General features: G+C 45.6%; 3 protein-coding genes across 7 annotated transcripts; 1 reads left to right on the top strand and 2 right to left on the bottom strand.

Annotated features, from left to right (window-relative positions):
• Nucleotides 1–23292: 23292 nt before the first annotated feature.
• Nucleotides 23293–46544, bottom strand: TRA2B (transformer 2 beta homolog). 3 transcript variants are annotated; one of them, XM_069983578.1, is made up of 10 exons: nucleotides 46362–46544; nucleotides 33608–33753; nucleotides 33325–33487; nucleotides 32648–32836; nucleotides 29903–30018; nucleotides 29246–29338; nucleotides 26295–26342; nucleotides 26134–26207; nucleotides 25974–26003; nucleotides 23293–25226 (listed from the first exon to the last, which is right to left on the bottom strand). In XM_069983578.1, exons 1-9 carry the CDS (start codon nucleotides 46395–46397, stop codon nucleotides 25993–25995), a joined length of 876 nt encoding a protein of 291 aa, XP_069839679.1. In that variant the 5' UTR covers nucleotides 46398–46544; the 3' UTR covers nucleotides 23293–25226; nucleotides 25974–25992. The 3 variants fall into 3 exon arrangements, with proteins under 3 accessions (XP_069839679.1, XP_069839681.1, XP_069839680.1); XM_069983580.1 differs by having other exon boundaries at nucleotides 29246–29335; XM_069983579.1 differs by lacking the exon at nucleotides 25974–26003.
• A 38711-nt stretch (nucleotides 46545–85255) lies between these two features.
• On the bottom strand, nucleotides 85256–97758 carry LOC138801789 (uncharacterized). The gene is made up of 5 exons (XM_069984888.1): nucleotides 97542–97758; nucleotides 86855–87007; nucleotides 85689–85841; nucleotides 85541–85612; nucleotides 85256–85398 (listed from the first exon to the last, which is right to left on the bottom strand). Exons 1-5 carry the CDS (start codon nucleotides 97756–97758, stop codon nucleotides 85256–85258), a joined length of 738 nt encoding a protein of 245 aa, XP_069840989.1.
• Nucleotides 97759–103988: 6230 nt separating this feature from the next.
• Nucleotides 103989–239587, top strand: VPS16 (VPS16 core subunit of CORVET and HOPS complexes). 3 transcript variants are annotated; one of them, XM_069985341.1, is made up of 25 exons: nucleotides 104663–104753; nucleotides 106539–106636; nucleotides 122928–123016; nucleotides 124809–124900; nucleotides 125900–126028; nucleotides 129071–129215; nucleotides 137659–137774; nucleotides 140170–140292; nucleotides 142236–142291; nucleotides 146663–146749; nucleotides 146824–146918; nucleotides 158833–158909; nucleotides 166425–166556; nucleotides 175035–175162; nucleotides 176286–176321; nucleotides 178842–178950; nucleotides 179043–179177; nucleotides 199197–199305; nucleotides 202400–202497; nucleotides 209161–209268; nucleotides 212502–212579; nucleotides 218876–219045; nucleotides 220373–220469; nucleotides 233142–233245; nucleotides 239300–239587. In XM_069985341.1, exons 3-25 carry the CDS (start codon nucleotides 122947–122949, stop codon nucleotides 239442–239444), a joined length of 2439 nt encoding a protein of 812 aa, XP_069841442.1. In that variant the 5' UTR covers nucleotides 104663–104753; nucleotides 106539–106636; nucleotides 122928–122946; the 3' UTR covers nucleotides 239445–239587. The 3 variants fall into 3 exon arrangements, with proteins under 3 accessions (XP_069841440.1, XP_069841441.1, XP_069841442.1); XM_069985340.1 differs by lacking the exons at nucleotides 104663–104753; nucleotides 106539–106636 and adding an exon at nucleotides 103990–104104; XM_069985339.1 differs by lacking the exons at nucleotides 104663–104753; nucleotides 106539–106636; nucleotides 220373–220469; nucleotides 233142–233245; nucleotides 239300–239587 and adding exons at nucleotides 103989–104104; nucleotides 220086–220361.
• Nucleotides 239588–259365: the final 19778 nt, after the last annotated feature.

The raw sequence follows: 259365 nt of genomic DNA, 5'->3' as shown, positions 1-259365 counted from the left end.
GGGTGTGAACATAGCCTGTGTTTTCAATCCACTGGTTTGGGTGCAAAATACTATGTGGGAACGTAGACTGAAAATCGTTATATCGTTCGGATCTGAATGATAATTGTTACGTGTAATAGCAGGCAACGATTAAACCACCAACTAGAAATCGTTGATTGAGAAAATCTGGACCTATTTTTATCGTTATTCGTTCACAAATCGTTCGGACATCATTTGGTGTAATAACGCCTAGTTTGCTCGTTCCGTAGTCTATCAGCTAGAAAAGGATGAGCGCAGAGTCGAGATCATATCAATTTAAGACAACTCCAGAAAGTGTGCAGGAGCGAGCCTTCTTCCCGGCAGTTCCTTCAGCACAGTGGGGAGGTTCCCGGGAACATCCGGTGGATGCAGGTGGGGACCAGCGAGAGAGTAATTTGTAGCCTGCTTCCTGAAAGCAAGTGGGGATGTTCGAGGAATGTGTTAAGGCGAAAACCCTGCGGAGAGAGTTGTATTAAGATCGTCCTCCCAAGCAGACAGGAAAGGGGAAGGAGGTTGCTCTGGCATGGAACCAATGGCGTCGCTAGGCATTAAGATTCGGGGCCAGTGACCTGGACAGGAGGGTCACTGCCCCGAATCTTTTGCCTACTGACGTCATGCTACAGGGGGCAGGGTCGTCGCACGGGGCGCCCAGCAGCGCCCCCGCACTCACCACATCAACAAAGCACTCTCTCTCCCCCTCTCTCTCCCCTGAGGCCGGACCGACGTACAGCACGCTGGAGGCACGCTGTGGCTGCTCCAGTGACGTCATCCAGCCCTTCATTCATTGGAGGGCCGGCCGCAGCGGCTCCACGATCCTGGAGCGCCTCTTCAAGTGCACCATAGTTAGCGGCACCCAGCTGAAGAGTATTGCCAGCCGGGGAGCTGGGGGCTGGCGGTGTATGTGTGGGGATGGTGGCGGGGAGGGTCAGGTGGGATAGTGTGTGTGTGTGTGTGTGGGGGGTCCGGTGGGGTTAGTGTGTGTGTGGGAAGTCAGATGGGATAGTTTGTGTAGGGGGGGTCAGGTGGGGGTAGTGTGTGTGGGGGGAGTCAGGTTGAATAGTTTGTGTAGGAGGGTCAGGTGGGGGTAGTGTGTAGGGGAGAGGTCAGGTGGGGGTAGTGTGTGTGGGGTCATGTGGAATAGTTTGTGTAGGGGGGGTCAGGTGGGGGTATTGTGTGTGTAGGGGGAGTCAGGTGGGATAGTGTGTGTGGGGGGTCAGGTGGAATAGTGTGTGTAGGGGGAGTCAGGTGGGATAGTGTGTGTAGGGGGAGTCAGGTGGGATAGTGTGTGTAGGGGGGGTCGTGTGTGGGGAGCAAGTTTATTGCAGGCAGAGGGGGAACTTTATTACTTTGGTGGGTACAGTAGGTGCTATATTACTATATGGGAGCACAGCAGTTGGGGCATTTTTACTATAGGGGACACAGCAGGGGCATTATTACTATATTTGATATTTGGGTGTACAGCAGGGGACATTATTACTTTATAGCGGTACAGCAGGGAACATTATTACTATATTGCGGTACAGCAGGGAACATTATTACTATATTGCAGTACAAAAGGGGACATTATTACTATATTGCGGTACAGCAGGTGGCATTATTACTATATTGCGGTAAAGCAGGGGGCATTATTACTATATGGAGGCACAGCATGGGACATTATTACTATATGGAGTCACAGCAGGGGACACTTTTACTATATGGAGGACACAGCAGGGATATTATTACTATATGGAGGCACAGCAGGGGACATTAATACTATATGGAGGGCACAGGGGGCATTATTACTATATGGGGGCACAGTAGGGGCATTTTACAATGTAGGATAGCACAGCATTATTACTATATTTGGGTGCACAGCAAGGGATATTCTATACGGGAATGATGCACAGCAGGGAATATTTTATATGGGGATGCTGCACAGCAGGGGGGCTATTCTATATGGGAATGCTGCACAACAGGGGGGCTTTTCTATATGGGGATGCTGCACAGAAGGGGAGGCTATTCTATATGGGGATGCTGCACAGCTGGGGGGACTATTCTATATGGGGATGCTGCACAGCAGGGAAGGCTATTCTATATGGGGATGCTGCACAGCAGGGAAGGCTATTCTATATGGGGATGCTGCACAGCAGGGGGGACTATTCTATATGAGGATGATGCACAGCAGGGGGGACTATTCTATATGGGGATGCTGCACAACGGGGGGGGGGGCTATTGTATTTGGGGATTCTGCACAGCAGGGGAGGATATTCGATATGGGGATGCTGCACAGCAGAGGGTATTCTGTATGGGGATGCTGCACAACAGGTGGTATTCTACATAGATATGCATATTCTATATGGTGATGCTGCACAGCAGGGGGGATATTTCATATGGGGATGCTGCACAGCATATACCATATGGGGTCTGATGCAAGAGGGGGGGGGATATACTTTATATAGTGATGTGCACAGGGGGCCATATACTACATGCAGGGCCACCAATAGGGCAGTACAAGTGGTACTGCCGTATGGGGCCCGGACCTTAAGAGACATGGGGGGGGGGGGGGGGCCCCTTGCCACTTGTCTCTGAGCATCCCGAGAAGCTGCGGCCGCGCAGCTTCTCGGGATGCACTGATCGCTTTGATGTTCCGCCCGCACAGTGAGCGGGCGGAACATTAAAGCTATCAGAATACAGGAGCAGGACCTGTCAGCGTCCTACTCCTGTATTCCCTCCCATAGGCTGCCCGAAGAGGAGGAAGAGCTGCTGCCTGCAGCCACAGCGCAGATTAGGTGAGTAGGAAGTTTGTTTTTTTAGGGGCACCTCTGGGGGCATTATTAGTATATGGGTGCACCTCTGGGGGCATTATTAGTATATGGGGCACCTCTGGGGGAATTATTAGTGTATGGGGGCACCTCTGGGGGCATTATTAGTGTATGGGGGCACCTCTGGGGGCATTATTAGTGTATGGGGGCACCTCTGGGGGCATTATTAGTGTATGGGGGCACCTCTGGGGGCATTATTAGTGTATGGGGGCACCTCTGGGGGCATTAATAGTATATGGGTGCACCTCTGGGGCATTATTAGTATATGGGGCACCTCTGGGGGCATTATTAGTGTATGGGGGCACCTCTGGGGGCATTATTAGTGTATGGGGGCACCTCTGGGGGCATTATTAGTGTATGGGGGCACCTCTGGGGGCATTATTAGTGTATGGGGGCACCTCTGGGGGCATTATTAGTGTATGGGGGCACCTCTGGGGGCATTATTAGTGTATGGGGGCACCTCTGGGGGCATTATTAGCGTATGGGGGCACCTCTGGGGGCATTATTAGCTCATGGGGGCACCTCTGGGGGCATTATTAGTTTATGGGGGCACCTCTGGGGGCATTATTAGTATATGGGGGCACCTCTGGGGGCATTATTAGTATATGGGGGCACCTCTGGGGGCATTATTAGTTCATGGGGGCACCTCTGGGGGCATTAGTAGTTCATGGGGGCACCTCTGGGGGCATTATTAGTATATGGGGGCTCCTAAGGGGGCATTATTAGTTCATGGGGGCACCTCTGGGGGCATTATTAGTATATGGGGGCACCTCTGGGGGCATTATTAGCATATGGGGGCACCTCTGGGGGCATTATTAGCTCATGGGGGCACCTCTGGGGGCATTATTAGTATATGGAGGCCACCCCTGGGGCATTATTAGTATATGGAGGGCACCTCTGGGGGCATTATTAGCTCATGGGGGCACCTCTGGGGGCATTATTAGTATATGGGGCACCTCTGGGGGCATTATTAGCTCATGGGGGCACCTCTGGGGGCATTATTAGTATATGGGGGCACCTCTGGGGGCATTATTAGTTCATGGGGGCACCTCTGGGGACATTATTAACTCATGGGGGCATCTCTGGGGGCATTATTAGTGTATGGGGGTACCTCTGGGGGCATTATTAGTTCATGGGGGCCACCTCTGGGGGCATTATTAGTTCATGGGGGCACCTCTGGGGGCATTATTAGCTCATGGGGGTACCTCTGGGGGCATTATTAGTTCATGGTGGCACAGCAGGGGATCCTACATACAGGGGGAATCCCACATTCCTACTCGCTTTACTGCACATAACACCAAACAGCGCAGTTACTATGGGAGCCTACAGGGGGGAGAAATGAAAGGAAGCTGCTAGAAATGTGCGGAGCCTAAATTGTTTGTCTCGCAGGTTCTGAAAAGATGAAACGTATCTGGAGGAATCATCATGGAGGTCTGGGCCGGATGGAGAGGAAAAGGGAAAGTGACTCCTCAGATCAAAGAAGACATCACCGGTGAGTCACTGTATGACACTTTTCTTATTTTGTAGAACATCATTTAGTAGGGGCGCCCCGAGGTGACAGCTACTACATTATCTGTACTCAGAGATATCACTGTGTTATCTGTGGTGTTACATAGGACTGCAGGTGACATCTACATTATCTGTACTCAGAGATATCACTGTGTTATCTGTTGTGTTACATAGGACTGCAGGTGACTACTACATTATCTGTACTCAGAGATATCGCTGTGTTATCTGTGGTGTTACGTAGGACTGCAGGTGACAGCTACTACATTATCTGTACTCAGAGATATCACTGTGTTATCTGTGGTGTTACATAGGACTGCAGGTGACATCTACATTATCTGTACTCAGAGATATCACTGTGTTATCTGTGCTGTTACATAGGACTGCAGGTGACTACTACATTATCTGTACTCAGAGTGGTATTACTGTGTTCAAGAAGACAGAGGATACACACCATAAATTCTTTTAAACTTTCTTTATCCAAAATAATTTCAGGATAACAATGCACATAAGGTATATCACCCAACACTCGTGCTCATCGTCTTCAGATGCTGTGTGAGAGACAATAAAGTCCTTTAAGGCTCCATCAGAGCTCTGTCGTCCTCATGGAAGTGATCGGCGTCGCGGGAGCAGACGCCGGATTCTGCGACGTTTCGTGGAATAGCTCCACTTTGTCAAGCATCACGTGATCAGCCCACCACCAGTATGAAAAGGCTAGGAAGTATCGCAAGACTTCCTAGGCTACGGGTACAAAAAGATACAATTAGATACATCATGATCACCTAAGCGTAGTGTGTTAATTGGTATTACTGTGTTATCTGCTGTTACATAGGACTGCAGGTGACATCTACATGATCTATACTCAGAGATATCACTGTGTTATCTGTGCTGTTACATAGGACTGCAGGTGAAATCTACTACATTATCTGTACTCAGAGATACCACTGTGTTATGTGGTGTTACATAGGACTGCAGGTGATATCAGGTGATTTCTCCAGGTTGCAGAAGTTCAAACTTCATCGTGCCTTGCTGACAGTTTATTATGGGAGTTGTAGTTTTGCAGCATGTGGCTCTTCAGGTTGCAGCACTACAACCCCCATCGTTTCCAACTGGCAGTTTATGATGAGAGTTGTAGTTTTTCAGCTGGAGAGTCAAAGATTGGAATACAATGATTAGACAATGACACAGTACAGTCCATTAACTATAGGGGGCAGTAGTGCAGTACATGAGGTGGAGGCAGTGACAGGGCATTAGAACATGGTGGCACATTAGAGTAATTGGATATAACGTTAGATATGACTTTGCCTGATCGGGTGAGATGGGGGGGCCCCAAGCTAACATTTTGCACCAGGGCCCATCAGCCTTTAGCTACGCCCCTGGGTACAGCTGTCAGGGGCCCGAGCTCAAACAAGGATCCAGGGGGGCCAGGCCATCCAGCCTCCCTGCATACAGGCTCCTGACAGCTGTACTGCACAGGCAGGAAGCAGTAGAGACACAGGGCCCCCTCCCCTCACTATCTCCTCTTCCTGCTTTCACTTGTGCTGGGATTTTGGAGAAGGAGGGGGAGGGGCGGGGAGCCGCTGTGTGAGGAGAGGGACAGCAGCACCTAGGACCTGGAGCTTCCCTGGTCAGAGTAAGTGTGTGTTTGTGTGTTTATATATACATGTGTGCTGGTGTCTGTATACATGTGTGCTGGTGTCTGTATGTGTGTATACATGTGTGCTGTTGTCTGTATGTGTGTATACATGTGTGCTGGTGCCTGTGTGTTTATATGTACATGTGTACTGGTGTCTGTATACATGTGTGCTGGTGTCTGTATGTGTGTATACATGTGTGCTGGTGTCTGTATATGTGTATACATGTGTGCTGGTGTCTGTATATGTGTATACATGTGTGCTGGTGTCTGTATTCATGTGTGCTGGTGTCTGTATGTGTGTATACATGTGTGCTGGTGTCTGTATACATGTGTGCTGGTGTCTGTATACATGTGTGCTGGTGTCTGTATGTCTGTATACATGTGTGCTGGTGTCTGTATACATGTGTGCTGGTGTCTGTATACATGTGTGCTGGTGTCTGTGTGTGAGATCAATTCTAGAGAACTGGCTCATATACCCCATTTTCCCCAGTGGCTTAAAATGTAACCTCTGTTATACAGTTATAAAATTGTAGAACCTTAATGCGAACAAGGTGCAATTCAAATAGACACTTACTTGTATAGCTGTCTCTTGTGCTCTGTATGCAGTGCATTATATTCACCCTTGCAACATACAATTTATAGCATGTCTACAAGCCCAGCGGGGCTCATTATGATGGAGACTAAAACTTATACAAGAGTGGGGTAGGGGTTCCCCTGTATTCAGAATGCTGTTGAGTGCTAGGCAATGGCCCGTCTGGGATTATTGAATTTCGAGGGTCTATGCAGAGCAGGATAAAGACACCTCTGCTGCACAAACAGGATCTCCTAGAAAGCGTTCTCACCGCCATGTATTCGCTATCACTGGCTTGGGTGAGCTAAACTAGTCTGCCTGGGGGGGGGGTGATTTGTATATGCTCACTAACATGGAACAGCCTCATTATATTAGCCTTATCAACATATTCTATGTTAGTGAGCATACCGGGGGGGGGAGGGGGATATTGGTGAACATATACAAATCAAACAGCCCCCCGGACCCTCGAAATTCAATAACCCCAAACGGGGCATTGCCTAGTGCTCAACAGCAAGGCGTGGGTCGAACACACACATTTTTTTTTTATTAATGTGGGGGGCCCAGACACTTTGGTTGTATGGGGCCCCGAAATTCCTGATGGCGGCCCTGACTACATGAGGACTGCTGCATGGGGACCTATACTATTTGGAGGCACAGTTGAGGCCTATAATTTATGCAGACACAGAGGGAAGGGGGGGGGGGGTCAACTACTATGTGGGGGTAGAGAGAAGGCCTATACTATATGTGAGCACAGATAGGGCATATAGGCCACAAAGGAGACCTAATTACTGTGTGTGCTGGAGCAAGGAGCCTAAAATGTTTTTCCTGGCAGATTCTGAAGAGAAGGCTTATGGCTTGAGCCGAATGATAAAAAAAGAGAAAAGTGAGCGAATCTGATCAGAGGAGATGTCAACTATGAGTAACAAGTCACTATTTCAAATACTAGCCTATGTGACCATCTGTTTAAAAAAAAAAAAAAAAAAAAGTTATACACACACACACACACACACACACACATATATATGTGTGTGTGTATGTATGTGTAACGTCAGTGCAGAAGTCAACTCAGGGGGCCCATGCCCCAGATGTTTTAGGACCCTAGCAACGCCCCTGCGCAGTACCCAACATGCCGTACAAGAGGGAATGAGAGTGACGTAAAGGATCGGTACCAAGCAGGGGCGTAGCTAATGTCTCCTGGGCCCTGGTGCGAGAGGCCAACTTGGGCCCCCCCCCCCCCCTCCTTTCACGACCAAGTGATGCTATTGTTGTGTGTGTGTGTATATATATATATATATATATATATATATATATATACACACACACACAGTGATGCCTTGGATTATGAGCATAATTCGTTCCAGGACCGTGCTTGTAATCCAAATCCACTCTTAAACCAAAGCAAATTTTCCTATAAGAAATCATGTAAATGCAGACAATTGGTTCCACACCCCAAATATATTTATTATTCTGTACTGTACAGTAATGGAGAGGATGGGAAACACAAGGGCTGACAGAGACTGCAGGGAGCATGAAGGAATGAGCAGGGCAGATGTGGGCACATACATGCAGCACTCTCTGTCCGGGGAGAGAGGGGTTACAGCTATGGTGAGATTACCCCCCACAGTCCTGTCCCCTGATGTAAGCCCCAGCCTGAAGGGGATCTGCTATGATTTGGAAGGTGTTTAGAGTACAGTGCTGTAGACCCCGTTATGCAGGCCATGCCCCTTCTCCACTCGCGCTCCCACCCAATACAGGAAGTTCTTAAACCAAAGCAATGCTCTTAAACCAAGTCACAATTTTGAAAAACTGTGAGCTCTTAAACCAAAACGCTCTTAAACGAAGTTACTCTTAAACCAAGGTACCACTGTATATATATATATATATATATATATATATATATATATATATATATATATAAGAAATTCAGAGTGAATGCAGCACTCCTGTAGCGATGAATGTGTGGAGTGCGAAACGTCGCGGTTTGGGGAAATAAACACGTTGTGTTGAATTCTATCCCATGAGTGCTGCGGTATTCTTCTGATTTATATATATATATATATATATATATATATATATATATATATACACACACACACCAAGACAGATATTACCTTTTACCGCCATACTGTTACCGACCAAATCCTGTATACTGAGACCAATATTACCAGTAATACCAGTATATAGGGAGGACATTACCGCCACACCACAACCACTACCATCACCACCATATTGTTACTGACCAAATCCAGTATACTAAATCACCTCATCCAGTCATATAGAGGTGGCCCCAGCTCTACACAGGCTCTATACACCATATACATTACAGTGCAGATATATCAGGTGACTCACAGGAGACGTCTTTTCTGATCGGAGTTCTTTCCTTTTCATCTTCTTCTCCATCTGCCCTGGGCCGTTATGAGAACTTCTCCGAGCCACGAATCCACAGAATCTGCCAGACAGACATATTAGGCTCCACACTCTGACACCATCTCCATCTCTCTACACACTGCACATCTGTACTGTCCCCTTTACACCCTCATTTAGTGGGTAGCCCTGACTCTATGTGACCCCCTAATAATATATGCCCCCCTCTGTGTATTCCCTCTCCCCCTATGTTGCCCCCCCCAAATAGATGGCCCCCTCTACCCCCTCCCTTATAGATGGCCCCCTCTCTCCTCACCCTCCCTTATGGATGGTCCCCTCTCCCCCCACCCTCCCTTATAGATGGTCCCCTCTCCCCCCACCCTCCCTTATAGATGGTCCCCTTCCCCCCCCCTCCCTTATAGATGGTCCCCTTCCCCCCCCTCCCTTATAGATGGTCCCCTTCCCCCCCCCTTATAGATGGTCCCCTTTCCCCCCCTCCCTTATAGATGGTCCCCTTTCCCCCCCTCCCTTATAGATGGTCCCCTTTCCCCCCCTCCCTTATAGATGGTCCCCTTTCCCCCCCTTTATAGATGGTCCCCTTCCTCCCTCCCTTATAGATGGTCCCCTTCCCCCCCCAACCCTCATAGATGGCCCCTCTTTCCCCCCACCCTCATAGATGGCTCCTCTTTCCCCCCACCCTCATAGATGGCTCCTCCTTCCCCCCACCCTCATAGATGGCTCCTCCTTCCCCCCACCCTCATAGATGGCCCCCTCCTTCCCCCCACCCTCATAGATGACCCCCCTCTTTCCCCCCACCCTCATAAATGCCCCCCTCTTCCCCCCCACCCTCATAGATGCCCCCCTCCTTCCCCCCACCCTCATAGATGCCCCCCTCCTTTCCCCCCACCCTCATAGATGGCCCCCTCTTTCCCCCCACCCTCATAGATGGCCCCCTCTTTCCCCCCACCCTCATAGATGGCCCCCTCTTTCCCCCCACCCTCATAGATGCCCCCCTCCTTTCCCCCCACCCTCATAGATGGCCCCCTCTTTCCCCCCACCCTCATAGATGGCCCCCTCTTTCCCCCCACCCTCATAGATGCCCCCCTCCTTTCCCCCCACCCGTACAGGCTGATAAAAAAACAAAACTTAACTCACCTGACATCGCGCTCCCACGTTGATCCTCACTCCTTCGATCTGTCCCCGGCTGCTGCGCGGCTGCCGGGGGTGTCGCGTCTTATCCCCGGCAGCGCGCGCATCCCAGAACTCCCTGCGCGCCGGAAACCGGAAGTCAGGGCCCAAGGCGCGCAGGGAGTTCTGGGATGCGCGCGCTGCCGGGGGTAAGACGCGACACCCCCGGCAGCCGCGCAGCAGCCGTGGGAAAGACTGAGCCAGACTCTTGTGACCGCAAGCAAAACAATGCTTGCGGTCACAAGAGTGATTTATCGGGGGGCCCCGCGGGCCCCCCTTGTGGCGGGCCCGGTCGCGGCGGCGACCCCCGCGACCACGGTGGCTACGCCACTGGTACCAAGACAGAGAGTTTCAAAGGGAGTAGGCTTCCAGCCGAAAGAGGATGGGGAAGGAAGAGAAAGTAGGACATGATGGAGCTGCAAAGCTCTCCAAGACTTGAGAGACGAGGGATACAACAGATCTTTAAGGTCAGAGAGAGGTAGCCAGGAGAAACTACAGAGAAAGTATTTTGCTCTAAAGAATGGGTCTCAAACTCGCGGCCCTCCAGCTGTTGCAAAACTACAATTCCCATCATGTCTGGGACAGCCAAAGCTTTGCTTTGGCTGTCCCAGGCATGATGGGAATTGTAGTTTTGCAACAGCTGGAGGGCCGCGAGTTTGAGACCCCTGCTCTAAAGCAACCTGCTCTAAACCAGGCACAAAAGACTGGGTCCTCAGTTCCGGTGGAAAAGAACAGGGAACGGTGGGGGGCCATGAACTCAGAGGAAAGGTGTTTCTTCAGGGTGGCGGCGATAGTTAGGTGCGCATTGGCAAAACGGGCAGAGGCAGGAAACCAAGGGGCCACGAGTAGTTGGGAGGGGAGAGAGGGGCATTTCAAGACCTACCCATTTCTTAGTAGAGGCATGACAATGCCAATCCAGAACCCTGGGCAGATGAGCAGCTGCATAATAATGGTACAAATTCGGGAGGCCAACTCCACCTCGGGATTAAGGATGATACAGGACAGATTTCGCTAAGCGGGGCTGCTTGAGGGCCCATATGAATTTAGTTAGGAGCGAGGAAAGTTGCCAGAAGCAGGACAGGGTATAATAATCTCGGGAGAACATTCAACGGCCGAACAGCACAACGGCCGAACCAGGTGAAAGTGCCCTCTGCCACTGCAGCAAGTCAGCCTCAATGGTTTTGAACATGGGCAGGCCGTTCATCTTAAAAATGTCTGAGATAGCAGGGGTCAGCTGAACTCCTAGGTAAGTCAGAGATGTTCAGGACCACCAGAAAGGGAACAAGGATTCTAAGGTAGAGACACTAGAGGTGGAGAGGTTTAAGTTGAGAGCTTCTGACTTGCGGTGTAGGCCGCGACTTTATGATCATCATAGCCCACCTGGACTCCGGAGATGTTTGTGTTTTGCCTCACATGGCAAAGGAAAAGTTCAAGGGTTAAAATGAATATCAGGGGCAAAAGAGGACAGCCCTTATGAGTGCCATTAGAGATGGCAAATGGCGCTGAAAGGATACCATTGATAGAGACTGAAGCATATTGGGACCTAGAGCAAGATGCCAGAGGGTGGCAATAAGAAATGGCCAGCTGATCCTATCAAGGGCCTTTTTGGCATCAGTGGGGAGTAACATGGCTGGAAAGGATTTATTGTACACGTAGTGAATAATATTGATGGCTCTAGTGGTGTTATCATGCGCCGCACGTGTGGGCATGAAGCCCACTTGGTCGAGGTGGATGATAGGTTGGAGAAGGGTGGTTAGACAGGAGGCTAAAATCTTTGCAAAAAGCTTGAGGTCCAGATTGAGAAGAGAGATGGGGCAGTAGTGTTGACAGTTACTGTCTTTGAGAATGACTGTGATATGTGCTCGCAAAGAATCGGTAGGTAGCGGAGAACTCGTGAAGATAGAGTTAAAAGCCACTAGAAAGTGGTCACAGAGGATGAGCGCAAATGTTTTGTAATGCAGGGTAAGTCCATCGGGACCGGTAGCCTTTCCCAACAGAGAGGATTTAACCGCCCACTCAAGCAGAGGGATACTCTAGTCAGGGAGGGAGGGAAGACCCGAGTTTGAGTTGTAAGAGGCAATGGAGGGAGGAAGGGGGGCGGCCCCGTGGTAGGGAAAGAGGACAAGGAAAGACTATAAAGGTGTTCATAATAGGAGCAAAATGTGTCCGCTATCTGGGAAGATAGGGAGAGTTTAGAACCAGTCAGGGAGAATATGTGGGGAATAAATGAGCAGGCCCTTTGTATGCGTAGAGCACGGGCCAAGGTCTTACCCGGTTTATTGCCAAATTCGTAGAAATGATGACAACAACATGCGAGGATAGCTTTAGCATCAGAAAATGTGAGGTCTCTTAGCTTACTCTGAAGAGCGGCTAACTCTGCCCCTGTAGCCAATGCTAGTATTCATTTATGTGGTTTATCCAGATTAGCAATTTGGGCTACCAGAGAAATTATCTTGGCCGAGCGTTCCTTTTTTAGGTGCGAGGACAATTTTATGAGGCTGTCTCTAATGTAACTCTTATGTGCTTCCAACACATCTAGAGGGATAGAGTTGGGGGTAATTTGGGTGGAAAATTAATTCGATAAGTCTTCCCGAAGGGCTGCTAGGACCCCCTGATCTCTCAACTATGTCCTGGACTGAGGGGAAGCAAAGGAAAAGGAGAGGGAGATGATCCGAGAATTAAATAGGATCGATAGAGGCCGAGAACACAAGATTCAGGAAGGTATAGGAGAGAAACATATAGTTAATGCGGGAATAGAGGTTGTGGGGATGGGAGAAGAAGGTGTAGTCTTTATCTAGTAGATGAAGAAGCCACCAAACGTCCATCAATTGAAAAGAGTGTAAAGAATGCTTCGCTCAGCGAAGAGAGGAGAAGAAAAGAGAAGAATGACCAGAAGAGTAGTCCAAAAGAGGATTAGGAGCCATGTTGAAATCCTTGCCAAAGACAACCAGGCCATCCAGGAAGTCCTCAACCTCAGAGAGGCACCTTTCCAGGAAGGCGGGTTGGCCAACACTGGGAAGATAAACCCTTCTGAGTCCACCTGCTGATCAACAAATTACTATGGGGCCGAACGAGCAAACATGATCAAGATGCCCTTGGTTTTGGAGTCAGGGAGCAGTTCCATAACTCCGAAAAATTACAATGAGATAACCTCTGTAACTGGCTACTGCGAATATGAGTCTCCTCGAGTAAATCGACAGAAGCTCTCTTAGAGCGCAGGAAACGTAGCAGGAAAGAGCACCTTTTTTGGGAGTTTCAGGCTCTGCGCGTTGAGGGATAAACACAGGACAGACAACATAACGACAAAAAACGAGAAAAAAAGAAAAAAAGGGGGGGGGGAGTAGATAGATAAATAACTAGAGAGAGCAAGGAAAGAAGAGAGAAGGGGAAGGAGCGAAGAAGAGATGGGTAACAATACCCAAACACTAGGTAGGATGGAGGCCCAAGAGACAGCCAGGGGCGGTCTTGGCATTTCTGGGGCCCCAAGCGAAGTTATGTCTGGTCCCCCCCCCTCAACATGCCCTCCACAACAATAGAACGCTGTGTGCTGCCCCAGTAGTATATACCCCTTGTCTGCTGCCCCCAATAGTATATACAGCTTGTGTGCTGCCCCCAGTAGTATATACCCCTTGTGTGCTTCCCCCAGTAGTATATAGCCCCCCGTGTGCTCCCCCGATTTATATAGACCCTCCCTGTGTGATCCCCCCCGTTTATATAGACCCCCGCTGTGCGCTCCTCCAGTTAAACAGACCCCTGTGTGCTCCCCCTCCCATATAGTATATAGCACAATAAAACACTCACCTGGGTCCAGGCGTATCCTCTTCTCTTTACTCTTGTGGCCGCAGGAAGGGTTTTCCCTGCAATCACAAGAGGCCGCACTCCCCTTGTCCTGGCGCCGATTCTCCAGTGATGTCAATGGAGCGCCGGCACCACAAGGACAAAGCGGCCACTTGTGACCACAGGGAAAACACCGTTTGGGGTGTTTGGTGCCAAAGATCGCCACTGGAGACAGCCAACCAAGGACCTGGTATATCAGGGGAGTGTAGGGAATGCAGAAGAGTTGACCAAGGTTTTCAATGTACCGGGCACAATGGTCCTGGGAAAGGAACCTTGAGAGGGCCCAAACGGAGCCCATAAGGGGACTATTCGGCATAAGGGAAGAAGGGGCGAGTGGAGAGAAAAGGTAGGAAGGTATGGAGAACGTAAATAGAGGCCAAGTCTATCACTCCCGGTTTCAGTGTCGTCAAAACATACAGGCTAGAAAATAGCAGGAAATACAGAAGGGGAAGATGGGGGGGGGGGGTAGCGAAGGGAGGAGTATCTGGGAAATTGGAAGAGTTAAAAGGAAGGTGGCAGAGTGGGGGAAAAAGGTCAAGAAGGCCAAGAAAAGAAAACAAGGTAGAGCTGCATCAAGAATACAGAAAGTGTACATATGTAAACAATAACACGTATGAAAAGGTTGTACAATGTCTCCCTCAAGTGGTCAAACCAGAGAACACAATGAGCCTGCAAAAGCATACTAGTTAAGGAGCTGGGCATACATAAAAGAGGGGAGAGGCAGGAAAGACAGAGGGAGTCAGGATAGAGTAGCTGGGATAGGCTGAGGAGCAGTTACAACAATTACAACCCCATTATAAGACAATAATACATATAAAACGCATAAATGGAGCAACAGCTCCCTCAAGTGGTCAAATAACAGAACACAACTGATAAATGCACAGGTTAAGCCACCGGATATTGTTCATTCACATATTCTAAACATGGCTTATAGTAGATAGATGGAAGGGGGGTGGGAGGTAAAGGATATACAAGGGGAGGACAGAGAAGACAAGTGGAGAGGGTGAATGTAAGGTTGGAGAAAGAGAGATGGAAAGTAGGGGGGAGTAAAGGGGAGGGAGGTACAGGGGGAGAGACTGGGAGAATAAAATGTCAGGCTGCAAACAGACAAGCATAGTATCTATTAATCTCCCGACATTGAGCAGAGCAACGAGAGGCACTTAGCAATCCTATAGTCTTAGATCAACAGGGGGAGGGGGGGGGTGCCAACCAGCCCATGGCATCTGTAAAACATAAGGTAATCTTGATCTACTCACAAACAGCCTAGGCAGTCCAATAATAAACCGGAGACAGGAACAGTCTTACTTGTTTGGTGATCTAGAGGAGACCGCTGAACAGGGGCATCAACAGGACACCCTCTCAGAGTCAGCAACTCTGCAGCATCTCCGTGGTGCAGGGACCAAGGGACCAAGGTCAACAGAGGGACCACAGTGCAGATTGCTGAACGGGGACCTGTCAGAGGGCAATGAGGAGAGTGGGAACCCCTGTGGGGAGGTGAACAGGAGCTCCTGCTAAGAGGTGAGCAAGATCTGCACAGAGCAGGGCGCAGGAATTTTCCATTAGCGTCCGGGTCCGCGGCAGGCATTGGGAGAACCGGAGCAGCCCAGTTCGGTAGGTGCAGATGTTTGGGATAAAGACCATTAATTACTATTAGGCCATTAATCTGACAACAATCAGATAGCAACAAGAGCTTAGCATCCTCTTGTCATGCCTCATGAGCTATAGTTTATGGACCTGTTGTAAATAGCAGACCCTGTGTATATATTACATTTTGTTAATTCCAAAGTTTCCTAAAATCCTTTGATGAGATCTGTTTAGTGTGTATATAAGTCTGTGATTTTTTCAGTTCTGTATAACATCATGTCTGACGAAGGGAGCTAGACTCTCGAAAACTTACACTCAAATATACTCAGTTAGCCTCCAAAAGGTATCGCCTGATTTCTTCTCTATTCTACTGATTTCTATGGCTTACACGGTACAACAATACTCTACTAGCAACTTGGAAGATACCGCAATGTACCGCACAAGAATGGAACTGAAAAATTGCCTCAAGAAACTTGCACAACTCAACAGCGACATCTTTTTCCTAACAAAATGCAAAAAGGAGAGACTCATCCCAAGAGGCTTCTTGCTACGTAACCCAACCCGGCACACCTACAACAGCAGATACGCACAACAGCTATGCATCCGGACATCTGAAAAACTACGTAACAATATGATAAAAAGCTCATATAACAACAAGAGAAAAACAGAGGTGGAGATACAAACTCTAAAAGCATTACTGGAGAATGACACAGAGGAGATGAAGGCCAAACTTCAAAGATACTACTTAGAACTTCAGGACATGCTGATCCATAACAAAAAGAAAAAACTCCATAGACTGAGACAAAAAGGCCCCATTACTACGGCCACAATCCCTAGCCCGACTCATCGGAACTGTGTGGTGAACCTCTCCTTCTACAAGCCAAACAAACATGAAATGTCAGTTCTCTCCAGAGGTCTTTCCTTTTGCCCCTCAAGAAACATTGACAGCATCAAACTCTGCAACGACATGGAGGAGTTCTTCAGAAAAATAAGACTGAGGGAATACTTCCATGACAAAGACCCTCCCTGCAACACGGATCCTGGTATTGAAAAGCTTATAAGGAAACCCACTAAGAATTCTACTTGGACACCACGACCTGGAACCAATTCAACACTTGATAAATACATTGACTGCTTCAGAAACAAAGATAAAAATCTGAAATCCTGGAGAAAAGAAAAAAACAAGTACATAACCTTACTCTGCAAGAACAAAAGGCTATTAAGTCACTTAAAGGGAATCAGGACATAAAAATAAAACCTGCTGATAAAGGGGGAGCAGTAGTCATCATGAACACCAGTGACTATATCCAGGAAGCAAACAGACAACTATCCAACCCCGTCCACTACTCTAAACTTGAAGGTGATCCCACAGAGGCCTACAAAAAACAACTCAAGGACATGATCAAGAAGTTTCCTAATAACATCCAGGAACAAATTAAACTGCTCCTTCCAGAAGATCCCAGACCAGGCTGCTTCTACATGCTCCCCAAGATCCACAAAGGCAACCCAGGTAGACCCATAATCTCAGGCATTGGGACATTGACAGAAAATATCTCTGGTTGGATAGAAAATATCCTAAAACCCCTGGTCAGAGACACTCCCAGCTACATCCAGGACACTACTGACCTCTTAAACAAACTAAAAGCCTTAGGCCCACTACCTGACGACACCATATTGGCCACCATGGATGTGGAATCCTTGTACACTAACATCCCCCACAAAGATGGAATTGCAGCATGTTGAAAATACCTGGAGAAACAAGACCTCCCAATAAAACCAATCACACAACTCATTCAATTCCTGCTAACCCATAACCATTTTGCCTTTGGAGATGACCTATACCTCCAGCAAATGAGGACATCAATGGGCTCAAGATGTGCACCCCAGTATGCAAATCTTTTTCTGGCAGAACTGGAAGGAGCATACCTATCCACATGCACCATCAAACCTATGACTTACCTTCGATACATTGACGATATCCTGATTACCTGGACTGCAGGTGAGGAGGCCCTGCTTAAATTTCATGAAGACTTCAACGACTTTCACCCCACCATAAACCTTAAACTAAGCCATTCCCATAGTGAAATCAATTTTTTGGACACAACTATATGCATTAAAGACCACCGGATACTAACATCAATATACCGCAAACCGACAGACCGAACTGCTTACCTGAGAAGCGACAGCTTCCATCCCATACAAAACAATCCATTATATACAGCCAGGCTATTCGATACAACCGTATCTGCTCAGAAAAAGCAGACCTGGACCAGCACCTCCTTAATCTTAGGACTGAATTCCTCCAATTGGGCTACAAACCAAACATGACGGACAAACAGATCAGCCAAGCAGCAGCCATCAACAGGGACACTCTCCTCACATACAAGGAGGCCCAAGATGAACCCCGAGTGCCCCTAGTTGTCACCTACAACCCACAGCTGGAGATCCTACGAAAGATTTCTAGGGAACTCTAATCTGTGCTACACAAGGACAGCAGACTAAAAGAAATATTCCCAGTCCCCCCACTGCTTTCATTTCGGCAACCACCAAACCTGCGACAAATCATTATCCGCAGTGCTCTGAAGGCCCCAACAGATAATGGCACCTCACCCTGCCTACAAAACCGGTGCAAAACCTGCACACATATCCATATCTCTGACAGTGTACCAGTCCCACAGTCACAGGAGGTACACACAATCAAGGGAACATTTTCGTGCAGATCTTCCAATGTGGTGTATCTGATCATGTGTGTGCGATGTCCCACTACAGGCCTCTATGTGGGGGAAACAGGGCAGAGACTGAGTCAACGTATGAACTCACACCGATTTACTATTAACAATGGCCGGACAGATCTCCCTGTGGCCACATATTTCTCTGGAGAGGGACACACAGTAGAAGACCTGCGGGTTACAGTCTTAATGGGACATTTTAAGACACAAAGAGAAAGAAGGGAATGGGAATATAAACTAATGCTCAAATTTAAAACTTTGCAACATGGTCTCAATATCCATGCCAGCTTCATGTCGGCCTATGTGTGACCTGTTCTGGCTATAAAGACCATTAATTACTATTAGGCCATTAATCTGAAAACAAACAAATAGCAACATGAGCTTACCATACTCTTGTCACACCTCACGAGCTTTAGTTTATGGACCTGTTGTAAATAGCAGACCCTGTGTATATATTACATTTTGTTAATTCCAAAGTTTCCTAAAATCCTTTGATGAGATCTGTTTAGTGTGTATATAAGTCTGTGATTTTTTCAGTTCTGTATAACATTTTGTCTGACGAAGGGAGCTAGACTCTCGAAAGCTTACACTCAAATATACTCACTCAGTTAGCCTCCAAAAGGTTATCGCCTGATTTCTTCTCTATTCTACTGATTTCTATGGCTAACACGGTACAACAATACTCTATTAGCATTATTTCAATATAACAGCCGTTGTTCTAAAATAACAGCAAATATTTGCCTTTAAATGGCAGCCATCCACTCAATTTCAACATTGTGTGAACAGATCCTGTGTGTTTTTAATCCACTCCTGGTTTTGCTTGCAATGAGATTGGCACTTGTTTGCTTTCGGGTGCTGGAGCCAAAAAAACAAACAAGTGCCGAGCCGGGATCAGCGCCATTTTGATCTATCTTCGCAACTAGACACTAGGGAACGGCTGCATACAGTAATCTGATGCAGCTAATAGCCGCGGTCCCGGGCTACATGCAGCACCCGGGATCGCGGCAGTTCAGAGCGGGGTCGTCGTGCGGCCCGGTTCTGAATGCCCTTACTGACAACAGGGCGTAAATATACACCCTTTGTTGTTAAAGGGTCAAGCTGATCACTCTTTATAACATTCTGGAGTATATGCAAATTGCCATTTTAAAAACTGACGCAGTACTTTGTAAAAATTGTTATGTGTCATTCTCAAAACTTTTGGCCATGACTGTACTAATCCTCGACTCTGCCTCGCTACATCTTTCCCTAATCTTCCCCATTTGTCCTCTGATTAAGGACATCTCGGCCTGAATACTTCCTACCTGTCCTGTTAGGCCATCCAGTGAAGCATTACACTTGTTAACTGCTTCCAGAATTCTTTTCAGAGCTGTTTCCTTCTGGATTTTCTTGCCTTAAAGGGGTTGTCCGGCGAAAAAAAATTATTCACAGAATAACACACATTACAAAGTTATACAACTTTGTAATGTATGTTATGTCTGTGAATGGCCCCCTTCCCCGTGTTTCCCCCCACCCACGCTAGACCCGGAAGTGTGGTGCATTATACTCACCGCATGTCGTGTCGTCCACGGTCTCCGATCGTCAGCAGTGACGTCTTCTTCGGGAGCTTGGCGGATCTTCCCGAGTGTGGGCCACCCTCTGCAGCGTCATCCGAAGCTCAGCCGCGATTGGCTGAGCATAACTGTGCTCAGCCAATCGCGGCTGAGCGGCTGATGACGCGGCCACGTCATCAGCTGCTCAGCCGCGATTGGCTGAGCACAGTTATGCTCAGCCAATCGCGGCTGAGCTTCGGATGACGCTGCAGAGGGCGGCTGGCACTCGGGAAGATCCGCCAAGCTCCCGAAGAAGACGTCACTGCTGACGATCGGAGACCGTGGTCGGCACGCGACAGGTAATGTATAGCGCACCACACTTCCGGGTACACGGGTGGGGGTGGTGGGACAAGGGGAAGGGGGCTATTCACAGACATAACATACATTACAAAGTTGTATAACTTAGTAATGTGTGTTATTCTGTGAATAATTTTTTTTCGCCGGACAACCCCTTTAACTGAGCCACCCCACTCTCCTCCAGAATAAACTCATTTTCCTTTTTATGTCACACGGAACTTTGTGTCTTTAATACTCATTTGGATTATGTTAACCCTTCCATCGTGCTCTGTACCTCTTGAACGTCTGCTGTTGTTACTTCGGCAACGACCTATATATAGTTCAGGGAAGAAAAAGAGCGCTGCACCTCACACCTATGGCTGACACCAGTGCGCCTCGGGTGCATAAAAAACATGAGAATTTTGTGTATGAATTGATCAATCCACACTGCCCCATGTACCGCGTGCAGGTATCTGATACACATGGGTCCCTACACTAAGTCCACACTGTGCCGGTCAGTGACCACCACCCCCATAGGCATGCATGGGAAGGGGGGGCCATGGAATGGCCCTGCAACCCCCATGCCACAGGACCAGACCCAAAATGCCCCCCCCCCAAAAAAAAACAACCTCCCAGCCAGCACCGCCGGTGGAGGAAGCCGCCCCAAACAGCACAAGTCTGGATAAGGTATTGCGCTCACCATTGCTACTGCAGAGAGAATGGGACAAACATGAGGGATAAGCGCAATACCTTATCCAGACTTGTGCCGTTTGGGGGCAGCTTCCTCCGCCAGTGGTGCTGGCTGGTTTTTTTGGGGGGGCATGTTGGGTCTGGTCCTGTGGCATGGGGGTTGCAGGGCCATTCCATGGCCCCCCTTCCCTGCCCATGCACGCCTGCGGGGGTGGTGGTCACTGACCGGCACAGTGTGGACTAAGTGTAGGGACCCATGTGTATCAGATACCTGCACGCGGTACATGGGGCAGTGTGGCTTGATCAATTCATACACAAAATTCTGATTTTTTTTTTTTTATGCAGCCGAGAGGCACTAGTGTCAGCCATAGGTGAGAGGTGCAGGGCTCTTTTTCTTCCCTGGACCTATATATAGGACCACTGTTCGCGCTACTTACCCATTTTCTGTGATTTCTGTGTAATTGTGTCTTAAGAAAAAAATCTTTCAATAATTTTTATTAAAGAATTTTTCAAACGTTAAATGAGGCTCCACAGGCTCTTTTGTACATTCATGCTTCCCAGGGAGCAATGCACCTAGGATTTCACTGCATTGAGCGCTTTAACTGGCAGTGTTATGGTTGGGCTGGTCTCTCTGAGATCAGCAATCTGTTTCTCTTATAGAATATGAGCTGCCAAGCCTGTTGCCCGCCCCTATAAACTCAAACTATACTTTGAGCTCTTGTAAAAAAATGAAATAAGGCCCCAGCAAGGCTCTAAATGCAAAAATTTTGGCAGAAGAAACATTTTAAAAAGCGACTGCCTACCCAACATATTTCCTGTTTAGATAGGAACAGAAAAAGAAGAAAGCGTGCACCAGCTTTCATTCATTCGGGGTCTTGATCGTGCCGGTTGTCGCTCCGTGTGAAAGTACCATTAGTGTCTGATAGCCTCTGACCTTTTGCACTCACTCTTCCTTTGTTCTTTTGACAGCAGCAGATTTCCCTGCACTCTTTTTTCCCCTCCCCTCCCTGTCAGTGTCTCATGGAAGTAGCGTCCTGACACTCACAACATCAGCAGGGAAGCATTACACATGGCTGTAGTAGATACTGACCTCTAAATGTAAGTTGTCTACACCTAGTGTTATAAGATCGGTCTACGAGGTCTGTATATCTTTGCTTCAATAGAGGCGGTTATTTTGGTTTTGTATATGGTTTATTTAGCCCAGCATCTTGTGTAATGTTTTGTATATGGTTTATTTAGCCCAGCATCTTGTGCAATGTTTTGTATATGGTTTATTTAGCCCAGCATCTTGTGCAATGTTTTGTATATGGTTTATTTAGCCCAGCATCTTGTGCAATGTTTTGTATATGGTTTATTTAGCCTAGCATCTTGTGCAATGTTGCGATCTATATCCCAGTCATTATTTTAAACTTTTTTTATGTGTGTGCTCTGATGGTACCAGTCATGATATGTTATGTAATGTTATTTATTATTGATTTTATGCATCATGATTTTATGTATATTGTATGCACTTTTCTTAATCAATTGGAAACGCCCCCTAATGGGTGTTTCTTTTTTGTACCTGAGCCTATTTAAGTAACCCTCCTGCTATCCTATGTTATGCACTTTGTTTTATCTGATGAAGAGGACGTATGTCTTCGAAACGCGTCATATTTGTGCTATATTAAATATATTTTTCACTATATTAAATAAATTTATTTAAGCTTTCGGACACTTCTCTATGTGGACAGCGCTGACCGTGAGTACCTTAATTCCTTTTTATTTTATTCACTTGGATAGGGAGATGGCCTCCTTAGAAATCTCAGTCAGAAAGCATTCATAATTAGCATGATACACTGATTTAAAAATAGTGGGTAGTGTAACCACCAGATATTTCAGATCATTATCTGTCCAGTCAAATGTGTATTGTTTTTTCAGGTCCGCCAAGTTTGGTTTCTTTGGTGAATTTAAGTTAAAGTACGATAATTGGCCAAATGTACTAACGTGGGACAATTTTTGGTACAGAGTAGAGATGAGCGAACCTCGAGCATGCTTGAGTCGATCCGAACCCGAACTTTCGGCATTTGATTAGCGGCGGCTGCTGAACAAAGCCCTATGGCTATGTGGAAAACATGGATATAGTCATTGGCTGTATCCATGTTTTCCAGACAACCTTAGAGCTTTATCCAAGTTCAGCAGCCCCAGCTAATTAAATACCGAACGTTCGGGTTCGGATCGACTCAAACCAGTTCGCTCATCTCTAGTACAGAGGTAAGTGGATTTGTCACAGATTAAAAGACATCATCCGTATATAGAGAAATGACACAAGACTTGCTGCAAATGGTGACTCCTGATATAGGAGGATCTAGACAGACAATTTGGGCAAGTGGTTCCAAAGAGATAATGAAAATTAAACTAACAGGTACAAGGGGAAGCCTTGGCACGTTTTATTTGTAGGCACAAAAGCTATGGACATAGCATGTGAGGACAAGCATTTCACAGATAAAACATGCAAGAATCATTTTGTTCAAAAACACATTTATTTAAAATTTAATTACACAAAAAAGCAACATGTGTACTGTGCATCTATTTGGAGAAGTGCACAATTAAACCACATGGGTCAACAATATAGCCAAATGATGCTTCTAAAGCCTTGCCGTTTTCAGGATTAGAAGACATCACATACACACAATATTGCTAAGCCAATAACCTTACACCCAAAAAACAATAAGAGTGAAGCTACTCCACGCACGGGCAGGAGTCTCATGTGAGGCTTGGTGGGTAACTGCAGTGGCTCTGTGAGAGCCTTACATTTTCTTTTTGTTGCAGAGATCTCACAGAGGAGCATAAGTCATGGATTACAAAATTAGACAGTTGAACCACCGGAATGTATTAAAGAGCACTATTTGATATAGCTAGAACATAATTTTGACTATAAACCACCAGTCGTAGGACATCTTTATTGCATCATGGGAAAAGGTCAACAGAAGCATTGCATTCTTTTTTCTTTTTTTTTTTTTTTAAGAGGGAACTTTGAGAGGTCTATATACAGAAGCATTGAACGGCCGTAATAAAAATTGATGCAGAAGAGTTTAGATAAATGCCTTAAAGTTTCACTGTCGTTATTTCAAACTTTCAAAATCTAAAATCAACAGTAGATGTGATATAAAGCAAGTTACCAATTAACATTTTTTTTAGTTATGAAAACACAACACTTACTGCTGTTTTCTCACTCAATTTCCCTCGGTCAGAAAACAGGAAGTCCAGAGTTTCCCCAGGTCGTGTGGATGCTCACAGAGAAGGCAATTATGTGACTGACTTACACATTGAGCTGTGACACTTGGTACTTGCCAGAATTCGAAAAACACAAGTCTAGTCTCACAAGTACAGCTTAGTTTTACAGCATAGCAAAAATTATGAAAGTATATTGCAAACTTGCTTATTTCACATCTGTTAATTTAGATATTAAAAGTTATAATGACAGTGACACTTCAAAGTGTCCTTGTCATTATAAAAATTCCAAAATCTAAATCTGTAGGGGACACACTTCCTGTGTATTAGGGTTTTTTTTTGTCAGTCTAAACGCAGGAAGTCCATGAAATCTGATCGCTCAGGGAGAAGGCAGTTATTTGACTGACAGACACAGAGTTGTAACACTCTGTACTAGCCGGGACTAACTGTTTACTCTTTCAGCCAGCACAAGACTAAAAAAAAAAACTGCCTTCAGGAGACAGACATGGAATTCACATATAGCTTTGTTAGAAAACAATGATTTAAACAAAAAAAAAAAAAAAAAAAAAATTAAAATAAGCCCACACAACATGCTTTATATTTTATCCCCCACTAATTTAGAAAGTAATGATGACAGTTCCACTATAAAAAGTGGAACTATCAGCAGGTTAGATGATTAATCTGATAGCCTCTTATTGCACAAGGAGCACCATGGAGGAAGGTATGTCTCTTACCTTCCTCCTCAGAGCCATTCCAGTGCTGTTAGCAATGTAACACTCAGTCTAGAGCACTGCCCCGCCCCCATTGCACGAGTAGACCGGCTCCTTCTAATAATAATCAATAGAGCAGGCAGGCTCCGTGCACCAGGGATGGGGCAGTGCTCCTACATGTGGTCAGGACAGGATTACACTGCTAACAGCACGGGAAACGACAATAAGGAAGGTAACAGACATGCCTTCCTACCCAGCACTCTGTGCACAATAGTGTGCTATAAGCAGGATAGATTAGTGTAGTTCCCCTTTAATAGGAAAATAAAATGACTCCACTTGTAACCATTCCCAAAAAAACAAAAACAAACATCAGCAAGTCAATTACTACAAGAAGAGTTCCCCTTTACAAAAATGCAAGAGTGTTCTCTGTATGATGTACATCAGCTTTACTGCATGTATAAACAAATTCTAATTAATTTTAATCAGTTTGAAGAACCTTCACTTTAATAACGACCTAAAAGAAGAAGAAAAAATTTTTTTTTTAGTAAAAAGCAGCAATGATAACTAAGACGAATTTCAAGATCATTTAAAATACATAGAGTAAAGTGTTTGTCAAAGCTCCAAGTACAAAACAGTAACAATTCACTTTTACTCAGATTGCAGGCTTAGAATCTGCAGAAATCCTGTGGAAACCCAGCTTGGGGAGTCGGCGCAAAACGCAACTGTTACCTGTTTGAATGGAAGGGCTGACACACCTCCGCTCAAACAACTGATATGTCAATTCTTTGAGCAGAGAGGCGTGCAAGGCCTTCCATTCAAACAGATAGCCAGGATTTGGCACGGAGTCTGCACAAGATTTCAGTGCAGATTCCTTAGTGTGAAAGGGCCTTTACAGTGGGGGAATTCAAGTAGAAAATAAGTTACACGTTTAGTACCTTAATCTTTTATCATATTTACAGATTACTATAGGGGTGGAGTGGAGTTTGAGAGGAGTCAATTTAAGAAAAAGCAACCAAAATTGAGCTGCTAAAATTTGCTGTTAGTGTAACTTTTTTGTAACACTGCCTTAATGTGAGACACTCCGCAAAGTTGTTTTCTTGAGATACTGAACTTGGATTTTGTCAAAGTTTAATTTATTAAACAAAACCAAAAGAAAATTCAGATCTGGTGTCTGTACCCATCCCGCTGAAGGAAAATAGAGGACTTAACATGGCATTAAGAGTATTGGTAAACAATAACATTGTATGCTGTAAAGACTGACCTAAACTGTAAAGCACCAGCTAAGTTTGATCTGAAAGGAATAGTAAATAAAATCTCATTAGAACAGACCAGAGACTTTTGCAGTATGTCTCAGTTGCAGTCAGAACTCTGAAAAGGAGCCAGGGAAAGATGTTAAAATTGACAAGTTGAATACAACTTACGTGGAGAGTAAGAGCGAGACCTGGATCGAGACCTGTATCCACCTCTGCTATAGTATGGTGAAGGAGACCGCCTTCTGTTAAAAATTTACAGGATTATAAGTGTGTAAATTTTTTAAGTGGTTACTACAATTTATCATGAAAGGAAAAGAAAAGAAAATTACCTTGAAAACTGATCCCTGTCCTGACCACCACGCCAACCTCCACCTCCCCTGAAATACAGATTAGAGCTACATGAGCAAAAAGTGACATACTGCGAGGTAACATTATAATTTCTCTTTAAACTTGACTCTGTACGACATCTATCTATCTATCTATCTATCTATCTATCTATCTATCTATCTATCTATCTATCTATCTATCTATCTATCTATCTATCTATCTATCTATCTATCTATCTATCTATCTATCTATCTATCTATCTATCTATCTATCTATCTATCTATCTATCTATCTATCTATCTATCTATCTATCTACTGAACAACTCAAAAAAGCTGCACTTTCCTGACCTAAGAAAGCAAAAGTCCCAGCAACGCAGAGTTCCAATTGAGCCCAATTTCTACTACTTCTGTGGCAGTGGTGCCAACACAGCCAAGGCACAGCATCAAGCAAACATATAGAAGAATGAAGTTGCACCACTGATCAGGAAACAACTTCTTAATATATTGACCCATGGATCGATACAGATCAGAGCTAATCTCTGTATCTATCGATGGAGAAAAGGGGGGGGACTAAACTAATTTCAACCCCTTAGTGACCAGCCTATTTTGGGTCTTAACCCCTTCATGGCTGAGGTCACTGGTGCCCAGATATCCGGATCAAATCAATACAATGTTACTCCCTGCCTTCTAAGAGCCATAGCACTTTTATTTTTCCACCTACAGGCCTAGTTGGGGCGTCATTTTTGGTGCCATGATCTCTAGTTTTTATTGGTATCATATATTGGAGGAAGAAATTTAGATTTTTTGAATGTTTTCTTGATATAGAATAAAAAAAAACAAAAAAAAAAAAACAATCCTGGTGTTTGTTTCCTCCTTAACCGTGCACAAACAGTATTGTTATATTTTAATAAGTCGGACAATTCTGCATGCTATGATATTTAATGTTTTATTTTATTTTTATAATGGGCAAGGAGGTATTTTAAACTTACAGGGGAGTTTATAAGGGGTTTAATACTTTAAAACTTTTAATTACACTTTTTTTTTCTTAAACACTTATATTTTACTGTTAAACATGCAATCATTAGATTGCATTTACTGATCTGTGCAGAGCCTGCCTGAGAGCGGACTACACACAGATCGCCCATCTGAGAGGACGGAGGCAAGTGGCTCACGAGTGATCGGGACCCCTGGTCCAGATAAGTTAGTGACAGGTGCTTTAACTGTCACTGACTTCCTTAAAATGCCACAATCAATATAGATTGCAGTGTTTAAAGGATTAGTGAAATGCAGCTGCGGGAACAGTCAAGTTTCCTTATATACTCGCTGCAGGATGTCAATACTGCTGCAAGAAATGGTGCATTTACACACATTTATCTGACAGATTTTTAAAGCCAAAGCCGGGAATGGATTTAAAAAAAAAAAAAAATTATAAATAATTACGGACATGGTGATACCAAACTTGTATAGGTTTTGTGTTTAACATAACAGTTTTATATGTGGTAAATACAATGCATTGTTTTTGTTTTATTTTACATGTTTAACAGTGTACACTAGTGTATACTAATCAGTGATCTACTGATACAATACACTCCATTACTACTGTAGTGCAGTGCATTGTCTGTCAGCAATGAGCTGACATGGCTGTGTAGAGACTTACATATGGTAATCTGAGGGGCTTTCAAAAGGCCCCCAGGATTACCATGGAGACGATTAGGAGCCGGGACATCTCCAGGAATTCACGGAATTTTGCAGCAGCATTAAACAGGTTAAACTATTCGGAGCAGAGGATTCTCCTCTCCAGGTAGTTACAGGGAGAGATCAGCTCTCAGACTTTTTACAGCATATGTATCAGAATAAAGCAATTAGTGACCGCCATGAAAAGGCATATTGGTGGCCACTAATGGGTTAAAGCAAGATGTATGAAGGGGATTAACACTCCTATAAGATTTATACAGGTATGGAAAATCCATTAGTCACATACTTCTGGTATTCTAGTGCTTGCATACATTTTAACAAGTAACACGTGTATATTGACCGCAGTGTTGCACTCCATTCTAAGTGTCCATTTACACAGATTATTTGACAGATCTGGCAAAGATTGAAGCCAAAGCCACAGACAGACTATAAACAGATCAGGTCATAAAGGAAAGCCTGAGATTACTCCTCTTTTCACATCCATTCCTGGGTTTGGCTTCAAATCTTTGGCAGATAATCTTTCCGTGTAAGAGGACCATTAGGGTGCCTTTACACAAAGATTTGACAGATTTTCTAAGCCAAAGCCAGGAACAGACTATATAAAGAATAAGTCAAAGGAAATACTAAGATTTCTCTTTACAAAGCCATTCCTGGCTTTAGCTTCAAAAATCTTTCAGATAAATTTGTGTAAAGGCACCCTTAGGCAATGCATGCGATTTAAAAAAACAAAACAAAAACAAACCCAAGCAAGCCTGTGAGGATTTGCTCACAGATTCTGTGTGCAAGTGATTTTGCTCCCATTTAAGTTTGCAATTGATTTCACAGCAGTGAATGAAGGATAACTGTAACCCTTCCAATGCCTAATCATACATCCAAGTAAGATTTTTTTTCTATAGGGCTAATCCCATTTATTTGAATGACTGTTAAAAGCATTTAACGCAATTGAGACACTGGACAGGCCAGACAGAAAAACATATCTTGCAGCGTTTTGCCATCTGGCCTTGATAGTAATGGGGATAAGGGGCGAGAATGACAACTGATGCGTTTTTGCCATCAACTGTCATCAAAAAGGAGGATGCCCATAAACCCAGCCTTAAGTACTGCATCTCCAACTGACCGTGAAATATAAATAAAATACTGTGGCATCAGTAGTTAACAGTTTCTGGTAAAAGGCTGCTGGACCACCTTATGAATGTAACACTGCCTAAGAAAAATAAAAACCTAAATACACACTTCAAAATAAAGTCACACATTTTACCTGTAAGATGAACGGCTATAATAATCCCGGTCATCATATCCTCCCCGATCATAACCTCTATCATAGTAGTCCCGTCTGCGTGAACTGCCACTACGTTAGAAGGTGAAGACGAATAAAAGAGAGAAAGGAAAAAGAAAAAAGAAAAAATGTGAATGATCACATTTCAACATAGAAAAGAAAAAAAAATGTGAAGGAGGATCTTAAAATCTTGAAGACATTTTAACTGAACTTAAGACCCAACAACACAGCATGCTGAAGTTTATGGTTTCACTATTAAAAGTGAAAAAGGTACTGCCAGAAAGGATATGTAAAGCTACATCCTCCCGACCTTAATGCAACAGTTCGCTCATCTATACCTGTAAATAGGTTTCCATATGTGATGCTCTGTCACCTGGAATGGCATCCAAGAAACCCATTTACAGCTAAAGAGCAGGCAGAGCACAGGACCAGGAGAAGTCACACAGCTCTGCCTTACACTGCTGCAGTCCATGTGGGCAGCAAGGAATAGCTAAGCAGCCATAAAACTTGAGGGATTACTGTGTTTAATTTCCGGACAGACTATTGTTCCACAAATAAAGTGAACAAGCCTATACACTAAATAAAAACTAAAACTAATTCCAATGAGGGAGAGGGCACAATCTAATCCATTATACTTACTAGGTAGGCCTTCCCATATAGATTCCTGGTGTAGGTGTATGTGGTCTTTTAGTTATTGAGAAATCAACTCTTATCCTTCTTCCATCCAGTTCCATGCCATTAGCACGCTCCTTTGCCTGCAAATAAAAAAAAAAAAAGCCACTTTTTTAGGCGGAGCACCCAGTGGAAAGATGCACAACATACAGATAGCATAAGGAAACAGTTTGTGGTAGTCTTGAAGGAGGAAATCTGTATGTAAACCAAATACTTTGACATGATTGCATTAGGGATAAAGGCTAGTGTGAAACAGCACAATCTCTTTACTGCACTGCAGAAAACATTAGCACTACAGTGAACATAAATCTGCCGATATAGAAGAATTTAATATCTTATCTAGAAAGGAGGAACATACTTTACCTCTCCAAATACAAACTGTAGGCCATTTGAGAATATAATCAAGAATGCATATGTATGGTGTTGTAAAGTTTATGAGCCCTAAAAAGCAATCAAAAGATCGCATCTAAACCAAAATGGTTTAGAATATAATCAATCTATCTATCTATCCTCACCGGCCACTTTATTAGGTACACCATGCTAGTAACGGGTTGGACCCCCTTTTGCCTTCAGAACTGCCTCAATTCTTCGTGGCATAGATACAAGGTGCTAAAAGCATTCCTCAGAGATTTTGGTCCATATTGACATGATGGCATCATACAGTTGCCGCAGATTTGTCGGCTGCACATCCATGATGTGAATCTCCCGTTCCACCACATCCCAAAGATGCTCTATTGGATTGAGATCTGGTGACTGTGGAGGCCATTTGAGTACAGTGAACTCATTGTCATGTTCAAGAAACCAGTCTGAGATGATTCTAGCTTTATGACATGGCGCATTATCCTGCTGAAAGTAGCCATCAGATGTTGGGTACATTGTGGTCATAAAGGGATGGACAGGGTCAGCAACAATACTCAGGTAGGTTTTAGCGTTGCAACGATGCTCAATTGGTACCAAGGGGCCCAAAGAGTGCCAAGAAAATATTCCCCACACCATGACACCACCACCACCAGCCTGAACCATTGATACAAGGCAGGATGGATCCATGCTTTCATGTTGTTGACGCCAAATTCTGACCCTACCATCCGAACGTCGCAGCAGAAATCGAGACTCATCAGACCAGGCAACGTTTTTCCAATCTTCTACTGTCCAATTTCGATGAGTTTGTGCAAATTGTAGCCTCAGTTTCCTGTTCTTAGCTGAAAGGAGTGGCACTTGGTGTGGTCTTCTGCTGCTGTAGCCCATCTGCCTCAAAGTTGGACGTACTGTGCGTTCAGAGATGCTCTTCTGCCTACCTTGGTTGTAACGGTTGGCTATTTGAGTCACTGTTGCCTTTCTATCAGCTCGAACCAGTCTGCCCATTCTTCTCTGACATCAACAAGGCATTTCCGCCCACAGAACTGCCGCTCACTGGATGTTTTTTCTTTTTCGGACCATTCTCTGTAAACCCTAGAGATGGTTGTGCGTGAAAATCCCAGTAGATCAGCAGTTTCTGAAATACTCAGACCAGCCCTTCTGGCACCAACAACCATGCCACGTTCAAAAGGCACTCAAATCACCTTTCTTCCCCATACTGATGCTTGGTTTGAACTGCAGGAGATTGTCTTGACCATGTCTACATGCCTAAATGCACTGAGTTGCCGCCATGTGATTGGCTGATTAGAAATTAAGTGGTAACGTGCAGTTGGACAGGTGTACCTAATAAAGTGGCCGGTGAGAGTGTGTGTGTGTATGTGTGTGTGTATGTGTGTGTGTGTGTGCATGTGTGTGTGTGTGTGTGCATGTGTGTGTGTGTGTGTGCATGTGTGTGTGTGTGTGTGCATGTGTGTGTGTGTGTGTGCATGTGTGTGTGTGCATGTGTGTGTGTGTGTGCGCATGTGTGTGTGTGTGTGCGCATGTGTGTGTGTGTGCGCATGTGTGTGTGTGTGTGTGCATGTGTGTGTGTGTGTGTGCATGTGTGTGTGTGCGTGTGTGTGCGTGTGTGTATGTGTATATATATATATATATATATATATATATATATATATATATATATATATATATTATATATATATATTAAAAAAAAACAAACATAATTTGTATATGCATTAGGCTGGCACACCCTCTGTCCTTCCTCCCCACCCTCCTCATCATTAAGAATGATCCAGGCAGATTCCTTCCTATTCCCCACCTGTGTGTATAATGAACATGGGCTGGATCATTAATACACCTGTGCAAAGCTCAAACGGCAGTAAATGTTCCTGAATCATTCCTAATTAGGAGGGTGGTGGGGAGGAAGGATGGAGAGGTGGTTCCAGCCTAATGCAAATACAAATGTAAGCCCCAGCCGTTAGACACAGCGCTGCCGGATTTAAAGTTGTTTTTAGGACAATAACTGCATCCCCTGCCGAACGGACCCCAGGACAGATCTTGGATTAAAAGCAGCTATCCAAAAGGTACAAGTGGTTTGGGGGGGGGGGGGCAGATTGTGGGTAAAGAGTCGCTTTAAGCATGTTTTTAACGTAAAAGACAAATTATATAAACTGAGCATAATATTTTACTGTCTTAAACGCAACATGTATTCATTTTCACTGTAAAAAGCACAGCATTAAAAATAAAAGCCAAGAAAATTAGTCGTTTTCCACTACTTCAACTCAACTAACTTTCAGGTTTTGCCATAGAAACCATAACTTTGAAATTTTCTAGTTTTTCAGCTATATCGAGAACACTTACCTCCTTTGCATCCTCCACATTTTCGAAATATACAAATGAGAATCCTCTGGATCGTCTTGACTGCTGATCATACACAATGGAAACATCAGCTATTGGACCGTATTTCGAAAATACTTCTCTTAGGTCACGCTCTGTGGTATAAAGGCTTAGGCCAAATACACCCAAGCAACAATTTGGATCTGGGTTTGCCTAGAAGGTAGATAAAAATTTTATTTAGTTTTGTCAACTGACCTCAGTAAGAATTTAAAAGCATTAGGGTGGGTACACACTGAGAAATAGGTGAGGATTTGAAGAGGAATCTGCTCTTATTTCAGTTTGAAATTCCTCCCGTAAAATACGTACACAGCAATGTCCCATTGCGTTCAATGGGATTTCTGCTCTGTTGCTCACACTCCAGAATTTCCGAGCAGAATTTTCTGCCACCGATCCCCTTTCTGCCCAAAAAAGTGACATATCAATTCTTTGGGCAGATTCTGCTAAAGGAATCCTATCGAAGTCAATGGGGGCTAAAATTCTGCTTGAATTCCGATTTATAAAACTTACATTCTGCTCAAATTCTGTTATAATTCTGCCAATGCTGAATAGGCGAGAAATTTCAAGCATAAAACTTTCCTCTATAATTCCTCAGTGTGAAGCCAACCTTAATCAATAAACCAAATAAGGAAAGAGTAACTTACTCTATTGCCAACATGACGTCTACGATTTGACATAGGAGAGTGGCTATGGCTGTGACGCCGTCTATAATCTCTGCTATATGAACGACTTCTTGATCTCCTATGAGACCTTGAACGAGTTCGGGATCTTGTATAGTGACGACGGGAACTTCTCCTTGATCTGGATCTTGAGGGGGATAATAAAAATTATAAAAAACAAAAAAACAAAACAGACACTTAAGTCTTTCAACCTAAAATTAATGTGTGCATGAATCCATAAACTGTACTAAACTGAATGAAAACCAACCTTGATTCAGATCTTGACCTGGATTTAGATCTTGAACGTCTTGACCCCTCTTTAGAACGAGATCGTGCTGGTGAGCGGTTCGGAGAGTGGCTTGCAGACTTGCCTGAACGTCGAGCACTTCCACTTCTTGAAGCAGATCGAGATTCCTGAACACAAACAATACATTTACTACAAATGGAAAGTATTGCATTTGACGTTTATAAAAATGGAACCTCCTATAAAGTTGATTTTATGTAGTCTTTGTTATGGGTCTGAGGGACAAGTTTACTTATAACCCCATCTTTACCTGCGTTTTTTTACCCTGTATGCTCTCTTAACAGATAATGCATGCATATATTTTGATATATATACAGGGACACAGAAACAGACTAGTAATTACTTAGCGTAGAGCTTTATGATGCCAGATTACTTCTTATCTTAACTTCATTTTTATTTCTTTCTTCATTCTTCATTTTCAAATTCTGACTTCTTTTGATCTTCCCCACTTCATACATATTCCTCAAAATTCTACAAGTAGGGCTTCAGTTCTGACAATTAGCATGCATACTTTATTTTTCATATTTCAGCTTCACTTATTTCTGAGCTTCAAAAAATTCTCATATAATAAACGTGTCAAATGACGACTTCTGTATTTTCCTTCTTCAATATTAACCTTAACAGAAAAAGAACAGGATGGAGTTTAAAATCTTTAGGATCGAAACTCTGACAAAGCTCGTAGAATGTAAAAAAAAATAAGATATTTGAATGCCATATCTGCCTTAATCCCAATAACTTGTCCTCAAGAGTGAAACTGATACTATGCTAAGTATACAAAATTAGCAGCACCCAGTCAATTTAGACTACAATAGAATAATTGAATTGGGAATAAAGGACTTTAGTATAGTGTGATAAGAGTGAAGCTAGGGATGATTTACATCCAGTTTTCAAAAAACATCCTACCTATGAATGACTGCTACAGCTTAAGAAATGGCATCTCTCTTATGCTAGTCATTGACTGGCAAACAGACTAACTTCATGCACTAAACAAGTACATAAGCTGACAAAATTGTGCTTCTTGGCTCTAGGGTCACAAAACATTGTGAAATTTAAGACAATCCATTTTAGGGCCCAAAAATTAGTGAACTATCACAAATTTAGTTATGTGGCTATATGAAACATGCACCACTTCCCTACTCCAGTGACTTCAAGTTTAAGAAACAAGTGTGCTCTAGCACCTTTTTCTATTGCCAGATTCAACACTAGGTGTGGAGTGATTGTGCTACAGATTGGATGTTTGCAGAGGCAACTATGTCTTCAAGAATCAGGCATACACCCCATTTTAAGAAACTGGAAGGCAACATCTGACAGCTAGCAGGCATTGTGGGCACTTCCTAAGTGTGCCCCCTGTGTGCAGCAGTGTCCATCCTTTCCAGATCCAGATGGTAAGATATAGGAGCATTGGACAAAACCCCCACCCACTCCCAAAAGGGTTATCTTTTTAGTGCATCAATTTTAGTAGTGGTTAGGATATCTCCCTAAGGCTCCAAGTATTTAAGCCAACTTCAGCAGCCACTGCTAAGCAAATGCTGCATGTTCTGGTTTGGATGAACTTAAGCATGCTTGAAATTCATACTAATCTATATATCTCAATAAACTCATTCAGAAAACTCATTTGGTGTGTCTGCCTTGATTTTTTCAAGAAAATGACTATTTGAGCTGTAAATAGTGCCAAGGAGAAGGGACCATCATTCCCTCAGTGTACTAGCAGAGGCATAGCAGTGATAGGGCTCAAGGAATGACAGGACTCTACTCCCTGACAATTCAGGGCTGAAATATTTTTTTTCCCCTTTTTAAAGCGAATGTACCATCAGGTACATTTGCTTTAACATAACCTACGGATAGATCAGTGCCGGTGCCGCTGTCCATTTTTTGTACAACGGCCAGGTTACCATGTACGGCACTGTTCTACCCACGGGTGTCGGGCCAGGGCTGAAGCACTGGAGGTGAGCCTGGCCTCCCCCCCCCCTTGGAGGAATCCCCCACTCCTCTATGACATGGCTCCATTGATTCTAACAGAGCTGCGACAGAGGGGCAGGGGATTCCTCCCACTTGGGGCGGCCCGGCACGCCTCCAGTGCTTCAGCCCTGGCACCTGTGGATAGAATGGCGCCGTACACGGGAACTGGGCCCCGGTTCAAAAAAAAAGGACAGCGGCACCGGAACCAATCTACCCGTGGGTCAGATTAAAGCGAGTGTACCTAATAGTACATTCGCTTTTAAGAAATCTTTAAGACAAATACGCCCTTAGAATATGTTCACACTCTGTACAATGGACGTTTAACAGGGATATTTGCCATGCCAAACAGCGTTTTGCATGTTCTTGCGGCCAATAAACTACCAAATCGGCCACAGCAACATTTTATTTTACTTGGATTGCGGGCACACTGAGGCCATTGTTTAATTTGGCAACAACGGCGTTCGGTCTTTAAAACTACATGGTGTGAACACAGCCTTAGGCTGATACACTGGAAAATAGCTGAAGAACTTTGGGTGACACCGAATACATATACACAGAGGACATTATGCACCCTTATTCTTATATTTCTCCCCCACCCCTGTGTACAGGAGAGATAAAACGGTTGTCGTTCTTGTCTTTTCCAACAGCCATTTGCGGAGTTAGAAAATTGCCATAGCCCGTGGAAGCTGAAGCGCCACAGCACTCAGCTTAACAGTAACTGAATAGAGCCGCAAGTCACGTGCTGTACCCACAGTTGTACTCAAAATAAATAGCCAGTTGCCGATCTGGAGACCGCCAGGGGATATGAAGGTCAGAAGATCCGCAGTCTCTTAGGCCTTACTCACATGTCCCGTAACTTACGGATCCGTATTTCCGTATCAGAGTTGTCTATTGGGCTATTCACACTATCTGTAGATGAAACTGATGAAAATCAATGCACCAAAAAAAAAAAAAAAAAACCTCTCATTGAAATCAATTGTTTACGGATTGCAACTTGCATCATTATTTTCGTATTCCCGTAAAAAAAAAATACAGATAACACATAGGTGACAAGGTTCTGTTTCTAAGCAACCACAGGCTTACAAGCGATCATGTGACTTATTTTAGGGGTTGGGCAAACTGGTGCCTTTTTTAACCTACTCAACTTTATTAACTTGTATAAAGCAGTCAGTAGTAAAAACGGATTTACGGAAATATGGATGCAATACGGATGTTCTACGGATGTCCAATTCGTAATTTTTAGCGGGTTGTTTTAGGACTAGAAAATATTACTGACCGTGTGAATAAGGACTTACTTGTCCCCTATCCATAAGGGACTTTGAAGTGATTTTTTAACCTCTTAAGGACTTATGACGTACCCGTACGTCATATGACCTCACTTGCACTTCAAAGCGGGGCCGCACAGCGGCCCCGCTTTGAAGTGCCGCGATCCCGGGTGCCGTGAGTAGCCCGGGACCGCTGCTATTAGCGGGCACGGTCGGATCGCCGTGCCCGCTAGTTAGCTAATCGGAGGCAGCTGTCAAAGTTGACAGCTGCCTCCGATAACCGGAGGCAACGTTTCCCTGGTGTCTAGTGGGGGAGATCGCTCCTCCGGGACCTTGTCCCGGAGGACCGATCTCCGTTACTGATGCCGGCCGGGGACGCGTCCAAGATGGCGCCGTCCTCGGCTCAGCACTCGAAAGCAAACGAGTGCCGATCTCATGGATCTCTCCAAGTGTATATACTAGAAGTCTCCCAGGGGGGCTTCTAGTATATGTGTAAAAAAAAAAAAAAAAAAGTGTTGTTAATAGTAAAACGCCCCCTCCCCTAATAAAAGTCTGAATCACCCCCCTTTTCCCAGGTTTTAAATAAAAGTAAACAAATAAACATGTTTGCTATCGCCGCGTGCGTAATCGCCCGAACTATTAATTAATCACATTCCTGATCTCGTACGGTAAACGGCGTCAGCGCAAAAAAAATCCCAAAGTGCAAAATTGCGCATTTTTGGTCGCATCAAATCCAGAAAAAATTTAATAAAAAGCGATCAAAAAGTCGTATATGCGCAATCAAGGTACCGATAGAAAGTAAACATCATGGCGCAAAAAATGACACCTCACACAGCCCCATAGACCAAAGGATAAAAGCGCTATAAGCATAGGAATAGAGCGATTTTAAGGAACGTATATTTGTTAACGGTTTGAATTTTTTACAGGCCATCAGATACAATATAAGTTATACATGTTCTATATCGAGGAACATGCATGAGGAACATGCATAAAAAGTTTACCCCAGGGTGAATTTTACCCCAGGGTGAATGGCGTAAAAACACAGTTCCCCCAAATAAAAGAAATGCGTTTTTTTTTTCCAATTTCACCACTGAATTTTTTTCTGGTTTCGCAGTGTACTTTATGCAAAAATTCAGCCTGTCATTGCAAAGTACTATTAGTGACGCAAAAAATAAGTGCTCATGTGGGTTTCTAGGTGGAAAAATGCAAGTGCTATGACCTTTTAAACACGAGGAAAAACCGAAACCGCAAAAACGAAAATGGGCCCAGTCCTTAAAGGGTTAAACCTAGGCAGGTAACCACGAAAAGGGGGCATCCTCTATGTCTAGAGGAAAGATGATTTCACCACGAGCAGAGACTGGGATTCTTGATTGTAAGGGCAGTGAGACTATGGAACCCTGCCAAATTATGTTGTCATGGCTGATACATTAAGTTCAAGGGTGTCCTGGAAGCTTTCCTTTTGTTGAAAATTATTAAAATAAACAGGCACTAGATTATTCTGGTTGCCATTAGACTTGGGAAGGAATTTTTCTCCCTCTGATGGTGCAATTACCATTTGCCTTAGACCTGTATCTGCATGTGCCTTCCTCTGGCTCAACACAGTTGGGTTTCTGTAGGCTGACCTTAAATCTTGACTCTTGGATAATAAAGCTCCATACGCTATTATCATATAAAGTGAGATAGATCAGGTTTGAAAAATGGGCTCTGGTCTGGGTAACATAATATTTTAAACAATTCCCCCCTCCCAATACCACCCTACGTCTAATATACATGTATAACCTGGCACCCTTTCCTGTTTTTTTTCCTCTCATACTAACCTGCTCTGGACCTCTAAAATATTATTTGTGTCCTCTGACATGCTTCTCCTTTCCCACCTCACCCCCCTCCCCTCCTCTTTGTAGACACAGGACATGTTATCTCCTCTCTGGGGGATGGGTTAGCTTCCCAGGGCTCCAGATGGCGACCAAAATGGTCGCCAATGTGACTGACATCTTGCAAATGGCGCTCAGATTTATTAATCTGGGCGCCATTTGCGACTGGCCCCGGCGGCGCGCTGTCTCTTTAAGGACTTCCGCCTTCCGCACGCTGCGCCGAATCACGTGGCGCCTCTGCGGCCGTCCGTCCAATGAATGACGGACGTGCTGGATGACGTGTGCGGGGACATGCTTCTCCAGTGACGTCATCCAGCACGTCCGTCATTCATTGGACGGCCGCAGAGGCGCCACACTCCGAGCGCCTCTCTCCCGCCTCTCCTCACCCGGCGCCGCGGTTCTTCAAGTTCACCCCAGCGGCACCAAGCTTAGATAGTGGGTGAGTACAACCGGAGGGACGGCAGGGGTGGCGGCCGGTCAGTAATGTGTGTGGGGGGACCGCGGCCTGGGCGGGGGATTGGTAGAGTGTCTGTTGTGATGGCGGCCAGGTGCGTTAGTCAGTGCGTGTGGGGTGCGAGGGGGGGGGCATGTATATAGACTGCACAGTACCACTTCCCTCAGTGTCTGTATGTATATAGACTGCACAGTACCACTTCCCTCAGTGTCTGTATGTATATAGACTGCACAGTACCACTTCCCTCAGTGTCTGTATGTATATAGACTGCACAGTACCACTTCCCTCAGTGTCTGTATGTATATAGACTGCACAGTACCACTTCCCTCAGTGTCTGTATGTATATAGACTGCACAGTACCACTTCCCTCAGTGTCTGTATGTATATAGACTGCACAGTACCACTTCCCTCAGTGTCTGTATGTATATAGACTGCACAGTACCACTTCCCTCAGTGTCTGTATGTATATAGACTGCACAGTACCACTTCCCTCAGTGTCTGTATGTATATAGACTGCACAGTACCACTTCCCTCAGTGTCTGTATGTATAGACTGCACAGCACCACTTCCCTCAGTGTCTGTATGTATAGACTGCACAGCACCACTTCCCTCAGTGTCTGTATGTATATACACTGCACAGTACCACTTCCGTGTGTGTGTGTGTGTGTGTGTGTATGTATGTGTGTGTATGTATGTGTGTGTATGTATGTGTGTGTGTGTATGTATGTATGTATGTATGTGTGTGTGTGTGTATGTGTATGTATGTGTGTGTGTGTGTGTGTGTGTGTATGTATGTGTGTGTGTGTGTGTGTGTGTGTGTGTATGTATGTGTGTGTATGTATGTGTGTGTATGTATGTGTGTGTATGTATGTGTGTGTATGTATGTGTGTGTATGTATGTGTGTGTATGTATGTGTGTGTATGTATGTGTGTGTATGTATGTGTGTGTATGTATGTGTGTGTATGTATGTGTGTGTATGTATGTGTGTGTATGTATGTGTGTGTATGTATGTGTGTGTATGTATGTGTGTGTATGTATGTGTGTGTATGTATGTGTGTGTATGTATGTGTGTGTATGTATGTGTGTGTATGTGTGTGTATGTATGTGTGTGTATGTATGTGTATGTATGTATGTGTGTGTATGTATGTGTATGTATGTATGTGTGTGTATGTATGTGTATGTATGTATGTGTATGTATGTGTGTGTATGTATGTGTGTGTATGTGTGTGTATGTGTATGTATGTGTATGTATGTATATGTATGTATATGTATATATGTATGTATGTATGTATACACTGCACAGTACCACTTCCCATATACATTGCCACAGGGGCTATATGTCATCGGCTGCCGGGGGATAAATGGATATATATATAGTAGATCATTGCCGGTAAGATGGCAGCTGGCTGAGGGAACACACCGGCAGCAGGGGGGTATATGGTTGTCAAGTTGCAAGTTTCCATGTTGAACATTTTCAAACTAAGAAAAGAAAGGATCTAAAGGAGGAGGAGGCTGCCGTGGCCTCTGCACACAGTAAGTCCCATTTAACATAACATTAATTTTACATGTTTTAAAATGTTGGTGACCAAATATTCTATTTGGCGCCTACATTTTTCAGGTTAGGAGCCAATGGCTCCTAGGTAAATTTTTTAGTCTGGAGCCCTGCTTCCTATTGACTCACTAACCCAGCCCCCTGGAGACATCTCCATGCACCTGTTCACTGCAAGTGAAAGTAAGCATGCTGCTTTCCTTTACTTACATGTGTCCCTGAGCCTAAGTAAAAAGGCAGGGCGTTCTCTCTGCTTGCTGTCAGTGAATACAGGCCTTTGTACCAAAGTTTGGGTCACAGCTCTGTATATTTTAAGTGTTATGGATGTTCTTAGAGTTTGGATGGAACTAGAATGTTTGCATTCACAGAATAAGCAAGCAAAGATCTAAACCTACACGACACCCCTCACCCTCCGGTAAACAGATGCCTATTATGCAGCACATAAGCTACACCATGAGTGTCAGCTCTCCTGCAAAAGCTAGTATGGAATTCATATTGGGGTGAAGTGATGCAAAAAAAAAAAAAAAAAAATCAGTGAAAAAGACAGTCCTGTGTTTACTGTGCAAAAGTAATGACAGCAGTGGGCAGGAAATAAAGCTAAGGGTGAGACTATGCAAACGGACCAATCAGGGATATGCATAATGTGTTTAGTTTCCTGGCCAGTGCCATCTTGGATATAGACTGTTTTTATACAAACTTTTAACTCAGGAATGGCAGAAGCTAGAAAGACAGGAGAACTTTGTAAGACCCGCTAGGTTTGGGAGTATTTCATTTTTTAGCTTTTGGGCAGATATCCCTTTTAAAAGGCCAATCTTCTATGTTTCTAACTATAGATAGAGGGGTCAGCCATAGGCCCAGATTTATCAGTGTCCATGCTCCGGAATCATTGCGGACCCACAGGAACTACCCACTCAGTGACTGGAGCTGTGTCCCATCTCCCTCACTATTTGGCTGAGCATGTATTTTTGAGTGGGACCATGACATCACAGGATTGGCATCATGTTGCATTGAGGGGGATGGGCAACACACAGCCTTCTGCAGCCATAGCACACTAAAGAAAAACAAACAGTCTTCTCTCAGAGAGAACACACCACACTAAGGACAGAGGTTACTCCTGCACTACTTATGGCATCTCCTCCTCTATGTTACATAGGATATCTTCATATTACACTTCTGCTCATATACAATAATCAAGCATTCAGGAAAAGCACAGATCTCGGCCCACACAACGGACTCTTCCAGCTCAGAAACAAGCTGCCAAATTGAGACCAGATTACTGATATATGGAGGAAACTGAATGTGAGAAAGGTTTTTCTGGTTGTTATAAAGGGCTCAGATCGATAGAGCATAAAATATATTAAAGAGGAACATTTATAAAATGTATATGAAAATTCAATTATAATATTTTAAGAGATTTTTTTAAAGCTTGAGTTGGTATATTTTTGAGACTCCAACCACTAGCTCCGACTCGACAGCCATGGTTAAAATACTCAAAGCTATCCCATAATATAAATAAAACATATAAAAATAAATAAACATATGGTAGCGTATAGTAACTGATCTATTAAAATATTATAATCGTCATCCCATACGGCAAACAGTGTAACAGAAAGGGGAAAGCGCCAGGATTGCCGATTACCAAAAAAAAAAAAAAATAATAAAATTTAAATGTCGATTTTCTACACAAATATGGTAGATAAAAACTAGAGTTCATGGCGCAAAAAATGATGCCCCATAGGTAAAAAACTAAAAGTTTAAAAAAAAAAAAGTCACAATAGTGCCATTTTATTAATTGCAAAAAATTAAAAATAATGCCATAAAAAAATAAAAACATTAGAAAGTCTGTGTAAACCTGCATATGGTTTTGTTCGGACTGACCTAAAGAAAAATGGTACAATGTCGCTTTTATCATATAGTATAGTGCAATGCTTCTCAAACTTTTGCTACTGGAGCCTCACCCAACAGACCAAGGCAATGCCCGGGCCTCACCAGACTGACCAAGAGGGTTCCTGGGCCTCACTGTCTGTGGTAAAAGTCCATTTAAAAGCTGAAAATAATACTAGGGCTGCCTTTCACCCATCTCCCAAGCTCTATATACTAATAAGTACAAAATAAATTAATAATGCTGCTAAAATAGAGATTTCTGCAAACAGCAAAAGGACTGTGTAGATTATAGTTACTTTGTGAAAACTGGCTCCTCAGCTGGGCCTCACCAACAACTAGGGGGCGCCTCACCGGTGAGGCCCGCCTCACAGTTTGAGAAGCACAGGTATAGTGCATTATGTATTACTACTAGCAATTTGTTTTCAATTCACATGCAAGCAAAGGGGATTGTGGGAAAGTGCCTGTACTGTTGAATGGGTGGGTTCACATTGAGGAATTCTCTCGGATAAACTCAGAGGAATTCCGCCGGCTGTACGTGCTCACGGACGCGGGCCTTTCCACCGGCTCCATAGACACCATTCTATGGGCCGGCTGATTTCGTCGAAAGAATTGACACGTCAGTTCTTTCGCTGGAATGCGGAATCAGCTGGCCCATAGAAAGGCGCACGTCCATGAGCGCGTCCAGCTGGTGGAATCCTGCAGAGTTTATCCGCAAGAATTCCTCAATGTGAACCCACCCGTATGGCAAGAGCAGGGTCAGAGTTCAGACAGTAAACCAGGCGATTAGATTTTCGGGAGAGAAAAGTATTATACTGACATAATGATTACACCAACAGATTATCTGACAGATTTAATTGAGCCAAAGCTAGGAATGGACTAGAACAGGTAATAAAGGAAAGATTTCTCCTCTTTTCAAATCCATTCCTGGCTTTGGCGTCATCAGCTGCTCAGCTGCGATTGGCTGAGCATAACTGTGCTCAGCCAATCGCAGCTGAGCAGCTGATGACGCCAAAGCCAGGAATGGATTTGAAAAGAGGATCGGAGCTTCGGATGACGCTGCAGAGGGCGGCCGGCACTCAGGAAGATCCGCCGCCTGCCCGAAGAAGACGTCACTGCTGAGGATCGGAGACCGTGGTCGGCACGTGACATGTGAGTATAGCGCACCACACTTCCGGGTACACGGGTGGGGGGGGCCATTCACAGACATAACACACATTACAAAGTTGTATAACTTTGTAATGTGTGTTATTCTGTGAATAATTTTTTTGCGCCGGACAACCCCTTTAAAAAAAAAAAAGATCTGTCAGACAATTTGTTGGTGTAATAGGGCCGTAAGTTCTTTTTAACAGGTCCTCTTTAAAGATGTCAATCCACAGGGAGCTGCTATTGTCTTGTACTGTAATCTAATCACTAGTGTCTCCTTTAATGATGTGCAGATCAGTTTACAGCAGCCTCTTTATCACCACAGACACAACAGGAAGTCTCAGCTTAGCTTTAGACCTAGAGGTGAGAATTAAAACTGCAACATTTAAAGAGGATGTACCATCAGGTACACTCTTAAAATCACACATGAATCGAACGGTGCCGGCAAGGGGAAGAAGGTGCCACAGTCCTTTTTTTGAATTGCGGCCTGGTTCCCAAATACAGGCCACTATCCATGCTTACAGGGACGGGGGTGAAGCACTGGAGGTGGGCCTCCATGACGCGGTTCTATTGATTCTCATTGATTTGAGTGTTTTTTCCTGCTTTCAATTTTACCACGCATCTATTTGTTTTGCAGCATACTTTATACAAAAATTCAGTTTTTCATTGTAAAGAACAATTAGTCGCGCAAAAAAGGGCTCATGTGGGTCTGTAGCTGAAAAAATGCAAGCGCTATGGCCTTTGTAGCATGAGGAGGAATAAAAACGGAAGGACAAAAATGAACACTGGCCTGGTCTTCAATGGGTTAAAGGGTTTATCCAGTACTACAAAAACACGGCCACTTTCTTCCAGAGACAGCATCACTCTTGTGCACAGGTGAGGTTTGCAGCATTAGAGCCCTTTTACATGGAAAGATTATCTGACAGATTATCTGCCAAAGATTTGAAGCCAAAACCAGCACTGGATTTGAAAAGAGGGGAAATCTCCGGCTTTCCTTTATTACTTGATCTCTGTTTATAGTCCATTCCTGGCTTTGGCTTCAAATATTTGGCAGATAAGCTGTCTGATAATCTTTCTGTGTAAAAGGGCCCTTACTCTTCAGCACAGGTGTGGTTTGCAATTAAGCTCTTTTCACTTCAAATGGAACAGAGTTGAAAAACCTATGCAAAACTGGAGACAAGAGTGGTGCTGTCTCTGGAAGAAAGTTGCCATGTTTTCATAGTGCTGGATAACCTCTTTATAACTCATCACATCTACTTTAGCACCCAACAGTCATAAGAACAAGGGTCCTCTGCACCCCTAGTGAATATATCAGCAACATAAATTGCCAACTGCTCCATTCACTCGTTTTTTTGGCTCTCAAACACAGCTTTTGGATGTGTTCATTGATAAAACAGAGGAACTGAGCAGTAGCAGAGCATGCACACTACCACACTATTAGGTCACAGAACAAGGAACCACAATGTGGCTGTATTTCCATCAGCAATCTTCTATGTTTCTTTGGCTACAGGGACAGAAAAGATGGTGTAATGTGCCCAAGCAACCATTCAAAAAACAAATAAACAAAAGTTTTTGAACTGTGATTGACAAACAGTTGGCAATATGACAACACATTCCTTTTAAGATGTATAAGCTTGTCCACAAGTAAACAGGTTTAGTACCCACAAACTATTTTTGTTCAATACTTTGCAACCAAAAGGTTGAGTGGATTGAAACCACAAAAAGTTATGTTCACATACAATTGAATGCACAGCCATCATTTAATGGCAGTTATTTGCCATTAATTGGCAACCATCCACTAAATTTAAAAAGTTTGTGAACATAGCCTCTCTGTTTTCAATACACTCCTGGTTTTGGACACAAACACTGAGCAAAAATACCGTGTGAAAACTGCCTCACACAAATGGCTAAATCTGTGCCCATGCTTATAACTGTCCTCAGCCATATATGTGCAGCACAGGAGCAGGAGACCTGCAATCGGCCGCAGGGTCACAAACTGTCATATCAGTTTCAATTAGGGACAAATGGGAGTGTTGGCAGGATATTAAATAGGGAAAACAAAGTAATTAAATAGGAAAAAGGGAACGCCCCTTTGTGCTTTAAGCCACATTAATAGCAGCTCCATGAGGGTGTAGTACGGCCTATACAGCAAACATGGTTCCCTCATGAGTGCGCAGAAGCCGAACAGAAAACAGCACGGAAAAAGCTCGTTAGACATGAAGCTTTAACCAGCACAGCGCGTGTCCAAGCTGCAGGGCTCCGGTCCCACAGCAGGGCCTCACACGTTACAAGAAATTCGTCACAGCGCGAAGCCATTTTAGAGCGCGGTTAGCAGGCTTACAAAATGGCGCCCGGCTCATTACTCGCAGAAAAGGCGCCTACCATACCGCGTTGTGTCGGTATATGTTTACTACCATGCAGTAAACGCTACTGTATAAACAATATACAGTAAGTATAAAAGGTAACATATTTTAGAAAAAAAAAACATGTTTCTATTAAAACTGCAGGTAGACGGAATAAAATAAAAAAACATGGCGCTTGAAGCGCACCAAACACAATCACCACACACATAAAAACAGACGTTAGTACTAACCCGATCACCGAAGTTCTGCTCCCCGCTATCGCTCATCTTCGCAGCTTGACCACCGTCGTCACAGCTAGCTCCTCAGGAAATGAGCGCGCTCAGCTACAGAGCTGTATCTAGGGCTGCGAGGTGAAGACGCTAAGTCTCCTCCTCTTCCTCCTCCGGACTAGGAGGGGCGAATTTAATGGCGTCTAGGTCTTTGTGTAATGTCGGTTACAAAGAAACAACGTGCAGCCTGTTGACACTCGCGGTTTGGCTTTTTCCGTTGCGTTCTCGAATTTGGAAAGCGCGTGTTTGACGTTCGGTGTTAAATACAAGTTTAATATCTGGCCAGTGTTTATGATGGCAGTTTATAAGACACTGTATTAGACAATGCCTAGGGCCTCATCCTGGTAAACCAGATTGGGTGAAAAGGATCCATCGGGTCCGGCGGTGTTCCTTATGGTGTACGTTTATTTTGCAGAATTTGTGGGGAGAAAATATTGCTGCTTGTAATCATTTTTTTGTCCACTAACATCCTGCAAAATAAAAATTGAACTTCCCACAGAGATCCCCCAAAGGGAACCCCAGGGGAAGTGTCAACTTAGCCGAGGGCATTTCAGAAGTACATACTTCATATGGCCGACAGCATTGTGTATTTACCCTTTGGTTACCCATAAAAACCTATAAAAATAGTCTTTCAGGACTCCCTAGGGCTGCAGCTAACTTTGTCACCCATAGGTCACACTCAAGCATGTTTGAGTCACCCTCATCTCTAATGCCAGCCTATACCACAGTGTACAGTTGCAAGATCCATCCATTTCTAAGTGCTGAACATAGTTTAAAGTGACTGTACCACCAGGCCCAGGCTGAAGCACTGGAGGTGGGCCGACCCACCCCCAGTGGGAAGAAACCCTAGCCCCTCTAAAGCTTCGTTCCCACTGAGCAAAACTAGCGGAATGCCGTTAGCCTCCCTCTCATAATGGGAGTCTATGGGAGGCTCGCGCTCCTGCTCTGTCTGCGCTAAAGAATTCCGCTAGTTTTGCTCAGTGGGAACGAAGCCTAAGATAAGTATCCATTGATTCCAATGGAGTCACGTCATGGAGGGGCTGGGGTTTCCTCCCACTAAAGGTGGGTCGGCCCGCCTCCACTGCTTCAGTCTGGGCTTGGTGGTACAGTCACTCTAAGGGTGCCTTCACACACACCAGATCCGCAGAGGATTTCACGCCGCAGATTTGTTGCATAATTCGCTGCGGATCCAGTGTCAGCGCATCCCTATGAAAATACATACTCACAGCGGGATTGACATCCCGCTGCGTGTATGTAAATTAACCTCCCCGGCAGCCGCAGCATACATCACCTCCTCCCTGCTCCAGCTGGCTTGGGGGGTTCCCGGCGTCTGCTGGTTCCGCTCAGCCAATCAGTGTGCTGCCCCGCCGCAGCCACTGATTGGCTAAGTAGGACATCCTGCCGAGAACCCCCGAAGCAAGCTGGAGCTAGGAGGAGATGATGTATGCTCCAGCCACCAGGGGGTTATTTTATCCTCGCTGCGAGTATGTATTCTCATAGGAATGCACTGACACTGGATCTGCAGCGCAAAATCCGCAGCTACTCCATTGTGTGAAGGCACCCTAAAAGTCACGTTTGTGAACGTATACTGTTGTTTTGTGTTTTGTTTTTTTGCAGGCCTTAACCCTTAGGGGACGCAGCCAGTTTTGGCATTTATGACACAGCCAAATTTTTCAAATATGACATGTGTCATTTTATGCCTCTGTAACTTTGGAATGCTTTTATCAATCCTTGTGATTCCAAGATTGTTTTTTCGTGACATATTCTACTTTATGTTAGTGGTAAATTTGGATCGATACCTTTAGCGTTTTTTTGTGAAAAACTCCAAAATGTTGTGAAAAATGTAAAAATTATTGCATTTCTCTAAATTTGAAAGTTTCTGCCAATAAGGAAGATGGTTATACCACATAAATTATTGATTAATTCATATCTATAACAAGTCTACTTTATATTGGCAGCATTTGGTGAACATGCTTTAACTTTTTTGGGGGATTTTAGAGACGTAATTGTTTAGTAGCAACTTTCAAAATTTTTGTGAAAATTTAAACTCAGATTTTTTTAGGGACCAGATCAGTTTTGAAGCATATTCTAGAGGCCTGTTTACTAGAAAACGCCCATAATTCACCCCATTTTGAAATCTTCACCCTTTCAAGTATTCAAATTGACATTCATACAGTTTTTTAACCCTTTACGCATTTCACAGGAATAACTTCAAAGAAAGTGTGGAAAGTAAAAATTTCCACTTTCTTTGCAGAGATCCCAATTCAATCCTATTTTTTTCATACCAAACCAGCTATAAAAAGTAAAATGTAATAAAACATTTATTCCTCTGAATCTGCAGTTTTTATTAATACCCCATTTGTGGACATAAAGTGCTGCACAAGCGCACAACATGGCTTAGAAGAGAGGGAGCACCCTTTGGATTTTGGAGCGTGGATTTGGCTGGAATAAATGTAGGAGACCATGTTACAGTTACAGAGCCCCCTAGTGCTGAGACAGTGGGAACCCCCCACAAGTGAGCCCAATTTGAAAACTACACCCCTTAAGGAACGTAACAAGGGGTACAGTGGGCATTTTGACCCCACAAGTTTTTCACAGTTTTTTGCAAAAGGGGCCCATGAACATTAAAAATCACATTTTTCACACTTACACGTTAGTGAAACCCCAAATTTTCCAAATTCCAAAAAGCTTGGAGAAGCAAAAGCCCCCCAAAATTTGTAAAGCAATTTCTACTGAGTAAGAAAATACCCAATTTGTGAACTTAAAAAATTGTACGGACGCACAACACGGCTCAGAAGAGAAGGAGCACCTCTGTCTGTGTGTGCACTCCTACTGTAGCAGTAAATGCAACGGCGTTTACTGACACTAACGAAGGCTGATGTTTATTAACGGACGCTGAATTACACTAACAGACACTGACACTAACGGACGTTGATGCTTACTAACAGACACTGGCGGTTACTAACGGACGCTGACTGATGCTTACTAACAGACACTGACTGGCGCTTACTAATGCACGCTGACTGACACTTACTAACGGATGCTGACTGACGCTTACTAACGGACACTGACTAATGATTACTAACGGACACTGACTGACACTTACTAACGGACACTGACTAACGATTACTAACGGACACTGACGCTTACTAACGGACACTGACTAACGATTACTAACGGACGCTGGCTGACGCTTACTAACAGACACTGACTGGTGCTTACTAATGCACGCTGACTTACACTAACGGACGCTGACTGACGCTTACTAATGGACACTGACTGACGCTTACTAACAGACACTGACTAACGATTACTAACGGACACTGACTGACGCTTACTAACAGACACTGACTGGTGCTTACTAATGCACGCTGACTGACACTAACGGACACTGACTGACGCTTACTAAAGGACACTGACTGACGCTTACTAACGGACACTGACTAACGATTACTAACGGACACTGACTGACGCTTACTAACGGACACTGACTGATGCTTACTAATGCACACTGACTGACACTTACTAACAGACACTGACTGACGGTTACTAACGGACACTGACTAACGATTACTAACGGACACTGACTGGCGCTTTCTAACTGACGCTGACTAAGATCTCCCTTATCACTGGGAGATCACAGGGGAGGGGGTATTTATTATGTGTGTGTGCTTTGTGTATACACTATATGGATGCAGGCTCTGATCTCCTCACATAGCATTCAGCTAGTGGGGGATCAGACCCTGCATCCAGCCTCTGGTCCTCACTGTCAGACACTGTGATTGACAGCTCTGATCACAGAGCTGTCAATCACAGTACAGAGAAGCAATGTGACCAGCGTCATTGGACAAACGCTGGTCACATGCTTCCCAGGAGGAGGCCGTCCCTGGATTCCTGAGCTCAGGGTGAGTCCCCGGGACCAGGGGGCGTGGCTATCGCGGGTGAGGGCGTGGCTACCGCCGACGGGGGTGCCGATCGCGGGGGGGCCGCGGGGAACGGGGGGGGGTCCGTGGGAATCGCGGGGGGGCCGTGGGAATCGCGGGGGGAGGGGGGGCGCAGATCAAGTGCGGGGGGGGGGGGGGGGGGGCGCAGATCAAGTGCGGGGGGGGGGGGGGTCATCAGAGGCAGGGGAGGAGGAGAGGGAGGGATCTCTGCCCCAGCTTCCCTCGGTCCCGGACCTCAGCAGAGACCGGAACCCGGGGGTTACTGATGACTGTGCACCGGCATCAGTGGATCGTTACCGATCCCCTGATGCCGGTGATTGCCTTTCCTGGACCCCTGCTGGGGGTCCAGGAACGGCTTCACTAAACTGTCAGCTATCAGCTGACAGTTTAGTTTCAGCTCCCGGTCACTGTTTACATAAACAGTGAGCACCGGGAGCCGGGAAGTTATAGTACGTCCTGGTGCGGAAACTAACCTCCTGCCAGGACGTACTATAACTGCATGGTGCGGCTATGGGTTAAAAAACCTTGTCAATCACAGACTGGTTTACAAGCAGAAAGCTATTTTATTGTGTGCCCTAAGAGCATCACAGTCAGGACAGAAATTGTGGCCATGATATGCCAGTATGTGGAGTACTTTACAATTACAGTACTTTGGAAGCACATATTGGGTCAATAAAGTAGATTTGTAGCAGCACAGCCAAAGAGGAACCAATAGTGGATGGATAAAACCATGGCCCACTGGATAGTTACTTAGTACAATGCAATTTAGGGTGCCTTCACACCTACCGGATCCACAGCGGATCTCACTTCTGCGGATTCGAAGCGAGAACCGCTGCGGATCCGGTACCATTCACCCCTATGATAGCACATATCCGCTGTGAATATGTGCTTTAACCCCCCACTGTCCGCAGCCCCGCCGCCGCATTAGCCCATCCTCGGCCGCATCCCCCATCTCCGGCCGCATCCCCCCCATCCCCCGCCGCATCCTGCAGCCCGTCGCCGAGAGCATAAAGTACCTGCTAAGCGGCGCGGCTGCAGTGAAGCGGGACCAGAGCCAGGAGTCTCACTGCAGCCGCGCCGCCGAGCAGGTACTTTATGCTCTCGGCGGCAGGCTGCAGGATGCGACCGGGGATAGGGGATGTGGGATGCGGGGGGGGATGGAGGATGGGCTAATGCGGCGGCGGGGCTGCGGACAGCAGGGGGTTAAAGCACATATTCACAGCGGGATGTTAATCCCGCTGCGAATATGTGCTATCATAGGGGTGAATGGTACCGGATCCGCAGCGGTTCTCGCTTCGAATCCGCAGAAGTGAGATCCGCTGTGGATCCGGTAGGTGTGAAGGCACCCTAAAGGGGTATTCCCCCAAAATCTTTTTTAACACCAGGTAATAGCCCACCTAAAGCTTTACATATTGGTCAAAGCAAATTATTATATGTTTAGAGCAGTTTTGGTGCTCAACTCCTTTGAATGCAAAAAAGGGGTTAAAGGAGAAGTCCAGCAAAAATATAAAATTACTAACCGGTAATTTCTTTTCTTTGAGCCTATGACGGCACCCCTGGAGAGGACTACCTCCTCCCATTGGACAGGAAACAGGACCACTGGACCTTTAAAAGAAGCTCATCGCCCCACATACGCCAGTCTGTCAGCAAGAACCTAGGAGCGAAGGCTTAACAAACACACATGTAGAAAAAAACACAGGCAACAAGTGTAACATGTGCTATGGAACTTAATTCTTAAGTGTTGAATTATAGAAGAAATATCTTCTTTCCCCTATAACTATATCTATACCTATATACATATGACTAATAAACTTAACTATGTTATGTCATCTATGGGTGGGTTTAGGCGGGGTGCCGTCATAGGCTCAAAGAAAAGAAATTACCGGTTAGTAATTTTATATTTTCTCCTCTCGCCCTATGACGGCACCCCTGGAGACTAGACTAGGAATACTCGCCTAGGGGGGGACCACTGCTTGTAGGACTCTACGACCAAATCTAAGGTCCTCCGAAGGAGAGAGTTGTAACCTGTAGTGTCTAAAAAATGTATGCGGGGAACTCCAGGTAGCTGCTCTACATATGTCCTCTATTGAGACTGCAGCCCTCTCTGCCCACGAGGTAGATACAGATCTAGTGGAGTGTGCGGTAATGGAGCTAGGAAGTTCTCTACCACTGACTCTATAGCATTCCTTAATGGCTTGTTTAATCCACCTTGATATTGTTTGTGAGGTGGCAGCCCTGCCCTTATTCTTCCCCTGGAAAGTTATTAAGATGTTATTATCTATCCTCCAGTCCTTGGTGACTTCGAGATAGTGTATTATAGCTCGTCTAACATCTAAACAATGAAAGGAAGCTTCCTTGTCATTAGATGGGTTTACACAAAAAGATGGTAGTATAACCTCCTGTGATCTATGAAAATCCGATACCACTTTAGGAAGGAAGGCCGGGTCAGGAGAGAGAGTGATTCTATCGTCTCTGATAACCATGTAGGGCTGAGTAATGGAGAAGGCTCTGATCTCTCCCACCCTTCTAGCAGAAGTAATTGCCAAGAGAAAGGCCACCTTCCAAGAAAGGAACTTGATGTGGATTTCTGATATTGGTTCAAATGGGGTTGCTGTTAACCCTGATAGAACCAAATTTAGATCCCATGGTGGAAGTCTGGTTTTTATGGAAGGGTAAAGTCTCATTGCTGCTTTAATAAAGCGCTTGATCCAAGGGTGTTCTGCCAGCCTAACTTCGTATAGGGCACTGAGGGCAGAGATTTGTACTTTAATAGTGCTGGGTCTAAGATGTTTATTGAGACCCTCTTGGAGAAAGCTCAAAATCAGAGGCATATTGGGTGGTTCAAGGACATTGACAGGGTGATCCACAAAACGGAGAAAGGCCTTCCATATTCTGAAATAAATCTCCGAAGTAACCTTCTTTCTGCTGGCAAGCAAAGTCGAAATTACTTCCTCCGAGAGTCCTCGGTCCCTTAATAATTGCCTTTCAAAAGCCATGCCGTCAGATGGAGATTCTTTACTCCTGGATGGTGTACTGGGCCCTGGTTGAGGAGATCTATTCGCTCCGGTAGAATCCAGGGATCCGCTAGTGACATTTTGCGTAGCCAGGTGAACCACACCCTCCTGGGCCAAAATGGTGCAATCAGTATAACCTGCGCCCTGTCCTGTCTGATCTTCCTGATGACTCGGGGCAGCAGTCTTATTGGAGGGAAGGCGTACAGAAGGCCTGTCTTCCATGATTGTGCAAGAGCGTCTAGAGCCAACGGCCTGTCCGACTGGCATAGGGAATAGAAGGCTCGGATCTTCCTGTTCTGTCGGGAGGCAAAGAGGTCTATTTGTGGGGGGCCCCATAGGTGGCATATTTGATGGAATACCTCCTGATTTAATTCCCACTCCCCCTGATGAAGTTGGTGTCTGCTTAGGAAGTCTGCTGTATAATTGTCCACTCCCCTGAGATGCAGGGCTGACAGGGAGAGAAGGTGGAGCTCCGCTAGTTTGAAAATAAAGTGAGAGAGCCTCATCAGTTCTACTGACCTGGTGCCCCCTTGGTGGTTTAAGTATGCCACAGCCGTGGCGTTGTCCGTGAGGATTCTTACATTTTTTCCCTGAATTACAGGAAGGGACTGTGTTAACGCCAGAAATATTGCCCTTAGCTCTCTGATGTTCTGAGAGTCCCGGGAATGCTCTGGGTTCCATCTCCCCTGGAGTACCAGGTAGTCTGAGTGGGCCCCCCATCCGTACGGACTTGCGTCTGTTGTTATCGTTAGGAGGTCTTGAATGTTCCAAGGTAGCCCCTTGTTTAAGTTGTCCTTTTCTGTCCACCAGGCTAGGGACCTGATAGTCTGTGGAGACAAAACAAATAAATCGTCTAGATTGTCCTCTTGTCTGCTCCAGACCTGTAATATCTGAGACTGTAATGTTCTCGAATGGTATTGACCCCACTGAACTGCTGGTATGCAGGAGGTGAGAAGGCCTAGTACAGACATAGCTCCTCTGATCGTAACCTCGGGGTGATCTATAAGCTCTTGGACCTTCTGGATGACTAAAGTTATCTTGTTTTCTGGCAAAAAGGATCGTTGGGATACTGAATCTAGGCAGATCCCCAAAAATTTGCAACGTTGAGATGGGGTCTTATTAGACTTTTCTTCGTTTATCTCCCACCCAAGCCTGGAGAACACCTCCTCTATTACTTCAATATCTGATGTAACAGATGGAATAGAATCACCAACTATCAGAAAGTCATCAAGGTATGGGATTATGACAATGTCCCTTTCTCTGATGTGGGCCATAACTTCTGCCATGACCTTGGTAAAAACCCTCGGAGCCTGTGAGATACCGAAGGGCATGGCCGTAAACTGGTAGTGAAGCACTGATCCCATCACATTCACAGCTACTCTGAGGAATCTCTGGTGATCCGGATGAATGGGTATATGGTAATATGCGTCTCTCAGATCTATTGTAGCCATGAAACAATTATGAGATAAGTTTAGAATGGCAGAAGAAATGGACTCCATTCTAAACTTCTCATAAGAGAGAACCTGATTTAGGGGCTTAAGGTTAATTATGGTTCGAAAGGAACCATTGGGTTTTTTAATCAAAAAGAGGGTCGAATAAAACCCCCTGCCCTTCTGTTCCTCCGGAACAGGGACTAATACTTTCTTATCCACTAGTGATCTGACCTCAGATACCATTGCTGCCTGCTTCTCTGGATTAGAGGAAAGGTTAGTAATAATGAAATTTTCTCCTGGGGAGGACAAAAAGGAAATCTTAAGCCCATCTTTTATTATGTTGCAAACAAAATTACTGTTCGAAATCTTACACCATTCTGAACAGAAAGAACTTAATCGCCCTCCCACAGGAATATGGCGTCATTGTGACGGTTTCTTAGAAGTGTCACCACCTGAGAACATGAGACCTCTACCTTTTTTAGGGGGTCTCCAATCTTTTCTTCCACCTTGGGCACCTCCTCTACCTCTTCTGCCTCTACCTCTAGAAGGCCTGGAAGTCTGAGTAGAGACCAGAGGAAAGCCCTTTTTCTTGTCAGAGGCCTTCTCCAACACCTTCTCTAGGGCCGATCCAAACAGAAGATCTCCTTCACAAGGAACCGCACAGAGCTTGGCTCTGGAAGTTACATCTCCCTTCCAATCTCTAAGCCATAGTGTTCTTCGTGCTGAGTTGGAAAGGGCTGCCGATCTGGCAGATAGCTTCAATGCATCTGCGGATGCCTCCGCCATGAAGGATAAGGATCCTTCAATAATAGGAAAACTGGCCAGCAACTGCTCTTTACTAGCCCCAGATATGATCCGCTCCTTTAGCTCTGCTACCCAGATGTCGGTAGCTCTAGCCACTGAGGTTGTTGCAATAAGAGGCTTAAACGTGGCTGTAGTGGCCTCCCAGTTCTTTCTTAAATAGACCTCAGCCCTCTTATCCATAGGATCCCTCATAGATGCAGAGTCCTCAAATGGTAAGGCGTCTTTACGGGTTAACTTCGCTACTGGGGGATCAATCTTAGGTGCAGTCTCCCAAGTTACTGACTCCTCAGTGCTAAAGGGATATTTCCTCTTGTACTGAAAAGAAAAAAATTAAATAAGTACACATGGATATCATCACAAGAAACAACTCTGTGAAGCCTGGAGATTTTGTGAACTTACAGCCCGGGGAACAAAGAATTTCCTATCCGGACGGGACCATTCGTTGGAGATCAGAGTCTTTATACTCTGGTGAATGGGAAAAACCGGACGTTGTTTAGGAGCTAGGCCTTCAAACATGATGTCCTGTATGGTTCTAGGCTGTGGGTCATCCTCAATGGCCATAGTCTGTCTAACCGCTTTAACAATACTGTCCACCATCTCAATTGGCATGAGCTTCTTAGCCGTCTCCACCACCTGGGTCTCAGTATTAAGAAGTTCTCCGGGTTCTTCCAGACCCGACAACTGTTCATCTCCTTCTATCTCCTCTTCCTCCTCATCCTCCTCCTCATATTGAGAGGGCGGGGCTTCCCCACTTGGACCCGGCACCTCAACTGGGGCCTCATCCACAGGGATAACAACCTCAGGTGGGGCCAGAGCGGAAGTGGAAGGGAGAGAGGCCTGGGAAGAAACAGAATTCTTCTAAGGATGGATGAGTAAGCCGTCTATATAAGAGACATAAAAAAGTACACCTACCCGAATCTGTCTCTTAATAAGCCCCTTCATGCTTCTCAAAAATGCTGGCCCCTGATCATCCAGGACCCTGTTCATGCATCCGCCACATAATGCCTTAGTATAAGCACTACTTAGCCGCTTCTTACAGATAGGGCACTCTCTAGGTTTAGCTTTAGCTCTCCTAGCCTCCTCCTATTATAAACCAAACAATATCAATCAATACCAGCATAAAAGTGAAGCACTACATGGGGGGATCCCCTCTTACCCAAACCATACCACAGCAGCCGCAGGTTGAGGGTTCTCAGATGTCTCAGCGCCCTGGGATTCCATAGTAATCGCTAACGATAGCCACCAGGATCCACAGCAGAAATACCGTCTGACAGGTACTCCAGTATACCAGACTCTGGAATACACTGAGCCCAAGCCCAGCTTCCCTTTTATGTCTGGCGCCAAAAACGAAAGCTGGCTGGCCCCCCCCCCCCCCAGCCGCGGCGCTGATGCGGCTCACCCTCCCGTGCAGGGGGATTCTCTCTCCCCCCCCCTCACAGGCCGCAGCCCGGATTCCGTAGGCAAGGCCCACGGGTAATCCCAACTCGCAGGGATCCCGGGCTGACGTCATCCGGCCGCGACTCGGCCAGCGCGTGACGTCAGCGCGCCAGCGCACACGCCAGCCGACCGAACGCGCGCGCGTCACGCACACGCCAGCCGACCGGACGCGCGCGTGCGCACACACGCCATCCACACTGCCGCCAAACAGCCGGAGAACACCGTCCGGTCCTGGAGGCGCAAGGGGAGCACGGGGACCCTCTTCCGGAGGTGCGGGGGGCTCAAAGGCACAGACTCGGCTGTGGCTCCCGTAGCGGAGTCTTGTACAGCCCGGGATGTCGGCATGGAGGTACGTAGCCGGGTGCCCCAGTCTTTCTGGAAAAAAAAAAAAAAAAAGAAAAAATCCAACCTGCAGGTGGAGACCAACCTGCCCGTCCTGCTCCCATGGGACAGGAAACAGATACTGGCGTATGTGGGGCGATGAGCTTCTTTTAAAGGTCCAGTGGTCCTGTTTCCTGTCCAATGGGAGGAGGTAGTCCTCTCCAGGGGTGCCGTCATAGGGCGAGAGGAGAAAAATTTTTATGAAAGGGGAACTTTCGGATAAGGAAAACTTGTTTTCTATTAAAAGTACATTAAAAGTTATATAGATGTGTCTATATAAAGTATTACCATATCGGTACGGTTCTGCCACACTTATAGCTGTTTGAAATCCAGGAAGTGAAGAAAAATGGCTTCTGTGCCAATCCACATTGTCTCCTGCTCCTTCTGCTATCCCCCCTTAGGAGACAAATATTCCATGCCTCTGTCTCATATTGTGTGTGTTTGCTGAGATCAGGCTGATGATGCAGACAGGGGGCAGGGCGTGATCTCACAGGAGGCTTGGCTGGCTGAGTGATTCACTGTCTCTGACCAGCCAGAAGCAGATGTTGCACTGATTTCGCTGATTGTGCAGAAGTGTGCAGTGAAATTAGGGCTGTGTTCACACATGTTGGAGTGTCATTGCAGTACTGCAGCGTATTCACAAAAATGATGCAGTAACACAAGTAAATGATGCTAAACGGCAGAAAGGATCAGAGCCAGTAGCGGATTATAATAGGGGCGTTCCGGGCGGTAGCCCGGGGCCCTAAGCTCCTGGGGGGCCCATGACCACCCAAAAAGACTTATACTTTCAGTGGTGTACTGTCTCCTGGCTACACTTCCGCCATGATTTGCAAAAAAAAAATCACATTTTTTATGGCAATTTTGCACAAATCAGGACATCATGACATTATCTATACTGTACTATGAACGCCAGGCTAGTGCCGCCATAGTTACAGTGGGGTGGGGGGGGCCCAGGCTAGGTGAACAGCCCGGGGCCTATGGTAAAGTTAATCTGCTCCTGATCAGAGCCCTATTGTGGGGCTCAACTTCAAAGACAAAAGATGCTTGATCATAATATGTGCGTGGAAATGAAAAGGAAAAAGAATCAAAAAGTTCTTTACTTTATTCTAATATCAGCGTTACAGGTAGAGAATATAGCGTGCTGTGTGGGTGGGTGGGACAACAATGAAATGATAAAGTACTGCAAATAATTCAGTAAGGCCCCCTTCACACGTCCGGAAAAACCACCCGGATTTCCTACCAGATTTCTTTTAGAACCGGTCTTATTTTTGTCCCGAATTCTGGCCTGGACACCCCCCCATAGAAGTCTATGGGAGCGCCAGAATCACGGGCACTTTCCTGATGTATATCAGGAAAGTGCCCGGGATTCCGGATTGGTTAAGAGCCCGACCGCAACCCTGCAGCCTCAGCACACCTCTCTGCCGGCTACCGGACCCCTGGCTGCTGCCATCTCCCCACCCCCCTCCCCCAGGACCACGGACTGCCGCCCGCTCGCAATTTGAAAACGTGAGGATCTTAGCAAACTATTTGATCAAACAGAGTGTACCATGTCGCCACGTTAAGGCGTCCTCAGAGACACGGTCCCTACTCTAACATTTTCACACTAGCAATGGCCTCTCTGAGGATGCCTTAAAGGGAACCTGTTACCCCCCGTGCCGGGGTGACGGGCTCCCGACCCCCCATTAGAGCCCCCTATACTCACGTCATCCCGCCGGGTCCTGCTTCTGGAGACGGTCGGGTCACGGAGATGTCGGCGCCCGAAGCCCGGCGCGCGCATTCCTCAGATGAGTCCAACGCTCATAGAGAATGACGGACCGCTGGGCTCTCCTGTCATTCTCTATGAGTGTTGGACTCATCTGAGGAGCGCATGCGCCGGGCTTCGGGTGCCGATATCTCCGTGACCCGACCATCTCCAGAAGCGGGACCCGGCGGGATCACATGAGTATAGGGGGCTCTAACGGGGGGTCAGGAGCCTGTCACCCAGGGCCGGGACAAGGAGTTTTGGTGCCATAGGCAGAGAAGACAAATGGCGCCCCCCCCCCAGAATAGACTGTACGCTATGCGGGGACAGCCAGGAGGCTATACTGTATGTGGGGGTCATGTATACTGTACCCCCTGACTGTAACAGGACCATGTATACTGTACCCCCTGACTGTAACAGGACCATGTATACTGTACCCCCTGACTGTAACAGGACCATGTATACTGTACCCCCTGACTGTAACAGGACCGTGTATACTGTACCCCCTGACTGTAACAGGACCATGTATACTGTACCCCTTACTGTAAGGCCTTATTCACACGTTCCGTAATTTACGGATCCGTATTTCCGTATCCGAGTTAGTGCACATTGAAGTCTATTGGGCTATTCACACGATCAGTAGCAGAAATGGATGAAAATCAATCCGTAAAAAAAAAAGGACATGTCCTAGTGCGGACCGGGTGCGGACCCATTTTTTTTTGCGGATCCTCTCATTGAAATCAATTGCGTACGGATTGTTTACGGATTGTAACATGTTGGCATCCGTATTTCCGCAAAAAAATCCGGATGAAGTGCATTGAAAAGCAATGAGTAGTAAAAAAATGGAATTACGGAAATACGGATGGAATACGGATGTCCAATCCGCAATTTCTCACGGGTTGTTTCAGGACCAGAAAAAAATACTGAACGTGTGCATAAGGCCTAACAGGACCATGTATACTGTACCCCCTGACTGTAACAGGACCATGTATACTGTACCCCCTGACTGTAACAGGACCGTGTATACTGTACCCCCTGACTGTAACAGGACCATGTATACTGTACCCCCTGACTGTAACAGGACCTTGTATACTGTACCCCCTGAATGTAACAGGACCGTGTATACTGTACCCCCTGACTGTAACAGGACCATGTATACTGTACCCCCTGAATGTAACAGGACCGTGTATACTGTACCCCCTGACTGTAACAGGACATGTATACTGTACCCCCTGACTGTAACAGGACCGTGTATACTGTACCCCCTGACTGTAACAGGACAATGTATATTGTACCTCCTGAGTGTAACAGGACCATGTATACTGTACACCCTGACTGTAACAGGACCATGTATACTGTACCCACTGACTGTAACAGGACCATGTATACTGTACCCCCTGACTGTAACAGGGCCATGTATACTGTACCCCCTGAATGTAACAGGACCGTGTATACTGTACCCCCTGACTGTAACAGGACCATGTATACTGTACCCCCTGAATGTAACAGGACCGTGTATACTGTACCCCCTGACTGTAACAGGACATGTATACTGTACCCCCTGACTGTAACAGGACCGTGTATACTGTACCCCCTGACTGTAACAGGACCATGTATACTGTACCCCCTGACTGTAACACACCATGCCACCTGAATGTAGTAGTGTCACACATGGCATCCTGAGAATTTAGGTGTCACACACCAGGCCCCTCGGGTATAATGATGGTGCACATTGTGCTATAGGTATAACAGGAATATACAGCGTTACAGACTTCAGGAACAGAGAAAATGATGCAGCACAGGAGCCTCCCCTATACCATGACTGCACAGTCACAGCGCCATATACACATCATATACTGATCCTGCCATATACACCTCCCCTATACCATGACCGCACAGTCACAGCGCCATATACACATCATATACTGATCCTACCACATACACCTCCCCTATACCATGACAGCACAGTCACAGCGCCATATACACATCATATACTGATCCTGCCTGACCCAGTACAAGGACCCAATACAATAAGGATATAAAGCACCAGTGTCAGGAGAATTAGCCTGTACATAATAAACACATGTGTTCACCAACCTGTGGGTCCCAAGCTGTGGCAGGACTACAACTCCTATCATGCTGTGACTGTTGTAGTTTTGGAGCAGCTGGTGACCCACAGATTGGGGAACAATATGGGAAGTGCTGTGTATAGAGGAGCAGTGCAGGGATATAGGGCAGTGTTATATGGGGCAGCCCTGTGACCTAGGTGACCTCCCTCTCCCAGCACTCCCAGCCTCCCTACACCTACAGGATGATGAGAGTCAGTCAGTGAACTCACCAGACAGCAGCCCCAGCAGTCCGCACGGCCTCCAGCAGTCAGATAGTGAGGAGGTCACATGGTGAGGAGGGGGCGGGGCCTCTAGTCCGAGTGAAAGGTCCTAGCAGGTCCTTGCAGGCCATCTTCAGGGCAGAGCAATGATCCTGCTCGGGGTGAGGGGATATCCACACTGCCTGCCCAGGAGGGGAGAGAGTGGGAGGACATGAGGATGCTGAAAATGAGCAGGGAGGGGTAGCACTCTGAGGCCACCAGGAGTACAGGAGCCTGTAGTAATTTTTTTTTTTTTTTGGAGATTGAAATTGCGCCCCCTGTAACTCACCACTAGATGGCGCCCTAGGCCATCGCCTACCCTGGCCTACCCTTTGTCCCGGCCCTGCTGTCACCCCGTCACCGGGGGTGACAGGTCCTCTTTAACATGGCGACATGGTACAGCCTCAACGAACACCTCTGGTTCCTCCAGCCCTGCAGGCGACTCCAGAGAGCGAGATCCGGGCTCTCCGGACCCCGGCATTACAACTTCCCCGGTCCCCGTGTGGGCTGCCGCGCCTTTCACTTGTGGGGAGTAACGACGGGCGTCATCTTGGGCTAGTGTAGCTGCGCCACAAGCACCCGTCATGTCACAGGTTAGTAGAGGCGATCAGGAGCTGATTTAAACCGAGGAGTAAGGTTGGTCCGATCTCTGCATCAGATTCCCGCTGTCTGCCCGCTCCGTGCAACGGTTGGATACGGCGGGAGGACCGCCTGGAAAACTGGGATACAGCCTATGGCTATGGCTGTATCCCAGTTTTCCAGGCTGTCCTCCCACCGTATCCACCCTCTCCACGGAGCGGCAGACAGCATGAATCATTGCCGAGATTTCGGGTTCGTACGAATCCGAACCTCGGCCGGTTCGGACCATTCCTACTGAGGAGGAATGGGACTGGAAAGCGCATCTAAAAGCTTTACCAACTAAGACTGAACTGGACTCTCTTTATTAAGCTGGAGTCCTCCCACAAACAGGACATCGCAGCTCTCCACAAAGATTTGCAGACAATGGGCCAGAGAATTGTGGAGGTGGAGGAAGTGCAGGAACAGACGTTAAAGGACAACTCCGGCCAAAACTATTTTTTAATATGTTATTACTTACGGAAAGTTAGACAAATTTCGAATGTACATTAATTATGGGAAATGCACATATAGAGCTATTTCACTTAATTTAGTAGATCAGGGAGACTTTAGATTCTCTAAAAAAAGATAACGTCAAGAACCGAGAGTGCCGAGAGAAGCCGCCCACCCACCGCTGCCGAACACCTGCCGCTCTGGACTACACTCAACTACTACTCTCATGGTGATGGGAGAGTAGTAGCTGAGTTATATCGCCGCTGCCGCTGATGGGCGCAGGGGGAGCAGCTCATCACTGTGCAGCTATCATCCCCCTCCACTCCCCCCTTCTACTCCGGCCAAACTTTACACTATGTGATGGCTAACCCCCCGCTCGGCGCCGCTCTGCGATCACACATGCCGGCCAGGGACACCAGGAAGCGCCGGCTGCTGGCATGTGTGATCGGAGAGCGGTGGCCGGGCAGGGATTCAGCAAGTAACCTGGGAAATAAAATAGCCCCAACAGTACAAAACAAGGGAAAGGCAGTACATCCAACATTAACCCTGTAAGACATGCAAAACGAGCAAAAAAATGGGTAACACAAAGTTCATTAACCCCTTGCCTCTTCAGCCTATTTTGGCCTTAATGCCCAGGGCCAATTTTTCAAATCTGACCTGTGTCTCTTTATGTTGTTATAACTCTGCGATGCTTTTAACTATCGCAGTTATTCTGAGATTGTTTTATCGTGACATATTCCTCTTTATGTTAGTGGTATACTTTCGTTGATACACTCAGTAGTTTTTTTGTAAAAAACACAACATTTGCGCAAAAATTAGAAAGATTTACATTTCTTTATATTCAAAATTCTCTTTCTGAGAAAAATAGTGATACCACATGAACTAATTATTAATGCAATATCTACAACATGTCTACTTTATGGTGACGTCATTTGCTGAACATCCTTTTACTTGTCAGGATGTTAGAGCGCTTTGAAATTTTGCAGCGATTTTTCACATTTTCAGGAAAATTTCAAATTCAGATTTTATTAGGGACCAGATCAGTTCTGAAGTGGATTTGTGGGGCCTGTACGTTAGTTCCCCCCATAAATCTCTCCCCTGTAAAAACTGCACCCCTCAAAGTATTCAAAGTAACATTTTATAAGTTTATTAACCCTTTAGGTGTTTTGCACAAATTTAAGCAAGTTGGAGGAGAAATTAAAAATTTTCATTTTTTTGGGCAGATATTCCATATTAATCCATTTTTTTCCTCTAACACAGCAAATACTAACTGCGAAATACCACTCACTATTTATTCTCCTTATTCCAATGTTTCTAGAAATCCCCCATATGTGGCCGCAGTGCGTCACCTGACTCAACCACAGGCCGCAGACGTGACAGAAGCCTTGTGTGTTTTTGGGGTCTTTTCTTATTTCAGGTTTTTTATAGCCATTATACCATGTCACAGAGGACTTGCGGTGCCAAAATATTTGTGTAACACAAGTTGACGTTCCCATCGGTACCATTTTGGGGGACATGTAACACCCTGATATTTTTTATTAAGTTTTTTATGAGGTAATCTGAATAAAAAAACACAATTTAGCAGCTGTTTTTCATAATTTTTTGTACGCTGTTTACTATACGTCCCATATGACATGTTATCTTTATTCGTCAGGTCGGTACAATTACAGTGATATCTATTTAGTATATCTTTTGTTATAGTTTATGGCATTTATACTATATATACTATTTGTGTCTTGCATATTGTAAGACCTGTACTATTTAAATTTTTTCGCCAATGGAGTTATGTGAGGGCTTATTTTTTGCGGCACAAGCTGACGTTTTTAGTGGTACACCTTTTGGGTACGTGTCGTATTGATAGCTTTCTTTCTATATTTTTTAGGGGGCGGGATTAACAAAGAATGTCATTATGGCATTAATCAGGCGGTATAATTAAGGTAACAGGTTAATAGATGGGGTCATTACATTTCATTTATTTGTTTAATTATTTATTTATGTGTGTGTGTGTGTGTGTGTGTGTGTTTTTTTACTTTCCAGGTATATACACAGTATAGTATATATAATGACATAGTAAACAAGGTTGAAAGAAGACTAGAGTCCATTAGGTTCAACCTAGGGAAACCCTACTGTGTTGATCCAGGTATAGTGCATTACAGCACATGATGAGTGCTGTAATGCACTATACTGTATACTGAATGAATGAGCAGTCAGTGTTATGGTGGTTTTACACGGAGCAATAATTTGCACGATTAACGATTTTGAATGAACGATGTTTTTTTTATAATGATCAGCGTTTAGACGGAATGATACATCATATGGAAAAATCGTTATGCGATCGTTTTGCAATCGCTTAAGCCTATCTCACACATAGGTGAAATCGTTGAAAGAATGTTTACACAGAACGATCTGCGAATTTTTTGCGTACGACCAACGATAATTTGAGAACGTGTAAAGATCAAAATGAACGATTTCTCTCTCGTCGTTTGATAGTTCGCTGTGTTTACACGTACGATTATCGTTCGAATTCGATCGTTATCATGCAAAAACGAACAATAAATCGATAAAGGACCATTTCATACTGACTGCTCATTCAAACGATCAGACCCCTGCCTCAGTGCAGAGGCCTGATCGTTATCTATCATAGTAACCCAGACGCAGCGGGAAGCAACTGGGTTACTATGGTAACCCCTCCGAAGCCGCGTGATAGCTCGGGCGGTTCTGGGGGGGGGGAAAATCGGGGGAGGGAAGGGGGGCGCAACGGGCCAGGGGGGGGACAGGAGCACGGAGGGGAGATCAGAGGATCGGGGGGGGGGCGCAGATCGGGGATTGGAGCAGCAAGGAAGGGCAGCACGGGGGGGGGGGGGACCGCAGATCAGGGGGCGAGCGACGCAGATCGGGGGGCGGGCAGCAACGGGGAGGAGGATTTAAAGAGGGGGGGTCTATCTGAAAGGGGGGAGTGGCTGATCGCTGGGACGCCACTGAATCTCCCAATAGAAGCTGCGGTTGCATCGACCGCGGCGTCTATGGGGTTAACTGCCCGGGGGGAGCCCGGCTCCCCTCCGGGCAGTGACAGCAGGAGGAGGCTGTGTGACACAGCCTTCTCCTGCTGCCCGATCGCATCTAGGGACAGAGGGGGGAGGCAGGGAAAGCAAGAGAAGACGTTCCTGGAACGTCATGTTGCGGGAACTACCTGCTTTACATGACGTTCCAGGAACGTCATTTTGCGGCAAGGGGTTAAAGAAGTACCAAACTGCAATGGTGTGAACCAAAAAATAAGAGGACATATAACTTGCCACACAAAAGGGGTTATTTACTTCATCAAACGTCCATGTAATAAACTTTACATAGGTCGTACAAAAAGATCCTTAAAAACTAGATTATATGAACATGTGTATAACATTGAAAGAGGTTATGAAGGGCATCCCTTATCCAGACACTACAAAGAGAAACATAAAGGACTTCCAAGTAATTCACTATTCGAAGGTATATAAATAATAAGAAAAACCGGAGGGGAGGAGACTACATGAAACAAATGTCTAGAGCAGAAAGCAAATATATTTTCAAACTAAACACAATTCAACCAGCGTGTCTAAATGACGAAATTGAATTATTTGCATTTATGTAAATCTCTATGCCTGGGCTTAAGAGCTACTTAAGAGCAGGGATACCAGGAGGCAGATACTCTTGAGAAAGGAGGGCGGATCGTCCGAAAGATGTCGAGGTGTTTTATCTCCCATTAGCTTCAGTAGTTTGTGACGTCACACTACCCAGCAAAAGACTTTTACATTGCAAGTGTTGCACGCTCTACCGGCCAGAGCGCGTCCCTTGTGAAGAGGATATTTCATTTGAAGCAAACAGACCAACTCTCTTCGACAATAACCACACCACCATCTGGAGTGAGGATTGCTAGCTTCTTTTCACACTATCTCAGAGGGGATACAGGCAGTGGATTACCTGACAAATCTCAACCTGGATAGAACGTGTATCTGGAGGTTAGTACTGGTTATACAGCCATAGTGTAGGGCTTTTTCAACAGTCTATTGCACATTCTATATATCATATGCGTGGAACAGGTACAATTACTTTGTTTTTTGTTTCTACTACTATTCGGATATTCAGGTGATCCCATCTGTCCTTAGTACGCAGCTAGTTCACACAGACAGCGCTCGAGTACACACCCACCTGTCTTCACTCTATGTTTCAGTATGTGTTGAATACATATATGTATGTTAGCTTATCTTATAAATTCTTTAATAAAAATCATAAAACTAAGTTGGGTACAATTATGTCTTATGCATTTGTACTGACGCAGGGGTACATTATGCAACCACCTGGGTTAATGGCAACTAGAATACAGGAGTTCCTTGCTGTGGTTTTTTTAAAAGTAGTACATTCCAATTTATTATTTACAATTGAAATTTGCAGATCTAGGAACTCTATTGTCATACTGCTTATTGTTGAATAGAATGTCAATATATTGACATTGAAAATAATTAATATATTGTTTCCATAGGACCAGGTCTGTCCCGAGCTTGGGCAACATGGTATATTTTTCCCAAAATGCCAGAAATAAATTGGCATAGCTGGGGCAAACCTGGTCCCCATGGCTGTACCCACAACACAATAAATCCGAATAACAATAAATAAAGTCGAAGGGCCAAGTCAATAACAAGAGGGCTGGCTGCGCAGAAAGCCAAAAGTTAGAATACCAGATATACCAAAATGCAGGGAACGCCAGGTCAAGACACACGAGTAAACTAAGCAAGGAACAAGAGAAATAAGAGGATACTTATGGGCCCTGGAGTCCCAGCCCCAGGTGTGACTCGGACTAAGACTTAAACCCCAGGGCAAATACAAACTTTTGACTAGCTGTGCCTGTTGTCAGTCAGTAATTAATTACACACACCTAATGCTGATCGGCCAGGGGGCGGTGAAGCCCCAGCCACATCACAGAGAAGCGCCGATGCGCCCTCAGCAACCCGCTCAGCTGCTAAGGACCCTGTCGGCGTGCCCCTAGCAACTGCCCGGGCCAGTCACCAAGGACGCCGTCAGTGCTGTGAGAGAGCTGGCTGCACGCCCTGCAAGTCCATATATTTAAATATACCACACAGATCTCTGCCTGCTTGATAGAAAGCTCTTATGTCCACTTACAGAAAGAACCGGTTTCTGCTGCATCATCAGCTGCTCAGCCGCGAATGGTTGAGCATAACTGTGCTCAACCAATCGCGGCTGAGCAGCTGATGACGCGGCAGAGGGCAGCCGGGACTAGGGACGGTCGGAGCGGTTCGGCTGGCCGCCCGAAGAAGACATCATTGTTGGAAGATGGCGGACGGGGATTGACACGGATCAGGTGAGTATAGAGCACTACACTTCCGGGTCTAGTGTGGGTGGGGGGAAACATGGGGAAGGGGGCCATTCACTAACAAAACATATATTACAAAGTTGTATAACTTTGTAATGTGTGTTATTTAGTGAATAATTGTTTAGCGCCGCACTACCCCTTTAAGAAAAGCATACAACCACTCAAAACACCGTTCATCTAGCAGTTATCATGCTAAGTAGGCATACGAAGATTACCAAGTTCTATCAGCCACAGTTACCACCAGACATTGGTGCTTACCAATGTTGCTTACCAATGTCAGTGTGGGATGAATGATACAGGTGGTGAGCCATTGTAACCATAGTAGCAAGAAATAATAATGCCAATACAATCCAAAAAATAAAATATGCTACAGTTTATAGTACATGGTGCAAAGTGATGGATGAAAAGAAATTATGAAAAAAGTATAAAAATTTTTTGGTAGTTTAGCAAACAAGAACAAACATCGTCATCCTAACCAGTCATGTGCCAAGGGGAGGAGTTCACTGTAGCCCCATTCATTCAGCCACGTCACATCCTTGACTTTGTCAGTGGCGATGTTTAATGGTGAAGACACCTATATTTATTTAAAACCTGTATTGATGTCATGATAATGTATAACCAATCAGTAGATCATCGTATCATATGTCAAATTTGGACTCCAGGAAGAGCTGCAGTTGACGGGAGTAGATCACAGAGAATTCCTTATACAGTGGTGCCTTGGATTACAAAAATAATTTGTTCTGGGACCGTGCTTGTAATCCAAATCCACTCTTAAATCAAATTTTCCCATAAGAAATCACTGAAATGCAGACACTTGGTTCCACATCCCAAAAATAATGATATTTATATTCTGAACAACATGTAAAACAAATTAAACAAACATTAAGAAACAGCTGAATATGTCATATTATAAGTTACTGTACAATATGGGGAGCATGTGGAGTATAATGTACAGTAAATACATGAACCTTAAAAACAGCAGCTGTTTGTGGATACAGGATAGAGCCGCAGATCCCCATAATGGCGAGGATGGGAAACACAAGGGCTGATAGAGACTGCAGGGAATATGAAGGAATAAGCAGGGTATAGGGTGAGCACAGTTTAGCAGAACTCTAGGGAGCTATGAAGAGATAACCTCCACAGTCTTGGCCTCTGATACAAGCCCCAGCCTGAAGTGGATCTGCTATGATTTGGAAGGTGAGGGAGACCTGGGTCAGCGTATAGTGCTGTAGACCCTGCTGTTCAGACTATGCCCCTTCGCCACTCCCACTCCCACCCAGTACAGGTAGCTCTTAAACCAAAGCAATGCTCTTAAACCAAGTCACAATTTTTAAAAAACTGAGCTCCCAAACCAAAACGCTCTTAATCCAAGTTACCACTGTACTTAAGCTCCTATTACACAGGGTGACTGAAGGAGCTCCTTATTCCCCAAGGGCGAGTGCAGGGGGGAGGGGGAGGTGGGTGCCTAGGCAGTCCATAGAAGATAGCGGTGGTCTGCTGACATCGCTCCTATTCCACGGTGCGCCAGCAGCCGATCGCTGCTATCACAGCCGTTTGTCTTTCAACATGTTGAAAAACAAACCACTGCAATGACCAGCTGACATCGTTCATGTCCACTGATTGTTGCTGTCTATTACACGGGACGATTATCACCTGTAATGGCCGATATCCACCAATATTTGTTCCGTGTAGGACAACTCCGGCGGGATGGGAAAAAAAAAAACAAAAAACATAAACACAGATCATACTCACCATCCCTCCGGTGACAATCGGCACCCCGCTGCCCACGACTCCGTCACCTCCAGCTCTGGTCTTCAGAACTCCCTCACTTCCAGGTCTGTGTGAAGTGAATGGGAGAGAAAAGGCTGCTGCACACTAGCAGCCTTTTCTTTGGCTGGAGGGCATCACATGGCTTCCAGCAAGCTCAGCCAATCAGGGCTGAGCAAGCTGGGAGCCATGTGATGCGGTCCAGCCAATAAAAAGGCTGCTGGTGCTGGGGGGGGGGGAAATCGGAGCCAGATAGGTTATTTACACACATTACAAAGTTATATAACTTTGTAATATGTGTAAAAAAAAGCTGGAAAAAAAAAACGCCGGAGTTGCTCTTTAAGAGTATAATAACCACCAGGACAAGAAGGCCAGGGTCTTTATCCAGACAAACTAAAAAGAGAGGAGTCAATATCATGACCCAAACCAGAGTGACCTGGATGTGAAAAACTATTGGGACCTACCAAGACACCCAACCCGTAAGGGTAGGTGAGTGACAAAAATAAATGTGTGAAGGATTGCGTGAGATGAAGAAGAAAGTGTCAGGGAGTCCTGGGGTCCGGGAAGATGGCAGTCCCTTCTCTCGACCCGCAACCCCTGTCCCTACCTGCTTGCCCCCCTAGGCTAAACCCTAGGGCAGCAACTGGGCGACAGTCCCTAGCCTAACTAGGGATACGGGGAGGTAACAGAACATACAGACAGGTATATACAAACAGGTCAGGCAGTCCGAGTCGGCAACAGGAGGTCATGTCAAAATCCAAATCAGCAAACAAAGGGTAAACAGAGTCCGGTCCAAGGTCAAGCACAAGAGGTAACGCAGTACAGAGGATGAGGCAGAGGCGAAGTCCAAGTCCAAATGTCAAATAACTAGCAGAACAATAAGATTCACTGGAGACCAAACATACACTGCCAACTATAAGGTGTAAATCACCAGCTTAAATGCTACCAGAGCTCACGCCCCAGCCCCTGATAGGAGCAAGGAGTCTGACAGCAACATGAGACACCAATAGCAGCCAGGGAGCCCTCCCCTGTACATAGACAGGAGCAAGCCTCAGGAGAATGCAACACCTGAAGGCTTAACCCCACGAGCACCAGAGAGGAGTCAGGAGAAAGGCATGAGACTGGGTGTCGGCTCCCTGGCAGCAGAGCAAGAAGTGTGAACAGGTCAGAAAGAAATCGGGCGTCGGCTGATTCTTCCAGCCGAGTTCACACACACAGACTGAACTCTAACAGAAAGTGTGATGATGGTGTGGGTCATAAAAACTATATTTTACAAGGAGATATAAATATTGTTTAGGCCAGTGACTTACTTATGAAAAACAGTAATAAGCAGCTCCTCATTAAGTCCATTCGGTGTTAGTGATTTACATAAAAAAATCGACCTTGATTCCCTCTGTAGTATATTGAAAGACATCTTTCCCTTCCTGATATGCTCCCCAACCTTTTCCAGCCCCACTAGCCATCTGCTTCCCGAGCCATATCTAATTATGTACGTTTTTAACATCATCCCTGAAGAAGTTACAGATGTGACGTGATTAGTGATGAGCGAACATGCTTTTCCAAGCTTGGTACTCTTTCGAGTATTAGGGTACTCGATGGTACTCGTTACTCGGACGAGCATCTCACGATACTCGAGAAAATCTCATCATTCGTTTCCTGTAAGTTTGGGCGCTATTTCTCAGCCAGTAAACATGCAGGAGACTCTTTGGTACATCCTGCGATCACGTGGGACCCATACATGTCGATAGCAGCGATTGGTTGGCCAGATCAGATGACCCTGCCATATAAAAGTCTCGGCTGCCGAGGCTCGGCTCGGCTCACATGCATGCTGGAAGAGATTAGGGACAAAGCTGCTGCTGGTCAGGGAGAGCCTTAGGGAGGGAATTAGAGTTCCAGTAGGCAGGGAATACTAGCTAAACAACCAAACAGCCCTTGTAAGGGCTTTAAATCGTTTTTAAATTGTATTACTACAGACTGCTGGCTGGGACTTGCAGTGCAGCTACCACGATTTTAGCAGCACACTGTGGTGATCGGCTGCTGGCAAAAAGGGGACATTAGGTGTTGCACACAGACCCCTAAGAAGTGCTCAGTACTATTTTATTGGGCCCTCCACTATATTATCTGATATCTAAGTTCACTACTGCTTCCACAGTGTAAACGGGGTGTCACAGAGTGTATTGGTGCAGCCACCACTAGATTGTATCTCACAGGCCCCCAAAAACTATTAGGACCACTAGTATATTTCCAGATTTCTGTCTTTCTTACTCAAGCCATATTTAAGTTTACTACTGCTTGCAGAGTGTAAAGTGGATGTCACAGAGTGTATTGATGCAGCCACCACTAGATTGTATCTCACAGCCCCCTAAAAACTAGTGGGTCCTCTACTATGATTTCTGATTTCTGTATTTCTTGCAGAAGGCATATCTAAGTTCACTACTGCTTGGCTTGCACAGTGTAAAGGGCATGTCACAGAGTGTATTGGTGCAGCCACCACCAGATTGTATCTCACAGCCCCCAAAAACTATTAGGACCACTAGTATATTTCCAGATTTCTGTCTTTCTTATTCAAGCCATATTTAAGTTCACTACTGCTTCCAGAGTGTAAAGGGGGTTTCAAAGAGTGTATTGGTGCAGTGGGCCCTCTACTATATTTTCTGATTTCTGTATTTCTTACACAAGGCATTTCTAAGTTCACTACTGCTTGGCTTGCACAGTGTAAAGGGGGTGTCACAGAATGTATTTGTGCAGCCACCACTAGATTGTATCCCACAGCCCCCCAAGGCATATCTAAGCTCCATATTGTGCAGTGTCCATAAAATGTTGAACCCCAGGGGTAAGGGTTGAGGACAAGGTGTTCCAAGCGATGCAGTTGGCAGAGGCCGTGGTTCAGGGCAGGGTGACACAGCAGCACCCGTTGAGGAGGGAGCAGTGGCACAACGCAGACATTCACTCCATAGCTTCTTCGCCCAACTTACGTGGTCTCATGGTAGACCGATATTGAAACCGCAGCAGTGTGAACAGGTGATCACGTGGATAGCGGATAATGTGTCCAGTAACTTATCCACCACCCAGTCTTCCACACAGTCCACCCACGCTACCCAAGGGAGTGGAACCCTTGTTCCAGCAGCTCAGCCTCCTTTCCTACAGCCTGGCCCCTCCAGGGAAAGAAGGGATTCAGATCCACCACTACCACCATGCTCCCAGGAACTCTTTTCTGGACCCTTCCCTGAGTTTGAGCAAGCGGAGCAGTCGATCTGTCCCGATGCCCAAACTATGCAGCTCACACAGTCAGTGGGTGATGAGAGTGGGGACTTGCAAGGGGGGTTGCAAGAGATGTCTAATGATGACAATGAGACCCGATTGTCAGACAGTGAGGTTGTTGTCATGGATGTAACTCAAAGTGGGGAGCAGAGTGAGGAATTGGAGGAAGAGCTGGTGGATGAGGACGAGGTGACTGACCCAAGCTGGGTGGATAAGGCTAGAGAAGACAGTGCTTCTGAGGGGGAGGCAAGTTCACCCGCAGGACCGGTTGGAAGAGGAAGAGGGGTGGGCAGAGGGAGAAGCAGGGGCAGAGAGAGTAGATCAGCAAGTATTTCTAGGAGTCAAACTCTCGTGGCCAGGCCTAGATGTTCCCAAGTCTGGAGGTTTTTTAAAGAAAGTGCGGATGACCAACGGACTCTAGTGTGCAACGTGTGCCACACCAGGATCAGCAGGGGAGCCATCACTACCAGCCTAACCACTACCAGCATGCGCAGGCATATGAATGTTAAACACCCCACTCAGTGGAACCAAGGCCATTCAGTGAGTGCAAGTCGCACCCCTGCTCCTTCCCCTGTGTCACTTGCTGTCTCTGTCAGTCCCCCCGCCCAGGCCCTAGGCACGAGCGCCTCCGGCCCTACACGCACCCCTTCACCTCCACTATGCTCCACAATCTCCAGCAAGGTGACCAAGCACAGCGTTCAACTGTCCATGCAGCAGACCTTTGAACGGAAGTGCAAATACACTGCCACTCACCCACATGCACAAGCCCTAAAGGTGCACATAGGCAAACTGCTGAGTTTGGAGATGCTGCCCTATCGGCTGGTAGAGACAGAGGCTTTTAGGAACCTCATGGCGGTTGCTGTTCCTCGGTACTCTGTCTCCAGCCGCCACTACTTTTCACGGTGTGCCGTCCCAGCCCTACACCAGCACGTGTCGGATAACATCATCTGTGCCCTGACCAATGTGGTCAGTGACAAGGTCCACCTAACCACGGACACGTGGACAAGTGCTGGCGGGCAGGGACACTATATCTCGTTGACGGCACATTGAGTCAACTTAATGGAGGCTGGGACAGAGTCTGACCCTGGTTCCGCTCATGTGCTGCCCACGCCAAGGATTGCGGGGCCTACCTCTGTCGCGGTCTCTCATGATTTGTATACCTCTTTCTCCTCCTCTTCTTCCTCCTCCTCTCTATTACCCTCCACAAGCACGTCACCTCCATTTCGTAGCGCTAGCTGCATCAGTACTGCAGTGGGTAAGCACCAACAGGCGGTGTTGAAAATACTGAGCTTAGGCAACAAAAGGCACACGACCCAGGAGCTGTTGCAGGGCATCAAGGCGCAGACAGATCTTTGTCTCGCGCCAGGGAGCGTCAAACCAGGAATGGTTGTGTGTGACAACGGGCGGAGCCTGGTGGCGGCTCTGCAACTCGGCAGCCTCACACATGTACCATGCCTGGCCCACGTGTTCAACCTAGTGGTGCAGCGGTTCCTTTAGACCTACCCCAATTTGGCTGACTTGCTCACCAAGGTGCGGTGCATCTGTGCGCATTTCCGCAAGTCAACCACGGATGCTGCCACCCTTAGGGCAGTGCAAAGGTGCTTGCAACTGCCGGCTCACAGACTGCTGTGCGACGTGCCCACGCAGTGGAATTCCACCTTCCAGATGGTAGCCAGGGTTTACCAGCAACGCAGAGCCATTGTGGAATGCCAGATGTCAACCTCGGTAACAAGAGGTAGTCAGGTTAGTCAGCTACCTCAAATCTACAATGAGGAGTGGACGTGGATGTCTGCTGTCAGGTACTGGGCCCCTTTGAGGAGTCGCCATCATTAGCCTCACCATCCCGCTGCTGTGTCTGCTTCAAACCTCCCTGGTCAGCCTGAAGTCTGAGTCTTTGCCTTTGTCTCAGGAGACAGGTGAAAAACATCCGCCGCTAGATAGCCAGACCACCCTGACGTTAGTTTCTCCCCATGGAGTAGAGGATGAGGAGGATGAAGAAGAGGAGGAAGAGGAGCAGACTGCTGCCACGACTGAAGAGGGTACCCATGCTCAATCCTTAGTTGTTGAGCGTGTATGGCCTGAAGAGGAGGAGTTGGTGGTGCAGGAGGAGGAAATTAAGCCTATTGAGGAGAGGGAGTTCTTGCGTGTTGGTACCCTGGCACACATGGCTGACTTTATGTTAGGCTGTCTTTTCCGTGACCCTCGGGTTAAATTTTTCTTTTTACAACACCGATTACTGGGTGTTCACCCTCCTGGACCCTCGGTACAAACAGAACTTTGCCACTCTTATTCCTGCCGAGGAACGCAGTATGAGAGTGAATCAATATCAACAGGCCCTGGTGCAGAAGCTGAAAATGTACTTCCCATCTGACACCACTAGCGCCAGAGGACGTAGTTCTGTGGTCCAAAAAGTGGGGGAGAGGAGGGGTGGAGCAGGCAGCTTGTCAAGGGGCAGGGGAACACTCTCCAAGGCCTTTGACAGTTTCATGGCACCCCAGCAAGACTATGTCAACCGTCCCCAGTCTAGACAGAGTAGGGGGGAGGCCTTCAGAAAGATGGTGAGGGAGTACCTTGCTGACCATACCAACATTCTTCCTGATCACTCTGCTACATACAACTACTGGGTTGTTAAACTGGATACGTGGCCTGAACTGGCGCTTTACGCCTTGGAGGTACTGGGCTGCCCTGCCGCTAGCGTGTTGTTAGAGCGGGTCTTCAGTGCAGCTGGTGCCATTATCACTGATAAGCGCACCTGCCTGTTAACTGACAGCGCTGACAGGCTGACATTTATAAAAATGATCAAAGCCTGGATTTCACCTGAATTCAACTGTCCACCCGGGGAAAGCAGCTCAACATGAAGATTCTTGATATCTCCCCTCCTCCTCCTTCAATTCTCAGCCAATAGCTAAGTCTTCTTCCGCCATGCTGTGTCTGACCTATTTTTTGTTGAGGCTCATTTGCTACCTAAATCACTTTTAATGGTTCTCTGTGTCCTCACTGCCATGCTCAGACGTCACTAAGTCTGCAGAGGAGCAGAACTGGTTGCTGGGGGCCTGCCAATCGCGTCCCCGATAACCAGCCAGCTGTGGTATCTTTTTTTTGTGTAGCCGCAGCCAGGGGGTCACCACCCCTGGTCGATCGGCATTAGGTGTACCCTTGATGATGACTGACAGCTGGCCTAGCCAGTTTGCTGTAAGCCCCTAGGTTCGTGTCCACTATAAATCCCAGCCGCTGGCCTCACTCCAATTTTTTGTGAGGCTCACTTGCTTCCTCAGTCACTTTTAATGGTTCTCTGTGTGTTCACTGCCATGATGTGTCTGGCCTGCTGCCTCCTCCCTTTGTTTGTCTGCTGCCTCTTCCCTTCATTTCTCTGCTATCTCTTCACTCTGGATGACCAGGCAGGACACTGACACATCGGGCTCTGCTTTGGTTACGTCTCGGCCTTCCACCTCAGCCTCCCCTTCGCCTGAGTCCGGCTCTTCGTCCGCAGCTTTGTTTGCCTCCTGCTAACAATTATCCATCGTGCAGGCATTTGAGTGCAAGCGAAAGTACGCAGCGAGCCACACACAAGTCCAAGCCTTAAACAGCCACATCTCAAAAATGCTGGCCCTTGAGATGTTGTCGTTTAGGCTTGTAGAGACCCAGTCCTTCCGCAACCTGATGGCGGCTGCCGTGCCACGGTATTCGGTCCCTAGCCGCCACTACTTTTCCCGGCGTGTCATCCCCAACCTGCACCAGCAAGTGTCTGGTAACATCTAGCGGGCCCTCAGATACTCGGTGAGCGCCAAGGTCCACCTCACCACGGACTCATGGACAAGCGCCTGCGGTCAGGGTGATACATTTCCATCACGGCATATTGGCTTAATGTGCTGGAAGCTGGGACCGGGTCTGAAACTGGGAGTGGCTACCACTGACCCCCCAAGGTAATTCCCGGCACAGGTTCCGCCAACCCCACCACCTCCTCCTCTTCACCTTCCGCCTTACCATCTTCCTCAGCCACTGGCAGGGCCGTATTTGCCACTAGGCACCCGTGGTCCGGTGCCTAGGTCGGCGGCACCCGCAGGGAACACTTTTTAAAATTATTTATAAAAAAAAAAAAAAAAACCTCCGTAGGCACCGGCCCACGGGTGCCTAGTCCGCGCCGGGGGGGGGTGACGGAGCGACCTGGTTCCCTCCCCCCATGCAGCGGTGTTGAGCTTCCGGCACACACAGCTTGACAGAGGCCGGAAGCTCACAGCTGCAGCCCCGCGGTCCCGGATCTTCTCTCCTGCTCGGCGGCGCTCGCGTGATGTGACGTCATCGCCGAGCAGGAGAGAAGGTCCGGGACCGCGGGGCTGCAGCTGTGAGCTTTCGGCCTCTGTCAAGCTGTGTGTGCCGGAAGCTCAACACCTGCCCCGGACCCCGGACCTCGGTGCTGCATGGGGGGAGGGAACCAGCCTGCCTGCCCATTCTGCTCCCGGACGCTCCGTCTTCCCCCCCAGCCTCTGCCCCCCTGCGTCTGCCCGCCCCCGGCCTCCCTGCATCCTCAGCTGCACCCCTGCTGGGGGGCAGCCTCTCCCCTTACCCTCAGCCTCTCCCCTGCCCCCCCAGCCTCTCCCCCTACCCTCAGCCTCTTCCCTGCCCCCCAGCCTCTCCCCTGTCCCCCCAGCCTCTCCCCTGCCCCCAGCGTCTCCCCTGCCCCCCCAGCTTCTCCCCTGCCCCCTACCGCTCCCCCTGACCCCCAGCCTCTCCCCCTGAACCCCAGCTTCTCCCCTGAGCCCCAGCCCCCCCTGAACCCCAGCTTCTCCCCTTCCACCCGAGCTGCCCCTCCCTGCTGCTTCCCTGCCCCCCAGCTGCTCTTCCTTTCCCCCAGCTGCTCTCCCTGGCTCCCCCAGCTGCTCTCTCTGTCACCCCCAGCTTCCTCCCTTCCCCAGTCCCCCCCAGCTGCCTCCCTTCCCCAGTCCCCCCCCAGCTGCCTCCCTTCCCCAGTCCCCCCCAGCTGCCTCCCTTCCCCAGTCCCCCCCCAGCTGCCTCCCTACCCCAGTCACCCCCAGCTGCCTCCCTTCCCCAGTCCCCCTGTCGCCCCAGCTGCCTCCCTTCCCCAGTCACCCCCAGCTGCCCACACTGCAGACGAGTTGTGGTCGGAGAAGTCTTCATGATGCTGCGCCAGATGGAGAAGAAAGCAAAAAGTTAGCGACGGCAATTCGAGAAGACGTCACCTGTGAGTCATTAGTAACTACACTGTAATCACTTCTATAGTGTGCAGAGCCTGTGTACCATTGGGGTCTCAATGGGTCAGTGTATTGTTTGCGGTAGTGTACTGACACAGCCCTGCGGTCACTACAGTACACTAGCGCAAACTTTGAAATCTAGAATCCAACTACAAGAGCTGCAGGCACTACAACTCCCAGCATATCCTGAGGGCTGTAGACTGTCAGTAAATGCTGGGAGTTGTAGTGCCTGCAGCTGTTGTAGTTGGGTCCTAGGTGCATTATACACTGGATGCTTTGTGGGAGATCAGAATACAGAGATCTGTGGGAGCTCAGTGTGTGGAAGTAACCCCAGAACATCACTAATAGGGGACAGAACAAAAACATCTCCCCCTATCCCTATTAGTGATGTTCTGGGGTCACTTCCCTACATTGAGCCCCCACAGATCTATGTATTCTGATCTCCCACAACGCCTCCAGGACCCAACTACAACAGCTGCAGGCACTACAACTCCCAGAACAGTCTGCAGCCCTCAGGATATGCTGGGAGTTGTAGTGCCTGCAGCTGCTGTAGTTGGGTCCGAGGTGCATCATACACTGGATGCTTTGTGGTATATAAGTATACTATACATAGATCTGTGGGGGCTCAGTGTAGGGAAGTGACCCCAAAACATCATTAACCCTTTGAGGACCAGGCCCAAAATGACCCAGTGGACCACGCAAATTTTGATCTTAGTGTTTTCGTTTTTCCCTCCTCCCCTTCTAAGAGCTCTAGCACTCTCAGTTTTCTATCTACAAGCCATGTAAGTGCTTGTTTTTTACAGGAATAGTTCTGTGTAATGGCGTCATTCATTTTACCATAACGTGTATGATGGAATCCCAAATATATTATTTATGAAGATATAAATAGGTGAAATCGTAAAAAAGAATGCAATATGGTAATGTTTGGGGGGTTCCTGTGTCTACGTAATGCACTATATGGTAACAGCGACATGACACTATTATTCTATAGGTCAGTCCGAACACAACCATATGCAGGTTACACAGATTCTCTAATGTTATATATATATTTTTTTATGAAATCCTTTTTTTTGCCAATTAAATATTAATAAAATGGGCTTATTGTGACGCTTATAACGGTTTTATTTTTTCACCTACGGGGCTGTATGGGGTGTCATTTTTTCTGCCATGATCTCTAGTTTTTATTAATACCATATTTGTGAAGATCGGACGTTTTGATCACTTTTTATTGATTTTTTTAAATATATAATGTAACATAAAATCGGTAATCTGCGCACTTTTTTCCCCTCTTTTCGTGTACGCCGTTTACCGGTCGCAATGACGCTTGTTATATTTTAATAGATCGGACAATTACGCACGCTACGGTATATTATATGTTTATCTATTTATTCATTTTTATATGTTTTATTTATATAATGGGAAAGGGGGGTGATTTAGACTTTTATTGGGGGAGGGGTTTTGGGGTAGTGTGTTGGTGTTTTGAACTTTTTTTTTTTACACTTTTGAAGTCCCTTTGGGGGACTTCTACATACAGTACTTTGATTTCTACACTGATGATTGCTATGCCATAGGCATTGATCAGTGTTATCGGCGCTCTGCTCATTGAGCCTGCCTGTGCAGGCTCAGTGTAGCAGATCGCCGATCGGACCGCACGGAGGCAGGTGAGAGACCTCCGGCAGTCCGTTTCAACGATCGGGACCCCCGCAGTCACACTGCGGGGGTCCCGATCGGTAAGTGACAGGGGACTCCCCCTGTCACTTACACTTAAACGCCGCGGTCGCTGCCGCGTGTCATTACCGGTGAGGTCCCGGCTGCTGTTTGCAGCCGGCCCCCACCTGCTATGAAGCGCGCTCCGCTCCGGAGCGCGCTTCATAGCGGGAAAAACACCCAGGACGTAAGGTTACGTCATGGGTCGTCTGGGGACAGACTTTCATGACGTAACCCTACGTCCAGGGTCGTCTAAGGGTTAATAAGATATAGGGGGAGATGTTTTTGTTCTATCCCCTATTAGTGCTGTTCTGGGGTCACTTCCCTGCACTGAGCCCCCACAGATCTATGTATTCTTATATGCCACAAAGCATTCAGTGTATAGGACCCAACTACAACAGCTGCAGGCACTACAACTCCCAGCATCAACTGACAGTCTGCAGCCCTCAGGATATGCTGGGAGTTGTAGTACAGTAGTACAATCCTCTGATAGCTGCCGCTGTACACAGATGTATTACTGGACCTTCAGGGCTGATGGTTGTCACCCACAGATTGCAGCCACCAGGAGACTTTGCACACAGTGATTTATTACAGGCAGGGGCGTTGCTAGGGTCCTAAAACATCCGGGGCCCGTTCCCTCTGAGTGCCGTCATAAGCGCTTAGCGAAGGAGCCCGATGCAGAAGCTAGTAACCCCAATGACTGCTCAATTAGTCCTGCTGTATTGCCTCCACTCTTAATAACTGTGGCTAAGCAGGCACAGACAGCTGCTTCACAGCTCCCCCTGTACACACAGCCTCTGGGAGGTCTGCCCTAGCTCCTATCCTCTAGGCCAGTGTTTCCCAACCTTTTCTACCTCGGGGAACTCCTACCAGATAACGTTCTACAAAATGCAAAAACCTCATTCAGTGACTCACAGGTGACGTCTTCTTTGATCTGAGTTGTTCTCTTTCCCTTTTCCTCTCCATCCGGCCCAAACCACCATGATGATTTCTTTCAGTTGCAATTCATCTCTTCAGAACCTGCCAGACAAACATCTCAGGCTCTGCACTTTTCCTTCAATTTCCTTCCCTTTTCCCCTCCTATAGGCTCCCATACAGTATTTATTCCACTACCTGGTGTCAGTGAGTAGGTAGGTAAGTATGTTGCCCCCTGTAGGCTGTGCCCCCAAATAGTAATAATGTCCAGTGTTGTGCCCTATAGTAACAATGCCTACTGCTGTATTACCCCACATTGTAAAATGTCCCCCTGCTGTGTACCCTTATATAGTAATAATGCCCTCTGCTGTGCCCTATATAGTTATTATGCCCCCTGCTGTACCCTCCATATAGTAATAATACCCCCTCTGCTGTGCCTCCTATATAGTAATAATGCGCCTGCTGTACATACCATAGTAATAAAGTTCCCATCCTGCCTGCAATTAACCCGACCGCCATCCCCAAACACACTACCCCACCTGACCCCTTCCACCCACACACACTACCCCACCTCACCTTCTCCACCCACACACACTACCCCACCCGGCCCCCTCTTTTCCCCATGCTTCTCCCCCCCCCCCCCCCGCTTCTCTCCCCTATGCTTCTCTCCCCAATACTTCTCCCCCCTGCTTTTCTCCCCCATACTTCTTCCCCTTGCTTCTCTCCCCATACTTCTCACCCCTGCTTCTCTCCCCCATACTTCTCCCCTGTGCTTCTCTCCCCTGCTTTTCCCCCCATAATTCTCCCCCCTGCTCCTCTCCCCCATACTTCTCCCCCCACTTCTCTCTCCCATGCTTCTCCCCCCCATATTTCTCCCCCATACTTCTTCCCTGCTTCTCTCCCCCCTGCTTTTCCTCCCATGCTTCTCTACCCTGCTTCTCTCCCCCCATGCTTCTCTCCCCCATATGCTTCTCTCCCCCATGCTTTTCTCCCCCATGCTTTTCTCCCCCCTTGCTTCTCTTCCCCCATGCTTCTCTCCCCCATATGCTTCTCTCCCCCCATGCTTCTCTCCCCCATATGCTTCTCTCCCCCATGCTTTTCTCCCCCCAATGCTTCTCTCCCCCATGCTTCTCTCCCCCATGCTTCTCTCCCCCATATGCTTCTCTCCCCCATGCTTTTCTCCCCCCATGCTTCTCTCCCACATATGCTTCTCTCCACCATGCTTTTCTTCCCCCTTGCTTCTCTCCCCCATGCTTTTCTCCCCCCATGCTTTTCTCCCCCCATGCTTTTCTCCCCCATATGCTTCTCTCCACCATGCTTTTCTCCCCCCTTGCTCCTCTCCCCCAGATACTTCTCTCCCCCGTGGTCCTCTCCCCCATATACTTCTCACCCCATACCTCTCTCCCCCTTGCTTCTCTCCCCCATGCCTCCTCACCTCCACAGTCACCTCCACCTCACCTCCACCGAGTTTCACCTACTGGCCGCTCGTAGCGGCCGCCGGATGTGCTGCGCTGCGGCGGGCCGTGGTGCACGCATCCAATCAGCGCGTGCGCCACGGCCCGCCGCAGCGGCCCCGTACTTCCGGTCTCCGCTGATTGGATTGGAGCAGCATGCACGGCGGGCGCTACGGGTGGGCAGTAGATGAGATGAGCAGCTGGCGAGGCGGGCAGCAGCCGCGATCTGCGAGCCAGATGCGGCCATCAAAAGAGCCGCATCTGGCTCGCAAGACCGAGGCTGAAGAAATCCGGGGCAGCAGGCATTTTATTCGGGGCATGAGCCCCGAATAAAACTGCCTAGCGACGCCACTGATTACAGGGTTGTCCTCTCAGAGACTACAACTCCCAGCATACCCTGAAAACTGTATAAATGGAGGGTGTTCTGAGATTTGTCACAGATACAGATGAATTCAGGAAAGGAGCGGGTCAGCATGTCGTGTCTCACTGGTTGTATATTGGTGGGCCCCAGGTGCCCCAGTCCAACACTGGACAGAACCAGTCCCCAAACTAAGACGTCTCGGCCTTCTTCCTTCCTCCATCACGTCTGTTTGATGAGAACAGCGGGCATCAAGCAGAGCGGCACCCAAGTGCCAGGGTATATACCATGCATGTACAGTAACGGGGGGGGGGGGGGCCCTCTGCGTGCAAAGTGCCTAGGGCTGCATAAACTCTAAATACAGGCCTGGCCACTGGATGGAGGTGCTGCAGCACTGGCTTGGGGATACAGCAGCAGGCCGTGCTCAAGCTCCTCAGCTTGGGCGATAGACAGCACAGTGCCCGAGAGTGCTGAACGTCTTTTTGCAGGAGACGGAAAGGTGGCTGTCCCTGCTGCAGCTTGGACCAGACATGGTTGTGAGTGATAACTGCCATAATCTGGTAGCGGCTCTGGAGCTTGGAGAACTTACGCACATACCATGCCTGGCCCACGTTTTTTATTTGGTGGTACAACACTTCCTAAAACGTACCCCGACCTCCCTGAGCTACTGGTGAAGAAGTGTGACGCTTGTGTGCCCACTTTCGTAAGTGCCACAGACACGCTGCTAACCTGAGGAAGATCCAGCAACGCCTCCATTTGCCTCAACACCGGCTAATGTGCGAAATCACCACTCGCTGGAATTCCACCTATTATTTGTTGGCCCGGGTGTGCGAGTAACAGAGAGCTCTGATGGAGTACCAGCTCCAAAATCTCTGCGTGCCTACCACTCAGCTACCTAAGTTTGCCAGCCATGACTGGGCATGGATGGCAGACATATGCACAGTTTTGTGCATATTCGAGGGCTCCACCAAGAGGGTCAGCAGCGATGACGCTATAGTGAGCCTAACCATCCCTCTCCTATGCGTCATCAAAGAAACCCTGCTCTCCACAAAATGGAGCAATTTGTGTAGGGAGGAGGCCAGGATGGCAGGAGATGTTTTGCAGTGTGACACTGAGAGCACACTGTTGTCAGCTTCTCAGCAGCAATGCCAGGAGACGACATGAAGACATGAAGAAGACGACGACATGGAGGAGGATGTGGAAAAGGAGAGTACCCATACTTTGGAGGGTAGCACTCACGTTAGGTGTGTACCATCGGATAGGCGTGGATGGGGAGAGGAGGAGGAGAAAGAGGAGGAATGGGAGAGTCATCCGTCTGGTAGGGAACGCCTGTTGGTTGTTCAGACTCTGCCACACATGGCAGACTTCATGTTGGACTGCTTGGAAAGGGACAGACGCGATGTCTGTATAATGGACAGTAGCCGATACTAGATCTTTGCACTCCTGGACCCCCTGTATAGGAGACCAAGTTAGCTCTCTTATTCCCCTACAGGACAGGACCCGGTGGCTAAAGCAATACAAGTTTGAACTCCTGTAGACGATGATGGAGATCTTCCCGTCCATCATTGCTAGTGAAGGAGAGGGGAGTTCATGCGGGAAAGTTACATCTGTGAGGTCCATGGGCAATAAGCCAAGACTGGACAAAATGTGGGACAATTTAATGGCTCCCCAGCACTGAGGTGCCTCCTACCAGCAGGAGGGACAAGTATCAGCAGATGTTAAGGGAGTACATGGCAGACCATGACCCTGTCCTCCCCTATCCCTCGGCGCCATACACCTATTGGGTAAACAAGCTGGACACATGCCTGGAGCTGTCTCTCTATGCTTTGAAGGTGCTTGCCTGCCCTGCTGCCAGTGTACTGTCAGAGAGGGTCTTCGGCACAGCCGGGGGAATTCTAACCGATAATCGCAGCCGGCTGTCCACGGACAGTGCTGACCACCTGACGCTTATAAAGATGAACAACAACTGGATAGACCCAGAGTTTCGAACTTGTCCACCACAGTAAAGCAGCCAACAGTGAATCCCTATCACATAACCTCCTACTCCTCCTCCTCAACCTCCTACTTCCTGCTTAACCACTGACTACTAGACCCAATTTTTCCAGGGGCTTGCTTCAAGGGCCCCCAAGTGATTATCAAAAGGAAAAACCTTTTGAGCCTCAAGGGCTCCCCCATCTAATTTTTCTAGGGCTCAACTGATGGGCCTGAACCTAATTTTTCCAGGGCTCACCTGATGGGCCTGAACCTAATTTTTGCAGGGCTTATCTGATGGGCTTCAACATAAATTTTCCAGGGCTCACCTAATGGGCTTCAACCTGATTTTTCCAGGGCTCAATTGATGGACTTCAACCTAATTTTTCCAGGGCTCACCCAATGGACTTCAACCTAATTTTTACAGGGCTTGCTTGATGGGCCTCAACCTAATTTTTGAAAGGCTGAGCTGAAGTGCCTGCCTGCTACCTTGTTCTTGGAAGGCTGAGCTGAAGTGCCTGCCTTTGAGCATAGTGTATTTAAAAACTAATGGAAGAAATCAGTACAAACACTGCATAGAGATCTAAATAACATATTTTACTTATAAAATTAGGAAAACAAATAACGAAAAACTTAAAACAACACTAAAAAAAAATAACATCAACGCCTTTGGCGCAACTTGTCGATCTGGCCCTTCAGATTACTCAGCCCCAGCTGCAGATCTCTTAAGGTGTGCATTGCCCCATATGCCCTCTTAGACGGTTGGTCTGTCTTCTCCGCCAGCTGGTCGAGGGTCTCTATTACTGTTGAGGTAGAGAAGAGTTATGTGATCATTAGAAAACTTATACAGTTGAGGAAAAGCGATAATTTCCATCCTGTAGTTTCTCAGGTTTCTGCTCTTACTATATGCTACACGAGTTTGGAGGATTAGGGAAAAGTTCTTACCGCTCGCTGATAAAGGCCTTGCTTGCATTGGCTCTGGGGGAAAACGCTCCGGACAGTCCCCGAGGGTTGGAGCTAAATAAAATAAAAGCGCAAATTAGCCTATGTTTTCTAGAAAGAAATTCCATCTGTATCACGTTATTTTACCTACCATTTGAAGACAAGTTCGATGCTGGAGCCCTTGAGGTCGGGGCTGGAGGCGTCCTCTGGGGAGATGGGGTCCTTGCTGGCAATGGGGTCAGAGGGGCTGGGATTCTCAGTGGTGGCGGTGTAGGAAGGTCTGTCCTCGGTGGTGTTGTATGAACTATCCAAAATAAATAAATTAAAACAAAGACTGGCCACACGCTCCCCCGTAGCAGCGGCTCTCCTCTTCTCCCTCTGAGCACATGTGGTATGTAACGCACTCGGCCTGCGCTGCAAGCAGGCTCGGACTGCAGGCCTGGGGGATTCCCCTGCTCCCCTGTGGGCCCAAGCCATTGGTGGGCCCCTGAGCAGGAGGCCTGCTATCTGTTTAGCAGCTTCAGGATGACATATAATCCCCCAGTTAGTTTCATGGGACTTCACCTTTCAAGAAACTAAAAGGCAACTCCTATCATGCCTGGACAGCTCCTATACATTAGAACAGGGATGGGGAACCTTTGGCCTTCCAGCTATTGCAAAACTACAACTCCCGATGGGAATTGTAGTTTTGCAACAGCTGAAAGGCCGAAGGTTCCCCATCCCTGGCATAGAGTGTCTGACCAGTTACTAACAGTAAGTGAGCATTGCCGGTCACATACACAGCACTGTGCAAAGTCGTTATAGTAATGTGAAAGGTTTGGCGCTGGGTATATCTGGTGTATGTAGGGTGGGGCCCTAGAATAAAATATTCCCTGGTGGGCCCAAGGTACCTCAGTCCGACACTCGGCTGCAAGTCCTGTTACATTGTGTGAACATAGGGGGAGATTTATCAAACATGGTGTAAAGTGAAACTGTCTCAGTTGCCCCTAGCAACCAATCAGATTCCACCTTTCATTTTCCAAAGAGCCTGTGAGGAATAAAAAGTAGAATCTGATTGGTTGCTAGGGGCAACAGAGCCAGTTTCACTTTACACCATGTTTGATAAATTTTCCTCATAGCCTATATATACATGCAAATGTCCCAACTCCCAACTTTCATCCGCTGTGGGCCGAACAGCTGCCCTTCTGCGGCGCTGCCGCCTTCGTTCTTCCATTAGATTTAAAAAAAAAAAAAAAGGGATAGACGTCATCATCAGCATCATCATCCTAAGTTGTTTTCTAGAAAGAAATTCCATCTGTATCACGTTATTTTACCTACCATTTGAAGACAAGCTCGATGCTGGAGCCCTTGAGGTCGGGGCTGGAGGCGTCCTCTGGGGAGATGGGGTCCTTGCTGGCAATGGGGTCAGAGGGGCTGGGATTCTCAGTGGTGGCGGTGTGGGAAGGTCTGTCCTCGGTGGTGTTGTATGAACTATCCAAAATAAATAAATTAAAACAAAGACTGGCCACACGCTCCCCCGTAGCAGCGGCTCTCCTCTTCTCCCTCTGAGCACATGTGGTATGTAACGCACTCGGCCTGCGCTGCAAGCAGGCTCGGACTGCAGGCCTGGGGGATTCCCCTGCTCCCCTGTGGGCCCAAGCCATTGGTGGGCCCCTGAGCAGGAGGTCTGCATATCTGTTTAGCAGCTTCAGGATGACATATAATCCCCCAGTTAGTTTCATGGGACTTCACCTTTCAAGAAACTAAAAGGCAACTCCTATCATGCCTGGACAGCTCCTATACATTAGAACAGGGATGGGGAACCTTTGGCCTTCCAGCTATTGCAAAACTACAACTCCCGATGGGAATTGTAGTTTTGCAACAGCTGAAAGGCCGAAGGTTCCCCATCCCTGGCATAGAGTGTCTGACCAGTTACTAACAGTAAGTGAGCATTGCCGGTCACATACACAGCACTGTGCAAAGTCGTTATAGTAATGTGAAAGGTTTGGCGCTGGGTATATCTGGTGTATGTAGGGTGGGGCCCTAGAATAAAATATTCCCTGGTGGGCCCAAGGTACCCCAGTCCGACACTCGGCTGCAAGTCCTGTTACATTGTGTGAACATAGGGGGAGATTTATCAAACATGGTGTAAAGTGAAACTGTCTCAGTTGCCCCTAGCAACCAATCAGATTCCACCTTTCATTTTCCAAAGAGCCTGTGAGGAATAAAAAGTAGAATCTGATTGGTTGCTAGGGGCAACAGAGCCAGTTTCACTTTACACCATGTTTGATAAATTTTCCTCATAGCCTACATATACATGCAAATGTCCCAACTCCCAACTTTCATCCGCTGTGGGCCGAACAGCTGCCCTTCTGCGGCGCTGCCGCCTTCGTTCTTCCATTAGATTTAAAAAAAAAAAAAAAAAGGGATAGACGTCATCATCAGCATCATCATCCTAAGTTGTTTTATTCCTAAAAAGCTCAATACTTATATTATGAGTGGAGGGCCATATGCTGTCGGCTGCACATGACAAGTGGAGGGAACATATGATATATGTGGGCCCATGTGTTGGCAATCGGGTGGGGGTTCTGTGGGTACAAAGTAAAAGGGTTGTGAAAGTCCCCAGTATATTACACACCCCAATAGCAGATCCCAGTATATTACATATTCCAGTCTCAGGAATCCAGTATATTACACATCCCAATATCACGACACCAGTATATTATACATCCACCGATCAGGCTCACAGCGTATTACTCATCGTGCTGTATTTCTTCAAGTTTCCAGGGTCTTTTATATTTCAGGTCCGACCATTTCTTTTGGATTTGGACGGGGGTCCTTCTCTTGTTGAAATCATGCTGGAGGGCACGTATCACCTTCCTTACTATACGTCTTTTATGTGTGTTGGGGTCAGTGACAGAACACGTTCTAGCCCATAATGCATTTGATCCATGATTTTCACCATGAGCTTCAGCTCTTGATGGCCAAAAGGGGACGATAGCCTGGACATTTTTCTGCCTCTCTGTCACGACTGGCAAGTGAAGACAAGACAAGAGACAGTGGGCCCTAAATCTGAACCCACCCACTGTCACCTGCCTACTTGCCTCAATCGACCCTAAACGGTCGCGGACAACCATGAAGACAATCCCTATGCTGAATAAGTGCAAAACATAAAACGCAGACAGACAGACAAACACAATGCAGGAAGGTCAACCAGCCAAGTCAGAAACCGAACGAGCAACGCAGTACAAAATCAGGAAGAAGCGGGTAGTCAGGAGGTAGGCAAAAGCTCAGAATCCAGGCAAGGCAATAGAGAGGGACTAGGGCAGAATACAGGGAAGCACTGGGGAGCTGGGATCAGGACAACTAATAGCCAGCAAAGAGAGCTGGCAGTGTGTACAATTTATACTGGGTCAGGAGGCCGGACCAGCACACCATTGGTCCGACACTCTGATCCCAAACACCTAGCAGCTGGTCTGCTACAGACTGAGTGGAGGAGCGATCCGCCCCTCAGCCTGAGCATGATGCCGTTCAACTGCACAGGCTGGGCGGCCGCCACGAGTGACACAGAGCCGCGGCGTCTCTGGTTACCAGGCACGCCGTCGACAGGGCCGCCATCAGGAATTTCGGGGCCCCATACAACCAAAGTGTCTGGGCCCCCCACATTAATAAAAAAAAAATTGTGTGTTCGACCCACGCCTTGCTGGGAGGTATAATTTCGTTCAGATCAATTCTAGAGAACTGGCTCATATACCCCATTTTCCCCAGTGGCTTAAAATATAACCTCTGTTATACAGTTATAAAATTGTAGAAACTAAATGTGAACAAGGTGCAATTTAAATGTCACCATACAGACACTTACTTGTATAGCTGCCTCTTGTGCTCTGTATGAAGTGCATTATATTCACCCTTGCAGCGTACAATTTATAGCGTGTCTACAAGCCCAGCGGGGCTCATTATGATGGAGACTAAAACTTGTACAAGAGTGGGGTAGGGGTTCCCCTGTATTCAGAATGCTGTTGAGTACTAGGCAATGCCCCGTTTGGGGTTATTGAATTTCGAGGGTCTGGGGGGCTGTTTGATTTGTATATGTTCACCAATAGTCCCCCCCCCCGGTATGCTCACTAACATAGAATATGTTGATAAGGCTAATATAATGAGGCTGTTCCATGTTAGTGAGCATATACAAATCACCCCCCCCCCCCCCCCCCCCCAGGCAGGCTAGTTTAGCTCACCCAAGCCAGTGATAGCGAATACATGGCGGTGAGAACGCTTTCTAGGAGATCCTGTTTGTGCAGCAGAGGTGTCTTTATCCTGCTCTTCATAGACCCTCGAAATTCAATAATCCCAGACGGGGCATTGCCTAGCACTCAACAGCATTCTGAATACAGGGGAACCCCTACCCCACTCTTGTATAAGTTTTAGTCCCCATCATAATGAGCCCCGCTGGGCTTGTAGACACGCTATAAATTGTACGTTGCAAGGGTGAATATAATGCACTGCATACAGAGCACAAGAGACAGCTATACAAGTAAGTGTCTATTTGAATTGCACCTTGTTCACATTTAGGTTCTACAATTTTATAACTGTATAACAGAGGTTACATTTTAAGCCACTGGGGAAAATGGGATATATGAGCCAGTTCTCTAGAATTGATCTCACACACAGACACCACCAGCACACATGTATACAGACACAGCACACATGTATACAGACACCAGCACACATGTATACAGACACCAGCACACCAGGGCACGATGAAGTTTGAATCACCTGCAGTCCTATGTAACACCACATAACACAGTGGTATCTCTGAGCAGGGCCGGGACAAGGAGTTTTGGTGCCCTAGGCAAAGAAGGCAAATGGTGCCCCCCCCCCCCCCCCCGAAAAAAAACAAAAAAAAACTTATATACTGTATCTGCATAAAAAAGACATGTATACACACTTTTAAACACACTTAGTATGGCATGATCATAAATTAATGTAAATAGTTTTTTCCCCTGTAGCTAATGAAAACAATAATAGGTATTTTTGACATCAATAAAGTGCTTCATAACTTTTGATACTCAATACCATTTCGATACTTAATACAGCGCCCTACAACTCCCAACATACCTTCTTGTGCACTACAACCTCCAGCATACCTATTTGTGCACAAGAAGGTATGCTGGGAGTTGTAGTTGTGCAGCAGCAACCTCCCGACACAACAACTCCCAGCATACCTCTTTGTGCATTACAACTCACACACACACACACACACACACACACACATTGCAGCATTCCCGTCAGAGGCATAACTAAAGGCTGGTGGGCCCTGGTGCAAAATTTCTAGCTTGCCCCCTCCCCCCATCCAATGAGTGCAGTCAGAGGACAAAAAATATATCCAATGACTTTAAGGTGATGCCCTCTAACGTACCACGGGGTCTTAATGGGCTGTCACTGCCTCCTCGTCATGTACTGTACCACTGCCTCCCTCCTCATGTACTGTACCACTGCCTCCTCCTCATGTACTGTACCACTGCCTCCTCCTCATGTACTGTACCACTGCCTCCACCTTGTGTACTGTACCACTGCCTCCCCCTCATGTACTGTACCACTGCCTCCCCCCATGTACTGTACCACTGCCTCCCCCCATGTACTGTACCACTGCCTCCCCCTCATGTACTGTACCACTGCCTCCCCCTCATGTACTGTACCACTGCCTCCACCTCATGTACTGTACCACTGCCTTCACCTCATGTACTGTACCACTGCCTTCACCTCATGTACTGTACCACTGCCTCCTCCTCATGTACTGTACCACTGACTCCCCCTCATGTACTGTACCACCGCCTCCCCCTCATCTACTGTACCACCGCCTCCCCCATGTACTGTACCACTGCCTCCCCCTCATGTACTGTACCACTACCTCCCCCTCATGTACTGTACCACTGCCTCCCCCTCATGTACTGTACCACTGCCTCCTACTCATGTACTGTACCACTGCCTCCCCCCCTCATGTACTGTACCACTGCCTCCCCCTCATGTACTGTACCACTGCCTCCTCATGTACTGTACCACTGCCTCCCCCTCATGTACTGTACCACTGCCCCCTCCTCATGTACTGTACCACTGCCTCCCCCTCTTGTACAGTATCACTGCCTCCCCCTCATGTACTGTACCACTGCCTCCCCCTCATGTACTGTACCACTGCCTCCCCCTCATGTACAGTACCACTGCCTCCTCCTCATGTACTGTACCACTGCCTCCTCCTCATGTACTGTACCACTGCCTCCCCCTCATGTACTGTACCACTGCCTCCACCTTGTGTACTCTACCACTGCCTCCCCCTCATGTACTGTACCACTGTCCCCCCTCATGTACTGTACCACTGCCCCCCCTCATGTACTGTACCACTGCCTCCCCCTCATGTACTGTACCACTGCCTCCCTCCTCATGTACTGTACCACTGCCTCCCCCTCATGTACTGTACCACTGCCTCCTCCTCATGTACTGTACCACTGCCTCCCCCTTATGTACTGTACCACTGCCTCCCTCCTCATGTACTGTACCACTGCCTCCCTCCTCATGTACTGTACCACTGCCTCCCCCTCATGTACTGTACCACTGCCTCCTCCTCATGTACTGTACCACTGCCTCCCCCTCATGTACTGTACCACTGCCTCCCCCTCATGTACTGTACCACTGCCTCCCCCTCATGTACAGTACCACTGCCTCTTCCTCATGTACTGTACCACTGCCTCCTCCTCATGAACTGTACCACTGCCTCCTCCTCATGTACTGTACCACTGCCTCCCTCCTCATGTACTGTACCACTGCCTCCCCCTCATGTACTGTACCACTGCCTCCTCCTCATGTACTGTACCACTGCCTCCCCCTCATGTACTCAGGGGCGGTCTTGGCATTTCTGGGGCCCCAAGCGAAGTTATGTCTGGGGCCCCTTCCCCTCGACACGTGTTCCAAAACAATTGACCGCTGTATGTTGCCCCCAGTAGTATATACCCCTTGTGTGCTACTGCCAGTAAAATATACCCCTGTGTTTTCCCCCAGTTATATATAGCCCCCTGTGTGCTCCCCCAGAAGTATAAAGACCTCCTGTGTGCTGCCCCAGTTGTATATAGACCCCCTGTGTGCTGCCCCCAGTAGTATAGACCCCCTGTGTGCTCCCCCACTAGTATATAGGCCCCCTGTGTGCTCCCTCAGGGGTGTTTAGCCCCCCCCTGTGTGCTCCCCCACTTGGATATAGACCTCCTGTGTGCTCCCCCACTTGGATATAGACCCCTGTGTGCTCCTTCAGTAGGATATAAACCCCTGTGTGGTTCCCCCAGTAGTATATAGACCCTCTGTGTGCCCCACCAGTATTATATAGACCCCTTGTGTGCTGCCCCAGTAGTATACAGACCCCTGTGTGCTCCCCCAGTTATATATAGACCACCTGTGTGCCTCACAAGTAGTATATAGACCCCTGTGTGCTCCCCCAGTAGTATATAGCCCCCCTGTGTGCTCCCCCACTTGGATATAGACCTCCTGTGTGCTCTCCAAGCTGGATATAGACCCCATTCTGCTGCCCCAAGTAGTATATAGACCCCCTGTGTGCTGCCCCCAGTAGTATATAGACCCCTCAGTGAAGCCCCAGTAGTCTATAGCCCCCCTGTGTGCTCCCCCTGTTATATAGCCCCCCTGTGTGCTCCCCCCATTCATATAGACCCCCGATGTGTGCTCCCCCAGTTAAACAGACCCCTTTGTGCTCCCCCTCCCATATAGTATATAACACAATAAAACAAACACTTATACTCACCTGGGTCCGGGCGTCTCCTCTTCTCTTCACTCTTGTGGCCGCAGGAAGGGTTTTCCCTGCAATCACAAGAGGCTGCACTCCCCTTGTCCTGGCGCCGATGCTCCAGTGATGTCACTGGAGCGCCGGCACCACAAGAACAAAGCTGCCACTTGTGACCGCAAGGAAAACCCTTCCTGCGGCCACAAGAGTGACTGACAGGAAGGGGGCCAATGTCTCCCTCCCTGTCAGTGCTGCTGCATGTAACTATGAGCGCTCATTACGAGTGCTCATAGTTACAGTTCAGATGGCAGCAGCGATCGGGGCAGCGGCCCTGTCCAGCGGTGTTGAGCACAAGGGCGGGGCGTGGGGGCCCCCCTGGATGTTGGGGGCCCCAAGCGATCGCTTGGGGTGCTTGGTGCCAAAGACCGCCACTGCATGTACTGTACCACTGCCTCCCCCTCATGTACTGTACCACTGCCTCCCACTCATGTACAGTACCACTGCCTCCTCCTCATGTACTGTACCACTGCCTCCTCCTCATGTACTGTACCACTGCCTCCTCCTCATGTACTGTACCACTGCCTCCACCTTGTGTACTGTACCACTGCCTCCCCCTCATGTACTGTACCACTGCCTCCCCCCATGTACTGTACCACTGCCCCCCCTCATGCACTGTACCACTGCCTCCCCCTCATGTACTGTACCACTGCCTCCCTCCTCATGTACTGTACCACTGCCTCCCCCTCATGTACTGTACCACTGCCTCCCCCTAATGTACTGTACCACTGCCTCCTCCTCATGTACTGTACCACTGCCTCCTCCTCATGTACTGTACCACTGCCTCCCCCTCATGTACTGTACCACTGCCTCCCCCTCATGTACTGTACCACTGCCTCCCCCTCATGTACTGTACCACTGCCTCCCCCTCATGTACTGTACCACCGCCTCCCCCCATGTACTGTACCACTGCCCCCCCTCATGTACTGTACCACTGCCTCCCCCTCATGTACTGTACCACTGCCTCCCTTCTCATGTACTGTACCACTGCCTCCCCCTAATGTACTGTACCACTGCCTCCTCCTCATGTACTGTACCACTGCCTCCCCCTCATGTACTGTACCACTGCCTCCCCCTCATGTACTGTATCACCGCCTCCCCCTCATGTACTGTACCACCGCCTCCCCCTCATGTACTGTACCACTGCCTCCCCCCATGTACTGTACCACTGCCTCCCCCTCATGTACTGTCCACTGCCTCCCCCTCATGTACTGTACCACTGCCTCCCCCTCATGTACTGTACCACTGCCTCCTCCTCATGTACTGTACCACTGCCTCCCACTCATGTACTGTACCACTGCCTCCCCCTCATGTACTGTACCACTGCCTCCTCCTCATGTACTGTACCACTGCCTCCTACTCATGTACTGTACCACTGCCTCCCCCCTCATGTACTGTACCACTGCCTCCCCCCTCATGTACTGTACCACTGCCTCCCCCTCATGAACTGTACCACTGCCTCCCCCTCATGTGCTGTACCACTGCCTCCCCCTCATGTACTGTACCACTGCCTCCCCCTCATGTACAGTACCACTGCCTCCTCCTCATGTACTGTACCACTGCCTCCTCCTCATGTACTGTACCACTGCCTCCTCCTCATGTACTGTACCACTGCCTCCTCCTCATGTACTGTACCACTGCCTCCTCCTCATGTACTGTACCACTGCCTCCACCTTGTGTACTGTACCACTGCCTCCCCCTCGTGTACTGTACCACTGCCTCCCCCTCGTGTACTGTACCACTGCCTCCCCCCATGTACTGTACCACTGCCCCCCCTCATGTACTGTACCACTTCCTCCCCCTCATGTACTGTACCACTGCCTCCCTCCTCATGTACTGTACCACTGCCTCCCCCTCATGTACTGTACCACTGCCTCCTCCTTATGTACTGTACCACTGCCTCCTCCTCATGTACTGTACCACTGCCTCCCCCTCATGTACTGTACCACTGCCTCCCCCTCATGTACTGTACCACTGCCTCCTCATGTACTGTACCCCTGCCTCCTCCTCATGTACAGTACCACTGCCCCTCCCCCTCATGTACTGTACCCCTGCCTTTACCTCATGTACTGTACCACTGCCTCCCCCTCATGTACTGTACCACTGCCTCCCCCTCATGTACTGTACCACTGCCTCCTCCTTATGTACTGTACCACTGCCTCCTCCTCATGTACTGTACCACTGCCTCCACCTTGTGTACTGTACCACTGCCTCCCCCTCGTGTACTGTACCACTGCCTCCACCTTGTGTACTCTACCACTGCCTCCCCCTCATGTACTGTACCACTGCCTCCCCCTCGTGTACTGTACCACTGCCTCCCCCTCGTGTACTGTACCACTGCCTCCCCCCATGTACTGTACCACTGCCCCCCCTCATGTACTGTACCACTTCCTCCCCCTCATGTACTGTACCACTGCCTCCCTCCTCATGTACTGTACCACTGCCTCCCCCTCATGTACTGTACCACTGCCTCCTCCTTATGTACTGTACCACTGCCTCCTCCTCATGTACTGTACCACTGCCTCCCCCTCATGTACTGTACCACTGCCTCCCCCTCATGTACTGTACCACTGCCTCCTCATGTACTGTACCCCTGCCTCCTCCTCATGTACAGTACCACTGCCCCTCCCCCTCATGTACTGTACCCCTGCCTTTACCTCATGTACTGTACCACTGCCTCCCCCTCATGTACTGTACCACTGCCTCCCCCTCATGTACTGTACCACTGCCTCCTCCTTATGTACTGTACCACTGCCTCCTCCTCATGTACTGTACCACTGCCTCCACCTTGTGTACTGTACCACTGCCTCCCCCTCGTGTACTGTACCACTGCCTCCACCTTGTGTACTCTACCACTGCCTCCCCCTCATGTACTGTACCACTGCCTCCCCCTCATGTACTGTACCACTGCCTCCCCCTCATGTACTGTACCACTGCCTTTACCTCATGTACTGTACCACTGCCTCCCCCTCATGTACTGTGCCACTCCCTCCCCCTCATGTACTGTACCACTGCCCCTCCGCCCATGTACTTTACCACTGCCTCCACCTCATGTACTGTACCACTCCCTCCCTCCCTCTAATGTACTGTACCACTCCCTCCCTCCCTCTAATGTACTGTACCACTGCCTCCCCCTCATGTACTGTACCACTGCCTCCCCCTCATGTACTGTACCACTGCCTCCACCTCATGTACTGTACCACTGCCTTCACCTCATGTACTGTACCACTGCCTTCACCTCATGTACTGTACCACTGCCTCCCCCTCATGTACTGTACCACTGCCTCCACCTCATGTACTGTACCACTGCCTTCACCTCATGTACTGTGCCACTGCCTTCACCTCATGTACTGTACCACTGCCTCCTCCAACGTTTTTGTGTGGCACTGAATTTGTTGGGTTTCTGCGCTTGCTCTGTTTACCGTGCGTGATCAGAAAGGTGATCATTTTGTAGTATGGACAATAACACTTCAGCTATCAGGGGGATAATTGGATTGGGATTGTAGTCATGCAACACTTCAGATATCAGGGGGACGATGGGGATTGTAGTCATGTAACACTTCAGCTATCAATGGGATGGTGACGACCGTAGTCATGTAACACACACTGCTATCAGGGGGATAATGGGGATTGTAGTCATGAAACACACACACCAGCTATTAGGGACATGAGGGGGGTTGTAGTCATGGAACACCAGCTATAAGCGGATGATGGGGATTGTAGTAATGTAACACACACTTCAGCTATCAGGGGGATTATGGGGATTGTAGTAATGTAACACATACTTCAGCTATCAGGGGGATGATGAGGATTGTAGTCATGTAACACACTTCAGCTACCAGGGGGATGATGGGGATTGTAGTCATGTAATACACTTCAGCTGTCAGGGGGATGATGGCGATTGTAGTCATGTAACACACTTCAGCTATCAGGGGGATGATGGGGATTGTAGTCATGTAACACACTTCAGCTACCAGGGAGATGATGGTGGTTGTAGTAGTCATATTTACATCCACAATTCTCATACACAGACAGGCACACACACACCCACACACACACACACACACAGTTCACACACACACACACACACAGCTCAAACACACAGTTCACACACACACACACACACACAGCTCAAACACACACACACACACACACACACACACACACACACTTATCATGAGGAAACTTTACTTTTAGTAGCTCCTTGCCTCCTCCTGCTTCCATCTCCTTCCTGGAGCCGGCACCGGGTTCTTCCGCCCCTCCCCCCACCTCCTCTGTGTGCCTGTCTGTCTGTGTACGAGAGCAGAGCAGGAAACAGGTGATGTGGAGGGAACAGGACCCCAGATGGCAGGGTGAGGCAGCCTGTCAGTCCAGCCAGGCAGTAAGTGGTGAGGAGGCCCAGCAGCATATTCACCTTCCTCCCCAGCGTCTTCCTTCTCCTGCAGTCTGAAGGATCCGGAGTAGTAGTCAGGAGTAGGAGCGGCTATGACTGCCGCCGCGGGACTAGAGCCTGCTCCCCCCGCACATGTGAGATGTGTGTGTGTGTGGGGGGGGGGGGGGGGGGATAGATCTTGTGTCCTGCAGAGGGCGCTGCTGGCGGCTGGATCCCGGCCTGCCCGTTGGCATGTGAGCCCCACAGCAGCTTCCGAGCTGATGCTGCTGCAGGTGAGGGGGAAATGAGGGCGCTGGTGGTATGTGAGCGCGCAGGGGCAGCGCTCGGCAGCCACCAGTAGACAGAATACAGTAGCCAGTAGTTAAAAAAAAAATTCAGAGACCGCAATTGCGCCCCCTGTAATTTACCACTTGATGGCGCCCTAGGCCATCGCCTACCTTGGCCTACCCTTTGTCTCGGCCCTGTCTCTGAGTACAGATAATGTAGTAGATTTCACCTGCAGTCCTATGTAACAGCACAGACAACACAGTGATATCTCTGAGTATAGATCATGTAGTAGATGTCACCTGCAGTCCTATGTAACACCACAGATAACACAGTGATATCCCTCTGAGTACAGATAATGTAGTAGTCACCTGCAGTCCTATGTAACAGCACAGATAACACAGTGATATCTCTGAGTACAGATAATGTAGATGTCACCTGCAGTCCTATGTAACACCACAGATAACACAGTGATATCTCTGAGTACAGATAATGTAGTAGCTGTCACCTGCAGTCCTATGTAACACCACAGATAACACAGCGATATCTCTGAGTACAGATAATGTAGTAGTCACCTGCAGTCCTATGTAACACAACAGATAACACAGTGATATCTCTGAGTACAGATAATGTAGTAGCTGTCACCTCGGGGCGCCCCTACTAAATAATGTTCTACAAAATAAGACTCACAGGTGACGTCTTCTTTGATCTGAGGCGTCACTTTCCCTTTTCCTCTCCATCCGGCCCAGACCTCCATGATGATTTCTTCCAGATATGTTTCATCTTTTCAGAACCTGCGAGACAAACAATTTAGGCTCCGCACATTTCTAGCAGCTTCCTTTCCTTTCTCCCCCCTGTAGGCTCCCATAGTAACTGCGCTGTGTGGTGTTATGTGCAGTAAAGCGAGTAGGAATGTGGGATGCCCCCTGTATGTAGGATCCCCTGCTGTTCCCCCTGTATGTAGGATTCCCTGCTGTGCCCCCATGAGCTAATAATGCCCCTAGAGGTGGCCCCCATGAACTAATAATGCCCCCAGAGGTACCCCCATGAGCTAATAATGCCCCCAGAGGTGCCCCCATGAACTAATAATGCCCCCAGAGGTGGCCCCCATGAACTAATAATGCCCCTAGAGGTACCCCCATACACTAATAATGCCCCCAGAGATGCCACCATGAGTTAATAATGCCGCCAGAGGTGCCCCCATGAACTAATAATGCCCCCAGAGATGCCCCCATATACTAATTATGCCCTTAGAGGTGCCCCCATGAGCTAATAATGCCCCCAGAGGTGCCCCCATATACTAAAAATGCCCCCAGAGGTGCCCCCATGAGCTAATAATGCCCCCAGAGGTGCCCCCATATACTAATAATGCCCCCAGAGGTGCCCCCATGAACTAATAATGCCCCCAGAGGTACCCCCATATACTAATAATGCCCCCAGAGGTGCCCCCATGAGCTAATAATGCCACCAGAGGTGCCCCCATATACTAATAATGCCCCCAGAGGTGCCCCCATGAACTAATAATGCCCCCAGAGGTGCCCCCATGAACTAATAATGCCCCCAGAGGTGCCCCCATATACTAATAATGCCCCCGGAGGTGCCCCCATGAACTAATACTGCCCCCAGAGGTGCCCCCATATACTAATAATGCCCCCAGAGGTGCCCCCATACACTAATAATGCCCCCAGAGGTGCCCCCATATACTAATAATGCCCCCAGAGGTGGCCCCCATGAACTAATAATGCCCCTAGAGGTACCCCCATACACTAATAATGCCTCCAGAGATGCCACCATGAGTTAATAATGCCCCCAGAGGTGCCCCCATGAACTAATAATGCCCCCAGAGGTGCCCCCATATACTAATAATGCCCCCAGAGGTGCCCCCATGAGCTAATAATGCCCCCAGAGGTGCCCCCATATACTAATAATGCCCCCAGAGGTGCCCCCATGAGCTAATAATGCCCCCAGAGGTGCCCCCATGAACTAATAATGCCCCCAGAGGTACCCCCATATACTAATAATGCCCCCAGAGGTGCCCCCATATACTAATAATGCCCCCAGAGGTGCCCCCATGAACTAATAATGCCCCCAGAGGTGCCCCCATATACTAATAATGCCCCCAGAGGTGCCCCCATGAACTAATAATGCCCCCAGAGGTGCCCCCATGAACTAATAATGCCCCCAGAGGTGCCCCCATATACTAATAATGCCCCCGGATGTCAGGATGGTATCTCTGCAGAGCATTATGCGCCCCTCGGCTCGTGCTGTTCGGCCGAGAAGGCACTGATTTTCTTGTATCCTGTTTCTGTGTTTTGTTTGCAGTGTGTGAACACTGGTTTATATGCTCACCTTTGTTGGGAGACACACCCGACTTCACCTGCTGAATTCTGTCTGGCCATGTCATGGTTAATCTGTGTTTGGGTTCTGCTGTGACTGACAGGTCATCCTGCCAGTGGATCTGTCTCGTTTTTTTGCCCCGAATATCGATATTAGTATCGATATTTCGGTGCATCGTGCAACACTAGTCCACTCCGACACCGCTCCCTGCTCCCGGCCCCGACCCTCTGAGACGGCAACACGTGTCCTCAGTCCCAGCAGAGTGAAGTGACTGAGAACACTGATGGGGTGGCTGCTGTTACGGAGGGAGACAGTGATCAGCGCAGCTGTGACTGCATCCCTCTCTAACAGCAGCCACCTGGTCACCCCCAGCCCAGAGCTCACCCTGTGTCCAGAGCCTCCCGGCAGCACTCACCCCCTGTGTCCAGAGCCTCCTGGCGCACAGTCCAGCACTCACCCGCAGCACACAGCCCCCCGCCCCACAACCAACCGCCCCCCCATCACCCGTGGCATCGCTCACTCACCTGCGGCATAGCCTCCGCACTCACCCGCGGCACCCCCCCGGCAAGCTCCGCCCTGCGCGATCGCCCGCGACAAGCTCCGCCCCGCGATCGCCCGCGACAAGCTCCGCCCCCAGCGTGATCACCCGCGACAAGCTCCGCCCCCGCAATTGCCCGCGGCAAGCTCCTCCCCCCGCGCGATCACCCGCGACAAGCTCCGTCCCTCGCAATCACCCGCGTCACTGCCAACTCAGCTCTGCTACACCTTCCCCCCAACTCAGCTCTGCTACACCTTCCCCCCAACTCAGCTCTGCTACACCTTCTTCCCAACTCAGCTCTAGGGATGTCACGATACCAGAATTTTGAGTTCGATACCGATACCAGCTTTCTTATTTCGATACTTAATACCAATTCGATACTAAATAAAGTTTAAATAAAATAAGTAACAATACAAATATAAGCGATATACTTATTTATGTGATTTTTGATAACTTTGTTACATTTTATAGTTCGGACAATTACGCATGCAATGGATGTCAAACATGTATGTTCCTTTTCTTCCACTTTTTTTTTTTTTAAAAAAGCAAAAGGGATTATTAGAACCTTTTATTGTGATTTTTAAAAATTTTTAATAACACTTTTTAATTCCCCTCTACCCTGCAGCATAACTCCCTGTGCACAACAGCATACCTCCTTGTGCACTACAACTCCCATCATACCTTCTTATGCACTACAACTCCCATCATACCTTCTTATGCACTACAACTCCCATCATACCTTCTTATGGGGATTTGTAGTGCACACAGAGGTATGCTGGGAGTAGTAATGCATAAGAAGATATGCTGGGAGTTGTAGTGCATAAGAAGATATGCTGGGAGTTGTAGTGCATAAGAAGATATGCTGGGAGTTGTAGTGCATAAGAAGATATGCTGGGAGTTGTAGTGCCCAAGGAGACATGCTGGGATGTTGTGTCGGGAGGCTTCTGCTGCACAACTGCAACTCTCAGCATACCTTCTTGTGCACTACAACTCCCAGAATACCCCCTTTGTGCACTACAAATCACCATAAGAAGGTATGCTGGGAGATGTAGTGGACACTGAGGTATGCTGGGAGTTGTAGTGCACAAGAAGGTATGCAGTGAATTGTTGTATCAGGAGGCTGCTAATGCAAAACTGAAACTCCCAGCATACCTCCTTGTGCACTACAACCCCCAGCATACCTCTTTATGCACAAAAAGGTATGCTGGGGGTTGTAGTTCACAAGGAGGTATGCTGCTGGGAGTTGTAGTGCGTTAGCAGCCTCCTGACACGACTCCCAGCAGCATGCCTACTTGTGCACTACAACTGCCAGCATACCTCCCTGTGCACAAAGAGGTATGCTGGGGGGTTGTAGTGAACAAGGAGGTATGCTGCTGGGAGTTGTAGTGTGTTAGCAGCCTCCTGACAACAACTCCCAGCATACCTCCTTGTGCACAACAACTCCCCACAAGAAGGTATGCTGCGAGTTGTTGTGTCACTGTACCCGGGGGAAGGGTGGTGGTGGGGGATCGGGCAGGTGCGGGGGACCATGCTGCACGGGCGGGTGCGGGGGACCATGCTGCACGGGCGGGTGCGGGGGACCATGCTGCACGGGCGGGTGCGGGGGACCATGCTGCACGGGCGGGTGCGGGGGACCATGCTGCTCGGGGCGGGTGCGGAACTGGCAGGTGCTGGATGGTGGGGAACTGCCGGGTGGGAGAGGAATAGTTAAATGACTGCCGCCCGAACAGGCTCGCGGGCCGCAGTCATTAGCAGTGGGGGCCGCTCCATATGCAGCAGACTTGTGCTGCATATGGAGCGGCTCGGGAAGGGTTAAATGCTGCTGTCAGTTGTGACAGCGGCATTTACCCTGAATAGCCAGCACTAGCGCTCGCTATGTGCCGGCTATTTGAATTTGCCGCCGCCGGGAGCGGAGACCACGTGGGCGGAGGAGGGGACACCAGGGGGCCGGGGGTGGCACACAGAGAACACGTCCGGCGCTCAGCTAGCCGCTGCCCGTGTTCTCTGCACCATACTTTATATTGAGCTGCTTTATTATGCAGCTTAACATAAAGTATCGATACCAGGAAATCCTGGTACCGAACCGTTTTTATGCCCGAAATATCGATAGTAGTATCGATATTTCGGTGCATCGTGCATCACTACTCAGCTCTGCTACACCTTCCCCCAACTCAGCTCTGCTACACCTTCCCCCCAACTCAGCTCCGCTACACCGTCCCCCTAACTTAGCTCCGCTACACCGTCCCCCCAACTCAGCTTTGCTACACCGTCCCCCCAACTCAGCTCTGCTACACAGTCCCCCCAACTCAGCTCTGCTACACCATCACCGCCAACTCGGCTCTGCTACACCGCCACCGCCAAATCAGCTCTGCTACACAGTCACCGCCAACTCAGCTCTGCTACACTGTCATCCCCAACTCAGCTCTGCTACACCGTCACCAACTCAGCTCTGCTACACCGTCACCGCCAACTCAGCTCTGCTACACAGTCACCGCCAACTCAGCTATGCTACACCATCATCATCTCCTTCATTGTCTCGGCGCTGCTACTTCACCATCATCAGGCATAAGCATTGCATGATGGGAAATGTAGTTTCCTATCTTGGATATAGATTGGCTTTTAGAAAAACTTGTAACTCAAGAACCGCAGCAGCTAGAAAGATGGGAGATGGCTCAAAATACTCAGGTGGACTTGGTGAGTAAGGCCAGCTAGGTTTGGGAGCATTTCATTTTTTTTTAGCTCTTGGGGGGCATACCCCTTTAATTATTGAACAGTAGATAGGCAATCACAGTACTGGATGTAGGTATATGTGCACTTTGCTTGAGTATTGTTACCATTATGGGGGAATATTAGCTCTCTACTTAACATCTAGCTGCATTTCTAGCCGGTGTTGAGTCTTTTGCTGACACAAGGAATCATATTTCTGTAGGATTTAGTCACAACCCTACATGAAACCATACTCCCCACAGCCAATCCCACCCACTGACCAATCACTACGCGGACGATCTGGAAGTTCTACAAAACCCCCCGGCTGGCGATCCTACTAGCGGAAGTATACATTGAGAGCTAGAGAAAAACACGTGACATCCGCTCCAAATCTTATTCGCCGCCTGTCACATGACTTTAGCTTTCCGGTTGTCAGGATCATTCAGACACAGAAGCATTTTTCACTATGGACTTCTGCACAGCTAATTGGTATCCTATGGGCGACGTGTATTATCGGTGAGTGCAGGGAGCTGGGTCAGTGCGGGGCAGAAGTACACGGCGCAGGGCATGGCTTTAGGCTGTGTAGGAAACTTGGCAGCTCTTGTCTTGTAGTCTTGCTCTTGATTACTATGCGGTATGGCTATTCGTCTGCTTACAGATTATGCACTTGTCACCTGCATATTGCTTCACAAACTGCCCTTATACATCTGTTGAATCGCGTTCTGTGGCTGTAACTATACCCTGTATACAGTGGCGTAGCTACAGGGGTCGCAACGGTCGCAGTTGCGACCCGGCCCGCCAGCCAGGGGGGCCCGGCTGGGCCCCCCATGCCACCTTGCTGTGTCCCCGAAGCTGCTTGCAGTGGCGTAGCTACCACGGTCGCGGCGGTCGCCGCCGCGACCGGGCCGCTACCAAGGGGGGGCCCGCGAGGCCCCCCCTTGCCACTGTACTGCTCCCCTCCCACTCCCTCTTGTGACCGCAAGCAATGTTTTGCCTGCGATCACAAGAGGCGGCTGGGACGGGGCCGGCTGACGTGCGGGGCTGGGAGCATCAGGTAGGCAAAAAGACAGGTCCCGCGAAGCTCCGCCCCCTCCGCGGGAAGCCCCGCCCCCGCCGCGAGAAGCCCGCCAGCGCGCGTGACTAGAAGACTAGAGGAACCATTCAGGTGAGTAAAGATTTTTTTGTTTTAAAGGACATGATGGGAGGTGTAGTGGTATGATGAAGGAACAAGAGGATGATGGGGGTGTAGTGGTATGATGGTGAAACAAGAGGATGATGGGGGTGTAGTGGTATGATGATGATGGAACAACAGGATGATGGGGGTGTAGTGGTATGAGGATGGAACAAGAGGATGATGGGGGGTGTAGTGGTATGATGGTGAAACAAGAGGATGATGGGGGTGTAGTGGTATGATGAAGGAACAAGAGGATGATGGGGGGTGTAGTGGTATGATGATGATGGAACAACAGGATGATGGGGGTGTAGTGGTATGAGGATGGAACAAGAGGATGATGGGGGGTGTAGTGGTATGATGGTGAAACAAGAGGATGATGGGGGGTATAGTGGTATGATGAGGGAACAAGAGGATGATGAGGGGGTAGTGGTATGATGATGGAACAAGAGGATGATGGGGGGTGTAGTGGTATGATGATGATGATGGAACAAGAGGATGATGGGGGGTGTAGTGGTATGATGATGATGGAACAAGAGGATGATGAGGGTGTAGTGGTATGATGATGGAACAAGAGGATGATGAGGGGTGTAGTGGTATGATGATGATGATGGAACAAGAGGATGATGGGGGTGTAGTGGTATGATGATGAAGGAACAAGAGGATGATGGGGGGTGTAGTGGTATGATGATGATGATGGAACAAGAGGATGATGGGGGGTGTAGTGGTATGATGATGGAACAAGAGGATGATGGGGGTGTAGTGGTATGATGATGAAACAAGAGGATGATGGGGGTGTAGTGGTATGATGATGATGATGGAACAAGAGGATGATGAGGGGTGTAGTGGTATGATGATGATGGAACAAGAGGATGATGAGGGGTGTAGTGGTATGATGATGGAACAAGAGGATGATGGGGGGTGTAGTGGTATGATGATGATGATGATGGAACAAGAGGATGATGGGGGTGTAGTGGTATGATGATGATGGAACAAGAGGATGATGGGGGTGTAGTGGTATGATGATGAAACAAGAGGATGATGGGGGTGTAGTGGTATGATGATGAAACAAGAGGATGATGGGGGTGTAGTGGTATGATGATGGAACAAGAGGATGATGAGGGGTGTAGTGGTATGATGATGATGATGATGATGGAACAAGAGGATGATGAGGGGTGTAGTGGTATGATGATGATGATGGAACAAGAGGATGATGAGGGGTGTAGTGGTATGATGATGATGATGGAACAAGAGGATGATGGGGGTGTAGTGGTATGATGATGATGGAACAAGAGGATGATGGGGGGTGTAGTGGTATGATGATGATGGAACAAGAGGATGATGGGGGTGTAGTGGTATGATGATGAAGGAACAAGAGGATGATGAAGAGTGTAGTGGTATGATGATGGAGGGCAGGAGGATGAAAGGGGTAGTAGTATGGTGATGAAGGGGCAGGAGGAGGGGACAACATGGGGGGCATCTGTAAGGGGGATAAAATGGGGGGCCATCTATATGGGGGATAACATGGGGGGCATCTATATGGGGGATAACATGGGGGGGCATCTATAAGGGGGAAACATTGGGGGGCCATCTATAAGGTGGACTACATGGGGGGTGTATACAATAGGGCATGCACAGAGGGGGATATGTACTATAAGGGAGTCACATAGAGTCAGGCTAGCTACTAAATGAGGGTGTAAAGGGGCCAATACAGATGTGCAGTGTGTATAGAGATGAGGATGGTGTCAGTGTGAGGAGACTAATATGTCTGTCTGGCAGATTCTGTGGATTCGTGGCTCAGACGTTCTCATAATGGCCGAGAGCAGATGGAGAAGAAGATGAAAAGGGAAGAACTCCGATCAGAGAAGACGTCCCCTGTGAGTCACTTGATATAACTGCACTGTAATTTATATGGTGTATAGAGCCTGTGTGGAGCTGCGTCCACCTCTATATGACTGGATGAGGTGATATTGGTCTATGTACAGAGGATTATATTCAGTAGCAGTGGTGGTGTTAGTCAGTATGTGGTGGTATTAGTCAGTAGCAGCAGTGGTGTTAGTCAGTATGTGGTGGTATTAGTCAGTAGCAGCAGTGGTGTTAGTCAGTATGTGGTGGTATAATTTGTTGTTATCTGGTACTGTGTTTTATTGGATTTAGTATACTGGATTTGGTCAGTAACAATATGGTGGTGATGGTTGTGGTGTGGCAGTAATATTTCCCCTTGTGTACTGGTAATATGGGTCTCAGTAAACAGGATTTGTTTAGTAACAGTATGGCGGTAATATGTACGGTGATAATATTTCCTGTATACTGGTATTATTGGTAATATCAGTCTTGAGATATATATCTACCAATAGCATCGAGAAAGGGGGGGGGGGGGCCCAAGTTGACCTCTTGCACCAGGGCCCAAGAGACATTAGCTACGCCCCTGCCTGTATATATATATGTGCCCTTACATTTTCTGCCCTGCATGTTATATATACATATCTATATGTGCCCTGACATTTGCCCTGCATGTTATATATACATATCTATATGTGCCCTGACATTTGCCCTGCATGTTATATATACATATCTATATGTGCCCTGACATTATCTGCCCTGCATATTATATATACATATGTATATGTGCCCTGACATTTGCCCTGCATGTTATATATACATATGTATATGTGCCCTGACATTTGCCCTGCATATTATATATACATATGTATATGTGCCCTGACATTTGCCCTGCATGTTATATATACATATGTATATGTGCCCTGACATTTGCCCTGCATATTATATATACATATGTATATGTGCCCTGACATTATCTGCCCTGCATATTATATATACATATGTATATGTGCCCTGACATTAACTGCTCTACATATATGTATATATTGTTTCTGAACGTTTTCGCAAGTGTGGATGTTGGGTTGCACCTGGCGAGTTTAGCTTTGGTGAGACTTCACATACAGTACAGCACTGTATAAGATTGCTGGAGTGCATACGCCGTACAGTAGTACAGTCAGTGCACCACCATCTCCCATCCTGTACTGTATAACACTGCTGTATTGCATATTCAGTACAGTAGTAGTACAGTCAGTGCACCACCATCTCCTCTACTTTACAGTGCTGGGGTGGGGGGGACTCTGTACAGTAAAGGATGAGTGAAGAGTAAGTGTATGTTAACATCTTGTTTTTAGGCGCACGTCGGGCTACACGGCAGAAATCAGTGAAAAAAGGATGCCACCGTGCGGCTGATGGCCACATTGACTTTAATGAGCAGGACGGCATCATTATGTGACTGTGTTCTGCTCATTTGCGGGATGTACACTGCTTTTGTGCAGGATTCAAAAGCTTGGTCGACTACGCTTTTGAGTCTTGCACAAAAGCCGTGTACGTCCTGCAAATGAGCAGAACACAGTCACATAATGACTCCGTCCTGCTCATTAAAGTCAATGTGGCCGTCGGCTGCACGACAGCATCCTTTTTTCACTGATTTCTGCCGTGTAGCCCGACGTGCGGCTAAAAACGAGATCTGAACATACCCTTAGTGACCACTGTGCTATAGTTGCTGGTTTTGCTCCATTGACTCTATTAGAATCATTGGAACCCTATCATAGAGGGGCTGGGGTTTCCTCTCACTAAGTGTAGGTCGGCTCACCTCCAGTGCTTCAGCCTGGGCCTGGTGGTACAGTCACTTTAAACCAAGGTCCCACTGTATTTTCTATGGGAAAACACTGCTCGGTTCTCAAACTGCCTAACTGAACCAATTAAGTTTGAGAACCGAGGTACCACTGTATTTGCTGTTATGTATTAAATATTTGAGTTATGTATTTAAATATTTTAACTTTGACATGTCGTCGGGCCTAAAAAGCAAAATATGGTCAGCACTCCAATTCCACAATTTACACTGAGCAGGTTGCACGCTGCTGTGGCGAATATACAGACAGAAGCACAAAATTGCTACAGCAACCTGCATTATCTGTTTTTGTAACTTGTTATTGATCGCTGTGGGTGTCGCTGCTTAGATCGGGCAGTGCCATTATATTTGTCCCGCAGAGGAAATCAATTGATCTTCTCTGACAGTACAGCACAGCTCATTATAATATGAGTGGTCCCACGGCTGCCTGGACCATCCATTTTACAATCTTCTGCAGGACCCAATGCAGGCAGTGTGTGTTATGATGTCGCCCACGCTGCCTGTGCCAGGACGTGGCACTGCCTTCTATTACAATTTGCTGCCTGTGGGTTGTGATATCAGGCGGCGCCATGTCCCTGCAGAGGCAGCGTGGTGACATCATCACACATGCTGCCCATGCCTGGTGCGTCCTGCAGGCGTTGTAGCCAGGAAAGTTAGAGTCACTGATATAGATATAGATATATATATATATATATATATATATATATATATATATATATATATATATATATAATTTCTTTTTTTTTTTTTGCAGAAATCAATAGTCCAGGCGATTTTAAGAAACTTTGTAATTGGGTTCATTAGCCAAATATGCCATTATCTGCATTTAAAAAGCCTTTTCCCAGGTCCCCCCCCCCCTCCATCCTCTTTTCCATTCACTGCGAAAAATTAGGAAATTGTGACTTGTTGCATCAGAGGTACCCAGTCTGTTCTAGGGAGAGGGGAGGGGGAGGAGAAAGGAGGGAGTTAGCCGACAGCAGAAAGCAGATAACAGAGCATTACAGGCACGGAGCTGGGTGACAGCTGTAATCAGAGCTCAGAGAGGTCAGTGGTGACTGTCAAAGGAGATAAGGGGTGAGATATTTGTAGATTAACTCTTTGTTGTCCTGTTTTGGTCTTTTATTTAGCTCTCTCCATAGGAGAATAATGAAGACAAGTGGGAGAGCTTCAAACAGCTTTTTCATGATAAAAATGCATTTTTCGGCTAATAAACCTAATTACAAAGTTTCTTAAAATCCTGGACTATTGATTTCTGCAAAAAAAAAAATTCACGGCATTGACACTTTAACCCTTTAACCTCTGTGGATCCCTGTCACTTAAGGACCCATGACGTACGCGGGTCCTTTAAACGATCGCTGCGTGACATCCCGCGGCGATCGCGGAAGGATGGCCGCTGTTTTCTACAGCAGGCCATCTTCCCTTCACACGGAGGGGGAAGTTTGACCCCCCTCGTGACGCCGATCGCCGTGATTGGCTGACTAGTTCTGGCCAGCCAATCACGGCTATGCATGTGAATTCCGGGTCATGTGATGCTTGTGACCCGGAATTCAGCGGTGATTGGCGGTGTCCGTGACACTGCCAATCACCATCATGCCTTTGGGGGTGAGTGTCCCTGCTGCGGGGTGCCCGATCGCCCGAATTGGCCGGTTGCCGCCGGCCAGCCAATCGCGGGTGAACCGGGCTATGTAATTCATTGATCTCTCCCTGCTCGCCGATCCTGAGGCAAGCAGGGAGGAATCCATGAATTACATTGCCCGGTTCAGGGTCCCCGCGCCGCCCCCATGCCGTTCTGTGCCGCCCCTATGCTGCTCTGTGCCGCCCCCCTGCCGCTCCGCTCCGTGCCTCTGAATGCAGGGAGATCCTGCTAGCTTGCTGCTGGCAGCCTCCCTGCATTTCTTCTGCCTCCCCCCCCCCCCCATCTCCAGCACCCTTTCATCCCCAGCACCCCCTCCCAGCACCCTTCCATCCCCAGCACCCCCTCCAGCACCCTTCCATCTCCAGCACCCCCTACAGCACCCTTCCATCCCCAGCACCCTTTCATCTCTAGCACCCCCTCCAGCACCCTTCCATCCCCAGCACCCTTTCATCTCCAGCACCCCCTCCAGCACCCTTTCATCTCCAGCACCCTTCCATCCCCAGCACCCCCTACAGCACCCTTCTATCCCCAGCACCCTTTCATCTCTAGCACCCCCTCCAGCACCCTTTCATCTCCAGCACCCTTCCATCCCCAGCACCCCCTCCAGCACCCTTTCATCCCCAGCACCCCCTCCAGCACCCTTCCATCCCCAGCACCCCTCCAGCACCCTTTCCATTCCCAGCACCCTTCCTTCTCCAGCACCCCCTCCAGCACCCTTCCATCCTCAGCACCCCCTCCAGCACCCTTCCATCCTCAACGCACCCTTCCATCCTCAGCACCCCCTCCAGCACCCTTCCATCCTCAGCACCCTCTCCAGCACCCTTTCATCTCCAGCACCCTCCTGCCACCCTGCTCCCCTCCACCGTTTAGTCCTGCCACCCTGCTCCCCTCCACCCCTCAGTCCTGCCACCCGGCTCGCCTCTACCCCTCTGTCGTGACACCCTGCTCCCCTCTGTCGTGACACCCTCTCCTCTCGCCACCCTCTCCCCTCTGTCCTGCCACACTCTTCCCTCCATCCTGCCGCCCCTCTCCTCTCTCTTGCCACCCTCTCCTCTTACTCTATTTCCTGCCACCCTCTCCCCTCTCCTCTTACCCTCTCCCCTCCATCCTGTCACCCCTCTCTTGCCACCCTCTTCCCTCTCCGCTGCCACACTCTCCTCTTACCCGCTCTCCTCTCCTGCCACCTTTTCCTCTTTCCTGCCACCCTCTCCTCTTACCCACTCCCCTCTCCTCTTACCCTCTCCCCTCCGTCATGCCACCCTTCTCCTGCCACCCTCTCCCCTCTGTCCTGCCGCCCCTCTCCTGGATCAGTGGTGATTTAGTGGCCCCCACCTCTGCCCCCCCTTTTTTTTTTTTCTTTTTTTTTTACCAGAATTTGGATGTGTGCCTCCCAAGTATGTGTATGTATATATGTGTAATATATATATATATATATATATATATATGGTCAAAAACGCACACAAATAAAATGTAAAAACGGTACATAAAACACACACACTAACACTTACACGTGTAAAAGCATAACACACTTACACACCCCCTCTAAGGATGCCTTCACACACACCGGATCCGCAGCGGATTTCATGCTGTGCATTTGGTGCGAAATCCGCTGTGGATCCAGTGTCAGTGCATCCCTATGAGAATACATACACGCAGCAGGAATGACATCCCACTGCGTGTATGTAAGTTAACCCCCTGCCGGCCGGAGCATACATCACCTCCTCCCCGCTCTGGTTTGCTTCGGGGGTTCTCAGCAGGACGTCCCGCTCAACCAATCAGTAGCTGCGGTGGGGCAGCTCACTAATTGGCTGTGCGGGATGAGCAGACGCCGGGAGCCCCGAAGCAAGCCGGAGCGGGGAGGAGGCAAAGTATGCTCCGGCCAGCGGGCGTTAACTTACATATAGGCAGAGGGATGTCAATCATAGGGATGCACTGACGCTGGATCCGCAGTGTGCGGATCTGGTGTGTGTGAAGGCATCCTAAAGGAAAAAAAAAAAAATGGCCCACAGGTTGTTCTTGGCTGAGGAGGCATTCGCCTGGATTGCCTCCGATACTGAGACAACCAGTGAGGGAGAAGAGGAAGATCCCTCGTTCCCTCTTCCGTCCTCTTCTTCCTCATCGTCATCACCATTTAGTGATGACAAGCCCCCAAGGCGCTGCCCCAGGACTAGGCCCCAGGAAGCCCCACAAGCCCCCTCAAGTGACCCCACCCCGTACGAACCACAGATTCCTGAGTTCGTTGGGGTCACTTGTGGGGGGTTTCCTCTGTTTTGGCAGCACGGGGGCTCTGAGAGCCCTTCGTCCTCCATTCTGGCCAAATCCAGCTTCCAAAATCCAAATTGGGCTCCTTCCCTTTGGAGGTTTTCCGTGCGGTTACTTTGCACTTTGTGTCCCCATGTGGGGTACTCTTGTAATCGGGGGAAATTGCGCTACATAATTAGGCGTTAATTTTTTCTTTTAACCCCTCGTGAACATGAAAAATTCAAAGTTACACCAACGTTTTAGTGTAAAAAATTTAATTTTTCATTTTCACAGCACATTGTTCCACATTTGTGCCTGTCACCAGTGGGGTCCATATGCTCACTATACCCCTTGTTACATTCCTTGAGGGGTGTAGTTTCCATAATGGGGTCACTTGTGGGGGGTTTCCACTGTTTTGGCAGCACGGGCACTCTGCGAACCTGACATGGCCTTCGTCCTCCATTCCAGCCTCTAAATGGCGCTCTGTCCCTTTGGTGGCTTTCCCTGTGCCCACATGGCACATTATGTCCACATGTGGGGTATTTTTGTACTCAAGGGAAATTACCCTACACGTTTGGGGTTTATTTTCTCTTTTAACCCCTTATGGAATTGAAAAAAAATCAAGGCTAGACCAACATTTAGTGTAAATTTTTTTTACATTTTTACACTAAATCATTGATTGAGTCTTTATTTTTTCATTTTAACATGGGGTTAAAAGATAAAAAAACACCAAATGTGTAGAACAATTTCCCCTAAGTACAGAATTACCCCTAATGTTGACATAAAGCACCATGCGGGTGCAGGGTAAGCCTCCGAAGGGAAGGAGCGCCATTTGGCTAGAATGGATGGTGAATGCCATGTTGCATTTACAAAGGCCCTGTGTTGCCAAGACATTAAAAAAACCCCAGAAGTGACCCCATTCTGCAAACTGCACCCCTCATGGTATCTAACAAGGGGTGCAGTGAGGATATGGACCCCTTGATGATGGGCACATTTGTGCTGTTAAAATGAAAAAATGAAATTTTTACACTTTAACGTCACATTGTTCCACATTTGTGCCTGTCACCAGTGGGGTCCATATGCTCACTGCACCCCTTGTTAGATTCCATGAGGGGTGTAGTTTCCAGAATGGGGTCACTTGTGGGGGGTTTCCAGTGTTTTGGCAACACGAGGGCTCTGTAAATGCGACATGGCCCTTGAAATCCATTCCAGTGAAATTCAGCTTCCAAAGGCCAATTGGCGCTCCTTCCCTTTGGAGGCTCGTCCTGCGCCCGCTTCGCACTTTATGTCCACATGTGGGGTATTTCCATACTCGGGAGAAACTGCGCTACATGTTTTGTGTTTTTATTCCCTTTTATCCCTTTGTGGAAATAAAAAAATTGAAGGCTAGAACAACATTTCAGAGTAAAAAAATAATTTTTATTTTTTCACGCCACACTGTTCTGAAAATCTGTGAAGCACCTGTGGAGTCTAAATGCTCACCGCACCCCTTGTTACATTCCTCGAGGGGTGTAGTTTTCTAAATGGTGTCCCTTTAGGGGTGTTTTTTAGGTTTTGGCACCCCAGAGCCTCTGCCAACCTGAAGTGGTACAGTCAAAAATGACCAAATATAACGAAGGCGTTGAAATTCACTAGGCGCTCCTTTATATCTGATGCTTGTGGTTGTGTCAAATAGCGCAATAGGGCCACATATGGGGTATTTATATAAACTGCAGAAACGGGGCAATAAATATTGGGGTGCATTTCTCTGGTAACAGGTTTACAATTATGAAAGATATTGGATTACAAGAATATCTCTGCACAGAAAATTTAAATTTTAAAATTTCTTACACACTTAGCTTCTATTTCTGTGACTCCCCTAAAGGGTTAAAAACACTTTCTGGATATGCTTTTGCAGAGTTTGGGGGGTGCAGTTTCTGAAATGGGGTGCTTTGTGGGGTTTTCTAACATACAGTCCCCTCAAATACACTTTAAACCTGAACAGGTCCCTAAAAATATCTGATTTTGAAATTTTACTGAAAATTTGGAAATTTGCTGCTAATGTTTTAAGCTTTCTTTTGTCTAAAAAAAAATGAAAGAAAGTTTAATAAATGCCGCCAACATAAAGTAGACATGTTGCTAATGCTATTTAATATATAATTTATGTGGTATAACCATTTTCTGTATAAGCAGAAAAGTTTCAAAGTTGGAAAAATGCATTTTTTCAGTTTTTCACGTTATTTTGGATTTTTTCATAAAGATTTGTTATAAGTATCGACTCCAATTTACCAGAAATGTAAAGTACCATATGTCACGAGAAAACAATCTCAGAACCAGCCGGATAGGTAAAAGCATCCCAAGTTATTAATGAATAAAGTGACACAGGTCATATTCATAAAATTTGCCTTGGTCCTTAAGGCCATTTCAGGCCCGGTCCTTAAGGGGTTAAGGACTGGGCCAATTTTCGTTTTTGCGTGTTCGTTTTTTCCTCCTTGTGTTTAAAAGGTCATAGCACTTGCATTTTTCCATCTAGAGACCCCCATGAGCCCTTATTTTTTGCTTCACTAATTGTACTTTGCAATGACAGGCTGAAAGTACACTGCAAAACCAGAAAAAAATTCAAAGTGTGGTGAAATTGAAAAAAACAAAACAAAAAGCATTTCTTTTATTTGGGGGGTATTTGTTTGTACGCCATTCGTCCTGGGGTAAAACTGACTTGTTGTGCATGTTTCTTAAGTCGATATGATTAAAACGATATGTAACATGTATAACTTTTTCTTTTATCTGATGGCCTGTAAAAAATTGAAACCATTGTTAACAAATATACGTTCCTTAAAATCGCTCCATTCCCAGGCTTATAACTCTTTTATCCTTTGGTCTATGGGGCTGTGGGAGGTGTCATTTTTTGCGTCATGATGTTTACTTTCTATCGGTACCTTGATTGCGCATATACGACTTTTTGATCGCTTTTTATGAAATTTTTTCTGGATTTGGTGCGACCAAAAATGTGCAATTTTGCACTTAGGGATTTTTTTGCGCTGACGCCGTTTGCCGTGCGAGATCAGGAATGTGATTAATAGTTCGGTCGATTACGCACGCGACGATAGCAAACATGTTTATTTACTTTTATTTAACCCCTTAGTGACCGCCGATACGGCTTTCTACGGCGGTCACTAATGGGCCTTATTCTGCTGCCATCAGCTTTTTACGGCGATGGCAGAGAATAAGGCTGCGGGGCCGGGACGGCCCCCACCCCATCCCCCCGGCTACCGGAGGTAGCTGAGGGGTTGGGGCAGTGTGTGGGGTCCGTCCCGGCCCCCCCCCTTATCGACGATCGCCGCTATTAACGTTATAGCGGCGACCGTCGGTAAAGAAGATTACCGGTGCTGCCGCCGCCTTTCATCTCCCCCCGCTGTGAATCTACGGCGGGGGGAGATGAAATAAGTGTCCCCCAGACCTCAGATCAGACCCCCCTAGTGCCCCGATAACTAACCCCCCTCCCCCGGCGGCCATCATTTCCAAGATGGCCGCCGCCATCGCTGTGAACCGATGCGATGAAAGAGTTAAAATGAATGAAAGTCCCATGCTCTCCGCCACCGGAGGTAGCGGAGAGCATGGGGCAGTCATCGGGGAACCCCCCTGTGGGGTCCCGGTACAAGCGATCAGCGGTATATACTATATACCGCTGATCGCTTGTGCCATGTGCTCCCGGCACTTTTTATCCCCTGTCACCATAAATGATTGGTGACAGGGGATAAAAAGTGATGGCCCCCCACCCCCCAAGTCGCCCCCCACCCCCCCTGTCACCCCCGTCCCCCAGTCACTTCCCCATTTACTCACCGGATCCACGGAGCTCCTTCCTCCTCGACGTCCTGGCTGGTTATGAAGTGCGCATGCGCTTCACAACCAGCCAACTCTGAAAATTTAAAGTGACAGAGACCAATTTGGTCTCTGTCACTGAACTATGATTACTGTGATAGAAAATATCACAGTAATCATAGTAATACAGTGAAAATGAATATGTAAAGTACAAAAAGTGACAAACATACAAAAAAATAAAACACACACTTTTTATTATAGTAATAATTGCAGTTTACTCCCAAATTACCCCTTACCCCTCCCCAGATTACCCGTAACCACCGCACGTTGCCCGTAACCACCGCACGTTGCCCGTAACCACCGCACGTTGCCCGTAACCACCGCACGTTGCCCGTAACCACCGCACGTTGCCCGTAACCACCGCACGTTGCCCGTAACCACCGCACGTTGCCCGTAACCACCGCACGTTGCCCGTAACCACCGCACGTTGCCCGTAACCACCGCACGTTGCCCGTAACCACCGCACGTTGCCAGTAACCACCGCACGTTGCCCGTGACCCCCTCCAGATTGCCCGTGACCCCCTCCAGATTGCCCGTAACCACCCCAAATTACATATACCCACCCCAGATTACCTATAAGCACTTCAGTTTATCAGTAACAATCCCAGATTGTCTGTAACCCTTCCAGGTTGCACGTAACCACCGCGCGTTGCCTCTGACCACGCCACGATGCCTCTGACCACGCCACGATGCCTCTGACCACGCCACGATGCCTCTGACCACGCCACGATGCCTCTGACCACGCCACGATGCCTCTGACCACCGCACGTCGCCTCTGACCACCGCACGTCGCCTCTGACCACCGCACGTCGCCTCTGACCACCGCACGTCGCCTCTGACCACCGCACGTCGCCTCTGACCACCGCACGTCGCCTCTGACCACCGCACGTCGCCTCTGACCACCGCACGTCGCCTCTGACCACCGCACGTCGCCTCTGACCACCGCACGTCGCCTCTGACCACCGCACGTCGCCTCTGACCACCGCACGTCGCCTCTGACCACCGCACGTCGCCTCTGACCACCCCAAATTGCCAATGACCCCCTCCAGATTGCGGTGCCAATGTCAGATTACAGGTACCCACCCCAGATTGCCTATAAGAACTTCAGTTTATCCGTAACCACCCCACATTGCCCGTAACCACCCCACGTTGCCCGTATCCACCCCAGATTGTCTGTAAGCACTGCAGGTTGCCCGTAACCAGCCCACGTTGCCTGTAACCACCCCAGATTGTCTGTAAGCATTGCAGGTTGCCCGTAACCACCCCACGTTGCCCGTATCCACCCCAGATTGTCTGTAAGCACTGCAGGTTGCCCGTAACCACCCCACGTTTCCCGTAACCATCCCAGATTGTCTGTAAGCACAGCAGGTTGCCCGTTACCAGCCCACGTTGCCTGTAACCAGCCCACGTTGCCTGTAACCAGCCCATGTTGCCTGTAACCAGCCCATGTTGCCTGTAACCACCCCAGGTTGCCTGTAACCACCCCAGGTTGCCGTAACCACAGCAGGTTGCCCGTGACCACCCCATGTTGTCCGTAACCACCCCAGATTACCTGTAACCACCTCAGGTTGCCCATAACCACCCCTGGTTGCCCGTAACCACCCCACATTACCTGTAATCTCATTTTTTTAATTTTATTTTAGTAACTGCGCTATTCTAATAACCATTACTAGCTGCAATTTTGCTCCTGTAAATTGGCGCTCCTTCCCTTCTGAGCCCTGCTGTGTGCCCATACAGTGGTTTATACCCACATATGATGTACCGTTTTACTCAGGAGAACCTGCGTTACAGATTTTGGGGTACATTTTCTCTCCTGTTCCTCGTCAAATTGAGAAATTTCAAACTAAACCAACATATTATTGGAAAAATTCGAGTTTTTCATTTTTACTGGCCAATTTTGAATACTTTCCTCTAATACCTGTGGGGTAAAAATGGTCACCACACCCCAAGATGAATTCTTTGAGGGGTGCTCTTTCCAAAATGTGGTGACTTTTGGGGGGAATCTATTCTGCTGACACTACAGGGGCTCAGCAAACGCACCTGGCGCTCAGAAACTTCTTCAGAAAAATCTGCACTGAAAATGCTAATTGGCGCTCCTTCCCTTCTGAGCCCTCCTGTGTGCCCATGCAGTGGTTTATGCCCACATATGGGGTACCGTTCTACTCAGGAGAACCTGCTTTACATATGTTGGGGTGACATTTCTCTCCTGTTCCTCGTGAAATTGAGAAATTTCAAACTAAAGGAACATATTATTGGAAAAATTCGAGTTTTTCATTTTTACTGTCTACTTTTGAATACTTTCCTCAAATACCTGTGGGGTCAAAATGCTCACCACACCCCAAAATAAATTCTATGAGGGGTGCACTTTCCAAAATGGAGTGACTTATTGGGAGATTTTACTCTGCGGACACTACAGGGGCTCTGCAAACGCACCTGGCACTCGGAAACTTCTTCAGCAAAATCTGCATTGAAAAAGGTAATTGGCGCTCCTTCCCTTCTGAGCCCTCCTGTGTGCCCATGCAGTGGTTTATGCCCACATATGGGGTACCATTGTACTCAGGAGAACCTGCGTTAGAAATTTTGGGGTACTTTTTTCCTCTTGTTCCTCGTGAAATTGAGAAATTTCAAACTAAACGAACATATTATTGGAAGAATTCGAGTTTTTCATTTTTACTGTCTTCTTTTGAATAATTTCCTGTAATACCTGTGGGGTCAAAATGGTCACCACACACCAAGATGAATTCTTTGAGGGGTGCACTTTCCAAAATGGGGTGACTTATGGGGGGTTTTCTCTCTGCTGACACTACAGGGGCTCTGCAAACGCACCTGGCGCTCAGAAACTTCTTCAGCAAAATTTGCATTGGAAAAGCGAATTGGCGCTCCCTTCCTTCTGAGCCCTGCTGTGTGCCCATACAGTGGTTTACGCCCACATATGGGGTACCGTTGTACTCAAGAGAACCTGCATTACAAATTTTGGGGTGCTTTTTGTCTCATATTCCTTTTGAAAATGAGAAACTTTAATCTAAACGTATATATTATTGGAAAATTTAAATTTTCAATTTTTTTACTGCCTAATTGTGAATACTTTCCTCCAGCCCCTGTAGGGTTAAAATGCTCATTATACCCCAAGATGAATTCTTTAAGGTGTGTAGTTTCCAAAATGGGGTCACTTATGGGGGTTTTCAGGATACCAGACTTCTAAATCCATTTAAAAAAAGAACTGGTCCCTAAAAAAATCAGTTTCACGAAAATGTGATAATTTGCTGATAAATTTCTAAGCCCCATAACACCTTAAAAAAGTAAAATATGTTTACCAAATTATGCCAGAATAAAGAAGACATATTGGTAATGTGACTTAGTAACTAATTTATGTGCTACGACTTTCTTTTTTTAGAAGCAGAGAATTTCAAAGTTCATAAAATGCAAATTTTTTTAATTTTTCATGATATTTTGATGTTTTTCACAAAAAACACACAAAGTAGTGACCAAATTTTGCCACTAACATAAAGTGCCATATGTCACGAAAAAACAATCTCAGAATCGCTAGCATACGTTAAAGCATCACTGAGCTATAAGAGCATAAAGTGAGACAGGTCAGATTTTGAAAAATTAGCCTGGTCATTAAGGCCAAAACTAGCTGCAGCACAAAGGGGTTAAAACATGGGAAAAGGGGGGTGATTCAAACTTTTATTAGGGGAGGTGGCTTTTTACTAATAACAATACTTACTTTTTTTTTTTTTTTTTTTTTTTTTTTTTTTTTACACATATACTAGAAGCCCCCCTGGGGGACTTCAAGTATATCCACTTTGATCTCTCATTGAGATCTTTGCTGTATAGTAATACAGCAAAGATCAATAAGATCGGCACTCGTTTGCTTTCGGCTGCCGCAGCCGAAAATCAAACTAGTGCCGATCCGGGGTCAGCGCCATCTTGGAGCGGACCCCGGCCGGCTTCAGTCACGAAGATCGCGAGCGATCTCCCCCACTAGACACCAGGGAACGGCTGCATCCGGTAATCGGAGGCAGCTGTCAACTTTGACAGCTGCCTCCGATTACCTTTTATTAGCGGGCACGGCGATCAGACCGTGCCTGCTAATAGCCGCGGTCCCGGGCTACACGCGGCACCCGGGATCGCGGCGGTTCAGAGTGGGGTCGCCGCACGGCCCCACTCTGAACACCCCCTAGGCTTATATCTCATATGTCCCTAAGAGGTTAAAGCGACTCTGTACCCACATTCTGACACCATCCCCCCCCCCCCCAAAACCACTTGTACCTTCGGATAGATGCTTTTAATTCAAGATCTCTCCTGAGGTCCGTTCGGCAGGTGATGCAGTTATTGTCCTAAGAAAATACTTTTAAACTTGAAGCCCGTGCCAAACGGGAGTATCTGTGCCCTAACTTTGCACCACCCCTCCGTCCCTCCTCCCCACCCTCTTCATCATTAGGAATGCCACTGAAACATTTTCTCCATGCTGAACATTGCACAGGTCCTTAATGATCCAGCCCATGTACCGGGCTGCCACACGTGGGGAATAGGAACCAATCTGCCTGGAGCATTCCTAAAGATGAAGAGTGTGGGGAGGAGGGACAGAGAGGTTGTGCAAAGTTTGGGCACAGGTACTCCCGTTTAGCACTGGCTTCAAGTTTAAAAGTATTTTTTTAGGACAATAACTGCATCACCTGCCGAACGGACCCCAGGACAGATCTTGAGCGCAGCTATCTGAAGGTACAAGTGGTTTTGGGGGGCTCAGATTGTAGGTGCAGAGTCGCTTTAACTCCAGTCCATTGACCTACGTAGGAGAAGCAAAAAGTGGGGCACCAATTGGGAAGTTGTTACTGTGTAGGGAACTAATTGGAGGAGTATTACTATGTGGGCCACTATTGGAGTAATAAAAACTGTATATGGCACTATTGGGGCAACTATCGGGGATGTTAAGCCGTTGCTAGTTTTTATATTTTTTTTTATTTATGTTTCTCATTAACGGCGGGCGCATCGGAATAAATTACCGCCCGGCGGCGGCTGCAGGACGGGTGATCAGCGGTCAGTGTGACCGCTGACACCCTCCTGTAACTGCCCGGAGTGGAGAATTCTCCGCTCTGGGCAGTTTAACTCGTTAAATGGCGCTGTCAAACCATGACAGCGGCATCTAACGGGTCCCGGTGGATCCCGGACGGCGCCGTGGGTCACTTACGTGATCGCGATGTCCCGCGGCGCCGTCCGGTCCTCCGATTTTTCCATGGTGATCCCAGGGTCCTAATGAAGGTCCCCGGGGTCACCATGGAGATGCCTCATGCTGACAGGGGTGGCCGTGGCTATTACATGGCGGCGATGTTGAGACCGGTTCACAGCTGTACACCATCCTGCTTGGTATTCAGGTAATTTAACACATATTTTGTCTTTGTATATTTTCCGATATAAATACCTGGTCCCCCCCATACTTACATTACCCCTGAGGAAGTCCGAGGGTACGGACGGAACGAGTGGGGCTCTGTGGTCGGCACCCCAGCTTATCCCTGTCTCCTTAACATGGTGATATACAGCCTTGGTCATTTTCTTTTATAGCCATCATTATTTAAACTCTTTAGCATCTCTCATTTCTACCATACTTTTGTTGTATATCTTATATGTATTGTTGTGCTATGGTGGTTTTTCTTACACTTTATATATACCTACGTCTTTTTGCTGTATCTCTACTGTACGCATTGTTGTATCTTTGAATTAGACAGGGATACTGTATGTATTGTATATGGGGTTGCCACCTTGGATAGCAGTGGATCTTATGCTCTCCCTGGAGTTTTTTTTGGGGGGATTTTAAATGGTTTTAATGGGGATTTTTCATTTGTATCTTTGTTCCTGATTTTATAAAGTACTTTTATATATTCTACATTGTGGTGTGCCGATGTTACCATTATAGTACACGTCTTTTGTTTTTTCTTCTAATTAAAAAACGTGACAATAAAAATGAGTTATTTACAAATGTCAATAAAATTACGGTTTACATCTAATTAGGGAATACATTTTTTTTAACTTTCTTCCATGATTGGTTCTCTTTAAAAAAAGAACTGGTCCCTAAAAAAATCAGTTTTGGAAATTTCATGAAAATTTGATAATTTGCTAATCCATTTCTAAGCCCCGTAACACCCTAAAAAAGTGAAATATGTTTACAAAATGAAGCCAGAATAAAGAGGACATATTGATAATGTGACTTACTACTTACTTTTCTCTACTCTACCCAACTCGCTGATTAGGCCACTGTCTGTTTGATTTTTAACACCCCTGGCTTAGACCCTCAGCAATCAGGAGATACAACCGGGGAGAGAGAGTGCAACAGTAGCATGATCCAGATTTAGTTGCAGGTTTTTATGTTAGGAATGAGTTGTGTAGGCTATACCCTCCCATTGGACAATATGTGTGAAGAATAAATGAATAAATAACACTACGAATGCACTACTTGTCTTGAAGCACCCTAAAAACTGTTGCGAATGTAGATTAATAGTAGGCTCTCAAGAGATGGGACCAGAGTAGTTGATGATGTAATGCACCATGTAACTTAGTTTATTCAGAAGACTGTATAGCGACTTTTCCAGCTTGTTCTCCCATTTGGATGCAATCTGTACACTCAGACCCTGACCGATCAAAACTTTTGACATATCTCTCTAACATGTCAAAAGTGCCCCTTTAATACAATAAAGCATCTCTGTAATATGTTTCTAATTTTCCTTTTTTTATTTTCCTTTAGAAAATTTGACCTGTACCAAATGGAATGGAACATCAAAGAAGAGTTTAAAGATTGCCTTATAGCTGTAGGCCCATATGGAGGACCTATAGGTATGGTTTATATATTTACAGTGTCCCAACTTGAATTATTCACAGCTGATTGTTGTAAGTAGAGATGATCAACCCCCCCCCCCCCCCCATTGGTTCCTGCACTAATTGGGAAAGGTAATTGTCTTTTACTAGTTCCAAAAACCCACTTCCTTTGCTGTAGCTGCAGGTTTCTGCTTTCCAGTTTATATTTTGGGTAGTTAAAGTCCCCAATAATAATGACCTCACTCTGCTTCGCTGCCTCAGCTATTGGTCTTTATTGGATTTTCTATTATTTTTATTATTCCTCCTCCCTCCCCTTCTATTATGCAGCTGAACAGATCCCCTCCCAATTTTTCTTAGCCATTGCTATGCTAAATTTGTATACCTTAGTTTATGGGTGCGGCATAACTCCACACTCCCTCCCTGCTCTTGGTGCTGTACGTCTCTAAGGGCCCTATTCCACAGTAACGATATTCGGCCGGATCGGCCCCATTTGGCCTGATTCGGCCAATTATCGTTCAGTGAAATAGAGAGAATGATCAGCCGATGATCGTGTCATCGGCTGATCGTTCATTTAGGGCCAGACCTAAAATCATCGGTCCCCCACCGCGCATCGCTGCGGTTGAATAGCGGTGCGGGACGGGAGACCGACTATTTAAGAAGCGCAGCATCATACTTTACCTGTCAGGTCTTCTTCTCTGCACTGTCTTAATCCCCGAGTCCCACGCGCTCTATCTTCCGAATGGCCGGTTAGCTGACGGAGCTCTCAGCCAATCACAGGCCGGAACCGCCGCGGCCTGTGATTGGCTGAGTGTGGCCTGTCAGCTGACCGGGGCCCGGGGATGAAGACAGCGCAGAGAAGAAGACCTGACAGGTAATGTATGATGCTGCAAGGACATCGGTAACTATGTCCTTGCAGCCCTCGCTCAACGATCATCGGGCCGTGGTATAGGCCCAGTAAATGAGCGGCGATGTAGCAGATCGCCGCTCGTTTACATCGTTGATCGGGCCCTCCTCGGCCCGTGGAATAGGACCCTAAATAGCTTTGCTAGATGCCTTCCCTGATGGTAAAGATATAGAGTATTGGGTATGGCATTCGGGTGCTTTACGCAAAAATCTGCAATTATTTTCCTAGGGAAAGGATCACGCTGCATAAATGTTTTTATGATGGCAGGTGCACTTTTAAGTTCCAAAGGATAAACGTATTTTTTTAAAAGCAGATATACTTTTGAGAGAGGGACTGTTCAGGACATCTCTTAGCCATGATAGTGAAATCCCAAGATGGCCCAGCTCATATTGCAGAACTATTAATTGCAGAGGGTAATTTGGGCTACCTTGGATAAAGATATATTACAGACAATACATTCATACGTCTCCAATATTTATAGCTCTTAATTAACATGGTCATAGGATGATATTGAGAGATATCTAGATACAATGTTCCTGCAAAAATTAACTATTTCACAACGGAAAACTTTAGACAGGCATCTGACTATATAAAGATTTGGAATTGGCACTCCAGTCTTTCTCTAATGGGAAGGTATCGGGGAAGACAGGCTGTGACTTTGCTGCCCAACCTTCTTTAAATGTATGAAGATGCCTTGCAGAATGATATTTTACCACCAGGCTATAGTAGTGGTGCTGCCAAAACCTGATAAGGACCCGACATTACCTGATCCATACTGGCCCATATCGCTTCTGACAAATGATGTGAAGTTCATTGGCGCTAAAATACACAATTGGTCCCCAATTTCTGTAAAAATTGTGACAGTAAAAATTATACTGTACTTTTTTTTTTTTTTTTTTCCCCCAGCCTTGATGAAAAATTATGTGTCCAGAGCCAGTGGTTCAAGACCTGTTTTGGAGATTTATTCAGCATCTGGTGTCCTTTTATCCAGTATACCTGTAAGTTTGTTTAAGGCAGAAGTAACACAACATTTAGCAAGTTAGCCTATTGATATATAATTAAAGGGGTTGTCCACTTTATAGTAAAATAGTTCAGTGTACAGTATATAAAGTCTTTATATACTGACAGCAGCTCCCTGTGTATCTCATAGATCTAAAACTAGACTTCTCCTTCTCCAGGCTGGGCTGCCCTGCTCTGTGATGTTTCTGTCCATAAGATGGCTGACCTGGAGGAGCCTGTCACCATGCCCCACCCCCAGTGTTCAACACTAAGCCTTTATGGGGACACACAGGGGCAGGGCATGGTCACATACTCCTCCATGTCGGCCATCTTATGGACAGCCTCACTACAGAGCAGGGCAGCCCTCTCTGGAGGAGGGGGCTCTGATTTTAGCTCCATGAGGTACACTGGGAGCTGCTGTCAGTTTATACAGTGAGTAAAGTTACTAATACTGTATACTTAACAATTTTACTATAAAGTGGTCAACCCCTTTAATTATATTATTGGGGTCTTAGCAGAATTCTAAAGAGAACTGTAGCAGCTTAACATTATGCTTTTCTAGCAAGCTTGCTTTATATCTGAGCAAAGATTACGGATTCATAAACTTATTGTAAATCTGTATACTATTCGTGCCACTCTCCGAGTAGAAATGAATGGGTTTAGCAGTTGTTCTATTAATGATCTGTTGAACTCTTGCAATGACATTTTAGAAACGGACACCTAGAAGAATTTTGGTAAAAAGGGACCACCTATCTATTGTCCACCTAGTCTTCCCTTATATTACTCCATTTTTTTTTTTTTTTTTTTAATTCCACCCCTGCAGTAAATAATACACATGCTCACTAGTGCTGAGCACGTTTGCACGGTGTGGAACTATTTCCATTTTCCAATGTCATTCAGGCAGCATTGGCGCCCACATAACCTTTCAAATGAGTGTGTTGAATACATACATCCTGTGACCCTACTAAAACATGTATTTTTGTTGTTTTGGTTTGTAGTGGAAAAGTGGACAAGTTGTACACCTGGGATGGTCTGTGTCTGAAGACCTAATCTGCATTCAGGAAGATGGAACCGTGTTGGTTTACGATATATTTTGTGTATTCAAGCGTACCTTCAGCATGGGAAATGTAAGTAAGAATGTGCTAATATATATTTTTTAATTTGAGGCACTTATATTGTACTTAAAGAAGAAGTCCGGGGAAAATGAACATTTTACAGAAGGCAGGTGTAGGGGGGAACATAATAACCAAGCGCTACTTACCTTTCCCTGTGCCCCAAAGCGCTGTGTTAAAGGCCCCCAGGCCCCCACTGTAACTTTATTACCCCCTGTGTTCTGATGTTGTCACGAGTCAGGGGGGCAGCTGAGCTAGGAGTAGAAAGAGGCCTTATGGTGCTGTGTGGAGAGCAGTTCCAGCAGCCACCAGGACCCCCCCAGAGTGACCCTCCGCCTTGCCTAGTATTTAGCATACTCTGGAGAAGCTGTGCCTGTATCATCCCGGGGGCGGGGGGAAGGGGGGATCAAGACCACAGCATCTATAGGGCTGCAGAGAGAGAGAGAGAAAACTCTCCCTCTGTTCACCAATGGGGCACTATAATGTGATCTCAGAATCCCGATGGTAGCCATGGACACCAGGGGCTTTAGACCTGCTGTCCTGGCTGTCTGGGAGAGAGGGGAGGAGTATCCTGTATAGAGCTGATACAGTACTTTTTTTTTTTTTTTTTTTTTTTTTTTATACTGTATTTAGTTCCAAGAATAGTTTTAGAGCTAGGCAGTATTTCCCATATGTAGGGTATGAAAAAAAAGTTCATAATACAGTAGTGTTTGCTGTATAAATGTCTCATTAAACATGATAAAAGACAGGACTGCACTCTTTCATCATTATGCTTGTATAAATGTATGCTTTGCAGTGCCGGACTGGGACTAAAAATCAGCCCTGGCATTTCAGAGCACACAGGCCCACTCATCGTGCGATGATACATTATGGAACGATGTTGTGAGTGTAGCATGGCTACATGTTGTATCATCAAAGCCATGACTGGAATTAGAGATAATAACACAGTAAATGGGGTCAAAAGCTTCTGTCTTTGTACTGTGTAGCGGTGCTGCAGTTACAGGTCCTCACCACTACACAATGTACAGAGACAGACTGCTTCCGGCCCTGGTCACCATGCTGAGTTTAACAATACCACCGCACACTGACTAATGTCACCGCTGCTACTAAATAACATCCACTGTACTCAGATCACTATCACCTCATACAGTCATATAGAGGTGGTTGCAGCTCCACACAGGTTCTGTACAGCATATACATTACAGTGCAGTTACATCAGGTGACTCACAGGGGACGTCTTATCTGATCAGAGTTCTTCCCTTTTCATTTTCTTCTCCATCTGCCCTGGGCCATTAGAACTTCTCCGAGCCACGAATCCACAGAATCTGCCAGACAGACATATTAGGCTCCTCACTCTGGCACCATCCTCATCTCTATACTAACTGCACATCTGTATCAACCCCTTTACACCCTTGTTTAGTAGGTAGACTGACTATGTGATCCTCTATAGTATATGCATCCCTCTATGTAGCTCCCTTTATAGATGGCCCCTTCTCCTCTCCACTCCCTTATAGATGGCCCCCTTCTCTCTCCCCCCTCCCTTATAGATGGCCTCCGGTCACCGCAGCCCGCCCCTGCCTGCTCCTGTAACCTCCAGTCACCACAGCCCGCTCCGGTCACCATAGCCTGCTCTGCCCGCTCCGGTCACCGCAGCCCGCTCCTGCCCGCTCCTGATGTGCTCCTCTAATCCAATCAATGTGGAGCAGCATGGGGCCGCTGCGGCTAGCTGTGGTGCACATACAACGCGCGCTCCATGGCCCCAGCGTAGCGGCCCCACACTCCTGCTCCGAGTTGATTGGATTGGAGGAGCACATCAAGAGCGGGCCGTGCGAGCTGCGGTGACAGGAGCGGGATGCGGTGACCAGAGCAGGAAGGGACGCCGGCGGGCCGGGAAGAGAGAAACGGGCCGCGGTGGTGATTTTTTTTTTTTTTTTTTTTTTTTTTTTTTTATATTATTTAGCCCGGGAGGCCCACAGACTAGTAATCTGGCCAGCCCAGCTGGCATTTGCCCGGCTTGCTAGATTACCAGTCCCGGCCTGATGCTGTGCATGTTCCTGCATTAATTAGAATCTTAATTCTGCATTTTCTATACTTTGTTCCCTGCCCAAACCACCCCCATAAAACGATTTTTTTTTTTTTTTTTGTGCAAAATTGGGTGGTCAGCTCATTGAGGTTTCACTGTATAATACTTTACTTGCAGGCAAACATGTGACTATAAAGTGCCTATGTGAGGACGTTCCTGAATGTCCATACTGAATGCATCTACACAGAAATTGTGTGGCTGCAAGAAAGGGAGGTGTCTGAGAAAGGTGTCTTTTCGATCAGTGCATACGCAGCGTTAAATCAGTGCTGTGGACCTATTATGGCAGACAGCCATAATGCTTTTTGCTTCTGATCCATTCCAGGTACTTGATTAGCAGCCTGAGTGCTGGGATCTTAAAGTGGCACTATCACAGCAGGTTCTGCCTAGAGAACCTGCTGATATGCCGCAGAAGCCCTTTACCTTAGGAGTTAATCGCTGTTATGAACGCTCTTCTGCTCATCTGCATTTTCTTTATCGCTAATTGCCCCTATGCAAATTTGGGGCTTAAGAGCAGTCCTGCCCGTTCCGCCGACTATGCATGTTAATATATGCATAGTGGCCTCTTCACTGCGCTTGTGCCAGGAAGCTGATCCGTCGGAGATGGGCTGCTCCCCTGCGCATTCGCAATTCGGCCGGCCATCCTGACATAGTGAGAAAAATCCTGCTGCAGCCAAGTTGTCATCATCCCCGAGGTCACTGACAAAAGTAAGTATAATGACAACTTGGCTGCAGCAGTATTCTTCTCACTTTGTCAGGACGGCCGGCCGAATCGTGCATGCATGTATCTCATCATCCATTCCTCATATTGCTCTGGTAAAATAAAAGCTGAGCTCTGATTGCTATGGGCACTGAATAGAATCTTGCTATAAGAGGGCAAACCCCTGTTTTACACCTGTTGCATGCTAGAATTCTGCACATTTTATTTAAATATTTGCAGTATGTTGTTTTGCATTGTATGTCTTTCTTCATTTTAGGAAGTTAAGCAGAATCAGGTTCTAGAAGCTAAGGTATTCCATTCTGAATACAGAACTGGCATTGCAATTCTAACTGGAGCTTTGAAGTTCACCATTGCTTCCAATATTGAAGAACTAAAATTACGCAGGATGCCAGATGTTCCAGGTAACATGCATAATCAGATTTTTTAACAGTGATTTTATTTTATTACTTTTAAAATATGGTTAGCATTGCTGTTTTGATGCACTGGGGACCAAAGGCAACATCTGCAGGAAATTTGTATGTTCCTTACAGACAATTACCTGGGCAAGTTTTTTTTTTTTTAATTGGCACTGTAATTACTGTGGCTGTGGAGTCGGCAATCCGCAGCTCCAACTCCTGAATTTTATCAGGACCCACTTGGACTCCAGCTCCGCCATTAATAGTCATATACCAGTGGAGTTATTTATCACACAGGTGTAGAGTAGAACTGGCTCAGCAGCTTTTTCCTAATGTCCTACATAATCTTGGGGCGAATAAGGAATAAGATATATATAAAGCAGATTCTCCTCTGTGTGTGCAGTGGATGCAGCCAGTGTCCAGCTACCATGTCGGGAATAACTCAGAAATGGACTAGATGGAGCAGGTGGTCTATTTCTTCTGACAATCTTAAATGTTTCTAACTAATATTCACCATACACAAAGAAATGCTGATCACAATGCCAGATACCTGTTGTCAGGGATCCGCTGGCCAATCTGCGCCTACGCCTGACAAGGGGAGGAGAATCCTAACCAAAACAGGGGGAAAGACCTAAAACAAGGCTCAAAGGGGGGAGAGGCACAAGACAAGGGGATGAGAGGAATTTGAGAGCTCTGGGTTCCCCTGGGTTGCACTAGCCCTTCAGGTCAATTCACCTCATGCACTCATGCTTTTACGCCCTGCTCCCGGGCCGTAACTTGAGCGTAAATCGCCGCCTTCCGCACACCCAGACACCAGACACCCACTTGGCCACGAACACTACCTGCTTGCTGGCCAACACAAAACTTCGCTGTATCTGGACCCACCAGCCCCTGCCAGACACCCAAACACAACATACATACACAACTTTGCTGCCCACCACCCTATCTATTACGTTACTGGGGAGACAGGGAACCCCAAGAGTGTTCCACTCACAAGCAGACACACCCACACGGTAGAGTAAGCCACCCGGTCATAAAATATACGGTCACACACCGCACATGCACTCTTCCTGGAGCTAACTAGGTTTGTTTAGTCGAGACAAACCATCAAACTTTTAGGTTTAATGCATTAAAATGGACAGTACTGAGTTACAAAAAAATGGTTAACAAAAAAAATACAGACACTGCAAACAATGAAAACAAAAGGGATAAAATAAGAAAGTTCTAATACTTAGCATAGGGATGCATCATATAGGTTCTTCCTTCCCAGGGTTAATGGGCTTAGAAAACGGTGCACAAACCAATTTGATTGGATCCCCAACTTTGTGACCATTACTTGTTCCCTAGGTCTCACTTTTATGTAAGACCTGAAAGGGTTAGCCTGAGGGACGTCACCTGACATCTCTAACTCAGCCCTTCAGGGCAGAGCTTCAGCTTTAGCTAATCAATAAATCCATATGATTAACTTGCATCAGCTATGGGCCTGCACTAAATGCTAAAACACTAAATTTATAAAATATCAATTACTATCTATAAATTATCCAATGCACAAATACATATATAAACACCACACAAAAAAACACTTAACATATTCATGAATAGGGACAGGGCTGTCCATATTCCTCACACCTGTGATGTTTAGGTCAGACATAGTGATATAGAGGCTAGACACAGGCCGGGGCCCCACAAGAACTACCTGCTCAGCAAGTCAGTGACTGCGGCTGTGCCCCGCCTCACTTTCTGATTGGGGCCATGACATCACAGGATTGGGAGTGTGTTGCATTGTAGGGAGACTGGTAAATAGGAATTATTTTTTATGATCCCCCTGCCCCCCCTAGATTTTTCACTGTTGCCCAGAATACTTCTTTAATTTCTGCATATCTCTCTAACAAACAGCCTGCTGCAGCTATAGCGCGCGCGTGCACACACACACACACACACACACACACACACACACACACACACACACACACACACACACGCACACAACAATCACACAGCTCGCTGCAGCCATAGCACACACAACACACAGCAGCCTGCTGCAGCCATAGTGTGTATATATACACACACACACACAGCCTGCTGCAGTCATGGCACACTGAAGAAAAGCACACATTGAGGAGACTGGAGACAACACCACATTAAGGACAGAGGTAACTGCTACACTACTTATGGCTTTTTCTCCTCCTCCTCTATCAGGGCCAGCGTCAGCACAGGGCTTATCCGGGCAATTGCCGGGGCCCGAGTGCCTCCAGGGGCCCAGAGAGGGAGAGGGGTCTGGTGTTCTGCTGCATGTTCTGATGTTCAGCCCCCTCACTGTAGTGCAGGGTCAGCAGGCTGAACATCAGAAGGCTTGCCAGCGTTATGCAGAGAGAGGGGGGTGATGTACCTGATCACATGATCGGAAGGTCCTCAACCTAAATACAGTGTTAAGATTGACTGGGCAGAGAGAAAGAGGGAGAAAACTGAGCTGTAAGTTCTGTGTGTTTGTGCGCACCACTCGGTAATGTGTGTGTCAGTCAGTAATGTGTGTTAGTGGTGTCTCAAGTGATTGTGCATCGTGTGTGGATTATAGTTGTATAGTGGATGGATGAGAGGCCCGCTGAGACTTTGTCGTCCAAGGGTATACAAAAACCTGGAGCCGGCCCTGTCCTCTATATTACACAGGATATCTTCATATTACACTGCTGCTCATATACCATATACCAGCATCCAGGAAGAGAACAGCACAGATCTCCCCCCCCCCCCCCCCCCCCATACAATGGACTCTTCTAGCTCAGAGACAAACTGCCAAATAGTGACCGACAATTTCTCCCTGACCACCCTCATCTAAGGGTACTATTACACGGAATGATAATCGGCCAAATCGGTCCTATCCGACCAATTATCGTTCCGTGTAATAGAGACAATGATCAGCCGATGATCGTTGTCATCAGCTGATGGTTGATATAGGTTCTGACCTATAATTGTCGGGTGCTGACCCCGCTTCTCTACTTGTAATATCCGTGCGCAGCTGTCGCTGACGATTAGAAAAGAACAATACATTACCTATCCAGGCTGCAGGGCTCCTCTTGCTCTGTGCTTCTCCCTGGGTCCGCGCACTCCTGCTTCAGAGCGGCCTGTCTCAGCTGACAGGCTGCTCAGCCAATCACTGTCCGCGGCGGTCCTGGCCTGTGATTGGCTGAGCGGCCTGTCAGCTGAGACAGGCCGCTCTGAATCTAGCGCGCAGACCCGGGAGAAGCACAGAACAAGAGGAGCCCAGCAGCTTGGACAGGTAATGTATGAAGTTTAAACAAGGGCTGCAAGGACATCGGTAACAATGTCCCTGCAGCCCTTGTTAAATGATTATCGGGCTATGTAATAGGACCAGTAAACGAGCGCCGATCTAGCAGATCGGCGCTCGTTTACACTTATTATCTGGTCTTCATTGTCCCGTGTAATAGTACCCTAATAGGGCCAGTGCTTTATTACTGATACATGGAGGAAACTAAATGTATGGGAGAATGGTAGTTTTTTTTTTTTTTATATAAATAAGCTCCTTTGATTTGAAAAAAAAACCCATAAAATATATTAATGAGGAAAATTTATAAAATTCATATCAAAACTCAATTTTATAAAATTTTAAAAGATATATTTTTTTTAAAGCTGGAGTCAGTAAATATTTTCTGACTCCAACTCCAGCCAAAGCTAGCTCGACTCCGACTTCACAGCCCTGCGTCCTACTCAAATCTGCCATTTGTCTATGCTGACCAAGTTAGAGTAAAGGACTTAGTGGTACCCCTGCCATATGAAATATATTTTTCCATAAGATACATGTTAACCAGGAGAAAGCAGGAGGCTCCGATTGTTTTCTTTGTTTTGCAATAAACAACGTAGCAACCGTAATAACCTGACAGAATACTGGCTGAAATTGAGCTGATAGAGATTCCAAATCAAGATGTAAGAGGGCCATAGCAGGGGAAAGAGAGATCTTAATATTTAGAAATTCTTCTTTAAGGGTACAAACCCACACACTGTATACGCAGCTTATCTACTGCTGCAAATATACGCAGCAGATTAGATCTAAATAACTGAACACAGCATCAAATCTGCACCATCAAATCTGCTGCGTATCTGCTGTGTATACGGTGTGTGGGTTTGTACCCTTAGGATACGTTCACACCTACCGGATCCGCAGCGGATTTGATGCTGCGAATTAGCAGCGAAATCTGCTGCGACTCCAGTACTGTGAATTTGAATGATCCGCTGCGTCTATGGGACCCATTCAAATTCACAGTACTCGATCCGCAGCTAACTCGCAGTGTCAAATCCGCTGTGCATCCGGTAGGTGTGAACGTACCCTTAACTTCTTCATTTGGGACCAGTGATCTGTGGGCATTCACAGAGAATGTGAAGCAATGAACCAGTGCCTCCACAATTTAACCAGCATAGAGGGCTTTAAGAGGGGTATATTCTACAAAGTCTCTGCAGTGAATAGTACCTGAATAATCTCATGTTTAAAAGCATCCTCTTGTTGAGAGGTGCTCATAAGCGATTTCGTTGACCGTTTGTATGCCAACAGCCAGTTGGGGTGAGAAGGTGAAGGTCTTAGTTGTTTGAGTCCCTTTTGTGCTACTTTTAAATATATGTTAATTATGTCTTTTTACCCAGACGCCCTATGACAGCACCCCTGGAGGGGACCCTCCCACTGCAGGACAGGAAACTTGAGAAGATAAAAGTCTGACACACCTCTCCACACCTCAGTTTAGGTTTCCTTTTCTAGTCTGACAGGACAGATCCCTCATAAACTCATGCTGGTGCTGTGTTTATATGATTATTTTCATTAAGATACTCCAGTGTAGCATTTCTTACAAAACACTCAAATATTTTATGTTTACTCTTATTTTTATTAAGAATTTTTCAGAAATATACAGGAGAACATAAAGCCTTCACAATCTGAGGCTACTGGCATTTCACTAGAAAGAATAGAACATGTAAATGACAAAGCAACATAGTCATTATATTAGGTAGGGATACATAAATGTTATATGATAAGGGATACATGTTGTCCTATCTCTAACATCGCTACCAGAGAATTCTTGCTACTCCTCTTCTGGACCAAAACCCTCAAATATTTTACCCATTATAGATGTTACAGGTCTATAATTTCCAGGATCACTTTTTGACTCCTCCTCGAATATTGTTATTACAGTACCTATGCGCCAATCTTGTGGAACAATCCCTGTTATTATAGAATATATAAATATTAGGAATAAGTGTCTGTCTAACCCAGTACTTAATTCCTGCAAACTCTGGGATGGATGCTTTCTGGGCCCAGGGATTTATGGATTTTAATGTTTTTAAGGCGACGCCTCACTTCTTGTTTTAGGTAGGTGAGATTTGTGGTAGAGTTTACATAACCTCTAGTCATCTGTTAGAGAATTCTCCTCTGTGAATACAGTAGTGATAAGTAGAGACCTGTGGGACATTACCCCTACTACTATCAATTTTTTTTTTCTTTTTGAACATGTATTTAATTTTTATATCTAACCAGCTTCTCTGGAGTACTATTACAGAACTGAGGTGTGGAGAGGTGTGTTTTTGTAAAGATACAGTAAAACCTCAGTGTTCGAACAATTCGGTTTTCGAACTAAATTTTCCCCTGATGTTTTGCTCGGTACTCGAACATTGCTCGGAATCCGAACAAAATCAGGGGGATAACTGTCAGCTGAACTGATGATCAGCTGACAGTTAGAGGTGTTTGGGAACAGTGAGAGGGAAGAGCGGGCGGCTATTTAAACTTGCAGCCGTGCTCCTGCTCCTCTCAGCTGCGGGGGACACCCCGTAAAGAAGCTGGGATTCATCTCATTATGATGGGATTCCCCACTTCTTTACAGGGTGTCCCCAGCAGGTGAGAGAAGCAGGAGCACGGCGGAAAGTTTAAATAGCCGCCTGCTCGTTTCTCTCACTGTGGGGACACCCTGAAGCCGGCCGCACTGCTCCCCGTACTGACCTGAAACTCTACATCCGACCCCGCCGGCCCGGAGCACCTTTTGTACGCTTCCCCCCCCACAGCCGCACGCATCTGCTGTTCTGCCGGCGGCCCTGCTCACATACTCCTTGCTGCTTCCTCCTGCTGCTCCCCGCCGCATCTGCAGGGTGAAGGAGAGTCTGCAGAGGCGGGTAGGCGAGTAGGGTAGTAGTATGTTAATAGCACAATAGAACAAGTTGAAGCGCTTCCAGGGTTCGTTTTTGTGTGGCCAATGGAGAGGTGTGTTAGGCTTTTATCTCTTCAGGTTTTCTGTCCTGCGGTGGGAGGTTTTCTCCAGAGGTGTGGTCATGGGCTTATGGAAAGGCTATTACCATAAGTAATTCTGGTTATTTCATTTATAGTCCCCTTGGTCTCTTTGTGTCAGGAGGTGTCTGGGGCTTTAAATAAATGTACAAATATTGTTCGTGAATTGTTACTGAGGGTTAGTGATTGGAAACTATGTAATTGGTTTTTATCGTATAAATTGGAAATCTTTAGGATTCCTCTGTCCATCTAAGATTTAACACTTTAAGTCTGAGATACTAAAAGAGCACAGAACGAGAAATAGGTATTGGGGGCGTTAGCGTCTAACACTTTTGCTCAAAGTAGTGTCTGTAGATTTCCGTTGTTCAATAAGGAGTTATCTATCTGGACCCAGTGTTTGCTAACATCCATATTCCACCAGGACTTTTGCCGAAAGTGTTGCTGCTTAGTATAGCTGAGGATCTGGGAGCCCCATTTGGGCTTGGTTAGTAAAACATAGGATATTCTTGGCTTGATCCCTTTCATGTAAATGCTGAAATCAGCTTTCTAACTTTCATAAAGTAGGTGTTGCGTAAAGGAATAGCCAGTGTGCAGATACATTAGCTTTGGCAACAGCAACATTTTAAAGCGTCACTATCAGCAGGGTCTTCCCAGAGAACCTGCTGAAATGCAGCAGAAGCTGTGTGCCTCAGTAGTACACAGCCACTACTTTAACCCCTGTCCTTCCCTGCATTGTTTGTTAAATCACTATATGCAAATTACAAGCGTAAGAGCATTTAGGGCATTGCTCTGGGCCAGAGAGCATAGCCTCGTCCTGCCCCCTCCCGTGCCGCCCCCTATGCATATTCCTAACTGCATAGTGGGCTTTATACGGGACGGCTGCGCAGGGAAGCAGTCCCACCGGAGACAGGCTGCTTCCCGCACATGCGCGAACCCCCCAGGCCGCCACTGATCCTCCCGGAAGTTCTTCAAAATGTAAGTATAAAGTTTATTTTACACTTACGTCCTGTGGGACCTCCGGGAGGATCGGCGGCGGCACTGGGGGTTCGCACGTGCACAGGAAGTAGGGACTGCTTCCCTGCGCAGCCGTCCTGTATAGAGCCCACTATGCAGTTATGAATATGCATAGTGGGCGGGACAGGCTGAGCGGGGTGCAGCGATGCTCTCTGGCCCAGAGCAACGCCCTAAATACTCTTGTGCTAGTAATTTGCATAAGATCATTTAGCGATTTAACAAACAATGCGGGGGAGGACAGGGGTTAAAATAGTGGCTGTGTACTACTGAGGTACACAGCTACTGCGGCATATCAGCAGGTTCTCTGGGAAGAACCTGCTAATAGTGCTGTTTTAAAAGCTTCAACCGTCCAGCCCAGGAGATCAAGTTTTTCCCCATTGGAACTGCTAACTGCTGCAACTCGGCTAGTAAAGGTAACTCATTCTTACTAAAAAGATTGTCCAGTGGAACTGTTATGACATTACCTAGGTAATTTGTAGAATTTTGTTTCCAGTCCAGTTGACACTGAGTTTTAAAATGTTCTGTCAATTTGTGGTAAACTTAATGACAAGGCCTCTAAATTTGATTGATTCAGTTTATAAAGAGATGCCACTTTCCCCCATAGTGGTCACTTCCAAATCTGTAAAACTTTCTACCACCAGTTTATTTAAAGCTAATTACTCTGACTTAAGGCCCTATTACACAAAGCAATTAGCGGCCTTATTTGGCCGATTATCGCTTTGTGTAATAGAAGGAGACAATCAGCCGATATGAAAGATGTTGGCTGATCGTTATCTTTTAATATCTTTAAACATGTTGAAAGACAAATGAGGAGCATAGCAGTGTAATAAGACAGTGGCAGAAGACCGCTGCTATCTCCTTTTAGCTTGCCAGACAATCTAAAGATCGTCAGCTTAGCCCCCCCTGCACTTAACCGCTCGTTGTCGTTGCAAGTCCGCGAGCGAGCGCGGAATGAGGAGCATGTGAGCGCTAACTTGACAGGTTGCCGCTCTCTTGCTTCTGGATATCTCACCCTTTAGATATTTCTTTGTAAGCTCTACTGGGGACAAGTACTGACGTTATTGGAGATAATCTGTAAAGTTATAATATAATATCTGTAAATTATAATACAATATATTCATGAAATAAATATAAATGCCTATTTGTTTACATCTTTTTCAGGTGCTAAAGTGCCACCTTCTTGTTGGACAGTACTCCTTCAGGATCGAATGACATTAATTATGCTAGCCATAGGCAAAGAGCTGTACCTTTTAGACAGCACAGCTTGTTCTATTATAGTAAGTAAAAGAGGAGTAATTTTGTTAAAGAAACACCAAATGTAAAAATGAACAGAAGATAAACTTGCCCACACAGTTTGTGTAGATTTTTTTTCTTATTTCTTAAACAGTCTTGCAGAAATCAGGCAGATAACACAGAAGTTCAAAGGGAATCTGTCAGTACCTGGGCTGGTCCCAAGGTGCTGACAGTGTAGTGAAGGTGTATGTCCTTTATTGTGTGTGGTACTGTTCCTGTAGCAATCGGTGCAGTAGATATTTCTTATTTTTGCCCGTAACTTGTAGTGGTAAGGTGTTTAGTACCGCACTTAGGTGCGTCTCGCCACCACTTCCTCCTCCCTGTTTGCTGCCCGGCCCTACCCGTTTGATTGCGGCCCGGCTTCCTGGTGACATTGCTGGCAAGGGCCGCACAACGACTTGGCAGTATGCGCATGCGCCCTGGATCTGTCGGGTATTGCACGCTCCTGCGTCCCAAATCGCGCATGCGCATACTGGCCAATCGGCGCGCGGCCCTTGCCAGCAACGTAAACAGGAAGCAGGAGGCCAGGCCACAATCAAACAGGGAGGGCCGGGCAGGAAGGAGGAAGTGGTGGTGAGGCTTGCCTAAGTGCGGCACGAACGCCTCACAAGTTATGGGCAAGTATAAGAAAGATCTACTGCACCGATGGCTACAAGAAAGGTACCACACACAATAAGGGACATACACCTTCACTGTCAGCAGCTCGGGACCAGCCAAGGTGCTGACAGATTCCTTTTAAGTGAACCTTTTACCTGTGATTTAGGTTCCACACTGCTAATGCGGTTATATATCTGTTAGGTAATGTAGACAAACAGTTCCTTTCAAATATCTTGAAATGTTTGTCTGTGCCACCAGAATGTAGAAAAAGGCCTGTATGTGCAAAGTGTCCTGAAATGCTAAATGCTCTTTCCAACCCTCTCCCGGCTTGATTGACAGTCCCCCACAGATATAGGAAAGGTCTCGTTGACTTAACAGCTACGTGAATTGCTTTTGACAGATTCACTTACAATAAAGTGATGGCATGTTAGTATATCCCATGCGTTTTACCCCCCCCCCCCCCTTCCTTGCTGGGCAGTAAGGTGGTATGGTTACTCACAGGGGATGATGCCTTGCTCATGGCAGAGCATTATTTCCTAGTTTTGACATTGTATCAGTACAGCTGAATGGCCTGTCTGACCGCATCTCTGCCTATCTACAGTCTACTGCTAATTTGGAGTAGACAAGAAGTCACTCTCATACTTCACCTTCAACTATCTATATGATACTTACCGGGTCCATATACAATCGTATCACAAACTTGCTTAAGTTTTAAATTTGGCGCCATCCTCGCACATGGTCCCGCGGGCAACAGCAGACATTACGCATGCGCTTGACCAGAATTCCGTTATTACAGAGCGGACTTCAGCACTAAGCGCCTGTCACTATCAACACTGGGAGTGACTTACAACGCTGCTTCCATCTCTTCAAGAGGTAACCCCTCCCCCTGCACTGACAGCTCATACCCGTCCTGGACTCCAGACTGCCAGCCATACCAAGGACCGGTGAGCGGTGTATATATGTTGCAGTGAAATGATAGAATCAGGGATTTGATCAAATTGCGGGAAATGATGAAATGACTAAGTCTTCCATCATTTCCCTGAAGAAAGTCAGTGATTTGATCAAATCACTGACCCCTTTCAGGGAAATGATGGAATGAACCAGTCAGGAGTCGCCCCGGCTCTGTATATTTATTAAGTAACACGACAATAGTCATTGAAGCGAAAATGTATCTATTCGAAACTAAACTGCCGACCGAAACAGCTCCCCAGACCGAACCGCTTTCAACGCACAGGAATCCTCTGCTCCCTGTGACTCACCGTTGGCACAGCACATGGTGCGGAGATGTTATGAATGTGAAGTTATCTTCTAGCAGTGTCCCATGGTGAGCATCGCACGTGGGGCAGACCATGCGCTTCATAACTGTGTGTTCAGCATCCAAAGCTGCCAGCTAGGAGGAGAGAGCCATGCCAGCAGCAGCTCTGGGCACACACTGGATGGGAGCTGCCGCCTGGATGCAGCACACATCAGATCTCCAGCCTTTTCCGTCAGCCCCCAGCAGGGTCTCCCATTCCCTGCACTGCACCCAGTCTGTGTGTGCCCTGGCTGGGATCTGGAGGGGATCAGCCCCCCCTGGGTGACGGAATTGTTTGACCCAGGCCAGGCAGGGCTAGGAGTGGTGATGCGAGGGAGCTGTGATGACAGGGAGGAGAAATACAGAAAATAATGACCTGACAAAGATAGGTTGGTTAACTTAGTCCAGACTCTATTGTTTTTATGCGGCATATCGTCCAGCCCTAACGTTACCTAAAATGCCACTTTTTTATTTATTATTTTTTGTAGACTCTACCTGGATTGAGTCCCCTGTCTGGCGCTTACCTACATATGTCCGTGTCATTTAATTATAAGTATCTAGCAGTTTTCACAGATAGCGGTTACATGTGGATGGGAACTTCATCACTAAAGGTAAGTACAACATTTGTGTCTGATAATAAATAATTTTCTAGTTTTGAGCCATATTTTCTAAAATATCTTTTTAACTTCTGTTGCAAATTTGGGATGATTCTTGATTTTTATTTTTTGGATAAACAAGCTAAAATGTCATGACATGCATTTTACAGGGAAGGGCGTGTATAGTAGTTGTTTAATACATGTTGATTAGCAGAATTCTCCTTTTAGGGTATATTCACACGGGTGGGCTCGCAGCGAGATTCTCGCTGCGAGCCCCGCAGGTCCTGTCAGTTCCCATAAACTACATACTTGCTGCGGTCTAAACGACCGCAGCGAGTATGTAATTATACCGCGCTTAACCCCTTCTACTCCCGCCGGCTCCCCCGCTGTAAGCAGCATACATTACCTGTCCTTGCTGCACGGGTCCGGCGTCCTGCTCTCCCGTCCGGCCAATTAGTGTGTTGCCCAGCCGCAGCCACTGATTGGCCGGGCGGGAGAGCAGGACGCCGGACCCGTGCAGCGAGGACAGGTAATGTGTGCTGCTTACAGCGGGGGAGCCGGCGGGAGTAGAAGGGGTTAAGCGCGGTATAATTACATACTCGCTGCGGTCGTTTAGACCGCAGCAAGTATGTAGTTTATGGGAACTGACAGGACCTGCGGGGCTCGCAGCGAGAATCTCGCTGCGAGCCCGCCCGTGTGAATATACCCTTAAAGGGATTGTCTGGGAAAAAACAGACTAAACGCAGAAATTCTGGCCAGTACAGAGAGTCACGGCTCAATGTGTCCATCAATCACATGACTGCCTTCTCTCTGTGACCGCTCAGATGGCCTAGGAAACATGGGACTTCCTGTTTTCTGACTGTTTCCTGTTTTTTGAGAAAAAAAACTGTCAGAAAACAGGAAGGAATGTAAATTGCAAACTTGCTTTATATAACATCTACTGTTGATTTAGACTTTGAAAGTTATAACAACAGTGACACTTTAAGCAGCAGCTAAAACTTGCTCAAGGTGAACCTGTGCAGGCTGGCTGCTTCTTTGTTCATCAGCTACAGACTGAAATATTTCCTTATTATATGTAGTATAATATTTTCTAGTATTTCTAAAGATTACTCTCTTGGCCTCCTCTGCACATTGCTTCTAATGCCTCCTCTCCCTGACCAGGATATTGGCAGGGCTAATATTGAATTCACGATTTTGAGCAAATTGCACTTTACCATAATGCCCAATTAATGAGAATCTGTCAGCAACTGGACCCGACCCGAGTTGCTGACCGTTTTATATCGGTCACAGAACCCTTATCAACATGCTACCTGTAGCTTATCGGTCAGTCCATGTAGCAGAAAATGTGTAATCTTAGTGTGACAAAGTGTCAAGGAGGAGTTGCGTTTCTCTGGCAGTGCTGCACTCTGTTATTCCTTTTCCTTGGTTCCTTCTCCCTACTCCTTTTAGATAAGATAATATCAGCATCCAGTTCCTTGACTTTTCCCCGCTACAGTGCTTGAATGAGTTTAGGATGCACGTGCGTCATCAGCAGTGCGAGAACTGGAGGCCGAAATGAATTTATTCAAAAGAAGGAGGAAGGAGGAACCAAGGAGGAGGTGTGTCAGAGTGCCACAACTCCTCTTTTACACTTTGTCACACTAAGATATTTTCTTCTACCTGGACTTATAGGCTACAGGTACCATGTGGAATAGGGTGCTGTGACCTATATAACACTGTCAGCAACTTGGGGCGGGTCAGAATGCTAACAGATTACCTTTTAATTAAGTTATTTCAATCCATTGCTCAGTCTTGTTTGTGCTCCTTTTTTATAGGCAAAAAAGATCACTAAAGAGTTAAATCAATTCAAATTGAGTAACAATTGTTTCCTACTTTGTCGAGTTGTCAAACATCATAGCCAGGAGACAATAAGAAGACTACTGCCTAATTTAATCTTTTCTTTTTCTCTTTCTTTTTAGGAAAAACTTTGTGATGTGACTTCAGACATAAGGCAGCAACCAAAACAAATGTCTTGGTAAACTCATTTTAATCTGTACTTTGGCCAATTTTAAGCCTTGAATAGGCATGCAGTCACACCCAAATGTTGTAAAGATCCTCACGCCGTGTTCAGTTTGGGAGTTGGCCTCACTCTGGGGGCCGGTATTTTGGAGGGGAACTAGTTTTTTTTTTTTTAATTTATCTACAGTGAGGTGGAGAGTCAAAGTGGCATGGCCCAGAATATCCTTAGGCCTGCAGCTCAAAGGGGGAGCGAGCCAGTCTCAATACTGCTGGACATAGCCCCCCCGCGCTCTGGGCCACACCACCCCCAGACACTGTGCTGCCCCAGCAATGGCCACCAATGGAACCACACAACACAGGGCAAAAGCAGAGTGAATAAAAATCTTACTCTAGTTCCAGTCTGGAGGTGGTGAGGCCCAGAGCCTAGGGGGGCTATGTCCAGCAGTAATGGGGCTGCTGGGCGACTGCGTTTCTCCCCCTCTGGCACTATTGTTGTTGCGGTGGAGGTCACCATTTGGGGCAGCACAATTTTTTTAGTTAGGGACCCACACATATTAGGAACCTTGACGTGGTGTGTGGGCTTATGCACTTTGATCAAAATGTGACTAACTCCTGATGTTGGTAGTGTGGAGCGCGGAGGCAGAGTGATCAGTGATAAGTAAATGGATTTTTGGAGTGTGAATGTCTCAAAAAAACATTCTCTTATGTTACTGGCTGTTTTTATCTTTTAAAGGGGAGATAAAACTTTTACTAAAACCTCACGATACAGTATAGCAGTATTCAGCTAAAGAGTGAAAACAACAGTGTACAATAAAAATGACCATGAAAGTGCTACAGAGTAGTAGCATGAGGGAAATAAAACAGCCCACACATGGTATATATATATAGTACTACAAGGTTGCATTAGGGTGCATTCACATGTACAGGATCCGCAGCAGATCTGCATCAGATTTGATGCTGTATTTACCATTAGGCACCCGTGGTCCGGTGCCTAGGGCAGCACTTTGCAGGGAGGGGGGCAGCACCTTAGAGCAGGGGGTAGGAAATAACTTTTTATTTATTTTTATTTTTTTAGTCTCCCACCTCCCATTTAGACTCTAAGGGGGGTGGTATGGTGGTATTGGTCAGGTCTGGTATGGCTGAGTTACCAGTTACAGTATGGCGGCATTGCTCAGGTCTGGTGTGGCGGTGGTAAATGTGACGCCTGGAGCTATTACCTACCAATCTACCGATCCTGTGGTGAGAATTCCCTCAGATGAAGAAATTTTATTTATATTTTAAGTAGTTAAAAACTATGAAAAATGCGATTTAGACAATGTTTCTACATGTAGAGAAATGCATGTGGCCAAAACCAATCTCCCCCACACTCCCCAAGATGGGGCGTCTTTAGGTTTAGTGCCTAGGGCAGCAGCAGCTCTTAATACGGTCCTGGCTGTGATACGGTGTGTGTGAAGCTACCCTTAGATGGGCATTTTCTCTGTAATCTTGTTTTTAAGAAAGTTTACATAGCACTCAATAAAAACTGAGGTAACCTCATTAAATTATCCGTTACAGTACAGCATAAGGAAATAAACAAATTTTAAGATAAATTTTGAAGTTTATCTCTTAGCCAAACTACGAATTCTCTGATTCCACGGGCGTGAAAAAGCCAGAAAGAGACATGAAGTGGGGAAAAAGAGAGAAAATGTTATGAGAAATAGGGGAAAGGAAGGAGTATGAGTAAGGGAGAAAAGAAAAAAAAAAAGGGGGGGGGGCAGTGAAGTGGTGGTGGTGAGGTAGATAAAAGGGAAGTTTAAAGGGGTTGTCCGGCGATAAAAAATTATTCACAGAATAACACACATTACAAAGTTATACAACTTTGTAATGTATGTTATGTCTGTGAATGGCCCCCTTCCCCGTGTCCCACCCCCCCCACCCGTGTACCCCGAAGTGTGGTGCGCTATACATTACCTGTCACGTGCCGACCACGGTCTCCGATCCTCAGCAGTGACGTCTTCTTTGGGAGGCCAGCGGATCTTTCCGAGTGCCGGCCGCCCTCTGCAGCGTCATCCGAAGCTCAGCCGCGATTGGCTGAGCATAACTGTGCTCAGCCAATCGCGGCTGAGCGGCTGATGACGTGGCCGCGTCATCAGCCGCTCAGCCGCGATTGGCTGAGCACAGTTATGCTCAGCCAATCGCGGCTGAGCTTCGGATGACGCTGCAGAGGGTGGCCGGCACTCGGGAAGATACGCCGGCCTCCCGAAGAAGACGTCACTGCTGACGATCGGAGACCGTGGACGACACGAGATGCGGTGAGTATAATGCACCACACTTCCGGGTCTAGCGTGGGTGGGGGGAAACACGGGGAAGGGGGCCATTCACAGACATAACATACATTACAAAGTTGTATAACTTTGTAATGTGTGTTATTCTGTGAATAATTTTTTATCGCCGGACAACCCCTTTAAGGATGAGTTTGTAGTAGTGTGTTTTTTATTTTTTTATTTTAATTTTTTAAAGAAATCCATAGTCCAAGCAATTTTAAGAGTCTCTGTAATAGGTTTTATTAAGCAAAAGAGATTCCTTCTGTACTCAGAAAGCTGTTTTGCAGGGTAAGGGAGCAGGGAGAGGAGACAAACAGTTCGTGTATAGCAGAGAGCACAATACAACATCCTGCAATCTTATCTCACCAAGTTCCAGAGACGCAGTAAGGAGTCTGACCTGTGAATCCAGCGTTTCATGTGCCCAGATACACAAGATCTCACAATGCGAAGCGCTCTCCTCCTCATTTTCTAAGAGCCATAACGCTTTTATTTTTCCACCTACAGGGCTGGTTGGGGCATCATTTTTTGTGCCATGATCTTTAGTTTTTATTAGTATCATACTGGTGTGAGAGAAAAATTGGCCGCTTAAAAAAAAAAAAAAAAAAAAAAATAAAAAAATTCTTAATTAAAAAAATTGTGGGAACAATATTATCTTTTTATATATTGGACAATTCCGCATGCTACAATATATGTTTAATTTTTTTCCATATTTTTATTTTTATAATGGGAAAGGAGGTAATTTAACTTTTATTGGGGGTTTATTTTATAAGGTTTATAAGGTTAAAAAAAAATTGTTTTAAAAACTTGACTTTCTTAAATGCAGCCATTGCTATGCAACACGGCGTTCAAGGGGTAATTACAGGCAGCTGCGTGACCGCTGCAGCCTTTAATTTTGCCCGGCTCTGGGGACAGTGCCGCGTGCTGCGCCAATCGCATTGAAGCGACATCGCACACATTAATACCCCTTCATAGGTCTTGCTTAACGTAGAAAAATGCAGTATTTGGTAGCACTAACTTTGATGCTAAACAGTGCACAGTATCAGCAGGAAGTTAGGCTTTCTCTCAGACAACGCCTGGTTTAACATAGCAGTATAAATGTTTCCTTGATATAGAATAATTCATTTTTAGTGGCACATTATTTTGATGCAAACCACTGGCCATACAGTGTAGCCAACCAGTGCTTACACTATCACTTGGTCGCAGACTAGCGTATAAACATGGTGTAAACATAAACAAAATGTTTGTTACTAGCAATCAAATGAAAAATTCTTACTGCATGTTGCTATGGACAACTGTGTTAAAACAACCCTTTGACACGGGCTGGATTATAACAGAACAGAGTATATATGCTTGCTTAATGCTGAACAATTAAATCTATTTTTCTCCACTTTTTCTTACTAAGGCTGCATTCCCACTTTCCGTGATCCTAACGGATCACTGACTTGGAATGCATGTACCGGAGTCCCCCCACGCCCGGACAGCATCTGTAATTAGATGCTGGGAGCGGGGGAGACTGTATTCATAAGGCGCCGCACTGTAGTAACAGCACCGCACGGCTGATTCATTACAGCGCGGCGCTTATGAATACAGTCTCCCCCACTCCCAGCATCTAATTACAGATGCTGTCCGGGCGCGGGGGGACTCTGGTACATGCATTCCACGTGGATCACGGAACGTGGGAATGCAGCCTTATTCTAAGGTTGCTGTTTTTGGTCAGGTTTTTTTATATATATATTGCTTTTTTAATTATGCTTTTAAAACCTTTCTTAACTGTAAACAAAGATAACTGGGACCAACTAACATATTTTTTGCAGTTTGCTACACTGGCTAATCATTAGGCAATTGAGCATTCCTAGTAACACTTGTTGCTGACAAATGGCCTGTGTAAAAGGGCTACTGATCAGGCCCCATTTGAACTTGTTCAGTTAATCAACCTTTAAAACATTGGCTGGAAGAGATGCCATGGTCTAATTCTGTGAATAATATCTTCAGCACCCTGTACCATTTGTTTCTATATGAAGGAGGCATTAGTATTTAAAATGTTCTCTTTGTTAGTATTTAAAATGTTCTCTTTGTTTTGTTAGGTGCATTAGACCACGGAGTAAACAAGTTGCAGTTGTTGTTCTTTGGGAAAAAGTGATTCTTGTTGCTGGACCCAAAGAAAACATTTTGTATCCTTTCAATTTTTTTCATCCCAAAAAAGTTAAGTAAATCAATACTGTTAAACCCTTAACAACAATTGCATATTTCCTTTGGATGAGGAAACTTTTATTGTCCCTGAACTTGATGGAGTCAGACTTATCTCTCATTCTGCACATGAATTTCTTCATGAAATCCCAAGTATGTACCCCATCAGTATACTTTTGGAGGCTATGTAAGGCCACATTCCCACACTCTGTATATACGGCCTGTGTACGGACTGTTTGCTACAAACCAATTTCCTAATTCATTATGAAGCAATGAGCTCTGAAACAGTTAAAGGGGTAGTGCGGCGGTAAAGAATTATTGACAGAATAACACACATTACAAAGTTGTACAACTTTGTAATGTATGTTATGTCTGTGAATGGCCCCCTTCCCCGTGTCCCACCACCCCCACCCATGTACCCGGAAGTGTGGTGCGCTATACATACCTGTCACGTGCCGACTCGTCTCCGATCTTCAGCCTACGATGTCGTCTTCGGGCGGCCGGGCCGAATCCCTCCGAGCGTCCTGAGTGCCGGCCGCCCTCTTCAGCGTCATCAGATGCTCAGCCGCAATTGGCTGAGCATAACTGTGCTCAGCCAATCGCGGCTAAGCAGCCAATGACGCCGCCTGCACCATCAGCTGCTCAGCCGCGATTGGCTGAGCACAGTTATGCTCAGCCAATTGCGGCTGAGCATCTGATGATGCTGAAGAGGGCGGACGGCACTCAGGACGCTCTGAGGGATTCGGCCCGGCCGCCCGAAGACGGCATAGCAGACTGAAGATCGGAGACGAGTCGGCACGTGACAGGTATGTATAGCGCACCACACTTCCGGGTACACGGGTGGGGGGGGGTGGGACACGGGGAAGGGGGCCATTCACAGACATAACATACATTACAAAGTTGTATAACTTTGTAATGTGTGTTATTCTGTCAATAATTCTTTACCGCCGCACTACCCCTTTAACGCGACTCTGTACCCACAATCTGACCCCCCCCCCCCCCCAAACCACTTGTACCTTCAGATAACTGCTTTTAGTCCAAGATCTGTCCTGTGGTCCGTTCAGCCAGGTGATGCAGTTATTGTCCTAAAAAACAACTTTTAAACTTGCAGCTCCGTGCCCATCGAGAGTATCTGTGCCCTAACTTTGCACCACCCCTCTGTCCCCTCCTCACCCTCCTCATCATTAGGAATGCTTCAGGCAGATTGTCTCCTATTCCCCACCTGTGTCAGCGTGGCACATGTGCTGCATCGTTAAGTACCTGTGCAATGTTCAGCATGGAGAAAATGTTCCAGTGGCATTCCTAATGATGAAGAGGGTGGGGAGGAGGAGGGACGGAGGGGTGGTGCAAAGTTAGGGCACAGATACTCCCGTTTGGCACGGGCTGCAAGTTTTAAAAGTTGGGTTTTTTTTAGGTACAAGTGGTTTGGGAGGGTCAGATTGTGTGTACAGAGTCGCTTTAAAGCTCCAGGTTCTGGACTGACACAGCTGTGTCTGTACACTGGTGCAGATATCTTTTTTTATTATTATTATTTTTTTTATCATGCTGTAAAACAAAGCTATACTTACTTGAAATCCAGGTCCAATCTCCTGAAGGCAGATTTTTGGTCTTGTGCTAGTTGAAAAAAAGTGACCACAGAGAAGGCAGTCATTTGATTGACGGACACATTAAGCCATGACATTCTGTTATTGGCTGGAATTTCCTATAGTTTGGTCTGTAGCATACAGTCTGTGCATGGACCTTATATACGGAACAAGTGAATTTGGCCTTAAATCTTTGAACCATGTTGTTCAAACCATGTTGTGGTTTATAACTATTGCAGCAATATCATATGTAAGTGTTTTTTTTTTTTTTGTTTTTTACAACATGTAATCATTGATTTTATTCCCAGTTTTTTTCTAGTTACCCTTGAAAACACAGCACTTCCTGTGTTTTAGACTTTTTTCCGAAAAAGTGTAAACCCAGGAAGTACTGTATTTTAAAAGTCATCTGTATGCTCCCAGAGAGGGCAGTTATTTTGTTGAAGGACGTAATGATCCGTGATACTCTTTTAGGTCCAGACTTCATTTGTTTAGTCTCTCTTTTTTTTTTTTTTTGACCAGCACAAGACTAAAAAGCTGCTTTCAAGAGACTGGACATGGATTTCAGATAATATAGCTTTGTTTTAAAGTATGCTAACTAAAAAAACCATCCTCTGTTGGAGGACTTATTTTTATTATATAAATGTTTAAAAAAAAAAAAAAAATTGTGAAGTGATTACCTATACATTAAATACAATACCACGTCTTTGTTCTTGTATGCTAGGTGTAATTCTCAGTGTCAGCTCTCATTCGCCAAATATGAACACTGCACAGCACCACTTCTCTTGTCCTGTATGTGTAGGTCTTTACATAATCTCTTATTCTGTATGTACACTGCACAATAGACAATATCTTGTCCTGTTTGGAGGCATGATCCTCAGTATCTGTTGTTGTTCTTTGTATAATGACACTTCAGTCTTCACAGTTTTTTGTTTTGTATGCTGGCTGTAATTCTAAGTATCTTCTCTTATTATGTATAGGTGAACACTTTACAGAGCCACTTCTCATGTATGCTATGTGTAATTCTCAGTATCTGGCCTTATTCTGTGTATATGGACACCACACTGTATCTGGGTGTACTTCCAAAATAGTACAAACACTCACAGGATGCTTGTACTTAAAGCGAATCTGCATCCCGATATGACCCCTTCCCCCGACCCCCCCCCCCCCCAAACCGCTGGTACTATTAGATAGCCACGTTTTATTTAGCTGCTGTTACCTTTGTTTTTGTAAAAAAAAAACATTCTTTTATTCCTGTGTGGCTTAGAGCATCCATGCTCCAGGCCTGCGTTGCCTCTTGGGTCTCCCTCCCTTTTGTTGGCGCAAACAGGTCTGGTGCAGGCACACTAATGTGACCCAACTACTTTGCTCTAGGTCAGGGTTTCTCAACCTGCGGTACTCGTACCCCAGGGGCTACGCAACGCAGGTTGATAAGATCCACGGGAGGCATTGGGGAAAAAAGGAAGGTGAAGATGGAATAGTCTGGAAACTCCAGTTAGGGTTGAGCAGTTAGAGCTTTGTCAGATCCTCTCATACAGAGCCCACAGTGCAGTGTGTAGTGAAGTTGAAAACAGCCCTGCGAGATAAAGCTGCAGCTGCTCCCACATACAGCCTGCTGAACATTGTGCTGGACAAAACATAACATCAATCAGTCATCTGTATGTGAGGGCAGTTGCATTGTAATCTGTGCGCATCCTTCCTGTGCACCTCCAGGAAGTTGTGCCTGTCCTCAATGTCTTCCTGTGCCCCTGCTGGTTCCTAAATAAGTAAGCCTGTCTATGTCCTCTCTCCTATCTATCTGTCTATCTATCTAAACAGGGCTGACTCAGCAGCACTTCTTCAGTGAAAAAATAACGAAGGTGTTTATTTCATTCCAAGCATGTGCGACGTTTCAACCACATCGCGCGGCCATTTTCAAGCATGAACATGTGATAAGTGACATACTATTTATACAGGTGTCAAAACAAGGGGTGTTAGCACCCAAGTGGGTGTAGCAAATTTACAAGTGACAAGCAAACAAATGCAATAATAAAATACAAAGTGAAAAAAAAAAAAAAAAAAAAAAAAAAATATATATATATATATATATATATATATATATATATATTGAAAAAATTAATAACTAAATAAAACAAAATAAATAAATTACACACACACACACACACACACACACACACACACACACACACACACACACACACACACTGTGCTGACTGTTACATAGTGTCAATCACGTGAAAATATAACAGTTTCAGGTAAGAAGAGTCCGCTTAAAGAAAAGCACACCAAGGATAGGTTGAGGCACAGCCTTTTCCTTAAGTTTATGTCTGATGATAATAATTCAAATGATTGTGAGCCACCCATATTAACGCCAATTCTAGACTCCATCAGAGACGTGCAGCAAGTAGGAAAAAGTGGATATATGGTTAACTGCGTTGCAGAGAATTCCTCCGTCAAAGGAAGACGCACCATAGAGCTTCTAGGAGCCTTCATAGAAAAAAGGTGAGTGTCGTCACCTTATATTCTACATTGAGACCATGTTGTTCCAGTGCATCAAGTTTATGGATCCACTCCAACTACTTCCTTTTTTAGGAGAAGGAGTCAATTCCCTCCCCTTTTGGGCTGTTCAGTTTAGTCAACTACCATCACCCTATGGTCGTTCTCAGTGTGCCCTTTTTTCAAAATATGTTTGGGCACGGGAAGATCTGTTCTCTTTTTCCTGATAGCAGTGGCGGTTGAGTCTGGTTCCCCTACATAAATCTTGAGGTAGGGACACCACAGAATATACACTATCCAGTCTTTGTTGCATGTATAGAACCCTTTGATCGGATATTCCTGTTTGGTGGCTGGATGTATGAATCTGCCCCCCCCCCCCCTGCATGTATCTGCAATTTAATGCACAACAGGCATAGGTATGAACCTTTTTTTCCAAGGTGCTAGATGTGTTTGTACTTTTGCTCCTATGTTCACACACAGAATTTTTGCTCAGTATTTTGGTCCTCATATTGCAACCAAAACCAGGAATGGGTTGAAAACACAGAGAGGCTCACACACTGTTGAAATTTAGTGGATGGCTGTCATTTAATGGCCGTCATTGTGAGCTTGTGTAGCTCTGTTGAGAATGAGAGAGAATTGGAGGCCATTAAAAGTAAATTACCCACTTTCAATTTGACACCACAGGAATGTGATTTTATATTTCTACTTTTACATCTGGTCTTGAATAACATTATACCTGTAGAAGAGGGGTGTGGCAATGGAGGCCAATGTGGCCCCCACGTACGCAAATAGTTTTTTTTTTTTTACTGTTTTGGAGGAACAGCACATCTTTGTGGCCCACCACTTCTAGCATGCTCTGGGATGGTGGCGCTTCATAGGTGCACTGCTTGTAGGGTTGGTACCGGTTGCCTAGCTATGGGACGCTGTCAGTCATGGTGATCTATGCATTGAACGCTGTGCACACTGACTTTGATACAGACGCATTGGTTTAGTACTCTATGGTGCGTCTTTTATGATAGAGGAATTCTCTGCAAGGCAGTTAACTATAGATCCACTTTATCCTACTTGCTGCATGTCTCCAATGGAGTTAAGAATTGGCGTTAATATGGACGGCTCACAATCATTTGATTTATTATGAACAGATATTAACTTAGGTTGAGGCACAGCCTTTCCTTTATGCTTGAGTGCGCTTTTCTTTAAGAGGACTCTTTTTACCTGAAACTGTTATATATATAATATATTTTTATTTTGTTTTATTTAGTTATTTATTTGGTGGTAACACCCCTTAATTGTTTAGACACCTGTAAATAGTATGTCACTTATCACATGTTCATGCTTGAAAATAGCCGTGCAATGCGGTTGAAACGTTGCGCTTTCTTCCTGAGACTGACTATTTGTCTATCTATCTGATTGTATGTAAAAACTTTTGCGTGCCCGAGGTTGACACAATGGATGCGGGGAGAATTGTATGTGGGCTGATGCGGTGTGTTTGCCAGGGCTGCTTTTCAGTCCCAGTCTGGCCCTGTGCTGACAGGTGCTGTGTGTGCGGGACAGGGAAGATTTGTGCAGCAACCAACTGTAACATCTGCCCATTGCACAAACCCTCTCAGCCCCGCACACACAGCGCCTGTCAATTAAGTACAGCTGCTTGAAGAGACAATGAGTATCAGTCCTGGGGGTGCGTGAAGCCAATCTGCTTGGTGCTCCTCATTTCTAGGAGTCAGCACGGCGGAGCAGAGACCAGGGCTGCATCTATACTAGACAGAGCAGGAACAGGATAGGTAAGTAAGTAAAGTTAGGGCCCTATTACACCGGACGATTATCGTTCAGATTATCGTTAAATTTTTTGAATCTAAACGATAATCGTTTGTTTGAATAGCAGTTAACGACTAACGACCGAACGAGAAATCGTTGATCGTTAATAAGACCTGGGCCTATTTTTATTGTTGCTCGTTTGCAAAACTGTTCGCATTGAATAAGAAGTCATTCGGTCGTTCGCAGTAGTGACAGACGCAATAGCGACAACAAGACAACCGCAAGAACGATCATAAGTAACGATTATCTTTCCATGTAAATGGGGGAAAGATTTCAGGTCTTTCGTAATAGCGGTTGTTTGGATCTTTATCGTTAACTATTATGTGAACAATAATTGTCCCGTGGAATAGGGCCCTTACTCAAGAGGCACAGTGTGTGTGTGTGTGTGTGTGTGTGTGTGTGTGTGTGTGTATAAAGATTAAGCATGTGTTTTGAAGATGATGCTGTCCTCAACCTCTTGTTGTTTGTTCTTCTATATGTGTATGTGTGTATATATAATATATATTTTGTAGGGATCTTCCCGGGGGATGGTGTGTTTGGACACAGTTCACAGCAGACTTGGACTTGTAAAATAACAGCTTGGCGTTTATTGGCAGCATAAACAGTCCAGAAAACATAAATACAGCAACACCGTGCTTTTTAAGAACAAAACAAAACAAAAAGGTCTTGCCTGTCTAGGCACTTACTAACAAGCAGGTCACCTGTCTGACACTTCAATCAGCGGTATGGCACGGTGTGAATAAGCTTCAGCAGCGGCTGTATTTCAAGCTCCCACCAAACACAGCATCCAGGCTGTTCACTCCTGGCTGAGAGCCATCACCTGCAGCTCTGTGGAGCTCTTACCTTCTTAGGCTGATTGCTCACCTGATGGCAAAACCCAAACTGGATCGGGGGGAGGGAATGGCAGGTCCCACTACCAACCTACCCGCCATTCCAGTAAATCCAGGCCCGGAAACAGTAAATAATAGCTAAGCAGCATAACACTGCTGAGCACAGATCCCTCCTGGACTCACCATCTCACTCTATGAAGCAACCTAGGTGAGATGTACATCCCCTCGAAGACTTTACCAGTGACATGTCTACAATATATATATAGTGTGGTATCTCTGTTCTCTAACTTAATTGGCTCTGGAAGGCAATTTGAGAACAGAGTCTTCCAATAGGAAATAATGTAAATGTGTTTAATTGGTTCCAGCACCCAACAATATTTACCTACTATGCCCGTATATTACATTGAAAAGTGCCCAGTTTAATCCCTACAGTACATTTCAGAACAGCACTATACTGTACAGCAGTGCTTCTCAAACTTTTTTTTTCGAATGGAGCCTCACCCAACAGACCAAGGCAATGCCTGGGCCTCACCTGACTGACCAAGAGGATGCCAGGACCTCACCATCTGTGGTGAAATTCCATTTAAAAGCTGAAAACAATGCTATGGCTAGCTTTTACCCATCTCCAGAGTTCTGAGATCAGCCATCTGTTTCTCTTATGGCTCTACTAGGCATTGCTCCCACCTAGCCAGAATCCTGCTCCACGCTGATGAGGGGTAACACCCCGAAACAGCTGTATGTGGATGGCTACCTGGCTATGGTTTTTCCCTTGTCATTACATTGACTTATAGGGCCACTTAATATGGTGGTTTTGGTGGTTTCTTTACAGGAGACACCCCTTGGCTGGGTCCTTCCCGGAGGGATATCTGGCTAGTCCTGGGTTTCGAGACTCTTTTTGATGAGGCTCCACGGGCTCTTCTTTTGCATATGCTAATAAAGCAAGTACCAAATAAATTAATAATGTTGCTAAAATGAAATTGCGCTACAGTGTTGGGTTACCCTGTCCTATAAGGGTAGTACGAGGCCCCAGGTTTTTGCGTCGCGTGAAGCAGACTTCACGAAACTGGGGTGGGGCTGTGTGTGCAAAGGAGCATGAGGATAGGCTAGAAAAAGAAGGAAAACTGACCCGCAGAACCCAGTGTTTCCTTTAGCTGAGCATACAACATACAAAAGGCATACAAAAACACAGTAGTGACACCTAGTGGGGAAAACACAGAACACCTCTGACCTTATCCCTCTGTCAGAACCTGAACAGACTTACTTTACCCAGGTTCATTAAAAGTTAGTGGCACACCTGTACTTGGACACTACATCTGTAGGGGGTGTACCTGGACACAAGGGGCATATGTCTGCTGGGGGGTATACCTTGACACAAGGAGCATACAGTAAGTCTGCAGGGGGTTTACCCATCCATAGGGTACATATGTCTGCAGGGGGTATACCGGATTACAATGGGCATATGTCTGCAGTGGGCATACCGAGCTACAATGGGCATGTGTCTGCAGGAGGGTATACCTGGCTACTTTAGACATATGTCTGCAGGGGCGTATAAATGGCTACAATGGGTATATATCTGCAGGGCAGGACATACCTGGCCAAAATATATGTCTACAGGAGGGCATATGTTGTTACATCAGGGCATATCTGCTTACGGGGGTGGGGGTGGGGGGGATGATAGTGACGACATACCTGGCTACAATTGGCATTTCTGTATACATGGGGCACACCTTTAATATAAGGGGCATATCTGGCTACAAGGGACATACTTGACTATAAGGGGAACCTCTTGCTGCAGGGAAATTATCCAACTATAAGTCTCATATCTGAGTGCAGGGCGCATACCTTACTATAGTAGACATACCTGACTACAGGGATCCTTTTATCAGACTACATGGGTATACTTGGTTGCATTGCCTCTAGCTACAGGGTGAATAGAAGTGCATTATCAATGACTACAGGGGGCATTGTTTAGGACTACAGAGAGTACTATATCTGGCTACAAGTGGCATTGTTACTAAGGAAGGGGACATAATTATTTGAGATTACTTGAGCATTATTACTGGGACCTACAAATTAGTCACATTTTTAGGGGGGGGGGTCTGATCTGGGAATCAACTGCTGACAGAGACTTTATGACTTTATATTAAGCCCATGGTTGCAGTACGATCTCTTCCTTATTTTGTCAGATAGCAACCTTGGGGGTACTTGACAGGAACATCTTATCACATGGGGGTACTTGGCTTGAAAAGGTTGAGAAACACTGTCATTGTACCTGCTCTGTCTAGTTCTTCTGTGTTGGGACCTGTCACTATTGTGGTGTATGGGTGGTAAGAGGTACAGGTTCCAGTTTGCAGGTTCCAACACAGGAGAAGTAGACTGCACAGGCGCAATTATAAGGTAGCCTAGAGCAAAAAAGCTGGGCCTTGTCAGTGCGCTTGCCAGGCTTTGTCAGGGTGCCACAGCGCATATGCTGGATTCTGTTGGAGCCAGAGATGATCATCCTGCCCAGTGTTTGTTGTTTTAGAGAAGGAGGGCAGAGAGAAAGACCTAAGGGACGACGCAGGCCTAGGGCAAGTATAGCCCCACCTAGGTCCCACCTCTTTGACACCATGCTACCGGAATAAAATGTTGTTTTTTTTTTGTTTTTTTTTATTTACAAAAATCAAAGGTATCCAACAGTAACAGTAGTTTGGGTGGTGGTGGTGGGGCACAGATACTGGTTCATGTTAAACTTTTTTGGTGTTTTTATCTTCATTTTGGTATGCAAGTTTCCAAAAATGCTTTACAGAGTGCAGTTGCTGTATTATAAGCAAGGTTTATAATCACCCTTTAAAATTCAAAGTCCAGCATTATAACCAAGTGATAGAGTTTGCTTAGGTTCTCCTATGGTGCCTTGTCATGACAACTTTCTGCATACAATATTTCAAAAGCAATATGTACTGCTTTGTAAAAATACCTAAGATAAATATGGATTTTCTCTTAAAGGGAAACTCTAGCAAACATTTTTTTTTCTTTTAAATTAACTGATGTCAGAAAGTTTTACAGATTTGTGATGTACTTTTTAAAAATCTTGAGTTTTCCTATACTTACCAGCTGCTAAATGTCCTGCAGGAAGTGGTGTACTCTTTCCAGTCTAACACTGTGCTTTCTGCTGCCAACCTTTACTGCTCTGGACAGTTCTTGTCATGGACAGAGTCTGCAACAGAGAGCACAGTTTCAGACTGAAAACAGGACATACAGCAGCACATAAGTACTGGAAGACTGGAGATTTTTTAAATATAAGTAAATTACAAATCTGTACAACTTTCTGATAGAAGTTGATTTAAACTTTTTTTTTCCACTGGAGTACCCCTTTATTGCTTTCCAATGCCTTTTTTTCAGAATTATATGTATGTCTTACCTGAGTGTTCCCCCTACTCCAGTCCTCAAGGACTACCAAAAGGTCATAATTTAAAGAGGTGTTCCACCCAAGAGCTAAAGAATTAAATGCTCCCAAATGCTGATCTTACTCACCAAGTCCATCTGAGTATATTGACCCATATCCCATCTTTCTAGCTGCCACCATGCCTGAGTTAAAAGTTTTTCTAAACGCCAGTCTATATCCAATATGGTGCCACTCAGGAAACATGTTAATTCTTTGAGCGGAGAGTGGAGACATGCAAGGCCTCCCATTGAAAAAGATAGCCAGCGGGATTTAGTGCGGAGTCCGCGGGCCGGGGTTCTGAGCTAAATCTCTGTGCCGATTCCATAGTATGAATGGGCCCTTAGGGTGGATTTATATGTAACAGATCCACAGCGGTTTTCAAGCTGCGAGTTTGCAGCGAAATCTGCTGTGAATCCCTTAAATGTCGCTTTTAATAAGATTACATACTTGCAGCGGAATTGTCATCCTGCTGCGAGTATGTAAGAGGCAGCCCCCTCAACCATCCTGGGGCCCAGTGCATACATTACCCAGTCTGTGTCGGGGGCGGGGGGGGGGGCATGTCATGACTGACATGGAGAAGCATGTGACCATGCCCCGCCTCCCAGTGTCCACCACTGAGCCAGACTCGCCACAAAGCAGGGCAGCACAGCCCTTTTAAAGCGACTCTGTACCCACAATCTGTCCCCCCCAAACCACTTGTACCTTCGGATAGCTGCTTTTAATCCAAGATCTGTCCTGGGGTCCATTCGGCAGGGGATGCAGTTATTGTCATGAAAACAACTTTTAATCCGGCAGCGCTGTGCCTAACGGCCTGGACTTACATTTGTATATGCATTAGGCTGGCACCACCTCTCTGTCCTTCCTCCCCACCCTCCTCATCATTAGGAATGATCCAGGAACATTTACTGCTGTTTGAGCTTTGCACAGGTGTGTTAACAATCCAGCCCATGTTCATTATACACACAGGTGGGGAATAGGAAGCAATCTGCCTGGATTATTCCTAATGATGAGGAGGGTGGGGAGGAAGGGACAGAGAGGATGTGCCAGCCTAATGCATATACAAATGTAAGCCACGGCCGTTAGACACAGTGCTGCCGGATTAAGTGGTTTTTATCACAATAACTGCATCCCCTGCTGAACGGACCCCAGGACAGATCTTGGATTAAAAGCAGCTATCTGAAGGTACAAGTGGTTTGGGGGGTCAGATTGTGGGTACAGAGTCGCTTTAAGGATTTGTGTTCATTGTAGTTTTTTTTTTCAACATGGGCACTTAAACATATATCCACAGTTTTGGTGGGGATTATTTTCATGGGGTGGCGCAATAAGTCACTTTTTATTATTTTTGGCACCAAAAATGTGTTGTACAATAGGAATTAAGCTTACAAACAACCAATGCATGTCATGTCAATATAAATGTATATAAAGTATACAGAAGAACCTCTTCATGATAATGATGTAATAATAGCATATTTTGCATTATTCCGTGTTTCCCCGAAAATAAGATAGTGCCTTATATTAATTTGTACTCCAAAACAGGCACTATTATTTATCTTATTTTTTTATACTATTACCATTCTCACTTATGGGGTCACCTGTGTAGTTTCTTCTTATCCTATGAGTAATGCATCTTTATAGTTGATTTTATTGTATCTGGAATCATGTATTACATATGTAACCTTACTGTAACTGTAGTTAAGTGCTCACAGTAGAAAAAGGTGGACTGGATAAAAATGGAAGAAAACAGGAGCTATCTGGAATTCTGGATGCTCCCATAGAGTTCTATGGGGCATTTGTACCAGAATTCCAGACCATTATAGGACATGTCCAAAATTTTAGGACTGATTTTCCAGCATAGACCTCCTTCAGGAAAAGCCTTAGATTTGACATTTTTTTTCTTTTCTGTCTTTTGTTTGTTTTTCCAGAGGCAACTGAAGAAATTTTTAAAATTGCCTCCATGGCCCCAGGAGCACTTTTGATGGAAGCACAAAAAGAGTATGAGGTAAATGTCAGCTTGAAATTGTAATTTTGTACTTTTATGTAAACCAGTAATATGCCATGATGATACCAAGTCTGCAAAAATGGATGGCTTATCCTTTGGATTGGCAACCAATATTAGATCATCAAGGTCCAACTCCCTCCAACCCCAATGATCAGCTTAAACTGTGATTAATTGCTATGGGCAACAAAGAACATTCTTTCTGTAAGACAGCTTGATAAATCTTCCACTATTCGGAAATAAATGACTGGGTTACCAGTGTATACTATAGTCTAAATCTAGGAGTGTCATCTGAAAACCTTGATCATTTATGCACCTTTGCATATGTTGATGTCTGAAAGTGTAATTGCCATTAAAATTGTTTTTTGCAGAGATCAAGACAGTACAAGCGATTTTAAGAAACTCTGTAATTGATTTTATTAGTCAAAAAAAGACTGGTTCTGCTGTGTCCATTATGACATACGGAGGGGGGGAAGGGGATAAGTGAGCAGGAAGAGGAGAGAAACAGCTCTGCTGTTTGGAGACTGTCTGGGCACATTAAACGTTGCTTTCGCAGGTCAGAAAGGTCAGTGCTAATCTTGATAAGAGAAGATAGCAGAATGTTGTGTTTTGCAGGGCTGCGTTTTTCTCCTCTCTGTGCTCACTCATCTTACTTGATCCCTCCCCCCTCCATAGAGCATAATGGACACAGGAATCCTCCTTCTGAAGTGAGAGTGGAAGGCTGCAAAAAAAAAAAAAAAAAAGGTTTTTGAGTACAGGAGGAAATGCTTTTGCTTTCCTTTAAAATTGCTTGTACTATTGATACTTATTAATCACTGAAAAATGACATTTAAAGGAGAAGTCTGACAATTTTTTTTTGTTAAAGTATTGTGTTGCCTCCCAAAAGTTACACAAATCACACTTAGTACGGGAAATGCACATAAAGTGCTTTTTTTTCCCTGCACTTACTACTGCATCAAGGCTTCACTTCCTGGATAAAATGGTGATGTCACGACCCAACTCCCAAAGCTGTGCGCTCTGAGGCTGCTGAAGAGGATGATGGCAGGGGGACACTGAGGGACACAGGGCACTGGAGGGACACTGAGCATCCCTCTGCCATCATTCTCTCCAGCAGCCACAGCCCGCACAGCTCTGGGAGTCGGGTCGTGACATCACCATTTTATCCAGGAAGTGAAGCCTTGATGCAGTAGGAAGTGCAGGGAAAAAAGCACTTTATGTTCTTTTCCCGTAATAAGTGTATATTGGGGATTTGTATAACTCTTGGGAGGCAACACAATACTTAAATAAAAATTTTTTGCTGGACTTCTTCTTTAAATAACGGTTAAGCTTTAAAGTAACACGCCCCCCCCCCCACACACACACACACATTGCAGTACATCCCCAGCATCCCCCAAACCAACCCCCTCTTTTGTCGCTGCTGCAGCACGTCCCCTTACATTACTGGTATCCCCCCAACCAGCCGCCGCTTTTGCTCCAAGCTCACTGCCGCCCCCTGCTTCCTGCCGACTCGTTCCCTGATGTCCCCTCGGCAGCGAATGATGAGAGCTGCCAGGGGGACATTAGGGAACGAGTCGACAGGAGCGTCAGTGAGCTTGGAGCAGAAGCGGCGGCGGCTGGTTGGGGGAATGCTGGTGACTGGGGGGGGGCGGGTTGGTTGGGGAAATACTGGGGATGTGCTGCAGCAGCGGCAGGGGATGCTGGTCATGTGGGCTGTGCAGCGGCGGTGGGGGGATGCTGGTGATGGGGGCCCCCCCATCATCTGCTCATACTATGAGCACATGATGGGAGTAGTACTACAGTGTATGTGGAGGAGGCAGTGGGGCTGGGGGGGGGGGGGAGATGCTGGTGATGGGGATCGGCCTTGGTACTACTTCCCCATACAATGAGCAGATGATGGGAAAAGTAGAACAGTGTATATGTGGCACCAGCACCGAGCGGGGAGGGAGGGGGGAGGTAGTTAGAAGCACAAGCTTCTCTCTCTCTCCCTGCTCAGTGCCGTTAACGTTTATGGAATACTTTGGGGAGTCAGCCCTATTTACCATGTCTGGCCCCCTTGATGACTAACACCCCCCACCCCCAGACACGAGCTGTCCCAGGTCATGAATCATGCCGGGGTAACTCTTGATTCCCTGTCCAGAATGCGGGCTGCTAAGAGACCCATGCTCTTCCTGTTGGTCACAGTCTTGGCGTTCCTCTGACCCTTCTTCAGATGAATCCACTGAAGACGGTTCCGGAACACCTCTGACTCTGCTTCAGAGCGTGACAGGGAGGATATGCTGGCCTCTGTGGTGCAAGACTTGATCCGTGCCGTGCAAGACACCTTACACATTGGGAACGAGTCCTTCTCTACATCTAGAAGTGAGGTCTCCTCCATAAGTGACAACTTTTGGTTTTCTCTAGTAATAAGAACTTTGATGGTCTCAGAAGTATCCTGATAGGCGCATACCCTCTTCTAAGCGTGCCAAGGCTTTGTTTCACTTTTCCCCTAAATTGTTCTCTGCAAGGATGGTACCCCATCTGTGGACCCCCTGTCTACCGCCTCTTTAAGTCCACCAATCTACCCCTGGCAAATGGTGTTTGTCTAACAGACCCTGTGGATAAGAAGATTGATGCCTTCTCCAAGTCTGCCTTTATTGCGTCTGGTTCGGCTCAGCGCCCTGCCTTTGCAGACTCCTGAGTCAGTAAGGCATGTTTTTCTTGGGCCAAACAGTTACTCCATGACCTCTCTGTGGATGCTCCTCGTGAGGACCTCCTTTCTCTAGTCTCGCAGATCCTTCATGACTCCAAGTACCTGTGCGGCCCTTTCCAGTAAGTGACTCGACATGGTTGTTTGAAGACTTTGTAGTCATTCACTGCCCTGTTTGGCTAAATTCTTAGTTGAATAATGCAGTCTCCAAAAAGGCTCTTACTTGTCTTCCCTTTTTTAGGCAGCAGGCTTTTTAGCGAGGGATTGGACAAGATTTCAGACATTACTGATGGGAAGAACTCCTTGCTTCCTCTGAACTGGTGCAGACATCGCCATCCTCCTAGGCATTCCACCAGATGTTGCACCCTGCTTAGAATGCTCCTCATGCTCCCTCTTCCAAGAAGCTCTGTTTTATGCCCAGGCCTTCCTGGCAGCCTTGTTCCCTTCCTTTCAAGGCCCTGTCCCCAAGGCTTCTTCCTGAAGCTTTTCCCCACTCAGATCTCTTCCTCGAGTGGTGGGCTGTCTGCTCTCCTTCAAGGAGCTATGGCTCGCCTATGTGGCCGATGTGTGGGTTCAAGAGGTGGTGTCCTCAGGGTACAAGATCGAGTTTGAGTCCATTCTACCACCTCATTTCTTCCCAACAAATCTCTCACACTCTTGTGCAAGGCTTTCAGAACTTTTTCTGGTGATTTTAAAATCTCCTCGCTCAAGGGGTTATGGTCTCAGTCCCCCCTTCCGAACGACTCCAGGAATTCTACTCCAACTTGTTCATTCCCTAAAAGGAAGGTTCTGTCTGCTCCATCCTGGATCATAAGAGACTCAACAAACTTGTTTGCCTCGATCTGTTCCGCATGGAATCGTCGTGTGGTCGTGTCTCCGGAGCAGTTTCTTGTCTCTCTAGACATTTGCAATGCCTATTTGCATGTTGCCATTGCGCCAAGCCATCAGAGTTATTTACCTTAATGTTCAGAACATTTTCAGTTTGTCTCTTTGGCCTTCGGGCTAGCCATAACGTATTGGGTCTTTACCAAGATCCTTGCCACTTTTAACCCCTAGACGACCCTGGACGTAGGGTTACGTCATGGAAGTCTGTCCCCAGACGACCCGTGACGTAACACTACGTCCTGGGTGTTTCTCCCGCTATGAAGCGCGCTCCGGAGCGGAGCACGCTTCATAGGAGGTGGGGGGCGGCTGCAGTGAGCAGCCGGGACCTCACCGGTAATGACACGCTGCAGCGATCGCGCTCCTGCGTGTCATTAACCCCTTAAACGCCAACGCGGCGTTTAAGTGTAAGTGACAGGGGGAGTCCCCTGTCGCTTACCGATCGGGACCCCTGCAGTCACACGATCGTTGAAACGGACCGCCGGAGGTCTTTCACCTGCCTCCGTGCGGTCCGATCGGCGATCTGCTACACTGAGCCTGCACAGGCAGGCTCAATGAGCAGATCGCCGATAACACTGATCGATGCTATGCCTATGGCATAGCAATCATCAGTGTACAAATTCAACTAGTGAATGTAAAAGTCCCCCAAAGGGACTTCAAATGTGTAAAAAGAAAAAAAAAAAAAAAAAGTTCAAAACACTATTACACTACCCCAAAACCCCTCCCCCAATAAAAGTTTAAATAACCCCCCCTATCCCATTATATAAATAAAACATATAAAAATAAATAAATAGATAAACATATAATATACCGTAGCGTGCGTAATTGTGCGATCTATTAAAATATAACAAGCGTCATTGTGATCGGTGAACGGCGTACACGAAAAGAGGGAAAAAAGTGCACAGATTACCAATTTTATGTTACATTATATATTAAAAAAAATCAATAAGTGATCAAAACGTCCGATCTTCACAAATATGGTATTACTAAAAACTAGAGATCATGGCGGAAAAAATGACACCCCATACAGCCCCGTAGGTGAAAAAAAAAATCGTTATAAGCGTCACAATAGGCCCATTTTATTAATATTTAATTGCCTAAAAAAAAGGATTTAATAAAAAAATATATATATATATAACATTAGAGAATCTGTGTAACCTGCATATGGTTGTGTTGAGACTGACCTATAGAATAATAGTATCATGTCGCTGTTACCATATAGTGTATTACGTAGACACAGGAACCCCCCAAACGTTACCATATTGCATTCTTTTTTACGATTTCACCTATTTATATCTTCATAAATAATATATTTGGAATTCCATCATACATGTTATGGTAAAATGAATGACGCCATTACAAAGTACAACTATTCCTGTAAAAAACATGCACTTACATGGCTTGTAGTTAGAAAACTGAGAGTGCTAGAGCTCTTAGAAAGGGGGGAGGGAAAAACGAAAACACTAATATCAAAATTTGCGCGGTCCACTGGGTCATTTTGGGCATGGTCCTCAAAGGGTTAAAGGCTCTTCTCTGTGCCAGGGGGGTGGCCATCCTTTCAAACCTGGACATCCTTCTGGTGAAAGGCTGCACCGAACAGGACACTCTTTTCAGCCTCCATGTCACCCTCAACCTTCTCTCCAGATTTGGCTGACTTATCAATCATCAGAAATCCTACCTACTGCCCACCTGGAGTGTCTTGGGATGCTGTTCAATACTGAAAAAGCTCTGGTTCTTCTGCTTGCTGACAAGGTTGCGCCCACTCGCTTTGTAGTTGCTCTGCTCCATTCAGGCTCTGCCTGTTCCATCCGCCTTTCCATGTGTTTCCTAGGCAAGATGGTTTCCTCATTTGAGACTATTCCTTTCGCCCAGTTCCACTTCCACCCCCTACAGGGAGCAATACTGACCTATTGGGACAGGCTCTCTCTCTTTCTTTCTTTCTTTCTTTCTTTCTTTTCTTTTTCTTTTCTTTTCTTTTCCTTTCCTTTCTTTCTTTCTTCCCCCCCCCCCCCCCCCAGTGGGTCTTCTCTGCCGATCCTTCCCCCCCCCCCCCCCCCCCCCCCCCAGCATCTCCATAGATGCCAGCCTGTCCGGGCGGGGGTCATCTACAGTATCCACATGGCACAGGACTCATGGTCCTTGTGGTGATTGACTCCGCTTCCTGTAGCTCTTGGTCATATTCCTAGCCCTGGTGGACCGACCTTCTGTAGGGTCATCCGTTTCGTCAATAACATCACCGCCGTTGCTTATCTAAACCATCAAGAAGGCACCAGGATCCGCTATGTCATGACAAAGGCCTCTCACATTCTACATTGGGCAGAGTTGTTTGTTCCGGCTCTTTCAGCAGTCCACATTCCACAGGGCCGCCATCTCTAAGGTCTACCATGTATGTGTTGGGGCTCCTTCCTTCTGGGCCACTGCTTAGTTCGCCATCAGGCCTCAGTATCCCAGGTCTTCAAGGCTGACACCTGGGCTTTATTACACACTTTCTCAAAATTCTACCAGGTCCTATCTTGGCTTCCTCCAATGCCAGTCTGGGCTGTAAGGTTCTGCAGTGTATGTATATTAGGTGGGTCGCACTGCTTTTGTGCGTCCCACTGCGTTCCTCAGTAACAGACACAAGAGAAAAGGATTTGTCTACTTGCGTACAAAAATCCTTTTCTTTTACCTCCAAAATACTCCTTTTAAAGTGACACACTCGCCATCCGTTACAGCCTCTCGAGTACATGGAAAAAATACCTTTTTGTAAATGTTCTTCCTTTTTGGTTCACTATATAGAGATGCTCTTCATCATTGTTAAACGGTGTCAATGGGACTTCACATCCATTGAGCCCCCTCTCCCTGCATTGGTCTAGCATTGTTATCCATTTCATGTTTTTAGGAACATTTGCATAAATGAGAGCTTTATGTCTAACTACAAAAAAAATCATTCCCTAACTGGTTGGAATTACATCTGGAGGAAGTGTAAATTGTAAATGTCTTGCAGTTGTTATTAGTCAGGAGTAAAGGCCCTATTCCACGGAACGGTTACCATCCATATTCAGGCCAATAATCGTCCCGCGGAATAGAGGGCAACGATCAGCCAACATCGTTCATTTCGGCTGATTTGTTGCGTCGTTTGTCTTTCAAACATGTTGAAAAACAAGCGACTGTGATAGCTGCGATCCGTGGAATAGGAGCGGCGGCAGCAGACCGCCACTATCCTCCATGGGCTGCCCAAACTATCTAGTGATCACCCGGGCAGCTCCCCGCGGCCCCTCCCGCACCTAGCCGCACACTGCCGCCACGTGTAATAACAGTGTCAGCTAGCAGGGAATGAGGAGGAAACGAGCGCTGACAGCCCCGTGGAGCACAGAGGGTAGGTGAAGCTGCCACTACACTATTTTTTCCTGCTGTTGGGGAAAATACCTACTGCCAGTCCTAGCGGGACTCCAAATTATTAGTAGAGTATTTTACAAGCTTGGGAGACATGACAGACACAGGATTCTGTGAAACAAGCTCATCGTTTATTGGACAAACCACATATTTATACATATAGAAAAAAGTTGGCATCCAACCAAGAAGGACATGGGCAGTGATCAAGTTCCTATTGGTTAGATGTTAAATACATACTAATTCATGTTTTTATTGGAGTGAGTGTTAATTATATTCTGTTACCCAGCACGCGAGTGGCTAAGATTGATTAATCAACTTCTTATTTAGATTTTGTAACTTATTGTCCAGATTCTAAGGTGCCACAACTATAGTATCATCAGAGCTTATGGCCTCAATTGTTCCCTTTTAAGGTATCTGAACAATTGGTGTTTACATAAGCAATATAATACACACATTCAACAATGAACAATTTTTATCCCCTTCCAAGATGTATCAACAACTTATACAAACACCATCCTACATACATTCTATGTTTAACTATTTCCATCCCTCACACTGTTTAACTACTTTCCTAGAAAGAAAGTCAGAAGGCTGATGACTACCTTCGTGAGATAAAAGATGAAAATCTGCTTCCTGTAGCTGTGGCAAAATGCATTGAGGCAGCTGGATATGAACATTCAACAGAAATGCAAAAATTATTGCTTAAGGTAATTTAAACCACTGATTACAGGAAAAGGGAGTTTGTGTGAATACATGCAGATCCTCATTAATTAACTTGTTAATTAGCATCTTTATTAAAAGTGGCCTCATGTAAGATGACTATTAGATGATATATGTCTCTCCTAACTAGTACACACTTTCAAAGCAATGGGTATAAACATTTATACACTATTCACATCAGATCTATATTTACATACAGCATGTGTTACAACTTTTTATTCAAGCATTTTCAGCAAAGATGAATGAGTGAGGTGAGTATGAATTGTGCAGATCTAAAGAGGTTGTCCAAGGAAAATTAACTTAGAGGTGTAGCTAGGGTCTCCTGCACCTGGGGCAAAGATTCAATTTTGTGCGCCTGTACCTGAGGAGGCGCCGTTGTCTCCGCTCCCTGCTGTCTGCACCTGTGAATTAGGAGGCAAAGCTTTCTGATCTATCTCCAGTGTGACCCCCAGTGTAATGTGATTCTATGGTGCCGTCTCCTAATGCACAGGTACGCTCAGCAGTAGAGTCGATCAAACCTTGGGAAATCCTAGGTCCTTTTGAACTCGAACACTCACAAACCTGCTGCATTAGATTGCTGATGTCTTCCCGGTCCGTGGGAAAGGAGGAGACTTCCCAGGTACTGACTGGAATTCCGGGATTCAGCCTATTACCTAGGCTATTACCTAGGCTGAATCCCAGTCAGCACCTGGACACACTCCTCCTTCCCCACGGATCGGGAAGGCATCAGCAATCTAATGTGGCATGTTCGTGAATGTTCGAGTCCTATAGAACCTAAGATATTCCCATACCTCCCAACCGTCCCGGATCTAGCGGGACGGTCCCGATTTCGGGGCCAAGTCCCGCTGTCCCGGAACGTGCCCCAAGTGTCCCGCTTCCCAAAACGTACCTGGCCCTTTAATTGCGAGCGCGCCTGATGAGCAGATGCGGGGCTGTGCACAGCTTATTCTAGTGGCCGGAAGCTGCATTCTGCCTCCGGTCACTAGAGGTCTCTCTCTTCCCCTGCGTTCCCGCGCGGAGCAGGAGAGTGACGTCACCAGCAGAGCTGAGAGAAGAAGGAGACGCTGGAGCCGGCAGAAGCACAGAACCTGAGTGAGTATGTGCTTATTCTTATTTTTAATCAAACGAGGGATGGTGGGGGGAGGTGTTCATCATGGGAGTGCTGGGGGAGGGGGGTCTTCATCTCTCTGCTGTCTGACTGCTATGCATTCCGGCCGGGAACGGAAGGGGGAGGTGGTGCAGTCACACAGCAGAGTGATCAGCAGTGACCCGGGGTAGGGGGCCGCAGTTACAAGCAGGAGAGGGGGTGAGGGGGGTGCCGCTGCTGCCACACACTGACCACTGACTGACACTGAAGGCCATCTGACACTCAGCAGCTGCGGCCTTCAGTATCAGTCAGTGGCCGCTGACAGGTCACATGCTCTGTTCCTTTCAAAGCCCTGAACAGGCAGCTCACATACCTCCCAGCCCCCGAAGCTCTTATCTCCAGCCCCGCGGCACTGGCATTCATCTTCCCCACTGCTGCTGATGACGTCACATGTCTGGGACAGACAGGAGTGAAGAGAGTGCAGGGGCCGCGGGACTGGAGATAGGAGCTGCGGGGGCTGGGAGCTGTGTGTGAGGCTGTGCACATAGCCACTACTGGGGAGAAAGCCACTGCTGTGCTGCCATGTGAGTATCCTTTTTTATTTTTCTGGTACATATCTATCTATCTATCTATCTATCTATCTATCTATCTATCTATCTATCTATCTTCTATCTATCTCCTATCTATCTATCTATCTATCTATCTCCTATTTATCTATCTATCTATCTATCTGATAGATAAATGATTGATAGATAAATGATTGATAGATAAATGATTGGTAGATAAATGATTGGTAGATAAATGATTGGTAGATAAATGATTGGTAGATAAATGATTGGTAGATAAATGATTGGTAGATAAATGATTGGTAGATAAATGATTGGTAGATAAATGATTGGTAGATAAATGATTGGTAGATAAATGATTGATAGATAAATGATTGATAGATAAATGATTGATAGATAAATGATTGATAGATAAATGATTGATAGATAAATGATTGATAGATAAATGATTGATAGATAAATGATTGATAGATAAATGATTGATAGATAAATGATTGATAGATAAATGATTGATAGATAAATGATTGATAGATAAATGATTGATAGATAAATGATTGATAGATAAATGATTGATAGATAAATGATAGATAGATAGATAGGAGATAGACAGATAGATAGGTAGACAGACAACAAATGTCAGCAGCACAAGCCATGATGTTGGTGCCAGCAAATTAAATCTTGACCAGAGATAGATGTCTATACCATACAGATACTTCACGGCACTCCAACTTCTATATTGCAAAAGAAGTGTTTATTCCATCAACATGCAAAGCATTAACAAATAGTGCAGCACAGCAAACAGTCACAAACCCGAGGTTTCGGTGAGTCAATCACCATTTTAAAGCGTGACTCGCTAAAACGTCGCGTTTATGACCGATTTAGGGGCGTGTCTTGGGGTTTAGGGGCGTGTCTTTGGGTTGGGTTAGGGGCGTGTCCATGTCCCTCTTTCCTCTCGGCCAAAGTTGGGAGGTATGTATTCCCATGTTCGATCAACTCCACTCAGCAAAGACAACAGCAATACCTCCAATAACGTATTTTATCACCAAATTCAAAATAGTCATTTTTCTAAATTATTTCTATCATGGTCAGTGTATGTACAGGTGCTTTATAGATTGGCATAGGGAACCTTGGCTCACCAGCTGTTGCAAAACTACAACTCTCATCATACATGGACAGTCAAAGCTGAAACTTTGGATGTCCAGACATGATGGGAGTTGTAGTTCTGCAACAGCTGGAAAGCCAAGGATCCCTACCCCTGCAGATATTAGGTAAGGTTTATAAAAATGTGATATATATTTGGAGAGGGCAGTTATTAAGGGGTTAAGTATAGAAAAATGTGCAACCAGACCCCTAAATAAACACTGGACCCTAACTCTTATGTGTCTCCCCCCCTCCTCACTCCACACTGGGCAACCATCACCCCCCTCCCCACACTGTGCACCCCTGATTGTCCTCCCCTTCCCACACACCTGTATCTTATTTCTTCCTCCTCCATAGTGCAGCGTACATACAGGACCTGTGGTGACATCATAGTCACATGTCAAGGTCCTTCACCATCTCTTTACTGTACTGTTTCCTGGCTGCTGTTTAGCCCTGATTTGCGCAAAATTGCAGTACAAATGCCGCGATTTTGCGCAAATTATAGCTAAACAGCAGCCATGAGACAGTACAGTGTGGGAAATACCTCTTTTGATTAAGTAAAAATCGTCCCCTGCCTCCCCACCCTGACAGAGGGCAGGACGCTTCAAGGCTGCCTCATCCACTGTCATCCTCTCTCTGCTCCCTGTGATGGCGCCCCCCCCCTGGTCTCGGCCCCCGGGGCAGCTGCCTCCTTTGCCCCCCCCCAGCGACGACCCTGACTTGTCTATTATCCAGTGGTGTAGCTACCATAGAGGCAGGGTAGACAGTTGCTATGGGGCCCATGCAGGAGAGGGGCCCAGGGGAAAAGGTAAGAGCATGTGTCCTTCTGCTAAACCCCTTATGTACTGCAGCAGTGTGAGTTTACCTACATGCTGCAACACAAAAAAGGGTTAATATGCAGAAGACAGAGATTTCTGCTTCACTCCACCTGATAACCCCTGAGTTCTGTTCTCCACCTGTTGCAATCAAGTAGGAAAGGAAAAAGTGAAGAGCTCCTTGCAGAGGTCAGGGGTTATCAGTGCACCAGCAGTAAAGCATATATTTTTATATACAGTGCTTTGTGTTATGTGTAGGGGAGGGGGGGGGGGCCTTAAAATTTTTTGCTATGGGGCCCCGTTAATCCTAGCTATGCCCCTGATCCTATCCACTGGATAGGGGACAAGTAAAAGATAGTCTGACTTCCTTATCGGTCCCCTGACTTCTTTGTTATGAATACAGCCGTGGGTACGGCACGTGACCCATGGCTCTATAAGTTCCCATGGGAGCCACTGGAAAGAGCCAAGTAAGCCGGAAAAGGGGGAAAGGGGACAAGTTTAAATTTTCTCTGTTCAACCTCCTTTAAAATTTATTTGATTTAAAAACTTTTTTTCTCTCTTAACAAGCCAGCAGCTGCATTACCTGTCAGGCTAATTTTAGTTTATAATATGGGCCATAAAGCAACATACATACATACATACATACATACATACATTTGTGCCTAAAAGTTTATGTATCCCGGTAGAATTTTTTCTTTCCTTTTTTCAGAATTTATAAACACATTATATAACACATAAACCGTTTTTTCGCACTCATGGTTAGTGGTTTTGTAAAGGCATTTATTGTCAAACTACAGTGTTTTCTCTTAAATCATAATGACAACCAAAAACATCCAAATGAGACTGATCAAAATTTTACATACCCCATTTCTTAATATTGCCCCTCTAACATCAATGACAGTTTGAAGTATTTTGTGGTAGTTGGGGATGAGACTCTTTATTTTCTCAGATGGTTCAGCTACCTATTCTTCTTAGCAAAAAGCCTCGAATTCCTGTAATTCCTGGGCTTTCTTATACTCCTGTCTTATCCTCCTTCCATTCATTTATTAACCCCTTGACGATCACAGTCTGTATATATACGTTCCCATTGCACAGGTTCGTGCAGTAGGAATGCAAATGTACGTTTCTGGACTGAAGGGACTTTAAATGTGTGTGGGACCGCTCCAATGCGGGTGGTCTAGCACACATCAGTGTAGCAGACTCAAGCTGCCTGTGATCATAGCGTTTAACCCTTAGAGGACCCGGCCAATTTCAATTTTTACATTTTCTTTTTTCCTCCTTGTGTTAAAAAGGCCATAGCACTTGCATTTTTTCACCTAAAAACCCACATGAGCCCTTATTTTTTGCGCCACTAATTGTACTTTGCAATGACAGGCTGAATTTTTGCATAAAGTACACTGCGAAACCAGAAAAGAATTCAAAGTGTGGTGAAATTGAAAAAAAAATAATTTCTTTTATTTGGGGGGTTTGTGTTTTTATGCCGTTCGCCCTGGGGTAAAACTGACTTGTTATATATGTTCCTCAAGTCGTTTCGATTAAAACGATATATAACATATTTAACTTTTCTTGTATCTGATGGCCTGTAAAAAATTCAAACCATTGTTAACAAATATATGTCACATAAAATCGCTCCATTCCCAGGCTTATAGCGCTTTTATCCTTTGCTCTATGGGGCTGTGTGAGGTGTCATTTTTTGCGCCATGATGTTTACTTTCTATCGGTACCTTGATTGCACATATACGACTTTTTGATCGCTTTTTATTACAATTTTTCTGGATTTGATGCGACCAAAAATGCGCAATTTTGCACTTTCGGATTTTTTGGCGCTTACGCCATTTACCGTGCGAGATCAGGAATGTGATTAATAGTTCTGGCGATTACGGACGTGGCGATAGCAAACATGTTTATTTATTTGTTTATTTTTATTTATAACATGGGAAAAGGGGGGTGATTCTGACTTTTATTAGGGGAGGGGGCTTTTTACTTATAACATCACTTTTATTTTTACTTTTACACATATACTAGGAGCCCCCCTGGGGGACTTCTAGTATATTACACTCAGATCTCTCATTGAGATCTTTGCTGTATAGTTATACAGCAAAGATCAATGAGATCGGCACTCGTTTGCTTTCGGCTGCTGCAGCCGAAAACAAACGAGTGCCGAGTCGGGGACGGCCGGCAGCAGGTACAGAGATCGCTCCTCCGGGACAACGTCGCGGAGGGGAGCGATCTCCCCACTCTACCACCACCTATTATCTGCAGCCGGTAATCTGAGGCAGCTGTCATCTTTGACAGCTGCCTCCGATTACCTGATTAGCGGGCACAGCGATCACACCGTGCCCGCTAATAGCCGCGATCCCGGGCCACATGCGGCACCCGGGATCGCGGCCGCCGCGCGGCCCCGCACTGAACGCGGGGAGGCGGCCCTGGACGTGCGGGTACGTCCAGGGTCGCCTAAGGGTTAAGGTAGTCAGTGACAGGACGAGCACCTGTTACTGGCTGATTAGGTCCCGATCACATGTGCCGACAGGCGGGGGTAAGCCTCTTGCTTGAGGGTAAGCCTCTCGCTTGAGGGTAAGCCTCTCGGATCGTCTTTCTGTTCATAGAGTCTGCTCTCAGGCAGGCTCTATGAAGAGATCGCCGATAATACTGATCAATGCTATGCTATGGCATAGCATTCGTCAGTATATGCAATCAGAGCATTGCATATATGTCCCCTAAGGGACTTACATATGCATTGCAAAATGTGTAAAAAAAAAAAAAAAAAAAAAAAAAAAAAAAAAAAAAAACAGTTTAAAACATTAAAAAAAATCCCTAATAAAATGCCCCAATAAAGAATTATATTACCTCCCATCCCATTATACAAATAAAAATATGAACAAAATATAAAAAAAAATACATATTGTTGCATGCAGGATTGTCCAATATACTAAAATATATAACAATTTTGTTCCTGCACAGTGAAAAAGAAAAAAACACACCAGGACTACTAATTTTAAAAATTATATATTAGAAAAAAAATTATAAAAAACAATCAATTTTAGACATCATGGTGCAAAAAATTACACCCCAACCAGCCCTGTAGGTGGAGAAAAAAAAAATGTTATGGCTGTTAGAAGGCGAGGAGGAAAATTGCTTCAATTTGACCCAGATATCTGTGCATCAATGGGCTCGGTTGTAAAAGGGTTAACTTACCCTCATTCCTACCTATACTTACCTCTTGGCTTTGCGGAGTGCCTAAATAAAGTTTGTTCTAATAACCTGGTAGCCCCATATTAGTGAGCACCTTTTTGTGTTAGTAGTCAAGTACATCTCATGCGCAGCCACCGGGTTGATTAGTGCAAATTTGCCTCCACTATTTGCTGATAACAAATAAACTTTATGCTTTACACTAGAAATGGTGTTCCTTTCACCATAGGTCTTGTTGACATCTCTCCAAATGTAACGTTTATGGTTGTGGCCAAAAAGTTGGCTTTGGTCTCATAACTCCAAATTACCTTGTTCCAGAGGTTTTGAGGCTTGTCTCTATGCTGTTTGGTGTAATAGTAGGCAAGATACTTTGTGGCATTTGCGCAGTAATGGCTTTGTTCTGGCGACGTGACCATGCAGCCCAACTGCATGGTTTGGTTTTTTCAGAGCTCCTAATTTTCCATTTGTTAATCAAAATTTGAACACTGCAGACTGGTATTATCAATTCCTTGGATATCAGACCAAAGTGGAGGTTCTGAAGTGGCCATCTCAGTCTCCTCACCTCAATATCATTAAGACACTCTGGAGAAATCTCAAGCATGAAATTCATGCAAGACAGCCCAGGAGTTTAAAGACATTGGAGGTTTTGCCGGAAAATACGCCAGGTCGTTAACTCTTGACACAAAAACCGGACACGGTTAGAAGACATCTCATTTTAAATGTACCAAAGTGTGTAATTTGCTTTATTTTATTTTACGATGCATTGCATTCACAACGTTTACCAAAAACTTTATTTCAAATCAACTGGTGCCAGAAATTTGTAAAGTACTACTTTTAAAAAATGTCAAGTCTTCCAGCTGCTGTATGTCCTGCAGAAACTGGTGTATTCTCCATTCTGACAATGCTGTACTGTCATTTCTGTCCATGTCAGGAACTATTCAGAGCAGTAGCAAATCCCCATAGAAAAACTCTCCTTTTTTTTTTTAATAGAAGTAAATTACAAATCTCTGTCACTTTCTGGCACCAGTTGATTTGAAAGAAAAACATTTTTGATAAAGAACCCGTTAAAATTGCCATTTTGGTCCTTAATACAATGAACTAATATTTTGAATCAAGGTTAAAACTTAATACATTTACCTAAAGTATTAGTATATTGCTTAGTAAATTGCAATTTTCTAAAAAAAAAAACATTTCTATAATTTCTTTGTGGAGAATGGGGCAGTTGAGATTTCTTTCAAGTCTACTGTACATATATTTAGATTAGGCTAGGTTCACACACTGCGTTTTCAGCATCCGTTTAAACTATCTGTTTTGTTTTTTTACGGTCAAAAAAGTAGTGTCAACAGTACTTTATTGTGCGTCAAAAAAACTGCATCCGTTTTGATCTGTTTTTTTTTATTTTTTTTTATAATGGAAGTCAATGGAAAAACGGATCAAAAACGGATGCACACAAATGCATCCGTTTTTTGCAATCGGTTTTTTTTTTTGCAAAAAACTGATCCGTTAAATGGATGCTGAAAACGCAGTGTGAACATAGCCTTATTGTTACATGCTAATTAGAAATACAGTAAGCTATTTCCAGGTATTTTTAAGCTACTTCGGCATAACGTTACTCTATATTACTACTATATTGTAACATGCTTTAAAATCATCTTCTTTGTATTGCAGGCTGCATCATTTGGAAAATGTTTTTTAGATTCGTATTCGCCTTCAGATTTTGTAACAATGTGTCATGATCTCCGTGTACTTAACGCAATCAATGATTACCAGATTGGCATCCCTTTGACCATTGTTCAGTATCCTTTTTAATGATGAACCCTCTGAGAAATATTTAACTGTCACCACTAGGATTTTCGTTCCTCTGTCATTCCTGTTAAAAACACAGAAAGTAGTAGATTGGCTTTGTATGTTGCTGTTATAGGAACCATGCTCTCCGATGTATGTATGCCAAATTAAACAAGAAACAAGTCGATGGGGGCTGTTTCAACATGGTGAAAATTTCTCTTAAAACCTGGCTTATGACATCATAGGCCAGTGAGAGACCTCAATTCCAACAATAAAGCACTTCTTTTCATCATTGCAGCAGATCTTATAAATTCCCCATTTTCTCCAGGATACAGAATGTACACACATTGACAGGACTAGTGCATTGTGCTTTGTATCCTGATTAGTCCTGAGTACCATAGGAAGCATAGATCCCCTCCTTGTTTCAGACATTGTGATTGATCCTAGTTCCTTCTGCTCACTGCTTGCTGTGATTTGTAGACACTGCAGGTATCACCTACCCATTCACTGTCAGCAGATGTGACTTGCCTCAGCCAGTGACGCCGGGCACTTCTTCCATTGTCGATACATTAGAGAAAACCGAAAGACCAAAAACCCTTGTTATTGTGTTATACTTCTGTAGGATACCAAGCACTGCTGATAGAAAGAAAAGATAGATAGAAAACTAGGGCCGCAATACCCACCTGTATTGTTGTATAAAATAAACATGCATATAATATGTATATGATACATCTGGCATAAATTGCATTTATAGTATACACATCTATATTGTATACCCATAGCTCACATTGAGAACATTCATTGAGTATTGTTATTTACAAAAAAATCGGTTCCTCATGTTTTCAACTTGTAATAGTCATACCAGACCCAAATAACATTGTATCTTGAGACTGTAACTTTATGAAAAATTGGCAATTGGTTTTGAATCACCCAAAATGTAAACAAGAAAAAAAACATGATCAAAGAAGCATAAGCAAATAAAATATATGATCTCCACAGAAGCAGTTTACTCTGGCGCAGGGAAAGAGCAGTATAGATTATATAGAGACAGTTACAAGAAAAGACTGTGGTATGTTGAAAATATAGGAGCCTGAGGCCATTATTATACAAATATTACCCTTTATATTTCTGCAGATATAAACAACTCACTATTCCAGTCCTTCTAGACAGGTATTATTTACTAAGTGCTATTCATGTGTGATGTGAGTTATATATTTGCTACTGTTTAGTTACAATGAAAATGTATGGGAGCATGTGTTAAAGCGGCACTATCAGCAGGTTCTTCCCAGAGAACCTGCTGATATGCGACAGTAGCAGAGGACCTCAGTAGTAGATCGATGTTAATTACGTTCCTCTGCTCCCCCGCATTGTTTATTAAATCGCTAGATGCTGTTATGCAAACTAGTTGCTTAAAGCGACTCTGTACCCACAATCTGACCCCCCCCCAAACCACTTGTACCTTCGGATAGTTGCTTTTAATCCAAGATCTGTCCTGGGGTCCGTTCGGCAGGTGATGCCGTTATTGTTGTAAAAAACAACTTTTAGGGTATAAACCCACACACCGTATACGCAGCTTATTTACTGCTGCGATACGCAGCAAATACGCAACAAACACGCAGCAGATTAGATCTAAATAACTGGACACAGCATCAAATCTGCACCACCAAATCTGCTGCGTTTTTGCTGCGTATCTGCTGTGTATACGGTGTGTGGGTGTGTACCCTTAAACTTGAAGCCCTGTGCCCAATAGGAGTATTTGTACCCTAACTTTGCACCACCCCTCCGTCCCTCCTCCCGACCCTCCATCATTAGGAATGCCCCTGAAACATTTTCTCCTGTCTGAACATTGCACAGGTGTCTTAACGATCCAGCCCATGTGACGGGCTGAAACAGGTGAGGAATAGGAGACAATGTGCCTGGAGCATTCCTAATGATGAAGAGGGCGGAGCGGAGGGACAGAGAGGTTGTGCCAGCCTAATGCATACACAATCTAGGCCACGCCTGTTGGGCACGGGGCTGCAAGTTTAAAAGTTGTTTTTAGGACAATAACTGCATCACCTGCCAAATGAACCCAGGACAGATGTTGGATTGAAAGCAGCTATCCAAAGGTACAAGTGGTTTGGGAGGGGGTCAGATTGTGGGAATGTGTGGATGATGGGAGTGAGCATTGTGTGGACCTGGACCACTTCAATCACACACATTCACATACAAACATAGACTTATACTTGCGTCTTGAGTGATGTCTGAGAGGATTGGCAGCGGCCCGGAGGAATCACGCATGCTCGGGAAGCAGCCCGTCTCCAATGGGACAGCTTCCCTGCGCAGCCGCCATACATAGAACCCACTATTCATATATGAATATACATAGTGGACAGGAAGGGGTGGGCTGGTGCGCAATTGTGCTCTTAAGCAACTAATTTGCATAGGAGCAATTAACGATTTAGTTAACAATGCAGGAGAGCAGAGGAACATAATTAACATTGATATACTACTGAGGTCCTCTTCTACTGCGGCATATCAGCAGGTTCTCTGACAAGAACCTGCTGATAGTGCCGCTTTAAGCATAAACTAATATAAGTAGGAAAAGACAATGGTCCAGATTTGCTGTTGAAAATGTGGCAGAATTGTATTGCAGTTTGCACCATCTTACTAGCTTGCATTACTTGTAACATGTTTACTATGATTTTTAGAGTATTTTGATATGAAACAAAAATGCTAATTAGTCAGTTTGGTGCACTGGGAGCATTTCTTGGCCCCCCGGTGCTTTATGTGCATTATTGAAGTGCCAATGCCGCGGTGCTGGCACTGTCAGAGCAGCGTGCGTCTCCCAGCCCCATGCACTATGATAAATGACATGATAAATTGCTATGACATGATTAAACCCCAACCCATATAAGAGCCAATCCCCCCAAAAATTTTCCCACATATTAGTCAGCCCTTCCAATACTGCCCATATAAAGGCCAGCCCCCCAAGTTATCCATATAGTAGCAAGCCCCCCAAGTTTCCCATATAGTAGCCAGCCCTCCCCAATAGTATAATATAGTGGCCTTCCCTCTGCTATAGTTTCTTATATAGTATCCAGCCTTCCCCCATAGTTTCATATAGTAGCCAGCCCTCCCTCATAGTCTCGTATAGTAGCCAGCCCTCCCCCATAGTCTCTTATTTAGTAGCCATTGTGGGCCAGATGTAATTAAAACTCTGAATTGCCTGGCGGGCCAAAAATAATGGCACCACGGGCCAGAGTTTGACATGACTGGTCTATAGTATCTATTGTAGTAGTGACTATTTCTCTTATACGATATTGATTGTAGTAACTATAATGTTAGTCCATCTGTGGTTACAAGGAACTTCATTTTATACTTTAATCATAACAACGTGTAATCTTGCAAGAAGAATTTTGTCATGACATGTTTTCAGAAACATATAATGTGCATCAGTGGTCTGTGAATCTGAACACAATCAAGCAAGATCTTATTAGAACACAGTGTAAACAGAATGGCCATCTAGTTTGATGTGCAATGCCATCAAGAGTATAGCAATTCGGTGCCAGCATACTGTCAAGTGACAGTAGCCTCAATACAAAGAAATTGTAAATGTTTGGTTTATGTAACTATTAAAAAGTTTATATGTTGTCCTGTTAGTCTTTTAATTTACAATAACAAAATAGTGTTTGTTTTACTTCACCACAGATTAGTTTTGAGAAGGCTTTATCCACTTGCTGTTAAAATTTGCCAACATTTAAAGATTCCAGAATTTCAAGGAGTGAGTCGTATTTTAGCTCATTGGGCATGTTACAAGGTATTATATATCTCTATATATCTCTATATATCTATATATTATAATTTCCCTTTTGTGTGTAGCAATATTAACATTACCATTTATTTGTTTAGGTTCAACAGAAAGAGAAATCAGATGAAGAGGTAGCCCAAGCCATCAATCAGAAACTTGGTGACACTACTGGGATTTCGTATTCAGAGATAGCCTCAAAGGCATGTGACTGTGGGAGAACTGAATTGGCAATTAAAGTAAGCATAGATTTTTTTTTTTTATATGAGGGTACAAACCCACTTGACGTATTTGCTGCGTGAATCAGTCTTAAAAATAAGCAGGCAAAACGCAGGTTGGCTTTATACGATTGTTCTGCGTTAAAATACGCTATTGCGGATTTTTGAAGCGTGAAGCTTGTTGTTAGCAAAGCATCAGTTGTTAACAACCTGTGCGAAAAACGCATGTAGCTTCACGCTTCAAAAATACGCAATTGCGTATTTTAACGCAGAACAATCGTATAAAGCCAACCTGCGTTTTGCCTGCTTATTTTTAAGACTGATTCACGCAGCAAATACGTCAAGTGGGTTTGTACCCTGATAACCAAAATATTTTGTGGTACATATCAACATAAATTTAGTTTCAGCCAATATCTGTCTCCCCTGAACTCCCTAATAAGTTGCACACAAGTGTGCTTTCTTATTTCTGTGCAGAGAGGAATAAAAAGAACAGTCCCAAGCTGGGATTAACGGAGCAAACCCCTCTCAAGAATCAGCGTAGGTAAATATCCGGATAAAAGAGAGCTTGTACTCACTGTAGTAGATATCAAGCCCTGCCTGACGTGTTTATTAAAAGCAATGCATTTTGGCTCTTATGATACGATGGGGGCCTTCCTCAAGCATAAACACACACTGACTCCCAGTTTCTTAAATATTCTCACCACAAACTGACAGAGAATTACTTCCGGAGGGCAAAGGTCACCATTTAACAGGTGGTTGGACAATGTATAAAATATATAAATAACATGTAGGCAATAAATAAAATAAAATGTAGAGAAATACTCACATATTAAAGAGAACATTTGCACAATATGAAGAAAGTTCATAAGCAAATGTGAACGCTAGCGTGATTGCCATTCACAGTACTGCTGTAACTTTGGCAGTTCCCCTGTCAGCATTCCTATCTGAACTGCCTCACACTGGGGCTGCTTCTATCAGGCACATGCTTTAACCCCTGTTTCTCCAGCAGCCACACTCACTATAATAGTGCCGCTGTAACTCCGGATGCTTTGCTAGCCACGCTCCTATCTAAGCTGTCTCACACTGGAGCCGCTCCTGTAAGATACGTGCTTGGACCCAGTTCACACTGCAGCCGCACTTGCTGTCCTCAGCTACTCCATACACATCAGGATCCCCCCCAAGGCTTTTTGAAACTGTTTCCAAGCAATCTGCTCAAAACGGAGCCGCTTCCAGGTAAATACTTTAAACTCATACCTCTCCAGAGGTCTGTGTTGCTGTGTACACGGCACTGTTTCCACCTGCATCTCCCTGTATCCCTAATGTAGCAACAGCTTCACCTTATATGAATAGCACCAACAGTGTGAACACCACCCAATACCTTATGCTCAGATGTGGGATACTATAGGTGGAATTTACACATGTTCAATACATTCATTAAGCCCATTAGGTATAAGGCTCTGGATCTTGTAGATCCAGTAGGATTGACATTTTATTTAAAAGGGACCAGCGGTACCTGCAGAGACATGGGACCACTATGGGGACTTGAGCTCCTGTCACTTACCAATCGGAACCCCCGCAGTCTAGATCGCTTTCATGGACCGCCGGAGGTCTCTTACCTTCCTCTCTGCGGTCCGATCAGAGTCTGCCACAGGCTATTACACTGATGAATGCTATGCCTATGGCATAGCTATGATCATTGTATGCAATCTAATGACGATGTATACAATCTAATGATTGCATGTAAAAGTCCCCAAGGGGGACTTGAAATGTGTGTGTGTGTGGGGGGGTGTGTGGCTGGGGGGGGGAGGGAGTAAAAATGTTTTTAAAAATACCCAAAAGCTCCTTCCCCAATAAAGATTAAAATCATCCCCCTATCCCATTTTATAAATCCAACATATAAAAATAATAAAATAAATACACATTTAAATATATTACCCCATACAGCCCCATAGGTAAGAGTCACAATATGACCATTTTATTAATAATTAATTAAAAAAAAAAAAAATTTCATATTGTTGTGTTTGAACTGACCTATAGAACAATGGTATTGTGCTGCTTCTACCGTATAGTGCATTGTGTAGACACAGGAACCCCCCAAAAGTTTTATTTTTTCATAAATATTATTTTTGGGGTTTCTTCATACATGTTATGGTAGAATGAAAGACGTCATTACAAAGTAAACCTATTCCTGAAAAAAGCAAGCCCTTACATGGCCCTATAGATAGAAAAATGAAAGTTCTTTAGAAGGGGAGGAGGAAAAAAACGAAAACGCAAAAAATGAAAATTGCAGCAGTCTACTGGGTTATTTTGGGCTTAGTCCTTAAAGGGTTAAAGAAGTCGACTACAACAGCTCTTTGGATTTTAAAAGTAGGCATTATAAAAATGGATAAGAAATATTCCTTATTTATATAGATGTCTCAAAACAGTTGAGTATACTGAACATATGGCGCTAATATGGAAAATGTAGCTCGCTGCTGTGGATGTTGGTTTGGGGACAGACCCGTACTTCCCAAAATAAAGAAAGTTCAAATATATAGTGTACATCCAGCGCCACTACCCAGATTCTGGTACATTCAATGTAATCGTGCTAGGAAATCACTTACTAGAAGTGAAGATGTGTTTCTATTCACTGGTTCGGTCCGTTGAGTATGATTGTTCGAGCTGAGAGCGCACCCCGGACGGTGGCGTGGCTTCTACCAGCTTCTTTGGTCCGTTGGTGGTTTAGTGTGATGTCACAGGAATCCGCCACAAAGTCTCTGGGGAGCCAAAATTATCCAACGTTTCAGCATAACCTTACGCCTTCATTACTCCCCTATGAAGGCGTAAGGTTACACAGAAACTCCATGGTGGATTCCTGCGACGTCACACTAAAATACTAACAGAACACCGAAACTGGTAGAAGCCACGCAACCGGCCGGGGCGCACTCCCAGCTCGAACAATCATCATAGTCCACGGACCAAACCAGTGTGTGGAAACACATCTTCACTTATATTAAGTGATTTCCTAGCATGATTACATTAAATGTACCAGAATCTAAGTAGTGGCACTGAATGTACACTATATATTTGAAGAAATATTTCTTATAGCCAATCTTATCGTATCAGCAAAAATTTTACTAAAATGAAGGACTAAAAAAATCAAGCTTTGGTTTTTAGAGAGAGGTTATCTTAAAAGTTTAATTAAAGATGTAACAAATCTACATCTTTGCTGCAAAAATATAGCACATGGTAAAAATACATTCAGGTCCAATGTAACGGTTAAAATTTATCCTGTAAACAATATCTATATTGCACTTCCTCATTTGTCATGTACTTGACCTGCTAGGAGTGTGGTATACAATGCGTGGGGAGGACAATCCAACCTCTACATAAGAGTATCAATGGCCACAGACCTAACACACTCCAACACTCCAAATTTTTTTTTTTTTTTAAAAACACAGTATATCTAGACACTTTGTCAGTTCAATAAAAAGAGTTTACCCTTTAGAGCAAATATTGGAAAATGCAGCAGACAGCTGGTCCCTTTTAAATTAACGTGAAACCTACTGAATCTACGAGATCCAGAGCCTTATACCTGAAGGGTTTAATTACTGTATTGAACATTTGGGGATTCCATCTATAGTATCCAACATCGGAGCTTTAGGTATTGGGTGATGTTCACACTGTTCTCTGTGTGCTATTCATATAATGTGGAGCTGTTGCTACATAAATGATACATCTATGTATGTAGATGTGAGTATTTCTCTACATTTTTATTTTATTTATTGCCTATATGCTATTTATATATTTTATGTATTGTGAAGCAACCTGTCAAACGGTGACCTTTTGCCCTCTGGAAGTAATTCTCTGTCAGTTTGTGGTGAGAGTATTTAAACAACTGGGAGTCAGTGTGTGTTTGTGCTTGAGGAAGGCCCCCATCGTATTGTAAGAGCCGAAACGCTTTGCTTTTAATAAACACTTCGGTAGGGCTTGATATCTGCTACAGTGAGAACAAGCTCTATTGATATTTACCTGTCACCTGTGCTGATTCTTAAGAGGGAATTGGTCCATTGATTTCGGCTTGGGAATAGAGCTGCAGCTGTGACCTTCCCATTACATGTGCACCATAGTGTTGTGCCTGTTGTGTAGCACAACCATCCTAGGTGAGTGGTTACTTTTCCACCCTCTTTCCCTGTGCCATTTTTATAATACTACACCTGAAGGCGTCTCAGTGTCTTTTTTTTTTTCTTCTGCAGATAGGAAGACATTTTACCTTCCTACATTTCTGACAGCATGGCATTTCCTGGTGCAACGAACTTGCCTAAATCCAGAATACTTCCTGTATTTATTGTCAAGGGTTAGTGATGAGTCACAGTAGAATGCAATCTGATAAAAGTATTCATTGTGTATTGGTAGCTTTAGCGCTCCAATTTAACAAGCATCTAACCTGCTGATATGTCCTGATTATATACACTGATCCAGCCGGCTCATCCCTCTTTAGCTGAAATCCACCCCAATATTCATTACAAGGGGCAAGTCGGATGGATCAGTGCACTGAGGGCAGTAGCCCCACCCTCAGTGCGCCAAAACACTGTATTAGCATATTTAACTGCTAATACTGAAACTTACCTTCATCTGCAGCATCCTTTCCTAAATGACATCAATATGTCTAATCTACAAGATATAAATCCCCTGTCCTACAAGACATAATAAACACATATAAGAATTTTGGTGCATGACATGCACAATGCTTATGTTATAATGCGTTTTCCTTGAGACCCATTGGCATCACAATGTATGGGGTATTTTCGCCCCTGGAAGCCTCTGGGACAAAGGAATATTTTAATTAATCACATAAAACACAAAGTTAACTCCTCTTCCTGGAAGTATATAAGAAGACTCCTACATGACCTCAACTGTCTAATTTTAAAATAACTAGTGGGGGGGGGGGGGCCTTGTGATGCCAATGGGTCTCAGGGAAAACACATGAACATTATAATGTACACTTGCCTTACGTCCCATTGGCATCACAATGTATGGGGAATTGGCATGTAGTATGCCCCATGGGAGGGCTTTCCTGCACAGCAGCATTTAAGACTGGCCTAGCAAAGGTTGTCCGGCAGAGTGAATGGCACTAAGCCTGTAATACCTGACAAAGGTAGAATAAGAAGACCAAGTTGCTGACTGATAAATCTGTTCCAAAGGACCCAAACTGCGTTCTGCCAAACTGCTAGCAAAAGGTCTAGTGGAATGTACTTTAGTAAAGTCTGGAGACTAAAGACTCGCAGAAGAATAGGCGAGCGCAATGCATTCACAAATCCAATGAGAAATTGAGGGTTTAGAAGCCTTTTTTTTCTTCCTTCCTGAAGTCTTTGACTCTACGAAGGTAAACCTGAAGAGCTCTGAAGACATCAAGGGATGAAAGATCTAAGGAATCCTGATTAGGTAACATGATAGGGTGATTGATTTTATGAAAGGTCGAACATTTCGGAAAATACACCTGAAGAATCTTAAGATCACTTTAACCTCTGACCTGCTGCAATACCAGTTGCTATCTGCAGCACGGGACCGCGCAATAAGCGTGCACGGTCCGATTGCTGTGCTCGCTAATTAGCCTTTTAAATGCAGCTGTTAAAGTTGACAGCTGCATTTAAAATGCTTTCCCATCCCTGGTGCTCTAGTCAGGGGGATCGCCCCCCAGGTGGGACTTCTAGTATGTGTGTAAAAAAAAATATATATATCCCCTCCCCTAATAAAAGTCTGAACTATTAATTTAATTCCTGATCTCTCACGGTAAATGGCGTCAGAGTTGTTATACTCTATACGTACAAGATATAGTATACATACAACCAATGATTACAATTTATTACCCTGAAACCTTCCCCCCCCCCCCACCCCTGGAGAGAGGGGGGGGAGGGAAAGCCATCTTATACTCTAGTTTCTATCCATGCAGACCATAGTTTATAATGTCTATTTATGGCCTTCCGAGAGGACTTCTGCGCCCAATTTTTCTCGTACTGCTGTATCCTATTGACCAGGGAAACCCACTCTTCTACTGCGGGAGCTTTAGCCCTGAACCATTTCCTAGCTATTACAATTTTAGCAATTGATACTAATTTATTATCTGAGGAGCCAGTTACACCATCATTATCATACCCTCCTAGTCTCCTAGAGAGGTATAGTCTATAGAGTATGTTAAGCTGTTATCAACCTGTGTGCGGGGTTAATCAAGACATGTTGTACATTATTAACCATTGGCCACAATTCATCTGAAATTATACCAATCTAAGCTCCCATTTCTCTCTAGATTTTGCAAGACAGCCCATCCACCTCTCTTTCAAAAGGCGTGTGTAGATTTCCTCTAAATGTTACTTGCCTTGCCAGGTTATTTGAGGTTACCTTGCCTTGCAAATGTAACCTCAAATAACCTGGCTGTCCTATCTGCAGACACAGACTGCCCCTTACCTACCCGTACAAACTCCCTGCTCCTCCTCCTTCCCCCATCCCCACTCTATACAAAAGATTTTACAATAAAACTGCCATTTAACCTTCTGTAACTGACAAGAGATATAGCATCATCTTCTCTAAATCCCAACCCGTAATTTAGCTGGAAAAATAAGGGAAAATGAGATCTCCGCCTGCTGTAATTTCCTCTTAACGTCCTTAAATGTCAGTTACTTTGCCTGCGTGGCTCTGAAAAATTAGGAAAAAACATAATCTTTCCTCCATTATACATCACTGGGGATTTTAATATTACTAGTGGGAGGATTATGTCCCTATCTCCAGAACATACTGTCTTAATAAGCATTGTCCTTGGTAAACTGCGTGGTGGAGGCGCTTTAAACGGGACCCAATGGGCCCTTTCCAACCCAAACATAGGTGAAAAGGTCTCTTTACCAAAGATTTCCAATAGCCAAGAGTAACAGACCTTAAAGGGGTTGTCCAGAGAAAAAAATTCTTTCAAATCAACTGGTGTCAGAAAGTTATGTAGATTTTTAATTTACTTCTATTTAAAAATATCAAGTCTTCTCATACATATAAGCTACTATATATACTGCAGGAAGTGTTGTTTGTTTACATTCAGAAACAGTGCTCTCTGCTGACATCTCTGGCCTAGTCAGGAACTGTCCTAAGCAGGAGAGGTTCCTGCTCAGGACAGTTCCTGACTGCCAGAGATTTCAGCAGAGAGCACGGTTTCTGAATGTAAACAAATATAAATAAAAGTAAATTACAAATCTATATTACTTTTTGACACCAGTTGATTTGAAAGAATTTTTTTTTCGCTGGACAACCCCTTTAAGAGGATCTTCGACTTCCACCTTTTCAGGTAGTCCCACTATCCTAACATTCGATCTCCTTGATCGGTCTTCTAGATCTGTTATTTTCCCTTGCCAAAATCTGTTGCTCATTCTCCTTAATGGTGCTTTTCAGCTCCCCCACCTCCTGAGTGAGAGAGTAATTCACATGGGGGTTAACCCCTGCCGCTTGGGACTTTAAATATTTATCCATATTCACGTCGTCCATCGTTCAGTATGGTCTGCTCTATTTAATCTTGTCTCAGCACATAAAACATAGAGCAGCTGGAGTACTCAAGACAACCGAGCACCGCTGGCGGGCACAAGGGGAGGCCGGCCTGACTGGTATCGGAGCTGCCAATCGACCACTGCCACCGTCCCCCCAGCTCCGCTTCACATCCAGCCCAAAAAGCTGCAATGTTTCCCCAACTTACGGCTTGTCGATTAGAGCAGACCACATGTACTGTCCATGTGCTAGGCATCTGGAGACACTAAAACATCAGTGGAGAGGGCTTTTATCGCGGATCATTTGACTCCTAGCATAGGTGTCCCTTGATACCGCCTGCAAACATTCTCACTGGTGTATCACCTCCGTTTTCCCGTCTCAAAAACACCGTTCTTCGGGGGTGAGTCCATCAAGTCCGTCTGCTCTCTCGGTGCTACAACCAGCCATTCCATCAAACAGTCCAAAGCGGGCGATCTCCCCGAACTGTTCCACCAAAGGACTCCTCTGACTGCTGCAGGGCAGAATGGCTCCATAGCAGGAGGCTTCCAGCAGAGGACGGGGGAGGAGGGAGCGAGCGAGTGAGCAGGTGCATCCTACGTTATGACACTACAGGGTGTACATGATGTAGATTAATTTAAAAAAAAAAAGTCTTTTTAATAATAAAAAAGCCCCTTCCCATGTTAAGTTTGAATCACCCCCCTTTTCCCATTTTATAAATAGAAACAAATAAACTATTTAATATCGGCGCATATGTAATCGGGCAAATTATTAAATTATCACATACCTGATCATTCACTATAAAAAGTGTAAGCGCAAAAAAAATTGCACATTTTTGGTCTCATCCAATCCAATAAAAAGTTATTAAAAAGTCGCATATATGCAAGCAAGGTGAGGATGTGGGCCACAGTAAGATGGCGGGGCCTTGCAAAAAAGCAGCCGGAAGTGGTTGGTTCGCATGACCTGGAGCAGTTCAAGTCAGCAGGATAAGATAAGCGAAACTGCTAGTTAAGCACAGGTGAAAGGTGGAAGTCATTGGAAAACTGATCCAAACGGATAATACACAATTGCATCCATTTTTGCATCTGTTTTTTCCACAAAACTTATATGTTAAAGGAGTTATCCAGCGCTACAAAAACATGGCCACTTTGCAATTAAGCTCCATTTTCTTCAATGAAACTGAGTTTCAAAACCCCACCCAATCTAGAGACAACAGTAGGGGGAAAGTGGCCATGTTTTTGTAGTGCTGGACAACCCTTTTAAACGAATTGCAAAATGCAGCGTGAACCCAGCCTAACCTGTGCCCTTTGTTTTTTCTCTACCTCAGCAAATAAAGTGGTGTCATTGACAGTGATTCAGTGATTCTACTCAGCTCCCTGAACTTAGGGGGAATTGTAACTTGTAATCGTTTTCTCGTTTTGGGAATGGGTGTGGACTTCAGGACTTCAGGTATTAACTATAATAACTGTTATATACACTACCGTTCAAAAGTTTGGGGTCACCCAAACAATTTAGTGTTTTCCATAAAAAGTCACACTTCTTCACCGCCATACGTTGTGAAATGAATAGAAAATAGAGTCAAGACATTGACAAGGTTAGAAATAATGATTTGTATTTGAATTAACATTGTTTTTACATCAAACTTTGCTTTCGTCAAAAAATCCACCTTTTGCAGCAATTACAGCATTGCACACCTTTGGCATTCTAGCTATTAATCTGTTGAGGTAAGCTGGAGAAATTGCACCCCACGCTTCTAGAAGCAGCTCCCACAAGTTGGATTGGTTGGATGGGCACTTCTGGCGTACCATACGGTCAAGCTGTCCCCACAACAGCTCAATGGGGTTCAGATCTGGTGACTGCGCTGGCGAAACCATTACCGAAAGAATACCAGCTGCCTGCTTCTGCTGTAAATAGTTCTTGCACAATTTTGAGGTGTTTAGGGTCATTGTCCTGTTGTCGGATGAAATTGGCTCCAATCAAGCACTGTCCACTGGGTATGGCATGGCGTTGCAAAATTAGGTGATAGCCTTCCTTATTCAGAATCCCTTTTACCCTGTACAAACCTCCCACTTTACCAGCACCAAAGCAACCCCAGACCATCACATTACCACCACCATGCTTAACAGATGGCGTCAGGCATTCTTCCAGCATCTTTTCATTTGTTCTGCGTCTCACAAACGTTCTTCTTTGTGATCCAAACACCTCAAACTTGGATTCATCCGTCCACAACACTTTTTTCTAGCCTTCCTCTGTCCAATGTCTGTGTTCTTTTGCCCATCTTAATCTTTTCCTTTTATTGGCCAGTCTCAGATATGGCTTTTTCTTTGCCACTCTGCCCTGATGCCCAAAATCCCGCAGCTGCCTCTTCACTGTAGATGTTGACACTGGTGTTTTGCGGGTACTATTTCATGAAGATGCCAGTTGAGGACCTGTGAGGAGTCTATTTCTCAAACTAGAGAGTCTAATGTGCTTATCTTATCTGTGCTTAGTTTTGGAACGCGGCCTCCCACTTCTTTTTCTACTCTGGTTAGAGCCTGTTTGTGCTGTCCTCTGATGGGAGTAGTACACACCGTTGTAGCAAATCTTCAATTTCTTAGCAATGTCTCGCATGGAATAGCCTTCATTTTTAAGAACAAGAATAGACTGTCGAGTTTCAGATGAAAGTTCTCTTTTTCTGGCCATTTTGAGCGTTTAATTGACCCCACAAATGTGATGCTCCAGAAATTCAATCTGCTCAAAGGAAGGTCAGTTTTGTAGCTTCTGTAACGAGCTAGACTGTTTTCAGATGTGTGAATATGATTGCTTAAGGGTTTTCTAATCATCAATTAGCCCTTTGAGCCAATGAGCAAACACATTGTACCATTAGAACACTGGAGTGATAGTTGCTGGAAATGGGCCTCTATACACCTATGTAGATATTGCACCAAAAACCAGACATTTGCAGCTAGAATAGTCATTTACCACATTAGCAATGTATAGAGTGTATTTCTTTTAAGTTAGGACTAGTTTAAAGTTATCTTCATTGAAAAGTACAGTGATTTTCCTTTAAAAATAAGGACATTTCAATGTGACCCCAAACTTTTGAATGGTAGTGTGTATATATATATATTGGCTTGCTCACAGTGTTGGCTTTGCACATCTCTCTTTAACCCCTTAACGACATCGGGCGCACCTATACGCCCCCGCAGGGTGGGCTTTAACGCAAACGGGCGTATAGGTACGCCCGATGTTTCCCCGATCGCTGTGTGTTCACACACAGCGGTCGGGGAAGATGGCCTGCTATAAATCATAGCAGGCCATCTTAGCTTCTCGGCACGGGGGGTGGTTAACACCCCCCGTGCTTACGATCGCCGCTATAGGCTGATCAATTCAGATCAGCCTATAGCGGCGATCGGATCCTTTCCGGGTCATCGGTGACCCGATGACCCGGAAAAAAATGGCGGTCGGTGCTGTCCGAGGACGGCACCGACCACCATTACTGTAAAAAGTAATGGTGGTCACCGTGGCACGGGGATCAGAGTCCCACAAAATAGTAAATACCTGCCCTGGACCCCTCAGCTAGGTAGCCGAGGGCTCCAGAGCAGGTATTTGTACATTACTCACCTGTCCCGGGCAGGGCCGTTTTAATACATTGGTGGGCCCAGTGCACAGCCCTCAAGAGTGGGCCCCCCCCCTTCCCTTTTGGCACATTGTATAATGTACTGAATTTGCCCCCACACTGTATCAAGAGCCCCAATACATACAGTAGTTACCTTATAACACTATTTCCACCATACAGTGATTACATATTACATAAAAACTGCACTAAACAAAACAGAAAGATATTACCAATGATACCATTACATAATACCGCCACATCATGACCCCTAACACTACAATCCTATAACAGAGTGCAGTTACATCCAGTGACTCACCGGGGGCGTCTTCTCCGATCAGAGTCTGTCACCTTTTCTTTTTCTCTCCATCCAGCCTGGGCCACCTTGAAGTCTTCTCCTGGCTGTGAATCTTCTCTCCAGAATCTGCCAGACAAATATTTAAGGCTCCAACACATACAGTAGTTAGGTCCCTTGTACCCCTATACAGTAGTTACACCCCTCTGTACCCCTACATAGTTACACCCCTCTGTGCCTCCATAGTTTTAAGGTGTCCCTGTAGTATATAGACCCTCATGTGCTCCTCCAGTTATATACAGCCCTCCTGTGCGCTTCCCCATTAGTATATAGCCCCCCTGTGCACTCTCCCCAGTAGTATATAGCCCCCCTGTGCTCTCCCCCAATAGTATATAGCCCCCTGTGCTCTCCCACAATAGTATATAGCCCCCCTGTGCTCTCCCCCCAATAGTATATAGCCCCCCTGTGCTCTCCCCAATAGTATATAGCCCCCCTATGCTCTCCCCAATATACAGCCCCCCTGTGCTCTCCCCCATAGTAAATAGACCCCTGTGCTCCCAAATAGTATATAGCCCCCCTGTGCGCTCTCCCATTAGTATATAGCCCCCCGTGCTCTCCCACAATAGTATATAGCCCCCCTGTGCTCTCCCACAATAGTATATAGCCCCCCCTGTGCTCTCCCCCCAATATTATATAGCCCCCCTGTGCTCTCCCCCCAATAGTATATACCCCCCTGTGCTCCCCCATAGTATATAGCCCTCTCTGCTCCCCCATAGTATATAGCCCCCTGTGCTCCCCCATAGTATATAGCCCCCTGTGCTCCCCCATAGTATATAGCCCCCTGTACTCCCCCATAGTGTATAGCCCCCTGTGCTCCTACATAGTATATAGCCCCCTGTGCTCCCCCATAGTATATAGCCCCCTGTGCTCCCCCATAGTATATAGCCCCCTGTGCTCCCCCATAGTATATAGCCCCCTGTACTCCCCCATAGTATATAGCCCCCTGTGCTCCCCCATAGTATATAGCCCCCTGTGCTCCCCATAGTATATAGCTCCCCCATAGTATATAGCCCCCTGTGCTCCCCAGTAGAATATAGCCCCCTGTGCTCCCCCATAGTATATAGCTCCCCCATAGTATATAGCCCCCTGTGCTCCCCAGTAGAATATAGCCCCCTGTGCTCCCCCATAGTATATAGCTCCCCTGTGCTCCCCCATAGTATATAGCTCCCCTGTGCTCCCCCATAGTATATAGCCCCCTGTGCTCCCCAGTAGAATATAGCCCCCTGTGCTCCCCCATAGTATATAGCTCCCCTGTGCTCCCCAGTAGTATAAGGCTCCCCTGTGCTCCCCCATAGTATATAGCTCCCCTGTGCTCCCCCATAGTATATAGCCCGCTGTGCTCCCCCATAGTATATAGCCCCCTGTGCTCCCCCATAGTATATAGCTCCCCTGTGCTCCCCCATAGTATATAGCCCCCTGTGCTACCCCATAGTATATAGCCCCCTGTGCTCCCCCATAGTATATAGCCCCCTGTGCTCCCCAGTAGAATATAGCCCCCTGTGCTCCCCCATAGTATACAGCTCCCCTGTGCTCCCCAGTAGTATAAGGCTCCCCTGTGCTCCCCCATAGTATATAGCTCCCCTGTGCTCCCCCATAGTATATAGCCCCCTGTGCTCCCCCATAGTATATAGCCCCCTGTGCTCCCCCATAGTATATAGCCCCCTGTGCTCCCCCATAGTATATAGCTCCCCTGTGCTCCCCCATAGTATATAGCCCCCTGTGCTGCCCCATAGTATATAGCCCCCTGTGCTCCCCCATAGTATATAGCTCCCCTGTGCTCCCCCATAGTATATAGCCCCCTGTGCTCCCCCATAGTATATAGCTCCCCTGTGCTCCCCCATAGTATATAGCCCCCTGTGCTCCCCCATAGTATATAGCCCCCTGTGCTCCCCCATAGTATATAGCCCCCTGTGCTCCCCCATAGTATATAGCCCCCTGTGCTCCCCCATAGTATATAGCCCCCTGTGCTCCCCCATAGTATATAGCCCCCTGTGCTCCCCCATAGTGTATAGCCCCCTGTGCTCCTACATAGTATATAGCCCCCTGTGCTCCCCAATAGTATATAGCCCCCTGTGCTCCCCCATAGTATATAGCTCCCCTGTGCTCCCCATAGTATATAGCTCCCCTGTGCTCCCCCATAGTATATAGCTCCCCTGTGCTCCCCAGTAGTATAAGGCTCCCCTGTGCTCCCCCATAGTATATAGCTCCCCTGTGCTCCCCCATAGTATATAGCCCCCTGTGCTCCCCCATAGTATATAGCCCCCTGTGCTCCCCCATAGTATATAGCCCCCTGTGCTCCCCCATAGTATATAGCCCCCTGTGCTCCCCCATAGTATATAGCCCCCTGTGCTCCCCATAGTATATAGCCCCCTGTGCCCCCCATAGTATATAGCCCCCTGTGCTCCCCCATAGTATATGTGCTCCCCCTCCCATATAACATTGAAAAAAATAAACACTGTTACTCACCTAGGTCCACGCGTTCCTCTTCTCTTCCCTCTTGTGGCCGCACTTCCTGCGGTCACAAGAGGCTGCACTCCCCTTACCCTCGCGCCGACGCTCCAGTGACGTCGGTTGCTAGAGGGACAGTGCGGTCTCTTGTGACCACAGGAAGTGCGGCCACAAGAGTGACTGACAGGGAGGGAGCCAATGGCTCTCTCTCTGTCAGTAACGCTGCCGCTGAAGCGCCGCAGCAGCGGCAGCAGCGGCGGACGGGGGGGGGCCTGCAGGGGGCGCCATGGAGGGGTAAGTAGATTACCCATCCATGGCGCTCCCCCCAGACAGGCTGGTGGCCGGAGCCCTGTGCGACCGCACAGGTCGCACATAGCAACGGCCGGCCTGCTCGGGGGGGCCCCTTTAACCAGTGGGCCCGGTGCACGTGCACCATGTGCCCTCTGGTTAAAGCGGCCCTGGTCCCGGGCTCCTGATCGGCGTCTTCCGGGTTCGCGGCGTCCTCGTGTTCGTTCGGGTCTTCGGCTTCCTCCGTGACGTCACGTTCGGCTTCTCTCGGCTATTTTCGGCTCCAGCGTCGGCTTTTTCCGTATTTTGCGCTCTGCTGCCCTCTAGCGGCTGATATGTGTAATACACTTATCAGCAGCTACAGGGATGTTCAGAATGTAGAAAAAGTTTTTTTTTTTCTATTTTCCGCACCCTATCGCCGCTGAGTGTTGATCAGCATCGCACGAAAGTGCGCTGCTAATCAGCAACTTCTCCTTTTTGGCGTAGGGTGTTTTTTTTTCTATATTCTACTGCCACGGTCTGCTTATAAGTGCCGCACATAAGTGCGGCATTTATCAGCAACTCCTTTTTGGCGTAGGTTTTTTTTTTTATACTTACTGTAAAAAAACACGTAAAAAACACTACATTACACCACACTACACTACATTGAATAAAGTTTGACACTACACCACTACATACCCCATATACTAGTCCCCATATAAAGATGGCCCCCAGGGTGTTTTCGGTGTCGGACGCATACGTTATTATTGCCTCCGACACCGAAACAGCCAGTAAGGATGAATGGGGGGATCCTTCTTTCCTCCATTCATCCTCATCATCCAGTGACGTGTCTGGGGGGTAGCGTAGTGTACCGGCGTTGAAATTCACTAGGCGCTCCCTTATATCTGAGGCTTGTGGTTGCGTCAAATAGCGCAATAGGGTCACATATGGGGTATTTCTATAAACTGCAGAAACGGGACAATAATTATTGGGGTGCATTTCTCTGATAATAGGTTTATAATTATGAAAAATATTGGATTACAATAAAATCTCTGCACAGAAAATTAAAGTTTTCAAATTCCTTACACACTTAGCTTTTATTTCTGTGACTCCCCTAAAGGGTTAAAACACTTTCTGGATATGCTTTTGCAGAGTTTGGGGGGTGCAGTTTCTGAAATGGGGTGCTTTGTGGGGCTTTCTAACACACAGGCCCCTCAAATAAACTTTAAACCTGAACAGGTCCCTAAAAATATCTGATTTTGAAATTTTACTGAAAATTTGGAAATTTGCTGCTAATGTTTTAAGCTCCCTATTGTCTAAAAAAAATGAAAGATAGTTTAATAAATGCCGCCAACATAAAGTAGACATGTTGCTAATGCTATTTAATATATAATTTATGTGGTATAACCACTTTCTGTATACGCAAAAAAGTTTCAAAGTTGGAAAAATGCATTTTTTCAAATTTTTTCACATTATTTTGGTTTTTTTCATAAAGATTTGTTATGAGTATCGACTCCAATTTACCAGAAATGTAAAGTACAATATGTCACGAGAAAACAATCTCCGAATCAGCCGGATAGGTAAAAGCATCCCGAAGTTATTAATGACTAAAGTGACACAGGTCATATTCATAAAATTTGTCTCTGTCATTAAGGCCATTTCAGGCTCTGTCCTTAAGGGGTTAATATCAACACAAATACATCAACACAGTGATTCCTTTTAGAATTTTTTGTAGCAAAACAGTAGGTTGCATGCCTGAGATCGGGAACCATTATTATCACTTCTATCCCAATCATATATGCATGAGATTCGGAACTCAAATTATCTCCTTATCTTGAAGCTACAGTCTCTATTTGTTTGTGTCAGAACAGTGTGAATGTTTTCATTGCAGCTTATCATCCGGGCTCTTGTTCCTTGGCCTCTGTTGGGGGACAACTGTTATGGATGAACCTCAAATGTGCTGTCATATTGACTCTCTGTTCCAAATTACAATTTACAACATTTATAGTGCGCACTGAGAATCAAACCTCCTTAAACATTGATGATTAAGGTGAATCTCCTTTATTCAAAGATGCAGTCACTTTGTATATTTTGGGGGCATGTTTCCTACTACTAAGGCTTGTGTCAGTACTTCATTGACTGAGGTGCAAAAGGAGTTAGTTACATAGCAATAGCGTTTACTAACGAAAAATTTTTTAACTTTGCGACACATTCCCTTTAACCCTTTGAGAACCAAGCCCAAAATGACCCAGTGGACCGCGCAAATTTTCATTTTTGTGTTTTCGTTTTTTCCTCCCCCCCTTCTAAGAGCTCTAGCACTTTCAGTTTTCTATCTACAGAGCCATGTAAGTGTTTGTTTTTTACAGGAGTAGTTGTACTTTGTGGCATCTTTCATTCTACCATAACTTGTATAACACATATACAAGATATGCAGAACTCCACCATACAAGAGACTACCTATACTACTCTAACATATGGGGAATAGATATCAAAATAATAAAGAACTTGGGTTCTAGTCACAACTATGCACCGATACAGAAAAAAACTGAACCTCTAATATATTACAACACATATAAATTTTATTGTTAAAAATACAACATGATAGTAATAATTCATGGTAATCAATAAGCAATGAAACAGGGCTGAATAGAATGTTAAAAAAAACAAACATACACGAGGAGGCTGCTGCAGGTGGACACAATAAATAGATGTATAAATAAATAAGTTATTTAAGTAAGGACACAGTGAAACTGAGAAACAATTCAAATATCATAAAAAAGGCAAAGTGCTATAAGTAATGAGGAACATCCTAGTAATGTATAACCAAGTCCATGATATACACAATAGTGATAAACAGAGTATAATGCCATCAGTGGTGAAAAGATCCAAGTGTCCACCGGCTGCCCTCACCCCGACGCACGTTTTGGCGTAGCCTTTTTCAAGGGGTGAACCCCATAACATGTATGATGGAACCCCAAAATTATTATTTATGAAGGTTTAAATGGGTGAAATCTTAAAGAATGCAATATGGTAACTTTTGGGAGGTTCTTGTGTCTACGTAATGCACTATATGGTAAAAGCGACATACCATTTATTCTATTGGTCAGTTTCGAACACAACCATATGCAGGTTTACACATTTTCTAATGTTATATATATTATATATCAGGGGTACTCAACAACTTTTAGTGAAGGTCCACTTACCGGGGTCTATTGTCAGGTGAAGGTCCGAGCTGAACATCAGTAGGAAACGTGTTTTGTTACTTTGTCACAAACGTTCAACTATTTATATACAGAATTACTGCTTATTAGCGGGAAAATTGGCATTTTTTTCTCTCTCACCAAGCCTTTGATATAAGGTACAAAGGGAGTGACTGCCCTGGTAGTATATAGCCACCCTGTTGCTCCCCCAGTAGTGTATAGCCCCCCCTGTGCGCTCTCCTTCAGTAGTATATAGCCCCCTGTTGCTCCCCCAGTAGTATATAGCCCCCCTGTGCGCTCTCCCCCTGTAGTATATAGCCCCCTGTGAGCTCCCCCCAGTAGTATATAGCCTCCCCGTGCGCTCTCCCCCTGTAGAATATAGCCCCCTGTGAGCTCCCCCCAGTAGTATATAGCCCCCCTGTGCGCTCTCCCCCTGTAGTATATAGCCCCCTGTGCGCTGTCCCCCAGTAGTATATAGCCCCCTGTGAGCTCCCCCCAGTAGTATATAGCCCCCCTGTGCTCTCCCCCTGTAGTATATAGCCCCCTGTGAGCTCCCCCCAGTAGTATATAGCCCCCGTGAGCTCCCCCCAAGTAGTATATAGCCCCCCTGTGAGCTCCCCCCTGTAGTATATAGCCCCCTGTGAGCTCCACCTGTAGTATATAGCCCCCCCATGTGCTGTCCCCCTGTAGTATATAGCCCCCTGTGAGCTCCCCCCAGTAGTATATAGCGCCCCTGTGCTCTCCCCCCAGTAGTATATAGCCCCCCTTGTGCTTTCCCCCTGTAGTATATAGCCCCTGTGAGGTCCCCCCTGTAGTATATAACCCCCTGTGCGCTCCCCCCAGTAGTATATAGCCCCCTCAGTAGTATATAGCCCCCTGTGAGGTCCCCCCTGTAGTATATAACCCCCTGTGAGGTCCCCCCTGTAGTATATAGCCCCCTGTGCACTCCCCCCAGTAGTATATAGCCCCCTCAGTAGTATATAGCCCCCTGTGAGGTCCCCCCAGTAGTATATAGCGCCCCTGTGCTCTCCCCCCAGTAGTATATAGCCCCCCTTGTGCTTTCCCCCTGTAGTATATAGCCCCTGTGAGGTCCCCCCAGTAGTATATAGCCCCCTCAGTAGTATATAACCCCCTGTGAGGTCCCCCCTGTAGTATATAGCCCCCTGTGCGCTCCCCCCAGTAGTATATAGCCCCCTCAGTAGTATATAGCCCCCTGTGAGGTCCCCCCTGTAGTATATAGTCCACCTGTGCGCTCTCCCCTTGTAGATGCCCCCCAGACAGAAAAAAAAATAACAAAAACAACTCACCTAGCACCTCGTTCCCCACCGCACCTGTCTTCTTCTCTTCCCGTCGGTCCGGCCCCCGGCTGATACGCGCTCTGTAGGGATGTCCCGGGGATTCCCCAGCAGAGCGCGCATCAGTGACCTCAGCGTACGCCGCCGGCCTGCACTTCCGGGAAGGACAGGCCGGCAGCGTACACTGAGGTCTGTGGTGCTCGCTCTGCTGGGGAATCCCCGGGACATCCCTACAGAGCGCGTATCAGCCGGGGGCCGGACCGACACTGCCCCCAGCCTCACAGGCGTACTGACATCTAAGGACAGTACGCCTATGGGGCGGGAGGCAGTGCGGTGGGGAGCGGGACGGACCGGATCCGGGGCGGTTAGGAGGTCTGACCAGGGGTCCGGACAGCTGGCCTCCGCGGTCCGGGTTCGGACCGCGGTCCGCCAGTTGAGGACCCCTGTTATATATTTTAATGAAAACCTTTTTTTTTTTTTTTTGCAATTAATTATTAATAAAATGGGCCTATTGTGACGCTTATAACTTTTTCACCTACTTTTTCATAATTTTTTTCACCTATGGGGCTGTATGTAATTTTTAGAGACAGTTTTTTACTTTTTTCTTTTTTTTTACACATTTTAAGTCCCCTTGGGGTACTTTTACATACAATTATTAGATTATACACACTAATCATTGCTATGCCATAGGCATAGCATTGATCAGTGTGATAGGCGCTCTGCTGATTAAGCCTGCCTGTGGCAGACTTAATCATCAGAGCGCCGATTGGACTGCACAGAGGAAGGTGAGAGACCTCCGGCGGTCCGTTAAAACGATCAGGACCCCCGCAGTCATGCTGCGGGGGTCCTGATCAGTATGTGACAGGGGTTTAGGGGTTAAGACACGCTGCAGCGCGATCGATGCAGCCTGTCATTAACGGTGAGGGCCAGGCTGCCGGCCCCCACTTCCTATAAAGCACGCTCCGCTCCGGAGTGCGCTTAATAGCCCAGGGCGTACCGGTACATCCTGGGTCGTCTAGGGGTTAAAGGGGTTATCCAGCGCTACAAAAACATGGCCACTTTTCTCCAGAGACAGCCCTACTTTTTTCTCCAGCTTGGGCGGGGTTTTGCTGCTCAGTTCCATTGAAGTGAATAGACAAGAGTCGTGTTGTATCGGAAAGAAAGTGGCCATGTTTTTGTAGCACTGGATAACCCCTTTAAGTAATGTAAACATCTCTACATGTTTAGAAGGTCAGCGCCATATTGTAATGGCTTCACTAAATATACAAAATGTGACATCCTTAACATATTGTGATACCAATGAGACGTAATTCAAACTTTATTATTCCCCCAGTGTATTATTATTAATGGATTAATTTGAATTATAGTTTATCTTTTTTTTAGCTCTTAGAATATGAGCCTAAGTCTGAGGATCAAGTACCTTTGCTTTTGAAGATGAAGAGGAGTAACCTTGCCCTTGGCAAAGCTATTGAAAGTGGAGACACTGACCTTGGTACGTAATACTGTATATAGAATGTACAGGTAGAATGTAAACCTAAGAAATTAAAATTCGGCCATCCTTTTTTCTTTTGTAATTATGAACTATAATTCAGACGGGTACAGTTTAACCTGTAGTTACTATAGTTCGATTGTAAATGTCATTTAAATATCACTCTGCAGAAATCAATAAGTATCAATAGTAGAAACGATTTAAAGAAAGTCTGTAATAGGTTTTATTAAGCAAGAGTTTCCTTCTATATTCAGAAAGCTGTTTATTCCCCCTCACTTCAGAAGCAGGTTTTCTATATCCATTATAGTTTTTGGAACTGAGTGAGCACTGAGAGAAGAAAGGGCAGTCCTGCACAGCATATCATCCTGCAATCTTACCTCAGCAAGTTTCCAGACCAGCACTGAGCAGTCTGACCCGTGAATCCAGTGTTTTATGTGCCCAGACAGTCTCCAAACTGCAGGGCTTTTGGTCTCCTCTTCCTGCCCACTCATTTCCCTTCCCCCTGCATAGGTTATAATAGACACAGTAAACCCATCTTCACTTTGCTTCTCTATAATGTGGATGACTTTACCTGATAATGAACAGATAAGAAGTGAAGGGAGGAGGCTACTAAACAGCTTTTTGAGTACAGAAAGGGCCATTATTGCCTAATAAAACCTAATTTCTTAAAATTGCTTGTACTATTGACTTCTGCAATAAAAATTTAAATGACAGTTAAACTTTCAGGACACAATGTTATATAGATATTTAAAGGTGAAGTCCGGCAAAAAATTTTATTTAAGTATTTTTTTGCCCCCCAGAAGTTATACAAACCCCAATATACACTTAATATGGAAAATGCTTCTAAAGTGCTTTCTTCCCTGCACTTATTACTGCATCAAGGCTTCACTTCCTCGATAAAATGGTGATGTCACAACCCGACTCCTAGAGCTGTGTGGGCTGTGGATGCTTGAGAGGATGATGGCAGAGTGATGCTCAGCCTCCTCTCCAGCCGCCACAGTCAGCACAGCTCTGGGAGTCAGGTCGTGACATCACCATTTTATCCAGGAAGTGAAGCCTTGATGCAGTAGTAAGTGCAGGGAAAAAAAGCACTTTTAGAAGTATTTCCTGTATATTGTGTCCTATCTATCTAGATTAGTGTATATTGGCTATTTGTATAACTTCTGGGGGGCAATACAATACTTTAATAAAATTTTTCGCCAGACTTCTCCTTTAATTTAGTTGTACGTCTTCTTTAAAGGGAACCAATCACTTAAAAAACAACTGTAATGCTATGGGAATGTGCTGTAGCAGCACCCAGCACACTTCCCAAACATTCTTTTACACCCCCCGTCCCTGGAATGTACAGCCCGAAAACTTACTTTATAAACTTGGCGCCCGTATGTAAATTGCCCCCAAGTAGTCACGTTCCCCTGGGCGTTCCGGAGCGGTAATCACGCCCCTCTGGGCGTGATAAGTCTGCATAATTATGGCGACGTCACCGAGAGGCGCTCTGTCCCTTACGTCAGCACGCCTACGTTCCTGCTGTGCTGCTCATGCGCAGTACAGCGGGTCCGGTCCGCGCTGTACTGCGCAGGGGCAGAAAGCCTCGAACTCGTTGCTGGAGATCCGGCAATGAGTTTGAGTCTATTTTGCACCTGTGCAGTACGGCGCTGACCGGACCCGCTGTACTGCGCATGAGCCGCACAGCAGGAACGTAGGCGTGCTGATGTTAGGGACAGCGCGCCTCTCGGTGTCGTCACCATAATTATGCAGGCTAATCACGCCCAGAGGGGTGTGATTACCGCTCCAGAACGCCCAGGGGACCGTGACTACTTGCCGCAGCTCACCGCCCAGTGTGACTACTTGGGGGCAATTTATATACAGGGCGACAATTTTGTGAAGTAAGTTTTCGGGCTGTACATTCCAGGGAGGGGGGTGTAGAAGCATGTTTGGGAAGTGTGCTGGGTGCTGCTACAGCACATTTCCATACCGTTACAGGTGTTTTTTAAGTGATTGGTCCCCTTTAACTGGTAAAGAAAAATTAACATGAAGAACTGGCACCAGTAGCTTTATCAGTGTAACGGGTCATGGGACAAAATTCCCTTCAAAATAATAAAATGGATATGTTAACTAGAACTGTGAATGTTTTTTAATATGGCTTTGATTTAGGCCTCATTCACACGTTCATTGATTTTCAAGGTCCTTGGATGAAGGCCGCTATCTACCTCTGTAATGGTGAAAAACCATCAGTGAATGCATCCGTGCCTGTGTTTTTCACAGATCCGTTAAAATTGTACTTTACTAGTTTTAATAAAGTTTAAAAAAAAAATATAACTAGCTTGCCCAACCCCTAAAAAAGGTCACATGATCATTGGACAGTTTTACTGGTGAGGACCTGTCTTGTGACACACTGACTACCTCACATCCGCATTTTTTACAGATTGCACGGATGCCAGATCGGAATGTGAAAATGGCATGGATTCCCCATAGAAATCTATTAGATTTGTGTTTTTCACAGACTGCACGGACCTGACCTCTGGGGAAAAACACGCATGTGAGGTAGTCAGTGTGTCTCATGATAGGTCCTAACCAGGAAGATTGCCCAGCTCCAGCACTGGTGCCCGGATACCGCCACTAAAGTCCCCGTTCGCTTCCTGGTTAGAGAGAGGTCCTGGGATGTGATGGGTCAGACCCACTTAGCCAGTCGACAGAGGCTGGACCCTGCAACAGCTGCTGACTGGCTGAACAGGCCTGGAAAGTCCCTTCCAAGATTCTCTCTAACCGGGAAGAGCAGGGGTTTCAAGGCACCAGCGCTGTAGCCGGGGAGGTAAGTATATGTTGTTTCTTTCATCCTCCCCCCTCCCTGGCACATTTTGTGAAAAAAGAAGTCTGTCTGGAATTCTCCTTTAATGCTACAGAAGAGTTAGCAAACTGTTTTCAATCTGCTTAAAGAGGTTTGGCTAAAATAACATGTTGACTCCTTTACCCCAGTAAAGTCCCTCAACAATAAGTTTAGAATGCTTCACCACCTTTTGTTCCCCTCTTTAACTCATATACCTAATTATAGAATGCTTTACCACCTCATGAAACATACTAATTTTATTTGTTGTTTTAGTTTACACTGTTGTGTCTTACATGAAACATGAATTCAACCGTGGCGATTTCTTCATGACCTTACAGAATCACCCCATTGCTCTCAGTTTATATAGACAGGTAATGCTATGTACGTTTTGTGATCAAGTTGCACACAATAATAATAATGTATGTCACTGCAGAGTAACAAGCATGTCCCACTATGTTGTTTTTTTTCTATTTCCTATGTGTTCATTTTATTAGTCCTCCTCTAATTTTCTGTTTTCTGTTTGCCGATCTTGCTTTTTTCCCATTGAGTTAAAGGGGTTATCCCACTTCCAAATGTTAACCTCTCTCTAGCTAAGTGCTTGGAAATGTTCAGGGGCTGCATAAAGATAGGACAACATCTGCATGTTTTTATTTTCTCTGGTATTCTGGTTTCCACCCATACTCCAAAACATTCAGATTCAGATTAGATTTAGGGACAGGGACTGATTTTGAACAACAACAAACTGAACAGCATTAAGGAACTAGATTTGCATTTCCAGGGAACTACATAGTGCTTGAAAAGAGCGCCTCTTTAACAGTGACTTCCCTTTAAGAGAAACTTTACCCCTGGTGCCATCCCTTTAAAAGCCATAAGAGAAACTATGCCCACGGGCTCCTCTTGTGCATATCCCTTTAAAAGCGACTTGGCTCCCGTCCCTTTAAGAGCAGCTTGGGCCCCGTCACTATAAGAGCGACATGGGTCCCTTTAAGAGCGACATGGGTCCCTTTAAGAGCGACATGGGTCCCTTTAGGAGCGACATGGGTCCCTTTAGGAGCGACATGGGTCCCTTTAGGAGCGACATGGGTCCCTTTAGGAGCGACATGGGTCCCTTTAGGAGCGACATGGGTCCCTTTAGGAGCGACATGGGTCCCTTTAGGAGCGACATGGGTCCCTTTAGGAGCGACATGGGTCCCTTTAGGAGCGACATGGGTCCCTTTAGGAGCGACATGGGTCCCTTTAGGAGCGACATGGGTCCCTTTAAGAGCGAAGAGTGGAAATTGAAGTTCAACGTTTCCAAATGTAAAATAATGCACTTGGGGAGGAGGAATCCTCTATCCGAGTATCACATCGGCTGTGACAGCGGGCAGAGGCCCCCTAGGACGCAAGGGCCCCCGGGTAGCCGCCTACCATGCCCGATGGGTAAGACGGCCCTGGACCCAGGTCGCTCTCAAGGGGACCCAGGTCGCTCTCAAGGGGACCCAGGTCGCTTTAAGAGTGACATAGGTACTTATAATGGTAAAGATCATTGCTCGGTTACCATGACAATCTTACTCATGTGAGACAAAATCGTTAAGGACCTTCCATCTTCTACATCTTCTATTGGCCAATAGTGGACATGTGACTGTGAATGGTGTGATAAATTGCCTGACAAGACCTTAGAGTTCCAATTGGCTGCTATATTTCAGCTATTTGCATATGGCTGTGATTGGCTGTCAGCGGTTAGAGTGTGGCCATTTTTTCCAATGGGCCATTATTTTCTATGGGAAATTAGGGTCTTTAAACGTAAATTTCTTAAAAACGACAAATCTGTTTGAAAAGAAAAATAGCACACCTCACACCGCCGAGGGCTTCGAAACGCAGTATGAGCGGAATCTGTGCGCAAATCAGTTCGGGCACTATAATAAGTTGGTGATATATATTAATACCTCGGTTTTCGAACACTTTGGAACTTGAACTGCTTGGTATTCGAATGAAAATTCACCCAGAAGTAGTGTTTGGAATTTGAACTTTGCTCGGTTTTCGAACGTTTTTCGAACGTTTTTGCGAGCGTGGATGGTGGGTTGTACCTGGCGAGTTAAGCAGTGGTGAGGCTTCACATTCAGTATAGTGCTGTATAAGACTGCTGGAGTGCATATACAGTGCAGTAGTAGTACAGGCAGTGCACCACCATCTTCCATACATTACAGTGCTTGGATGGGGGGGACGCTATACAGTAAAGGATGGGTGAGGAGTTGGTGACTACTGTACTATAGTGATACTATATACTATACAGTATAGTGCTGTTCTGTACTGTACTGTAGTGATTATACTGAGCACTTATCAGTGTAATAAATGAGTATTGTAGGTAATTATTGGTGGCTGCTGGAACCAAGTAATCACATTTACATTATTTCCTATGGGAAGACACTCGGTTTTCAAACTGCTTGGTTCTCAAACTGCCTTCTGGAACCAATTAAGTTTGAGAACCGAGGTACCACTGTATATATAAAGACATTTAATATAGAAAATTAGAGTCTGGCTGTCTATGCATGGTGTGACCACCACCAGTCACCAAAACAGAGGTGAAAGATACCTGGGGTTGAATGTAGGACTGAGCTGGTTAGGGAATAGCTTTTTATGGGGGGAGCTTAATTAATTTTCTCTGTAGTGAGCACCTACCCCAAGTGGCAGCTGCAAGCATACAGAAAATGATGATATAACTATGACCATAGGACATAAAGTGAGCAATTCAGAGCATCTAAATATAATAGCAACAATATACTGTAAATATAATATTTAATACTAGACGTTAACCATCCTAGGCCTTTTTTGTATAATTTATATTAGTAGTGAAGTGACTCTGTACCCACAATCTGACCCCTCCAAACCACTTGTACCTTTGGATAGCTGCTTTTAATCCAAGATCTGTCCTGGGGTCCGTTCAGCAGTAGATGCAGTTATTGTCCTAAAAAACAACTTTTAAACTCACAGCCCCGTGCTTTACAAGAGTGGGTTAGAATATCTGTGCCCTAACTTTGCACCATCCCTCCGTCTCTCCTCCCCACCCTCTCCATCATTAGGAATACCACTGGAACATTTTCTCCATGCTGAACATTTGCACAGGTGTCTTAACGATCCAGCCCATCTGCCGGGCTAAAACAGCTGACGAATAGTAGGCAATCTGCCTGGAGCATTCCTAATGATGAGGAGGGCAGTAAGGAGGGACAGAGAGGTTGTGCCAGCCCAATGCATACACAATCTAGGCCACTCCCTTAGGGCACGCCAGTTTAAAAGTTGTTTTTTTATAACTGCATCACCTGCTAAACGGACCACATGACAGATCTTGGAGTGGTGGTGGTACACTGTGGTCCAAATGTAGGTGGACAGTATGTGTAATATTTCTTTTTAAGTTATGCTTAAAGAGGTTGTCCAACATTTTTTTCCTATTGGAAATGTAAATAATCTGTAATCTTTCCCTTAGTGGTTTTCTCTAACCTTTTCTCGCCTGTGTCCCTCGTCGTCCTCTTCTGTTGCTGCTTTTTGGACTACATAAAGAACTTCCAGGTCACAGGGGTCAGCAGTGACATCACAGCTCTGCAAGCCTATAGCTCCACCCCCTCCTCTCTGAATCTATCTCCACCCACTCTACCCATAGGCAGGAAATGTCTGTATTACTACAAGTGTCTTTTGAGCAGCATGGTGGCTTAGGGACCTATTCCACAGGAGCGTTAATCGGCCGAGTCGGCCCGATATGGCCGATTTTTCGCTCTGTGGAATAGAGAGAACGATCAGCTGATCGGCTGATCGTTCATTTAGGTTCAGAGCTAAAATCGTCGTTCGCCACCAGCGCATCGCTATGGTTGAATAGCGGTGTGCGGCAGCGACCGACAACTCCAGCAGAACCATAGATTACCTGTCCGGGCCGCAGGTCTTCTTCTCCCGGTCCAGCGCAGCAGCATCGGCTTCGGAGCGGGGCTGTCTGAACTGACAGACCGCTAAGCCAATCACTGGCCAGGACCGCTGCGGCCAGCGATTGGCTGAGCGGTCTGTCAGTTCAGACAGCCCCGCTCCGAAGCTGCTGCGGCTCGAGGGACCAGGAGAAGAAGACCTGCGCCCGGACAGGTAATGTATGTAGCAAGGGCTGCAAGGACATCGGTAACGATGTCCCTGCAGCCCTTGTTTCACGATAATCGGGGCTGTGGAATAGGCCCAGTAAACGAGCGCCGATCTAGCAGATCGGCGTTCGTTTACGTTGTTGCTCGTCCGGTGGAATAAGACCCTTAGTGTCTGCCAATTACTTATGTTATCACATCAACTAGTTTTTTTAATCACTTATCTGTTGTAGGACTACAAACCCCAGCACAGATGTACATGTTAGGAGTTGTAGTCGTCCTGGATTAAATATACACTACAGTAGCAATACTACAGGTGGGTGGGGTTTCAAAGAACCAGAATTCTTCTGCAACTTTACCTCAGTAAGAAATAGATAGAATGGTGACTGCCATGAGGTGAAGTATTATCTCTCCTCTCCATATTACACACAGCAGCAGCACTGCCCTAACACTGTACATCTTTACACTACAATAGCAACAATATAGGGGAAGACTTAGCAACGCCCGTGCAGGGGAGCAGTTACCCATAGCAACCAATCATATTGCTTCTTTCATTTTTAAAAAGGCCCTGAAAAATGAAACCTGGAATCTGTCTGGTTGCTATGGGCAACTGCTTCCCTGTTCCTCTGCACAAGTTTTGATAAATTACCCCCATAGTTACTTCATTTACTGTTTATAGCTCCAACCTATGCTGCAGTGCTGTACAGAGATTGTAGTCTGTCATGCTGTCCTTACTGCTGCAGTTTCTTCTGGGCTCAGATGTTAGTTAGATGTAAGGGGTGTGGCTAAAGAAATGTGGAGCCATAACCCCACCAACCTGATGACTCACTGTTCCCTCACTGGCAGGAACAAGAAACAAAAAGGGAACGTGACATTACAGGAAGTAAAGAAACACAGGCAGAGTGGTCATGTGACTGAGCCTGAGACCACTTTAAGCGCTCTAAATAAAAAATGGAAGTGTATGTAGAATATGCAACAACCACAGAGGTCAATGCAATGCTAGTTTATTAAAATAACCCGGACAACCCCTTTAAATTCTATGTTGTGTGTCATTTGTTGATAGGTTTAGTATTCTGGTAGAAGTGCCCTTTGTTTTGTACAACATACATTACTCTATGTATGTACTAATCAGGGCTGTGGAGTCGGTAAGCCGCAGCTCCAAATTCGATTCCGACTCCTGAATTTTATCAGGACTGACTCAGACTCCTGCTCCTTCATAAATGGCCAGTCATATACCAGGGGAGTTATTTATCACACTGGCTCAGCAGCTTTTCCCTAATGTCCCACATGATCCTGGGGCGACTTCTGAGGAAATGAGGAAATATATAAAGCAGATTCTCCTGTGTGTGTAGTGGATGCAGCCAGTCTCCAGCCTCCATGTCCTGAACTACTCACAACTAGACTAGATGGAGCAGGTGGTCTTTTCCTGCTGACAATCTCCTATGTTTCTAACTAAATATTCACCATACACACAGAAACACTGTTAACAATGCCAGATACCTGTTATATAGATGTCAGCCATAGTGATATAGAGAGGGGTCACACATAGTGTTATAGAAGGGTCACTGTGTGTGTGTGGGGGCACGCCATATTACACACACCCTGCTGCAGCCATAGCATACACACACACACACACACACACACACAACCTGCTTCAGCCATAGCTTACACACACACAATCTGCTGCAGCCATAGCACATACACACACAGCCTGCTGCAGCCAAAGCACATACACACACACAGCCTGCTGCAGCCATAGCACATACACACAGCCTGCTGCAGCCATAGCTTACAAACACAGCCTGCTGCAGCCATAACATACACACACACACACACACACACACACCACCTGCTGCAGCTATAGCATATATACACACACACACACACACACACCTGCAGCCATAGAACACTGAAGAAAAACAGAGGTTACTGCTACACTACTTATGTCTTCTCCTCCTCCTCTATATCTTTATTTTACACTGCTGCTCATATACAGTCATCCAGCATCCAGGAAGAGAACAGCACAGATCTCTTACTCACACAATGGACTCCAACTGCCAAATAGTGACTGACAACTTTTCCCCGACCACCCTTATCTAATAGGGCCAGTGTCCTATTAGAATGTTGCTCATAAGTCGGTACATTTTTTCCGACTCCAGCCAAAACTAGTTCAGACTCTCCGACTCCACAGCCTTGTAACTAATAACCTCCTTTATTTCTTTAAACCCAAACTAGTCAGACTTAAATTGTAATAAGAGGAAAAGGAAAAAAATATATTAAAACATTTTTGAAAAGTAGTAAAAGATGATAAAAATTTTTTCGCTGTATTCATAGTTTTGCATTACATTTTACATTTAAATTACATTTTATAGTAAAATGAGGGATCTCATTTAAAAAGTAACACCTGTATACAGCAACCTTATCGGTAATCGGTATTACCTGTTGTAGCCTCTGTTTTGGTGGTATTTGTCAGAGTTTTCTTAAAGTAATAGAAAAGGCTTTCACACTAATTCATTAGGCTGATCCAGTACACACAAAAAGGTATACCACAGAATATTTTTTATTTATTTTACTCTGGGATTCGGTCACCGGTCATAGGCAGTTTTAAAGATGCACACTTTAGGGAGTCCCCTGACGTATACCTCTGATGGACCCAAAGGAGGAGATTTATCAAACTGATGTAAAGTAAAATTGGCTTAGTTGCCCCTAGCAAGCAATCAGATTCCACCTTTCATTTTTCAAAGAATTTATGAGGAATGAAAAGTGGAAGCTGATTGGTTGCTAGGGGCAACTAAGACAATTTTATTTTACACCAGTTTGATTTATCTCCCCCCTAAGTGTTTAGTAAGTTAGTGGAAAAAAATCTTTTCTCAGTCTTTAGTATTTTTTGTTAAGATCCTTTGAATAATGATAATTCTAATAATAATGCTTATACATTAACAGTTTTGCAAGCACCAGGAGCCTGAGACTCTAAAAGATCTATACAATCAAGATGATAATCATCTGGAACTTGGAAACTTTCATGTTCGTTCAAGCTATTACACGGAAAAGGTATTGCATTAAAAATAAATATTTTACATGTTCAATGTGTGTAGAAACTTTAGAAAGAAGTGGTAGACTGACACTTGTAATTGAGGTGTCAAGCAAGATATTTATTCCGTGAAGAATATTTACAGTGAAGTATAATACAAAGCAAAACTTGTAGAGCTGTATAGTTAGGTATAGGGATGTCACGAGACCAGAATTTTGAGTTCAATACCAATACCAACTTTTTTATTTTGATACTCAATACCATTTTGATACTTGGCGTATAACACTCCCCAATGTTCACTATGTAATGTAATATACCTGACATGTTATCTATATTCTTCAGGTCACTACTATTACAATGGTACAATATATTTTCATTCTAATTTACAACTTACACTGTACAAAAGTTACGTATTTTGTTGTTGTTGTTTTTTTTTTTTTAATACATGTGCTTAAAATTGCTGTTTTTTGATTCCCGTAACTTTTAAAATCTTTCAGCCGGTAGGGCTGTCTGAGAGTCTTTTTTTAGTGCGCAATCATTTGCAGCTTTGATTGGTACCGTGTTTGCTTATATGACTTTTTTTGGTGCACGCACTGTATGCTGTGCGAGATTGGGAAGGTAGTATGGCTGACACAGTATAGTATGTTGGGGGTAGTAGTAGTAGTATGGCTGACACAGTATAGTATGTTGGGGGTAGTAGTTGTATGGCTGACTCATAGTATAGTATGTTGGGGGCTGTAGTAGTATGGCTGACACAGTATAGTATGTTGGGGTAGTAGTAGTATGGCTGACACAGTATAGTATGTTGGGGGTTGTAGTAGTATAGCTGACTCACAGTATAGTATGTTGGGGTGGTGGTGGTAGTAGTAGTATGACTGACACACAGTATAGTATGTTGGGCGTAGTAGTATAGCTGACTCACAGTATAGTATGTTACTGGTGGTAGTAGTATGGCAGATGCACTGTATAGTAGGTTGGGGGGAGTAGTATGGCTGACACACAAAACAAGTATAGTATATTGGGGGTAGTAGTAGTATAGCTGACACATAACATTAGTATAGTATATTGGGGATAGTAGTTGTATGGCTGACACACAGCTATACAACTACTACCCCCAACATGCTATACTAGTGCTATGTGTTAGCCATACAACTACTATCCCCAATATACTATACTAGTGCTGACCCAGCACTAGTATAGTACATTGGGGATAGTAATAGTTGTAGTTGAGCAGAACCTTCAACTCCTGCTCCATGCTGCCCGTCCCTCCCTGCTGTGACTCCCGACCCCCGCACACAGGCCGCAGCCTCCTCACTATGGGACAATCTCCAAAGCCATTGGCTGCGGCGTACGGAGCGGCTTGGATGCTGCTGACACAGATGCTGCTGTGAAGTGTCAGTAGCATCCGAGCTGCTCCGTACGCCGCAGCTGATGGCTTTGGAGATTGTCCCGTAGTGAGGAGGCTGCGGCCTGTGTCCGGGGGCCGGGAGTCACAACTGAGCACACCCCAGTATGAATACCGCTCCATAGTGACAACGGCATGCCTTACCCGGACGGACCCCGCTGGTTGCAGAACAGGGGTCGGCCAGTGGGTAGTGTGGGGTTAACCCCCGGCCGTGACACATGTGCTGTGGCACGCTGGCTCACTGACCTGCTTGACCGGGCAGCATGGAGATGGTGAGTTGGTGAGCCGTGTGGGGAAGAGAGATGACACTGGGACCAGGCAGCATGGCGAAGGAGTTGGTTAGTCGCGCAGGGGGTGGCGAGCACACAGAGAACACGGCTGACGCTCAGATAGCCGCCGGCCGCGTTCTCTGCACAATACTCTGTTAGGATGTGCAATAGCGCAGCTTAACATAAAGTATGAATACCAGGAAATCCTGGTACCGAACCGTTTTTTTGCCCCGAATATCGATAGTAGTATCAATATTTCGGTGCATCTTGCATCACTAGTTAGGTATGGTCAGGAAGGGTGTACATCTAGGTCATGTAAATCTATTACACCCTACCTAATTCTATGAGCCGCTGGGAATGCGCCCACCACGGCCATTGTTGCATCAGTCACCATACTAGTGCCGGACGTCCGTCCACATCTAAGGGGACTATTATTACTACTGTTTAATCCTATCATCGTACCAACATATTGGATACTCACCCGGGACCTGCAGGATTTACACCTTGTACACCAATTGAAGGTCTTTTCTTATACCATCCCAGTCTTGTTTAGACCTTGGATTATCATGCACTTTAACTGTTACTTTGGACACATAGGAAAGATCACGATGTGAAATACGGTTGAAAATCCACTCAATATCCCTAATGAACCCAGCCATTTCCACCTTGCGGGGGAAACGCGTCGGGTAATCAGTGGAAAAATTCTATCTTCCTGAATAGGAACGGAAGCCGAAGAACTTTGTCATACATATCAGAAAGTGCATACTACACGCATACTGCTACCAGTTTAAGCAGTAATGGTTACAACACAACTGATTCACTAACCGAACTATTAGACTACCTCTCTCATCTAGAGTAGGGCCAGCTCCGCTCGGTACAAAGGGGACGCTCTATGCCAGCGGCTCATAGAATTAGGTTAGCGTGTAATAGATTTACATGACCTGGACGTACACCCTTCCTCACCATACCTAACTATACAGCTCTACAATTTTGCTTTGTATTATACTTCACTGTAAATATCCTTCACCAAATAATTTTCTTGCTTGACACCTCAATTACAAGTGTCAGTCTACAACTTCTTTCTAAAGTTTCTACGTTTTCAGTATATATAAGTAGAGACACATACATATGTTTTCTATCGCTAGGGATCTCCTATTCTACGCTTGTTTGATGTTCAATGTGTGGTAGTAATAACAGGTGCCTTTCTTTAGTGCTATTGATTAACAGGGTTTTTTTCTGAGGGGGGGGGGGGGGGTGTATACTCGCCCATCCTTTCAACCTCTGTCCAGCATCTTGCCACTTCAGAGTGCCCAGAAGAGATGCCCCACTAACACAGGTGACCTGAGAGTAGAGTCTGTGCTGGACTGGGAGTGACAGAAAGGATGAGTACAGGTTTATTAAAAAAAAATATATATATATATATATTTTTTTTTTTTGTGTAAGTCCCATTTACAAAGATAGGAAAATCCAGGAGATTTAAGAAAATCTGATGCGTGTGTATATTTATCCTTAACTACACTAAATATGGCATAACATGAATGTTTTATATGTCTTTTCTGCTTCGACTCTATTTTCTCAGAGTGTTGAAGGCCGTGTTGCAGAGCTGCAGAATGCTGTAGATGAGTACAGTAAAGCAAAAAATGACCTGGCTTCTAAGGTAATAAAATCATTTTAATAAAGTTTTTAATTTCCATTTTAGGTAATTTTTAAGAGTTTACAATGCTTATAAATCACAGTTTAATTCTTCTGGACTTTCTCATGTTTTGTTTAATAATAACATTGAACCACATGACAAAACCCTTTCAGGACCAGATGCCCAACCACCTTTCAAAGTAACAAATTCTAATTTTCTTGTTGTTTGTTAGTTTTTGACACTCAGTTGAGACTTTGAAGGGGTACCCCGGCCTCTTAAAATTATTTATGTATTGCTGCTCTTTTAAAGAACATACAGCTTTTTTGGGTACCCTGCTGACTGTTGTTGTTGCCACTTATGAGAAGAAATAGTCTTAGCCAATAACTGGCCACATTGCTGTCCCGCTTCAATTAGTGATTGGCTTAGGGCCCTATTACACCAACAGATTATCTGACAGATTTTTTATTTTTTATTTTTTTGAGCCAAAGCCAGGAGTGGATTATAAACAGAGAACAGGTCATAAAGGAAAGACTGAGATTTCTCCTCTTTTAAATCCATTCCTGGCTTTGGCTTAAAAAAAAATTGTCACATAATTTGCTGGTGTAATAGGGTCCTAAGTGAGCTGTCACTGCCAAGACTTGTTGCGATCTTGAGATAAAGCCAGTGAGGGTGCACGGCAGTATACATCTCTTGGCAGCCAATCAATTCCGACTATGATGTGAAAGAGTCTATGCGCAGTCTTTAAAGCAAAAGAGTCAGATCTTTGCCTGCCTGGGGATTGGAGCTTAGGTTCGCACCCTCTCTCTGACGGTGTCTCCGCTATGACAGTAGCAAATCTATTATCAAACAATGATAGATCAATGCAACGGTGCCCTTCTTTACCAAATCTGCCCCACTGTTCCCTAGATATTACCATTCTTCAAATGTTGATAAGCAAATCTGGTGCACTGAAGGTGGGTCCAGTGCAATGATACCCCCCACACACATTGATGATGCAAGTAAATAATAATCCTCTTTCTGAAGCTGGGCGCCCTGGATGTTTTGAACAAATGGATTCTAACTGGCAAACATCCTTCATATAGCCACAATACAAGTCTCTATAACGCATGTATTCCAACCTGCACATGTCTCAAAAACCTTAGCTTGAATCAGAGGTGACGACAGTCCCCATAAGATCTTACTGGCAATTTTTAAACAAGTTCCAACATAATAACAGTTATTCTCTAAACAGAGAAACTATTTACATCTTCCTTACACCCATAGTGGAGGGGATTCATGCAGCGTTTGTTTCCTCGGCTTGTCTGGATCCCTGTCGATCTCCTCCTGACATCATATCAGGTGACACTGAATGCAGGCTCGTTAGCTATAGCAACCAAGATACTACTGTAAAAGCAAACATATATAAGTATGTATAGAAAAATATCTGTAGGTAAAAATATCTACTGTTTAAAACCAGATAAAAGGCTTTCCTCGTACAGTGGTACCTCGTTTCTCGAACTTAATTGGTTCCGGAAGGCAGTTTGAGAACCAAGCAGTTTGAAAACCGAGCAGTGTCTTCCCATAGGAAATAATGTAAATGTGATTAATTGGTTCCAGCAGCCACCAATAATTACCTACAATACTCATTTATTACACTGATAAGTGCTCAGTATAATCACTACAGTACAGAACAGCACTATACTGTACAGGACATTAAACATAAGAAATGTTCATCAGAACCAGCAATTATAGTACAGTAGTCACCAACTCCTCACCCATCCTTTACTGTATAGCGTCCCCCCCCCCCCCCCCCCCCATCCAAGCACTGTAATGTATGGGAGATGGTGGTGCACTGCCTGTACTACTACTGCACTGTATATGCACTCCAGCAGTCTTATACAGCACTATACTGTATGTGAAGCCTCACCACTGCTTAACTCGCCAGGTACAACCCATCATCCACGCTCGCAAAAACGTTCAAATTCCAAACACTACTTCTGGGTAAATTTTCGTTCGAATACCAAGCAGTTTGAGTTCCAAAGTGTTCGAAAACCGAGGTATTACTGTATTTTTGGTTACGTATTCTCTATAATAAGAGATACATTGATTAACTCTTCATGATTTGGAGGGGTGACCTGGAGTCGACATCCGGATTCATAGATAGTTTGAACAGTAACACCTGGGGGCTCCAGGTCATTTCACACTTGGACAGGCAAAAAATGGTCTTTTTAGAGACTTCACTTCAGAATGGGGAGGGTATTGCGAATACACATTTTAAACAGGAAGACGCAAATAGTTTTTTAAGCTATCGAAAGGCCCATTGTAGGAAATGGATAAGAAATGTGCCATTAAGCTATAGATGCCCCCCATGTTGTCCCCTTATAGATGGTCCCCTATGTTGCCCCCCTATAGATGGCCCCCTCTTCCCCTATATTGTCCCCTTATAGATGGCCCCCTTTCCCCCTTTATTGTCCCCTTATAGATGTTCCCCTCTCCCCCAATGTTGTACGTTTATATCCCCCTCTCCCCCCTATGTTGTCCCCCTCTCCCCCTATGTTCTCCCCTTATAGATGGCCTGCTCTCCCCCTATGGTCCCCCCCCTTATAGATGCCCCCCTCCCCCCCCCCCTTCCTTATAGATGTCCCCCTCCCCCCCCCCTTCCTTATAGATGGTCCCTCTCCCCCCCCTTCCTTATAGATGCCCCCCTCTCCCCCCCTTCCTTATAGATGCCCCCCTCTCCCCCCCTTCCTTATAGATGCCCCCCTCCCCCCCCTTCCTTATAGATGCCCCCCTCCCCCCCTTCCTTATAGATGCCCCCCCTCCCCCCCCTTCCTTATAGATGCCCCCCTCTCCCCCCCCTTCCTTATAGATGCCCCCCTCTCCCCCCCTTCCTTATAGATGCCCCCCTCTCCCCCCCTTCCTTATAGATGCCCCCCTCTCCCCCCCTTCCTTATAGATGCCCCCTTCTCTTCTAGATGCCCCCTTCTCTTCTCCCCCATTCCTTATAGATGCCCCCTTCTCTCCCCCCCCTTCCTTATAGATGCCCCCTTCTCTTCCCCCCCCCCTTCCTTATAGATGCCCCCTTCTCTTCCCCCCCCCCCCTTCCTTATAGATGCCCCCTTCTCTCCCCCCCCTTCCTTATAGATGCCCCCTTCTCTCCCCCCCCCTTCCTTATAGATGCCCCCTTCTCTTCTCCCCCCTTCTCTTCTCCCCCCTTCCTTATAGATGCCCCCTTCTCTTCCCCCCCCCCCCAAAAAAAAAAAGAAAAAAAACTCACCTAACAACACGCTCCCCCGTCGAGCCTTTTTCCTGTCACCCCCTGTCTGATGCGCGGCTGCCGTCTGATGCCGCGTCCTAGCCCCGGCAGCGCGCGTATCATAGAGTTCTGTGTGGGCCTGTGGCCGCGACTTCCGGCACACGTCTCTGTGCCGGAAGTCGCGGCTGCAGCACAAGCCCACACAGAACTCTATGATACGCGCGCTGCCGGGGCTAGGACGCGGCATCAGACAGGGGGTGACAGGAGCGCTGTGGACCGGTCCCGTGCTCCTCCTGGCCCAGTGACTCCTTTTCCCTATGTTTGGGGAAAGGAGTCTCCGGGTCGGGAGGAGCACGGGACCGGCCCCCGGCTACAGCACCCGGGAGGCATGCTCAGCCACCGGGTGCTGCAGGATATGTAAGCTCCAGGGGCCCGCGTCACGGGCCCCCTGATGCGGCGGGGCCCCGTAGCAGCTGCTATGGCGGTAGTTCCGCCAGTGCCTGTGGCCCTGAATTTTGGGGGAAGCAAGTTCTGGGTTGGGGGCCCTTGAGGCGCAGCGATTAAAGGGAACTTGTCACCCCCCGTGCCGGGGTGACAGGCTCCCGACCCCCCGTTAGAGACCCCTATACTTACCTCATCCCGCCGGGTCCCGCTTCTGGATTCGGTCGGGTCCCGGAGATCTCAGCCGCTGCAGCCCGGCGCGCGAGCTGAGAGATGAGTCCAACGCTCATAGAGAATGACGGAGCGCTGGACTCTCCTGTCATTCTCTATGAGCGTTGGACTCATCTCTCAGCGCGCGCGCCGGGCTGCAGCGGCTGAGATCTCCGGGACCCGACCGAATCCAGAAGCGGGACCCGGCAGGATGAGGTAAGTATAGGGGGCTCTAACGGGGGGTCGGGAACCTGTCACCCCGGTACGGGGGGTGACAGGTTCCCTTTAAGCATCTTAAGAGCATCTTGGTTGCTATAGCCTTATTCAGCGTCACTGGAATGACGTCAGGGACAGATCGCCATAGACATGGCAGTGGGAGACTCCAAGGAAACGAATGCTGCACAGATCATCTCCACTACGAGTTTAAGTAAGATGTATACTCTTTCTCTGTACAGAGAATACTGTTTCTCTATACAGAGAATAATGGTTACTATGCTGGAACTTGTTTCAAACAGCAATTGCCATTAAAGGGGTTGTCCGGCGCTAAAAAATTATTCACAGAATAACACACATTACAAAGTTATACAACTTTGTGATGTATGTTATGTCTGTGAATGGCCCCCTTCCCCGTGTCCCCCCCCCCACCCGTGTACCCGGAAGTGTGGTGCGCTATACTCACCTGTCACGTGCCGACCACGGTCTCCGATCCTCAGCAGTGACGTCTTCTTCGGGCGGCCGGCGGATCTTCCCGAGTGCCGGCCGCCCTCTGCAGCGTCATCCGAAGCTCAGCCGCGATTGGCTGAGCATAACTGTGCTCAGCCAATCGCGGCTGAGCGGCTGATGACGCGGCCACGTCATCAGCTGCGATTGGCTGAGCACAGTTATGCTCAGCCAATCGCGGCTGAGCTTCGGATGACGCTGCAGAGGGCGGCCGGCACTCGGGAAGATCCGCCGGCCGCCCGAAGAAGACGTCATTGCTGAGGATCGGAGACCGTGGTCGGCACGTGACAGGTGAGTATAGCGCACCACACTTCCGGGTACACGGGTGGGGGTGGTGGGACACGGGGAAGGGGGCCATTCACAGACATAACATACATTACAAAGTTGTATAACTTTGTAATGTGTGTTATTCTGTGAATAATTTTTTAGCACCGGACAACCCTTTTAAGATCTTATGGGGACTGTCCGTCAGCTCAAATCCATGCTTTGGTTTTTGAGATATGTGCAGGTTGGAATACATGCATGATAGAGACTTGGTTTTTTGGCTATATGAAGGATGTTTGTCAGTTAGAATCCATTCCATGTTTTTCAAGATACTTGTATGTGAGTATGTATGTAGGCGGCATTAGTTATATAAGTATACGTGTATATCTTTAGAGCCTGAGAAAGATGCCAGTTCGGCAAAGAAACTCTTTGCTCAGTTTATTGTTTTAAAATAAAAGAATTTGCTAGTATTAGCGGCAATCTGCTCACTCCTGCGCCGTGGATACAAGTGGTAATTGTTGCTCTTAGGTCAACTGGGAATGCTGTAACAGGCACCAAAGCTACAGAACCCCAAGACAGGCTACAGAAACTATGTTATGCCTACTTTAAATTTGTGTCTTTATCATAGCACAACCGTCCAAGGTTACTGCACAGCCCCTATTCCATAGACCGGACGTTGAATAACATCCAACATACTACACTATATAGCGCCCCTTGTCTCTCTTTGTGTTTGACTGTAAAGGAGTAGGCCTTCGATTTCTAAAATGTGGCAGCTGGCAGGGTCAGGGGTAAAAATGATTACAAGTAGGGACTTACCTCTCCCTGTGCCTGCAGTGAGCTGGGGGACTGGCCTGGGAACCTGAGCTGGGCTCTAGGATCTCCTGCGCTGACACATTATGTCCGGGGTGATGAACTGGCCGCTAGAGATGAGCAGATTTCCCAGATTTCGGCTTCGAGCAGCGGGTGGATACAGCCTAAGGAACGCCTAGAAAACTGGGATACAGCCTATGCCAATGGCTGTATCCCAGTTTTCTAGTCGTTCCTTAGGCTGTAACCACCCGCTGCACAGAGCCAGCAGACAGCGGAAGTCAGATGCCGATAGTTCAAGTTTATACGAACAGCGTCACTGACTGGGGTGGGACGCTGCTTCAGTCACTGATTGGCTGAGCGGCCAATCCATCAGCAGGGACAGGCCTTCCTTCCGGCTTCGGGCGCTGATATCTCAGTCACCCGACCAGCTCAAGAAGCGGGACCCGGCGGGATCAGTTGAGTATAGGGTGCTCCAGCGGGGGGTCCGGAGCCTGTCACCCCGGCACCGGGGGTGACAGGTCCTCTTTAACTCTGAATGTATTGTTGCAATTTTGTATGTATGTATACATTATATACATGGATTTTTTGTGAGTTTGTGTATGGAACTAATTTGTATCCTACATTCTAACTGCATTTTTAGGTTACAGAGGACCAAATCAAATTGCTCAGGATACAGCGTTCTTTACAAGAAAAACATGATAAATCTTATCTAGATCTTTCATTACATGACACCATCTCTAATTTGATTCTTGATGGAATGCACAAAAAAGCTGAGCAGCTGTATAAAGAATTTAGAATCCCTGATAAAAGGTAATTTGCTTTGGCTCGCCTAATAATAATCCCGTTCCTTCACTTCTGTAAACTAAACTGTTCTCCATCAAAAAGCTTGCAAAGGGTCTCTTGCGCTTTCTTGTACTGGCGGCTAGTTCTTTGATTCTATGCCTCTAGAAGATGATTTGAGTCACCATAATCACTGAATAGTTCAGTGAGATTCTACAACTGAGCAAGATGGAAAAAATGATGGCAGATAAGCCTCGAAAATAAGAAAAATACCTTAAAACGTGGAAAGCATGGCTAGACTTCTTAATGCCGCAGACTTCACTTCGATTAATCATCCTTATTCAAACATAAACCTTTTCTCAGTCATCCCCCTCCCCGTGGTAGTTTTTTTTTCCTGTTTACATTTTAATGTCCTTTTACATAGGGCGATTTTCATTAAAGAGCTTTCCTAGAAACACTTATTCAGCTGACAGCTGGTCCGAGTGAAAGGGCCAGTGATCAGTCGACGACGATGTTCTCAATCCTTGTAAAGATTTATTGATAAATCATCCAATTGTGAACAGATTAGGATTGCAATCAGTGCAATACAAAAGCTCAGGGACACTGTTACTTTTTGCCTTAGGGCGCCATGTCAACCGCTCTACACCCCACAATCATGTTGCAGGGGAAGAGGGACTTGAGGAGTAATTGGGCAAAAGGGGGGGCTTCCCATTCATCTAACAGCCTAAATGCGTCTGTTGCTGCTGATCAGAAGTTAACTTAAATCTTACCACTGCAACCACATGTCAGCTGTAATACTGAGTCTGCATATTCCATGTGTGAAGTATGCATGACAATGCATTGACTTGCATATGCGTCAGATGTTAATGAGGAATTAAAGTGTAACTGTCATTTCAAATGATTTTTTTTTTACACTTACAGGCTGTCACTTTCAGGACTTTCTCAATAATGTAGATACATCCAGCTCCTCTACAAAAAACTCTGATGTAGTCAATATGTACGGTTGTAATAAATAACTTGCTGTTCTCAGCAGGTTAGAGGTTAATTTCTGTTCTTTCAATCTTCAATAGGAAGTCGTAGTCATAAGCGCTGGGAGTGTGCCCCGGCTGGTGGCGCAGCTTCTACCAGCTTCGGTGTTCCGTGAGTGTTCTGAGTGACGTCACTAGTGTCACTACGGAGTCTTTGAAGGACCAAAATTCCAACCGTGTTTTGCCATAACTTTACCCCTGAACTTAACGCCTGAGGAAAGCGTATTTTTGGAAGCCAGTTTTATCAGGGAAGCAGGAGTGATGTACTATTGATCTTTGCAAACAACACTTCAAAAATTAGCTGACTTAATATTTCTTTCTATCTTCAGATATTGGTGGCTAAAGATATCGGCACTGGCAGAAAAGGAGGATTGGGAAGAGTTGGAGAATTTTGCAAAAAGTAAAAAATCTCCAGTAGGATACCTGGTAATTTCTAATCCATTGTTTATCATCTGTTTTAGTGTTTTGTTTTTGTTTTCTCTCCTCACCTTCACGACGGCACCATAGGAGGATGGGTTGTACCCTAGGGACAGGAAAAAGCACGAGAGGTTAAAAGCCCCTCCCCTTCCCTCCAGCACCAGTGCTTTTTCCTGTCCTGCTAGGGCAGACACGAGAGGGGGGGATCCGCGTGAAGATGAGGAGAGATCCCCCAAGAAGAAAGAAGATTAAAGGAGAGGGGTCGATCGGGGCCTTCGGTCTCCTTCCTCCCCCGTCCTTTACCTGAGGGTCCGGCGTCTTCAGAGACCTCGCTCCCGGAATCAGGTACGGTGCGCGGCGGCTGCGGCAGCAATCGGCAGTGCGAGGGGTCCGGCGGGCCACTCTCCTACTGCTAGACGGGTCCGGCGACTTCCGGATGTAGGCCGCAATCTCGGCCTTCAGCCGGAAATACGTCAGCCGGACGACATTCCGCGCGCACACCGGAAGTGCGTCATAGCACTTCCGGTCCGGCGCCATCTTTAAAAAGACAGCGCGAGCGGACCGGATCGTCTGCATGAAGATGGATTCCTCCGCTGCAGAAAAGACTACCTCGGCGGTAACCGTGAGTAACCATATTACAGTCACGCTTCCGTGTGCCGATCTCTGCAAACCAGTGCGCTTCCAATGCCAACTCTGCATATGGGGCCTACTCGGGTTCTGGTTTACACATCACCTGGTTCACTCTGCTTACACTTAGTCACCAGGGGTTAAAGTTATATCACGTCTATCTGGGTGCATAGAGAGATTCATGAGAGATTATTCTCACATAGATTCTTGGCTCTCATATTTATCTAGGAGTCTAAAGAATCTGCTGCATCTACTTCTACAAAGAAAAAAGAATTAAAGAGTAAAACACCTGCAAAGTTATGTGTATCCTGCAATTGCAGGATTCCATCTAACTACAAAAAGAACATCTGCGCAGGATGTATTGGAGACATTATTAAAAAAGATAGATCTTCCTTTTTGGAAGACATAAGGAAAATGATGAAGGACGAAATAGCTGCGTCCTTGGCCAGAGAGCCTACCATACCCGCTCAGGAGATACCTTCTACTGCGCCGCAGACCGTTGCCCCTCCAGAATCTCTGCCAGTGGAACCTATTATCAGGGATACTTCCCCAGCTATTTCCCAACTCAGGGAACCTGTATCCCTAGCACCGGCTTCCATGGAATCTGAGTCCGCTATGTCTGTGGCGTCCTCCTCTAAAAGAAAGAGACACTCGTCAGACTCATCCTGTGAATCTGGTCAGATCCCTGAGTCTCTGGATCTGATGTCAGATGAGACAGAGTATAAAGAGGAGCATAAAAAATATATGTTTTCCTCGGATCATACTCTGCCACTTCTCAGAGCAGTGAGGAGTGCTCTTGGATTCGAAGAAATTCAAGAGGAAATACCGGCAAAAGACCAAATGTTTCAGGGGCTTAGACCAAAGAAAAGATTGGTCTTCCCCGTACATGACACACTCCAGGCCTTAATTATGGATGAATGGTCGGACCCCGAGAAAAGGTTACAGATCCCGGGTGAGATCAAAAGACGTCTCCCATTTAGTGATACAGACACAGAGAATTGGGGAGAAATCCCATTAATTGATGCCCAAATGGCCAAGGTGACAAAAAAGACCCTTCTGGCATTTGAGGATTCCTCACAGCTTAAAGACCCAATGGATCGCAAAGCCGAGAGTTTGCTTAGGAGATCCTGGGAGACGGCAGCATACTCTATTAAAAACAACATTGCATCCACATGTGTAGCAAGAGCCCTACACCTGTGGATAGGACAACTAGAGGAACACCTAAACAGTGATTGCTCTAGGGAGAGAATCATTAGTTCTCTACCACTACTAAAAGATGCAACCGCTTTCCTTTCAGATGCCACGGCAGAATCAGTAAGATTCGCTGCGAAAGACGGGGCCTTGACAAACGCGGCACGCAGGGCCCTCTGGCTAAAGAACTGGACGGGTGACTCCACATCCAAAGCTAAACTATGTGGAATCCCCTTTAAAGGGAAATACGTATTTGGTTCCGCATTAGATACAATTATTGAGAAAAGTGCGGATAAAAAGAAGGCTATTCCAGAGAATAAAACGCCCCAGAAAAAAGAACAGTTTAAAAAACCCAGATACCAGGACTCCTATAGGGGCAAAGGTAAAGGGGGTCGCTGGAGTTATCCAAAAGGGGGCAAAGGTAAAAATATTTTTTATAGCCCCAAGGCCTCCCAGGATAAGCAATGACGCTTGTCCTGTAGGGGGGAGACTGTCGGAATTTTCACAAGCCTGGGACACTATCACAGACAACAGCTGGATACTAAATATTATCAAGGAAGGGTATCAGATAGAACTAACTCACCCTCCCCCAGAAAGATTTGTCATCTCCCGACAGTCTCCAGGTCCCCTACAAACAGAAATGGTGGCAAGCGTACTAAATCTCCACCGCATGAAGGTCATTTCTCCTGTTCCCCGAGAAGAAAGGGGCTCAGGCCACTACTCAAGCCTATTCCTAGTAAAAAAACCAAACGGTACATACCGGTTAATAATAAATCTCAAACCACTGAACAAACATGTAAAATATATAAGGTTCAAGATGGAATCGATAAAATCTACTACTCCACTCATAGCCAAAAATGCCTGGATGATCTCTCTGGATCTCCAAGACGCATACTATCATGTGCCGATTCACCCACAATCTCAGAAACTTCTGAGATTTGCACTAACAATAAACACAAAGATATGCCACTTTCAATTCAGGGCCCTTCCCTTCGGGATATCGTCGGCGCCCAGGATCTTCAGCAACATCATGTCAGAAGTCGTATCACACCTACACATACAAGGGATAAACATGGTGGCATATCTGGACGATCTGCTAATAATAGCAGAGTCGCAAGAGAGGATCTTACAAGATCTACAGACCACCCAAAATCTACTCCAGTCCCTAGGGTGGATCATAAACACAAAAAAGTCGGATTTTATACCATCCCCCCGGAAAGTTTTTCTGGGGATCCTCCTGGATTCCGACCTGCAGATGTCGTTTCTCCCAGAGGAAAAAATAGTAAAGATAATGGAGAAAATCCAGAAATTCAAAACAAAGACACTTCCTTCTGTCAGGGAGGCAATGTCCGTTCTGGGGTCTATGACAGCTTGCATCCCGGCAGTCCCCTGGAGTCAAGCCCACTCCAGATCCCTACAGGCTCAAATACTAAAAATCTGGGACAAAAAACCTACGGGCCTCGAAAGGACCTTCACTCTTACTTCCCAGGTCAGGTCTTCACTGAGCTGGTGGCTTATAAGACGGAACCTGGAAAAGGGAACAGAATGGAACCCCCAAACAAAACAAGTAATGAGGACAGACGCAAGTCAGTCGGGTTGGGGTGCTCAGGTAGGAGCGAAGATCTTTCAGGGTGTATGGGATCCAGAAACCCTGAAACAATCTTCAAATGTGAAGGAACTAAAAGCAGTCCAGACATCCTTGATATCTGCTCTAGATATCCTAAAAGGGACTCATGTGCATATCCTGTCAGACAATATGACAACGGTTGCCCACCTTCGACATCAAGGCAGCGCAAAAAACAACAGGCTATGGAAAATCTCTCAGCAAATATTCTCCTGGGCAGAGATTCATCTGTTATCCCTTTCAGCTACACACCTGAGAGGAATAGACAACATACAGGCAGATTTTCTCAGCAGGAACACAATTCACCCGGGCGAATGGTGCCTAAACAACCAACTCTTCCTGCAACTGGTGGAACGCTGGGGCAAACCGCAGATAGATCTGTTTGCCACCAGGCAAAATCGAAAAGCAGAAAAGTTTTTCTCTCTGAATCCTGCAGATCACCCTACCGGAATAGACGCACTAACACAGAGATGGTGCTTCAAGATGGCTTACGGGTTTCCACCAATCCCGCTAATTCCCAGGGTGCTCCAGAAGATACGGGAAGGGAGCCTAAAAATAATACTGGTCGTCCCGTATTGGCCGAGGAGAGGTTGGTTTGGCCTTCTAAAGTCTCTGGCCTTGGAGGAACCGATCCTTCTCCCTCAGTCTCCAGACTTGCTGTTCCAGGGCCCAATACTACACCCGGAACCTCAAAAATTCCATCTATCTGCCTGGATCCTGAAGAATCAATGTTAAGGAGCAGAGGATTATCAGAGACCGTAATCTCTACTCTGATGAAAAGCAGGAAAAGGGTAACAGCAGCTATCTACCTTAAGGTATGGAAGGTCTTTTCCTCCTGGTGTGGAACCCCTCCTCCTTTTCCAGCAGAGCCCAATATTTCTCAAATACTGGACTTTTTGCAATCAGGACTATCAAAGGGCCTCAAACCCGCTACACTAAAGGTACAGGTCTCGGCGCTCTCAGCGATCTATGATATAGATTTGGCGAATCACCGCTGGATAAAAAGATTTATTCGCGCTGCCTCGAGAATAAATCCAACAGTACAAAACATACATCCACCTTGGGATCTAAACGTTGTATTGGAAGGACTTACAGGAGCCCCATTTGAACCCCTAGATGAGACAAACCTGAAGCTCCTCTCCTACAAAACCGTCTTCCTCGTAGCTATCTGTTCAGCTAGAAGAATAGGCGAGATACAGGCTTTGACTACACGACAACCGTATTGTACGATCTCAGAGGATCGTATAGTTCTGAAGACTGATCCCTCATTTCTACCTAAAGTGGTTTCCAACTTCCACAAGTCCCAGGACGTCATACTCCCCTCTTTTTGTCCAAACCCCAAAAATCACTTAGAGAGGAAATTTCAGACCTTAGATGTCAGAAGAATAGTCCTGAAATATATCGAGACAACCGCCCCATGGCGGATAGACGAAAATCTCTTTCTACAATTTCAGGGGAGAAATAAGGGGAAGAAGTCATCCAAAAGTACCATTGCAAGATGGATAAGGAATGCCATTATACAGGCATACCAAGCGCAGAATCTTCCATCTCCTATTAATATCCGAGCCCATTCTACAAGATCAATATCAACCACCTGGGCTGAAAGAGCATCTGTTTCTATAGAACAGATTTGCAGAGCAGCGACATGGTCGTCTCCTCACACATTTTTGAAACACTACCGGCTACAACTACAAAGTAACGAAGACCTGTCCTTCGGACGCAGGGTTCTTCAGGCTGTAGTCCCTCCCTAAAGGTAATTGCTGGTATTACTCCTATGGTGCCGTCGTGAAGGTGAGGAGAGAAAATAGGATTAGTCCTTACCGGTAAGCCGGTTTCTTCGAACCTTCACGACGGCACCAGTTACCCTCCCTAGTATTATATATATAATGTATGATACTCACGTGGTGCTAAAGTTCTGTTATAAAGACACTGGTGCTGGAGGGAAGGGGAGGGGCTTTTAACCTCTCGTGCTTTTTCCTGTCCCTAGGGTACAACCCATCCTCCTATGGTGCCGTCGTGAAGGTTCGAAGAAACCGGCTTACCGGTAAGGACTAATCCTATTTTTTGTTTTTTTTAAATCTTTCTCTTGTATGTATCTTTGTACTCTGTACAAATGTGTGACATATGTAATATGTACAAATGTGTGACATATGTAATATGTAAAAGAAGTATAAGCAATTCTCTATTTTCATCAATCAGTCACATTCCTTTTGTCATTTACCTAATAGCTAAAAGCACCTAAAAGTTTAGCATATCAAAACATGGAGCTCAAAAAGATAAAATCTGTTGGGAGGAAACCAAGGGAGAGGGGAAATGTAAGCAGGGCCAGTGTTGCGGTGGGGTGTAGGGGCGGTGCAAACAGAGCAATTGCTCAGGGCCCCCACCCCCCGGGGGGCCCCTACACAGTTGCTTTATGTGTCAGGGGCAGGACCGTACAGACAGCGTCCTGCAGCGTCTGGGAGTGAGTCCTGGCTAGAGCTAATGTCTGCTATCAGGGGGTCACATAGAGGCTGCAGGACGCTGGGCTCCCAGTTTGTGTGCTCCCTCCCTCCCAGCTCTTCTTACTGCAGCCTGTGGCCTCCTCCGTCCTCCTGCTATGACTAGTGTCTGGTCAATGGGGGAGAAATCTGCAGGCTGCTGTGTGAGAATCAAAGCCTGCTGCTGCAAGGAATATGTGCACCACTACACCCAGCATGCTGCTGATGTTAATAAGTATACTGTATATGTAGTGTGTGTGTGTGTATGAATGTACTGTAGGTGTATAATGCATGAATGTATTATGTGTATAGTGTATGGACTGGTAGTTTTGGATTTGTATAATATGTTTTTATGGATATCTTAGCATATGTATGAGTGTGCGTACATTTGTTTGTGTGTGAGTGATAGATAGATAGATAGATATAGCAACTGCTGATTCAGCAGTTGCAGAAGTTTTCAGATGAAGTCACCATACACTGCATTGAAACTGCAGCCATTCTCTGGCTGCATCAGTCACATACAGGCTGCACATGACCACTGAGGTCGGTGATTGGCTGCAGCTCCTATGAATAGCGTATGACAGTAAGGCAATACAGTGTTTATATAGTGTGTATATAGAGTTATTATGTGGCGGTCAAACTATGGCCGTAATATTGGTCTGTATATGCGGTGGTCACTCTATGGCAGTATAGACACTCTGGTCTGTATATAGTGTATATAGAGTCATTATGGGGCAGTCACTGTATGGCGGTAATGTTGGTGTGTATATATAGAGTCAGTCTATGGCGGTAACATTGGTCTGTATATAGAGTCATTGTGCTGTGGTCACTTTATAGCAGTAATATTAGTCTGTATAGAGTGTTTTTCAGCCATTATGCGGTGGTCATGCAGTGGTGATATTATTGGTCTTTACATGTGTGCGTTTTCTTCCGTAACAGTATGGCGGTAATGTTGGTCTGTATATAGTGTCTATGTAGAGTCATTACGTGGCGGTCACTCTATGGCGGTAATTGGTCTGTATATAGTGTATATAGAGTCATTATGCTGTGGTCATGCAGTGGTGATATTATTGGTCTTTACATGTGTGCGTTTTCTACCGTAACAGTATGGAGGTTATATTTGGTCCTGATATAACAATATTTAAAAAAAAAAAACAATGCATATAAATAGTTTTTGTCTTTTTCATCTAATAGTGTCGTCCGCGCAGCCCATAGCAGATAGCAGCGGTCTGCTGCTGCCGCTCCTATTCCTCAGAGCAACAGCAGCATATAGCTGCTATACATATATTAGTCGTTTGTCTTTCAACATATTGAAAGACAAACGACATGAACAATGTCAGCTGATTATTGCCTTCTATTACATGGGACAATTATCGACCAAATGCGGCCGATAATCTCTCCATGTAATAGGGCCTTTAGAAAGGAAGGCAATAAAAGTCAATGCAGAGAACAGTGAAGCCAGATATCATACCATAATTTTTTTTTTTTTTTTTTTTTTTTTTAAGGCAGTGGTCCTTAACAACAAGGACAACTGTGTGACAAACAATTCAGTACATTCCACACGAATAAGAAGAGATTTGTTTATTTATTTTTTAAACGGTGCTAAACATCCAGCGGCATAGCGGAGCATCACATCAAAGGGTGATACACCGCCAAGAATCTCATACTCTTGTGCGAGACATAAACACATAAGAGGTATCCCTCCTCTGCTGCTGCCAACATATGTCAATAAACATCCCCCTCCCTCCCCACCCCCGGAGCGGCAGATGTGAGAGGAAAATAAATAAATAAATAAAACACAAAAAGGAAGACAAAAATACACACATCCAGGGTAACAAATTATTTTAGGCAGATCATTTACACCCAGTCCTTCCAAATAAACAGGTGCTTGCGAATTCCATCTTTTTTACTTTTATACCTCATATACCTTTTATACCTTCATACTGTTTAATCTGGGAAACTAAAATTCTTCTAGGCTTCCAACACTGGGGATTGCTGTGACAGCCACCCCCTCATAATAAGCAACAACGATCTGTTCTTTGGTATATCCCAGGACCCGCCCAAAATCCCAATTACCGCTAACCTTGGGATGTTCTGCTTGGTTATACAATTCAGAGTTTCAAAAACCGCTTTCCAGAAACCCTGGACTTTCCTACATCCCCAGATTATGTGAAAAAAGTCTGCATCATCGCAACCACATCTGGGACAGTTGGCCGACTCTCTTATGCCCATCTTAAACAAAATTAAAGGTGAATAGTAGTTACGGTGAAGAATTCTAAATTGAACCAGCTTGTGAGCTTCATTCATGGAAACGTTATCCAAGTTTGCACATATATTCTGCCATGCCTCCTCCGTGAGATTGCCAACTTCCTGTTCCCACTTTACCTTCTTGCTATCTAGTGCGACATACTTAATTTCATTAGCCAAAATTTTGTAGATCAAAGAGAGACCTCTTCTTGCCTTTCCCATGCCCTGTATCACTGAAAATATTCTGTGCTCATTAATCACGAAATACTGTAACTCGCACCATCTGATGCTTTACACGCATGCTCTAGTTGTAAAAAAAAAAACCTGTGCTCATGAGCACATGAGCTTGCCACTCTGAAAAAGCTGCGATACCAACTTAATCCCTTTTACGTCCCAAAATTTCCAGTTGTGAATCTTCATAAATTCCAACAAGTGGAAATTGTTCCATAATGGAGAACAACTCATACTACCCACTATACCACATCTTTGCTTAGTGTAGGACCATACTTTATCGTATAGATTACATAGTGAATTGTTAGTTACCCCACCACCCCAGTAACCAGCTTCAAGCAATTCAAATACATTGTCATAATTACTAATCCCAACCTTGTGCTGAAGAGGGGAAAAACTTTGCCATCCTGCTAACTTACTTAAATTTGAAGAAATAAAATATAATCTAAAATCGGGCATGGAAAAGCCACATACCCTTTTAGGGCCACTGAAGGCTCTGTATTTAAGTCTCACCCGTTTCCTTCCCCAGATGAGGTTCCCCAGTAGGATCTCAATCTTCCTAATCCACCTATCACTCACCCATACAGGGGAAGCTCCAAAAAAGAAGAGTAGCTGGGAAAGGACGACCATCTTTACAATGGCAAGTCTATCTGCCATTGAAACTGGTAGCCTTTTCCACACATTAATTCTCTTTTCCAGGTTTTTAGCAAATGGCTTAATATTCAACTCACAAAAGTCACTAACGTTGGGCCCTACCTTGATACTCAGATATTCCAGCGGCTCCATGGGCCCTAAAACCCTTAACTTACCCGCGACCGCGGAGGAGGATCCCAAATTTAATAAGGAAGACTTAGTTGATGGATAACCCAGACGGGATAATCAGGCTCGGACTGGCCCACAGGGGAGCAGGGGAATCCCCTGGTGGGCCCTACCCATTGGTGGGCCCCTAAGCAGGAGGTCTTCATCCCTGTTTAGCAGCTTCAGGATGACATATAATCCTCCAGTTAGTTTCATGGGAGTTCACCTTTCAAGAAACTTAAGTGGACGGCTGTGCTGTTTGCATAGAGCAGGGATAGGGAACCTTCGACCCTCCCCCCTCCAAAGCTACAACTCCCATCATGCCCGGACAGCTCCTATACACTAGAACAATGATGGGGAACCTTTGGCCTTCAGGCATGATGGGAATTGTAGTTTTGCAACAGCTGAAAGGCCGAAGGTTCCCCATCCCTGGCATAAAGTGTCTGACCAGTTAGTAACAGTGAGCGAGCATTGCCGGTCACATACACAGCACTGTGCAAAGTCTCTATAGTAATGTGAAAGGTTTGGCGCTGGGTATATCTGGTGTATGTAGGGTCAGCCCCTAGAATAAAATATTCCATGGTGGGCCCAAGGTACCCCAGTCCGACACTGGGGATAATATACTCAGTTCATCTACAATACGCAATAATTTACTGTCAGGGTCCTTAACCAACAATAGAATGTCATTGGCATACAACAGGAGTTTGTTTTTAGTACCTTCTATACCGAACCCCTCATAGTCCAACCGTGTCCTGACCCACTGTGCCAAAGGTTCTATATACAGTGAAAATAAAAAAGGGGAGAGGGGACAGCCTTGCCGAGTTCCTCGGCCGAGCGCAAAGGGTTCTGAAGGGTTACCATTAATTAATAAACGGGCTATGGGATCATGATATAGTGTTTTAATCTGCCCCAGAAATACCGTCCCAAAGCCAAACGTAGCTAGGACCTCCCAGAGGTACCCCCACTCCACCCTGTCGAAGGCCTTAGCTGCGTCCAACGACAGGATGGAGTTGGCCCCCTCCCCACGCTCCAAGATAGCCGAATGGAGCCTAATGATGTTATCTTGCACTGTCTTATTGGGCATGAAACCCCCCTGCTCCTCGCCTATCAGCTGGGGGATAACTATTAATTTGCTTTGCCAGCACTTTTGCAAAAAGCTTGACGTTAGTGTTAAGGACCGAGATGGGGCGGTATGATTCGTCCAATTTCAGATCCTTCCCCTTTTTACCCAGCAAAATTATATTTGCTTCTCTCATAGACTGAGATAACATCCCCCCTTTACAGGATTCATTTAATACCTCGGCAAGTGTGGGCAGAATTACGGCGGAATATTTCCTATATATCTGGGAAGGTAACCCATCTGGACCAGGTGAGGTATTTCCTGATATAGATGCTAGAGCTTCCTCTAAATCTGAGTGTGATCCCCCCCTCCAAGCGATCCCTGTCCTCCTCCACCACCACGGGCAGCTCCACCTCTGCAAGCCAGCTGGCAATCCGCTCATCCCACCCTGAGGACTCGGAACAGTACAGATTCTGAAAAAAAACCCTCTAAATTCTTCAGCAATACCTGACTCATCCACCACCAAACTCCCATCTCTACCAACAACTGATGCTATCACCTGGTTGTCGTCCCTATTTGTCAAAATTCTAGCCAGCAATTTATTGGGTTTCCCCCCATGTACAAATTTATCTTGCCCAGAAAAAAACAATCTATGTTGCACTTTCTCCTTTATAAACTTCCCGAAGTCCTCTTGTGCGACTTTTAAGCTGTCCCAGCTCTCCACAGAAGCCCTTTCCGCATGCTCCATGGTTCTCTGGTGTACTGCCTCCTGCAACTCCACTTCCCTAGACGCAAACCCCCTTTTACACCTCTTGATATTTTGGATTAGGATTCCTCCCAAAAAAGCCTTAAAAGTATCCCACACAACTAATAAGGATGCAGACCCTTTGTTAGAAGACCAAAACCCATTAATTTCCTTAAAGCGTAACTGTCATGTTTTTTTTTATTGCAGGAATCAGTAGTATAAGCGATTTTAAGAAACTCTGTAATAGGTTTCATCAGCCAAAAAAGCCTCCTTCTGTACTCAAGAAGCAATCTCCCGGCCTCCCCCCCTGACTTCTTATCTGTGCATTATCAGGCAAACACGTCTTCATTACAGAGAAGCCAGTGAAGACTGGTTCTGCTCTCTCCATTGTAAGCCTATGAAGGGGGAAGGGGCTGAGGGAGATGAGGGAGCAGGAAGAGGTGACATGAAGGTCAGCTGTTTGCAGACTCTCTGAGCACCTAAAACGCTAAATTCAGGTGTCAGAGAGGAACTTACTAAGAGAACATTGCAGGGTGTTGTGCTGTGAAGGACTGCTCTGTGCTCAGTCACTCCTAACAGCCCCTCCCCTCTCCATAGCCACATAATGGAGACAGAAATCCTGCTTCTTTTGAAGGGAGGGGGGAGGCTGGGATATTGCTTTTTCAGTACAGAAGGAAACTCTTTTGGTTTATAAAACCTATTACATAGTTTCTTAAAATCGCTTGTACTACTGATATTTAATGTTTTCAGAAAAATGACCCTGAAATGACAGTTACGCTTTAACTATATGTTCTTGGTCGATAATCGACAACCAATGGGATTAATTTTTATCCTAGTATGAGTACCTGACCTCTGATCTTGCCCTAACTCAACAGCGAAAGGGGTATGATCAGATATGGATCTAGGAGCATAAAAAATCCTTTTAACCTGCCGCAAAGCTGGAAGATTACACAGTAACAAGTCTATGCGTGAAGCTGCATCATACGAGCAGCTAAAGCATGAATATTCCCGCTTATCTGGGTTCAAGATACGCCATACCTCTCACCACCCCATTTCCTCATACCATTAAATTTAAACAATGTAGGGGTAGGAGTACATAGATGGAGCCAAATTCATAACGTTAAATTTAAACAATGCAATGGATAATGGGGGTAGGAGTAGATAAATGAAGCCAAATTCTTAACATTACATTTAAACAATGCATTACTTGGGTGTTGCGTGGAACTCACCGATGCTTGAGATGTTTCCATGGCAACATAACTTTGTTGGCAGCTGCGTCTGCTTTGTCACAGATATGTCTTAAAGGAGAAGTCAGGAGGGAAGGGGGGGGGGGAAATAGTATTAAGGCCCTATTACACAAAACTATTATCGGCTGTTACGACCGATAATCGTATTGTGTAATAGAAGACAACGATTGTCCGACATGAACGATGTCGGACGATCATTGTCTGTCATTTGTCTTTCAACAAGATATCCATACCTGGCACGTGCCTGCATCAAGAGACAGGAGTGGTGCTGCAGGTTTTTTCACAGTGTTTCCTGCTGCCTACGAAAGATTATAGTTACCCTTAAGCTTTAATCTGGGCTTTTACCCAATTTACCTTCTTGGGTGAACTAGTATGTGTAAAACAAAGTTACATATCATGTTAATAACAGACCTCTTTGGAAATTCATTTAACAGCCATTTGTTGAAATATGTATGAAAAAACGAAACAAATTCGAAGCAAAGAAGTATGTTATACGTGTGAACCCTGAGCAAAGGGTGAAAGCTCTTCTTTTAATCGGGTAAGATTGTGTTAAATTTATTTAATGTTCCTGTTATAAAATTAATTTACGTGCAGTAACAAATGTTATCATAGGGGATAGCACTTTTGCGTGATCTTGCTTTTAATAAGTGGCATTTAGAGATTTATGGAGGTTTTCTATGTTTAAATTAACATCATACATATGGCCACTTGGTGTCGTCCTTCACTGCGCATGTGTAGAGGTGCTGCGCGTCCACGTTTAGTAGCAGAAATTCTGGGGGTGATTGTATTGTGTGATCAGCTCTTCTGTCACACAGCATTAAAGCCTCTGTAACCACACAGTGACATTATACTGACTGAATTGCTGCATAACAAAGAGCATTGTCTCCTGGTAAACAGGAATAGTTGATAATTATACCATATTTAACTTTTTTAGTTAAAATATAGAGTTTGGGATATACTCGCCATATAAGACTACCCCTCTTCCAAAGCACACCAAATAAAAATTGATTAAAAACATCAGACAGCAGCAAGATATGAAAGGCAGAGAAGGAGGTACAGTAAGGGCCCTATTACACGGGACGATTATCGTTCGAATTTAAATGATACTCGTTCTGTGTTATTGCAGGCAACAATCGAAAAATCATTCGTATGTCGTTGATCGTTGATTTAGAGCTGAACCTAAAATTATTGTTAATTATTTGCTAATCGTTTGCTGTAATTCCACATTCGTTCACTCCGCATTTTTTCGTTCCGCATTTTTTCACTAATCGTTCAGTGTAATTGCACATTGTGCATTGTTTTGCTGGGATCAGAAGGAATAAACGATCATAGTAATAACGTAGTAACGACCGTATCTAACAACCATTGTTCTGTGTAATATGGTGATCAATTTCAGGTTAACCATAAACAGTCTTGTTTGCGATCGGTTATTGTTAGTTGTTAATCGTTAAAAATCGCTCTGTGTAATAGGACCTGAATACCAGAAGAATACAAGGGCGGGCCAGAAGGGTGAAATAGGTGTATTTTTCTGGGCACAGTGCCACTCTAACGTATCTCTTTTTTCCATTCCCCGGACGCCTGCAGCTTGCTCTACCCTTCATATGGTAAGCGCATATGGCGCATGGACCACTGGGTGTACCATATGTTAAACAGTAAATGTAAGAAAGGTCACCGGCACTACTCCAAGCCAGGTCTGGACCTTGGATCAATGATCTAGGACTTATAGCCAAATCCTCGCGTCGGGGTGCATTTCAAAAATATAGGTATAGCAATAGCAAGCATAGTAGAAAAAAGTAGAAAGCACTCACCGCTCTGATGCAAGATATCTTTATTTCGTGGTGGGTTAAAACATGGACAATTAGTCCTGCAGGACGGCAGATGCTATCTCCTACACAAACAACTTTCTCATGACGGCCATTTCGCGCGCATGCACGCTTCGTCAGATCCCACCACGAAATAAAGATATCTTGAGTGCTTTCTACTTTTTTCTACTATGCTTGATATGTTAAACAGTGGTTTGCTAAACTGCGTGTGATAACAACCCCTGTTGATTAGAAAATAAGAATAAAAGTTACCAGTAAAAGAAAATTTAGGTGACACATGCCCTTTGAAAACTGCATGAAAACAACACAATGGTGGGACATTTACTAAGGAATTTAATATGGTGTTTATTTAAATCCAATATATTGTATGTGATTTTATGAAAAAGTCACACTGTCATTGTGAATATGCCTAAGTAAAAAGTCGCAAAAAAGTTGCAAACAAATTCACCTAGTACTGACCAGACATAAGCCTGTTTTTGCAACTTTTTAAGCCCTTAAAGCGAATCTGTACCCACAATCTGACCCCCCCCCCCCCAACACCACTTGAATCCAAGATCTGTCCTGTGGTCCGTTCGGCAGGTAATGCAGTTATTGTCCTAAAAAAAAATACTTTTAAATTAATAGCCCGTGCCAAATGGGAGTATCTGTGCCTTAACTTTGCCCCACCCCTCCGTCCCTCTTCATCATTAGGAATGCCACTGGAACATTTTCTACATGCTGAACACTGCAGAGATTTTTAACGATCCAGCCCATGTGCCGGGCTGCCACAGGTGGGGAAAAGGAGGCAATCTGCCTGGAGCATTCCTAATGATGAGGAGGGCGGGGAGGAGGGACAGAGAGGTTGTGCAAAGTTAGGGCACAGATACTCCCATTTGGCACGGGGCTTCAAGTTTAAAAGTATGCATCACCTGCCGAACGGACCCCAGGACAGATCTTGGATTAAAAGCCGCTATCTGAAGGTACAAGTGGTTTAGGGGGGGGGCAGATTGTGGGTACAGAGTTGCTTTAAGGACCGGGCCAATTTCGATTTTTCCTCCTTGTGCTTAAAAGGCCATAGCATTTTTTCACCTAGAAACCCACATGAGCCCTTATTTTTTGCGCAACTAATTGTACTTTGCAATGACAGGCTGAATTTTCGCATAAAGTACACTGCAAAAGCAGGAAAAAATTCAATATGTGGTAAAATAAAAAAAAAAATAAAAAAAACGCATTGTTTTTATTTGGGGGCTATTTGTTCTTACGGCCCTATTCCACCGGACAATTATCGTTCGCATAATCGTTAACGATTAACGATCTCAAACGACCGCTATTGCGAAAGATCGGAAAACGTTTACTCATTTCCATGGAACGATAATCGTTACTTATGATCGTATTTGCGATCGTTTTTTCTTCACTATTTATTCGCTATTGCGTTCGTATCTACTGCGAACGACTGGACGACGTCTTATTCAATGCAACGATTTGCGAACGACCAACGATAAAAATAGGTCCAGGTCTTATAAAGCGATCAACGATTTCTCGTTCGGTCGTTAATCGTTAACTGCATTTCAACCGAACGGTTATCGTTTAGATTCGAACGATTTAACGATAATCTGAACGATAATCGTCCGGTGGAATAGGGCCCTTACGCCGCTCGCCCTGGGGTAAAACTGACTTGTGATATATAAAAATAATATTCAGTGGCACTCACCATAAAGTATCACCTTTATTGAAGCAAAAACATGCTATACAGCGTGTTTTTGCTTCAATAAAGGTGATACTTTATGGTGAGTGCCACTAAAGATTATTTCTATATATCACAATACAAATGGACTAGAGCACCACCTACACCTTATGAAGAGGAAAGTGTCTATCTGCACTCCTGACACACTAATGCTGGGACCTGTAGTGGCGGTGATTTTCTGGATTCTGAGTAAAACTGACATGTTATATATGTTCCTCAAGTCATTATGATTACATTGATATGTAACATGTATAACTTTTACATTATGTGATGGTTTGTAAAAAATTCAAACCATTGTTAACAAATATATGTTCCTTAAAATTGCTTTTTTCCCAGGCTAATATCCTTTGGTCTATGGGGCTGTGTGAGGTGTCATTTTTTTGCACCATGATGTGTTCTTTCTATCGGTACCTTGATTGCACATATACGACTTTTTGATCGCTTTTTATTACAATTCTCTGGATTTGATGCGACCAAAAATGCGCAATTTTGCACTTTGGAATTGTTTTGCACTTACGCCATTTACCGTACAAGATCAGGAATGTGATAAATTAATATGTTGGGCATGCGGCGATACCAAACATGTTTATTTATTTGTTTATTTTTATTTATAACATGGGAAAAGGGGGGTGTTTCAAACTTTTATTAGGGGAGGGGATTTTATTATGAATAATGACACAATTTTTTTTTTTTACACTTATACTAGAAGCCCCCCTGGGGGATTTCTAGTATAAGCACACTGATCTCTCATTGAGATCTATGCTGTATAGATATACAGCATAGATCAATGAGATAGGCACTCGATTGCTTTCGGCTGCTGCAACCGAAAGCATTCGAGTGCTGAGCCGGGATCAGCTCCGTTACGGCGCAGACCCCGGCCGGGTGAAGACTTGGGGGTCGCACCTTCGGGACAACGTCCTGGGGGGGCGATCTCCGCCACTAGACCACCACGCATGGGCAGAAGTAAGTAATCAGATGCAGCTGTCACCTTTGACAGCTGCATCTGATTACTTTATTAGCGGGCACGGCAATAGGACTGTGCCCGCTAATAGCCGCGGGCTGAATGCCGCACCCAGGACCGCGGCGGTTCAGAGCCGGGTCGCCGCGCGGCCCCGCTCTGAACTCCCTGAGGTGGCCGCAGGGTGTAAATATACGCCTGCGGTCGTTAAGGAGTTAAAGGACGCAAATAATTGGACGCAAATCTTGGATTATGCTAATTTAGATAAAAAAAACAAACCTTAATATATTGACCTGTTGAATGCTGCTTCATAAATAGACAAAAATGAGTGAAAAATCTAATTCGCCTAAAAATTGTAGCAAAGCCCTTGATAAATTTCCCCCAATATGTGTAAAGACAACAGGTGATTTATAGGAAAAAGGATGGATAAGATAAGTTTTCTAGCCTCCAGGCGTTTTTGCTGGGGGGTTGCCTGGATCACCAGTCTTTGGATAGAAATGGTAGAGTAGGATAGGAGGAAGTGTGGAGTGGATTTGGTGAATGAAGTGTAAGTTAAGATCTTTGAAAGCATTGGGACGGTGGAGGGTATGCCACATCGAAGAAACTGTAAACTATTGTAGAAAGAATTGTCTAACATGGAAGGTGTTGTTCTATTGCCAATGCTACTGTTGGAGTTAAGTGTATGTGGCGTAATAAGGAAGAAATCTTTTGTAATGTAATTTTTTTTTTTTTTTTATGGAAAATAAAATAAATTTTTTAAAGTTAAAAAAAAATTACTTTATTTTAGGATGCTGCAAAAGTAGACTGCTTGCTTCCTATTTAGGTTATGACTAGAGATGAGCGAACCTCGAGCATGCTCGAGTCCATCTGAACCCGATCATTCGGCATTTGATTAGCGGGGGCTGCTGAAGTTGGATAAAGCTCTAAGGTTGTCTGGAAAACATGGATACAGCCAATGACTATATCCATGTTTTCCACATAGCCTTAGGGCTTTACCCAACTTTAGCAGCCACCGCTAATCAAATGCCGAATGATCGGGTTCAGATGGACTCGAGCATGCTCCAGGTTCGCTCATCTCTAGTTATGACTTATAAAGGAGAAATCTGTGGTCCGTCTTTTTTTTTTTTTTTTTTTTTTTTTTTGAACCGGAGGAGGTGGCTAAACATAACAGGCACTTACCTCCTCTGCTCCGGGGTCCGCATTCCTCCCGTTTGGTTCCCCAGGCGCTGGTCAGCCAGTCAGTGGCCGTAGTGGGGTCCCACAATGATGTAGCGCAAGTTCATTTAGCATAACTTACAGTAGGTACATGTACTACTCCATCAACCATCTCCTGTGCTATCGACCCACTTAGCTTATAACTTGGGCAATACTAATACATTTGATCAGAATTGGGCTGTCATATGCTGTTATCTGATGATTGAACTGAACTTTAGCTTTAGTTTCTGGTAAGGAAGAGACCCTATTAGTTTTTCAATTCTGCGCAATGCTATTTCTAGCTGCTAATAAAAGAAGAACTAGAACAGTGAGATCAGTTATGGCTAGATCCTCTTTATCGAGGGTCAGAAGAGCCATACTAGGACCCTGTCTAAGAGGAAAGCCCAATATGGCCTCTAAGCATGTTTGGATATCTTGCCAGAAGGAGAATATGCACATCACATCCAGATTCCTCTCCTGCCGGCAATGATTAATGCCTGGCAGGAGGGAGAAGACAGTTCACACAGCAGTGTGCCCGACCATTAGGTCCTGGAAGTAGATCAGGCAGCACAGTCCACAGGTCCTGATAAGAAAGCTCCCACTGAACTGTGGTGTGTAATCAATCAGAACCTGCAAAGCTGCCTGTGCGTGAAAAAAAAAAACACAAAAAAAACCCAACAACCTGTTTGGAGGTCAGGTCGGTTAACTGAAGCCGTATTCGTTTTTGTTTCTTTGTTTTTTCTATAACTAGTTGCCCAAACCTAAAGTATATGTGATGCAGTAACATTTTACCAGTAATAATGCAGCAGTACTAAGCAGAAAAATTACACTCCACAGTTATTAGTCACTATATATGACATGGATACATAACAAGTTTTATTTTTTCTGTTACAGAGATTTAGATCAAGCCGCTGAAGCTGCAATTGAACACAAAAATGAAAATGAAATGAACATGGTACTGTCAAAATGTTCTTCAGTCCCTGATTCTTCTGCAGCAGAGAAGATTGAGCATGCCAAAGCACAGCTACTTAAAAAGTAAACTATGTTTACAAAGAAGAAGGAAGAAACCCCTACAGTCCATTCATAACCCCAAGTTTGCAGGACAGGAGTGGTAAATGCGGAGTCAAGATTTGTTAACCTCATTGTGTTGTTTATCAACAATAAAATATACTGTTATATAAACCAAGTGGCAATTGGAAAAAGAAAGCAAAATATATCTCTAAACAGGCTGTAAGCAGAAGGAAGAAAGATGAAAATAGTGCAACCTGCAGTCTACTCTGATTCCTGTAGTCTACTGGGTCTGCAGTCATGTTTAGGTTGGTGGTGTATGTTAAAGTAACATCCAACTTGAATTCCATGTTTCCCACATTGTGTTCTTACCATTATGCATCCTTCAGCCATCTTTTTTCCCAAGTGGTAGCACAAACCTGGAGGCTCCACTGGGAGGACTTAAAGGGGTTATCCAGCGAAAAGCTGGTGTCAGAAAGTTATATAAATTTGTAATTTACTTCTGTTTTAAAATCTCAAGTCTTCCCGTACTTATCAGCTGCTGTATATCCTGCAGGAAATATTTTCTTTTCAGTCTGACTCAGTGCTCTCTGCTGTCACCTCTGTCCGACACAGGAACTGTCCAGACCTGGACAAGTTTTCTGTGGGGATTTGCTGCTGCTCTGGACAGTTCCTGACAGAGATGTCAGTAGAGAGCAACCTGTCAGACTGAAAAGAAAACATCATTTCGTGCAGGACATGCAGCAGCTGATAAGTACAGAAAAACTTGAGATTTTTAAATAGAAGTAAAAAAACAAATCTTTCTGAAAGCAGTTGATTTGAAAGAAAAAGATTGTTCCTGGATAACCCCTTTAAATGGTCCATGTTGTTTTACAAACACCTTCCCTCTATTTGATTTTTTTAAATTTTTTGTGTAAATCAATTTACTAAAAAATGATACCTTACCCCTGTTTGGCCATGAGTTTTCCCCATTCTCTGCCTGTTAGAGGAAATCCTATATTTGTTAAGAGAGACAGCAAGAATGGAAGATCCTCACTGTCACTGCTGGGGTAAATAAAGACTTCCCTCGCCTCAGCAGCAGGTCAGTGCCCGGCGTAAACACTTCCTTGCTGTGCTTCTGCTGGGTTTTCTTTTGTTTTGTTTTTTAATTTCTGTCAGCTCTCCTAGAACACTATTCACACTAGGCAGGAGCACATTGCTATGGCTGAAGTTGCAAACACACAAAAACACAAAAGAAATGCAACAGCTCACCGCAATGGCAAGATAAAGACCCACTACAGACATGAAAATAGTTAAAAGCAGCCCCCCCAACTGCAAAAAAAAAAAAGTAACTTTCCCAAAAATAATAAGGCTTTTGGTTACCATTTGAAAATGGTGTAAACTAACCCACCACGTTAGGGTGGCCTCATAAACGGGGCAGTCCTACACTGTACTATGGCCTCTCCATGGCATGAAATACGCCTATGCTCTGGGCATGCAAGATCTGTCTTATACCGGCACAAGTGTCTGTGTGTTACACCGGCTTCTTGGAAAATGTAAGCAGCGTATCATAAAATAATTTCAGTTGGGAAATTATTATGGCTGAAAACCTGTGTATGCCACAACAGCTAAAACAGGTAAGCCCACACCCAAGGGCGCTGACATTATTCTCTAATAACAGCCTGTACCTGCATGCCCAGATGCCACCCAGTAATTAGTGCTAAATCTCAAGTATTACAGATAGCTGTAACAGCTAATGCCCCTATTCCACCTCGTTCCCCGCTAGCTGCCGCCGCTATTCAATGCGGCTGCAGTGAGCGGGTGAGTGCGGGAGGGGCGGCGGGGAGCTGCGGGGGGGCTGCCCGGTTGATCGCTGATCGTCTGGGCAGCCCATAGGATATAGCAGCGTCTGCTGCCGACGCTCCTATTCAACGGAGCGGCGGCAGCAGATCGCTGCTATATCAGTCGCTTGTTTTTCAACATGTTGAAAAACAAGCGACTGCAACGATCAGCTGACATGAACGATGTCGGCTGATTGTTGCACTCTATTCCACGGAACGATTAGCGGCCGATATCGGCCGAATACAGACGATGATCGTTCCGTGGAATAGGGCCTTGAGGTAGGAGCACTTTGCTTAAGTGTGTAAACACGTAGCTCAGTAAAAATGAAATAATACACTTTTACTATAGTAGTTTAAACTCTACTCATATGAAATCTGAGAAACTCTTGTCACTAAACAAAACTTAATAGCATTTTTTGTATTTAAATGGTTTTATTGGTATTTTGGTCATCCAACAATAAAACACTAACCCCTTCCTCTAAAATTACGTCCAGGGACGTCATGAAAAGCTGTGCCATTCTGCATCATGATGTCCCTGGAAGTCATGCTTTCCCTGCCTCCCCCTTCCTGTCCTGTCTATAAATAAGATACATATGTTTGGTATCTCCACGTCCGTAATGACCCTGTCTATTAGGCCGTTACATTAATTATGCTGCTTGATTACCGCCATAAAAATAAATAAAGAACTAACCAAAATGACAATTATTTGTTAATCCCGCCGCCTAAAAAATATAGAAAAAAGCTATCAAAACATTACATGTACCCAAAAGGTGTATCACTAAAAGCGTCAGCTTATGCTGCTGCAAAAAAAAAATCCCTCACATAACTCCATTGGCGAAAATATCCAAATATTACAGCTCTTACAGTATGCAGGGCATAAACATTTTTATTTTTAGTATAAATGCCATAAACTATAACAAAAACTATATAAAATAGATATCACTGTATTCAAACCAGCCTGATAAAGATAACATGTCATATGTAACGTACAGTAAATGGTGTACAAAAAAATTATGAAAAACAGCTGCTAAATTGTGTTTTTTATTCGTACCACCTCATAAAAAAAAAAAAAAGAATTGATCAGGGTGTCATATGTCCCCCAGAATGGTACAGATGGAAACGTCGTCTTGTCTTGCTAAAATATTTTGACACCACACCGCATAAAAAAAAAAAAAACTGAAATAAAAAAAGCCCAAAATTCACCAGGCTTCTGTCATGTCTGAGGCCTGTGGTTGAGTCAGGTGACGTAATGAGGGGATTTCTAGAAACCTTGAAATACAGGGAATAAATAGTGAGTTGTATTTCACAATTAGTATTTGCTATGTTAGAAAAAAAATTGATTAAAATGGAATATCTGCCAGATGAATAAAAAATTTTACATTTCCTCTCCAACTTGCTATCACCAAATGACGTCATCTTAAAGTAGACATGTTGTACATGTTGCAGTAATAATTAGTTCATTAGAATTACCGTGATAGTTAAAAGCATCGCAGCATTATTATTACATAAAGAGACACAGGTCAAATTTGAAAAATAGGCCCTGGGCATCAAGGCCAAAACAGGCTGCATAGACAAGGGGTTAACACACCATTATATGCATTTGATACAGGTAGGCATCATACAACGAAAAATACAATTATAGGGTACAAACCCACACACCGTATACGCAGCTTATTTACTGCTGCGATACGCAGCAAATACGCAACAAACACGCAACAAATACGCAGCAGATTAGATCTAAATAACTGGACACAGCATCAAATCTGCACCACCAAATCTGCTTCAAATCTGCTGCGTTTTTGTTGCGTATCTGCTGTGTATACGGTGTGTGGGTTTGTACCCATAAACAATCAAGCAAGAAATTGTGAAAAATTGCGGCAATACCATCCACATAAGAAGTGATGAGCACCTCCCTTATGAGGAGAGCCTCTTTAACCCCTTAGCGAACCATGACGTATCTGCTACGTCGTGGTGCCGTGGGGGGAGTCCAGAGAGGGGTCCCGCCGGGACTCCGCTCTGGATGGCGCTGCTCCCAGCTGTAATCTGTAGCCGGGGAGCGCCTCTGTTAGCCAGCACGGGTCCCGTTGCCGCGCCAGCTAATTAAGCCTCTAAACCTGACAGCTGCATTTAAAGGCATTGCGCCGCATGTCCCTGCTGTCTAGTGGGTCGGATCTCCCGCCACCCCCGCCCCCCCCCCCCCCCCCCCGCAATGCGATCGCACGGGGGGGAGGAGGGGGATCCGCCCTTCTGCCCGTGCCGGGCCTTAGCCTACAGCAGGCCAAAGCAGTCTATCACCAATCTAATGGATCTTTGCTGCAGGGGAACTTCTAGTTAATGTAAAAATAAAGTAAAAAAATTTTTTTTTATTATTAAAAAATCCCCTCCCCTAATAAAAGTCCAAATCACCCCCCTTTTCCCATTTTATAAATATAAATAAATAAATAAACAAATGTATTCGCCCGAACTATTAAATTTATCACATTCCTGATCTTGCACGGTAAATGACACCTGAATCAGCCCCATAGACCAAAGGATAAAAGTGCTATAAGCCTGGCAATAGAGCAATTTTAAGGAACTTCGGAATTTTGTATACTTACCTACCTGGAAATTCCTGTTCCTGGTGTCCGAAGGCAGCACACAATGGGTTAAGTCTACGATCCCGAGTGCAAGGCAGAAGAGACATGCTCAGCAGTAACCAATCAAATTTGGTCACATGGTATAAGAGGCCGGAATAACCACACCTACACAGAGTTCGTATGCAGCAATAACATTTACTATTTAGGGAGGGTGTGTTGTGCTGCCTTCGGACACCAGGAACAGGAATTTCCAGGTAGGTAAGTATACAAAATTCCCAAATTCCTGGGTCCTCAGGCAGCACACAATGGGACTACACAACAGTGTTCAACAAACAAAAAGGGGGGGGGGTACAAAAGCCAGTACTAAGACGTCAATACTGTAGAGCCTAAGGCTGTTCCCCCAGTGACATCCAGACGGTAGTGCTTTATAAAAGCAGAACTAGTTGACCATGCTGCTGCTCTACAGATCTCTTGCAGCGAAACACTAGAAGCCTCCACGCAGGATGTTGAGACTGCTCGAGTAGAATGAGCTTTAATTCCATGCGGCACTTGTAAATTTTGCGAAGTATAGCAGAATTGTATGGTGTTCTTGATCCACTTGAAAATCTGGTATTTTGAAGCCTTGATGCCCTTGGATCGACCTTCATATTTTAGAAAAAGATTTTCGTCTTTCCTAAAGTCTCTGGTCTTTTCCCGATAAATAAGTACTGCTCTGTGTACATCCAAGGGATCTTCACCTGAGTCGGATGGAGGTAAACTCGGCAAGACGATTTCTTGATCAATTGAAGCGGACACCTTTGGTGTAAATCCTGGCATAGTCCGCATGAACAGAGCATTACCTAGATCTCTGAGATATGGTTCCCTTGATGATAATGCTTGAATTTCACTAACTCTTCTTGCTGATGAAATCGCGGCAAGAAAGGCTGTTTTCCAGGACAGGAACTGTAAGTTAGCAGATTTCAATGGCTCGAAAGGGGAAGACTTTAGAGCTTCCAGGACAATCTGTAGATCCCATGAGGAGATCGGAGGTCTGGAGGGAGGGCGAAGATTCTTGACACCCTTGAGAAACGTCGCCACCAAAGGATCATTTGAGAATTTCCCTCCAAGAAATGAATTGATCACTGCAAATTGTACCCTGAACTTCAGCCCCTGGTCCAGGCCTTTCTGGAGGAAGTTCAACACTGATGACACAGAGTAGTCCATAGAAAACGCTGAGAAGGTCTTCCAGATACCTTCATATTTCTTCCGGGTACTAGCCCTTTTTGCATTGATCATGGTAGAAATGGTATTTTCCTCCAAACCTTTCTTCCTCCAAACAGCTAATTCATGCTCCAAACCGCCAGTTGTAGGAGCTCGACCTTGGGATGTTGAAGGCTGTTCTTAGTCAAAAGATTCTGATGGCAGGGGAGTCTCCATACTCTGCCCTTTGCCAGAGATTGTGCCAGTGAGAACCATGGCCTCCAAGGCCAATAAGGGAGGACCATTAAAGCTTTCACATTCTCTTCCTTCACCTTCTTCAAGGTCATCTGAATCCATGCCAGAGGAGGGTAGGCATAGATGAAAATTCCTCTCCACGGAAATGACAGTCCATCCAGGAATGTCGGATGATCCGCCTGATTTCTGGAACAGAATCTTGGCAGTTTCCCATTCGCTCAAGTGGCAAATACGTCCAGGTCTGGACACCCGAATTTCTTTGTCGCTAGACGAAATACTTCTTTCGAGAGTTCCCACTCTCCCGGGTGAAGCGAATGACGACTCAGCCAGTCCGCTGTGCAATTCAGTGTTCCTCTGATATGAACTGCCGTCAGATACAGAAGGTGGCGTTCCGCCCAAGAGAAGATTGCTTGATACTCTTCCACCAGGGATTGGCTCCTGGTGCCACCCTGCTTGTTTATGTAGAAAACTGCAGATAAGTTGTCCGTTTGTACCAGCACATTGTGGTTCGATAGAGAGTCTCTGAAGCGGTACAGAGCAAGCCTTATAGCACGGAGTTCCCTCCGGTTGGAAGACATTCTGCTTTCCCAGTACGACCATCTTCTCTGAACCTATAAGTTCAGGGTGTGGGCTCCCCACCCAAACTGAGAGGCATCCGTTGTTAGGATCGTCTTCTCCCTCTGGATCAGATGAACTCCCTTCAGAAGATTTGAAGGATTCAGCCACCATGCCAGGTTCTCTCGTGTGCGATCTGAAATAGAAATGTGAAGATCCAGAGAACGATGATTTCTGTCCCATCCTGACAAAACTTCCGTCTGTAGAGGACGCATGTGGGCTTTGGCCCATGGGACTGCGTCTAGAGTGGAAGTTAGTGTCCCCAATACTTTCATAGCATCCCTTAAAGAAACTGAAGGATGCGACCTCAACATGGATACCTGATTTGTTAATCTGGTGGCTCTGTCCTGGGAAAGAAACTGTTTCATATTTACAGTATTTATCAGGAAACCCAGGAAGACCAATGACTGGGCTGGTGTCAACTGAGATTTTTCCTGATTGATTATGAACCCGTGTTCTTGAAGGAGCTGGATTGTCATCTGGATATGTGATTCCAGGGTGGACTTGGAATTGGCTATGAGCAGCCAATCGTCCAAATACGGTATGATTCTTAATCCTCGAAGCCTCAGTACTGCAGTCAATACTATTGCCACCTTTGTGAACACTCTTGGGGCCGATGACAGGCCGAATGGAAGGCAGGTAAACTGTAGATGGTATATCTTGTTGTTAATCAATAAGGCTACCCTAAGGTATTTGCGATGGCAGACAGCAATTGGGATATGTAGATACGCGTCCGTGAGATCTATAGACGCCATGAAATCGTTGTGGTTGACAAGTGGGATCACCGACTTTATGTTTATTCTGAACGTGAATTTCTTTATGAATTTGTTCAGCTGTGATAAGTTGATGACCAGTCTGAATTTTCCATTTTGTTATGGTACCAGGAACAATTGGGAATAGAAACCTTTTTCCCCTTGCTGAGGGGGTACGGGTTCTAATGCTTCCTTGTTTATAAATTCCCTTATTAGAGAGAGGAGACCTGGATCTGCCAGGTTGTTTAGGAAGAATCTGTCTGCAGGTGGTGAATCCAACTCCATGCAGTACCCGTTCTTTATCCCTGACAACACCCACTTGTCCGTTGTGGATTTCTCCCATTGTGGCAAGAATCGTCCTAGTCTGCCCCCTACTGCCAATGTTGGTAAGCTGGCGTCATAAATTGGAGTCCTTCTTCTTTGAAGGGGCTTTACCCTTAGAGGTTGAAGGGCCCGTTTGCTTGACCTTGAAATTTCTGAACCTATTGGTTCTGTAATCTTTCCTTGGTTCAGGTGAAGATTTCGTCTGTCTCCTGGTGGTTTTTACAGGAGCCTTTTTCGGTAGAGGAAAAGTAGATTCCTTGTTCTCGTGTAGGTCCTTTAGGATTTTTTTCAACTAAGAACCGAACATTGACTCTGGCTGGAAGGGTAGGGCGCAAAAATGGTTTTTTGAGCCAAATCCCAAGGCCATTGCTTCAGCCGTAGGCAGCGCCTTGTGGAATTGGAGGCGGACATAATCTTAGAAGCCAGGGCCAGGGAGTCAATAGGGGCGTCACAAAGGAATTCGGCTGCTGCTTTAATGGTAGGAATCTTTTCCAATATTTCACCTTTTGGAACATCAGCAGATAGGTCCTTGGCGATCATGCTGAGCCAGGCTCTTAACGCACGAGCCACAGGAACTGAAGCCATAGCAACTTTGGAAGAAGCAGCAGTGGTATAGATTCTTTTTTGAAAGAGCGTCCGCCTTCCTATCCATGGGTTCCTTAAGCAGCGCCGAATTTTCCTGACTTCTTGGCGAGTTTGACCACCGCCTGATCCACTTTAGGTGGCGCCTCCCAGGAAGAGGTATGAGCCTCATCCAGCCTGTAGACTGTCTTGAAACTGGACCCCATATCCAAGTGCTTCTCTGGCCTGACCCAGTCCTTTTTATGCCACGCTTCTAGAATAGGATGGGAAGGAAAATATTTCCCATTATTAATGGGATAGTAGTACAGAGCGTCCCTTGGAGCCTTATCCTTAATCGAGCGATCAGACTCCAGGGTCCCTTTCACAGACTTTATTAATTTAGACACATCATTCTTGTGAAATAAATAATAGTCATTAGATGTAGAGTCAGAATCTGATTCATCAGTTGTGTGAGCGGGAGAGGTATTGGCCTTAGCAGACTTTATTTGTTTGGCCGCTGGTCCTCCATCCCCAAACAGAGTGTAACTCACTGCGTATAATGTCCCTTATAGAGTCAGACAAAGACTGAGTAGGATCAGGTGCATGTACATGTGTAGAGGAAGAACACAGAATGCAGTAATTCATTGCAGGCAGAAGTAGATTTACCACCAGGAGAAGACATCTTTATTATTTCTGGAATCAAAAATAAAGCATATATAAAGATTCAACCGTTCATCAAGTAGAAGAACATGCCTTGTAGTCATGAAGGGTAGTGAGCACTCGCGTATCTGTCAAGGGGGAACGGCTGCCCGGCACTGAGTACACCAGCCAAGAAAGCCCGGGACCTTAAAAGGATAGGGCTCCACCCCCTGCATCAAGCAGACACATCCGATGCAGGGAAAAAAACTTACAACATTAAACGTGTAATTTTAATAAAAATCCCTTTTATGACAAGAAATTGCCATATCCTATCTTCCAGATATCGGTACATTAGATCCACAAAAGGAACTGTTAATACCGCTCTAGTACCGCAGTGCCCCACTTCCGGGACGCCAATACACATGTCTTAGAATCCAGCCGAACATAAAGGATACATCCGTCGCCCGAGGAAACACCAATCAGCGCCGTCTCCCTTCAAGAATCTGGCCGAAGCAGCGCCCGACGCTGCAACCACCAGAATCGATGACGTGGCTGGTCTCCCATACGTCAGCACAGCTGGGACCTCAGCACACAGCCACAGATCGGCTTACACGCTCCCGGTCACCCATACAGGTTTTTAGCCGGGGCGCAGGCACACAGCCAAAGACTGTGAAACCTTCAATGTCTCCCATACAGGTTCACAGTCCAAAATCCATCAGTCAATACTGTATTGCAATATTACGTACAGAGATGACATGACAGAAATGCAATGAATGGAAAACACTTACCCAGAGGAGGAGTGATGATGGCTTGGTATGGTAATACAGGCTTCCATCAAAAAACACCCTTTGTCTGCAGACATCGTCAGGCGAGGTAGGCCAAATCTGGGGTTGGAGAACCGCACTGCAATTCTGAATCCAACTTCTGGCCCAAAAGATGATCTTGAAATGCAAGGCAGAAAAAAGGCAAACCACACACTGTAGCCTGAACTCCTTATCTGACCAAGCGTTGAACCAGCAACACTGCTCAGGCTAAACTGCAAAACAGGAAACAAATGTAAATAATAACACTAATAAAAAAATTATACGAACTAATATTTTTTCTTTGTCTCTTCAACACTTGCAGAAGAAAAAAACTGTGTAGGTGTGGTTATTCCTGCCTCTTATACCATGAGACCAAATTTGATTGGTTACTACTGAGCATGTCTCTTCTGCCTTGCACTCGGGATCGTACACTTAACCCATTGTGTGCTGCCTGAGGACCCAGGAACATATATTTGTTAACAATGGTTCGAATTTTTTAAAAGCCATCAGATACAATAAAAGTTATACATGTTACATATCATTGAGAAACATGCATAACAAGTCAGTTTTACCCCAGGGTGAACGGCATAAACACGAAATTCCCTGAAATTAAAACATTCCTTTTTTTTTTCAATTTGACAGCGCAAATGATTTTTCTCCGCAGCATATTTTATGGGAGAATAAAGTCTGTCATTGCAAAGTACAATTGGTGTAGCAAAAAATAAGGGCTCATATGGGTCTCTAGGTGAAAAAATGCAAGTGCTATGACCTTTTAAACATAAAGTGGAAAAAGCAAAAGCACAAAAACGAAAACTGGCTTTGACCTTAAGGGGTTAAAGACTTATCTGCTGTCCTTTACAACATGAAGTCTAGGGTGATTGATCAACCAGGATAGGGGAGATGCAAGCAAGTATGGTAATTTTGAGGATTGTCTGTCGCTCAATACCATTTGCTAGCAAATAAAGATGCATGCCGTTGCAAATAATAGGTAAATAACAAATAAAAACAAATAAATAAATATAGCCTCAAACATTTGAAGTTCGCACAAGGAACCCAACTCATCAGGCTCTACAAACAGTGTGCATGGGACATACCGACTCACCCCAGGTCAATAGGCGGATTATCTGCCAGGAATCTTTTTTGATACCATGTGGTTATATAGGTACACTTTTTTTTTTTAATAAATTGTTTATTTTTTAAAATTTAACAAAGTGCACATAACAGAATCAATAAAAAGAACCGAATTGTACAAACTTGTGAAAGTTGTAGTGTTGTTATGTTCATATCTTTGATCGCCACTCAGATAGTCAGCTTCAAGTACAATGCAAGCAGTAGAAGAAGAAAAAACACATGAAGTAAAACAAACCACCAAACACCAACCTAGCTGAGTGCTTCCTCATGGTTTTCGGGGGAACATTAAGAATATAAGAGAGTAGTGTAGGAGGTACTATCTGTTCCAGCACTGTAGCTATCAAGCCCTGGACTCCACTCCAAAGAGGCTTTAATAATGGGCAATCCCAAAAGATGTCTGCACTTTTCTTTAATTGTGTTCTTTTGACTGGTGGTTACAGTTATTTATACCGGTAGACGCCATGTTTTGTTATTTCACAGATAATGTACCAGATGTGTGATTATTTACTGTCCTTTCCGGACAATTCTATGTCAAGAGATGAGACGTATTGCTGTATGGAAAGGTTATTCACCTGTGCATTGTCTGTATTATGTATCTCCTTCAATAAACTCGGTTAAAAAAAAAAGCATGGACTGCTGGTCGACCGTTAAAGGGGAACTCCAGGCAGAAGCAGAACATATAGCAAAAATCCATTTGCTTTAGGGGTTTTTGTTCTGTATTGTCTTTCTGTAGTTCCTGGTTGAGCAGTTGTACACAGTACTACAGGTTCCAGAATGCAATGCTTTCCCTCAGCTGTTCAACAGTCCTCCACCCTGCCCATTTCCCAGCCAAATCTGTTGCAAAATATCTAGGCTGTGTTCACACATTGCAGTTTTATTGTGTTACTAAATTATTTGCAGTACTTAATCATTTCAATGTGATTCCCCTCCACACAGCACACTGTATTCTCTACCTTTAACACCATACAGCACACTGTATTCTCTACCTGTAGCGCTACACAGCACGCTGTATTGTCTACCTGTAACGCTGATATTGGAATAAAGTAAAGAACTTTTTGAATTTTATTGTATTTTTTCTTTTAACCTCCACGCACATATTATGATCAAGCATCTTTTATCTTTGAAGTTGATCTCCACAATAAGGACTTTATCTTACATGGGATATACCGTTTGTTCCTTGTTTTTTCTCCAGGTGAGATTGGAAGTGCTGGCTCTGATCCTCTCTGCTGTTTAGCATCACGGAACGGCCGGTCTCTGAAAAGATGATTTTTAGGGCCGCAGAGTTCTGATGCGGGTGCATCCGTGCGTGCCCACATCAGAACTTCCTACTGCACACAATGGAGCGTGCGGCTGGAGCCGCTGACTCCACTGTGTGCACTGACAGGGTTTTCTGCGGCCACTATTCACTGAATAGCGTCCGCAGAAAACTGACATGTTAGTTTTCTACAGCGCCGCTAGGGATCCCGGCCAGAGTGTATACCATGTGTATACACTCCGGCCGGGATTCTCTCAGAAGGCAGCACAACATGAGTTCCGTGGGAATCACGGGCATTGTAACAACGACCGTGATTCCCACAGAACGTTGTGTGAACATAGCCTGTTACTGTGAATATGCTGCAGTACTGCAATGAAACTCCAACATGTGTGAACAGGTGTGGTCAGAGATGGTAAATGACTCAGGGGATTGGGGGATCCAGCCAGGCCAACTATGAAATCACGCCCTGCCCCCTGTCTCTATCATCAGTCTGTGCTCAGCAAACACACACAATTTGAGACAGAGGCATGGAATATTTGTCTCCTAAGGTGGGGGAGCAGGAGACAATGTCGTTTGGCACAGAGGCCATTTTTCTTCACTTCCTGGATTTTAAACAGCTACCGGTGTGGCAGCATTGCACAGTACTTTTAATAGAAAACAAGTTTTCCTTATGTGGAGTTCCCTTTTAAGATGGGAAGGTTTAGGGTATCTAAAAATGAATTTATTTTGTGTTTAAGTTGGTGGGGTTAACTCCATATAGATCTTCGTAATACTTATGTAGGATATCACTTAAATCAGTAGTTTTGGTGGGAATAGTATTGGTGTCGGTATCTCATAGGGATATTATTGATGCAAACTTAGATTTAAGGGACGTGAGGCGAGCCATCAAATGTCCAGACTTGTTTGCCTGCCTGAAGTATTTGTTCTGATCTGCCCTCACCAACCAGACTGCCTGTCCTTGAATAAAGGCATCTAAGTTTTATTTAGCCTCTGTAGCCAGCGTCTTGGAAGAAGAGGACGGATGTTGAGTGTGTGCCTGTTGTGCCTGTAATAAAGCACGGTATAGAGATTCTGGTTAGTGTGTTTGTGCTTTAGGGAGACATAATTTATGATGTGTCCCCCTAACCACAGCCTTGGAGGTGGCCCACAGCAAAGGTGCATTATGTACATGGTCTAGGTTATCATCAACAAAGTTTGCCCACATCATTTTTAAGTAGTCTCTGAAGCCGGACAGAGGACCATGTTAAAGTCCCCTCCAAGTATAGGATTTGAATAGTGGCCCTGGGGCAAGAACGTATTCAGTTTGGAGAAAAAAAGGAGTATTAGGGTGGGTTCACATTGAGGAATCCGAATGGAAAAGTTCCAGCGGATTATGTCTCTTATCCCTGCTCGCATCTCTGCCGATGCCATAGAATCAAATCTATGCACAAGAGGAATCCACAGTCCTCTGAAAGAATTAGCATGTCATTTCTTTCAGCTGACGGTGGAATTCACCTGACCATAGAATTAAGTCTATGGCACAGGCGGAGAGGCCACGAGCGGGGACAAGTAACGGAATTCGCCAGAACTTCTCAATGTGAACCCACCCTTAGGCTGGTTGGGTGCAAGAATATTCACTAGGGTGTAATATGTATCCTGTTAAAAAAATTGTTAAAAGATCCATGTATGATGCGTTTCGCTCTTTATCATGTCATGAAACCCATAGGTACAAAAAAAAGGTTAAAAAATAGAGGGATCCAATAGAAAGGACAAGGTAAATTACATGTTCTGATCATGTGTTACAAGATCATGTAAACCATACAAATACAATCATGTAATTGAATATATACAAACACAAACAGTATTTTGGATACATTGCATAGTAATTTCAGTAAGCAAAGGGTACAAATAATAAGAGTTATAATAATAAGTAATATTATGTATGGAATGTATCATATGCGCAAACACACCTGAGAGTGATGGCATTGTTTGTGTGTGAACAGCATTCTAGACCACAGTGCTCTAAATTAGTTTATCCGTATCTGTAGAGACACTGCAGGGATGTGAAAGAGGTTCTGAACCGATTAGCTCACCAAATCAATGAATGTACTGTGGTAAAATAATTCAATATACAAGTGTGAATGAATGAAGCCCCAGCCTAATTACATATTTAGGCTGGGTTCACACTACGTATATTTCAGTCAGTATTGTGGTCCTCATATTGCAACCAAAACCAGGAGTGGATTGAAAACACAGAAAGGCTCTGTTCACACAATGTTGAAATTGAGTGGATGGCCGTCATTTAATGGCAAATATGTGCTGTTATTTACTGTTATATGGCGGCCATCCACTCAATTTCAACATTGTGTGAACAGAGCCTTTCTGTGTTTTTAATCCACTCCTGGTTTTGGTTGCAATATGAGGACCACAATACTGACTTAAATATACGTAGTGTGAACGAACGAACACAAAGGGGGAGATATATCAAACATGGTGTGAAGTGAAACTGGCTCAGTTGCCCCTAGCAACCAGATTCCACCTTTTTATTTTCCAAAGAGTCTGTGAGGAATGAGAAGTGAAATCTGATTGGCTGCTAGGGGCAACTGAGCCAGTTTCACTGTGCACCATGTTTGATAAATCTCCCCCAAAGTGTCAGAATTGAATGTTATTGTTGTGTGTAAAAAGAAAAAGAAAGGAGATAAATAAATTAATAATGAATAGAGATGATTCAAATAGACCGTGATGCTTGACTAGTCGATCGAATATTGAACCCCATTAAAGTCAATGGAAAAAAAAATGCTTGCTTCTTGAAAACCTAAATTCGACCACTTAGAGGTCACCAAGTCCATAATGACACCTTTAGAAAATGATGCAAACACCTCTGGAAAGCAACTGGAAAAGCAGGGAAGCAGTATTAAACCACTATCACAGGTAGCAGTATTAGCGGTCCCTGGCAGTAATACCACTCCCTGTAAGGGTCCATTGACACAGGGAGATTATCTGACAGATTATCTGCCAAAGATTTGAAGCCAAAGCCAGGAATGGATTTGAAAAGAGGAGAAATCTCAGGCTTTCCTTTATGACCTGTGCTCTTTATAGTCTGTTCCTGGCTTTGGCTTCAAGTCTTTGGCAAATAATCAGATAATCTTTTTGTGTAAATGGACCCTAATAGTTAATATTTAATTAAAACATATTGATATTTTTCATTTACAATAGCAAAACTGAAATGAAAAAATACTATTTCAATTAAGTATACAGTTAATAAATAAATAAATAAATATATTTATTCATTTATTTACAGTATGTTTAATTTAAACAGCATTTTTTCATTTCAGTTTTGCCATTGTAAACAAAAAACATCAATATAAGAATGGAAATTTGCTGTTTTAATTATATTTACTATTACAGGGAGCGCTATTAATGTTGGGATACTGCTGATAATGCTCCCTGTAACAGTTTATATTTCATTAACCCCTTAGTGACCGCCAATATGCCTTTTCACAGCGGTCACTAATCGGCTTTATTCGGATATATATGCCTTTTAATGGAGTGTGTATCGAAAATCGAGGGATCAGCTGTCAGTGTGACAGCTGATCTCCCCCTGAAACTACCGCTCCGGTTAGTTTAACCCATTAAATGACGCTGTCAAATCATGACAAATCGTTACAGTGGCTGACGTGGGATACTCACGTGATTGGAGGTCCCGCTGCGCCATCCAGTCCCCCGATGGTCTCCACGATATTTCCGGGGGCCATGGAGATGACATCATGTTGACGGGCATGGCTATGGCGATTGTCTGTCAGCATGATGCATAATACAATACATTGCACTACAGTAGTAGTGCAGTGTATTTTATTAGTGATCAAAGATCACTGTACAGTATTTACTGTATGGATCAGGTATGTATAGCGCACCACACTTCTGGGTACACGTGCGGGGGTGGGGTGGACACTGGAAGGGGGCGATTCACAGACCTAACATACATTACAGAGTTGTATAACTTTGTAATTTGTGTTATTCTGTGAATAATTGCTGAGCGCCGCACTACCCCTTTAACTATTCTGCGTGCTCTCTCAAGATGACTATTATCCTCTCTGTGTTAGGCCCCGTTCCCACTGAGGAAAGGTAGCGGAATTCCGCGACGGAATTGTCCGCCGCGGAATGCCGTTAGCCTCCCGCTCATAATGGGAGTCTATGGGAGGCGCGCGCTCCTGCCCTGTCCGCGCTGAAGAATGAACATGTTCATTCTTCAGCGCGGACAGGGCAGGAGCGTGCGCCTCCCATAGACTCCCATTATGAGCGGGAGGCTAACGGCATTCCGCGGCGGACAATTCCGTCGCGGAATTCCGCTACCTTTCCTCAGTGGGAACGGGGCCTTTATCGTTCAGTTGCTAAATTTAGTTAAAGTTCACTGTCACCCTCTTTTGAACAAGCTCTCTTGATGCGAGTGAACTCACCTACTGGTATAGACCTGATGGTATGGGCAGGATCTTCACTATTCGCATGCAATATCATATTTCCTCATGTTGGTTTACGAAATAGCAAGGTGGACACTGTGCCTAGATCCTTAGAAGCTATTAAATTAACATCCAGAAAAGAAATGTTGTCCGCCTGTAAATCATAACTGAATCGTAGATTAAAATCATTACTATTAATCTACTGTATGAAATTTAGGACCTCTTATTTAGTTCCAGCCTATCCAATGAGTATGTCGTCGATAAAACAACCGTACCACTGTATGGACTAGGAAAATAGTTTGGAGTGCTGGATCAACATGTCCTTTACAAGTTTCTCTTACCAGATTAAGGGTGTGCAACCCTGGACCCGTGGACTTATACTTCAACAGGTGAGCTGACACAACCTCACATTATTTCTACTTGTTATATGTTTCACCAAACCTAACATGTAGCATTAATCTAGCCCCGCAGCCGTTAGGGCTGATGGAGAGGGTTTTTTTGTTTTTTTTTCCCAGTGAGTCTCTTGCAAAAATATCATATCTGGTTTTAAAGTGTCAATGTTGTGAATTTTTTTTTTGCAGAAATCAATAGTCCAGGTGATTTTAAGAAACTTTGTAATTGGGTTTATTAGCCGAAAAATGCATTTTTATCATGAAAAAGCAGTTTGAAGCTCTCTCCCCTGTCTTCATTGTTCTCCTATGGAGAGAGCTAAATAAAAGACCAAAACAGGACAACAAAGAGTTAATCTACAAATTCCTCACCCTTTATCTCCTCTGACAGTCACAACTGATCTCTCTGAGCTCTGATTACACCTGTCACCCAGCTCCGTGCCTGTAATCCTCTGTTATCTGCTTTCTGCTGTCGGCTAACTCCCTCCTCCCTCTCCCCTCCCTAAAACAGACAGGGTTGTGTCTGATACAACAAGTCACAATTTCCTGATTTTTTGCAGTGAATGGAAAAGGAGGGTGGGGTGGGGGACCTGGGAAAAGGCTTTTTAAATGCAGATAATGGCATATTTGGCTAATAAACCCAATTACAAAGTTTCTTAAAATTGCCTGGACTATTGATTTCTGCAAAAATAAAAAAAATACGACAGTGACTCTTTAAGCGCTTTTTTATGTTTAATAGGTCGCAGAGAGTAGGGGGTAGTATACGTAGGGTAGTCTGCCTTTATGTGATCTGGAGAGGTCATGTGTCTACATGTGATGGATGATCATAAGTGTGGTTACCCATACATTTGCGAGTCCATTGTTTTCCCAGCGAGCAACTAGAGGCAGCACATAAACCCAGGGGGTTAGAGCCACAATTAAGTACAGACAAAAAAAATAGTGCGACAGCAACCCACAGGTGCAAGGGCAGCAACCTAAAGGTGCAAGGGCTTACCGTATATACTCTCTCTCCCCTCCCACCGGTGTACACACGATAAAAACTTGCTCTGTAGATATAAAAAAATGAGGATCTTAGCAAACTATTTTACCATTTACCATGTTAAAGTGTCCTCAGAGACATGGTCCCTACTCTAGCATTTTCACACTAGCAATGGCCTCTCCTGGGCTTGCACTCCACCCATGTCCCAATGGTGCTATAAAAAGAGATCATTTGGATCATATCTGCCCAGTTGTAGGGTTATTCAGGCCAGGAGAGGCCATTGCTAGTGTGAAAATGCTAGAGTAGGGACCATGTCTCTGAGGACACCTTAACGTGGTGACATGGTATACTCTGATCAAATAGTTTGCTAAGATCCTCATTTTTTAATATCTATAGAGCAGGTTTTTATCGTTTGTATACCGGGTATATACGGTAAGTGCTTTCACCTGTTGGTTGCTGTTGCACTTTCAGTTTTTTTTCATCAAAAAGGAGCTGTCTTCCATTCAATTGTACACAAAGTTTTGCTGCATATAGAAGCTGGAAGTGGATGTCATGCTCTTGCAGATTGTGGCAGATTGGGGTAAAATTCTTTTCCTTCTGAGAAACGTTGACCGAGAAATCCTGATGAGTACTGAAAAGTCCAGGATTTTGAGTGTTCTTTTGTGTAGTACCTTCTCCTTAACAGGCCAATTTTGACAGCGAGCAATGACCGGTTTAAGTCTGGAGTTTTTGTCTCCAAGAGGTCAAGGGGCACCAATGCAGTGGGCTCGCTCGATGGAAAGGACATCAGAAGGTCTCCTATCTCCAATGCTTTTGGCAAAGTAGACGTTAGAAAATGTAGAAGAGCCAGGACGACCTATAATTCAGGGATGCCGACAAACCCTTTTGTTCTTGGGAATAGATTTAGTAGCCATAGCGGTTGTGTTTTTTTGACAGATGTTGGCGAGTGGCTCTCTCAGTCGTGGTTTTAGATAGGAATTTGCTCATCACTGGGAGGAGCAGTATAGAATAATAGACGTACAGGGTTCACTCTGGCACCATAGGAAAATGGATCACATCGGAGGCATCATGAGCCCAATGGTTCAGTCAGGCTGCAGAAGGTGATATTGGTTGAGAGAAATGCAATAGTTTGCCTGTAGTGCCCTGCTGAAGATTTTTGCAGCAGAGTGGTCCTACAGTAATACAATATAGTTGGGTCAATATGTTGATATTAGAACATGTGACATACAGCGAAGTGTCCGTGCAGGCACTTAGGGTCACTGTGTAATGAGATTGGATTAGATTAGAACAAGGTTTTCCAGCAGTGTAGTAAGGTTGGCTTTGCTGGTCAGCTCTAACAGTAAGAAATTCAGGCCAATATGCTGAGATCAGAGCGTATAACATACAACAGAGCATCTGTACAGGCACTTAGCATCACTGTGTAATGAGATTGGATTAGATTAGAACGAGGTTCTGCAGCAGTGTAGTAAGGTTGGCTTTGCTGGTCAGCTATAACAATAAGGAATGCAGGCCAATGTGCTGAGGTCAGTGTATTACATAGGCAACTTATAGTTGTATAAGAGATCAGGGGCTGCATGATATGGGGAGAGGGTCTTGGGCTGGCAGTACTCACAGACAGGGCCGTATTTACCACTAGGCACCCGTGGTCCGGTGCCTAGGGCAGCACCTTGCAGGGGGGGCAGCACCAGGGAGCAGGGGGAAAAAAAAACTTTTTTTGTTTTTATTTTTTTCGTCTCCCACCTCCCGGTGAGACTTGTCAGTAAATCTGGTGTCTTTTTGAGGAGGGGAGGGGGAGATATGTTTGGTCTGGTGCGGCAGTGTTGTTCAGGTCTGCTATGGCTGTGACACCTGGAGCTATTACCTACCTATTTCCTTCAGACAATATGCAGACCGCTCTAATCATTGATTCTATGTGGAAATTTATGTATTAAGCAGTTAAAAAACCATGAAAAACACGATTCAGACAATCTTTCTTGATGTAGAAAAAAAGCATGTGGCCGAAACCACTCTGCCCCACGCTCCCTAAGCTGGGGCGTCTTCAGGTGCAGTGCCTAGGGCAGCGGCAGCTGTTAATATGGCCCTGCTCACAGACCTCTATAGTGGTGGAGCAAAAGTCTGGTCTATTATGCAGCTCCTGCATCACTCAGCCCTGCCATCTGTTCCCCAGATCTAGATGCCGGACCTTTGTTGTGCCTCCTCCCCTGGAAGCAGACGGCCAGGGTCCAGCAAAAATGCTGA

This window comes from Dendropsophus ebraccatus, chromosome 9 (genome assembly GCF_027789765.1).
Source record: "Dendropsophus ebraccatus isolate aDenEbr1 chromosome 9, aDenEbr1.pat, whole genome shotgun sequence".
Classification (NCBI taxonomy): Eukaryota; Metazoa; Chordata; class Amphibia; order Anura; family Hylidae; genus Dendropsophus; species Dendropsophus ebraccatus.
Note: the sequence above shows the minus strand (reverse complement) of the source record. Positions and strands in the feature narration are given on the sequence as shown.

What these genes read in the sequence shown, in the direction of transcription:
- VPS16 (XM_069985340.1), top strand. Translation starts at nt 104,055, where the DNA reads ATGGACTTCTGCACAGCTAATTGGTATCCTATGGGCGACGTGTATTAT. An exon ending in GCACAGCTTGTTCTATTATA is followed by an intron (nt 137,775 to 140,169) that starts GTAAGTAAAAGA and finishes TATTTTTTGTAG; the next exon opens with ACTCTACCTGGATTGAGTCC. An exon ending in ATTTCTTCATGAAATCCCAA is followed by an intron (nt 146,919 to 158,832) that starts GTATGTACCCCA and finishes TTGTTTTTCCAG; the next exon opens with AGGCAACTGAAGAAATTTTT.
- LOC138801789 (XM_069984888.1), bottom strand. Translation starts at nt 97,758, where the DNA reads ATGCTGCTGGGCCTCCTCACCACTTACTGCCTGGCTGGACTGACAGGC. An exon ending in GAGGCAAGGAGCTACTAAAA is followed by an intron (nt 87,008 to 97,541) that starts GTAAAGTTTCCT and finishes TATTTTGGATAG; the next exon opens with TTCATACAACACCACCGAGG. An exon ending in ATCGAGCTTGTCTTCAAATG is followed by an intron (nt 85,842 to 86,854) that starts GTAGGTAAAATA and finishes TATTTTGGATAG; the next exon opens with TTCATACAACACCACCGAGG.
- TRA2B (XM_069983578.1), bottom strand. Translation starts at nt 46,397, where the DNA reads ATGAGCGATAGCGGGGAGCAGAACTTCGGTGATCGG. An exon ending in AGGTCAAGATCTGAATCAAG is followed by an intron (nt 33,488 to 33,607) that starts GTTGGTTTTCAT and finishes ATCCCCCTCAAG; the next exon opens with ATCCAGATCAAGGAGAAGTT. An exon ending in ATGTGGAGGATGCAAAGGAG is followed by an intron (nt 30,019 to 32,647) that starts GTAAGTGTTCTC and finishes TTTTATTTGCAG; the next exon opens with GCAAAGGAGCGTGCTAATGG.